The sequence below is a fragment of the Moschus berezovskii genome, chromosome 22, assembly GCF_049115385.1.
Source record: "Moschus berezovskii isolate FMDL1 chromosome 22, NW_MosBer_1.0, whole genome shotgun sequence".
NCBI lineage: Eukaryota > Metazoa > Chordata > Mammalia > Artiodactyla > Moschidae > Moschus > Moschus berezovskii.
Genome location: NC_142481.1, coordinates 57,028,198 through 57,316,555, shown reverse-complemented (window position 1 = coordinate 57,316,555; position 288,358 = coordinate 57,028,198).

The following is a 288,358-nucleotide window of genomic DNA, read 5'->3' as shown; positions in this document are numbered from 1 at the left end:
GCGAGCAAGCTTAAGAAGAGGAGTTGGGAAGAGGAGCCAGTGCTAGCCTAGGGATCACGCAATCCAGCCTCACCTGGCACAATCTGAGCATTTTTCTAGAAGATGGAACGTTGCGTGGTGGAAGAAATAACCGTTGAAGAGAGAAAGAAATAGCCAGAGCCTTGGGACACTTAGGGTTCATTCTGTCATCCCTGATGCAATCATTCCTTCATTTTACCAATCCACACTTGCTAGTCGTCTGTTGTAGACTCAGAAATCAACTAGTAAAGGGACTTGAGACCCCCGGGTGAATAATAATACAGACACATTGGGACCCTGTAGTATTTTAAATGGCTTTTGGCAACATAAATGACGGAGGAAAGTCTTGACTGAATTAAAATAAAATAAACAGGATTGTATATTTGCATGCTGGCCCTTTTCATCATACTGCTTCTTTCTCAGAGACAGCCTACATATAATGGTAGCAAAATCCGTTGACATCCTGATTTAGAAACACTTAGCTACCCTTGTTGACAATGAGTCCCATGCTATTTTTAACCTCTTACAAGAATTAAAACAAACAAACAAACAAGCAAAATCTCTACACAATGGGGCAATCTTCCAGAAGGAAAATTATAGTTTTCTGACCACATTTTATGGACAGATTTCTAACCGTTAACTAGTGGCTGCAGGAAGACGCAGATTCCAAAGTCACCTCTGGGCAGAGAGAAGTTGCCGGGGTTTGGAGGGCCACAGTCCGCTGCAGTTCCAGGAAAGAGAGGAGATTTCCTGCCTTCCCTGGCGCCCAACCCCCTTCTTTCCTCGGAAGGTTCAGGGTTCATCCTCCAGGCCTGCCATCACCAAGTCACATTCAACCACAGCATCTCCTGAACGCTGACCCGTTTCTGGTGGGTGCGTTCATACTGGGAAGTCATAAAAACTGGGGAGCAGTTTTCCAGATCAAGCTTCCCTTTGCCAGATAATTCCTGAGCTCCTGGTTTTACTTCAGATGCATGCAATTTAATTTTCTCCTTCACCATCATCCAAATCCAGACATTAACAATTTCACAGCCTGCCAAACTGTGTTTTATCAGAAGAGTGTTGCTGGATCAGGGTGGTGCAGACTAGAAAGAAGACAAGCGGAGGGAAGCTCCCACTGGGGACGGGGAACCCACATGCCAGGGGTCTTGAAAACTTGCATCTCTTCATCTCTTTACACCTCCCACTGCCCTGTGAGCTGGTATTCTGCCCCACTTTAGAGACGCAGAAATAGAATCTTACAGAGTTTTAATCTCAGGCCTTGGGAGAGCCCTGGGTAACAGGAGGTGGCTAATGTAGGGATTCTTTTTACCTGCATTTATAAGAGGATTATTGGGCCTCACTTTTCTGTTTGTGTGATTTGGTGTGGTGGGAGTGGGGTCGGGGGGGAGAGGAGAAGACATAATTTAAGCATTTTATTGAGTACAAACCACACCAAAACTCCAGTCCGTCCCCTGACACCTCTGCTGTCTGGAATGGTTCGGGGTGGGGCACATAAAGGACTCTTTTGCACAGCAGAGTCTCACCTTGCCTTTTTCATAAGCGTCTTGCAGGAACCCATCTGCCTGCTCTGTCTTGGAACGATTAAGCAGGTGTGAACAAGCCTGGTGGCTCCAGGACAGACTGGGTTCTCAGACCTGAAAGACACTGACCGTCTCCAGCAGACTTGGGCGTTCTTGCATTGCCCTGTTCACGGGGTGTGGAGCGGGGCGGTGCTGTTTGGGGGTGTCCAGTTCAGTAAGCATTGTTCTCAAAGGGACTTCCTGTTTCTACAAAGAAGTTGAAAAAAGTCATTCAGATTCAGAGGGAGAGAGGGTGGACTATTTTTATTTGTTGGAGGGAGCATTTTCAACCAGGAAGCTAGCTGTATTTCTCTGTGTGTGTGTGTGTGTGTATGTATGGGGAGGTGGGAGGACCAAAAATTCTCACATTCAACAAGCACTAGAAATTATCTCGTTTCTTACCTGCCCCCTCCTCTTCCCAGAGAAACGGTCATTCCAGCAGGCTCTTCAAAAGGAAACCATTTTATGTTGAGACAGGTTGGGTATGGATGACATAGTTAAAAATTTCCACTACAGTATGTTTTCCAAAGTTCCTATCGGGAACACTGATTTATTGATATCAATAATCGATATTTATTGATATCAATAATCGAGTACATATATTGACATTCACTTACATGACATTTATATGATGGAATGAATTTAGTCTTTCTTTTAAAGACTAAAGATAAGTAAGATAAATTATAATCTGCAAAATATTAATTGAACTTTAGCACCCTCTGACCTTGCAAATGTCCTCATTTTTTTCTTTCACAATCTTTCTTCTCCATCTCCCCCAAGTATTCCCTATCCCCCCACTCCTGCCCTGACTGGAAGAACCAGTTTGTCCCTTGCCTTTACCCCAATACCATAAATTGAAAGCAAATTTATGCCCCAGGACAGGGTGCCTGGTCGTTTTCCATTGCTCTCCTCTGATAAGGTCTTGTTGGTTTTGGATTCTGGCCCCCAAAACCCCAAGAGCACACTTTCTAGGTATAGAACAAAATAAGTGTTTTGTTTTTTTTTTTTTTAATTTTTAATTCCTCCACTCAGCAGAATCTTGCTGAATGTGTGGGATACACCGACTCAGTGGTGCAAGATTTGATTGGAAGCAGCTGACTAGCCCGGCCATCTGGTAAATGCACTCACCAAAGAGGCTGTCCCTTGTGGTTGCTTAAGAAAAACATTTGTAGTCTCTGGGTCACAATTGTTTCTCCTTTGTTCTGCTAAATGCTGAATTGAGGCTTGCTTTTCCCCAGAGGCTGGGGATGAGGCCTTTAAAGAGAGGGCTGCGTGCTCAGGGGAGGGAGGGACCACAGGTCTGTGTGCCGGTGATCTCTTATGTGAGCCCCATGCTTCTAGACCCTTCCTCTCGGCCTTGTGGGGATTTATTAATATATCTCTCCCCTGCCCTTCCTCGCTTACCCTCTGATAGATCAAAACTATAAGATCTAGAGATTAAAACTGCAGTGCTACCAAGTAGTGGGGCATCCTCCCTGACTTCTCCAGAGACTGTAAGTTTCCTGAAGGCAGGTGCTAACTCAAAACATAGAACCCGGCAAGAAAAGCCATCTGATAAATAGCTTCAATGAATCGGTGAGTGTGGCCTCCTTCCTCAGTTTCTCCAAGCCAGTTCTGGAGTGGAGAGGCATGACTGAAGAACACAGAAAAAACCCATTGTCCCTGCACACATGTCCTGCTTCTACCCCAACTTTACTTTTGGGAGCCACAGCTATTGAGCATGGCCCTGAGTAGATGTACTCCGAGATGAAAATGATCAAGAAAAAAAATCCAAACTCCCACCACTCCCGCCTGGTTTGAACTTCCCATGGTGATTTATTTTGATTCCACTAAACTCAACTGAACTGAAACTCCCCAGAGAAGGGGCAGAAACTCTTTCTTTATCTTCCACTGCTCAAAAGCACGCTGCAGACTTTTTGAAGCCATAGGAAAAGAAAGGCATCTTGAGCAACTGGCTGGAAAAAAAAAGGAAAAAATGCAAATATTGAAGTTTGGGCTGAGAAGACAGAAGAGTGATTATTAGAGAAGCACAAAGTTTTCCCCCCAAAAGTGGGAATTGCTTCTCTTTTTTTGAATGATCTCAAGGTGACTTGAGTTGTAAATATGAACTGTTTTTAACTGGCCTCCTGAGTGGCCTTGGAACTCAAAATCAGAACTGGTCAAAGATTTTTATTTCCCCCAACCACAGGGAGGAAAATGAAGGCAGGGTCACTAGCAGCTTAATCAGCAGGCAAAGTCAAGCCTTTTATTCTTTGTACACCACAGTCAACAGAAAGTTATTGCTTAATTAACCCCTCTGAATGAATACCTGATAATTAATAAACCCATGAAGTATACCCTAAGGCTTTAAGTTGAAGAAGGCTCCTCTCTTCAAGTGGAAAAGAGGGGAAAAAAAAAAACAAACTAAACATGCTGAACTAATGGGAAAAAATTCCGGTAGAAGGCAAAGCAATTAGGATTAGTGAATTCCATTTCATTTAAAGTTCCAAGATATAGAAGCCATTTATCTAACAAATTAATAATGGGAGTGACTTGCCTAATATAGTAACAAGTCCTTCTATTTTATTAGTGGAAATCCAAACTCAGTAATTTAATGATAGACAAGCTTCCATATATATAATTTTTTGTGACACCTTTTTTTTTTTTTTAATGTCATTGCACAGAGATGGTTGTAGATTTATGGGTCCCTTCTAAATGAGTCCCCTCTCCAGTTTGGAATGATACATTTAATATTATGGCTCGGTAGAAAATCAATATATTTTTAGGGTTTTCTTTTGTTTTAAAGAGCTTTATCATCTGGTTAATTGTGCCACCATAAGAGGAGAGGAGGGTTGATAAGGTGGTTCGTGGTTCACAGGTATTAGGAAATCTGTTGTAGATTCTGCAAATGGGAACCACCTGGCTTCTGCTGAACGGACCATGAAGAAGCTGGGTGGAAGGGCAGGAGGGAGGGCACTAACTCAGGGCCACAAAACTACATTTTCTCTCTAAATTGAGAGAAAACAGGAGATATGTCCTGAAAGTGTTTATGACAGTGATATCAGGGCAAGAGCCAGTGTGCTCCAGTCTCTCATGGGGCCTCTGGGGCTTTGACCAGGACTTGAGAACACTGTCCCTCTGACCCTCTTTTTGTCTGAGGGGGTGCTCATCTACCCATTCGATAGATACTTACTGAGATCCTGCCATATGCCAGGTATTTACCTAAGAGTCCTTCCAAAATGTATTAATAAAAACAGCTCATACAGCTCAGTATCAAAACAGCAAACAACCCAATTCAAAAATGGGCAGAAGACCTAAAGAAACACTTCTCCAAAGAAGACACACAGACGGCCAAGAAGTAAATGAAAAGACGCTCAACATCACTCATTATTAGAGAACTGCAAATCAAAACTACAATGAGATATCACCTCACACCAGTCAGAATGGTCATCATCAAAAAATCTGCAAACAATAAATGCTGGGGAGGGTGTGGAGGAAAGGGAACCCTCCTGCAATGTTGTTGGAAATGTAAATTGGTGCAGCCACTACGGAGAATAGTATGGGATTTCCTTTAAAAATCTAAGAATAGAGCTACCATACAATCCAGCCGTCCCACTCTTGGGCATATATCCAGAGGAAAACATGGTACCCCAGTGTTCATAGTAGCTTTGTTCACAATAGCCAAAACATGGAAGCAACATAAATGTCTATAGACAGATGAATGGATAAAGAAGGTGTGGTAGATATATATACCCAATGGAATATTCAGTTCAATTCAGTTCAGTCGCTCAGTCGTGTCCTACTCTTTGCAACCCCATGAATCACAGCACGCCAGGTCTCCCATCACCAACTCCCGGAGTTCACTCAAACTCGTGTCCATCGAGTCGGTGATGCCATCCAGCCATCTCATTCTCTGTCGTCCCCTTCTCCTCCTGCCCCCAATCCTTCCCAGCATCAGAGTCTTTTCCAGTGAGTCAACTCGTCGCATGAGGTGGCCAAAGTATTGGAGTTTCAGCTTTAGCATCAGTCCTTCCAATGAACACCAGGATTGATCTCCTTTAGAATGGACTGGTTGGATCTCCTTATTACTCAGCCATTAAAACAAATGAAATTATGCCATTTTTGCAGTAACATGGATAGAGATTATCATACCAAATGAAGAAAGTCGGACAGAGGAAGATAAATATTTGATATCACTTATATGCAGAATCTAAAAAAATAATACAAATGAACTTGTTTACAAACAGACTCACAGACTTAGAGAGTGAACTGACGGTTAGCTGCCAGGCATGGAAGGGTAGTGGGGGACGGATAGATTGGGAATTTGGGATCGATGTATACATACAACTATATTTAATATAAAATGCCTTTCCATGAAAAAAAGAAGAGTCCTTGCTCTTTCCTCAAACTGATGGGGGAGTTAAACTGATGGAACTGTCTTAACGGTGATCGCCCCAGAGTTCCCTCTCTCATTCATGCCTGGAAAACAATGTGCTTCAATGTGGTGACAGGCAATAGCCACTAGTAGGGTGACACGTTTTCTGAAAAAAATCTGAGACTTGAGGAAAGAGAAGAATGGCATCCAAGTCCCAGAACTATGACCTTGCCCAGGTCCGAGCCTCAGTCTCCATCATCTGCACTTTAGGAATTGGAATATTTCCTACACAGGCTAGTGACTGTACTGTGGGTCAGACTTCTGCCATACGGTGAGCAGGCGGGGATGCTAATAACCTTTTCTATTCTGCTGGTATGCAAGTCTTGGAGGAATTCCAGAACTTTGAAATAATAATAATGATGATAATATTATTAATAATAATAATAGTCACAGAAACATTGACAGGAGATACTATGCCAGGCATTCTTCACAGAATTTTCTAAAGTATCCCATAACCTCAGGAGAGCAATATTATCTAGCCCATTTAGAGACACAAAAGCGGTCTTTATCTTTCTGATCCATAGCCTATAGTCCACCTGGCTCCACTGTCCATGCAATTCTCCAGGTGAGAATACTGGAGTGGGTAGTTGTTCCCTTCTCCAGGGCATCTTCCCTACCCAGGGATCGAACCCAGGTCTTCTGCACTGCGGGAAGATTCTTTACCATCTGAGCCACCAGGAAATCCCTTCTGATCCATTCAGTTCAGTTCAGTTCAGTCATTCAGTCATGTCCAACTCTTTGTGACCCCATGAATCACAGCACGCCAGGCCTCCCTGTCCATCACCAACTCCTGGAGTCTACTCAAACTCCTGTGCATCAAGTTAGTGATGCCATCCAGCCATCTCGTCCTCTGTCGTCCCCTTCTCCTCCCGACCCCAATCCCTCCCAGCATCAGGGTCTTTTCCAATGAGTCAACTCTTCGCATGAGGTGGCCAAAGTATTGGAGTTTCAGCTTCAGCATCAGTCCTTCCAATGAACACCCAGGACTGATCTCCTTTAGGATGGACTGGTTGGATCTTCTTGCAGTCCAAGGGACTCTCAAGAGTCTTCTCCAACACCACAGTTCAAAAGTATCAATTCTTTGGCGATCAGCTTTCTTCACAGTCCAACTCTCACATCCATACATGACCACTGGAAAAACCATAGCCTTGACTAGGCAGACCTTTGTTGGCAAAGTAATATCTCTGCTTTTTAATATGCTGTCTAAGTTGGTCATAACTTTCCTTCCAAGGAGTAAGCGTCTTTTAATTTCATGGCTCCAATCAGCATCTGCAGTGATTTTGGAGCCCAAAAAAATAAAGTCTGACACTGTTTCCACTGTTTCTCCATCTATTTCCCAAGAAGTGATGGGACCAGATGCCATGATCTTTGTTTTCTGAATGTTGAGCTTCAAGCCAACTTTTTCACTCTCCTCTTTCACTTTCATCAAGAGGCTTAGTTCCTCTTCACTTTCTGCCATAGGGTGGTGTCATCTGTATATCTGAGGTTATTGATATTTCTCCCGGCAATCTTGATTCCAGCTTGGGCTTCTTCCAGCCCAGCGTTCCTCATGATGTACTCTGCATATAAGTTAAATAAGCAGGGTGACAATATACAGCCTTGACGTACTCCTTTTCCTATTTGGAACCAGTCTGTTGTTCCATGTCCAGTTCTAACTGTTGCTTCCTAACCTGCGTATAGGTTTCTCGAGAGGCAGGTCAGGTGGTCTGGTATTCCCATCTCTTTCAGAATTTTTCACAGTTTATTGTGATCTACACAGTCAAAGGCTTTGGCACAGTCAATAAAGCAGAAATAGATATTTTTCTGGAACTCTCTTGTTTTTTCCATGATCCAGCAGATGTTGGCAATTTGATCTCTGGTTCCTCTGCTTTTTCTAAAACCAGCTTGAACATCTGATCCATTACTGAAACTATTATTATGAATAGTGAACATGTATTGAGTGTTTATAACTATATACCAGGAACCTGATATTTGTTATTCTCATTCATTCATTCAGTAAATATTTACTGAGTGCCAGATATTCATGGTATGGTGGTCTGATCAGTATAAACTGGTCAACAGGAGAGAAAGCAAGTCAGGAGAGAAAACAGAGCAACTGTGAAGTGGATACTGTTGTTACACTTAATCTGTAGGTAAGGAAAACAAGGACTCCGAGACATGACTAATCCATAGCAGGACTGGATTCAAATCCAGATTCTTCACTTTTAACCTTGACACTTGCTGCCTCTAAGAACATTTCCTGGGCTCAGGGGACTTAAGACATTGGGGGTGGGGTGGCAGAGATGTCCATGTGTCATCATGACTACTGGGCACTCCTTACTATCAATCAGATACTACCTCCCAGCCAGGGGACTCAGGTCTGTCTTGAGGGCAAACCCCAGGCTCCAAACCAGCAGCCCTGCTTCTCTTTGCCACCAATAGCCATAGTTATAGAAAGTTGCTCATTTTTCTGTGCTTCCCTTATCAGTCAGATGGAGTTAGCCATATCCATCTTAGAAGGATGAAACCTGAAACTATTCATCTATTCAAACTGAAACCCTTGTGAAAATGTGTTTTTAGAGCCAAAAAACACAATATCCATTTAGTTCAGTTCAGTTCAGTTCAGTCGCTCAGTCGTGTCCGACTCTCCGCGACCCCATGAATCACAGCACGCCAGGCCTCCCTGTCCATCACCAACTCCCGGAGTACACTCAAACTCATGTCCACAGAGTCAGTGATGCCATCCAGCCATCTCATTCTCTGTCGTCCCCTTCTCCTCCCGCCCCCAACCTTTCCCAGCATCAGAGTCTTTTCCAGTGAGTCAACTCGTCGCATGAGGTGGCCAAAGTATTGCAGTTTCAGCTTTAGCATCAGTCCCTCCAATGAACATCCAGGATTGATCTCCTTTAGAATAGACTGGTTGGATCTCCTTGCAGTATAAGGGACTCTCAAGAGTCTTCTCCAACACCACAGTTCAAAAGCACCAATTCTTCGGCGATCAGCTTTCTTCACAGTCCAACTCTCACATCCATACATGACCACGGGAAAAACCATTGCCTTGACTAGACGGACCTTGGTTGGCAGAGTAATGTCTCTGCTTTTTAATATACTAGCAAGGTTGGTCATAACTTTCCTTCCAAGGAGCAAGCGTCTTTTAATTTCATGGCTGCAATCAGCATCTGCAGTGATTTTGGAGCCCAAAAAAACAAAGTCTGACACTGTTTCCACTGTTTTTCCATCTATTTCCCATGAAGTGATGGGACCAGATGCCATGATCTTTGTTTTCTGAATGTTGAGCTTCAAGCCAACCTTTTCACTCTCCTCTTTCACTTTCATCAAGAGGCTTTTGAGTTCCTCTTCACTTTCTGCCATAAGGGTAGTGTCATCTGCATATCTGAGGTTATTGATATTTCTCCCAGCAATCTTGATTCCAGCTTGTGCTTCTTCCAGCCCAGCGTTCCTCATGATGTACTCTGCATATAAGTTAAATAAGCAAGGTGACAATATACAACCTTGACGTACTCCTTTTCCTATTTGGAACCAGTCTGTTGTTCCATGTCCAGTTCTAACTGTTGCTTCCTGACCAGCATACAGGTTTCTCAAGAGGCAGGTCAGGTGGTCTGGGATTCCCATCTCTTTCAGAATGTTCCACAGTTTATTGTGATCGACACAGTCAAAGGCTTTGGCATAGTCAATGAAGCAGAAATAGATGTTTTTCTGAAACTCTCTTGCTTTCTCCATGATCCAGCGGATGTTGGCAATTTGATCTCTGGTGCCTCTGCCTTTTCTAAAACCTGCTTGAACATCTGGGAGTTCACGGTTTACATACTGCTGAAGCCTGGCTTGGAGAATTTTGAGCATGACTTTACTAGCGTGTGAGATGAGTGCAATTGTCCGGTAGTTTGAGCATTCTTTGGCATTGCCTTTCTTTGGGATTTAAGATACTACTAATTTGAACAAATGGTGGAAAGAAGTTGAGATGGATTTATTAATTTGCTCTCGCTTTTGATTTTGCCCGATGACATTGATGACAAATATAAATAAAGGAAAAGTGCCAGTTGAACCAGAAAACAGGGACATTAAACACTCTCAACCGGAGAAGGCAATGGCAAGCCACTCCAGTACTCTTGCCTAGAAAATCGCATGGACAGAGGAGCCTGGTGGGCTGCAGTCCATACTAGTTGGACACGACTGAGCAACTTCACTTTCACTTTTCACTTTCATGCATTGGAGAAGGAAATGGCAGCCCACTCCACTGTTCTTGCCTGGAGAATCCCAGGGACGGTGGAGCCTGGTCGGCTGCCGTCTATGGGGTTGCACAGAGTCAGACACGACTGAAGCGACTTAGCAGCAGCAGCAAACACTCTCAGCATGAAAGCTGAGAGAGATCAGGTTGCTTCTGATGATCTTTGCCTCTTTCTGTTGGCAAACTAGCCCCTCTACTGCAAACTTCTCAGCGAAAGCGCCTTAGCAAACACACTCTGTTTCTCCCTACCAAATGAGGCTTCCTGTATGCAGTGTTGCTTAAATTTTCACACAGGAATCAGATGCATTATCTAAACACACACATGCTCCAAGATCATTTGTATTTGATAATATAATGGGTGCATTTTTCATCTTTAAAATTCCGGCAAGAGTAGTTTTCCTTTGCAGATTGAATTAGCAAAATAGGACCAGATGAAGTCAATCGTCAGTTGTTCAAAAGCAGGTACGTATTATAGAGACAGATAATAACCTTGCGGGCTGCTAATGTGGGAAGATAAAGTCCTCCTCATAAAACGCGTATTAGTAGCAATCGGCACCAAAGCACTTCGTTTCTCATACCCTTGTAAATCTTCAGCACTTGAATGAGGCGCTTACTTCCTATTACCTCACTCAGACCAGAAGAGTCGAGATCATCCAAAAAAAAAAAAATCCCTCTTTCTTTTCCAAACCTGCTTTGCTTCCTTCTAAAGAACTGGAGCGTCAACATCAAACAGAACTAGTTAACAGGAGTTTTAAGAATTGAAAAAATTAAAGGCTCAGCCAAGTCTAGACATCCCAAAATAAGTGGATGGTGGGGGGATACAAGACTTTGGTCCAGTTATTCTGGCCACCTTCTTAATGGACAATTTGGATCGCTGCACAGTCAATCCGCTTAATTGCCTCTGTGTTGGCCATTAAAACAAATTGAATGCGCTATGGCCAATTTGGTCATGTCATAAAGAAATGGCCTATAGGGCCCATGGAGAAGCAGAATTTCAGCCATTATTCGATTATATCTGATCAATGGAGACAGCCTGTATGGGAAATTCAGGAGCCAGAGAAGATCGTATAGGAGCCCTTGGCCTATGCTGCTGACTATATTATTAGGATCAACTGTCAACAGCAATGACATCAGCCAGGTGGTTGACAAAGCATTGCCTTACTCTCCTGGGGAGAGAAAAGTCAGTGCTTCATGACTTTGCCTAAAATCTCCAGTCAGCAAACCAACAGGTCATCTTCTTTACTTTGAGTCCTGAGTAATTTGAGAAGGAGAAAAAAAAAAATTCCAAATCTCCACTGACTTTGACCTCTAATGTTGGTACAAAAATAGATCTCTTGCTGCATTCATGGTGATTAATGCTGGCTAAAGGTAATTTAAGCGGGGCCGAATTTTCTTATTTTTCTAGATCTCATCTCCAGGTACTGTAACTTTCCCTGTCCCTCTGCTTATTCGAGAGGTCTCAGCATCTTCACTTGGGGCCTCTTCGACTGGGAGTGTCATCTGAAGTCACCTTGTTCTTCAGAATCTTTGTGAAGCTGGATGAGAGGAATGACCCTTAGCAAGGGTTTGCTGGATTTAACTAGATAAATTTAAGCCAAGAAGAAATAACTAGGGGAAATAATAATGAACACTTGTTATATGCTAGGTGCCAACCACAGTATTTTAAATATATTGTTTCGTTTAAACTTCAACTTCTCATGAGAGGTAGGTTCTCATTTCTCCACTGCCTAGGTGAGGCTGCTGATACTTAAGAGTTTATTGACTTATCAAAGTCAATCCAGTGGGGTCAGGTTCAGGTTGTAATTCCTGGCCCCTCCGACTTCAAGGCTTGCACTTGTAAATAACCATGTCATCCTAAGTACCACTGGCTGCTCCCTCAGCCTATGAAAGGCAGTGTTCTCAGCCAGGGGTTCCATGTGAATGGGGAGGTTAGCAATGGAATAGGAACCAAGAAGATATCACCACATGGCACCAGCGGGAAGTGTTTGTCACCACTGTATTGATAGTTGGGCTGGAGACCCTGTTGTTCAGTTGCTCCATCATGTCTGACTCTTTGTAACCCCATGGACTGCAGCACCAGGCTTCCCTGTCCTTCGCTATCTCAGGAAGTTTTCTCAAATTCATGTCAATTTAGTCAGTGATGCCATCGAACCATCTCATCCTCTGTCACCCGCTTCTTCTCCAGCCCTCAGTCTTTCCCAGCATCAGGGTCTTTTCCAATGAGTTGGCTTTTTGCATCAGGTGGCCAAAAATATTGGCGCTTCAGCTTCAGCATCTGTCCTTCCAATGAATATTCAGGACTGATTTCTTTTAGGATTGACTGGTTTGATCTCCTTGCATTCCAAGGGACTCTCAAGAGTCTTCTCCAGCATCACAATTTGAAAGCATTAATTCTTTGACACTCAGCCTTCTTTATGGTCCTACTCTCATATCTGTTTGGAAAACCCATAGCTTTGACTACATGAAGTTTTGAAGCAAAGTGATGTTTCTGCTTTATAATACACTGTCTAGGTTTGCCATAACTTTTCTTCCAAGGAGCAAACATCTTTTAATTTCATGGTTGCAGTCATTGTCTGCAATGATTTTGGAACCCAAGAAAATAAAATCTGCCACTCTTTTCACTTTTTCCCCATCAATTTGTCATGAAGTAATGGGAACGGATGCCATGATCTTTGTTTTATGAATGTTGCATTTTAAGCCAGCTTTTTCACTCTCCTCTTTCATTCTTATCAAGAGGCTCTTTATTTTCTCTTCACTTTCTGCCATAAGGGTGGCATCACCTGCATATCTGAGATTGCTGGTATTTCTCCCTACAATCTTGATTCCAGCTTGTGATTCATCCAGCCCAGAATTTTGCATGATGAACTCTGCATAGAAGTTCAATAATCAGGGTCACAATATATAGCCTTGTACTCCTTTCCCAATTTTGACCCAGTCAGTTGGTCCATGTCCATTTCTAACTGTTGCTCCCTGAGCTGCATACAGTTTTCTCAGGAGACAGCTAAGGTGTTCTGGTATTCCCATCTCTTTAAGAATTTTCCACAGTTTAGTGTACTGTATCAGTGTTACGGAATTTAGAAAGATGATAATGATAACACTGTATATGAGACAGCAAAAGAGACACAGATGTATAGAACAGTCTTTGGGACTCTGTGGGAGAGGGCGAGGGTGGGATGATTTGGGAGAATGGCATTGAAACATGTATATTATCATATGTGAAACGAATCACCAGTCTATGTTCGATGCATGATACAGGATGCTCGGGGCTGGTGTACTGGGATGAACCAGAGGGATGGGATGGGAAGGGAGATGGGAGGGGGGTTCTAGATGGGGAACATATATGCACCCAGGGCAGATTCATGTCAATGTATGGCAAAACCAATACAATAATGTAAAGTAATTAGCCTCCAATTAAATAAATTAAAAAAAAAAAAGAATTTTCCACAGTTTATTGTGACCCACACAGTCAAAGGCTTTTAGTGTAGTCACTGAAGAAGTAGATGCTTTTCTGGAATTCTCTATGGTTCAATGATCTATAATCCAATGAATGTCGGCAATTAGATCACTAGTTTCTCTGCTTTTTCTAAATTCAGCTTGTACATCTGGAAGTTCTAAGTTCATGTACTGCTGAAGCCTAGCTTGAAGGATTTTGAGCATTATCTTACTAGCATGTGAAATGAGCTCAATTTTATGGTGGTTTGAACATTCTTTAGCATTGCCTTTCTTTGGGATGAGAATGAAAATTGACCTTTCCCAGTCCTGTGGCCACCGCTGAGTTTTCCAAATTTGCTGACGTACTGACTGCGTCTTTTCAACAGCATCATCTTTGAGGATTTGAAATAGCTCAGCTTGAATTCCATCACCTCCACTAGCTTTGTTCATAGCAATTCTTCCTAAGGCCTGCTTGACTTCACACTACAGGATATTTGGCTCTAGGTGAGTGACCATACTATCTTGGTTATCTGGGTCACTAAGACATTTTCTGTATACTTCTGTGTACTCTTGCCACCTCTTCTTAATCTCTTCTGCTTCTGTTAAGTCCTTACCATTTCTGTCCTTTATTGTGCCCATCCTTGCATGAAATAGTCCCTTGATATCTTCCATTTTCTTACAGAGATCTTTAGTCTTTCCCATTCTAATGTTTTCCTCTATTTCTTTGCATTATTCATTTAAGACAGGTTTCTTATCTCTCCTTGCTGTTCTCTGGAACTCTGCATTCAGTTGGGTATATCTTTCCCTTTCTCCCTTGCCTTTTGCTTCTCTTCTTTCATCAGCTATTTATAAAGCCTTCTCAGACAACCATTTTGCCTTCTCACATTTCTTTTTCTTTAGGATGGTTTTGGTCACCGCCTCCTGAACAACATTAAGAACCCCTGTCCATAGTTCTCCAGGCACTCTGTCCACCAGATCTAATCCCTTATCTATTCATCACCTCCACTGTATAATCATAAGGGATTTGATTAGGTAATACCTGAATAACATAGTGGTTTTCCCTACTTTCTTCAATTTAAGCCTGAATTTTGCAATAACGAACTCATGATCTGAGCTACAGTCAGCTCCAGGTCTTGTTTTCGCTGACTGTATAGAGCTTCTCCATTTTCAGTTGCAAAGAATATAATCAATCTGATTTTAGTATTGACCATCTGATGACATACATGTGTAGAGTCATCTCTTGTTTTGTTGGGAAAAGGTGTTTGACATGACCAGTGTGTTCTCTTGATAAAACTCTGTTAGCATTTGCCCTGCTTTCTTTTCTACTCCAAGGCCAAACTTGCCTGTTACTCCAGGTGTCTCCTGACTTCCTATGGTTGGCATTTCAATCCCCTACGGTGAAAAGGACATCTTTTTTTGATGTTAGCTCTAGAAGGAACTACATGAGACTCATATACCTAATGGAAGATGACTTCTTTTAAAGAGCTTATGTTAAACGTTTAATAGAAATTTAGGTTTCTGTCTCCTAATGTTTCGGGATTGATAAACCTTAACTCAGAGATGCTTCTGAGGAGGTGAAGGAAGTCATCAACCCTTTAGCAGATGGGACTCACAACTTTTCTTTTTTATATAGAAATTTATTTATTTTAATTGGAGGCTAATTACAATATTGTATTGGTTTTATCATACATTGACATGAATCCACCATGGTGTACATGTGTTCCTATAATTAAGTTTTCAAGAAAAAAATCACAATTTGTAAATGGACAAGAAAACTATTCATTTCATAAACCAAGATGCAGTGGAACTACTTTCAAGAGAAGTTCTGCCAGTGAATTTTAAATCACATCAGATTCACCAATAATTAATTACACACAACTTTTCAGCAAAGCTATTACTACATAGCGCAAGAGATATCTGTAATATCACCACCTGAAACACATTATGAGGATTTTTTTCTTAGATCAAGGGGTTAAAAGATTGACAACCTTGATTTCATGCTGTTTCTGGGACCCTTTCCAAGAGGGAGGATGTTGCTAGGGGCTCAGTTGTGTGTGTGTGTGTGTGTGTATGTGTGTGGGTTGTGCATTTGGCAACAGGAAAATTCCCAGAAGAATCTAAGTTAACAAGATTGAGAGGAGTATGCTGTTTTGAGAGGATTTGCTTCCTCTCTAAGCCAATAAATGGGCAGACTGTGAGCTTATTCTTTAATGGTCCAGAAAATAAAGGACATTACTCATCTTTGAATATTTTGAAAAGGTAGCATAGTGGTTCAAAATACAGGCTTGGAATCAAGACACCGGCACCAGAGGCCTATACTCTGTCACCCACCAGGCCTATACTCTGGTCCACTGGTACAAGTTCCTGAGCCTCGTTCTTCTCATCTATAAAATAAGGATAACAAGACTCAGTGCCATTGGGATTAAATGAGATAAGGTACAAATGTTCAAAATTTTGTAGAAGTTGAACCTAGTGCCTGGCATAAATAGACACTCAATAAAATGACAAAAAATAGACAATAAACATGGAGGTTTAAGCAATCACACTAACTGGTGTAAAGCTTTAAACCCAGGAAGAAATCAGAATTGTAACATGCAGTGAGGAATAAACTATTTGCCACTTTTGCCCAGTGAAGGTTAAGACTTCACCCCAAGCATTTTTCATGTGGGCAAAACAATTCTTCACTCCTAAACCCCACTTCCCAGAGACCCCAAGACTGGGGTGGGGGTTTCTCCTTGGTAGGATTTTTTTTGCCAAATGAGATGATGGGGAACATTACCTGAGTGTCTGTGCTGGGATGATGTCATGTCCCTTGAGAGAAGGGCAAAGCAATATATCACAGCTCAGAAGCCTACGGGTTTGGCTAAATGACAGTAGTTCTCCACAGCCCCTGAACTGGCTTGACTGGTTTCAGAGAAATAAACTCATCTGAGAGAACCAGGGCCCAAGGATGTGTCTGGGCACAGCCGTCGGCTCTCAAGCTCCTCTCCTGCTCGATCAGTCACTCAGAACCAGCACGGGCATCGTGCCTGTCTGTCTGTAAAAACCCACAGCTGCCAGAGCCCCAAGAAATTGAACACCCTGCCATTCCAGTGCTGCTGGGGAAGTCTCAAGCCTTCCCCTTCTTGCCAACACATGGCTTCGGCACCAGTGAGCCTTTCTCCTTAGGGCCCCCGACCTCCCTAGTGTGGCCATCACTGCCAGAAGTCCTTACATGGAGTGGCTCAATTGCTACCCCTTCCTGTCACCAGATCTAATCCCACAGAACCACCGAGCACAGCTTTAAGCATCTGCATTCTAAGAAGATGTCTCCAGCTCCTGCCTGTGCTGGGGTCTGGCATCCAGCCACTCAAGATCTCCTTTATGATTCCGTCTCCACTACTGAGGACCTCATCCTCACATTGGGATGATGATGCCGGCATCCCCGGATCCCTACTCTCCAGGGCAGGTACCACAGCTGACCCATCCCTGAAGCCTCGGCACCTGGTAGAATGTGGGCCATGGAGGGAGTTCCCCAATTCATTTCCTGTCATGTGTTTCCCATTTATCTCTGGAATTCTTTGAAATGTGTTGGAATTCGTGCATGGAGCATGTTTCTCTTTATCACTTTAGGTAAAGGATATCCAGCCATTGTAAAGTATGTCCCAACCGTTTTAACCCTTGTATTAGCCCCCTGAGGCTGCCATAACCAATTACTGCAAGCTAAGTGGCTCGAAACAACAGCGATGTCTCCTCTCATAGTTCTGGAGGCTAGAAGCCTGAAACCAAGGTGCTGGCTGGGCCCTGCTCTCTCCGAGGGACTCTATAGAGAGTCTGTTCCATGCTTTTCTCTTAGCGTCTACTGTTGCCAGCGGGGCAGTCCTTGGCTCTCCTCAAAGTCTCTGCCTCCCCTGTCACGTGGCTTCTTTACATCATCTCCTTTCTGGGCACGGCTGCGTTTCCACGTGGCATTAGTCTCTGTGTGTGTCTGTCTCCGTGTCTCTTCTTTTCTTGTAAGGACACCAGTCACCGTAGATGAAGGGCCTGCTCTACTCCAGTATGACCTTATCTGAATTTGCATCTTACTACACCTTCAAAGACCCTTTTCCAAACAAGGTCACGTTTACAGGTACCAGGGGTTTAGGCTTCAGCATCTCTTTGGGGCATACGGCCAACCCACAATAGCCCTGTACAAGTTGCTTCCCCGCGCTGGGCCTCAGTTCCCGTGTCTTGTAAAATTAGAGCAATTTCGCCCACCTCACTGAGGTCTGGTGGGGATTCACCGAGACAATGCTGAGCAAGGCTTCACCTATGACTTGTCTTCCTGTTCCTCCTTAACCCTCTTCCCAGCTGTTTGTGGCGGAATATACGGACAACAAAGAAAGTTCCAGCAGGAGGCCGAGTCCAGCCCAACAGTTAGTTCTCACTGAGCCTGCATCCTCCAGACTGGAGGGCTCTTCTCTGTGGTTAGGTCCTCTGCTTAATTTATTCTTCTTTGCGTAGAATGCAGGGGCCAGACTTGGTCAAATGACTCTAATACAAGCTTAGGGTGATTCTAGGACAGCAGACCGAGATATGTGTCTTTGGCTGGTTAGCGCTGTCATGAGTGGTTTATCTTTTCATGGTCCAAACAAATAAATACATTCACTAAAACGCCTAAAGCCTATAGGGAATCGAGTTTCCAAGCTGTGTTCTTGCGGCTGACTTTTGAATCAGAGTTTAGTAATTATGAGAAGAAAACAGCAAGTTGCACTTGGCAATGAAACACAAATTGTACCTTTGGAAAGGTCAAATACTAGTTGTGATTAACCAGACGAGTCCCACGTTCTCCTGGGTAAAACAATCCTGAGTTTTAAGCCTATTTATAGGATCCCGCACCCATTTTTCCGACCCCCTTCCTTGCAGAAGTTCATGGCTGGAATCTACCGTGAAGTGGGGTTTTCTCTCTCTCTTTTTTTTTTCCTTTCAATCTGGGAGATGATTTCCATATCCTGTGGTTTGGCAGTCTGCACTTGAACGATCCTATAGCATTATCAGGGTGCCGACAGCTGGTTTAGAATAAACAAGCGGTGATGCATGGAGCTGGCAAGTCCATATGGTTTGGAAAAGAAAATGAAATAAAATAAAAAACATTTATCATCATTTTTGGAGTTTCTGAACACAACCAGCTTCAGCACCACTCTAACGCCTTGCATGACTTTCTTTAAAAAAAATAAATAAATAATAATGAACGGGAACATTTTGTTTTGCTGGGAAGAGCGGCTTACTGTGTGGATGGGGCGAGAAGCCTGGGTTTCCAGCAGCTGTTGCTCATCTCTGGTTCAGGGTCTCGTGATGGCCCTGATTTGACTCCTGCCTGATGGCTGGAATGGAGGAGCCAATGAAATCTTCTGCTTATCATCCCAGGCTCTGCAGAGTGTGGCACTCACACACAAAAATGCCAGCTCTCCAACCCCCTTCTCCCTTCTGCTCATCCCATTGCCCCAGGAATCTACACACGGAGGCCTGAGACAGGCACAACCCCTAGAAAGGTAACATAGGTTCCTTCTCCGGGGAAGGAAAGTCTACAGTTGCATTTGGGGTCCCAGGCTTGTGCACTGACGTGTCGTGGCAATGTAACACTAACATCTGATGCTCATGGCAGTCAGTGCTGGCATTTGCAAAGCGCCTTCTTATACAGCACCCACGTACCATTGGGGCGGGGTCTCTGGCATCAAGCTCTGTCCTGATCCCAATTCCTGAAGGAGAAACCTTCCCTCTGCCAGCTCACCTCTTTAGATTTCTCATATATATATATACACACACACATATATATACATATATATATACGTATATATATATATACGTATATATATATATAAAATGGGAACTGGAATTCCCAATCCAGGGATTTATCTAGGATACCTTTTGATAGTTCATCATGCCAATGGAAATCAAACTTGCAATAAGAAACATCTCTTCCCCACAAAGTCATATAAAATATCTTTGCTTTGGGGGAGAGGACATTAGTTTGTTGGACCACATTTCTTCTTTCAACTGATTAAAGCTCTGATGGGCAGTTTTATATGCTTTTAAGTCATTTCCAAAAATGGAAAATGAATGAAGAATTTTATCATACGTGCAGATTTTTAAATGGAAGGCATGTAAACTCCCTGAGGGCAGAGACCTTGTCTGTCTTTTTCACTCTGAACCCTCAGTGCCTGGCAGGAACGGCACTCCGTGCTTTTGGGCAGGTCAGCTCATTTCTCTGAGCGGTGTTCACACAGATGAAATGGGGGCTGGATTTCCCACTCCAGAATGCTGATGCTTGATAAACACAGGTTGTGTGAATGAGCAGATAGACATGCAACCTGAGAATAAAGAATGAATAACGGAATGGATATTAGGCATCCCATGTGTTGGCAAATTGATGCCCTGAGAAAAACTGAAGTCTGATTTGCATCCGTTGCCAGCTTTCCTGGTGGATATACACCCACCGTGGCCAATTTCACGCTGCCAATAAGGGGTTTTAGCATGCTGAGCTGGGAAGAGATGAACTAGGTCAGCTCCCATAAGCTGGGGCCCATTCCTTTGGCCTGGGGTGGTGGTGAAATGCTTGGGAAACTGTGCTCCATTTCCTGTTTGTTTTCAGGAAGCGTCTCCCGCTGGGCAGAAAGGTTTGGGAACTTCCAGATTGCTTGGGTTTTCATGACTCTAATTCTGCAGCCAGTGTCAGGCCATTTCCCTTTATTTTGGTGGAAGAGCCAGAAGAGTGTAAGCTGCAGGGAGTTAATGTGGATGGGAGGCTTGGTGGGCCCACTGGCCGACCACTGGTGTGACCACCATGCAGAGACAATGTCCTTTGACCCCTGACTGTCCTCACAGTCCTGGGAAACACTCCTTTCCCTTCCCTTGCCATCTGCAGTGATTAACCTAGGCTCTTTTCTGCGGGCCATGCTGGGGGCACCTTTGCAATTCTTGAGATTTTTCTAAGCTTTACAAAGGTCCTGGATTTTTGTTTTCTTCCCAAGATTCATTTCCCACCAGTTAGATCTACTATTTCCCACCATCTCTTGCGAAAATTGCGAGGAGTGGTATCAGCACATCCTTGTACAGTAGGCGAATATATTTGGAATGCTTATTTCTGAGAGCTGTTGAAGATGACTAAAAATTTTACACCACACTGAAGGACTGACAATAAATTTAAGAGTAGCAAATGGAACCACTGTTCTGTTTCCCTGTTGGTAAATAAATAGCTGCAAAACCCATACTCCAATACAGGGCATCAAATCCATGGTGCCCGGTGATTAACAAGGGCAGCGTCTTCATGGAAAGGATACATTTAGACGAGTCCTGAGGCTCAGACCAGAAGCTGACTCCGAAGGTTTGTTTTAATGGAGCACAAATCAGGGTGAACGACGTGAAAAGAGGTCCGTTTCTCCTAGAAGACTTGCTTCTACCTCGAGGGGAAAGACTTCCAAACTCTACGAAATCTGCAAGGTGAATGGATTCCACTGTGGCCTCAATGCCCATCTGAAGACCTCAAGGCCCCCAGGAGCCCACCGAGGGCTTGGGAGCTGGTGAAAGGTCAGGACCTGGACTCGTGGCCTGGAGTGCTTTGCAATAGGATGAGGTGTCCCTTGGGGTCTTGTGTTTTGTTATGGGCCACTCAATGCTGACCACTGTTGGGGCACATCTTGGGGGGTCAATGGAAGGAAAGCACACGGTGCTTCTGTGGACTGGGAGCCGGTTCTCTAGTCTGGGGGTGGTATCTATGCAACAGCAGCAGCAAAGAGTTCACTGTATATTCACCGCATGAGAAGAAAAACAAGAAAAATAGTAGAAGGAAATGAAAGAGGAAAAGACACCAGAGGAAAAGAAGCAAGTGCGAAGAGAGGGAAGATAGAGCGGTTAGAGACTTGGGCCGCCCTTTATACGTTTGCACCCCTATGCCGTTCCCCTGTCTTAGCATGCTGTTCCTCCCTTTCCTCATCTGCCTAACTCCAACACTACCTCTGGGCCTCTGGGAAATCGTCCAGCCACCCCAAGACTAGGCCAGTTTCCCTATGACATGGACTGACAAAGTCCTCTTCTCTTTCGGAGGCTACGTCAACAGTGCTTATGACTGTAATTACATCCCCCTGTATGTGATTATTTGTTACATGCCCGTCTCCCCTACAGACCAAAAGTTCTGAACTCGTGAGATTCCAAAAGCCTGGGGTCCTCCTTGGCTCTGCACAGGACTTTAAGACACCCCCTGAGAAGGTGGATGACAAATGGGTGGTGTTGGTGGCAACTCTGTGTTTGATTGTCTGAGCTGTGCTGGTCTGGCATAGTCCTGTCCACGTGTGAGCGCCGCAGGCTGGACTTACGAGATACACAGGAAAAGGGTTTGACCTCGGCCCCACCCCCAGCTTTACAAGGCCGTTTCGCAGGTCCTAAGAGGGTCACTGACTTGCCAAAGAGGGTCACCAATGGATCCCAGGCCGAGCCTGGACAGGCAGAGCCTCCCAACATCAGGGACCTTCCTGCCACCCCCACCACTTGGGGCCAGGTCTCTGCAGGAGGGTAGGGGAGGGTTGAGAGTTTGGGGAAAGGGCAGTGGAAAGGCAGGAAGAGTAATCATGACAGCAGAGATTTACTCCCGTCTCCTTCTCCTTTCTTCTTGCATTAAGGACGAGCGGCGTCTGAACACGTCAGCACAAACGGGAACACGATGAGGCATCACTTTTTCCAGGGCTGTGACTAGCTCCACGGGGGAGCGGAAGGAGCTGTCCCTCTGAGTTAGGCCTTGAAGAGTCCCTCTGATCTTTTGCTGCGGGGCAGCCCTGCCAATCAACTGGGGCTTCCACTGAGAGCTGGGTTCATTCATTCATTCTTTCCATGAGGATTTTTCAAGTGTCTACCACCTGCCGGGCACCGTTGGGAAGGTATGGATCTGAGTGACCAGCTGTCCCAGGTTCCCCAAGGTGCAGGACTTGCTGGGTGTAGATGGAGACAGCTGCTCACCCTACTTTGGAGGTGACCGCAGAATGAAGTGTAACTTGCTGTCCAGAGTGTCTTTCCCAAGATCCACCTACATCAAGGTCACCTGGGTATGTTTGCTAAAATGCAAAAGCCCCGGCAGATTTAAGTTTGAGAAGAGCTGAGGCCTTAAGCTTAAGAGTTCCTGCTTAAGGGCAGGAACTTGGAAGTCACTCAGACCTGGATTCAAATCCCACTTCTGCTACTGAAGACATATGGGAATTTCCACAAATGACGTAATTGGTGTGGTTTTAGTTTCCTTATTTGTAAAATGGGCCTGACAATACTATCTTCATAGTGTTATTGAATGGATTCAATTTTTTAAATGGATTGTCTTAAAGACCTGGAATAGAGTTAAATTATCGTGATCAAAATTGAGCCAAATCCAGCTCATGATGAGTATTTATAGGTAAAGCTTCATTGGAGAACAGTCTCTCCAACTAGTTCACGTATCATCTCTGGCTGTTTTCAAAGGAGAGTGGTGGAGCTGAGTACTTGTAACAGAGACCTCATGGCCCATAAAGCCTAAAACACTGTGCCACCTGGGAAGCCTGCACTCAAGAGCTGACTCCACCGCTAATTAGTTCTGTGGACATGGCCAAATTCCATGGCATCATTGAACCTTGGCTTCCTCACCTGCTAAGCAGGGCAGACAACAACCCTCACGCCACCCTGCTCACCCTCATGAGGATCCCCTGAGATAGTATGTGGAGATACTCAGCACAAGGACCACCTCATTGCCTCCATTTATTATTATCAACAAATCTCTTCCCAGCTGAGTGACCAGATCTGATTTAACCCTGTCTTTTGGCCCATCACCCCCTTCCCCCCACAACTCTGACCTCAGGCCGCCCCCCACTGCAGTGGGTTGGACACTAGCTGCCTGCCCCCTCATCCCCGGGTCCCACCACAGCCAATTCCTGTCTACTTGGAATCTTAGAATGAAATCTTATTTGGAAATAGGGTATTTGCAGATGTAATTCATGTAGGGGCTTCCCAGGTGGCTCCAGGAGTTGATGATGGACGGGAAGCCTGGTGTGCTGCAGTCCATGGGGTCACAAAGAGTCAGACACGACTGAGCGACTGAACTGAACAGGTGGCACAGTGGTAAAGAATCCACCTGCCAAGCAGGAGCTGTGGGTTGGAGCCTTGGGTTGGGAAGATCCCCTGGAGAAGGGAATGGCAACCCACTCCAGTATTCTTGCCTGGAAAATCCCACGGATGGTGGAGCCTGGTGGGCGACAGTCCGTGGGGTCTCATGACTAAACAACAACAGCAACAACATTCATTTAGAGTCTCAAGACAAGCTCACACTTGATGAAGATGGGCCTACATCCACGGTCTGAACACAGTGGAAAACATAGACACACACACACACAGGGGAGGCAGAGATTGGGGCTTATGCTGCCACAAGCCCAAGAAGTCCACTAGCCTTAGAAGCTGGAATAGGTAAGAAGGATTTGCCGCTAGAGCCTTCAGAGAGAGCATGGCCTGCCAACACTGATTTCAGCTCTTGTTTTAAGGCACCACGTTTGGGGTCATTTGTCAAGGCATCCCAAAGAAACTAACAAATGAGTCAAGCTCTGACTCTGTCATCCAGCACCGCATCCATGCTCGCCAGCGTGGATTGTGAGCAGGTGGTAAGCACCCGCTTTTCCAGGCTCGCAGGACAAGCTCCGTGTAACATGTGAACACGGGAAGGAGAGACCCGCCTATACCTGAGAAACCCGTAGGCCCAGATGGCAGCAAAGTTTTATTGAAAGAAAAAAACTCTAAACCAGAGTCGCAAGAGGAAAAGTGACGGAAGTGCAGAGCTGGGTCTACCTATCCCTGAAGGTACGTGCAGCACTCCGCAGCCACTCATCTACACTGTGGCCATGTCTGACAAGTTTGTTTTGGCGGCAGTCGTCTCCTTCCTTTCTAACGTAGCTGTGAGGCGCCGAGGAGGCTGCTTCTGGCTTTCCTCTCTCAATTCGGCACCAGGCCCACCCCTGGGCCCACTTTCTTTTCTTTGCTGGGGCTGCCCCCACCAACTTTCTGTCCTGGGGTACCCCCTCCCCTCCATCTGTCTGCCTCCTCCCTCCTTGCCTTGGAATAAAATCACTGTGTCATGGTTTCAGAGCTCATCACTATGGGAAGACTGGAGAATAAAAAAGAAAAATAGCAACTAATTCTAATAGCTAACAGTTATCGAAAGCTTCTAACAGGCCCAGGGTTTGCAGCTATAGCCTCCTTTTAACCTCACAAGACTCACACAAGCAGATGCTACTGTTATTATCATATTGTCCTCTTTTTAAAGATTAAGATCGTGAGGCTGGAGGAAGTTAAGAAAGTTTCCTGAGGCCACACCACTGTTATAAAGGATTTAGACTTTATTCTAATGACTCCAGAGCCCAGGTCAGTAAGCCAGGTCCCGTTTAGGACGTTATTAGGGTCATGGCCTCCTACCTAGAGTTTTGACTTTGTTTCTAAGATATTAACTTGAATGGTATATAGATTGACTGTGTGTGTCCTTCTAAAACTCATAAGTGAAACCTGGTCCCCATGGTGATAGCGTTAGGAGGTGGAGCCTTTGGGGAGAGACTTGGCCAGCTGGGTGGAGACTTCACGAATAGGATTATTGCCCTTAGAAACCCGAGAGAACCGTCCTACACTGCAGGTGGGAATGTAAATTGGTGCAGCCACTATGAAAAGCAGGCTGGAGTTTCCCTAAGAAACTGAAAATAGAACTACCCTGTGATCCAGCAATCCAACTCCTGGTCAGATATCCAGAAAAGATGAAAAATCTAATTCAAAAAGATATACGCACCCCAATGTTGATAGCAGCACTATTTGTATATAATTCAGCCATAAAAAAGAATGAAATAATGCCATTTGCAGCAATATGGATGGACATAGAGATTATCATTCTAAGTAAAATAAGTCAGAAAGAGAAATATCAGAATATCGTATGATATCACTTATATGTGGAATCTAAAAAAATGATACAGATGAACTTATTTACAAAACAGACTTACAGACATAGAAAACAAATTTACGGTTACCAAAGGGGATAGCAGGGGGTAGGGGGTAAATTAAAGAGCTTGGGGTCAACAGATACAAGCTACTATATATAAAAGAGATAACAAGCACCTGCTGCATAGCACAGGGAAATAGAGTCAATGTCTTATAGCAACTTACAGTGTGAAAAAATATGAAAAATGATATACGTATGCATAAAATATATACAACTGAGTCGCTCTGCTGTACACCTGACAGTAACACGACGCTGTTAATCAACTACACGTGGTGGGAAGAGAGAGAGATAAAAGCAAGGGAGGGAGGGAGGGAAGGCCAGGCAGACTCCAAGAGCTCCCTCGCCCCTTCTACCACACGAGGACACAGCAAAAAGAGGGCCGTTGACCAACTAGCACGTGGGTTCCGCACTGGCCAGTAAATACGCTGGTGCCATAATCTTGGGCTTCCTAAGCCTCCGAAATTGTGAGAAGTAAATGTTGCTGGTTAAGCCACCCAGGTGGTGGTATTTTCGCTTTGGCTTTCTAAGTGGACTAAGGCAAATGGCTATGACAAAATGTCAAAAACTTCTTGTATTTTTGAGGGTGATTTCCCAAGCCTCTTCTCCTCTCCCCTGTAAATCTGACCAGTGTGAAATAATTCTTGCCAGCTAGAATCTTTTCAGCAGGACACTTGCTTGGGAGCTATCTCTGAGCACTTGCAATCTGAGAGGGAATGTTTTTCCTGGGTCTCTATGACAATGGAAGCTCTTGAGTTGGCCGACTATTTCCTAGAAGTCATTCCAGGTAATAGGTATTCCCTGAGAAAAAAGTTTCCACGGGCAAAACTTCCAGAAAAACCCTAAGACAGAGGTTTCATGACTGCTAGACTTTAGAACTGTTTGCTGATACATTTTGGGAGTCTCTGAGATGGGGCTCTAATATACATCCATTGTTTGATGACAGACCCCTCTTTTCATGGAAGGAATGCAGATCTCAGCCCCTATGGAGCACACTTTGACAAACACGACCTCTGTTCCTTCCCTAACATGAAACATTTTCTTCTCTGGGACTACATATTTAGTGTCCACTACGTATTTCCTGGGAGTTCATTGTTTTTGAAGCCTGATCTATGTAAATATCAAACGACTTACAAGACATGACAGGCCTGCCCCGTGATGAAATCTGCAACGACTTCATCTTTTCCAGAATCACCCAGATGAGTCCTGAAGTGCGGGCCTTTGACTGCTGGAAAATAGGAAACAGAGTCCAGCCTGGCCTTAGCTCGAATTGTATGTGACAGCTCCTGCTCGGTTTCAGTGACGAGAAATGTGTTGAGCTAAAATTACTCTAAGCAGATGTAAATCTGGGCGATGTGATGGCAACACACCCAAGCTTGCCATTTGTTCCACTCCAAGTGTCTCCCGATGCACAGTTGCCGGAACTGCCGGCAACCACAGTATGTCCACTCACCTGGAGACGGCCTGGTGGTAAACACCCCTGCATCTGCCAGGCACAATGGCTCCTGGTAGCCCCAGACGGGCAGGCAGAAATCAAGTCCATTGCAAGGGAGGAGTGAGTTCCTCTCCTGCAAATGCCTGTGAGTTGGTCTCTTTTGTCTAGTGTCCTGAACTATGATCAAGAGCTTGATTCTGTCCTGTGATTGGAAGACACCCTGTTCCTAAGATTCCAAGGGTGAAGTGAGCATCCACTTGGTCCAAGAGAGCTAGCAGCTCATGGGCAAAGGTGGGATCTCCCCTCTGCAGGACTCTCTTGGGGGGTTCAAGTCTTGTTTAGAAGCTGGATCCTTGTAAAGAAGTCTCTCAGAGCATCCACGGGAGATGAAAACTAATACCTTTCTTTTATGGAACGACAATACAACCAATGACTGTAGTACATGGAATGCATCTCACACGTGAAGCATGGGAGCCAAGAGCAGCTTCTTTGATTTGCTTCTATCATCAGTCTCCAACAGTGTGCACTCGGGATGTGTACATGTGTTTCGGTGGAGCCAATGTGGTTTCCCATCTCTTGTTTCCTTCTTGGAATCGTCTAGGAATAAAAGTATGTGTGAGATTTAACCTGAAAAGGCTGAGTTATTCTGACTCCAAGATTCCCTGAGCATTGCTCTTCTTGTGGTCAACTTCCTTGAAAAAACCAAGGGGCTACCTTGAACTTTCAGTCCTTCCCAAATGGATGTGAAATTTGGACAGGGGATCGTTGTTGTTTATTGCTAAGTTGTATCCGAATCTTTTGCAACCCTATGGACTGTAGCCCACCAGGCTTCTCTGTCCATGGGATTTCCCAGGCAAGAATACTAGCGTAGGTTGCCATTTCCTTCTCCAGGGTATCTTCCCAACCCAGGGACTGAACCCGCGTCTCCTGCTTGGCAGGTAGTTTCTTCATCTCTGAGCCACCAGGGCAGCCTGGGTTAGGGACTGAGAGTTGGCAAGTAGAACTGGGATAACTGGCCTGATTCAGATACTAGTCCTTTGAGGAGAGTGCTGTGGTCATTCTTGAGGGAGTCCTGAGTATACAGCTTGGTCATGGCCAACAGAAAGCAGGTTCCATTAGGAAAGTCCAGATAGGCATGAAAGAATTTGATTTCTGGCTGTCACTTACGAGCTTGACTTCATCCCTATAGCCCTTCATGTCATCATCTTTATAACAGAGATGACTGCATCCAGACAGACAGAGTAGGAGGTCATAATGGCACACGACACATAAAGTGTGTGGCACACAGTGGGTGCTTCTCCAGTGACAGCTTCCATTACTGTGGACAATGGTAAGACCTGCTGGGAAAAATACTGGCCTATCTTTCGTGTCCCAATTGAGTGCACAGTCTTTCTTGTCTCTGAGTGTTGGAGGCCTTGCCAGGAAGGCCTGGCAGCCACCAACTGAATCAGCCCAGGCAGGGACTCGGCCACACCACGTTCCCGAAGCTGGGCCTGAACCCGTGAGTCACACTCCCTCCGGGTTGACACCGCAGCAAATCACTTTTCCCATTGTGAACAACCAGACACGCTCCAGTGTGGTGACGGAAAGTAATTATGAACGTAAATGAACTAACCAGCCATGGATTCCACCCAGGTTGAAACTCTGGTTTCCTTTTTTACACAGTCATCACACACTGCCCATGGAAGGGAGCCTTGTGGGGAACTCTGGAGCCATCTGCCCGTGGAACCACAGCCTGGGGTTCAGACTGGGGCACGGCACATCTGGCTTTACTTTGGGCTCTGGTGACACCAGGAACGTGGATAAATGTCAGGGCCTAAGCGGGCGGTGTTCCAGATCCAGGAGCACGTGTCTTGCAGGCCGTGGTCCTCCTTTCTTCCAAGTCAAGCTCGGAGGTTTCAGTTCTGATGGGACACGATGGCAGTGTCATTACCATTCGGGGCACTCACACCCCTCCCTGTGATGCCTTCCACTCAACACCCAGCATGAGAAGTTATATGTGCCCCGGCCAACGGGACTCCAGTTATCCTTCTAGCTCTTTTGCAATACTGTCCATGGGGTTCTCCAGGCGGGAACACTGGAGTGGGTTGCCATTTCCTTCTCTGGGCTAAGTTGCTTCAGTGGTGTCTGAGTCTTTGTGATACCGTGGACTGTAGCCCACCAGGCTCCTCTGTCCATAGGATTCTTCAGGCAAGAATACTGAAGTGGGTTGCTGTGCCCTCCTCCAGGGGATCTTCCCAGCCCAGGGATTGAGCCCATGTCTCTTAGGTCTCCCGCAGTGACAGGCGGGCTCTTTTACCACTAGCGCCACTTCCTCCAGTGGACTGCATTTTGTCGGAACTCTTCACTGTGACCCATCTTGGGTGGCCCTGCACAGCGTGACTCAGAGGAGCCTGGTGTGCTACAGTCCGTGGGGTTGCAAAGAGTCATACATGGCTTAGCAACTGAACAACGTCGGTGACAACAACATTTACAATGACCCATCCACTGCTTCTAATACAAAGACTAGACACACTTTACTCTGTGCCAAGCTAGCCACTTCCCCATACGTTCTCTAATCCTTAAGAATATAGATATTTGTTTCCAGTTCCTAGATAAAGAGACCAAGACGAAGAAGTTTAGGATAATGTGCCCAAGGTCACATGGCTAATCAATCCACAGCAAAGCCAGAATGAGAATCTGGGTCACATGGTTCCTGAGTTCAAGCTCTAGAGCACCTGTGCTCTGACCTGAGCGGTCCATGTTACAACCATTAGGGCAAGTGAATAATTAAAGTAATACCTGGGAAATCTATTTGAAGCCACATATTGATATTTCAAAAGAAATAAGAAGATGAACGTACCAATGAATAAAGAAGTCTAGCGATCTTGTTACTGTGAGAGAATCCTGATATTTGTGGCAAGTAAATATTTTAAATGAGGAACAACATACCTACAGCAGAGCAAGAACCTAAGTATCTGATTTGATGATAAAGATAACCCAGGTGTCCTCAAGTGGGATCAAGATGTAAAGTGTTTCCAGCCCTCCCTCCAGAAGGCTCCCTTCCTGGTTTAGCCTCCTTCCTCCCCACCTACTATTCATACTTCCATCATCGTTGATTGGTTTTGCTTTTTATTTTTAACTTTCTACAGATAGATTTATACAGTAGGTACTCTTTTTGCCTGGTTTCCTCAACAGAATATCAGAGATTCTTCCGGACTACATTGAAATGGGCAGTATTCTTGGAGCAGTAGTAAACTGCTCTATCGTATTCCACTGGATGGAGAAACTGCATCTATTTATCTGTTGACTAAGATGAGTAAGTCATCTAGAAACATTTGTGCGTATGTCTTCTTTGGATATACGCCCCCGGTTTTAGTGGATAATATTCCCAGGGATAGAATTCCTGAGTGACAGGGTCAGAATGTGATTAATTTTTAGTAGAAACTGCAAACAGATTTCCAAAATAATTTTACCGATTTATATTCTAGCCATCATTACATGAGGGTTCCTTTCCAGCCCTTGCCAATATGTGGTCATGTCCCAACATTTATTCTGTGAGTCCCTTGTCCTTTCTCCACATTATAAGATAAAGTCTTGTGTCTCTGAAGTGAATCACGTGCCATTTAATGCTTTTTTTTCCTTTGGAAAAAAGTTACAATGAAAGGATGCTGGCATTGGCAGGCCTGTCCCTGAGCAGGGGTGAGGCATAGAGATGAGGAGTGAAGAAAACAGACTAGAAAGAAAAGGCCCTTCAAATCAGGATGGAACGTAGATGAATGGAATCATTTTTGGAAAGCCTACAACTAAGTTTTATTTCATGCATGCATCATTCTGGGTTTATTACAGTCCCCAAATCATATTTTGTAAAGAGACAAGTTCAGTGACTGGTTCTTTGCCACAGACTTAATGAACTGATGCCGATACCCTAATTTGCCCAAGTCATCAGATGGCAAATGTTTTATTTAGCTTGACACATCAAATATTCACTGAATTTCTCCATGGCTTACTCATATTTTCCTTCTTTCACTCATTCACCAAACTAACATTTATTGAGTATCCAGGGTATGCCAGGAACTGTGTTCAACCTGGAGACACGGCACAAAGTAAACCCAGCACATAGGTGCTGTCCAGAAAGACATGATATTAAATTAGCAAACGGAATACCTCTCACTGTGTTAAATGGTGGGGGATGGCGGCATTGCATTATTCATTCATTCAGTAAGCACCTGATGAATGATTCCTGGACATTCACATGGCTTGTTTTCTGTAGGCTGAGTGTGAGAAAGTGGCAAAGACCATTTAGCTGCTCCTGTGAGCTTGTGGTCCAGGAGTTGAGGGGACAGAGGCCTACAGTCAGAGGTGGCTGCAATGAAGGATGAAGAGTTAGAGGGTGGAGATTTCAGACATGGCGGTTCGGTCCCTGTTCCAAGAGACCCCTCAACAGGAACAGCAGGGGAGCTCATGCTGCTCCTGGAATCGCTCCCCATACTCTTGAAGGCTTGTCAAGCCACAGGATGCAAATCTGAGTTCATGGAAAGGCTTGATTGCGCTAATGTGCAGACCATGCCGTGTGTCAGGGATGGGACTCACCTTTACACAGGTGGCCCTGTTTACTTATACCCTACCTGATCCTAGACACTGTCATTAATATTTTGTTAATGGAAAAACTAAGACTCAAGTCAGTTTCACCACATACACACACACACACACACACATTTGAATGGAGAGAACTTAAGCTTTCAACTCCGGACACTTGATTACGATGTCCGGGATCTTTGCACTTTTGAATGTGTGTAGATTTTCACGGTAAGGTCCCTACAGAGGCAGGAGGGTGCCCGGCTGAAATACTCAGGAAACCTTCCCTCATAATGACAATGGTAGTGTGATCACAATGAGCCGAACATCACCTACTCGGAGCCAGGAACTGTTCAAAGCCTGATGACAATGAGTTCGGATCCCATTTTGCAGATGAGTTACTGGAAGTTCAGAGGAGTACTCACGTAGAGTGTCTTACAGGTAACAAGCGGGAGAAGGAAGAGTCAAGCTTAAAGAGGCTGACGCCAGGCCCCCACTCCGAGGCCACTAGGCTGTGTGACCGCCCTAAGAGACTGAAGGCTCCCGTGAAGTGGACACATGTTGGTGCACGCTCACGCCATGTCCGCATGCCACAGAGGGCTGAATTTACCGCGTTCCCGGTGAGACTTGAAAACTCCCGGGCCTCGTTCAGAGTCAGGGATAGTACAAAGCCACGTTTCAGCCCTGCTCTCCCTTTCGTCCCCACGTCCCCCACATTCCAGAATAATGAGGTTGTCTCTCTTTTGTGTGATGTCAGGACTTCCCTGCTGGGCTGTGTCCACTCCGATGAGGCCCCTTTGTCCTGGGAAATCAAATGATTTGGTCTCTTTAGACACACTGGGCTGGGAGCCCTGGCTCTCACGTGGCCAGTGGACATGACATATCAGAGCTGGGAGACCCCGGGTCCAGCCCCAGCCCCATGGTGGGGGCGGGGTGGGGGAGGCCTTCTGAACGGCAGGGGTTCTCTGTGAAGCGGGGAATAAATAAATAAATACCTTTCAGAAGTTATTTCATTCCAGCACGCACAACCCTGGCATTAAACGTGCCCTTTCTTTCAAAGGGATCACTGGTGCCCTTTTCCTTTCAGCTGATTGTGTTCAACGTGGCATCAACCCGCAGAGTGCCGCTGACTTCCCACAGTTCTGTACCTGCAGCAGAGAATGGCCACTTCTTTCAAATATTGAACTTTCTCTGGTTTCATCAGAAGGGACATGAGGTTACTAAGAATAAATATATGCTTAGAAGAGCTATGAATTTGAGATGTTAAAACACATCATTTTATTTCTTTCTACTGTTCTTTTTTTCCCCCCTCACTGATAATTTGAGAACCACCCACTCTGGGATTAGGGATGGACCCTTTTCAAGGCTTTCTGGGCACCTTGTGCTCCAAGTTCTAAGAGGCAATGTGCCACTGGGAGAGAGAGGGGTCCCAGTGAAAAGGACGGCCTCTGTGCCTCTCAGCCCTTCCATTTCCTCCCTCCCTCCCCAACCCCGCTTTGCCCTGGCCTGTGAGAAGTGGCTTCTGGTAGCTTCGACAATGAAAAACAAAATGCAAACCAAACAAATAATCCATTTCCAAGGTTTGCTTACAGAGAGAGGGATCTATTTATGAAACATATATTGCTCAGTTTCAGGGGAAAATCATGTAATCATTGCAAGGGGAAAAGCATGGAAAGAGCTTTATTTTGCATAAAAATCTCCTTGCTCTATGATTTATGTGGCTGAGGCGTTCAGGCTGGGGGAGCTGGGGCCTTAGTGTCTTACCGGAGGAAGGCGAGATTTAAAATGCAGAGAGAATCCTTGGTCACAATAAAATGCCAGCATTTATTAACCTGGGTTTGGGTGGGGATGGACGGAGGGGTGGGTCGTGGACAAAATATAAAGATAAAAATGTATTTTGCTTTGAGGGGGATCTTAGAGAGTAAAGACTGACCCCAGGGTATGGTCTGCATTACCACTTAAAGCAGACAAATAATTTCCTGTAATTAATATTTGAGGACTCAGCTGGGTCCTCTGAACTTCTACAGGGTGCACAGGCTGGCATCATTGATTTAAATTACCAGTTACCTAGATGCTGAGGAGGGAGCCTTCCTTTCCCCTCTCTGGTTGAGAATGTTTTATTGCACTCAGCTTGTGTTTATCAACTGCCCTCTGGGCATATCTACCACTTAAAAGGTACTGTCTCCTAGGATCTCCGGGCGGGAAGGAAACTAACAAGTCTTTCGGCTCAAGCGTCTTCTCTTCTCGGTGCTTGGATTTTTACCACCACATCCTAGAAAGGCAACTGATAAACTTCTGCTTCAACACTTTGCAAGATGGGGAGATAAAATCCTCCCCAGCAGCCCCTTCTATTGTCAGATAACTGTGGTTGAGATCTCTTACACTGAGCCGAAAATGAGGTCTCTTTTAACTTTCAGTTTGGTCTTTCTTCTGCTCAAATATTACTCACGAGATTTAACCCCTCTGGGTATCAGGATGATGAAGTGCGTTTGATTTGGGGGCAGCCTCATCAGAATTCACATCCTAGCTCCATCCTGGATGTAGGGTATTAGGCAAATTATTTCCTCATTTGAAATATGAACATACTAATTAATGACAATCTGTATTGATCAGGGCATGTTTTGCTTGCTGCAGTAACAAACAGCTCCAAAAGTCTCAGGAGCTTTAAATAACACAGTTTCCAGTTTTGCTCACGCTTGCTGCGGGTAGGACCAGGGTCTCACTTATCCTGTCTTCAGTCAGTGATCCAGCTGATGGGGCTCTACTGACATGTGCTTCCACCCAGAACTTTTATGTATCATTTGCATGCACTTCACTGGCCAAGGAATGTGACATGGCTATGCCCAACTTTAAAATTCAGTTCTAACATGTCCCTAGAAGGTGGAGAGTTGACAAATTTGGTGAACCTGGCGAGCCCCCATCCCCTTCCTGCAGACTTACAGATTTAAGCTTAGCATGTGATGTATGTTTTGCAGAATGCCTGGAACCTGCCGAGTTTCACTCCCCTGTAGTTGGCAAATCATTGAAGGTACTCTTTGGGTTAGACAATCTCAGCTCCTTCTGCTGTTCCTCATGCTCCATTACCTTAAATCTTTTTACCATCCAGATTTGTATCCCCTAAAAATCCTATCCAAATGTCCCCGTGACAGTGAGCTCTGCTGGACACAAACACAATATTCTAGCTAAGAACTCCAAAGGAAAACAGTCTCTTCCTTCTTCTGGATAATGCATCCTAAAATTTTACTTTTGTTCACTTTTTGGCAATCACGGCGCACTGTTAAATCTGCTGTCAGATGAACACCCTCGTGTACTTTCCTGGGAAGCTCTTTTTCCCTAAACCCATCCCTGTGTCATTAACTTTTGAGTCACAGAGGAGTTTCACATCGTTCCCCATTAAATCAAACAGCATCTGTTGGATCTGGCCCATCCTGCCAATGCACTTGTAATTACTTCAGATCAAGATCTTTCTCGTCTCATGTTCAGATGCTATGGAACAAGAGAGGTATAAAGGCACCTGTCCCAACTAGAGATTCCAATGAATGGCCAAGTCTTGGAAACAATGGCCTCATCATTTTGCAGGACATCTTTTTACTCATTTTTTTAGCAGCTTTCAGTTCAGTTCAGTTCAGTCGCTCAGTCGTGTCCAACTCTTTGTGACCTCATGAATCACAGCACGCCAGGCCTCCCTGTCCATCACCAACTCCCGGAGTTCACTCAAACTCCTGTCCATCGAGTAGGTGATGCCATCCAGTCATCTCATTCTCTGTCGTCCCCTTCTCCTCCTGCCCCTAATCCCTCCCAGCATCAGAGTCTTTTCCAGTGAGTCAACTCATCGCATGAGGTGTCCAAAGTATTGGAGCTTCAGCTTTAGTCCTTCCAATGAACACCCAGGACTGATCTCCTTTAAGATGGACTGGTTGGATCTCCTTGCAGTCCAAGGGACTCTCAAGAGTCTTCTCCAACACCACGGTTCAAAAGCATCAATTCTTTGGCGCTCAGCTTTCTTCACAGTCCAACTCTCACATCCATACATGATCACGGAAGAACCAGCAGCTTTATGGAGATGCAACTGGTGTGCAACAAGCTGCATGCATTTATAGTGCACAATCTGATATCTTGACACTCGTGCACACCTACAAAGCCTCTACCAGAACCAAGACACTATCCATCACCCCCAAAAGTTTCCCTAAGTTCCTTTCTAATCCTTCCTTCTTGCCTAGGAGGCATCTTTCAAGCACTCACTCTAACCTCTCTGTATCTGTAAGAACTGGCACACTGCTGAGCACAAAACGGATGATTAGGGCACATTTACTGGAGTCCTAATGAGGTGTCCAGAAAGTTCACATGCACACTGCTATGCCTGCACACCATCACCCAAGGCCAGTCTTTACCCAGAAGTTGTCACCTCATGAATGAGCCTCACCCATCAGGCCACAGATAATCAGACAAGCAAAGAAAGGGTCCCACACCCAAAGGTGGCCTGTGGGATAGCCAGGTCAGAGAGCTGTGCCCAGATAACACAGCAGTGCCTGGCTGAACCAATTCATCCCTCTCTGGGGAAAGGTGGACAGAGTCAGCACATGCAGAAGTGAGGACACACATGGGATCATGCCCCCCACCCCCCACATACATTCAGGTCATTTGATAGGTTTTGTCTGAGTGCTTGCTATGTAGTAGGCATTATTCTAAGCATTTAGCAGTGGAAAATCTAACATGAGCCTGGGAGAACGGTCTATTAATGTAGATCAAGAGTCAGGTGATGCAGAGATGAATCAAGAGGGGAGAAAAGACGAATGGGTAATAAAGCTGTGGTACATACACGCAATGGAGTATCACTCAGCCATTAAAAAGAATGCATCTGAGTCAGTTCTAATGAGGTGGATGAAACTGGAGCCTATTATACAGAGAGAAGTAAGTCAGAAACACCAATACGGTGTACTAGCACATATATATGGAATTTAGAAAGATGGTAATGATGACCCTGTATGCGAGACAGCAAAAGAGACACAGATGTAAAGAACAGACTGTTGGACTCTGTGGGAGAGGGCGAGGGTGGGATAATCTGAGAGAGTAGCATTGAATCATGTAAATTACCATATGTGAAACAGATCGCCAGTCCAGGTTCCATGCATGAGACAGGATGCTCAGGGCCAGTGCACTGGGATGACCCTGAGGGATGGGATGGGGAGGGAGGTTCAGGATGGAGAACACATGTATACCCAAGGCTGATACATGTCAATGTATGGCAAAAACCACTACAAAATTGTAAAGTAATTAGCCTCCAATTAAAATAAATTAAAAAAAAAAAGAGGGGAGAAAAGAGGAGAAAGGCAAGGGGCCAGAAAGACCTGTTATTTCGGGGACAACTTCAGAGGTACCTTACAAGGTGAACTCTCGCCACTTCACTATCTGGTACCCTTTCAATGTGCTTTGGTTTGGGCAAAAAGAGTGCTGTCTCATATTATCTTTTCCATTTGAACTTTTCCTGCCCATGCAGAAAGTGGAGCGAGTATTCTAGAAACGCACCTGGTAGACAAATTCTCATCAATCAGTTACTAACTGCTGTCTGGATGCAGAGGGTGTGATCCTGAAATGCGGAGGCATCGCTGTTTCTTGTCCATCCGGCGAGGTAACCAACCTCACCTGCTGTCACCATGGAACTCCCCTCTCAGAGGGACTGTCTTCTTGGTGAGAGAGTAAAGGGCAAAAGGTTCAGAGAAATCCAAATTCCATCGACCCACGCTGCATAAGCCCTGCATAATTCAGCTTGGAGAACTAATGTATGATGCATGCTATCACCATCAAACTTGTGCTGCAAATAATTCATGCTTGCAACTTTTAAAAGATATATTATTAACATTATTGCTGGCAGAATTGGACTGGCTGAATTCTTGGAGGTGGATGGAAACCATCACTCCAGTGTTCAAGATTCTCTTTAAGTGTTTAAGTGTTTCGGTCTCTGGGAGGGGAGGCAAAACAATAAGGAAAATTTGCTTCTTAACATCAAGTAAGCCTCATTTCTTTCTTTCCAATTCCACTAAAATGTGTTTGAAAAACCTTCGAGCTGCCATTTGAAATGGGCAGCAATCCTGTTTACAAATAATTCTTCGATGAAGCCAGCATGGGTTTGAAATCAGAAACAAAGCAACAGCTTCTTCACTGCCTTCCTGGGAGCTTTGGGCAAATGATGTGTCAGGCCTGGTCAATTACATAAATTATCAATGATATTTCTGTTGAGCCACCCCAGGCTTCAAAAGATCCACTAACCCCAGAATACGGTGTTCACAGAACCCTAGTATTAACTTGATGAATGGGGTGGTGTCTTGTGAGATGACACCGCCTGACGTCCTGTAGCTATTGTAAAGTTTAAGTTCATTAGAGCAATCAGCTCAGCAGTAAGCGCTCTGCCACAGGAAGTACAAGTGGCAGTGATAAATCGACCTTGTAATGTGATCACAGAGCTACTGAGCGCAGTGCCATGTGTATGTTTCATTTCTCGGAGACCAGTTAAGAAAACACCCTGATTCACTGGAGGGCTTACAGGTGATCTTGGCTCTGGGGCTGTGGAGTCAAGTTTATCCGGTGAGGGTGGAGTGGGCTCACTTGGCTCCATTGACACACAGTCACCTTCTCAAAAAGAAAATTCAATTTGTTGCCTGTGACCTCAGGTACCCAGTGGACAGCTGGAAAGGAAAGCCTTTGGCAAGCGCCTTCTGCTCCAGATGCCTTTCTGGAAAAACAATGTCTGTAAGCAGCTCTTGAAATGTGTCCGTGTGTCCTGGTTTCCTCAAAGGCCCCTGGAAGATCTTCTCTGGGCAAGGCACCCCCTGGCCCCAACGTTGCTAAGCTGCTGATTCATTTTGAAGTAAAGTATGTACAGTATAAACAAAAGCCAAAGGCCGTCCTTCTGATTCTGCTCATTAAAAACAAACAAAAACTATTCAATAAACAACTGCAAGATTTGCTGGTGGTGGTAGCTATCATTTTTAGAAAACAAAAACCTATTAATTTTGTGTCTGACAGTGACTATTTCTAGGAGGTTGTGAAAATGCCCTATCCTGTTAGAAACATTTTATTGAGTCCCTACTGTATTTCAGACACAGTGCTGGGGAAACAGAGATGCATAAAATAACATCCCCATTCTTGAGGAAGACTCCCACGGGCTACGGGGAAGCTAGGCTCATCAACCATCATGGTACAATGGTGAGGGAGCCCACCCAGGTGAGCTGGGAAAAGCACACCAAGATGGGAGTTCTACATACGGGCTCTGCAAGTAAGCTGGGGGCCACCAGATGAGGAAATACGGAAAGGTTACTGGGGTAGAGAGAACAGCAGGTTCAAAGGCGCACAGGAGAGAATGTGTGTGGCAAGCCCAGCCACCCGCAGGAAAAGCCATGGCGTGCGAGCAGAGGACTCAAAGGGAAGGAGGGTGGGGTCTGTCTGCTGAGCCGCGGGGAAGCCGGGCAGGATTCGTGCAGGAAAACCATGTGATCCTGTGTGTGATTTAAGACTATCATGGTGATGGAGTGAGGAGCGTTCAGCACTAGAGCTGCGGAGGCGAGGGGCCAGGGGAGGCTGCCGTGGGAGGGGAGGGGAGAAGGGGAAAGGGTGCAAGCAGCAAGCTGGGGGGCGCGGTGGAGAGAGGCAGAAGGACCAGGGAGGCCCCGCAGCAGGAGACCCATTCGTTCATCCCTGTTAACGTGCATCTCTTTGCTCCAGGCCTCCCACCCAGCGTTTGGAGACACAGGAGGCTGAGCCATGGTCTGTGCGGCTATCTTTCTGTCCGCAGCTCGCCGCTTGCGTCTCGGGGCCCGCCCCGATTGGCTCACTGTGCTGGAGCCTCCCTAGGTGTCTATCACACATTGTCACCCAAGCACCTGCCCCATCTCTCCCGCTCTGGGCCGCAACCGGGCTGTTAGGTGGATGGTCTTCCCCTCCCGCGCCTAACACTCATCGGCACGCACGGACCGCTGCGTTTGTCTTGTGGGACTCCGTGTCCACCAGCGGCATCGTTTCAGCGCTGGGTTGGACGTCGGCCGAAGGGATGCGTGAACAGCAGGGCACCCGGAACTGAACTGAACCGAACTGAACCGACAGGCTCAAAGTCAGCGCGCTGAGGACGGTCGCCAACGCCGTTGTGAGTTGCACAGAGCTGCAGCTGAGTCGGGAGTCATTCCCGTGGGGACTCCAACCCCGGCGACGCAGTCCTCCTCACCCCGGGCACGCGCCTCCTCCATCTGCAGAGGACTAGGCCGCCTCCCCACCCGGGAGCACGAGAGCGGCCGCCCCGGCCCAGGTCGCCGGAGGAGCCTTCCAGGGGGGTGTGTAAGGCGTCTCGCTGCCTCCCACCGTGAGCGGTGGGGCCGGGAGAAGGCGCCGCTTCCTGGACAGATGCGAAGGCTGGGAAGGCTGAGGCGGGAGAGGAGGAGGCCCAGGAAACAGAAACACATTCGCTGGCAGCCAGAGACCCTGTGACCGGCCCGGAGGCAGCCTCTGCAGAGCATCCAAGGGCACCGCGAGTGTCCGGCATTTCTTTTCTCTTCCCCTCTGTCTCTGGTACGTGGTGAGCCCGCAAGAAGAAAAGACATCTCGTTGGCTCAAGCCACAAATACTGAACTTAAGGTGAGAAACTCAAATTGTTAGAACTTAAGCCTGGCGTGCTGTGGTTCGTGGGGTTGCAAAGAGTCGGACACGACTAAGCGACTGAACTGAACTGAGAGGAAGTTTAAACATATTAAGTCGTTTATCTTAACAGAAGAATTATAGGTATGCCCCCCTAATGCCTTATAGACAAGGAAGGAGGTGCTCTGGGGTGAGTGGGTACGTAGCAGATGCAACACAGATCCACTGACGTTCACCCCTCTTCATCTTTCAGGTTTCAGCTTAGTTAGCTATTCCTTCTGGAAATCTTCCCTGATTCTCCCAAAGCTGGAACAAGGACCATCCTGAAGATCTGATACTGCTGTGCTATATATCATAATTGCCTGCTTAGTTTCCACACCCCCTCCCACTACCAACTGGAATATAATCCCCGTGAAGATAACACTGCGTGCTTTCATTCATTTAATAAATATACTGAAGTTCACAAGCCATTCAGTGAGCGAGGCTCTATGGACATCGTGCTAGCCCAGGATGACATGATGCTTTCCCTTGGGGAGCTTACACTCTGGAAATTTTACCATGTCCTTAGTGTTATACTTAGCCAAACACTCATAATCAGAGCCCCCTGCATATCTGTTGAATGAATGAATCACACAGCAAGAGAAGGAGTCTGGGACTAATATTGTTATTTATGGCTCCTCAAATACATTTTCTAAAGTTGGACCATAGCTGCATTGAGAATAGCCCATACTGATTTTCAGCGTCCAGATAAATAATTCAATCTGTCTCTGCTCAGACGATTTATCAATGGGAAAAGCAGCTTTAAAAACATTTGCTTTGGGGAGATGGGGCTAGCCCTTTAAATAGAGGCACTGGCAGACTAAGGAGGCTGCTTAGTTTAACACCAATAAAGAAGGTGCAGTCACTGCACTTTTATGGCCTCTACAGGACTGATTGAATAGAACTATCTGCATTTATGTAGAGAGTATCAGCTCAAAATATCGCTCTCATATAGCACATATTAATTGAGGTTTGCCTGGTATTCTCCTTCTTTGTTATCAGACCCTAAGATAACAATGGGCCAATGTGCATAATAATGGCAACAATGGACCCGGTCCAATATAAGACACTGTCTATCTCAGAGCCTTTATACGGTCACAGTTCTGGCTGGTCACATGGAAATGGCAGTCTTCTCAGGGTTCTGAAAAGGTATTTCTTTTTATGATAAATGGAAAAGACACAACTACGGCAGCCACCTTTCCCCCTATCCCCCATCTTCCTGTCTCAAATGAGGGATGTGATTCAGCAGCCACTTTGAGGCCATGAGGCAAAGGCCAAGTGAAATGCAGCGATGGGCCTTGATATCATTTAGTACTAGATCCAGCTTTTACATCCTCAGCAGTCTAGATATTTGGGGCCAGATAACTCTGTTGCAGGGGGCTGTACAGTTCATTGTGAAATGCTGAGAAGCATACCCGACTTTTTTCCCACTGGATGCCAGGTGACAATAAAAAATATGTCTCTCAGAGACCTACTGTACAGCACAGGGAACTGTACTCAGTATTTTGTAATAACCTATAAGGGAAAAGCATCTGAAAAAGAACATACATACATTTATATATGTATAATAGAATCACTTTGCTGTACACCTGAAATTAACACAATATTAGAAATCAATTATACTTCAAAAAAAAAAAAAATTAGTGTCTCCCAATGATCACAACCCAAAATGTATCTAGACATTGCAAATGCCCCCTGGAGGTGGAGGGGAGGGTTGCAGAATCATCCCTGGTTGAGAACTAATGCCAGGAACTTGCTACCACTAGATTTCATGCAAGAGGAGACAACTAAAAGTAAATGCTTATTTAAGTTTCTGGAGTCAGGTGTTCTGTTACTTGCAGACAAAAGCCTTCCTCACTATATATTTGTTGCTGTTCAGTTGCTAAGTCATGGCCAATACTTTGCAACCCCATGGGCTGTAGCATACCAGGCTCCCCTGACCTTCACTATCTCCTGGAGCTTGCTCAAACTCATGTTTATTGAGTCAGTGATGCTATCTAACCATTTCATTTATATTGTATAACCATCTCATATATATATACAATCATCTCATACATATATATATATATTTATGACATATACATATGGCTGGTATATATATATAATATTTCACTGGCAACAAGAAAACTTATTGAATAACGGCAGACTCCCCTCACTGCATATCTGGTCTACCTCAAGGTGGACCCCAGCTCCACTCGACACCTCCTTAGAACTCTTGTAGTATGCGTATTCTATTATTATCTACATAAAAACTTAGGAGAGTGCCTGATTCTTAACACTGTTAGCTCAGAGGCTTCAGAGAGTTAGTGGTTAAGAGTACTGAACTTGAAGTTAGATGGCTTGGGTTCAAATTCTGGCTCTTAGAAGCAAGGAGAGTATCTTAGGTTCTCTGATCCGCTTTTATCTTTTCTGTAAAATAGAGATAATTATGGTATCCACCTTCAAGTCTGTTAAAAGAATTAATTATGCTGATCTGAGCAGTACAGCCATTTTCAGAAGTGAGACAATACAAAGATGGGGACACAGAATAGCTGGATTCCTCACAAGGCATAAACGAAGAAAGAAAAGCCGGATTGAAGATTTGAAAGCGGTGAACTGCAAGCTGTCTCTGGGCACTCTACCTTCACAGAAGTTTTCTCTATTGCCGGTGAAAGGAATAGTGAAGTCAGTGGAATCGATACCCTTAATATTGTGCCGCTAACATCAAACCACAGGTTACACTTCTTATTCTATTTCCAAAATATCTGGGCTCTGTCACACAGCTTCAGCCCAGAAAAACTGGTAACTGCCTCTGAAGGTCATCAGCTGCATTCTTCAGCCTCCAGAGAGAATATCCTTGGGTAGCACGCGGCCATCCATTATGTGATGAAGATGTTTCTGAAGCAGGGATGCTCAGAGACGCTTGTCAACAATCCCCTCATTGATTTCTGCCCTGTGCTGGGAGCAAGCGCTCCCTTCCATGTAGCTCACATTTCTCACGGTGCTCGGGAAGACGACGTTCTCATCAACTGTCCTCTCTGAAAACAAATCACAGCCCAAGAGAGTCGAGTGCCTCAAAACCACATCCACAGCGTTAGATAGATTTGGGTCTTCAGGAAGCAATTTGTTGTGTTTGTGGAGGTTATATTCTCCTCCTCTCCACCCAGTGTCTCCATCTTCATTAACGGAGACCTGGTACATCCTCTTTCAAACTATGATGTGGCCCACAGTGAAAGATGCCCGCGGGAATAATTACAAACCATTGGTCATGTCTCGAAGAAGTGCTGTCTCTTAAGAAAAGCAGAGCGGTTTTCCTCATCTTTCTCTTTTACTGGCTACACAGGAATCAGAGTGGAATCTCTGATAGGTGAAGTCTGTAATAATTACAACTTGGGTCCTGCTGTGATTTTGTTATGGTGTGAGCGTTAAAAATGGGACTTCTAAATTTGAATTATTGATCAGTATGTTCGCTCAGACAGCCATTCTCCCCCTCCAATGAGCAGTACATCTTAACTGACAAAGACTCACATTTTAAAAAAATATTAACCAACTCTGGAGTTTCTAAGACAGTCATGGGATTTTTTTCTCAAGCTGTGAGCTGTCTTCTTAAGGCATTCTTCATGGAGTGTAGGTGAAGTCCGACATTTTAAGAGCCAGCACAGGAGTGGATGGTGTCCCAGGAAGCAGGCCTTTCCTGTGTGGTCTTCAGAGCATGAATGTAATGCGCACATAGGTCACCTGGGGACACTGCTGAAGTACAGCCGGGGACTCGGCCGGTCCGGGGTGGGGCCTGAGACTCTGCATCTCTAGCAACTCTCTGCAGATGCTGATGCTGCTGGGCCATGGTGAATCTTTTGAGGAAGATTCTAGAATGTATTAGGTTGTAAATAGACATAATACAGACCTGACTCTGCCAGTGTGCTTATTCAGTTCAGTTCAGTTCAGTCATTCAGTCGTGTCCGACTCTTTGCAACCCCATGAACCGCAGCACGCCAGGCTTCCCTGAGTCCACCCAAACCCATGTCCATTGAGTCGGTGATGCCATCCAACCATCTCATTCTCTGTCGTCCCCTTCTCCTCCTGCCCTCAATCTTTCCCAGCATTAGGGTCTTTTCCAATGAGTCAACTCGTCGCATGAGGTGGCCAAAGTATTGGAGTTTCATCTTTAGCATCAGTCCTTCCAATGAACACCCAGGACTGATCTCCTTTAGGATGGACTGGCTGGATCTCCTTGCAGTCCAAGGGACTCTCAAGAGTCTTCTCCAACACCACAGTTCAAAAGCATAGATTCTTCGGCAATCAGCTTTCTTCATAGTCCAACTCTTACATCCATACATGACTACTGGAAAAACCATAGCCTTGACTAGATGGACCTTTGTTGGCAAAGTAACGTCTCTGCTTTTTAATATGCTCTCTAGGTTGGTCATAACTTTCCTTCCAAGGAGTAAGCATCTTTTAATTTCATGGCTGCAATCACCATCTGCAGTGATTTTGGAGCCCAGAAATATAAAGTCAGCCACTGTTTCCAATGTTTCCCCATCTATTTGCCATGAAGTGATGGGACCGGATGCGATGATCTTAGTTTTCTGAGTGTTGAGTTTTAAGCCAACTTTTTCACTCTCCTCTTTCACTTTCTTCCTCCTAAATCCTGCAAACTCTCCTTTCCCTAAGTGGCAGATCAGGACACCTGCACCCTGTGCTAGACTGTCCTCAAGTAGTGTGGTCCAGGGAGAAGGTTATCTCAGGTTAACCTGGCAGTGACAATTGCATACACGGTTGACTGTTCCAAGAGATTATCCACACCATGACCTCTATGAAGTGAGACCACAGCGGGCTCCAGGAATAAATGATAAGACAACAGAAGCAGAGGAGAAATGATATGGCCAAACACAGGAAAGCTGTGAACCAGGAACACAAAACCATCACAGAAATCAAGACCTTTGAAAGTCACTCGAAGCAGAACTGCTGACAAATCATTAGGGACAGCAAGGCAGACTTGAGACCGTGATTAAGATTAAATTTAACCAAGGGCAAGAGTTAAAAGGGATTCGACAGAAAATAATAGCAATGGGGTACAGATATAGAGATTTGACATAAGTGGTGTGTGTTAGGTGTAAATGATATGCCTACACTAGACAGTGAGAAGACATATTCAATGATATAACTCAAGAATGTTTCCCTGAAATAAAACAGTATGTGATTTTACAGGTTTAAAGAGTTAGAAGGCGTTAAGGATAAAAAACAAGTAGCACTGGAAAACAAAAGAGATTAAACATAACCCAACTGTTATGCTTCAAACAAAGATGCAATAATGTAAACAAAACAGAAAAAAAAATTTGAGAATATAATTTAAGAGAACATAAAGCTCCCTAAGAAAAACTGATAGAAATTAATTTATACTGAGATATATTCTTGCATAATTCTCAAGCTGCAAAAAGAAAGTGGAAATTGTATGACAATCCAGTTAAATTATGCATCAAGGGGAAACAATTAGACTGATTTCAGAACTTATTTGTGATAATTCCATACCAGAAGACAGTGGGGCAATGTATAAGATGCCCTCAGGGAAAGAAAATGCTACCCTAAATTTATATCCAGTCAAACTATCATTCAGATACAAAGGCAATGGACAGATAATTCCTATCACGCAAGAATTTGAGAAATAAAGCTCTTTTCCATTGGATTCGAGTGTTTTTTTCATTTGGACATTGAGGGAGAGAGAATTTGATTGTTCCACATGATCTTTAACCTATACATGAGGACTCTTCCTACCCCACAATGATGCAACTTCTGACAGGAATGGCCACCTTAGTCACGATGGGCAAGGGACCCAAGCACATGAACAGAACAGCCACGGTCAGAGGTGTCCTATGAGGGCCACATGCCGTGGGTGTTGCTGCCTCCCTTTCTTGGAGCTGGTTTAATTTAGTGGGTCAATTAATTGCTAATCTCTGCTTCCTGCTGTTGAGAATGGCCTCTGGCCATAGTCAGCTGTGGAGTACAAGGCCAGGCTCCAGCCCTTGACCTCCTCCTCCTTTTTATTTCACTTCATCAAAACCCACTTCATCCTACCCAGCACTTTCAGGCTGAACATCCTGAATCCTCCCCCACAGTCCTTCAGAAAGTATTTATTTGTGCTGATTGTGGGCCAGGTACTGCCCTCAGCACGGAGAAGGAGCTGCCCCTGACATCATAAAGCTTCAGCTCAGGGAGGAGTGAGAGAGGTGAATCAAGTCACTGCACCCTTACTGAATTAATTAATAAAATCATGATAGGTGAGGTGAACGGGAAAGTCATGGTGTTCTGGGGACACATAGCGGGGTGCCAACTGGGCTCTCTGAAGGGCCAGGGAGATTTCCCAGTAGGAAGCGGGAGTGATGCGGAGGCTGGAAGGTTGAGTAAGATGGATTGGAGTCAGTCCTCTGAAGAACACAGAGATTATTTTCCAGGAGCAAAGGTAACATGTGTGACGCTCTTGAGTTGGGCAAGAGTGGAGCCCACATGAATGACTGAAAGATCAGTGGTCTAAAGTGTCGTGAGCAAGGGTGGGCCGCAGGCTTGAGCAGATGCTGACCTTTGATGTCTTGATGGGGAGCCGGCACCAATGACTTGGGCAAATATACGCATTTCTTCACTTCAGGATAGCAAGCCAAGTCTGGGACTCCTCGGGAAAGTTATTGCAACAGCCATCTGGCTGGCCTGCCTGTTCCATCCTCTCCCAATATTTCAGTCCAAGAAATAATTCACAAATTATGCTGCTGCTCTGAAGGGGTCAGGGGCTCCATGTCGCCAAGAGGATAGAGCCTAGACCCCATCTTTTGGAGCTGAGATATCCGTGACCCCATCAACCTTTCCAGGCCCCATTTACTTCTCTCTCCAATACTCCACAGTCCACTCCAGCTGATAGATGTGATTAGCAAGCATGGTTTTGGTTCGTTCATAACTGCCTTTGCTGAGCTGCCAGAAGCTTTCCTTTTCCTCTGAGTTTCAAAAACACTGGCGTGTGTCAAAGCAATAGCATTCAGTAGAAAGATCATGGGCCTTGGTATTGCCCACAAAGGGATTCAAGCTATGTCTCACAGCTTAGTAGCTGGGTAACCTTTGGCAAGATCCTTAGTCTCATCATGCTTCCATTTCCCCATTAGTAAAAGTGGGAAAATAATAGTAATAGTTGTAACTGTATATAATAGGTCTACTTGTATATATTGAAGTATAGTTGATTTACAAGGTTTGAGTGGAGTGAGATATATTTCAGATTATTTTCCATTGTATTCATGAAATAATTGAATATAATAATGGAATAACTATAACAATGGAATAATATTATATCCAATATTGTAAGATATTGAACATAGTTCCCGGTGCTACTAAGTAGGTCTTTGTTATACAGATAACTATATTCAGTTCAGTCATTCAGTCATGTCTGACTCTTTGAGACCCCATGGTCTCAAAGCAAGCCAGGCCTCCCTGTCCATCACCAACTCCCCGAGCTTGCTCAGACTCATGTCCATCAAGTCTGCAATGCCATCCAACCATCTCATCCTCTGTCGTCCCCTTCTCCTCCTGTCTCAATCTTTCCCAGCATCAGGGTCTTTTCCAATGAGTCAGTTCTTCACATCAGGTGGCCAAAGTATTGGAGTTTCAGCTTCAGCATCAGTCCTTCTAATGAATATTCAGGACTGATCTCCTTTAGGATGGACTGGTTGGATCTCCTTGCAGTCCAAGGGACTCTCAAGAGTCTTCTCCAACACCATAGTTCAAAGGCATCAATTCTTCAGTGCTCAGCTTTCTTTGTAGTCCAACTCTCACATCCATACATGACTACTGGAAAAACCATAGACTTGACTATACAGACTTTTGTTGGCAAAGTAACGTCTCTGCCTTTTAATATGCTGTCTAGGGTGGTCATAACTTTTCTTCCAAAGAGCAAGTGTCTTTTAATTTCATGGCTGCAGTCAACATCTACAGTGATTTTGGAGCCCCCCAAAATAAAATCTTTCACTGATTCCATTGTTTCCTCTTCTATTTGCCATGAAGTGATGGGACCAGATGCCATGATCTTAGTTTTTTGAAAGCTGAGTTTCAAGTCAGCTTTTTCATACTCCTCTTTCACTTTCATCAAGAGGCTCTTTAGTTCTTCTCTCTCTGCCATAAGGGTGATGTCATCTGCATATCTGAGGTTGTTGATATTTCTCCTGGCAATCTTGATTTGAGTTTGTGCTTCATCCAGCCCGGCATTTCACATGATGTATGTACTCTGCATAAAAGTTAAACAAGCAGGGTGACAACATACAGCCTTAATACACTCCTTTCCCAATTTGGAAGCAGTCTGTACCAATATCCTACTCTGTTACAGATAATTCCCAACGTGTCCCTGCACCTCTTTCCCCTTTGGTAACTGTAATTTGCTTTCTATATCTGTGAGTCTATTTCTGTAAATAAGTTCATTGTTTTCAGATTCCACATATAAGTACATCATATGACATTTGTCTTTCTCTGTCTGACTTACTTCACCTAGTATGATAATATCTAGGTCCATCCATGTGGCTTAAAATGACATTATTTCATTCTTTTTTAATGGCTAAGTAATATTTTTCAAACTACCGTACAATTGCACTCATCTCACATGCTAATAAACTAATGCTCAAAATCCTCCAATTCAGGCTTCAACAGTACATGAACTGTGAACTTCCAGATGTTCCAGCTGGATTTAGAAAAGGCAGAGGAACCAGAGATCAAATTGCCAACATCCATTGGATCATCAAAAAAGTGAGAGAGTTCCAGAAAAACATCAACTGCTTTATTGACTATGCCAAAGACTTTGTGTGGATCACCACAAACTGGAAAATTCTGAAAGAGATGGGAATACCAGACCACCTGACCTGCCTCTTGAGAAATCTGTATGCAGGTCAGGAAGCAACAATTAGAACTGGACATGGAACAACAGACTGGTTTCAAATCGGGAAAGGAGTATGTCAAGGCTGTATATTGTCACCCGCTTATTTAACTTATATGCAGAGTACAATGGCAAGCCACTCCAGTACTATTCCCTAGAAAATCCCATGGATGGAGGAGCCTGGTAGGCTGCAGTCCGTGGGGTCGCTAAGGGTCGGACACGACTAAGCGACTTCACTTCCACTTTTCACTTTCACACATTGGAGAAGGAAATGGCAACCCACCCCAGTGTTCTTGCCTGGAGAATCCCAGGGACGGGGGAGCCTGGTGGGCTTCCGTCTATGGGGTCACACAGAGTCGGACACGACTGAAGTGACTTAGCAGCAGCAGCAGCAGAGTACATTGGCAGAAAGCAAAGAAGAACTAAAGGGCCTCTTGATGAAAGTGAGAGAGGAGAATGAAAAAGTTGGCTTCAAACCCAACATTCAGAAAACTAAGATCATGGCATCTGGTCCCATCATTTCATGACAAATAGATGGGGAAACAGTGACAGATTTTATTTTGGGGGGCTCCAAAATCACTGCAGATGGTGACTGAGGCCATGAAATTAAAAGATGCTTACTCCTTGGAAGAAAGGCTATGACAAACCTAGACAGTATATTAAAAAACAGAGATGTTACTTTGCCATCAAAGGTCCATCTAGTCAAAGCTATGGTTTTTCCAGTAGTCATGTATGGATGTGAGAGTTGGACTATAAAGAAAGTTGAGCACCATAGAATTGATGCTTTTGAACTATGGTGCTGGAGAAGACTCTTGAAAGTCCCTTGGAGTGCAAGGAGATCCAACCAGTCCATCCTAAAGAAGATCAGTCCTGAATATTCATTAGAAGGACTGATACTGAAGCTGAAACTCCAATACTTTGACCACCTGATGTGAAGAACTGAGTCACTGGAAAAGACCCTGATGCTGGGAGGGATTGAAGGCAGGAGGAGAAGGGGACGACAGAGAATGAGATGGATGGCATCGCTGACTCAGTGGACATGAGTTTGAGTAAACTCTGGGAGGTGGTGATGGATGGGGAGGCCTGGCGTGCTGCAGTCCTGAGGTCGCAAAGAGTCAGACACGAATGAGCGACTGAACTGAACTGAACATTCCATTGTATCAATGTATATGTACCACATCTATATCCATTCCTCTGTCAATGAACATTTAGGTTGCTTCTATATGATAGATTTTATGAGAATTAAGTAAGATCTCTGTCTTTCCCTTTCTGTTTCTCTAGACACACACACACACACACACACACACACACACACACATATGGAATATCTCAGGTCTGCTACTTACAGGAGTTTTAAATAGTAGTATTTGCTCCTCATTTCACTATTACTGCTGGGGGTGTTGCAGCTGTTACTACTTCATTTACTTACTACAGCTGCTACTCCTGGTATTTCTTAAGTCTTGCTGTCCCTATTAAATCTTCTGGGGTCATTGTTTCACAAGAAATCCCCTCCATCTAAAGGTGTTATTGTTTAAACTATTCATTTATTGCATACTGTCGTATATTGTTACATATTATCATATGTTGCTAGTTTCATTTCCTGTATAAGAATGTCAGCAACTCTTGTTTTTAGCTGGGTGTTGTGAGTGTTATAACAACATTCTAACCTACAAGCTGAAGTTAAACACCAAATGGTAGGTAGGTTCAACCACTCAGTGGACCCTGGAAGCTTTTTCCTTAATTATTAGTAAGGCAAGCATTTCAAGCCAGACCTTCCCACCTAATCTCCTATGTGTGTCTCGATTTTGAGGAAGTTGCTAAACCATGGTGGGTCTACAGATTGTGCTCTTGCATCTGTGTAGTAACTGATGGCCTCTCACTCACCTTCTCCCTCTCACTTGGGTCCTTGGTTGGATAACTGCTGGCACCAACATCTCAGAAGACCTTCGATTCAGTGTCATATTGTCCAGTGCCGTGGGAAACTCTTTTTTTCCTCTCTCTTTTCACAACTTATTCATTGTTCATCAAGATAAGAACTTTCCAGGCTCATACTGCATGTCCATTGAACATCTATGACCTCCGTTCATACCTCCGTCCATTCATTCACAAGTGTTGAATGAGTTTTTAAAATACATGCCAGGTCCTGTGCTTCTCACCAAAGTTATTGCTGAAATAAAGGAATCCAAACCCAGCTTTGCCCTTATGGAGCTTATAGTGTAGTGGAAGACCCTTCCAGAACCTTCACTGATTTCAGGGGCTTCCTTTGCTTCTGTTGAAAAGATCAGTACATAGGGCCCTCCGGGTGTGTCTTCTTACTGACTGAGCGTCTGGTATCCTGGGCTGGCCTTTGGGTTCCCACCGTTTGTACTCACTCTCCCATCCTAGAACTCTTCCAGTGTAAGTAAGTACTTCAAGTTCATTTCCTCCAGACCACATTCCAGAGGTCAGGGGAAGAGTGGGACTTGCTCACAACTCTATGCCCACCATCTTGATCAGCACCAAACATACAGTAGATACACAGTACATAATTGTCCAGTGATTGCGTTACTCTGCCAGCATAGATGACCTCTTTGTCCAAGAGGAGAGCCCTGGCACCCTTGACACAGTGTCCGGTAGTTTAGGGATCAACCTCGACAGAGACTCCAGAGTGAATCCCGCTTTAGCCACTCATGACATAAATAACCTTGGGAAAGCTACTTAACTTCTGCAAGTCTCTGATCATACACTCATGGGGATGACAACCGTCCTGGGCTCATGGGGTGACTGTGAGAATTTAAATAAATTATAAGTCTAGAGTGCCCCACCAGCACTTGGCCTGCTAGCTGTCTCACGGCTAATGGCACACGGCGTCTTGTAACCATTATCCCTTTTCTCTGGCGTGTGTGAGAGGGCATCCAGTCAGGGCTGGGGCGGCACATCCTCACTTTAGGAAGGGACGGGCATCCAGCCTGTGCTCTTTCTCCTCCTCCTGATGCCCTGGGTGTGCCTGGAGGAGGTGCTCGCCCATCCACCTTGTAGGCCGCTGAAGTCTGTTTCTCCACAGACGTTTTTGGAGCCTGTCTTCCTCAGAGGAGAGAAACTGTTATGCATGTTGTTCTGTTCCGTGTGTGTCTTTCTTGGTGAGCCACTCATTCCACACGGATGAGTCACCCATGACTTCAGGAAACCCGGAATATCCCTCACGTGTGACACACAGCTGTGAGGGACCTTGTGTCACAGGGAAAACACACAAGGCAGGCACAGACGGGAGACACAGACCGAGGCGTTGCCTGGGGTCGAGGCAGAGATCCTGAGGGTTTCGAGAACTTTCCAGAGTCCAGAGCAGTAGCTCCTAACTCCCTTTGGGAGGACAGGGGTCTGCTATGAACCTTTGTGGAAGCCTGATACAGCACCTGAAATACCGACCATCTTCATAACTAGCCGACCGGATCTAACCAATCAGAATGGACACATGCCGTCAACAACTGGCATGAAGATCCTAGTTGGTGCCAACCGAAAACCAGCCCTGCACTTTGCAAACAATTTTATGGGATTCACGGCCCTCTGCTCCCTCAGTGTTGATGTCAAGGACGTGGTTACTTCTAAAGAACAGTCACTCCGTCAGGCCCCAGCGATGCCCTGAGGTTACACCAGTGAATGCGCTCCACAAGCTTACACTGTGGTTAGGCAGACAGACGTTAAACCAATAATCACATCAGTTCCTGCATAATTAGCCTTGTGGTAAGTGCCATGTGGAGCACAAATCACAGAGGGGTCTTACCCAGTTTAGAGACTGGAGCGGGGGCGGGGGGGCACGTTATGAAAATTCACTTAAAGGAGATACACTGATGCCCATCCTAAGAGGATGAGGGGCAGTCAGGCAGGCAAATGTGGGAGCAAACTGTCTCCAAGCGACTGCAGGCAAAGGGGCCTCGAGGATGCAGAGAGGCTAAGACGATGCTGGCGGGTGTGCAGCCCAGAGAAAGAGACGGTGAGGGTGAGAGATGATCTGGGGAAGTCGGTTGAGCTGATCTGCCAAAGCCGCGCAGGCTACACTGAGGGGCGCGTAGAACTCACTGGAGTTAAAGTCCAGCTAGCGCCCAGGGAAGGTCTGAGCTCACAATCAACTCTTTGTCACTGTTGATATTATGGGCCACATTCAGCCACTGAATCGCTGAACCACCCTACCAAAGGTGTGCTAGGAGCTGAGGTCGGAGACCTACCATTCCAGTCCCAGATGATTCACCCACGTACCCATCACATCCACTCACCCATCCATCGCAGCATCCGTCCATGCATTCACTCATCCGTCCATCCACCAAGTACGTATTCAGTTCTCCAGGAACAGCGCTGGGCTGAGACAACACGGTGGATAGGACCCACCCCTGTCCTGCAAAAAGCTTACAGTCAAACAGGAAAGACACCTGCATAGGAAAGGATAACTCGAGGCACTCCAGGCTGCGATGGAAGTGTTCCATGTTAAAAGGGCACAAGGAGTGGGGCACACTGTGGAGAAGGCTTTCTGGAAATGGTCCAGGCTGACGCAGGGTGGCTAAAGAGGCTGTGGGACAAAAATGTGACAGGTAAGGCAAAGGTCAGGAGGTGACGGAGATGGAGATGCTTGAGAAGAAGTGATTCATTCCAGGGTGGCTGGTGAAAGGAGGGGATGGGGTGAAATGACAAGAGTCGGATCAGAGAGGTAAGGAGGGGTCAGACCATGGGCTGTCTACAAAGGTCAGTGGGTAGCATTAAAGATTTTGCTTTCATTTGCTCTGACATTTTTTGTTCATTACTTTTGCTTGTATTTGTGTTGTTGGTTGGATGGATGAATGGTTAGTTGATGGGTTGGGTTTTATCAGAGAGGACGTCTGAGGAACTGTTGTTGTTTAGTTGCTGTTGTGTCTGACTCTTTGTGACACCATGGGCTGTAGCCCACCAGGCTCCCCTGTCCATGGGATTATCCCAGCAAGAATACTGGAGTGGGTTGCCATTTCATTCTCCAGGGGATCTTCCAGACCTAGGGATCGAACCTGCGTCTCCTGCATTGGCAAGCAGATTCTTGAAGAGCCATCAGGGAAGCCTGTGTGAGGGATACAGATAAATTCTGCACTTGGATGGAGGCAATTTGATAAATACATAAAAACATGTCTAGCATCCATATGGATGATGGAATAAAAGAAACACGGATTGAATGCCTCCTGTGTGCAAGGCACTTACCCTAAATTGGCTCCTTTTAGCTTCACGCCAATCCCCCCCTCCAAAGAGAGAAGGTGTTGTCGAGGATCCAACTGGAAAACTGGGGCCCAGGACTCAGAGGTTCTAAATTAGGCCACACAGTTTGGGAGGTATAGGGCCTCCCGAGACCTGGGCCGTCTGGCTGTGCTGTCTTTCCATTACGGACACTGCCCCTCCACTTCTCCCCAAACGGATCATTTCCAACTGTGTGGACTTGTCATTTCCAAGACTGACTTAAGACACCCTAAATTATCTAATTATCTCAGGGGAGGTTGGAGAGTGGCCAAATTTTCTCTCAGAGCAAGTTAATCTTAAATACTTCGTGTTAAAAAAAAAAAGGCTTCCTCATAAAGTATCTAACATGTATTGAGTGTTTATTACAGACCAAGCAGTGTGCTAAATGTCTTCCTCGTTAGACTTCCTGTTAGGCAGGTTCCACTGTGGTCTCTGTCTTATGGAGGGATAGACAGAGCCTTAGATAAAGGATCTCGACCCCTGTGCTCAGTAAGTGATGGGCTGGGAGGTGAACCCCAGTGAAGTGACCCCAGAGGCTCCACTTTTAATCATCAGACAGCACCACGCTTACACATAGCCCCACCTACACGTCATATGAGGCCTGTTTCTGCCCAAAGGAATGCTCTGAAGGAAGGTGGAGGCTGCTTTAAAGTCGATCAGTCCACGTGGAACTTCAGAAGGGCCGGGAACCAGTGGCGTGCACGCATGCTCTGTGTGTCCCAGAAAACAGCCGTGACAAAGAATCTCGAACCACAGCCGTGCCAGGACTTGACCTTCAGGCTTCCGCTGCAACTTTCTTGCTTGTCTTCACTGGGGAAAGAACTTCCCTTCCTGTTAAAACAATTTGCCTTTAAGCTTTTCTGCAGAAGAAAACTCAGAAGAAACTTTTGGGGTTTGCTTCAGTGTGATGTGAATTTTCGGTGAGGGAGAGGGACCCAGTGTCACGCCAAGTGACAGGTCCGCCGCCCTGCTTCTTCCTCTTTCTTTCTTTCTTCCCTCCCCCTCCCCCGTGCGCAGCTTATGTAGAACATCTGGTTTTAAAAGTGTCGCAATTTTTAAACATATTATAATGCTCATGGGATCAGAATATCAACAGCTGTCCGCTGCGGTGAACCGCACGTCTGGAAAACATTCCTTGAAACTGAGTTCTTAAATAAATATAAAGCATCTATAACACATGATGCCAAACAACACCCATTTGTAAACTGACTATTTAGACCAGATGAGGTGCAAACAATGGTTGCCTTGGTCTGACGGTCAAAGTGGGAAGGGAAGCTGAACTTTTCAGCCCTGAGTTTCTCTGGAGATCCTGGTCCTCTGAGCCAAGCCAGGCATCCAGGGATCTTCACTAAAAAACCTACTTGTGTCTCTCATTTCTGCTGGAGTCTGCTGGTTTTCACATTACTCCCTAACCGTTTGCTTATCTCTGGCCTATAGCTCATGGAAGGCCTTTCCCCCCACCCCTGCTTTTTCTTATATTAAGGTCTCCAGAAAATAAACGATACTTGACTTTAGTCTACAGCTACTCTTGTCCCTCTTCTCTCTGGCTCCAGAAGTCTTCAAGAAAGAACTGTATATCTACATACACACACAGGCACGCACGTGTGTGTGTGTGTGTGTGTGTGTGTGTGTGTGTGTGTGTGAGACTTCCCAACGTTTATAGAGCTGTATTCATGCTGTTCTAAGACCTTTGTAAGCGTTAAGTGTATAAATCCCCCAAACAACTCATGGTACAAATATTCCTGCTACTCTCAGTTTATAGATGGGCAAACGGGGCACAGAGAGGCTGGGTAACTCAATCAGAACCACACAGCTCGTGCATGGCAGTAGGTTAAGTATCATATGTAATTAAACTAGGAACTATTTCCCTGCGGTGTGATCAGGGTTCCGTTTAAGGCATTAGGAGAGGTAGGGTACCATGTTTTTGGTAAGCTAAATCAAGATATGTAGTTTTACAAGTACAGGTACCCTTACGGGCTCACTGGGACAAGATATTTGAAGAGCTCTTGACGAAGTTGCTTACTTTTCCCGTGGGATCATTTGGATGATACAGAAGGCTCTCAGGTCAGTGTTGGTTGTAAGCAAGATTGTCTCGTAAACAGCTAAGAAAAACAAACAAACAAAACAACCCTGTATAAGTTATCTAGATGTGAGCATGGGTATTTAATTTTGCATCTTCTTTAATGGCCTATCATTAAAATGGGGCAGGAGAGGGCAAAATCATGATTTTTAAAAAAACTTTCCAATGAACTTCTTAGATATCATTGTAGTTCAGCTAACATGTAAAAAGTGTGTGTGGGATATGTAGGGTAGGAGTAGGATCCAAAACTGCGCCACGCTCTACACGTGAGAAAGGTTTATTTACAGCACGCACATTGTTCCATGTCTTCATCGTGCGCACGGGCTCTGAACTCTGGAAAGAGATGTGACCGGTTCTTAAACACGCCCTTCCAATCATATTTATCATTAATTCCGAAAGGTCATGGGTAGAGCAGCCCTTCCCCACCTATCACGTCGGTATCTATACTAGGCCGTGTGCTACCCCAACATTTGATTTTCTTGACCTAAACTTTGGTGTTGTGGCCTCAATAAATATATTGATCTGACTTGGGCAATGTTTTCCCCTGTGGAGTACAAGGCAACTTGTAAATAAATGGCTCAGAATATCCGAACTGGTCCCACACAGCCCTATTTAAGGAAATGAGGCGCCTTTTTCAAGCTCATATTTTCACCTTGATGTTAATTCTACTGCAGAAAGGCTTGCACCTCCTCCCCAGTGTAAAGTCAAAATCTACATTTAAATGGAGACATTTCAGGCAGTGCAGTCCAGGAAAGCTAGTAAACACAAACCCTGCTGCGATTTAACTGGAAATGAGCTCTGATAAGTTAAAAGGAAAAAAGAAAGAAGGCCAGAAAGAAAGGGGCAAGGAAAAGAAATGGCATGTGAAGTGATCCTTGAATTTCTGTCAGGAAAAGTGGAAAACCAGGCTAAACAAAGACAGAAGGACGATGATTTGGAAAAGTTCCAATGAACAGAGTGTTTTCTGCCATACGGGTGTTTAACTGCAATAAGGCCATATTCGAGGTACAAATACGATGGGCTTGTCTTTGAATTAAAACAACAGAAAGAGAACGAGGGAGATATGAGGAAGCTTTTTTTATACTCATATTTCTAAACCTCATAAAATATTAGTAGCTGAATCAGCTATAAAAATTAACGGCTCCAGTTTCTATTGTGCTACTCTCTTCAGTTTCATTTTATCACCATTCTTTTTTTTTTTCTTCCTCTCTTTCAGTTTTTGCCTTTCTGTCTTCCTAAATTGTTTGGGGCACCAGTGTTTATGAGCTTTATAAGCTTGATAAGACATGTAGGGCAGAATTTCTAACAAAAAGGGTAGAACAAAAGCTCATCTGAATCCTTACTTTAGATTTTCCATGGTACAGTTAGATTGTGATAACATTATCAAAAAAGAAAGAAACAACATTCTGGCCTTCATTACCAAGTTTGTTGCAAACTTACTTTTTCTTTCTTTCATTCTTTTATTTTTTTCTTTTTTAATAGCAAGGACTAAAATTTCCAATTTCCTCAGGCCTCACCTGGCCTTTTAAAATGTTTTCAGGCCACTGCGAACACCAAACTCAATTGTGAATTTGCATTTACATAATATAATTTTTTACCATCAATTAATCGATCGCATTTAAATTCCTAAAAGTAGCCAATGAGTAATAACTACCCCCCGGGGTGCTGTAAAAAGTTAATTTCTAAACACAAAGGCCACTTTGACTTTCAAAAAGCTGAGTTGTGTTTCCCATTTGAGTCAACTCCCCCCGCCAAAAAAAGTCTGTGTTTTTTAATGACCATTCTGAAGATTTTTACAGGAGCAATCCCTTCAAACAGTGAAGGAAAATATGAGGGTTTAGAGGCCAGGAAGGTGAATGGAGTGAGCTGTCAAGAGCTGTCTCTGAAAGATTCTGTGTGTTCCACCTGCTTGCTGTTCAGTCACTAAATCGTGTCTGACTCTGTGACCCCATGGACTGCAGCATGCCTGGCTTCTCTGTCCTTCACAATCTCCTGAAATTTGTTCAGATTCATGTCTTCTGGGTCGGTGATGTTATCTAACCACCTCATCCTCTGCTGTCCTACCTGGGTTCATCGTGAATGCTACTGTGGTAGGAGGTGCCCTTCTTGGATACAGAATGGCCACCTACCTGCAGCCATAAAATGACAGGCGAGCTGACCCAGATAACTCAGCATCTGGATATTGAAATTATGCTGGCCAATCACACAGTGAATCCAAAGCCAAATGTAAAATGGATTCTCAATAAATAAACAGAGCAGCAGGACAGTGTTTGGAATGAGGAGACCTGGGTTAGAGACCCTGTTCTACCATCAGCTAGCTGGGTGGCCCTGGGGAGTCACCTACCTCTCTCTAGATGATAACACCTATTTTCAGACTTTGTGACCATGAAGTAGTTCAGGGATGGATGTGGAGGTGTTTTGTGAAGCCTGGGGAAGATGGAGGCATACCTTTTGCTAGAATAGATGCAGGTGTGTTAGGGAAACATTTTTTGTCATCTGTTGGGTTTATTTGGACATGAATGAGTCAAGTAGACAAATGCTCCCACATCTATTCATCCTGAATTTAGCCTTATAGGCATCCAGTTGATTGTTTCGAACTTAGTTGTAAATAAATAGTAAATAAAAACTCAGTTGGGGTTTCCTTGGGGTCTCTAACAGTCCAGAATCTCCCTGTCAAAGAGGAAAACCTGGGTTCAATCCTTAGGTTGGAAAGATCCTCTGGAGAAGGGAATGGCAACCCTCTCCAGTATTCTTGCCCGGAGAATCCCATGGACAGAGGAGCCTGGAGAGCTACAGACCATGGGGTCGCCAAGAGTCAGACATGACTGAATGATTAACACACACACGTACACACAATAACTCAATTATGAACTCTATATACAACTTGGTATTTATAATAACCGAAGTAACCAAGCAATTAGAAAATGAATTAATTTGGAATTTGTAATAGGCTTGGGCATGCCTGTTTCCTGCACTGCTATCATCCACATGTCTATCTTCCCGAAAAAACTGAACTCCTCAAACACAGAGACCAGGGCTTACCCATCCTGTAACAGTCTCCTTCTGTGGCTCTCCCTGAGACCCTAGCACCGGGCCTGGCTACAGTTGGTGCTCAATAAATGTTTGGTGAGTGAATGGACAAACGATGGGAAAAACATAAAACCAATGAGGTGGAATTTAATTCCACAGCCTGCAAATCAAAATCAGACTGCAAATGGAGGTCATTTTCACAGGGATATATTTCAGCGTCACGTGCAGTTAATCAGAACACAGCGATTTTTTTTTCCGTAAGCATAAGATGGATTATATAGTGTTTCTTTTTTTTTCACATGGCCCCTAAATAGCACCCTCTTCAACTAATTTCAAAACCAAATGGGATGCTTGAAACACCAAATCGAATGCTGATGCGGGCTGGCGTGTGGATAATTCACAAAGGCTGCATCTTCAGAGCCATGACACAGTCAGGCGTGGCCAAAGAGTTAGTGGAATTGATGGGGTGTCCTCGGGGCTCTAAAACTGTCCCTGGTTTTCCAGCAAATTGCTCTAGCCAGGGTGCATTGAACTGGACAGCCCCAAACACAATTCTTCTCCACACTGGCCCAACTTCAGACTATCACGCAGGTGGCAGAATGCACAGCACATTAGTCTGTTTAGTTAGTCTCTGCACCAGTTTCACAGCCCTTCAATTGCCTCTCATGGCAGTCTCACGTAGATCTGTGTCGGACTTTGCTGCTGTTGCTGCCCTGTAATTCTTTGGTCCTGAGTCAAATGCAGGAGTAATATTCTCCACGTGGTTGTAGCTTTATTGCCTCAAGACAGCCCCTAAGTAGTCCCATTTGGAGGGCTTTGGGAGGTACAGTCCAGAGCATACATTGAGAGCAAGTCTCTGGCCCCAGGCTGCCTGGGTAGGAATCTGACTCTGTTATGTCTCAGGGATGTGACCTTGGGCCTGTGACCCAGGCATGTGCCTTAGCCTCCTGTGCATCAGTATTGCATCTTGAGATGGAGACGATATTATTAAAAGCACCTATCTCAAAGCATTATATGAGCTGATGTGGAAGAAGTACATAGAACATTTCCTGCTACTGCTGCTGCTAAGTCACTTCAGTCGTGTCCAGCTCTGTGCGACCCCATAGACGGAAGCCCACCAGGCTTCCCCGTCCCTGGGATTCTCCAGGCAAGAACACTGGAGTGGGTTGCCATTTCCTTCTCCAATGTGTGAAAGTGAAAAGTGAAAGTTAAGTCACTCAGTCGTGTCTGACCTTTAGCGACCCCACGGACTGCAGCCTACCAGGTTCCTCCATCCATGGGATTTTCTAGGCAAGAGAACTGGAGTGGCTTGCCATTGCCTTCTCCGAGAACATTTCCTAACACAGAGTAAACACTATGTAAGAGTTTGCGCTTAAACTCAGACTACACTGAAAACCACATTTGTATAAAACTATTGAACGTAAATTTGCTTTTTGAAAACAAACCCCAAAACCCTCTCCCACTCAATTGGGAGCAACTCAATTGCTCTTAAATCTGAAATTGAGACCTTAATGCTGTTGAATATCTGCTGCAAAGCTGCTTCTCAAAATGACAAAAGCTGCTACTTCCCAGGGGAGCATGAGAGTGTTTCACAGGACACACAAAGCCACGTGTAAAACATGAGTCTTTCTTCCAAGGCACGAACAAAATCTTACTGTGCGTCTTGCAGCTAAAATTTTCCTTGACAACAGGAAAATGAATGACAGACAGCAACCAACTTTTGTACATTAATATAAAATAATTTAATATAAAATAGATCCACTAATGTGGAATGAAGTGAAAAACGCCATGAATTTTCAGGTCACAGGAGCCCTTGAAGAAATGTCACATTTGGATTTCTGCTTCGCCTCCATCCATCCATGGACCCCACACCTCAGCCCAACAGATGTCTTGGGAGTGGGGACCTGAGATGCAAGGAGAGGAACCTGCAAAGACTGTCTGGATCAGTGCTTCTCAAACTCTACGTGAAGAGCAATTTTTCAAAAGTTTTAATATTTATTTCAGAATTATAGTTATATAAACTAACACAAGAATGAATTATCAAAAAAAGAAATGAAGGAACAAGACATACAAAGTGCAAGCCCCATTTTTTAAATTAGGAAGTCAAGCAGATAAAATTACTGTCAAATTGTTTTTCCTAAATACAGACCTTCCAACTCTACATGTATCTAGTTGTGAACTGGTAAGGAACTATTTGAAGCCCAGGTCATACTTGAACAGCTGCCCCAAGAGACTCAAGGGTAGGATTTTGAGCCTTGCTGAGTAAGCAGTGGAGCTCTGTATGGCCATGGAGTTCAACATTCTGCTAATTAATTTCATTCTTGTGCAAAGTATTGAATCATGTTGTGTGCTATTTTTGTGTGTTACTTGCTCAGTCGTGTCCAACTCTTTGTGACCCCATGGACTGTAGATCTCTAGGCTCCTCTGTCCATGGGATTCTCCAGGCAAGAATTCTGGAGTGGGTACATCTCCAGGGGATCTTCCAACCCAGGGATCAAACTCGGGTCTTCTGCATTTCAGGCAGATTCTTTACTGTCTGAGCCACCAGGGAAGCCCACTGAATCATGTTAAAGCCTGGCAATGAGCTTCTCTGACTCCTTGTTGTTGGCTCAGGCAGGGCGGGATTGGGCCCAGGCCCCTGGCAGGATACACTAGGGTTCTAAGCACCCCCAGGATACCAGCCTCCGTTTCATCAATTACTGGAACTGGGAGAGATAACTTGCTAACAAATCCCTTTAGAGGTCAGAAGCCATTGGGAAATGAACAAGTGGTTAATTTCATGATTTGGGGAGTTTGTTCCAGTTCAGTGGATTGCAACCATTCTGAGACTTCATTAGAAGCTGGAGCCTTTCCCACTGGAAAAGTCCAGCCACTCAGGCCCACACACACACCTGTGTATAGATAAAGGGATTCAGTGAACTTCTAAAACCCATCCAGTTGTCCCTATGTACAAACTCCAACTTTAGGGTTAGTGTAGACTGTTAACTAAAGTGAACACTGATAAACAGCCCTGATGGGAGGTATTTCTACTTTCTCCTGATGCTTTTATCTCTATATTCACCCCTAGACTTTTTCCCCATCTCACCTCCTCTGGCCTGACTCTCATTCCTGTCCCTGTGGCTTCACGGTATGAGGGCCTCGGTCTTGCAGGCCTGGAAAGGGCATGATGTGATTAGCTCAGTCTGCTTTCTCACTGCTTCTGGAAGCAAACCAGGCCTACCGACGGCAGCCTCTCCGTGATGGTGCGGCCATGAGACGGGCAGACAGGTGGGTCCTGCCTTCCCTTGTGAGGTAGCGTCTCCTGGAGCTGACAACTCTGCCCAAGCTCAGAAGTTGTTTAATGATGGGCTTCGGGTGGGGCTTAGGTAAGAGATGGTATTACTAAGAGGAGCGCTCGGAGCTACAATTTCCAAATGCTTGGGTGGTACTTTGAAAGCCAAGAACTATTTCAGAAACACAGTGGTTTTTAGACTTTACCCACCTAACTAGGATGTTTCAACTCAGAATGCTGAGCTGAACACAGTCAAGGAGTCAGAACATGGATTTGGGTGAGAGATAGTATCATGGACATGGACGGTTACCCACCTAATGTCTGCCACCCCCGTTTGTCTTTCCTAACTGTACCCTGAATTTGCTCAGATACAACACAATAGGATAAAAACTTGCACTTATCATGCACCAGACTGCCAAAGAGCCTGGCATTTATTGATTTATTCAACCTTCATAACCACCCAATGGAGTGGGCATATTATTATCTGTCAGACAGATCAGGAACTGAGGGACAGAGAAATCAATAACATGCCCAAAGTCACACATCTACTAAGTGGCATGGGCACAATTGGAATTAACATCCTAGCTCTGGAGTCCAAGCATGCTATACAACTTTCATCCCATTCCCAGCTCTAGGGGTGGGTCTTGATTAGCTCAAACCAATCAGAGCACAGCATTTTAATGTTGTTGCTGTTGGTCAGGGCAAACATATGACCTCAGACAGACTAATCAGATGGAAGAAAGGACTGTTCCTTCCTGAAGCCTGCAACTGGGAACAAGGAAGTATGGTGCTACCTGTTGCCCACGCTGGTGATAGCAGAGCAGAAGAAAGGAAAAATTATCCAAGTCCTTGTTGACATCACTGACCACTGAATCAAATGGTCCTGGAATCTGCCCTACTTCTGGACAATATGTGATATGTAAAACAATGCATTTTCCTGTTGCTTAATCCTAAAAGCATTCAAACTTATATAGATGAGTTTTAGAAATCTGTGAGAGTGGGCCTTGACTGAAGGCCAGGAGGAAAACCTTTGGGAGTTACAGAATACCAGATTAGGTTGAGGATGCCCTATCAGAGACTAACTCTTAGGTCTTTAGGGAGAAATTTTCTATGTGGCAGGTCTCAAGCCCAGGGTTGCTCCTTTTGCTTAGACTTGCATGCATCTATGCACGGATGTGTGTGTGTGTGTGTGTGTGCATGTTTAGATATGCACATGTGCATACATCTGATCATACTCCTTAAAAGGCAAGGGGGCAAAGATGGGAGTTGGGGAATTTCCCTTTTGGATTCATTGGGCTTCTATTAGCAGTTCGAGTGAAGGCTGAGTCACTTATCCAGAATCCTACAAGTAGGAGATGTCAGAGCCATTTACACAGGCAGGTATGTATCCTTCAAGATCCCAATTAGTCACTATAATTTCTTCTGAGATCAGGCTCCCCAGAAGCACAGCCTGAGACAGGGTTGAGGCACATGACTTGTTGAAGGAGGGAGGGTACGAGGGAACAAGATAGGGCAAGGGAAAGAGCTCAGCAAGGAGGCAGCAGGACTGTGGTTCTAGCTCAACCCCAGCAGAAGTTCTGGAATCAGAATTTCAGCAGAGACTTGATTCAGCTGGCGGCGGACCCTTACCCCACAGTAGCCCTGTGTCAATCAGTAGGTCAGTGGGCAGTTCCTGGGGGTTGGGTGCAGGGGGGATGGTGTAACCTTGGCAAGAGGGCCTCCAGTTGGCCAAGAATGGGGACAACTTTTCAGCCCTTAGATGTCAGCACAGCAAGTGAGGGACAGATGCCACAGCCTGTGAGAGCATCTAGAGGGCTCACCATCCAGACCCACAGGGGCCCAGAGTCAATGCCCTGTGATAAACCGTGGGGACAAGAATATGAAGCAAAATGTGTTTATATGTATAATCAAGTCACTTTGCTGTATAGCAGTAACTGACACAACATTTTGATCAACAATACTTCAATAAAAAAATAAATTAAAAAAAATCTACTAATGGCTTTTATCTGTATAGGCTAGGCTCTTGGTCTGGATGGCCTTTCCCCCAACTTTTGCACCCACCCACAAAGGCAAACATGTCTCCTCTACGACTCTATATCTCGTCCTGTCCCTCAAGGAAATAGCCTGTATCTTATTTCTCTCAAATCAACATCTCAGAACTGCACACGCCCGCCGTGTCCCTCTGGCACCCAGCAGACGCCTGGCGCAGAGCAGAGGCTTCAATAAATGTTTGTGGGATGCATGAATGGAGAAATGAATGGATTTCATGAATCCACATGCTGCTAATTTGGAATTTGTGATACTTTGGAGACAGAATATTTATTGAGTAAAAGTTTGGAAAAAATACTCTAACTCAGGCTTTTACTGCTTATGTAGTTCATTACTAAGGAATGCAAGTTTCTAGACCTCCTTCCCCACCCTGTTACTTTCCGCATTTTATAATACGTAGAATAATTACAACTCGAGAAACTGCTTTTCCTTTTAAAAAAGACAGCCAACCTCTGCTCTAATTAGACCTCTTGGTTAATTTGGAAGAATTTTCTTCACTCTCATTCCTTAATCCGAACTAAATTTCACAAAACTTGGTGAATGAGAATTTCCTTTTCGGTTCAGCTTCTGTAGAATGCTTAAGGATGAAGGGTAGGACACAGATGATTCCAAATCAAGTTGGTTCTCTCAGCAAAATGCAAGAACAAAAATGATCCTAGAACTTAGGTCTACCATGACTATGCAGAAATTTAGAAAAGGGAGCCATGATGTAGTAATTCTGATGCTGCTTAGATTTGAGAACCACGGGTCTGGTAGAGAGGAGACAGGCAGACCTTGTTTGGAGTCTCACAGGCCGAGCGGCAGCCTGTGAACAACCTCCCCGCTCGCTCTGTTTGTAAAAAGCGGACCCGCTGGTGTTGCCGTGTGAGTCCGTGAGTCTGTACGTCAAGCTCTCGACACAGCTCTGGGTACAGATTGCTTTCTCTGTCATTCCTACATTATGGGTGGAAAAAAGAAAAACATGGAGAATAGGGTAAGTCCTAACATCTTCCTTGTGACTGGTGGCTCGGGAGGCCAGAGTCAAGGAGTAAAAAGAGGGGCTGGGCTCAACAGGGAAATGTGAGGACCCATGATCAGGGGAGGGGGGAAAGGGAGAGGTTCCCGGGCAGTTCTGAGGACCCAGCCAGCGTGTACTGAGCTAAGGCTGGGTCCCTCCCAGGGTTGGCGGGTGATGAGGTGAGCATGGCGGACCCAGGTCCCCAGCTCTCCTGGGAGGGACTTCTACTTTAGCAGATGGGGTGGGAATCCTGTTTGCCGAAGCTAGCATCTCCTAGAGGATTACCATGGTGGGGGCGGGGGCGGGGGCGGGACACTCTGGCCATTTCTTTGCAGGGAACACTTCTATAGGTTCTGATGAGCAAACATCGAAGCCAGAAGGGTTCTATGGGTGGAGGGTTGGGCATCCAACACCTTTGGGTGCTAGGTGGCCAGCGTGACTTGTTAGGAAGATGTTTCTCCTCTCTTCCTAGGGGTACCACGCACTCCTCTCCCTGAGTCCCTAGTTCTTAATTTCCAGCCTTTCCCTGAGCCCTTGACTCAGAGAATTCATGCCAAAATATTGCATCTCTGTTGAAATTTGGGATGTCAGAAAAGGAACACAGAATAATCATGATGATGACAGTTACAATGGCTCCCGCCCATCGAATGCCACTTCCTGTGAGCCAGGCTGTGCTTTAATGTGCTGCATGTTATTTCATTCTTGTCATAACTCCAGGAGGGAAACAGTAATTTTCCCCCCATTTTACAGATGAGAAAACAGAGGCTCAAGAGATTAAACTGCCCACAGCACAGAGCTGGTGAGTGATTCTTCCAGACAAGCCCACATTTACACCTGGGGAAACTGAGTGCAGGAAACCCAGGGCAGGGACTTTCCTCAAGGCTTCAGAGCTGCCAAGAACGAGCATAAGGACTGAAGCCCCTAACATATGTACTTTCATTTACAGCAAACCACAGTGCAGTAACAGTTTTTGTGGCAGATGGTTAAAGCCCCTTCAGAAAAAAAAAGGAAAAGAAAGAAAAGGAAAAGAAAAAGCTACTGGTAACATTGACTGAAAAGTCCTGGAATTTAAAATTTGTCTTAGCCAATTTGCACAATCGCCGCAGCCGGGTTTATATAGAAAACGTATGGCATACACTTTGATTGCCACAACGAATAAATCCACAGGGTCCACCCTCCTCCCCAGCAACAAAAATCCTTTCTTTCCTGGCTATTTAGTATGCAAGGCAGATTGGAACATTAGCAGTGCAAAAGGGTAAATAATCTGGTAATTGATCTGGGATTTGTGGATTTTTTACCTCAAATTTCTGTTTATGGTGGAAGGTCGTAAGCTATACAAACCTCTATTGATCAGAGTCCTTTGTTTAAACAGAACCTACTGTATTTATTTGTGCTGCTCCTCCAAAGTCAAACAAAAGGGCACCGATGGAGCTAAACCTCGGCGTGGCACCGCGGCCATGTGGCCCATTCACTCGGCATACAGCTGGTTTCAATCTGCACAGTTTGTCTTTCATATCCATGTGAGATGGGGCGGCCTTTGCTTCGCCTGGGAGACAGGCCAGCAAGAGAAGATACGCGCTTAACCCTTCCCAGACAAGTCCCTGCTCCCTTTCCACACGGAGAAGTGATTCTTTGCAAGCGAGGTTTTCCCCTAGGGATGCCAGCCCATCTGTGATCACTGAGGAGTCTGCAGGGAAAGACTCCCTGCCCTCGGCTCCCCAACCCTTGCTAGCTCCTCAAACCCTTACCAGTTCCTCTGAGAGAGACTCGAGCAGGAACATGGCGTTCTCTGCTGGCTTCAGGTGTTTGGGACTGTTGGGCCTGGAGGAGGGGACACACGAGCTACTCAGCGCAGAGTGGTGGAGCCTGGGCTGGTAGAACACTGGCAGGGGGTTATGGAGAGGGTCCTTGTCCTACAGTGGGCTTGGCTCTCTCCCACCTCTGCTTCCTTAATGCCAAATTTAGCGTGAGTTTTCTTAACCTTGGCACTGTAGACATTGGGATGGGAAGATTCTTTGCTGGGGGAGGGGCCGTCGTGTGCATGGTGGGCGGTTTAGCAGCACCCTGGGGCTCTCCCCACCCCGGATGCCAGGAGCAGCCTCCTTCCCCAGCAGTGACGAGCGAAAAGGTCCCCAGGTGGTCCAGGGTGTCCTGGGGCAGAGGCCATCTCCCCTGGTGGGGAAGCCCTGCCTTGACATGCCCCGTGCTAGGTGGTCAGTGGCAGGGACTCTGGACCAGGCGGTGGCTGTCAAACTCTTTTTTTTTTTTTTAATCAACTATGTTCTTGCTCTCTGGTCCTGGTTTTCTCATTAGCGAGGTCCCCATGAAAGGCCCTGAGTTTCAGAGCTGTGCTTTGGAGCTGGTGCTGTGTGCGGTGGTCACCCCACGCCTGGATGGAGGGCTGTGTGATGCCTGCTTGCCCAACAGACTGCCCAGAGAAACTGGGGGCCCAGGCAGCAGATGAGAAATCCACTCCAATCAAGCACTGCTGGGTTTTGGATGCTCTTCGCCAAGAATGACAACTTCTGAGTTTTGGAGGGAGCTTGCAACTTGGCAAACAGGACCAGAGTGGACTGGCTTTTTCCTTCCACCCCCTCCCCCCACCGCCAACCGAGATGCAGACATTGGCCTCCCTTTTCAAGGCTGGAGTCGGAGGCAGGCGGCTCTCAAGCACTTGGTAATGAATCGCTCTGAGTAGGTGAGTGTGTTAAATAAATTGAAACCCTTCACAAAATAGAGTTATTCCCAGTTTGGCTGTTACAGTCTCCTGGCTGTTAAATCTTTGGAAAATAATGTATCAGAATCTGGATATAACATGACTGGTTTCGTAGCCAGGCTGACTGAAGTTCAAATTCCAACACAGACTCTTTCTAATTGTCCCATATTCTTGGGCACAATTGCTTTCCTTCTCAGTGCCTGTCAGTGGATGATGGTGCTGACCTCAAATTCGCACTCCGAAATAAACAGGGTGCTGGACAGGAAGCTACCGGTATGTGTGCAGTATATCCTCGAGGTAACCAAGAAATGGCTGCTAGTATTACTAATACTGTCTTAGTATTATTATCACTGGGGCTTCCTTTGTGGCTCAGATGGTAAAGAATCTGCCTGCAAAGCAGGAGACACAAGTTCGATCCCTGGGTTGGGAAGATCCCCTGGAGAAGGGAATGGCTTACTATTATTAAGGTTCTTCTCTGGGTGTCTAATTCTTATACATATTCAAAATAACATTAAGTCCCTGGAGAGGAGGGATAAATTAGGAGCTTCGGTTGAACACACACAATTAGGAGCTTGGTTATAAGATAGATAACCAACAACAATACACTGTATAATGCAGGGAACTCTACTCAATATTCTGTGATAACCTATATAAGAAAATAATCTAAAAAAGAATGAAGAGGTGGCGCAGTGGTCAAGTATCCGCCTGCCAATGCAGGAGACGCAGCAGACCAAGGTTCGATCCCTGAGTTGGGAAGATCCCCTGGAGAAGGAAATGGCAAGTCACTTCAGTATTCTTGACTGGAAAATCCCATGGACAGAAGAGCCTGTTGGGCTATAGTCTATGGGGTCACGAAGAGTCAGACACTACTGAGCAACTGAGCACACACACATTTAACTGAATCACATTGCTGTTTACCTGAGACTAACACAATATTATGAATTAACTATAGTAGGTTAAGTCTGTAATCCAAACACAAGTGTTTGGAGATAATGACAGTCTTTGTGATACCCAGATCATTTAATTCTCAGTTTTCATTAGGATATTTTGTGTTATAGTCTCAGTTGTAGTGTTTGGGGGGTGGATGGAAATAAAACTCCTCCTTCTTTTCAACTCTTTCAGAGGTTAACTTCCCAAGCTGAGAAAGTGAAAGTGAAGTCACTCAGTCGTGTCCGACTCTTTGTGACCTCATGGACTGTAGCCCACCAGGCTCCTCCATCCATGACATCCTCCAGTGGGTTGCCATTTCCTTTTCCAGGGGATCTTCCCAACCCAGGGATCGAACCCAGTTCTCCCACATTGCAGGCAGACACTTTAACCTCTGAGCCACCAGGGAAGCCCACGCTGAGAAGGCATTCCTAAATAGGCAAGGGCCATCTGTATGAAACAGGGAGTAGGGTAGGAAACAGAGGCCAGGAGTCTGATAGGCAGAGCAAGCAGTTCCCCACCCTGGGTGCGGCCTGTCTCAGAGACCTTGATAAAAGCAGTGTCTTGCAGCTTACAATGTGATCTCATCTATATTTTATTCACATCTCCCCTGTCACTGGGAGGCCTGGAGACCTTCATTGGGCCACACTTTTAGAGTGAACATGAGCCCTGAGGGGGGTGAAGTTTGAATCTCAGTTCTCTTCCCTCTCCAGCATGTGTATTTGCCAGAGTGAAAGTGGGAGAGCCTTACGTTCTGGGGAGGGCATGTCTTGTCTATGGGGCCTTAAAAAATATCTTAGAAGGTATGAGAACCAGGGCATAATCAGAAACCGAGAGGATCTTACGGAAAACGGAGAAATAAAACCAGGAACCACAGACTTTTATTCTCCCAGCTTTTGCTTCCAGCCTTTTCCTCTACCTTCCTCTTTTCCAGAGTTCCTTCTGGGGCCCCCTTCCCCCAACCCACACACCACATTTCTTGTATTTTTCTTGAAGTTCATGTTTATCTACTGTCCCTGAATGAAATGGTTTGCCTCTGAGATGTTTGCATCAGGAAGCTGTCTCCTGAAATACGCATTTTGGGGACACACAGAATTATCTATTTATGTCATCTATATGTCAGTCATGATGTTGAGTGTAAAATGCCAGTGAAGCAATGTCTTAAGAACCGTAAAACAATATTGATGAATCTTCCTTCCCAAGGCCCTTCTCTCTTATCAAGTATCCTATCCTAAATTTTATCATTCTCTGACTTTTCTTTAAAGTTATACTTCTGTAGATATTCCTCAGCTGTGTGTGTGGTTGGCCGTGGGGCAGTGCGGTGCTTGCGAGCTTTGTGAGAAATGCCAGTCTGTTCTGGATTATCTTGCTTGGCTTTCCTCTCAACTTTCATCTCTGTGATTCATCCAGGTTGTTGCCTGTACCTGTACATAGTTCATTTATTTTCCCTATTGTCTAGTATTCTGCTCCCTTTATTTACTCTCCTGTTGAAGGTCAAGGGGGTAATTTTCAGTTACCTGGTTTTGGTGTAGGTGTTTTGCTTTTAGAAATATGACTAAACAACATTCTCATATATGTTTCCTGATGCATATAAATGAGAGTTTTTGAACTGGAGAGGGGCTGAGAGTCTGTAGATTTGATCCCATGATGAACCTTGTAATTATTAAATGATTCTCATTATTCTGCTCCAAAGAGGCCCCCTTGTTTCCGAGGCAGAATTTATTTTCCAAAGGTGAGTTTGCACTTCACAAGTTCCTGAAAAACAGCTGTTCAGCCAAAGATCCTCTTTCTCTCATTCTGACATAGTGGGGTAGTTTAAGAAGAAAGCCCTTGCTTTGAAACCTGGCCTGTCCATTTACTAATGACGACTTTAGGCTTGAAAATCCAAAAAGCGTCATTATAAGAGAGATTTTCAGGATTAGGGCCTTCAAAGAAATAGAACTAGAAGCACATTCCGGACTCATCAGTATGAGATGAAAGGGCAGGAACATAGGTGAACAGCAAGGAATCTCTATGCCTGAACAAAGCATCCCCTCTGCATCCTATAACGGCCATCTCAGATTGTCCTGGACTCTCACACATAGTCAGGGGAGGCCATGGATAGGGGGAGAGAGAAGAAACTCTCACTGAGGGGATCTTATGAACTCCTCCAAGAGGAGGTGAATAAGTTCATCTTCTCTTGATTTTTGCTTTTTTTTTTTTTTAGAGATGGGAGAAAGTTTCCCTCCACTCTTGTCCCAAATCTCAATCTGCCTCTCCCAGCATGCATGCACACACACTCACAAACTGCTCTATTATATAATTTTCTATATTATGATGCTTTGAAATCTCAATGAAAACCCTTCTGGCTGGGAAGAGTCCATCCCTCCCTGGACCTGCCAACTCTTAGAGGTAGCAAAGGATGCAGTTCACCTTTGACATGCAAACTAAAAACTCCAGAGCTCCCTCCTCCATCTGGTCCATACACCCCTGGGGACAACGTTCCTCTGCCTTTATCAGCCCAGAGCCAGGTAGCAGGCAACTAGTGACCAGCCCCAAGCTCACTGAATTGTTGCACTAGCCAGTCCCAGCCTGTTCCCTCTGCCCTTTCCTGCCCTGCCCTCGACACCCCAAAAAAGGCCAGGTCCTCAGAGTTCACCCGGCTCCTGTCTTCTGCCTCCTGACCACCCTGGTGTCTTTCCCACGTGGCCCTGTGTGCCATGCCTCCTGTCTCCAATGCTGATGGGTCTAATGACTGTTGTTTTCCTGAGCTTCTGTCTCCTCAAGTGCTCACACCTGACTAACCACCTCAGACAAGGATACAAGACGGCTGTGACTTAGAATTATCATGACTCCTATCTTCGTGTCTCCAGCGAGCAAATGGGGGTTGGGGTATGCTGCAGAGCATCCTGGACCTTAACCCCTCTTTGCCTTCATAATGGAATGGGCTGTTTACACCTGTTTTAAAATGCCAGGGAAAGTGACCATTCTCCTCCATCCAGAAAGAACTGTGAACTGCCCCCAAGGCAAGAAGAGAAGGGCTCATATGCCTAGGGCAGTTCTTTGCTTCAAGGCAGCTAAGCTTCCAAAAGACTTCCCAGGAACGGAGGACCTTGGCTTGTTTGTGTCTTGGGTCTCCGCGTTTAGCATCTCCCTCTGACCCAAAGCCCCAGCACCTTCACCTGTCAAAGGGACATTAGAGCAAGTAACTATTAAAAAACAACAACAACCATCATTATGACTAATTACAGCTTTTACACCCGCTTTGGAGATCCAAGATGAAAGACACACTTCACGAAGGCAGATACGGTGACAGGTGAGCCTTGCAATTAATTAAACAATCTTGCGCACAATCACAGGCAGAGCGCTCTGCAGTCGCCACGAGGCTGGGGCGGGGCAGCTCCCAGCCGCTCCTGGATGATGAGGCTCAAGAACACCTTTCATCACTCCTCAGTCAACTCATCACACCTGAGGCTCCCCGAGCTCGCCCCTGCCTTGTGAAATGAGGGCAGCACCAGCACACAGCCCACGGGCCTTTAGTCCTCACATACGCACTGTGAGTTAATTTGCAGGGCTGGCAGAAAGTGTTTTAAAGGACTTGCTTTGAATCCTGGCTCTCATTAGCCCTTGGTTCTAAGCAAATGACTGTCTCTTCTAGCCTCACTCGCCCCATCTATAAAGTGAGATGATAATCGCACCTAACCTCTGTTGGAGGTATGTGGGGATTGAACATGTAAGACATTTAACATGTGGTCCGTTTTCACGGCTTGAAACCTATTGTCAATATATTGCAAGTAACTGGCACCTTCCTGGAACACAGTTAAGGAACTTGTCATGGTTGTCTGATGCAGCCTTTCCTCCAGGCTGGAGACGGTCACATTTATCTCTGACATAAAACAAGCCTCTTTTTTTTGTGCAGATGAAACTGGGTAGATGGATGTTCACCAGACTTGAAAGGTGTCTTTAGATCTGGCTTAAAATAAAGGCTAAGTGGTAGATAGGATTCCACGTGGGCTGTAGCTAGAGAAACAGGCAAGAGTCTTGCAGAGCTGCTGAAACAGATAATAACCTACAGTCCATGTGACTCGCTGATCAGGAAAGTAGTTCAAGACATATGAAGACCAGGGAGGCAGCGGTAGTGGGACAGACACTATACAAGTAAAGATGGATGTCTTCAGGGGCAGGTGTGGTCTAAAGAAGGTGCTCTTTCTTTCTGGGGCAACTTGGTGTGGTGGGGAATGCAGCCATACGATTTATTTATTTCGTAATAATTAGCAATGACCCAGCAGCTAATTTAAAACAAGATCATACGGAGGACACTAAATAGCCAGATTCCTCAGTTTGGTTCCTGGGTTACTTATGGTAAGAACTCAAAGAGAATGGTCTCCAGTGGCGCTGACCCAGTGACAATCCTACCCTTCCCTGTAGCAAGTGGAAGAAAGGCAGGACGCACAGAAAAACAGCCAGAAGGAGAAGCCCAGTGAGTAATGTCCCCATTCGTACACGGAGCGCATTCCCAGAGTCCCAGAGCACGGCGGATTCCCCAGAACTCTCCTCTGAAGGCACACCCAGCCCCCAAAGGAAGCCCGTTCACTTTCACGTGCCCCTTGGTTCTCCACAGGAAGCGCTAATGCTGGTTTATTCTCCCCACTTGACTATGACTCCAGCTGAGGCTCCAGGAGGCTGAGGGCCTCCTGAGTCATACTAGGTGACTGTCCTGGGCCTCGTGGCCTCCGAGGGTGTGTCATTTCAAGGGTTGCACAGACGGACTGACGGAAATGCAGGAATAGTATGGGAACCTGGAAGTAGGGGCTTGGGGTGGTGAGTGAGGCAGGAGGGGCTAAAAATGAAGCCCTCAGCTCTCTGGAAAGAGGTAGGGGACGAAATGACCTTTTGCCTTCCCTGATCTCAGGAACAGAAGCAGCTCTCAGATCCCAGCGGCCCTGCCTTGCCAGTAGCCGCTAACCATGCTGTGAGGCAGCAGAGAACGCTCCTGACCTTGCAGGTGTGGGGCGCAAGTTTGCAAGGCCAGGGCCCCAGCACCTGGACTCCCGGGTGCTCCTGCAGGCCACAGAGGAGGTGGCGGCATCAGGGAGGCAGCAAGACCTCTGCTCCTACCATCAGCCGATGGAGAGCTAGGCCAGTGGCCGAACGGGGCGGGTGGTGGGGTCACAGACAGCACCCGCTTTGGCGGTCTTGCTCTGTATCAGCACCGACGCACTCTGTGGCTCATCGGTCTGTATGTGAAGTTTGCTTTTTTCCACAGCTGTCAAATCACATTGATTTTCAGTCATCTGAACCTGGGTAGGATCAGCAAACCAGTTTCCCCAGGTGAAAAGCTAGTTTATCATAGGAGTCATTTATTCAATGCTCTGCGATAAGAAATGAGTTTTGAGTGGCTTTTGGGAAACGCACAACCCATTCCCAAAGGGGGTTGGTAACAATGGTCATAATTATCATTTATGAAGCATCTACTACAACTCTTCACTTTGCATCCCTTTTATTCCTCTCCAACCATCCTTTGAGGGAGATAATAGCTCAATTGATGGGTACCTGCTTCTCCTGCCTGCTCTCATTAAATCCTAACTACCCGATGCTGTGTGTATTATTATCCCAATTATTTAGCAAATGAAACTGAAGCACAAACAATCGCATGTCGCTTACGCTGCGTCACATAGGCAATGATAGAGCTGGGATTCTGACTCAGGGCTGGGTGTCACCAACCCACACTTTCCCATCTGAGCCTCTCGGACTAAGGTTTTCTCCCTTATCACCTCCCATGTTTGCCTTCGGATTCAGACTCATCTGGGGAGGCCGGCACACTAGGTGCTCATTTTGGAAACAGGGACCTTGTGAAGGTACAGAGAGAGAAGGGCAGGACTTACATCCCCCAGCAGAGTCAGCCAGCATCAAGCTCAGCCCTGCGGCCGTGGCTCTGGCAGGCTCAGCTTCTGTGCTGATACGGAGGGAGTCTGCCATGTAGAGACAGAAATACAGGTACTGCTCCTTAGATGGTCATCAACCTTCAGTGAAACGACGCTGGCAAATGGCCAGCACAGACCCTGGGATGGATACACTTGGCCTTCAGTTAATGCCTGACCTAGCATCAGCTTAACCAAGAGCTCGATTTCCCCTCTTTGTCCCTTTCTCACCAAAGAATAAAAATCACCCAACTGTTTGGCTGGTTGGTCCAACTCCAGCTCTCCCAAGCTGGCGACCTTCCTACGTTATGTGTGATGGGGTGGGAGTCTGAAATAGTTCTCTCCTGGTAAAGAACCCACCTGCTAATGCAGGAGACGCAAGAGACTCATGTTCCCTGGGTCAGGAAGATCCCTGGGAGTAGGAAATGGCAACCCACTCCAGTATTCTTGCTTGGAAAGTCTCATGGATGGAGGAGCCTGGCGGGCTACAGTCCGTGGGGTTGCAAAGAGTCACGTGACTGAGGTGATTTAACACATATACTCCCCATTTCAGCCACTGAACACAGGTTGGAGCTGCCTGTCTGAGGTGGCCAGATTTAGCCAATAAAAATACAAAAATCCCAGTTAAATTTGAATTTCAGATAAACAACATGTACTCTTTTGACTTAAGTGTGTCCCAACGACTTTCCTCCCCTGTGTTCTGGGCACGCATCCCCGTGGTTAGCTGTTCTCGGCAGAGGGGACGTCCCCAAGAGGCCTGGGCCCTGGATGTATCTGGCAACATCCCCTTGGATCCTTGGACCAGGCCAAGGAGACACAAGTGGCCCAGGAAGGGGGGTGGTGAACAGTCTTGGCCCCCCTCCCTTCATAGGGACAGACTGGGGAATTGGAGGCTGCAAGGGTTGGCAGAGATGATGAAAACCCAGTATTTCCTGGAGAAAGACTTAATGTGATGGAAAGTGCTGCCACCCTGGATTTTCTGGAAGGAGCCGCTCCTAAGTGGGTCTTTTCCCACAGTCTGCCCTGCAGGCCAGTCGGAGGGAGGTCCCGGTTTGAAAAGGCCATGACACCGGCTCCCGAGTCCATGCTTGCCCAGCGCGTGTCCCTGCCTCTTTCCCACGTCTCTTGGCTTCTCTCCTTTCTTCTCCTTTCCCTTCTTCCTTCTCTGTACCGTGAGGCCGTGAGTGTTCTCAGTGGGCCGAATGGGCTGTGGGCCCACGGTTGGGGGTGAGTCTCCCCCGGGCAGGGAGCCCCCCTATGGCTGTGAAGTGTCTTCTGCCTTCCTGGCTGTGAGGCTCAGGCGGCCCCATCCTCTGGGACATGCCCCCCGGCTCTGGGCTGGCACCACTGCAGGGACAGCAGGCCCTCACCCCGGGGGGGAGGGCCTCGCCTGGATCCCAGCACACCTCGCCTCCGTTGCCCAAGGCCTGGCAGCAGATCAGAGAGCTCTGGTTAGAACAACATCTGGCAGCTGGAGGTGGCGCAGCAAAACGGTCCTGGCCCGGGTGGAGCCAGAGCCGGGCCTCCCGGGGGCGTGGGGCATGTGGTCCTGGTGACTTCAGGCTGTGGCATAGCCTCCACTCTTCAGCTGCCCGGGATCATACCCCCAGGTACCTGTGCTGAGGAGCTTTGGGGAGGGGAGCTTGGGCCCTGGGAGTGGGTAGGAGGCTGGAGGCAAAATGCAAGCTCCCACGGCTGCCATGTCAACACAGCACTTGGGTGTCAGGGTGGGATCTCCATGCTTCACACGCAGTACCCCATCTCTTCCTCACACAGCCCTCTATGGTGGATCCTACTATGATTCCTGTTTTAAAGTCATTTTAATAACTCTGTTTCACACAGCTCTTTAAGCTCTTGATATTCCCTAACTTCTTGTTAGAGCTCGTTTCATCCTCACAGCATCAATATGAGGTAGGGACTGATTCCTATTTGGCAGCTGGGAAAACTGAGGCACAAAGAGATGAGTCACTCGTGGGCCTGGGATTCAGACCTAGATAATCTGGTTCAAGAGATGAAGCCCTTAGAACCATTCTACATAAGGTTCCCCACCCCCCACCATTAAGCCAAAGTGAGTTCAGAAAGGTTATTGACTTGCCTAAGGTCGCAGAGCTAAGACGTGTTAGAGCAAACTGTGAGACTCAGGTCCATCTATTCAGAGCCACAGTTCATGGGGTCGCAAGTTCAGTTGCTCAGTTGTGTCTGACTCTTTGCAACCCCATGGCAAGCCACAGCAAGCCAGGCTTCCCTGTCCATTACCAACTCCTGGAACTTGCTCAAACTCATGTCCATCAAGTCGGTGATGCCATCCAACCATCTCATCCTCTGCTGTCCCCTTCTCCTCATGCCTTCAGTCTTTCCCAGCATCAGGGTATTTTCTAATGAGTCAGTTCTTCATATCAGGTGACCAAAGGATTGGAGTTTCAGCTTCAACATCAGTCCTTTCAATGAATATTCAGGACTAATGTCCTTTAGGATGGACTGGTTGGATCTCCTTGTTGCCCAAGGGACTCTCAAGAGTCTTCTCCAACAGCACAGTTCAAAAGCATCAATTCTTCGGCCCTCAGCTTTCTTTGTAGTCCAACTCTCACATCCATACATGACCACTGGAAAAACCATAGCCTTGGCTAGACGGACCTTTGTTGGCAAAGTAATGTCTCTGCTTTTTAATATGCTGTCTAGGTTAGAGTTGGACACAACTGGGCAACTAAACCACCACCAGCATACATATATACATACATACACACACACAAATGTAGCTCTGCTGCTGCTGCTGCTAAGTCACTTCAGTCGTGTCTGACTCTGTGCGACCCCATAGACGGCAGCCCACCAGGCTCCCCCATCCCTGGGATTCTCCAGGCAAGAACACTGGAGTGGGTTGCCATTTCCTTCTCCAATGCATTAAAGTGAAAAGTAAAAGTGAAAGTGAAGTTGCTCAGCCCTGTCCAACTCTTAGCGACCCCATGGACTGCAGCCTACCAGGCTCTTCCATCCATGGGGATTTTCCAGTCAAGAGTTCTAGAGTGGGTCGCCAGTGCCTTAAATGTCGCTCTGCTGCTGCTGCTGCTGTCACTTCAGTCGTGTCCGACTCTGTGTGACCCCATAGACGGAAGCCCACCAGGCTCCCCCTTCCCTGGGATTCTCCAGGCAAGAACACTGGAGTGGGTTGCCATTTCCTTCTCCAATGTGTGAAAGTGAAAAGTGAAAGTAAAGTCGCTCAGTCGTGTCTGACCCTTAGCGACCCCACGGACTGCAGTCTACCAGGCTCCTCCGTCCATGGGATTTTCTAGGCAAGAGTACTGGAGTGGCTTGCCATTGCCTTCTCCGAAATGTCGCTCTATATGTGTATAAATACACATATATATTCTATAGCACTAGTACAGAACAAATGAGCTGTATATCATTTATTTGTTTATGCATTTGGCTTTGAGAAGGAGAAAGTTTTAAAAACACACATGTACATTTCATGACAACTTCATTAATAGTAAATATATTTAAAACAAACCTATGTCAACAATCCATGACTGAATTGATAATGTAAGTATGTTTTTAGTTCTAATTTTAGAAGTCCTCAGAGGTCTGCACTCTGATAAAAACAAGGGAGCTCAGATACCCACCCCAGGACCTGCAGCCAAGATGGCGGCTGACAGGCCCGGTAGGCCCTTCCGCGCGGCCGCAGCTCCAGGCAGGCTTGCGGGTGCGGACGCGGGCGCGGAGGCGTGGGGAGGAGCCGGGGCAGCAGGCCGGGAGCCCTGCCAGTTCACCCGTGCGCGTTCATCGGCGGGCTCACGGGGCTTCCTCGAGTTGCAGGAAGCATTTTCCCGTTCTCCTCTGGAGCCTTTTGGCTTGGGAAGCAGCGTGCCGGCCCGTGTGGGAGCCGCCCGCCGCCCCAGGCTGGACGGTGCGGGGCGGCCCGCGGGCTGCTGCTGGCCTGGGGGCTGGCGGGCCGCCGCGGTCCCAGGATCTGGGACGCTCCTTCGGTGCCCGAGGAGGGGCCGCAGCGGAGTCAGCGCCAGCCTGCGCCTCGCCGGCGCTTGCCGCCCAAGAACCTGCTGGCCCGTCAGGGCTGATGTGCTCGCGGGACGGGTGGAGCGGGGGTGGAGGCGGGCGGCGGCGGCGGCAGACCGCGCGGGGCAGGGTGGAGGGGAGGCCGCCCCACCAGCACCGCCTTCCCCCTTGGCCCGCGCTCTTCTGCCTGGCACACGGGGCAGCTGCCCCGGCCCCATCTTGCCAGGCCTCCCCGTGTGCTCCCAGGACAGCAGTTGTGCAAAACGCCCCACGCGTGAGCTGGCATCGGCGAGACGGCCAAGAGGCTCTGGGCCTGGGACGCTGGGGCCGGGAGCTCTGATGTCAGGTGACGCGGGCCTGGAGCTGGGGCCCTGGACTTGCGGGCGGCGGAAAGCGCCGTGTGAGGCGAGGCCTCCACGGGAAGGGAAGCCAGCTGAGGGCGCTGACTGCCGTGGTCAGGGCCTGCCGCGTGCCAGGAAGAGATGCTTTGTGTCTGTAACCCGGGTATCACTTTACCTGCCTGGGCAGCCCATCATCGCTTCATACCGTGGTCTCTCTGAGGCCAGTCTTGCGTTTCCCCACCACCACCACGTTCCAAAAGAAAATAATAATGTGACAGCCAACGACATGGAACATGTGGTGTTTTTTCTTTTTCTGAGGCTTTACTGGGGAAATGGCAGCGGGGATTCCATCACGCACCAGAGGATTCTGGGAAATTCTCTTTCACCGCGGTCAGTCCGTGTTGGTCCAGCTCCCCTCCCCCTCCTCCGTCTGCCACAAGAATCTACCCCAGCTGACACTCCTGTCACCTGGGTCTGCGTCCTTCTCAGGGGCCCCTCAAGAGCCCTTCATCTCTCACGTTTCCCTCTACAAACCAGCACGGGATGACTCTTAACAGAGAAGTCTAGTTAGCAGACTTCAGATCATATGCAAGTCCTCGGAGACTTACTTCATCTCACAATATACCCCCCCCTTTTTTTTACTTTATTAATGAAAAAACATACACCCAAAAAGCAAATGATGACACCCGAGTACCCATTAACCTAATTTGACTGATGTTAACACTTTGCTCTTTCTTCAGATCTGCCCTGCTCCTCTCTCTCCACCACCCTCTCTCTCCCTAACACATTATACAGGAGGCGAAGCCCTACCTCCCGTTTCCATTCTCTCCCTCTCTGGAAGCATTTCCGCACACGTCTGCTCAGTGTCATTTGGTCTGAGTCCAGAATAGCACCGTGGTTTTGAATGCAGACTTGGAAGCCAGACACCCTGGCTATGAGCTCCAACTCTGCACCAACTAGCTGGGTAACCTGGGGCAAATTGCTTAACTTTTCTGTGCTTCAGTCAAATAAGGGAGATGATCGTAAATTAATCTTGGGTGCAATCGTCAAATGTTAATAGATTTAAAGTGCCTGGAACAGAGCCTGGAAAAAGATAAATGCTTAATCAAGATTAGCTATAATTATGATCCATAAACAATAAATAGAATAGTTTATTCAAAGGGTGTTCTTGTAAAATTCGTCCTTGCATTAATACCTAAATTGTGTCATTGCATTATACCTATACACACACAAACATACACACACACTCCTTTTTCAACTTGCCCATCTCATGTACTTCCACCGTGTTCAGAGTTTCCATTTTCATAGACGTAATGCTTTGACTGAAGTTGCCATGGAATGGTGTATCATTGTTGTTTTAATTTACATTTCCTTGATTACTTGACTTCAAATTTATTTGGAAAATTAAGAGCCAAAGCAATTTTAAAGATAAGGAAGACTGAACCTTACATAAGTTTAAGCAACAATGTCTAGCAGAGCTTTCATAATCATGGAAATACTCTATACCTACTCTATTCAATATGGCGGCCATTGGCCACATATGGCTACTGAACACTGGTAATGTGGCTAATGTGACCAAGGAATTGAATTTTACTTAAATTTAAATAGTGGTGGGTGATAATGACTACTCTATTGAACAGCACAGATTTGGACCAAGCCATAGAGATGAAGTGGCAGAAACCACTCTGTTTGGTGGGCTAGTGGACCTAAGAAACAGAAGAGAATCTAGAGACAGACACCACTGTTTGGTAAGTGACTGAGAAGGTATTGTAAGTTAATGAGGGAAATGATGGGCATGTTTTGTCAAATGTTTGGATTTCCTCTTCTTTGATTTTATTTATCATTTGGCCATTCCCTCAACCCTGCAATGGATTGTACAGCTTTTATTTATTAATATGCCAGAATTAATTGTATATTTATATATAATATAAAATAATATTTCTCTTAGTATTGTAGATTATATAAATTATCAGTTTGTTGAAATATCTTAGATTTTAAGAATTTCATTTAAGGATGTTGCTTTGTACATCTTGTTTAAGAAATCTCTTCCTAGATCTGAAAGAGAAAAAAAAAATATATATATATATGTATGAATGTGTATCAGTTCAGTTCAGTTGCTCAGTCATGTCTGACTCTTTGTTACCCCATGGACTGCAGCATGCCAGGCCTTCCTGTCCGCCACTAACTCCTGGAGTTTACTCAAACTCATGTCCATTGAGTCAGTGATGCCATCCAACCATCTCATTGTCTGTCACGCCCCCTTGTCCTCCTGCCTTCAATCTTGCCCAGCATCAGGGTCTTTTCCAATGAGTCAGTTCTTTGCATCAGGTGGCCAAAGTATTGGAGTTTCAGCTTCAGCATCAGTCCTTCCAAAGAATATTCAGGTGTGTGTGTATATATATAACTGAACCACTGTGCTGTACACAGTAAGCTAACAGGATATTGTAAATTAACTATACTTCAATTTTTTAAAATAAAAAAAAAAACACTTTTCCTTATGTATATGAATTTTCTGTATGCAGTTGCAACCTTCTGTGGGTAAATAGTTTTAACTGTGCATTTTATTTTAAAACATTGTTCTGTCATGGTTCTTACTGGTTGTTTACTTATCGCTCTATTCCTGCTTTTATGTGCAAGGCACAGAAGCCTTGAAACATTAGAGTAAGACAGACCAACTCAAGCCTCCCCCGCCAAGACAGCGTCTCTCCATAGCCAGCTCACTGAAGCATCTCTGAAAAACAACCGAACGTGTGAAAACGGAGAGTCACAAAAAAACCTTCCGAACCACTGTCTCCTAGTTAACTTACACTGACTACTGATCCCTGGTTCCAGTAAGATGTTTCTAACAGTAGATGCTGCTGCTACGTTTCATTATGGGAGAAAAAAAAAGAGGACTCTGAGTAATTCATAGTCCAACTTTGACTTCTCAAAAACAAATAACTAGGAAAATGCTATCCTCAGATTTGAGAGAACTTTGCTTTTAGGACTAGGAATCCTTTCAGTCTTTTCCAAAATTTTTGGTAAAAAATTGTGGAGATAAACTTTTAGCATTTTTTTAAAAAAGAAATTATTTTCCCACTCTGAGGTCATAAAGTTAGTCTCCTATTTTGTATAGGGCATGTTAAAGTTTGCATTTCAAATTAAGATATTTAATCCAACTGAAATTCATTATTGAATGGTACGTGAAGCGGAGATCGGAGTTAGTCTCCCTCCCCATTTGGATATCAGTGTTCCAGTGCCTTTTACTGAGTCATCCATCCTTTCCACTTGATTTAAAATGCTTCCTCAGTATTTTAGTTTTCCCAATAAATTTTAGAATAATTTTCTCAACTTTGGTGATCCCCTCTTGAGATTTTTAAATTCACACTTTATTAAATGTATAGAATAATTTGGAGGAATTACTAGGGTTGAATTTTATACCTGTGTGAATTTTAGACCTCCTTTTCAAAACTCTAAAGCCTCCACAGAAAAACTACTAGACCTAATCAATTCAGTAAAGCTAAATACAAAGTCACCACTGAAAAATCAGTTGTGATTCTATACGCTGATTACTACCTGATAAGGAAATGATGAAAATAAGCTCAATTTCCAGAGCATCAGAAAGAATAAAATACTTAGGAATAAACTTAGCTAAGGAAGTGAAGACGTATACTGAAAACGACAAAGTATTGAGGAAGGAAATTAAGACAGACATAAATGGAAAGACGCTCCTTGTTTATGGACTGAAAGACAATATTGTTACAATGCCCTTACCACCCAAAGTGATCTACAGAGTTAATTCAAGCCCTATCAAAATTCCAAGGGCATTTCCTACAGAAAGAGACTAAACGATGTTTTGAGAGGAGGAACTCGGGGTTCAGTGTGTATAACGACCTATCTGTGGAGAGGTGGCAGAAGTGTGACGGTGTCAAAGCTCTGCCCGTGAACACTACCTTATCCTGGTCCCCAGATCTGCTAGACAGAGCCCTGCACAATTTCCCAGTCTGGCAGGAGAGTACGTATATAAAACAGAAACAAAATGATGAAAGCCCTGTCGTGAACATCAAAGGGGGAAGAGGTGACTCCCAGGTGACTGAAGTCTTCCTGAAGTCGGCAGCTTTGAGCTGAGAGTTGGGAAAAGGAATCTGAGCACCTATCCCATCACATCTCTTGGGGCCGTGTGCTGTGCAAATGTGCTCCAGAGCTCAGGAGCATTGCAGCCCCCAAACCATCCACTATAAACACCAACTCCTACCAGGCCTGCAGCCCCAAACCCAGAGACACCCAATATCCAAATGGGAGTTTTGGCAGGGATTCTCATGGCACTCTAGGGAGGCCATGCAAGAGAAGTTTGGAAGCAGAAAGCACAGGTGCATCAGGCTAAGTGAAGCCAATCAGACAGAGGACAAATACTGTATGATCTCACTTATAGGTGAAATCCAAAAAATATCAAACTCATAGAAATAGAGGAGAAATGTGGCTGCCTGGCAGGGGCTGGGAGTAGAGGGAAATGGGAATATGTTGGTCAAAGGCCACAAACTTTCAGCGATAAGGCGAATAAGTTCTGGGGATCTAATTACAGCAAGGTGACCAAAGTTAACTATACAGTCTAACCATAACAGAAACGACAACAAAAATGGTAATTATGTGAGGAGAGGAGATGTGAACTAACCTGATTGAGGTAAACATTTTGAAATATATACATGTGTCAAATCACCACCTTGTACACAGTATATCTATGCAATCTTACACGTCAATTTTATCTCAGTAATGCAGGGAAAAACCCATGAAGCAAACATGCTGTGATGGAGCAGGGAGGAGACTGAATCAAAGACCTTCTTCCAGGGATGTTGACTCTGAAGGCTAAATGCTCCTTGTACCCTAAAGTAAAAGTTACTCAGTTGTGTCTGACTCTTTGTGACCCCATGGACTATCCGGTCCATGGAGTTCTCCAGAGTACTAGAGTGGGTAGCCTTTCCCTTCTCCAGGGGATCTTCCCAATCCAGGGATCAAACCCAGGTCTCCGGCATTGCAGGTGGATTCTTTACCAGCTGAGCCACAAGGGAAGCCATTCTGAAGTGGGTTGCCATGCCCTCCTCCAGGGGATCTTCCCAACCCAGGGGTCAAACCCAGGTCTCCCGAATTGCAGGCAGAGTCTTTACCGTTTGAACTATCAGAGAATCCCTGTACCCTAAAAAACAGTGTGTTTGATTGTTGTATTTTGCACCTGCCCATGACTTGGCACTTACTGTTCCCTCTTAGGGAGCTACCAGTGGCCCTTCTTTGGGTGGTGGACCCCTATTTACTGTCCAGAGTGTTCTCAACCCTCAACTGCAAGAAGCTCTCCCTGACATCCAGAATCTGAGGGGCCTCCCCGCTATGCTGGCCACCACTCTGGACCATTATCCCACTCTATCACTCACACTTCCATGCTCATGGGTATGTTCTCTTGCAGACCATGGCTCTTTAATAGAAGGGCTGTGTCTGTCTTCTCTCTCTTCTGCGCTTCTGAGACATCATGACTACTCGGTAAGCATGTATTGATGCCCTAGTTGATGGCAAACTCAGGTTGTAGTATTGCAGCTTCTAACCTGTGCAGGCTCTGATCCTCAGCTACACCTCAGGGCTCTCTGGACCAGTGGGAAGTTGAATTTTCATAGCTGAACAATTCTCCCCTTTGCAAGATAGAGATTGCCCAGGCTCCGAGGAAGATCCCACTAGAGGTGATATCTATTCTCTTTGAACTTGGCTGTAGATGAGGGGGACTAACACACCAATGACCCTTTCAGAGGGAGCTGCATGCCAGCCAACAGGAAGCTCAAGGTGCCAGCCCTTTACAGAAGCCCCACTGGACTGTGACATTGCCCTTCTTTCACCCCATCCAAGGTCTGGACACACACTGCTTCTTCTGTCTAGACTGCTTCCCACTCACACTCCACTAACACACATTTTTAGCCTCTAGACTCTCTCCTTTAAGTTCCAATCACTTCTTGTGGAAGTCTTCCTCATCTTTGTCCTACCCTCTCATGAAACTTCGCCCCTTTCTTTCAAAATAAAAAATAAAAGTGTCGTGTTTTGTAATTATACATCCATGAATGTGACTAACGAAAGTCTGTCCTGTCCTCTAGACCATAAACCCCATGAGGGCAGGGACCATCTCTGGTTTTGTTTTTAATTTCCTGTACATAGTACAGTATCTTATGCTTGTGCTCAGTCGCTCAGTCATTCCCATCTCTTTGCGGCCCCATGGACTGTAGCCCGCCAGGCTCCTCTGTCCATGGGGATTCTCCAGGCAAGAATACTGGAGTGGGTTGTCATTTCCTCCTCCAGGGGACCTTCCCAAGCCAGGTCTCCAGTGTTGCAGGAGGATTCTTTACTGAGTGAGCCATCAGGGAAGCCCAGTACAGTATCTACTAGGTGCTTGAAAGTTATCAGAAATATTGAATATTAACAAACGCCCCTTTGTACTCATTATGTTGGTATAGTCTACTATATTATGTATACTCGTCATGCTGGTATAGTATACTGTGTTTCTCTCTAGACCTAATAATGCCTGAGCCACTGTTGTAGAGGTCTTCCCAGCCTCACTGGAGGCAGACGATGAAGTAGAAGTACACTTCAGTATCTCCTCCTAAACCAGCCTATAAGGCACGTACAGTCAGCCTTCCTAGCTTAAAGTCCCAGTTCACTTCAGACCTCAACTGGGATTATCAAATGTGATCAACCACCCGAATCCGCCAAATATCCTCAACTCGTTTCTGAAAGAGAACCCTGTCTTTCCATGTGACAATCCCAGACAACTGCCGATCTGCACGTAGGGACCGCTGCCTGCCTCTCTTGGCCCCAGTCTTGGGAACAGAGCCAGGGACTGCCGAAGAGCACAGGCTCAGGGCTGAAGCACTTGAGCTCCAGGGCTAGTTCTATGACTTTCTAGTACTAGGACCAAGGCACGATACTTTGCTGCATCAGACTACCATCGACTCACCTGTAAAACAGGAATAAGTACCTGCCTCAGAGTTTTGTTATGAGGATGACATGATTTAATGAATGTATCGTGTTCATCTCAATACAGTAACATGTTCCTGAAATGAGTAGATGATCCATAAACATGCACTAAGTAAAATAAAAAAGCAACAGTATCACCTGTACTGTTTTAAATTTCATAATTTTAAGTTATGTGACTATAGTTGATTGTATTCATGATCAACAGATGTCCCCTCTCCCCCATCCATCATCCCCTGATCACTTGTTACCCAATAATAGAACGAGATCAGATATGATCATGTTCCAGCTCACACTGAGGCTAAAAGAGGTTCTGGGTGTTTCCACTTACCTTTCTTGAGCTGCTGCCCCACGATGGGAAGAACATTCTCCAGGTGTTGCCTCTGCAGCCTGGGTCCTAATTGGTCAAGGCCAGTTGAGCCACAGCCAACACGCAGACCTGCAACAAGAGAAACAAGAAGCTCGTGGTTGTAACCACTCGTATTTGGGGAGCTGTGTGTGATACTGTTGCAGCCAAACAGCAGGCAGTGACCCACACTTCACATTGTCCATCTAGTACAGGTGTGCTTTGATGGGCATGATGCTCCCTTAGACGAGCAGCCCACAGTGGTGCTGGTAAACAATCAGCCATGGGGTTTAGTCGTTAATCTCGTATGTGGCTGTACCACGCTCTTTCCTTTGGTCAACAGCGGTGGATAAATCTTGCCACCTCTCTGGAAATCCCGTGGCTTATCGCCTATGGGGGATGAATACGTGTTGAGCTCAAACTAGTGAGTGTCTTGAGGGTCTTTCTAGAGGAAAATATGAGGAACTTGCCTCCAAATATAAGGCTTGCCTCTAGGGTATCAAAGGGAAATGTTCAGGATGAGTTAAAAGTTCTACCCTCTAAAAGGCAATTATACAAAGAGAAAAAGAAAGTCTGAAGCCACCCTTTTAATGCTATAATTTTCCTAGTACTTACATGACCCATTAAAAAGAAAAATGACATTAAAATAATTTTAAAGGTTTTGGCTTAAGCCCACTGGAAGAAAGAAATCCCCTGACTAAGAATCAAGTTCTCATTACTTGGGCTCAGCCTGCATTAAGGATGGACTCCTGCCGAGATGAGATCTGGTGACTGGGCTCCAGCTGAGAACGGCCATGCTGAAATTAATATGGCGCCAACCTGCCCATCGTGGTTCTTACATGGCTCTCTGCCTTGCGTGTCTCTTAAGGGCCCTTCGGATGGAAATCTGCCAGATTTCTTCCTGCAATCAACCTCTATTTGGGGTTCGTCCCTGCCTGTTTTCCTGATGCTAGTTCTGGCCTTTTATGATGTTTTGGTCTTTTTTAAGTAAACGTGTTTACATGGTCTAGCTCAGCCTTTAGCAGCTGATCAATGGCTGCAATAATTTTTGTTTTCCCCCCATATTTTAAAGTTTTTATTTTGTATTGGAGTATAGCCGATTAACAATGTTGTGATAGTTTCAGATGAACAGCAAAGAGACTCAGCCGTACATATACATGTCTGATGCAAAAACTTTCTCACCAATCATTGCTCCTTGTGTTCCATTTCCCCCTGCCCCCAGTTTTAATCGTTTCATCACGTTAAGGTGTAAGCATGGGGATCTTTTGGTTGGCCATAATCTGTTAAACTGATAAAAATATTTAACCCAGTAAGTGACAAGATGATGAGGAAGAAAACTGGTACTTGAGCTCCTGGGTTTTCAAGTAATCCTGGTTCCCCTCGCGTCATGTGACTGTTCTGCCTAGAACAGGTTGCAGGATTAGGGTACCAGCAAGTTACCAGCCGCCTGTCAGGCAGCTGTCAAGCAGTAACGATTTTCAATCACTGCCAAGCAGGTTCTGGGCTTGAGCCAGTGACCTAGGAAAGAAGTCTCCATAGCCCATTACCAAACTACCCCTCAGGGCCTTTGCTTCCCAACTAACACCCTTTCCGATAGAACTCCATTTCTGTCATTGAATCTGTCAACATGCCCACAAATCCCTGAAGGGTGAAATGAATTTGAACCACAGTGTTGGACAAACAAGCTCAAAAGTGAGTTCTTCAGAAAGAGGAGCCAATATTCCAGACATTGATCCATTTGAAAAAATGGCTTTGGTTGCCCCCTTGGAGCTTGTGTGGGGGTAGGAGTAGAGGAGGAGATAAACCAAGAAGTTGTTCTATAGTTTGCTGCATGGCAAATCTTAACTTCCCAAATCCTAATCTTTCATGTTTTCAAGTAGATGAAGCCTGCATGCTGGTGGCTGAAACTCTTATCGAGATTAAAAACTGAATCCCTCTGGAGCATCCTTCTCCCCTCTGACCAGGTTACCTGTGAGTTCCAGTGTGATTGCATTAGGAGAACACAGTTTCATAGCATTTCAAACCCTATCTATCTATGTATTTAATTTTTTTTAAAGTTTTCCTTCTGTCAACCGTGAGCCCACAGTGAGTAGCAGAAGCTTCCTGTGGTAGGAAACAGCTTATCTCATACTTTCTATCCCACCAACATCTACACAGCTCAAACTTGGTTGGAAGCCCACTAGTTTTTTTTTAAACTTTGATAGTGTTTGTTGTGAACCAGCCCAGAAAATAAGTATATTTCATGTGAAGCTACATTGAGCCCATCCTGTTAACTTGAAGGAAGGGAGTGAGGTAGGAAGAGAAGGAAACCCATTCTCATTGCCAGGAGTCAAAGATAGGATGTCAGAGCCCCTTTGACCTGCCCCCATGTCCAGTGTGAACTTTCTGAGGCTTTATATGCACATAAAATGTACGTTATATTTATCTAGGACTACAAGATATCCACATTTTCTTCAACACATGCCAGCCTTGTCTAGAGGTGAGAGGGAACAGGTCTAAGGGTTTGGTTTCAGTAAAGTGACCACATCCCAAGTCAACGTTGACAGTTCAGTGTCCAACCATGTGACTTCAGACTTTGGCCCCAATTTGAAAGCACTTTATTTTCCCCTGCTCAACAAATCTAATACATAAGGCTTGCCTTTCCTGTCCACAGAGACTGGTTCTTGTTCCACTACTCTGGAGGATGTGTGATGTCTTTAGGAAGGGCACCCATCTCTGACACCCAAATATTTATTTATTTATACATGTGCATGCATGCTAAGTCACTGCAGTCATGACTAACTCTATGCGACCCCATGGACTGTAGCCCACCAGGCTCCTCTGTCCATGGGATTCTTCAGACAAGAATACTGGAGTGGGTTGCCATGCCCTTTTCCAGGGGATCTTCCTGATCTAGGGATTGAACCCACGTCTCCCTCCAGCGGAGGCAGATCCTTTACAAAACACATCCTATATTCTGAGTTGGACCATCCCAGACATACCCTCCAAACTCAGTGAAACCTATCCAGCCATTTCACAGAGTATACTTACCAGACACTTAATTTTATTAAGAGAACTACATAAATCATCCAATGGAATCCTTTTGTTTTATTCACAGAGCCTGAAAGGAACACAGGTGATTTTCCAGATATTTTTCTCTTGCCTAGATCTAGACAGAAGAAACAAAATAATGACTCAGAAAAAGCAAATGAATGAAGTTAATCGGGTTTGTAATTTAAGATGAGTGAATTCAGTAGTGTGTGATTTAGAAGTATTTGACACACCAAGACTGACAGCCTCTCATGTTGTGGCTAAGGAAGTGTATCTCAATGACCTCACAGTTTTTGTTTTCAACTAATTATTACTCTTTGCATGTATAATTACAATCTGGACAATTAGAACGTAGATGCTTTCTTACTAAGTTCCTCTTCTCTAGTTTCGGTACCATAAATAACCGAGGTGACAGTCTAAGCTAAAGCGATGCTTGAAAAATGGTACATTGCCCTAGAGCCTTGATTTTAGTTCACTTCAGGATCTGTGATCCATACCTGGGTTTGTGCAGTAACTCTGGAACCTAGATGAGTCATGCAGTGTCAACTTAGCTTCTATCTCCATCAACAGGGAGGAAAAGTAACTTCATGGGACCATCGTGAGTTTCAATGAGATAAGGTGGACACAATCACTTTGTAAACTGTATACACACTAGATAGAAGTCAGTTGATGTTTTTATTATCTCAGCCAATCTTTACAATTGCTCTAGAAGGCAGAGAAGGCAGATGAGCATTTCCTTTTCATAGACAAGAAATGGGGCACTGCAAAGGTTAACACGCTGTGGCTGGTAAATGTCAGAGGTCAGACCTGCACCCCAGGTCCTCGAGTTATGAGATGACTCTTCCTTCCTCAGTGATTCTAGAGCTTTCCTGAACACTGGAATCAAGCTGGAGGAGCTTGTTAAAGACACGGATTCCCATTCTTTCCTCTTTACTTTACTCCCATCCCTGAGTAAACTTAATGGACCTGAAATTGATTTTAAAAATCTTCATTTCTAACAAATACTTCAGATCATTCTGATGCAGGAAGGCCATGAACCACATTTTCAAATCACTCAACTGTTACAGCGTGTTGTCTCCCAGCATTAAGTTCAAAAAGGACAATCCTTTGAAATTAAAGAAATTTCCTATTTGCTCATGTGAGGATTTTGGATAATTATTATTAGAGATTTGTTGTTGCTCAGTCACTAAGTTGCGTCTGACTCTTTGCAGCCCCTTGGACTGCAGCACACCAGGCTTCCCTGTCCTTCACAATCTCCTGGAGTTCCCTCAGACTAGTGTCCATCGAGTCAGTGATGCCATCCAACCATCTCATCCTCTGTCATCCCCTTCTCCTGCCCTCAATCTTTCCTAGCATCAGGGTCTTTTCTAATGGCTCATCTCTTCATATCAGTGGCCAAAGTATTGGAGCTTCAGTTTCAGCATCAGTCCTTCCAAAGACTATTCAGGGTTGGTTTCCTTTAGGATGGACTGGTTGGATCTCCTCACTGTCCAAGGGACTCTCAACAGTCTTCTCCAACACCACAGTTTTAAATCATCAGTTCTTCGGTGCTCAGCCTTCTTTATGGTACAACTCTCACATTTGTACATGACTACTGAAAAATCATAGCTTTGACTAACCTTTGTTGGCAAAGTGATATCTCTGCTTTTTAATACACTGCCTAAGTTTGTCATTGCTTTTCTTCCAAGGAGCAAGTATCTTTTAATTTCAGGGCTGCAGTCATGTAATAGTTACTATTATTTGCACCCTTAATAGGTAGTAGCTACTATGCTAAATGTTTTATACACATTATCTAAATGGAACATGATGAAACCCTGGTGCCACTGGATTGTGCAACTCTATGGAGTAAGTACTTTTACCCTCCCTGTTCCACTGTGAAACAGTGATCTGATCGCCAAGAGATAAATACACCCCCAACAGCTCACTTTATAATAAGCAGCAAAGAAAGGAAATGCACCTAGATTCGCTTACCTTCAATTATGAGCAGTTAGCTTTATTATTCTATATTAAAAAATAATTGAAGAAGGGAAAAGAGTTCTGTACAAATTGAATCTCTAATTCTGACAAAACCACAATATGGTTAGAGATGTAGAGAAAGGGTGATTCTGTAACCTGGTTTATTTCAATAATGAACAGTTTGTCTTTTGAGGCCTAGCTTGGTGGAAGAAGATCTCCGGAGTGGGGTAGGGTCTCAGTTACCTATTACTGAGTAACATATTACCCCCAGTGCAGTAGTTTGAAATGGCAGACGTTTTCTCTCACATAGTTTCTGCGGATAAGCAATTTGAGAGCAACTTAGTTAACTGGCTTTTTCTAGCTCAGGATCTCTCAAGAGGTTGTAGGTAAGCTGTGGGCTGAGGCTGCCATCATCTGAAGCTTGACAAGGGCTGGAGATTTTGCTTCCAAGACAGCTCACTCCCATGCCTATTGGCAGGAGGCCTGAGTTTCTCACCGCCAGTGTCTCTATGCAGAGCTGCTTGAGCGCCCTCCCAACATGGCAGCTGGCTTCCTCGAGAGCAGTGTACCCAAGAGAGGGATCAAGACAAAAGCTTCAGTGCCCTTGTATGACCCAGCAGAAACCCATCATCACTTCTACTTCATTCTACTAATTAAAAGTGAATCACTTACTCCAGGACACACGCAAGGGAAAACTAGGCTCTGCTGCTGGAAAGGAAGAGTATCAAAGCATTCATGAACGGTTTCAAAACTACCAAAGGTGGGATAGACTGAAATAAATTTATAATCTTATTCTTTTCCCTGTGCAAAGTCAGTTGTTCTCTGCTCTTGCTAAGTGTGGTGACTTCTGTCTGTTCACTCATCCATCTATCCATTGACATCCATTAAAACACGCATAGGACTCTTTCTAAATTCCAGATTCTTGGAGAATACCAAGAGCGTCATCCTCTGCCATTAGGAACTTGTCATTCATGAGAAGGAAGGGTGGTTGATAAAAGCACACAGTTAAAAATCATTCGAGACAATCTTTATGAAGTGTTTTACACAGGCATAGCTTAGATGTTCAGGGATTGGGGACAATAAAATTTCTTCTAACTTGAAGAGCAGGATGATTCCTCACAATCTTACCTGAAATATGCTCCCTTGCAAATACTGAAGACTCAAGCTTATATGTAGAAGATCTCAATAGCTCAGTGAAAACATGACCTCGCTTCCTCTTCTTTCCACTGTCTGCTACTAACTGATTAAAATTTCTCCCTACCTCTGTGAACCAGAGACGTCCTCTTGGGAGGGCATGTTGACTGAGCTGTGGAACATTTTGGATCCTGAGACAAGAGAAGCCACTGAAATAAGAAGCCCACGCAACTAGAGAGGGGCCTCCTCTTTCCACGACTAGAGAAAGTCCGAGCGCAATAATGAAAACCCAGGGCAGCGAAAAACGAAGGAATGTTAAGAAAGAAGCTAAGCACATTATCTATTCCTCGACTGGTCAAAATTCATTTTTTTGTGCCTAAATATCTATTTCAAAGTTCATTATCAGTGGGGGAAAAAAGGAAAAGCCTGTATGTTGTCATGTAGCTACAGGGAGGAAACGGGAATGACATAGAAAGGACGTGGGTCTTATATTCCAATTCTGCCACATACTAATCCATCCAAATGTCGGAAAAGGTCTTAGGAGCCCAACTCCGTGATGGTCTAAGCTGAGTTCATTCTTAGATCAGACATTTTCTCAGGTTCTGGTGATGTGAGCCCTACCATCAAATGAATCTTAGTTTGGGTTGGGTGGTCAGTGGCATGTATCAAATAATTACCTTGAGTAAGTGGATAAATGTAGACGCAAGTGCTGAAGGCAAGGAACCAGACGACATGAGTGTACACAGCCCGGCGGTTAACTAGGTATGTTGTAGGGGAGGCAGGCCTTGGGGAGGTAGGAGCAGAGAGCATTCCAGGCAGAGAAGGGCCTATGCTGTCGCCTGGAGCATGGCGAGGTCTGTCTACCCACGGCCAGCTTGCCTCGGGCATAGGGAGGTGGTGAAAGAGCATCAAACCCCGCTAGAGGCAAACGCAGGCCCTACACCTGTGGCAGGGCTTCGGCCACATTAAAGAGCTGGTTTTCCCTCTGAAAGGTAATTAGAGATGATAGACTGGACACCCCGCACAGAGGGCAGAAATGAACCCCGTCGATGAGAGTAAAGTGTGCGGTCATGGAAGAATGGCCTGTGATACAAGCGGGCACAGCAGAGGTCCCGGTTTGCCATCCTGGGTGACGTCACCAACCTCTTGCTTTTTCTATGAGGGTGTCCAAGTGGCAGGCCTGTTATCTTGTTTTAGCATCCTTGTCTGCTCCCTTTCCCACAACCACTTGGAAGAGAACATTCATGTTTTCTAGAACAATTTTGTCCTTACCTGGAGCTTCCCAACTGCTTTAGGCCTCGATTCTCGTCTCTGGACTCAGCTATGCCTCTGAGGGGCTGGCAGTGTTAAAATGATGGGGTGTCTAGGGCTGAAGCATGGGACTTTCTGACAGTCCAGACACGCCATGCAGATATGTCCTTATTTAGAAATTCTCTGCTTGAGTGGCATCTCAGCTAAGCAACCCTATTAACCTCTGGTAATCTGACCAAAAACCCATTTATTTATACATGGGATGATTTTTTATTTCTGCATACATGTCTGCCATGTGCACTCTCTGAGCCAAGGTTGAAAGTCAGTAAGATTTGGAGTTTTAATGTTGAATTCTTTCAAAGTGAAATAATAATAGCAATAATAATAAAGCACTGGCCACCCCTCCCCCAACAGCAAGGTTGTCCACACGATTATGAGTGGTTACATTTTGATTTTCTAAGCTTGCTGCAAATGGGCCTGAATCAGACTCGATTTCCCGTCATAATTGCTTTCTGCATGAAGAGGTCTTTTCCAGAACTGTGGGCCGCTGTTTTAATGGGAAGTCTGTCTATTTGTATGTTAATAGTTTCCTCTACATTATTGGGCTTGTTGATGGAAAAGCCCAAATCAGATGCTTCTCTACTTTCAAGGTTTACTATTAATCTCTGATTTTTTGTGCCAACACGAAGCCATTTCAGCCTCTTCTGCTCTCAATCCTCTTAATGAAAGCATGAAGGATGACGACACGCCTCCTCTCATGAAGCAGGGTTGTGACAGGACACCCTCACCTCGCTGGCTCAGTGGAACTGCAGTGCCCAGGTAGTCCACAGGTGAGTTTCCCAGGTAACCCATCAGTCAGCTCCCGAGAGGCTCAGACCCAGGTCTGCTGCCTTTGCTGAGTAAGGTCACCTCCCAGGTGAATGATCATTGCAGCAAGACTGGCCGAGATGAATCCGGGGGAGACGACCAAGATCTTGGTGCTAGAAATGGAACAGGCCAGCCTGAGTCCCGACTCTGCAGGCGAGTGGTCTTGTCATTCACAGCCAGTTCCAACCTCTCTGACCTTCAGTTACCTCCTTGCTAGAAAAAGAAGCAGGAGCCATCATTTTCCTGTATTCCTTATCTCCTATTTAGCCTGAGGTCTGATAACACAGTGTCCAGAAGATGCCGAAAGAGAGGCAAACAGCAGCCCCCACATGGAACTGCTGAAACTCAGCACCGTCTTCCTAATTCACTCATCCACTGCTTCAGCCACAAGGGTAGGGGTTTTTCTCTCTTTTGATTTTTTGTTGCTTTTCCCAGTTTCCCTAGAACAAAGTTATATACACTGCTGCTGCTGCTAATAAGTCGCTTCAGTAGGGTCCAACTCTGTGCGACCACATAGACGGCAGCCCACCAGGCTCCCCGGTCCCTGGGATTCTCCAGGCAAGAACACTGGAGTGGGTTGCCATTTCCTTCTCCAATGCATGAAAGTGAAAATTGAAAGTGAAGTCGCTCAGTCGCATCCAACTTTTAGCGACCCCATGGGTGCCTATTGCCTTCTTCTATTGCAGTGGGGTGCCATTGCCTTCTTCATACACAGTAGGTGCTTAAAAGCAATTATAGACAGAATGACCACGCAGATCAGTCACCACATTTATGAAGCGTCTGTTGTAGCCCGGTAGTTGGGCTGAACACTAGGACCACGGGGATGAAAGTGGTCCCACGGAGTTTTTCTTTTTCCTGACAGCTCTTGACCTGTGAGGGCTGGGTAGGTGCAGGTCGGCAGCTGATGGAGACAGAAAGAAATAATTCCAATAACATGCAGTTTCTTAAAAGTATGACCCAAGAAGCCTCTCATCAGAATCTCTCAGAGCCTGTGTTTAAAAATACAGACCCAGTCCGGATTTATGGAATCCAAATGGCTGGTGGGGGGGCCCTGGGAGTCTCATCTTTTTTTTCCCCCAGGATCTTTGAGAACTCTAATTTGCTTTACTATTCAGCAGGCCCAGCAGACGTGCAGGCTGGGAGCTGTGTGTGAGCTCCTGCAAGGTGCTGGGGCAGCTACAGCTGGGGTCAGGGGGCGTTCGGGGAAGGCGTCTGAGGGAGGTGACCAGGCAATCGAGTCGTGGGGAATGAGGGCGAGATGGCAGATGAAGATGGGCTTGCCAGAGGGAAAGGCACAACCCCAGACAGTGCTGGAAAGTTCCAGAAACAGTGAGCAAAGAGACCTGAAAGAGAAGGGGGCCCGGGAGGCAGTAGAGGGAACTCAGACCTTACGGAACATATTTTGCAAACCAGTAACACAGCCAGATTTTTTTTTTAATTGAGGAATAATTGACACAGACTATCAGTTTCAGGTACAGGATATGATAATCGACATTTGTATACATTGCAAATAGGGCTGCTCAGGTGGCACTAGTGGTAAAGAACCTGCCTGCCAAGGCAGGAGATGTAAGAGCCGTGGGTTCAATTCCTGAGTCGGGAAGATCCCCTGGAAGAGGTGTGGCAACCCATGCCAGTATTCTTGCCAGGAGACTCTCATAGACAGAGGAGCCTGGTGGGCTACAGTCCATGGGGTCGCAAAGAGTCGGACACGACTGAAGTGACTTAGAACGCATACGCTGTGAAAGAATCACTACAATAAATCTAGTTAATGTCTGTCACCACACATCGTTAGCAAAACTTTTTTTTCCTTAGGATGAGAAATGTTGAGATCTACACTCTTAGAAACTTTTAAAATGTGCAATACGGTACTATTCAGATTTCTTTTTAATCAAGAAGAAGCATGTGGATTATTTTAAATACAGTCACAACACTGAATGGACAGAGTTGCAAAGAGACGAAGTGTTGAGTGGCATTTGGCAGACGTCTCCAAGGAGCGTGCAAGGAACCCTTCACAGCACTCGTGAGCTTAAGAGTGTCGAGAGGTAAGTGGGTGTTTAAACTGAAGATGGCCTCTAAATCACCATGGAAAAAGAAAAGAAGCCCAAGGGAAACAAGGGGGAAAAGACTACAAGTTCATGGACAAAATTCTAAAAGCATTGTTTGCACCCTTGGATTCCTTTCTTTCCCTGTTACCTCTGAATCTCATTTCTTGTTCAGCTCTCCACATTTCTTTCTGGGTAAAACCCAGGACACGGGATCTGTCAAGTGCATGTTGTAGGCAGGGTGTTGCAGACAGGGCTGGGCTTGGGAGAGGGTGAGAAGGGACAGAGAGACCAGGATTTACCAGGCACAGCCTTGCAACTTTGCCCATCCTGTGGAAATCCGCAGATTCTTAGCTCCATCATGTACTAATAATATAAATAGTAGGTGCGGTTAATACTAGCTGTCTCCCAGGACTATTTCAAGGGTTGAAATAAAGAATATAAAGAGTTTGGCATGCCCACCCTTGGAGAAGAATGAGTAAATAACGGGAACTGGTAGCAGTGATAAAAGTCATTCTAAAGATACCATTTCTTTACCCCAGGGGAGCTTAGCCTGGAAACTTTCCAAACACACTTTCGCTTAGAAGAGTTTTGGCTGGGAAATAACCGAACTTGGGACGGCCCCCCCGAAGCAGTGGGGGGCGGCCCCCTCTGCTCACGACTCATGGGAAAGGGCAAAGGCTCTTCTGCCCATGACGGAGCCCAGGCCCCCGGTGGGGTGACTGGCCAGGGCAGGGGGCTTGACTGGCCGTCCTGGGATGTGTCGGGAGGGCCCCACTCTGAGTGGGGCAGCGCCTCACCCAACCTGAGCCTGAGTCACGGCACAGGGCGGGGTGTTCCTGGGAAAGCTGAGCCTGTCGTGACAAAGCCCCCAGACTCAGAGCTGAGTCACCACCCCCACAGGTCCAGCCCCTCTTCCCTTCCCTACCCATATCCCCCCACCCCCCCACGCCCTAACCATGCCTGTTTCTGGGAAGGCATGAGGCAATGGTTGGCCCAGACCCACTGGGACAACGAGAGCCCCAGGAAGAGTTAAGTGATCCTCCCCAGAGTTGGGCCATTTCTTGGCTGGGAGAACCAATGGCACTCAAGAGTCTGCTGTACACAGACCTTGATAGGATTGGGACTTTGGATGGCCAATGATCTATAGGGTGGCCAGCTTGCCTCTGTAGGCCTGGGACTGTCTCAGTTTTAAACCAAACTGTCTTGGGTCCTCGAAAGCCCCTCAGTTCCCAGCAAAGAGGGGACTTGGTCCCTAAAGGGAGAGGGTGCTGGGGAAGACCCTGCTCTGTGCCGCAGAGTCGCTGACTGTGGGTGTGTGCCGATGCCTGGCATGTACCCAGGTGGGTGCTTGTTGTGCGCTGGGTAGTACTACGTGTCCCCTAGTTAATCCTTGCAGCAACCCCACGAGGCAGGAACTCTGATGATCCCCATTTTACTGATGAGTGGACTTAGTCACAGGGGGCGTAAGCAACTCTATGAAGACACAGGGGTGGGAGGGCCAGTGTTGTGGTGTGAACCTCAGCAGTGTGGATCCGGACCAGGCCCAGTCTGAATTTGCTGCCTAGATCAATATACTCACACACAGAGATACAAAAACAGACACACTCATGTACGGACACACTTAGACACAGACACACAGATAAATACAAAGACATATGCTTGAAATCACACACACGCATAGACACATTTAGACACACACACACACTCTGGGGTCCCGTGCAGCACAGTATTTCAGGAAATCTCATTTCAAAGAAGCCTAGTCCAGCAGTCAAGAAAAACTAAAAAGGACGAAAATGGGATCTTTCCTTTTGTCTTCTGAAGACCAGAGAGAATCTAATTAATAAGCAATCCTCGGAAGATGCCTTTTCCTTCATCCCTTGCTCCCAGATCCACAACTGCTCCAGACCCTCCACTTTCCAAGCTTGCAAAACTCTTTCCCTTCTTCTTCTGTTTTTCTCTTTGCCTTTAAAAAAAATTCCCCTTCTTTCCTCTCTACCCAGCCCTACCCCGGGGCACCCCGGCCAGCAGCAAGGCAGGCCTTCTCCACTCCCTCCTGGAGCCTCCCACCAGGGCCCCGGTGGCCTGAGACAGAACCTCCTTCAACAGTGCAGACAGGATTCCCCGATGTGCAAGGTGGAGAGTGAAGATCGGGACCCTCACATGCTAAGCCATCTGGTTCCCCTAAGCCCGGATGCAGGCCCCCGACACGCCCAGGGCTTGACCGCCGACTCTCCCCCCAGACCCTGCCAGGACCCCCGGAGCCAGGGTAATCCCCTAAGACCCCATTCCAAACCCGCTTGCTCATGCCTGCCGTCTGACTGTCTGCAGAGCCCTTCAAAGGAGCCCTGCACTCATCTTGTTTACTCAGAGCAGAATTCCAGCTCCCTCTTGGACCGGGGTCCTCCACCCTGAGTGTGCGTTAGAACAAACCACATCTGGGCCTTGGCAACACGCTGCTGTCCAGGTTACGTGTTGCCAGTTCCCTCAGTCTCTGGTCCGGGCCCCTGGGTGGCTGTGTTGTGGGGTGACAACTGAGGAGCCTGTGTCACTCAAGCCATGGACTAGGATCCCTGAGACCACAGACGGGGAAATAAAGCCAGTAACACTCACATCTCAACCAGTGCAGCGCCATACCTGCTTTAGGAAATGCATAGGGCGAGGTTGGTTCCCTGAATGCCTCCTGGACAGACACCATCCTAGGTGCTGGGGTTACAAAGATTTACAAAACATCGTCTCGGGCCCTGTATAGATAAAAGCGCACATGGAGAGGTGGTCATGGGAGCAACGGCGAGGACAGAGCATTAGAATCCAGTGTGACGGCGGTCACTGTGGGTCCCGGATCGCAGGAGAGAGACACTGGGAGTCTCCTCTCCTGCCCACCTCCGCTTCCGCCTTTCCCTCCCCTTCTCCCCTTTTCTAACTCTTTGTCTTGAGAAAACTGTACATCCAGATGCCGTGGTAAGAACTGAATCAACTGCAGTCGATTCTATTCTTCCATTCTTCTCAACAACAACAACAAAAAACCCTGCACACATAAAGAAATAAACCAATCAGTTTATCATCAAGTAGCCCCGGTTCAGTTCACATCTGACTCTTGGTGACCCCATGGACCGCAGCACACCAAGCTTCCCTGTCCATCACCAACCCCCGGAGCCTGCTCAAACTCACGTCCATCGAGTTGGTGACGCCACCCAACCATCTCATCCTCTGTCGTCCCCTTCTTCTCCTGCCTTTGATCTTTCTCAGCATCAGGGTGTTTTCCAAGGAGTCAATTCTTCACATCAGGTGGCCAAAGTGTTGGAGTTTCAGCTTCAACATCAGTCCTTTCAATGAATATTCAGGACTGATTTCCTTTAGGATTGACTGGTTGGATCTCCTTGCAGTCCAGAGGACTCTCAAGAGTCTTCTCCAACACCACAGTTCAAAGGCATCAGTTCTTCAGTGCTCAGCCTTCTTTATGGTTCAACTCTCACATCCATACATGACTACTGGAAAAACCATAGCTTTGACTAGACGGACCTTTGTTGGCAAAGTAATGACTCAGTTTTTTAATATGCTGTCTAGGTTGGTCATAGCTTTTCTTCCAAGGAGTAAGCGTTTTTAATTTCATGGCTGCAGTCACCATCTGCATTGATTTTAGAGCCCAAGAAAATAAAGTCTGTCACTGTTTCCATTGTTTTCCTATTTGCCATGAATTGATGGGACCAGATGCCATGATCTTCATTTTTTGAATGTTGAGTTTTAAGCCAGTTTTTTCACTCTCTTCTTTCACTTTCATCAAGATATTCAAAGATCCTCTTTGCTTTCTGCCATAAGGGTAGTGTCAGCTGCATATCTGAGGTTATTGATATTTCTCCTAGCAATCTTGATTCCAGTTTGTGCTTCATCCAGCCTGGCATTTCGCATGATATACTCTGCATATAAGTTAAATAAGCAGGGTAATATACAGCCTAGATGTACTTTTTTCCCAATTTGGAACCAGTCTGTTTTTCTAACTGTTGCTTCTTGACCTGTATACAGATTTCTCAGAAGGCAGGTCAGGTGGTCTGGTAATCCCATCTCTTTGAGAATTTTCTACAGTTTGTTGTGATCCATATAGTCAGAGACTTTGGCATAGTCAATAAAACAGAGGCAGATATTTTTCTGGAATTCTCTTGCTTTTTCTATGATCCAACAGATACTGGCAATTTGATCTCTGATTCCTCTGCCTTTTCTAAATCCAGTTTGAACATCTGGAAGTTCTCGGTTCACGTACTGTTGAAGACTAGCTTAGAGAATTTTGAGCATTACTTTGCTAGTGTGTGAGATGAGTATAATTGTGCAGTACTTTGAACATCCTTTGGCATTCTCTTTCTTTGGGACTGGAATGAAAACTGACCTTTTCCAGTCCTGTGGCCACTGCTGAGTTTTCCAAATTTGCTGGCATATTGAGTGTAGCACTTTAATAGCATTATCTTTTAGGATTTGCAATAGATCAGCTGGAATTCCATCACCTCCAAGTCGCCCCAGAACCAATGACAACTTGATAACTTCCCTCCGATGAATCATAGTTTCTCTGAGCAAAATTATCTATGTGCACACACACATATATGCATGTAAGTACACAATGAGGATTTTTTGTTTAAATTGGAGGCTAATTACTTTACAATATTGTAGTGGTTTTTGCCATACACTGACATGAATCAGCCATGGGTGTACATGTGTTCCCCATCCTGAAACCCCCTCCCACCTTCCTCCCCTGCAGTGGGGATTTTTAAAAAATAATCATGTTGAGCAGCTTCCTTGGCTTTGGGAAGAAAGCAGGGAGGAATTCTATCTTCCTTTCTGTTAGATTCCAGCTTGGCTCTGAAACAGTCTTTATTTTATAACCACTCCAGGTCATTCCTCCACCGTCATCCTATCAGAATCTTGCTTCCCTCAGGATTTTTGAAATAGATTTCAAGGAAGTGGAGGTCAATGCAAAGCCTTAACTCACACACTGATACATTTCACTTCTTGCTGAAGGTTCAGATTCCAAGTAAAGATTCTGTCTTGCTATACAGTTAGTCCCCTTTTCTATCGGGCGGGGGAGCAGGGGAGATCGAAAAAGAGGAAGCAAAACGGAAATGTGAATTGATACACAGAAAGCTACAAGGGTGTTCATAATAATCAGAGTAAGAGTGACTTCTGATAATACACGATGACGATGGTTATTTAGTGCCTGGAGGTGTGAGGCACCCAGGCTAGGCCTTTTAAAAATAGCTTGACAAACAGCTACAACAAAATTACAAATGACGTGTCATCATGCTTATTTTTCAGAAGGGAAAGTGAAAAACTCAGAGGGATAATTTAATCGCCTAAAAGTCACACTGTGTAAGAGACAGGACTAGGAAGCCAAATGTGGGTCAGTACAACTCAAAATCCAACAATGTTTTCACTGGATCACAATACTGTTTTCAGTTGGTTTTTAGATAACGCATTGCTGAGGACAAAGAGAATATACGACTTTGTGATCTGAGAAAAAAAAAACCTAAGTCCTCACATTTACGTTGAAACCAACTGATAATGAGACTGACTTTGAGCCAGAATGAGGACCTTTTGGTAACTTTTGATCCTTATGTGGTAACTATGGATTCTTGTCCTTTTTCAGGTGGTCGAAAGCTCCCTGGATTGTGAAATAGAAATCTTAATTATATATCCCCTTGGGCTGTGTTGAATGATAAAATGTGGGGGACTTTCCTGACAGGCAAGAATCCAGCCTTCAGAAGAACTGAATTTCCAACCTCTCCGTTTTACTCAAAAGAAAATTAACCTTGAAGTTTTCCCTTCCCTTGTTGCCATAGTTTTATTGAATTCGACCAGGACCCTGCCAAGGACCCTGTCACCTGCTTTATCTCAATCATTTCCTACAACAACCATTTGAGGTATGTTCTGAGATTATCCCATCTACAGGTGGAAAAAGCAAGGCTCAGCATGGTGAGAAACAGACTCAGTCGCTGGAATAGGCAGCAGCACACGTGGGACTGGAATCCGGGTCAGACGGCACTAAAAGGAGCTGGCTGAGAAGGTCTCAGAAGACAGTCACGGTGGAAGGTAGAATCTAACATCCACTCTTCTAGATAAAATGCCCCAAGCCAGACCTTCTCCATCTTTATCTGCTTGGATGGCTATTAAATGCCTCCTTTCCAGCCTTCTCAAAGAAAGCAAGTGCTGGACTTCATTTTGTGTTCAACCCAAGGATGTATGCAGTGATAGCCCCAAAGATGTAGAACTGATCCTTGCTATTCAGATTTTGCATTTGTGAATTTGCCTTTTTGCTGAAATTTATGTGTAACTCCAAGATCTGAACTTCCAGCCTTCTCAAAGAAAGCAAGTGCTGGACTTCATTTTGTGTTCAACCCAAGGATGTATGCAGTGATAGCCCCAAAGATGTAGAACTGATCCTTGCTATTCAGATTTTGCATTTGTGAATTTGCCTTTTTGCTGAAATTTATGTGTAACTCCAAGATCAATACTTACAGTGTTTTTGTAGTCATTCATGGGCAGACAGCAGAGAAGCAAAAGAGTCAAGTTGCCTGATGCATGTGATTCCAACTGCGGTCAAACAAGATGACCTTCCTGTTTCACCTCTCGTACTGTAGACAGTGCTTTTTTCATAGTCTGTGTAGTGCCATGTCTTCCACATTTTTGTGCTTTTCCTTGGTGATCTCTCTGTTTAAAGGGGACCCCAGTTACATAACTGAAGCTCTGAAAGCTCTAGAATCACTGAGGAAGGAAGAGTCATCTCATAACTTGAGGACCTGGGGTGCAGGTCTGACCTCTGACATTTACCAGCCACAGCGTGTTAACCTTTGCAGTGCCCCATTTCCTGTCTATGAAAAGGAAATACTCATCTGCCTTCTCTGCCTTCTAGAGCAATTGTAAAGATTGGCTGAGATAATAAAAACATCAACTGACTTCTATCTAGTGTGCATACAGTTTACAAAGTGATTGTGTCCACCTTATCTCATTGAAACTCAAGATGGTCCCATGAAGTTACTTTTCCTCCCTGTTGATGGAGATAGAAGCTAAGTACCTAAGAGCAAGCACGCTGTGACATGTCTTATGGAGAAAATAGAGGCGTTAGATAAGCTCCATTCAGGCATGAGATAGAGCACTGTTGGGCATGAGTTCATCGTTAATGAATCAACAATAGACATTAAGTGTCTTTGTCTTTAACCAGAAGCGCATCAAACAAGGCCATGTGTTGATCAGCTGATGTAAATGTTATGACCAGAGGTTGGTAGGAACCTAGCCCTGTGCTTCCCCTAGGAGCAGTGGTCAGTGTCAGCGAATTCAGCGTTTGTTCTGGCCTTGCAGAACATTGCTATGGAGAGTAACGAGAGCCAACTGTGTATACACACCTCACACATTGCTTCAATAGGTACACAAACAGGAAAAATCTGAAAGCAACATTCTGATAGTAGTGCACTATCGAATTTCAGCTCATCCATACAGTCAAGTTATAGATAGCTGTGAAAGCTAAATGATCAGAAGAACTGAAAATTACCACTGTACAGTGCAAATGGAGGGGACTGGAATACTAACTATGCAAATCCTATGGTTCAGAATTTACACCATTGGGACCTCTCTCAATGTACACACATGAAACCCAGTTTGGAAGGAAAGCTTCACTGTGATCATCTTTGTGTAATGTGCTTATGGATATTACTAAGTGTCTTCTTTATAATTTTTAATAGTTTTAAGTTAACTGTGCTTAACTGTATACATTTTTATTTTTATAATCATAAGTGGTTCCAAATAGCTTCATCATTTGATATTAAGATATTGCTGATACGTGGGTCAAAAGCTTCTTGAATATCCCACTGACAGTCAGTGGTATTTTTTTCTTAAAATGATTTTTAATGTCCTTATACAATTTTTATAATAAAAAATTTGTAATGCAGTCATTTGTTACATTTTTACTTGATCCAATTATATTTTCAACATATTCAAAAGTACACATTTATATTCAAAATAACATTTTAATATCCACCATGCCCTTGAAATAGGAATTGGCAAGCCACTCTCATATCCTTGCTGGATAGTCTCATGGACAGAGGAGCCCATGGGGCCACAAAGAGTCAGACACAACTGAGCGACTGAGCATGCACACATGCCTTATTACTTTATTATTTTTCCAGATAAATATTGTTTTTAGGCCCTGAAATTAATATATGTTCAATATTGGAGCAATTGTTCACGGTTAAAATATTCATTCCTTACCCTACTCTCAGTTGAATGCTCATAATTTTCTACATGTGTGTTCCTTTCCAATTTCCCTTCTATTCACGGTTTTATTTGCTTTTCATATCATTGTTAGAGACTAAAAATACAGCAATGCTAAAATAAGAATAAACCTGATTCTATTTAATTTCTCTCCATTAAAATAATTGATTGATCTTATTAAAAGGAGAGGGCTTCCCAGGTGGCGGGCGCAGTGGTAAAGAATCTGCCTGAAATGCAGGAGAAGCAAGAGACACAGGTTTAATCCCTGGGTCAGGAAGATCCCCTGGAGTAGGAAATGGCAACCCACTCTGGTATTCTTGCCTGGAGCATTCCAAGGACAGAGGAGCTGACAGGCTACAGTCCGGAGGGTCGCAAAGAGTCAGACACAACTGAGCACACAGACACACATTCAGTATATAAACGCAATGGAATACACGAACGCGACCAAGTGAGGGAAGCAAAGGAGGGACAAACTAGTACACACACACACACCGCTAAACAAAGAATACAGATTACTACCATAGCTCAGGAAATCATACGCAATGCCGTGTAATGCCCTATAATGGAAAAGGATCTGAAAAGGAAGATACGTGCATACACATGTATACATACACACATGTAACCTTGCTGCACACCTGAAGCTAACACAACACTGTATTATAGTTCTATTTGTAAAACTAGCTATTGCTAGAGGAGATAGATAGATACAGATGTGTGTGAATAGAGACGTACGCCCTATAGCCGTTGTAATTTTTCAGATATTCACAGTGGATGTTGTCGGCACCCTCACGTCAGCACAGACTGAAATCAGAACACCACCGCCTGACGAGTGAACGTGAAAGCAGACTTCCCTGTGGTGCCAGGCCTGTGGGGCAGCTCTGGCTCCTCGGGGCTCAGCGAGGTCCGGTTTCATCACAGGAGCCGCGTGTCTGCGCAGGCTCCGCCGCCTTGGAAAACCCCTCCATCCCACAGCCCGCTCCCTCCAGAGCTGCCCCTGCGTGCCCCTCCCGAATCCTCCCATTCACTTCTGCCGGAGCCACAGAGCCACTGTGACAGACTCTGGTCAGTTTTATTAGCCGAGCAGATGCGATCGATATCGGGAGATTCTCCCATCATTCTTTCAGTGCCATGAATCGGGGGGTGTCTGTCTCCTATTCCATCGCCTGCTCCTCCATCCCTTCCTGCCCACCTGTGGGCATCCTGCCGTCCATCCAGGAGATAGCCAGCTGCCCTTCCCACAAGACCGCATGGGCAGCTTCAGGCTAACGTGGTCTTAGGAGTCAGAGATAAACCAGGCTGGATATTTATGACCCTGCCTTGTGGGAAGGGTGTGCTAAGTTTAGGAAGTTCATGAAAAGGAGCGAAAAAAATCAAGAAACAGCTGTTTCTGGGATGTGTATGTGTGCGGGCATGCACACACACGGACTAGAAAACCACTTAATTCTGTATATTCAAGTATTTTACTAGGACTTGGTAAATCCTGGTATGAATTGACAATTCTTCAACCCCACCAGTATTTATTGAGAACATACCGTGCACTGAGATTTAAATGCTGATGATGATTCAGACGTGAACAAGAAAGATTAACCTTGCCTCTCATGGAGTTTACCTACTAGGAAGAGGAGACTGATGATAAACAAGTAAACGGTTGAAAATTTTAAATGTTTTAACAACTACAGGGAAGGAAAGAACTAGCCTGCAGAGCCTGATGGGAACAAGGACCTCTATTTTAGGAAGGGGCCTCTGAAAACGTGGCATTAGGAGGATGCCCGAAGGATGCAGCCACGGGCAGTCCACGAGTCACAGAAGGTTCCAGGAGGAGCCCGGTTTGTCTCAAGCATTGCTTGAGAACTGCACACTAGAAGCCTCTGGAAGAGCTGGGTTTTTGCAAGAGAATTAGGTTCAAAGCCATGCACCGTGTGTGATGAATGGACTTCTCTGCCTCTAGGATGGTTCTGGGTATTGAACCGGCTTCTCTGCATCGTGAGATGTTGTGTGCATGCGTGCTCAGTCGCTAAGTCATGTCTGACTCTTTGTGACCCCATGGACTGTAGCAACCCTATGGACTGTAGCCTGCCAGGCTCCTCTGTCCATGGGATTGTCCAGGCCAGAATACTGGAGTGGGTTGCCACTTCATCCTCCAGGGAATCTTCCTGACCCAGGGATCAAACCCGGGTCTCTAATGTCTCCGGCGCTGGCAGGCGGGTTCATTACACCACTAGTGCCAGCGCCACCTGGGAAGCCCCCAGAGATGTTCTAGTTAGGTATCATCTGGGGAGAGTTGAGAAAAAAGTCACTTCAATCATTTTCTGTGCTCTGTGTCCCATTTAAGAGCTCCAGGCGAGAAAGGCTCTGAACTCCAGACATGATGACGGGAAACCCAGGAGGTGAGGAGAAAGGGAGCTGACACAAATGCACTGAACGTGAGTGGCGGGCCAGCCTGGCCTCTTCCGCTGCCACTGGCACCCTGCCCCTCCTTGGGAAGGTGTTCAGGTCAAAGGAGACAACAGATGAAAAGCTGCTCGGTTTAGAGCCCGAGAGCAGGTGGCGTAAAACAAGGGTGCTTCGCTTCCCTTCTTTCCTCTTTCCCCCGATCCACTTAATAAGAAGCCAGAATGACGCACGGCCAGCTCGCGGTGACGGGCCGCAGAAACCTTATATTCCCCCAGTTTGGTGGGTTTCTAACCATCTTTGAGATCCACAATGGCGTCTGGTTCTTTGAGAACCAGACCAGACGAGGAAATACACACACATACATACATACGCAACAGCCCAGCCCTTTACATGGCACAGCCTGACTTCCAGGAACAAACATGCCCCTTCCTTTTCCTGACGTGAGACCCACAGTCACGCTAGTTCAGCCAGAGGGGGACAGAGTGCAGTTACTGTGGCTGCAGGTTTTGCAGTTCAAGCGTTAGTGTCACCCCGCACCTCCCATCACCAAGGGCACTTCCCCAAGGGTCCACTGATGACCCTCACTTCACCATAAAGTGTCCCAGTGTCCCCAGCTTGCAGCCATTTGTCAAACTTCTGCTATTTTCCAAGCACACCATAACGTGGAGTTATGCATCCTTATGTGAGCACAGACAATCAGAGACGTTCACATGGGTCAACTCACTTGCAGCTACCTGCTTTGCACTTTCATCACACGGAGCCATAGTTGCCTGACTCCTTGCTTTATCTGTTCATTGACTGGACGCTGCAGAGGACTGAGTCTTGTTTACCTTGCTCTGGTTTGTGTTGCTGTCTGCCAATAGCTTATTGTTACTGAATAAACAAATAAAACTGAAAAAGCCAACAAACCCAAAGCCACATCTGCACAGCCAAATGTGAATTCACAAATGCACCCCCAAGCCATGGGGATCTCTGATTACACTCAGGAGCACGTTCACACGCAGGTCACCAGCTTGAGTTCCACACCCGTGCTTACACTTTATAACTCTCAAGTTGTTAAAGTCACCCTTCAGCCTCCCTACATCTGTCTGCATGAAGATACTTCTAGATAACTCTGGGCACCTGCCTGTTGTTATATGCTGGTGTCCTGGACCAGAGCAGATAAAAGACACCGCACTTAGCTCCAGTATTTTGGCACCTGATGTGAAGAGCCAACTCATTAGAAAAGACTGATGCTGGGAAAGATTGAGGGCAGGAGGAGAAGGGGACAATAGAGGTTGAGATGGTTGGATGGCATCACCGACTCAATGGACGTGAATTTGAGCAAACTCCAGGAGATAGTAAAGGATGGAGAACTCTAGTGTGCTGCAGGCCATGGGGTCACAAAGAGTCAGATGCCACTGAGCAACTGAACGACAACAGCAGCACTTAGGGCCCTTGGCTCCTCCAAGCTCACTGCTTGCAACCAAGACCAGCACATCACAGAATGCAGTAAACGAGCCTAATTCTGAGGCCCCTCTCTCATGAGTCAGCCACTGGGGGAGACTTAATCTATTTAATATACTCTCTCCTCTGGGGTCTGAGAGGGTGTAGAGGCCAGAGCAAAGATGTCAAATCATGTGTGGTCTTTAAATAACCCCTGATGTTTGTCACAAGAGTTGAGCCTGGGGCCTGGACAGGTTCCAGTCGGTAATTGATAATTCCAGCTGGTAATTATGTGTTCTGGGTAGTTTCGGTTGGCATTCCGCACATCCTGTCCTCAAAAGGCGAGAGGTGTTCCCGGATTTCGTGCCAGAGGTGGCTCCATTTCAAGCCCCATAAAGTTTCTAAATACCTTTGGAATGCTGCAGGATGAAAGATGGTATCCTCATTAAACACATGGGCTTCTCGAAAGAAAACCCATTACTCTTGGATAATGACAATTTTTCCTGGTCCTTATGGTCCTTGTTAAAGGAAAATGTCAATTAATAAAGAACACACACATAACCCTTCCCAGGAATTAACTAATTATGTCAACCAACAACCTAGCGGGCCAAACAAGTAATCTGCTTGCAAATTATTGGATTCTCTAGAACAGAGACGTTCTAGATTGTTTTGAGACTCTTTTTCTGTCTTTTGTTCGTTTTCACTTTTTGGTGTGCAATTAACTGCCCTTACATTGAAGTCTGTTCACTTGCTCCCACTGAGAAGATGTAGGCGGCTTCCCCCGTGGTGCAGCAGGAAAGAATCCATCTGCCATTGCAGGAGACAAGGAGATGCAGTTCAATCTCTGGGACGGGAAGATCCCCTGGAGTGGGAAATGGCAACTCACTCTAGTACTCTTGCCTGGAAAATTCCATGGACAGAGGAGCCTGGCGGACTCCAATCCATGGGGCCGCAAAGAATCAGCTATGACCGAGTGAAGGGGCAGGCCCTTTTTCTTTTGATTTGATTTTGCTTATTCTTTCCCTGATGGACATTTGTATTGTTTCCATCTTTTGGCTATTGTGAATACTGCTCTGCTATGAACACTTAGGTACAAGTTTTCTGTGTATATAAATTTGGATATACACAAATATACACATACACACATGTACTACACACCCACCATTAAATGTCATTAAGTGACAATATTCAACACACATCAAACAATGGCCTAAGCCTACAGAATATTTACAAAATCCAAACTGGTGCTAGGAAGTTACTGTTCTCCATTTTAAAACCACAAGAGCATGACCAAGCTCTGCCTCACCCCTCCCTTCCTTGTCCTCTGGCATGCTGAAGCCCCAGCCTGGCTCACTGAGCCTGGTGTGCCATGACGAGAGCAGCCGGGTGGGAGCCACCCTCAGTGGCCAGGTGTGTCTCCAGCCTGTTGATTGCCAACCTCCCAGAATGCCTCTGTCTCCACTGGGCAGGATGCAGCCCAGGGGTCATTCCCAGATCACACATATTTCTGAGAACATGCTCTTTCTTGAAACGGCGATGCAACGCGGAGGAGGGCTTCAGGACTGATCAATGGCAGCGAGGCTTCTGTCAGGATGTACAGTAATTTGACTCAGCTCAATAAATTGAGCTTCTGGGGCAGGAAAAAGCACACCCCCACCCTGGGTTCTAAAAATGCTGGTAAGAAGAACCTTGAGAGCTTCTGTCTCCTCCGCCCTGGCTGACTCCCCTGAAAGCACCCTCATCTTGTGATTGCTAATACTTGCACAGTGGGAGCGATCTCAGGTAGGAACAGATGGGGAATATTGTGAAGCTCATTGATCCATAGGCTTCTTGGAGCCTGACGCTCCATCCAACAGGAGTTCCGAATACTTCTGAGCACGTGCTTTCCGAAACTCTGCCTACTCGGGGCCCGGCTATCAGTCAGGACTCTTGCTCCACCCCAGGCAGAGAGAATATCTGAGGGCATCCCTCCAGTGGCTCTGGGTTGGCTCCAAGGACCTGTTCCCTCGGAGAAGAAACTGGGATCACAGCAGGGGATGGGAGCTAGGCCTCCCCAAACAGGAGAGATGGGAAGGGGAGGATAAAATCAAGGTAGATGTGGGCACTTTGTAAGACCTCAAACACTTGACACCCACTATTTCAGCTCCTCGTGGCTACCACCCCATCAGGTCAGTTGTAGCAACAGCTCCATTTTTCAGAAGGAACTAAGGCTCTGAGATGTGAAGTAAAACAATCTGAGACTTCAAAAAACAAACAAAAAAAAGATCTAAGAGTTTATGCAAAACAGCCAGAAAAACTCCACTTTGAATCAGCCTCACATATAGTTCTGTTTGGACAGAAGACTCTTCAGCCAAAATGAGAAATGCTTTGAATCCTCTGAACTAATCTAGCCATCAATTCTTTCCACTTTACAGATGAGGGGCCTGAAACTTAACGAAACAGAAAGAACCGCCCCAGTTCACACGGCCACCAAGAGGTAGGGAGATAAAAAGGAGTAGCATACCCACAAGTAATAATTATATTACCAGCTATTATTTACAGAAAGTATAGTATGTATCAGGCAGTGAGCTTCTCATGTACGATCTGATCTAATCCCCAAAACACATGAGGTAACGACACCGCCCTTGTGGGATTAGGGTGAGTATTAACTAAAATCAGGCTCTTCTTAGTAATTCTCTGGTATGTTTCTCAATATGTGCATATCTAAGATCAACCAGGATCACAGAATTTTCTATACACACATGCATGCATGTCGAATCTTATCTTCATGTGGTATTTAGAAATAAACTGCCATCTGGTATACACATTTAACTTGGCACAGAGTTGGGTGTGTGTGTGTATAAATGCACAGTTAGTGCATATAACAAATCTGTGGCTTCATATTTTTCCTTAAAGAAACTAAAATTGCTAGTAAAACCTTTACTACAGATTAAATGGCTGCTAATCAGCCTTTACTGTGTTATTGACCCTTCCGACATTCATCTTAGCAGTTTTCTCTATCTGAAATGGACAGTGTGTACAGACTGTGGGATCCCTTTTTTGGCCTGGTCGTGGGAAAATCCTACCCTATCCAGGGCATAGGGATGGGGCAGAGTTGGGGTACCTGCAGCTCACTGCCTTGTCCCTCTCCATGTTTCCCCTTCAAATCCCTCTGAAATGTCACTTATTAAATGTGGGCAAGTTCATACATGGCCACTGCCTCTTCCACAGCTCATGGCTGGCCTTCCATAGCTCAAATCTGAGACTTCGGACTCAGTCTTTAGACAATCACCACTTTGCATCTCACACTCCAAGTCCCGGCTGTCAGAAACCCCTTCCTCAGGGTCTTGCATCTGTATGTGCTTTTATCGTGGGACGTGATTCCACATCCCATTATACTCCCTTCTGTTCCCTGGATAACTCAGCTGTCAGATCTTTACCTGGGAGTCCCTCCCTCCAGGAAGCACGGTCTGGACTGCCCTGGCTGGGTTCAATATCCCCGAGCCCTTTCTGTTTCTCTTCTGCATATTCCAAATTGTGTAAAGCTTGTGGGTTTAAATTACCTGTTTCCTGAACCAAACTAAAAGATCCCTACAGGCAGAACTCTTGCCAGAGTTGTCCCCAGTGATGGGTAAATGAAGCAGAAGTGTCTAGCTTCCAAACCCAAGAAGCATCCTTTATCCTGTCCACGAGACTGCCTGCCTCCAGCAAGCATCCCCAGACATCTCAGTGCACGCACTTCTGCCCTTCCCCGACTTGAGATCTGAGATCTGACTCAGGGAAGCAGTCTCTGGGTCATTTTGCAGAACCGCCTCGAACTACGGCAGGGCTGCTACAGATTTTTGAAGTCTGTGTTCCAGCCCAAGTTCTAAGGATCAGAAGAACTGAACTGGTGTATGATATTTGTTTTTATATTTTTCTCTAGCATTTTCTATTAGACCAGAGCAGACAGTGTGGTGAATAGGTGCTGACCTGGGGAAAAATAATGATGAGACAACATGGTATCTGAAAGTCCAACAACCTAGTTATTAATCATTGATTTTCTCACATGGGAAAGGGAACCAGATTTTAAAGGAAGAGATGTTTATATTTTGCCTTTTTTTAAACTGGCAAACAGGCTGCTATCCAAACGTCTACAAGCAATAAATGCTGGAGAGGGTGTGGAGAAAAGGGAACCCTCTTACACTGTTGGTGGGAATGCAAACTAGTACAGCCACTGTGGAGAATAGTGTGGAGATTCCTTAAAAAACTGGAAATAGAACTGCCATATGACCCAGCAATCCCACTCCTGAGCATACACACCGAGGAAACCAGAAATGAAAGAGACACATGTACTCCAGTGTTCATTGCAGCACTGTTTATAATAGCCAGGACATGGAAGCAACCTAGATGTCCATCTGCAGACGAATGGATAAGAAAGCTGTGGTACATTTACACAATGGAGTACTACTCAGCAATTAAAAAGAATACATTTGAATTAGTTCTAATGAGGTGGATGAAACTGGAGCCTATTATACAGAGTGAAGTAAGCCAGAAAGAAAAACACCAATACAGTATATTAACACATATATATGGAATATAGCAAGAGGATAATGATAACCCTGTATACGAGACAGCAAAAGAAACACAGATGTATAGAACAGTCTTTTGGACTCTGTGGGAGAGGGTGAGGGTGGGATGATTTGGGAGAATGGCATTGAAACATGTATATTATCATATGTGAAACGAATTTGATGTGGTTGGGGGTTCCCCACCTCAACACTCTGTGGATTCAAGAGGCCGTTCCTTCTGGAAGGGTATAAATTAGCCTGGGGAAAAAAAAAACACTGGCAAACAGGAAAAATTAACCCCCTTTCTGTATATAATCAATGGGGAGGGGGATGAAAGTAAAGGGTAAAAATAAGAAAATATGACATGGGTAAGTTCTTCAAATTAATGCCCCCCCCCGATATTTACTGAATTTACACTAGGAGAATATATTGTGTATGTACAATGTGTACAAGCCAGTGTGTACCTGTCCTTGTGGACTGCACAGTACATATAACAGGTCATTTCCATAAGATATTATGGGCTGTTTGGGGCTGGCGGAGTAGAGAAAGCAGTCTGGGAAGTCTTCTAGGAAGAGGAAGGACAGAATTGGTGCTAAGGACGAAGGCGGGGAAACCTAAAACATGCAGGAGAGAAAGCTGTTCTCCATGAGAATGTCCCCAAGCATGGGCAGTTCTGTGCGACAGTGATGGCCTGTTTACCACCTGCCCAAGTCCAGAGCCCCATGGCAAGACCACAGGGGGCCCCACCCAGCGCTTTGCAGAGTTCCCCAACCCCAAGAACTCACACCTGGCAGAGCAGAGTGTTGGGGCCGCCTTACAGCATCCATCTAGATACTTGCCACTTGGCTGCTGTTGAAAGGAACAGTGCCTGTGTTAATTCTGCCAACGTTGAGGGCCTCGGAGGTGGCTGATTACAAAGCCTGGGGCTGGCCTGCAACCGGACTCCAGGCCGGGCGGCTCCGGGTTCACTGTGGCACTCGCTCCAGGGAGGCGTGTGCGGTCCTTCATTATCGCCACTGTTAACATCTTGATCTGAGTTTCTTCATCTTTGAAGTAGGGACAAGGGTGCTTCATTGTTCCAGTTTGGGTGCCGGGCTGCTGCTTATTAAATGCTAATTAGTACATGATAAAGGCAATCAGAGGGCCAGGGTGGAGGGCCTCGCAGCGGCTCAGCTGACCACAGTGGGCAGGACCCGGCCCCCAGCCCCAGGGAGAGTGAGGGCGGGGCAGACCGAGGCTTGAGGAGCGTGTGTGTCACCGGGGCCAGGTGCCAACTGTTCAGATGGGGCACCTTCTGTCCATTTTCCATTCATTCTCCGTCTTAGTCCGTCTCTTCCCTGAAGGCAGTGATGGAGACGTGGCCCTGGGGCATGTCAGCTCCTGCTGGGGGACTCGGGAGCCCTGGCCAGGAAGTGCATGGCTGCCCGCTTTGCTTGTTATACTGACGAGAAGGCCCAGGGGCCGTAAGTGTAGCTTCAGCTAGAAAATGACCCCAGTTCTGAGGTCGCCGAGATGGTCTCTGTGTTTCCCTCACAAGCACAAGAAGCCTTCTGTGCATAAGGCTGCTTCCGCCTCCTTTTCAGATTCCACATACAAGTGAGATCTTGCGGTATTTGCCTTTCTCTGTCTGGCTATTTTTACTTCACATAATGGCGAACCACTCCAATATTCTTGCCTGGAGAATCTCCATGGACAGAGGAGCCTAGCGGGCTATGGTCCATAGAGTCGCAGAGTCGGACACGACTGAAGAGACTTAGCACACACGTAGCACAATGTCCTTCAGGTTCCTTCACGTTGTTGCAAATGACAAGGTGTCCTTCTTTTTATGGCTGAATAATATTCCATTGTGTGTGTGTGTTTAGCATCCGTTGTACAAATTTTCAGTTACAAGGTAAGTTATGGGGCTCTAACACATAGTCTGGCGACTCTAGTTATTGTGTGTTTGAAAATACTTGAAATTTAAGAATATTTCTTAAATATTTTACACACACACACACACACAGGTAGCTGTGTGCAAATGTGTCTGTGTTAGTTAGCTTGGTAGTGGGGATCATTTGGCAATGCATACATCTGTCAAATCCCTGAAGTTTACACCTTATATATATATACACTTTTTGTCAATTAAACCTTAATAAAACTGGGGGGAAAAGAAAACTATAAAAAGAAGAAGGCCTCCTTCTCTCCAGGTTCAAGAACCCACGTGAGGCAGGAGGAGAAGCAGGAGATGAGCCTGTCCCCCTCCTTCCAGTACAGTGAGCTCGTGTCTAGAAGGACAAGCCCCTCCTGGCGGCTTCCCCTGCGGCCCTGTCCTTGGCTATCCCAGCTGCAGAGGATTCTGGGAAAGCCAGCATCTCCCGGGGTATGGGGAGCATGTGGTTGCTCTATGACGAAATCAGGGTCCTCTAAGTGAAGACAAAGGAGGGGATGGGTTTGAGGTGAGCAGCTCCCCACATCCATCGAATGGCTGAGTTTGGAGGCACATGGCATTGAGCTGGAAATCCCTTTCCTGCCACTTGTTCAATGATCAGCTTGGGCAGTCCCGAACTTCCCAGCTTCCTTATTTGTGTGAAGTGAAAGTCACTCAATCATGTCTGACCCTTTGCGACCCCACAGACTATACAGTCCATGGAATTCTCCAGGCCAGAATACCGGAGTGGGTAGCCTTTCCTTTCTCCAGGGGATCTTCCCAACCCAGGGATCAAACCCGGGTCTCCCGCATTGCAGGCAGATTCTTTACCAGCTGAGCCACAAGGGAAGCTGAAGAATACTGGACTGGGTAGCCTATCCCTTCTCCAGGGACTCTTCCCGACACAGGAACCAAACCGGGGTATCCTGCGTTGCAGGCAGGTTCATTACCAACATAGCTTATTTGTGTAATTGTGAGACTAATCCCCCTTGCCCTGCCCCTGAGGGGTCTATGAGCGCTAAGTGAAGCACAAGTGAAGTCTCCCAGCACAGTCCCCAGGATGGGTTCCATGAAGGAGTAAACTATGACAATTAGCAACAAGAAGGACAATATTCCTCCTTAATCCCCTGGCCCCGGCTTGGCCCCTCGACACGCCATTTGCCATTTTCCCGAGCCCTCCGAGGCAACCAAGAGCAGCACTTCTGTCCCGGCAGACATCAGAGGACTCGGCCTCCCGATTCCTTCCGGCAAGCTGGCCATGCTTCATCCCTGTGGATGGCACATCCGGAAAGCATATGGACACTGTAACCACAGCTCGGTTTGACCTTTAAGCTTTAGGAACATAAAACCTCCTAGCATCTTGTTTTTCACGGTTAGAGTCCACCCGGCCAGCTGGCCCCTCCCCTGGGTTGGCCCAGGGCCAATCTGCTCTCCCGGAACTGGGAAGAACAAAAACTAATGACCCCACATTGATATGTAACTTGCCCTAATATTGACCCCGGCCCTGTGGTCAGTGATTCCCATCGCGGGTAAATGATTGGGCTGTTTTGGATTCGACCTCGTTTGACTTTTCCACTGTCCCCTGGTCGCTTGTTTTGAACAACCACGGGGATCTCAGTTCATCGGGTGATAAGATTCGGACTCCTGCTCTCCACCTTCAGAGGGTACAGCTGCCAAGTTTGCAGCATTTCTTCTGAATCAGCTGTGACTGTCCTTCACTCACTACAGATGATCAAGTGGAAGTTCTACCGCTAGAGCTGCAGCTATGTTACACGATCTCAGAAAACAGGGATAACAATTATTATTAATTTATGATGGTGATAATTATGATTAATATTAATTCCGTGCTCACGATGGGCCTGGTGTGATAAGTGTGTGAGACTAGATGCAATCACTCACTCCTCTGTTGCTAAATTCCAAAGGTCTGCTGAGCTGTGAATTAGGCACCACCTGGGGTTCCTGCCTTGTGTTGGGGGTTCAGGCCACGACTCAGGCTGGTGCCATCAGGGCTGCAAGGGAAGCATTAAAGTTACCAGATCTTGACTGAGTGTTTACTCCATGGTAGGTGTCTAGGACACATTATGTTTTTTGGCTATCCTGACCATTATTACCTTTTCATAGATTCTCTTTGCAATCCCATTTTTTTTTTAGATGAGATAAGTGAAGTTCATAGTCAGTTAAGTAAGCAGTTGAAGGTTACACAGCTGTGAAAATCCAGATCTTGCTGAGGACAGAGCCCAGGCTAACACCAGAACTGGGCTGCTTGTCCCAGCTCTGCCTCTTGTCAGCTTTGTGACCATGGATGGTTACTTAAGCTCTCTGGACTTGGTTTCCCAAACTGTAAAATGGGTTTATAGTCTTAACTGCTTCATGGAGTGGTGGTAAACAGTAAATGAGTTGGCAGGTGCAAAATGCTGGGATCTTCTATGCCCAGTTGGGGCTTTTTCTAAAAGCATCAGGGAGGCAATAAAGAGTGTGAAGCAAGGAAATGACTCTCTCCCCAAACAAGAAATGATTCTAGACTCCAACTCCAGGACCACAAGTCCTGCTGTAGCCCATGCTGGAGACAAGAATTGCTTTTTGTTGACCAAAGAAACATCATTCCTCCTAATCCTTCTCCAGGGCAGACTCAGCAGGTGCCCTGGGCCCACAGCTCACTATTTTCCAGTGCTCTCCTTGCTGGCCTTTTGCAGGGGCCAGTCCCCAGCCCAGGTGGAGGGCAAGGTGGAGGTCCTGGGGAGGTCACTGGTTTTCTCATGACCTTAAAATCTGTGGGCAAGGGCTGTTCACCTTCAAGGACATAGTTCAAGTCAGGGTGCCCTGGTTTTTAAATACCCTGGGCTTTGAGGTCTGTGTGATGCAGATCAGGCTGGAACGTGGAGCTCCCACTTGCAAAACACGGAGCCAGGGGTTTGAAAGTCCACCTGAGATTGCAGGGAACTTGCACCCATCCTCGGAGGACCATTTGCGTTGGAAGGGCTGGGTCAGCTGCTAGGTCCACAGGGACCTCACCGTCGGTCCTGTTCTCAGGAAAGTGCCCCCGAGGTGGAGGAATGGAAACACGGGTCTCTTGGTGGGCCCTGGACCGCCCAAGGAAGACGGCTCGCCTCCACATTTTCCCAGATCCATGTGGGCAGCTACAAAGGAGCTTTTGAGGGTAAACAAATACAGAATTGAGAAAATAAGGAAGGAGCTGGCATCTGAGGAATGCGAATATTTAGAAAATGCTGGGGAGTGAAGACAGAGCAGGCTGTTATGTTATAGGTTAGATGTCTAACAGCCTGGGACAGGGGAACGTGAAACAAGGGGGAAAAGGAAGGGAAAAAAATCTTAGTAGAAACAAGGTTTCATCAGCATGGATTGTTTCCCACAGGCAAAAGCGGAGGGTGGAAAGCACAGGACTTTGAGGGAATAGCATGGAGGCTGTTCTATCACTTCATGCTGTGACCAACCTGATATTATGAAATACCACCATCCGCTGTTCTCACAGCGTCATCATTGATTTTAATTCTTGTATTCTTCTTATTATTTTGTGTGTGCTCAGTCGTGTCTGACTCTTTGTGACACCGAGGACTGTAGCCCACCAGGCTCCTCTGTCTATGGGCTTTTACAGGCAAGAAAACTGGAGTGGGTAGCTGTTTCCTCCTCCGGGGATCTCCCAGACCCAGGGATCGAACCTGTGTCTCCCACACCGGCAGGTGGATTCTTTACCACTGCCCCGCCGAGGAAGCCCTTATTATTATTACTATTGTTATTACTGTTTCTTGGCCGAGAGATCCAAGGGAGGTTTGCATCCATCAGTTTCTGGAGGGGACTGGTGTGGTAGCACAGAGGACACTGACCAACCACCAGAAACAGATTAACAGAGAAAGTCAGGGTCAAAATCCAGGAAGGGCCTGGGTACCATATTCTTGAAGCTTCTGCAGATAATGGTAAAGGGCAAGGACCAACTGTTTACACACTCAACCTTAATTTTTCAAATACTTTGATCCTTCCTTGCACACACCCTGGACCCCCCTTTCTTGCTTCTTGCGTCCAACACAATTATTCACTCATTCATTTTGTTCATCTGATCAATGACCACTGTACATTGGATAAGCACTGAAAGTTACCCTTTGAGCCGGCTGGTCCTCCATGAGCTTCACGTGTATTATCGCGTTTACTCATCACTGCAGGGTCTGCACGCTTCGTTACTGCCCCCATTTGAAACATGGTGAAATCAAGCCTCAGACTGTGCATTTGCATCTAATGCCGCTGTAGTAAATTACTGTGAACTTAGTGGTTTGAAGCAACACAAGAGTATTATCTTACGTCCAGAGTGTGTCCTCATGGGGCCTAAAATCAAGGTGTCGGCACAGCACGCCCCTCTCTGAAGGCTCTAGGCAAGAATCCATGTGCTTGAATGCTCTGGCTTCCAGAGGCCACCTGCGTTTCTTGATGTTGACGCCTTCCCTCTTCAAATCCTGCCCCAGAAGGTCCAGTGTTTCTCATATGGCATCGCTTTGGTACTGACTCCTTTTCTGCCTTGCTGCAATTTTAAGGACTTTTGTGATAACACAAGGCCCACCTATATAATCCAGAATAAACTCATTATTTTAAGGTCAGCTGGTTAGCAATCTTTCTCAACTCAGTCTGCAATCCAAGTCCCCTCTTGCCACTTAAGGTCACGTATTCACAGGTTCTGGGGTTTAGGAGGCAGCCGTCTTTGGGGAACTCTTGTTCCACCACAATGTAACTGACTCATGCGTGGTCACGTGGTCTGTGAGTGGCAGGGGTCGTGTGTCAGCCTTGGTGATGTGGCTCAGCCTCTAGCTTTTCTCTCTCCTCCCTTCTATGTGCCAAGGGCCCAGCAGGGGTCTGAAATGCTCTCAGCCTCTGACCTCCTGGCGCTCCTGTTTCACGGTGTCTGGAGCAGGGTCTCATTCACTATGGACCAGAAGAGTTGGAGGCAGTAAGGGATGGGGAGAAGCTCTGAGCTGGAGGTTACTCAGGAAGAAACTATCCTAAGAGCCCTCTGAGGGACCATCTGCGGCCCAAGGAGAGGCAGTGAGGAGGTGGGGCTGGAGGCAGACGGGGGCAGGAGTTAGAGACACCAGTAGAGCCCATGGGGGCCTGCCTGGGCAGCCCCTCTGCCCGCTGTGACTGTGTGCCAGCCTGTGAGAAGTTTGTGTTCTCGTGTTCTTGTGTTCTCAAACTTTGTGTGCACCCACACGCACACGTGTGTGTTTGCACTGCTGTGGGCTGTGGGGCATTGCAGACAGACCCACACATCCACATAAGCCCTGGGGACATCCAGGCTGGAGCTGCCTAACCCGCCACTTGAGCGTTGTTAGCTGGGGCATCGCTCCTGGCCCTTCTGGAGGCTCAGCTACGATGCTGGTCACATGGCCACATGGTCACAGGTCAAAGCAGAACAGACAGAATTGGCCTCCAAAGCTGGATCGCACCTTTCCCAAAGCCTGCTCCCAACCAGGCACTCATCACCTATCCACCCTTTGGGGACTAAAGGACTTGAATCTCTGCCAGGTGTTGACTGCTGGACTTCAACCTCCCCGAGCCTCAGTTTCCACATATGTAGAAATGAGGATAGGATTAAGGTGTCTAAGAAGCCACTTCGGATAGGAGTTGAGATGAACACGAATGCACATGGTGGCTGCAAGGCACCTGTGGGCAAGTGGGATTATTATAGCAAGGCACGCCAGCACAGTGATGGGCTTTGTCACTGGCCTGCGATGCGATAGACCCAGCTAAGCTAGAGATGGGACTCTAGGAATAAGAGGAATTGTTTTTAACAAATCACTCCAGAGATCGCTTATTTAAGTGAAATTCATCCCCTTGGGATACCAGACACATGTTTGAGCATCATCAAAATGTTCTCATTTAATTTCCGTTTTGAACCTCGGCTAGTCATTTGGATTGCTTGGTAAAGGCAAGTCTCTGTCTCTGAAAGTAGACTTCATTTTTTTAAAATCCAAAAGACATCCACTGCCAAATCATATTAATAAGGAGAAGATAATGGTTTGGGGCCAAATGTAATTTTTTTTTTCTTAAATGCCATGAACTGGCCAAGGGAGACATTCCCCAGAAACAGTTTTCAGCGTCTGTGCACAGGTGGCGATGCTAGATGCAGGGAAAACATTAGCAGGCAAAGGTCCCCTCAGACGTGGCCAGGGGGTCAGATGGTCACTTGTCACAGCAGAGGCTTTGCCACAAAGACTCCTCCCACCACGCAAACCGCCCCCGACACAGAGCTTTCTTTACCTATATTCTGGGCCTAGGAAACAGAGCAGTTCTGGTATCTAAGGGTGAGGACTGGGAAATTTGCCGCCTGATTTCTGACCCTGGCTCTGACACTTGCTTGCCAGGTGATCTGGGGCAAGTCTCTGAACTTCATGACTTCATTGGATTCATCAACTCACCCAGCAATTCTCAGTCCAGGGTGACTGTGCCCCCCTAGGGGACGCCTGACCACACTGGGGCCATTTTCGGTTATTTCAATTGGCTGGGGTGGGGGCGTTCTACTGTCATCTAGTAAGTCAAGGCCAGGGATACTACTAAACAATGCACAAGACAGCTCTCCAACAAAGAATTATCTGACCCCAAATGCCCACAGTGTTGAAGTTAGAAAACCTTGTACTGAAACAGAAATAATATTCGTAGTACCAATCTCCCAAGTCTGCCATGAGGGCTGAATGAGGTAACACATGAAAAGTGTTTCCCATGTAGCTTGATGTAAATTGGGATACAGTTGGTATTAGTTACATTAATGACTGTAAGCAGTTATTTTGACTATAATTTTCAACCTGCTGGGAGATTCACCGCCCTCCTCTGCTCTTTGCACCCTCGTGGCTACCCTGAACATCATCATTTTGATATGCGTCTCCAGAGGCCTTTGGAGACAGAAAAGTGGTCATCTAGCAGGTTAGTGAAGGAATGGATCCTCTGTCCTTGAAAATTCTCACTCCCTGTGCTACCACTAGCAAACTCTTCATCCTGGGATGAAGGCCAGAGGCCATTATGAATATTACTACCCCAATTAAAACAATTGTGACCATGTATCTGGCGCTTTATCGACATTATTTCAATTTAATATTCCCTATAACTCAGAAATGGTATTACCAGCGCCCAGATGGCCGAGGCTCAGAAAAATAGTAAGTAGCTTGGCCAAAATTAAATGTCTAGGAGGAGGCAATAGCTAGATTTAACCCCACATCCGTTTTGACAAATATCGTACATTCTGTGATTCTTGATGTCCAGCAGAGGCTTGGGGAAGAAACTGTTGTCGTCTGGCCATAGGACCAGTGCCTTGAGCTAAACACCTGCTCCTTTTCTGAAGGGCTTCTGTGTGCTTCTCTCAGTTTCCATCAGTAAGGAGAGCTGATAGCTGCCTAATGAAACTTACTTGTTTTGGGTATGAAAATGGTCATAGAGGGTTAAAACCTCTGAGTATCTGTAATCTGTCTTTCAAATGGTATTAAAAATTCATTTTCTGGAACACTGATAGACCTCTGTGCCCCCTCCCAAGCAACAGGATCTATGCTTTCACAATCCATAATGCAGACTCAATCTTGGAAGGAATGTTAAAATGATAAACATGCCACTTGTGATGTGTGGCTGTTTAATGATGATGCTATCGAGCAGGGAAATTAGACCCATGTCAGATGTGGTTTTGAAGGAGACACCTGCAGGAGGCAGAGACTTTGAAAGGGTTTTTTCTTTCTGGCAAGAGCGTGCTTCCTATGTACCCCTCTTTCTGAAGTTTCTTAAAAACACATTGGCCTTTTCACTTCCTCTCTGACTCATGTTTCAAAAGCATGTGGATCTATTCCCTTTATGATTTCTCTTGCTAAATGGAGTCATAATTGATTATTCCTTGAATTTAAGCTTTTGTGATGGCTGTTGTGAACTTTTCATTGTGGTTATGATGAAAGTATCAGCAGGGAAGAGGAGAAGATGATTTTCTTAGCATCTGATTTCTGGGCATATTCTCTGATTTTCTCGTATTCTGAAAGGCAACAGAAATGGGATGGCTGGGCATCAAGGAAAGCGTGGATTGAACGAGTGTCTGAGGTTCCTCCTTGCACTCACAAAGGTGAATTCCTTGGTCTGTGTCGGCGCCACTTTTCCAACAGCATTTGCCCACTGCATGTGTCTGTGTCACACGTTGGTAATTCTCACATTTCAAGCTTTTTCACTCTCATTATATTTGTTATGATGATCTGTGATCAGTGATCTTTTGATGCTGTTAGTAGAGAAAGATTATGATTCACTCACAGAAGGCTTGGGTGATGGCTAGCATTTTTTAGCAATAAAGGATTTTTAAGTATGTCCATTGTTTGTTTTAGTCATAAAACTACTGCACACTTAATAGATTACATTATAGTGTAGTCATAACTTTTTTAAAGTTTTTAAGTGAAAGTACAGTCAACTTACAATATTATGTTAGTTTCAGTAGTAAAATAGTGATCTGATATTTTAATAGATGGTACTCCATACAGCGTTATTTCAAAATATTGGCTATATTTCTTGTTCTATACATTTAAACATAAGTTTTATATGTGATGCAATGGGAAACTCAGACTTCTGTGTGAGTCAGCTTGACTGTGGTGGTCTGACAAAGAATCTGCTATATCTCTGAGGTCTACCTGTAGTAAGTACTTCTTCATTACAAAGAATAAGAAAATGTTGGAGAAAATGAAAGAAATATTTGAAACAAAATCCTGTCATCTGCACAAAGTTACTGACTCTTAACAGATTGGATTATCTCCTTCCAGGTCTTTTCCTGATTATATATTTATATATTTTAAAAAATCTGTGATTATACTGTATTTTTAATTTGGCTGCATGTTTTCCAAATTAAAAAAAAGTGGCAGATAACACTAAACTGGTGACTATTTGGAGCAACTGGACTTTCATATGCTGCTTGGAGAAAATAAAATTAGTGCCGTCTTATGCAAAACTGTTTGGTGGTCTCTGCTAAAACTGAATATATATAGAGCCAAGTGAAGTTGCTCAGTTGTGTTCAACTCTTTGCGATTTCCATGGACTGTAGCTTACCAGGCTCCTCCATCCATGGAATTTTCCAGGCAAGAGTACTGGAGTGGGTTGCCATTTCCTTTTCCAGGGGATGTTCCCCGCCTGGGGATTGAACCCGGATCTCCCACGTTGCAGGCAGATGCTTTACCCTTTGAGCCACCAGGAAAGCCCATGACCCATTGACACAGCATATAGAGCCAATGACTCAGCAATTCTACTTCTAGGTACAGACCCAACAGACTTGTGTCCATATGATCACCAACAGGAGCCCATACAAGAATTATGGCCACACTGCACATAGTGGATAAAACTGGAAACCACCCAAATGCTTACCCACTGTGTAGTGGATAGGTAATTGTAGTATATTAACACAATGGAAAGGAGATGAGGAAACTACAACTCTGCATAACAGCTGGCATGAATCTCATGAAACATTCAAGTGGAAGAAGCCAGGGGCAAACGAATACACAAGGTACGATTCCACGAACCAAGTTCAAAACCAGTCAAAACTGATCTAAAGTGTTAGAAGGGGTTATCCTGGGAGGAAGCAATGACCAGAATGAAGGCACAAGGCAGGCTTTGAGGTGCCAGGAATGATTTTTGCATCCAGGTACCAGGCGTATCATATCCCGGGCGGACATGAATTTGAGCAAACTCCAGGAGATAGTGAAGGACAGAGAAGCCTGGCATGCTACAGTCCATGGGGTTACAAAGAGTTGGACATGACAGTGACTGAACAGCAACAAAACCAGTTGTATCTGTGTGTTCTTTGAACTGTAAGCTTATGACTTATGCTATTGTCTGTGTGTCTGCAATACTTCAATAAAACTTAGTTAAAAAAGTTTGCATGACATTTTTATAAACTCCTTTTGTAAGCTCCGGTTAATAGCTGCAAAATGTTCCATTTATTGGATGGGCCATATTTATCTAGCTATTTTCCCATGAATAGATATTTTTTTCTTCCAATTTTTCCCACCCTTTTCAACAATGTTTTGATGACAATTTCCTTACACGTGCTTGGAAATGTAGATAAAGGCTTATTTCCTCAGGATTGATCCCAATAAGTGAAATTAAGGGTTTGGAGGCTCTTGATACTATTCCATTGCACAGAAAGGGCCTCTTTGATAGTCATGCTTTCTGCTGGCTTATTTGTTTGCATGAAATAAGTTCATACCATCAGAGTTCTCAGCAATTTAGACTTTCAAGAGTATTGGCTGAGCATAAACATTTGATTGTACTCCCACCAAGTGTAGGCTCTCTCAAGGAAATTTTTTGAGAAAAAAACATCCTAAGTAAGAATTCATGGTTCTCACTGTGAATTCTGTTTCCCCAGGGATGGCTTTTCCAGTGTCAGGCAAGAAAGCACCTCTTCCTCTGGACCCAATTTCCTAACTCAAGGAAAAACCAACTGCAGCCTGCTAAGTGCGGAGGGTGCTGAAGAAGTATACACTCCCATGCAGAACACAGGCAATTTCATGCAAAAAATGGATATTTTGCTCCATTTTGCTGAGCTGAAATCAAGGTGCACGCTGGAGGCCTGACAGGTCCTTAGCTGTAGCAGCACAAACGTGCTATTACAAGACTTGAAAACTGTTTTGAAAGATTTGCTTAGTTCTCCGAAAACAATTGTCAGTTCCTAGCTAGCATGAGGCTGGCTGCTAAGGTGGGGAAGGAACCAAAAAATAAACAACAGTATGAATCCAAATATGAATCTACATTTATGTAGGCATGTGCACATACATACACATAGATTTTTTCTAGGAAATAAGCAATTCTGTTTTTTACTTGAAGTCCATTTGACATAAATATTATATTAGTTTCCATGTAGTCTTCATGTTAATGCCAGGTGGCTTCCAGAGCACAGATCCAGATTTATACAGATGCCAAACCACCCCCAAGAGTCACAAGCAATCTGACAAGTTGGGGCTTGAAATTAGAAATAGCAGAATTGATTTAAGACATTCACTCTCACATTGAGTTCACCATAAGAAGAGCTTTGCAGTCTAATGATCCAGGCTTGGGGACTGAAATCAACGTTCCAGTCATTCTTCTTAAAAATTGAAGGGAAATAGAAACAAATCTGTGGGATATTAGAGGCAACTAGTGTCCACGCTGGGTTTTAGTGAGGAGATAAAGACTATTTTCTGAGTATCCCTTTGGTTTTTCAGGAGGTAATGGAGGGGATATCTCTGTCCTATACGTCTCACTCACTAGGACAATGTGGTTGTGTGACCCAAATCACACAGGTGTTGCCGTAGACTTTCCACCATGATCCTCACGGCAAAAGAGAGTCCATGACTCAGAAAGTAAAAAAAAAAATTGGTCATAAGTCAGTTTTTACTGTGAGTAAGACAGTAGACCAAGTCAAAAGAGGTGGTTCTAAAGACAAAGCTAATGATCTGGCTATTGCCTTCGTGGTACTGCTACATAAAGACAGAGTTCTGAGGGGTGGCGGGGGTGGGGGGTCAATCGGGGCACAGGGAGAGAAGCAGAGAATCTTTCCCCATCTGTGAAAATTATACACCTAACAAAATTGCTCAATTTTCTCTATAAGTCAGATGAAAGATATGTGCTTTATTTCATTGAAAGCAATTGATAAAAAGCAACTGTACAAAAATATATAGGTAAATATAAGTGCTTTTTTCAGCTGTAATAACTAAAACTAGCAGGAAACATACTATATGTCTATCAATAGAGGAATAAAAAAATAAGTGATGAAACCTCCACATAATCGGATTGCTGTAGCGACCAAAAAAAAAAAGGAGTCCCACACGTCCTGACATGAGAGAATGTCCACGATAAGCTCCTGAGACAACCCAGTGCAGGACCTAACGACAGTACGGATGCCTTAAAAATCTCTCCTGCTAAACAGGTGGAGACTTTCTCTTTTATTTTACCATTTCTGTGCTATCTTCATTTTTAAAAAGCAAATCCAATGAAAGAAGAATGTATAGCTAATTTCCTGGATTGTTGGTAAGACTCTTTTGGTTTTGTTTTGCTTTTTTCTTTGTTTTTCAAATTAGGGCTTTGGTGAGAAATTAAAAGTGGAGACCGTGTCCATGAAGCTGTGGTCCTACACCAAGGCGCTGATTCCTCTTTAAAAGCAGGATCCTTCATAGGTTTTCTGTGGTTCTACCAATACTTGGACCTCAGTTACAGCTGCACTTTTCCGTTTCCTAAGTTCTCTCTCCTGCCCCTGGCAGCTTTGCCTGGAAGGCAGGTGTGATTAAGGTCAAGACCATACCACTGTCTGACTTTAAAAATCTCATGACTGGCAATTGCCCAGAGCTATTCCCTTATGTTTATATCTAAACTGGCAGTCTCAGAACCTCATTCTCTGATTTTTTGGGAGAGTTGGTAGCTGTTCATTTTGTCTTAAGAGCACAGGCTCAGAAATCATACTTCCTGGTTTCAAACTTCTTCATAGCTATGTGACTTTAGAAAAGTTGCTTGACATCTCTGCACTTCAGTATTTTCAGCTGTGAAACAGGGATAACCATTTTTCTTTCCTCTCAGTGTTATTGTGGAACCTAATGAACTATCATTTGGAGAGCAGCAGAGGTGATTTCTGGTGTACGGCAAGAAAGTAATGGGTACTAGCTGTAATAATTAATATTAAGCCCATTTTACAACCTTTGGTAAATCAGAGGACTCAGTTTCCTCATCTATAAAATGGAGGAAGTAATACCAATTCCTCAGGGTTTTTATGACGGTTAAATGAGATAATGTATGTAAAGTACCTGGCAGCAGATAGGAGTTATGTCAGCCCTTTTCTGACCTTGTACTTATTAGATGACCCTCACACGTGGGCTAGGAATGATATTTGTATGAACTACTTGTTATGAGGACAAGATGCACATGCTGGCTAAGGGTGACCTGGAGAATTATTTATGAGTCAGACGAACAGAGTAGCAAAGGAAAAGGCCCCATATCCCTACAACCAAACATTCCCGTGCCCTGAAGTATAAACAGTGGAGTAGGGCATTCAGAGCCTTCTAGAAGCCACTGGGAAACCATGAAGGAAGACTGACAGGGGAAGCCAGTCAGCAATTCCCAGTGTGAAGAAAGCATGCCCAGTGTCAGCGGAAGGAACTTTGCTAATCCCACGCCTGCATGTTCAGTTGCTCAGTCATGTCCGACTCTTTGGAACCCATGTAGCCCAACAGGCTCTTCTGTCCATGGGATTTCCCAGACAAGAATACTGGAGTGGGTTGCCATCTCCTCCTCCAGGGTATCTTCCCAACCCAGGGATTGAATCTGTGTCACCTGTGTCTCCCGCATTGGCAGGCAGATTCTTCACCCACTGAATAGGTAGACCTGGTTTCTTGGTGGGCTACAGTTCAAAGGGTTGCAAAGAATTGAACCCAGCTGGCTGACTGCATGCACACCAAAAAGCTAGGCAAGTTTATTGTAATGAGCAAGGGTCCTTCACCCCTAGGAATGGCCTTACTGGGTAACAAGTTCATTAGGGAAAATCAAAAGTCCACAACTCTCTGAAAACTAGAGCTTTCTTTTGGCTTGGACCTCTCTGTGTGCTCTGTCTTAAAGAAGGAAATCCATAATACAATTTGTGGAAGGATAACATTTCATCCAATTCCTAAGTGAAAATACAATTTGAAGCAACTACTTCCTGTTTAAACCATATTTGCGTTGATTGAATAAGTGATGCTGCGATATGATATTTATAGAATTCTTGATTTCACTGTTCTCTGATGTTTAGCTTTTTCCCTTTTCCACCCTTCTGGAATCTTTTGATCTGTCCCTTATGGGATAGAACCAAATTTCAGGGTCACTACACTTATCCATGTCGCCTTGTATTTTTTCTTACTGCAAAGACAAATAATAGCACAATGGTGAAGAATGTAGGGCTGGAGCTGTACTTCCTGGATTCCAATCCCAGCTCTATCATATACTAGCTGTGTGACCCTGGGCAGGTTACCTACCCTCTCTGTGCTTTAGTTTTCTTTTCCATAAAATGGAGCCAATAGTAGTAGTACTTCCCTCCTGGGCTTGAGAGGATCAAATAGGAGAATGTCTGAAATGTGCTTAGCAGGATATTTGAGACATTGCAAATGCTCAACATATGATGATTATTATTATTATTAGAGCCAGGATTGGAATCCAGGAAGTACAGCTCCAGTCCTACATTCTTCAGCCCTAACAATCCTCTTGTAAGTAAGCGGGGGTGGGTATCTTACCTAACACATCAGCTCTGCAATGAATTTGAGTATTTCTTTGCTGTCAGGTCTTTGTGAGACTGTTACTCTTTCTACCTGTAAAATGGAGATAATAGTACCCTGCAAGAGTTTCCAGAGGATTGGATGAGGTAATGTCTGTGGAATCTCCAGTCTGGGGTAAGTCCTCAGCAAAGGGTCGTATTATTATTCCTTCTTTCTAAAATACTCAGCATTTTACTCCTAGGTAATAACATCCAATTTAGAAGTGCTTTTACTTTAGTTTGCTTTTTATTTACTTTCACAACTAGTGAATTCAAAAAAACTTGATTACTTTAATACTGTAAAAAGTATATTGGGTGAGCAAGATAAATTCTCAAGCAAATGTATGTTTTGATACTTTAATTTGTCAGGCATGTCTATAGGTAGTTGCAGTTTTTATTAATTAAAAACTCTGTTTATCTCATTTTACTTAGAAGCTCAAATTCATCCCTACTATAACTACTTGAAAGAAAGAAAAGAAGCACACAAAGCGAACACAAGTGCAAACTTTCAGTATACACCTGTGTTTCACTGCCAAAATTTCAACACCTGAATTGTGCTTTATATGTGTTCGTTGTTGTTGTTTAGTCACTAAGTCAGGTCTGACTGTGACCCTACAGACTGTAGCCATCCAGGCTCCTCTGTCCATGAAATTTTCCAGGCAAGAATACTGGAGTGGGTAGCCATGCTATCTTCCAGGGGATCTTCCTGACCCAGGGATTGAACCCACGTCTCCTGCATTGGCAGGTGAATTCTTTACCACTGAGCCACCAGGGAAGTCCTTTATACGTATAGGTGCTGAATAAAAGCTTGCTGAATAAATAAAATGACCTGTGAAGATCGCTTGCATTATGTCAAACTTCTGTCTTCCCATTTTTCTGACCCTTGTAGTTCCATGCCATCGAGGAATTGTATATTTCCTGCTAACATCTTAGGGAGTGATGCGGGCATAGCAGACAAGTCTGTCTTATCTTTGCCAAGAGGCTGGCGCTGACAGTGCAGAATCAGGAGTCATGGCTCTGCTGTGTAACCTTGGGCAAGTCACTTTTCATCTCTGAACTATGTCTCCTTATCCGAAAAATGAGCATCTGGATTAAATGACCTCTTTGTACCTCCCCCTTTATCCTGCTGCTGGAGAGCAGGTAGCATGACATGATGGGGACTCAGAGTCAGCCTTTACTTTGGGATTTGGGGTGCCGCAGACAGGTCAGGCCGACATCTGTGTATGAATGACCAGTGGTGCAAATGAGGACAAGCTTCCCAACCTCAAGTCTCAGTTACCCTCATCTGCAGAACAGGAATAATCAGACTGTCTTCAAAGAGCTGTTCCAAGGCTGAAATGAGATACTGCGCCTCAGCAACTGGGCACAGGACCTGGTCTCAACTGAGCGTTGGGTCGATGGCGCCCATCATTTTGTAGTTCTCTGCTTCTTTCTTGGCCAGAAGCCTCTGTATCGAAGGTAACAGTCACATTTCTTTTCTCTAATCATCTCCCGGGCTGATTAAGAGCAACCTCTAGGAGGGACAATGCTGATTAAGCCAATAATATGAATTCGGTGTTTCTGGAACATGTAGGCAGGTCACTCACTGCTCGCTGGCCTTCCTCCACCGGCTGCGGAGATATGGCATCTGATACCAGCCTCAAGATCGGTTCCTTCCTCTCTCAAGGCTGGTTTTATTGATCTCCTGACTCTGATGGGGGCAGGGGAGGAAGGAGAAATGGGGAAATGCTAGCAGAGAGGAGGCTGGGTCCACTGGAGTTCTTCTTCACCCACAGAAGCAGAAGCCCAGGAAGGCTGGTGTAGAATCCAGGATTCACTGGGGTTCTTGGTGTTTTGTTCCCTCTTTTTCCATCAGACCCCAGCAGGTAGCCATTTTTAATTCTTCATTAATCTTACTTGACCAGAGGTCATGTCTGTTTGCAGGGCAAAGATTAGAGAAGCGGCCTGATAAGTGGCTGATACCACTAGTAATAAATGAATATGAGCGGCAGGCCTGGCATAATTAAAAATGTATAAGCTCACATTGTATTCCCCCTTAAAAATTTACTGTTATCCTTTGGAATCGTCCTGGAACCAGCATTCAATTTGTTTGAGTCATCTTTGCTGTGATAAGAAAAGCAGAGGAAATGGATGATCCAGTAGAAGATACCCTCTTCTGGGGAAAATCAAGCCCAGATCAGGGAGGGAGGGAGATGCTTCTCCCCAGTGTGTGCTGTGAACGGGGAGGAGGAAGATGTCAGTGCTCAGCTCCGAACCTTCCTCTGCAGCTGGCAGGCAGTGAGTCAGGGTCCTGCCAACTCGAACATCACCAGCCTAGTGCAGGAAGCGGGCAAAGCCCACAAAGCACACCGAGGTCAACTTCAAACAGGCAGTTATCAGCACCCAGGCTGCCGCTGGCACTGTCAAACCAGGATTTACTCCAGCGTTGACAAAGCTCAGCCCGGTTTGGGACTTTTGGTCCGTTTGCCTACAGATGGCCCCACTGTGTGCTCTTTGTGGGTCTGGGATGTGCCACACAAGGAGATGTGCTGGGCGTGGCCACCTCTCCCCCAGCCCGAGGGACAGTCATGACTCCAGCATCGGGGAAGCTTCTATTTCCAGGGGCAGGCAGGGGTGCGGGAAGGAAGGGAACAAAGCAGGAGCCAGGCGCTGTCTTAGCGCCTCTGGAGACACCTTTGTACTCGATCTTTGCAGCAGGGCTGCGGATGGGAATGTTTCCCACTTTACAGATGAGGAGCCTGAGGCCTCACGAAGGGACTGCCTTCAGGTCTTGCTTGTAGCGGGAGAGCCCTGCCCTGGCCTCAGCTCAGCCTCCAATTCTCCTACCTCACAGCTGTCACTTGGGGGCAGGCCGGCTGGAGATGCTACTAGGTTTGCATCTGAGCGGGCTTCCCTGGTGGCTCAGTTGGGAAAGAACCTGCCTGCAATGCAGGAGAGACCCGGGTTCGATCCCTGGGTCAGGGAAGATCCCCTGGAGAAGGGAATGGCTACCCACTCACTCAGGACAACTCCCAAGCGTTCACTCTGAAGAGAGGTCTTCCTTCCTGCAGAGTTTCCAGAGCTGAGGACAGCCTTGGAACAACAGTGGCTCTGGTCCCACAAGGACGGTCAAGGTCTTCCGTTTCAAAGAAGTTACCATGGAAAGAGTGCTAAAGGGGCTTCTTCCTGGTTCCAAGAGCCACCAGCACCGAAATGGTTACCAACCATTTTGTTCAACCAGACTATTTACAAGTAGTAACAGGGTATCTGTTTCCTGTCATCTCCATCATATATCTTAAGGCAGAGAGATTGGAAGCCCATTACAGTCTGATATCTAATCAATATGCCCCGTATTCCTACAGCAGGAAGTAAAAGAATAGGCCCTTGGGAACCAGAGTTCAAATTACTCTCCTGTCGATTCCAGATAGCCGCTAATGATAGGCTGCGCCCGGGGTGGGGAGGGGCCGGGGGAGGGGCAGGAAGGGACCTGCGCTTAATAGGAGAGTTAATTCAAGGATCGCACATGTATTCACATTTGCCTCATTTTAAAACTACACACCGTCCCTCAGAAGCAGGAAAGAGGGGCGTTTAGTGTCACGTGTTCTCCTCTGGGCTTCAGAAGCATTTGCTTTCCTTGGAGGGGTGCTAAAATAGATTTTGGACATACACATGGATTACCTATCATTTGCCTATGTTTGGGTATCAAATTTTATATGTGGACCTTTTCCTGTTACACCAAAAGAAGGTTAAAGGGATTTAAACATATTCATTTGTTTATTCAACGATTATTTAGAGAAGGTCTGTGTACCGGGTGCCAGTTACTGGAATGCACCTTCAGGCAAGTCTTAGGCGGCCCAGACCTCATGGAACGCACTCGTTAGCGGCGAAGATGTAATTGCATGGTAGGTGTTTAAGTCAGGTTCGTGTGCGTGAAAAGGGAATTGTGTCGGAGTGACTGAGTTTTCAGTTTGCTTTTTATCCCTTCCACCAGCTAGCTTTGTGACCCTTCGAAAGTTGCATAAACTCTTTGGGCTTCAGATCCTCCACTTGTAAATGGAACTAGTAACACTCATCTCTTGGGTCGACAGGAGGAGAGATAAAGAAAGAAACGTGCATGTGTTCATCTCGGCACACAGCCTGTATAGTCGTTCCTCGAGAAAAAGCCTGTTGCCTGTTGTTTTCACGCAGCCCAGCCGGAGAGCACCTCCGACCTGGGCGGGCCTGTGTGAGAGCCCAGAAAGGAGCCTGGTTACAAAGCTCTGTCTCCTTTACACCAGCCGGTTCTCCCCCGGCTCTGTGCAGCTGGGACTGGCGCTCTGCACCCCTTTGGCCTGTGGCTTTAGGATCTGCCTACAGGGTGGCGCTGGAGGTAGCCCGCAGGGTGATGGCAGGAGAAGGAACCTGCTATCTTCTTGACTTGCTGGTCTCTCAGCTTCCCTTCACCTTGGCAATGGCCTTTCCTCCCTACCACCCCTATTGGTTGACTCAGATCTCTAGTATCTTGCAAACTCCCAGAAGCGGGCTCACTGTGTGTTCTTAGAGACGTGAGCGCCAACAGGCAACACCGCTTGCCCAGACATTCAAGCCCCAGCTCCCCTGGTCCTTCCCCGGAACCAGAGCTGGGGGTCAGCTGCCCCGGGAGGTCTGGGTCCTTGGTCTACCAGGCCTTTTGTCTTCTGAGCTCCTGGATCCTGATACCTACCCTTCGTTCCCCAGCCCTGGGTATGGCAGCCACTTCCCACAGGGATTATTGCTGTGTGACCGCAGTGTTTTCATTTTTGCCTTTGAAGTCTCCCAGTGCCTATGTAACCAAGGTGCTTGATTGAGTATTGCAGCTGAAACAGTGTGGTTTGTGTTTTCCTGACTGAACCCTGGCTAATACGGGGGTCAGTACTGCTCATGGCTGTTGAAAGGAGTTTATGGTTTCTCTTACTCAATCCCAGAACAGCCTGCTTCTTTATCCAGAGGACTCGACACAAAAGAAACAACACACACACATCCCCCAGCAAGATCAAAGTTTCAGGCCCTCAATCTTTACCTGTAGACTCGCAAACTCAGGTTCAAATTAAAGTCAGACTGTTGATAAAAATTTCCTCTATTCTGCTGTCTTCCTAGCCCTTTCAACAAAACTTGTTGGTTGTCTATTTTATATATAGCAGTGTGTTTATGTTCATCTCAAACTGCTAATTTACCCCTTCCCCACCTTCCTCTTTGGTAATCTAAGTTTATTTTCTATGTCTGTGGGTATAGTTCTGTTTTGTAAATAAGCTCATTTGTATCTTTTTCTTTTTTTTTAATTCCACATATAAAAGCTACCATATCTTTTTCTTTTTTTTTATTCCACATATAAAAGCTACCATATCTTTCTCTGTCTGGCTTGCTTCACTCAGGACAATAGTCTCTGTGTCCATCCACCCATCCGCGTTGCTGCAGATAGCATTATTTCATTCTTTTAATATGGAACAGACTACCTCAGTACATACAAGGGAACTTGGTGCATAACATCTATTAAAATACGGAACTTCATTTAGCCTTATTAAACCCTCAAGGTGTTGGATATTGCATTTCTTTACTTTAATTCCTTTGATTTAGCCAAGATAGGATTCGAACCGAGAACTTGTGTTCTATGGTCAATGCTTCCTCCACCATGACTACTGTGTCACTTGAATGGAATAATCTCTCATTGGAGAGGCAGTATGTTTATTTCTGTATCCCTCCTGAGCCCAACAGTCACACTCAGCACCTTCCCAGGCCATTTGCAATGCCCTCTCCTCCCTCCTGGACTTCCTAGGTGGCTCAGCAGAAAAGAATCTGCCTGCAATGCAGGAGACGCGGGTTTGATCCCTGGGTCAGGAAGATCCCCTGTAGAAGGAAATGGCAACCTACTCCAGTATTCTTGCCTGGGAAATCCCATGGACAGAGGAGCTACTAGCAGGCTAAAGTCCATAGGGATTGCAAAAGAGTCGGACACAACTAAGAACACACACACACACAACCTCCCTCCTGGCTTTCTTCTGTTGTGCATTTCCCCTACAATGCTTTTTCCTTCCCCTGCACTTAGCCATCGTCACCCATCCATTAAGAATCAAAGGTCAACCTTTAACTGGAATCTTGCAGGCTTTTGATTTTGAGTTAAGATCAATCACACACTGTCTTGTTGTAGTCTCGAACTATCCCAGGCTTAGACATATGTCTTCCCAACTCTCTCAGATCCCAGTTCCATTAAGGAAAGTATCTATGCCTGGCATTTTCTTTTGTCCTCAAAGAGGTGAGCACAACACTTCTATCTGTTAAGTGTTTCTTTGATCTCATTTACATGAAAATCTTTTATAAGTCAGAACTAGAAAATACAAATTGAAAAGGCATCTGTAGGAGAATTGACTTTTAGTTTAACTGAGAGCTCCAAATCCCCCTGTTTGTTTTGTTTGCCAATAAGCTCACAGATAAGTTTTGGGTTCCATTTCCAAAGCTACCCTGAGTTTAGGTTTTCTGCTAAAATTTCACTGCTTCCTTTCCATGCCCCTCCCACCATTCTCAACGCGTGTACTTGCCACTCATTTCATTTCCTTTCCTTTATTTTGAACTTGTATCTCCATCTTGATGCTTTATTATTTTATTGTATCTGTGCTTACTATAAGTCCCAATTATATTTTGGAAATAAGTGAAGTGTAAGGGGAAACTGCCAAGTCTAAGACGGGGCACTTAAAAAGATAACCGGCATAGGCATATAAATTCACGTACATAAAATTTTTTTGTAGATGAGAACTTTCTATTCTAGAATTGCCTTCTCAGCATATAAATATATTTAATATAATTCTTAAAGTTTCTTTTTCTAACGTAAAATCAATTTCTAAATTTCCGTTATAAAATGTTGTCATCATTGTTTAGTCGCTAAGTCATGTCTAGTTGGACTGTAGCCCACCAGGATCCTCTGTCCATAGGATTTCCCAGGCACAAATACTGGAGTGGGTTACCGTTTCATTCTCCAGGGCATCTTCACAGCCCAGGGACTGAACCTGCGTCTCCTGCATTGGCAGGCAGATTCTTTACCACTGAGCCATCAATGTTAGGAAAACACAAAAGTTACAAAAAAAAAAGAAGACCAAAAATATGCTGTGTAGTTCTAGCATCTAAAGCCAGCCACAATTAAGACTTTCATACCATGTTTTAGTATAGCTGGCATGATAACAATAACGCACACATGCACATATATCCTGATTTTCACTATTAAAACATATAGCCCTATACTGTAAAATGTCTACAATTTATAATTTAATTGTTAGTTGCTTGCCAGAAAGACACTAGAATAAAAAATAAGTCCATATTTCTGTTTTATGAGACAGAAGCCAGAATTCAGAAAAGCAAGGCAACAAAGATTTCTGGGACAAAGTAAGATGGCAAGAAAGGTGCAAGAGAAAGAGCTTGGGGGATCTGCATGGGGTGCCCTTGTTTGTTTGGCTGAGTATTAATTGGCTTATGAGTGAGAGGTCATTACCTGTGAGAGTAGCAGACAGAAAAATTCCCAGAGCTTGGACAGAATGAAAATAATTGTCTTCACTAGCCATAGAGAAAAAACTTGACTAAACACGGGGCATTATGTAGAATCTTCGGAAGGCTATTTTCTTAAGTTGGGCTAAATAAAATTCTGATCAGCACAACAAAGCTTAAAAGCAAGCCTCAAAAGGATCCAACTAATTCTAAATAACTGGGAGCCACAAATACAACAAAATCTGCAATCAACAATATACTAAAAATGTCCTACATTAAGTCAAACATTTTCAGACATACAAGAAAGCAGGAAAATATGACCAAATACCAGGAGAAAAATCAATCAGTAGAATCAGAACCAGAAATAACAGTCATTATAAGATAATTATAAACATATCCCATATGTTCAAGCAGGTAAAGGAAAATATGAGCATGATGGATAGAGAAATGAAATATATTTTTAGAAGACCCAAGTGGAACGTGTAGACATGAAATATACAATATTTGAAATGAAAAATACATCAAATGAGATTAACAGATTAGACACTGCAGAATCAAAAATTAACCACCTTGCAGATACAGCAACAGAAAGTAAGCAAAATGAAAGCAGGTGAGAAAAATACTGCAAAATGAGTAGGATCAGTAACCCCTGGTAAAATGTAAAGCATTCCAACATGTAAGTAACTGGATTTCAAGAAGGAGGTAGAGGAGGCAGAAAAATGTTTCCTAAAATAATGTTTAAAAATTTTACAAACTTGATGAAAACTATATGCCCACATATCTAAGAAGTTCAGAAAACCACAGCAGAATAAACCCAAAGAAAACCACACTGAATTTCATCAAAGTCAAATTGCTGAAACACAGAAATAAAAATAAAATTTTAAAAGCATCCAGAGAAATATTACAAATTATGTCCAGAAGAACAAAGATTAAAATGACAGAAGACTCCTTGTTGAAAATTATGCAAAATAAAATGGTAGGAGGTAATTTGTATTTAAATAAATTAATGAAGAGTGCTGGAAATGGTAAATATTATTTTTCCCTCTCATATAAAAACTCTTTCAAAAGTAATTTACTACTTAAAGCAAAATAACAACTTATTGTGGGATTTAGCAGATCTATAAAAGCAAATGGCGATAATGGCAACCTCCTTCATGGCAAATAGATGGGGAAACAATAGAAACAGTGACAGACTATTTTTGAGCTCCAAAATCACTGCAGTTGGTGACTGCAGCCATGAAATTAAAAGACGCTTGCTCCTTGGAAGAAAAGCTATGTCCAATCTAGACAGTACATTAAAAAGCAGAGACATTGCTTTGCCAACAAAGATCATATATTCAAAGCTATGGTTTTTCTAGCAGTCATGTATGGATATGAGAGTTGGACCATAAAGAAGACTGCGTGCCGAAGAATTGATGCTTTTGAACTGTGGTGTTGGAGAAGACTCTTGAGAGTCCCTTGGACTGCAAGGAGATCAAACCAGTCAATTCTAAAGGAAATCAGTCCTGAATATTCATTGGAAGGACTGATGTTGAAGCCCCAATACTTTGGCCACCTGATGCGAAGAACCAACTCATTAGAAAAGACCCTAATGCTAGGAAAGATTGAAGGCAGGAAGAGAAGAGGACAACAGAGGATAAGACGGTTGGACGGCATCACTGACTCAATGGACATGAGTTTGAGCAAGCTCCAGGAGATAGTGAAGGACAGGGAAGCCTGGCGTGCTACAGTCCATGGGGTCACAAAGAGTTGGACATGACTGAGCGACTGAAAACAACAATATAAAAGTAAAATAAATGACACAAATATCATAAAAGTTAGGAAAAAAGAAGTAGATGTATACTATTCTAAGGGTCTTATGCTATATCTGAAGTGGTATGATATTAGAAGGTAGGCTGCAAACATTTATATAGATAGATAGAAAGATTGATCTCACACTGGACTAAAGAAAAAGTACAGATTTCTATTTAAAGAGAGACAAAGAGATGGAACAATAAGCCATAATGGAGATAAAATAAAAATTTTAAATACTCATTTGGTTCAAAAAAAGACAGGAAAAGAGGGAAAAATATAGAATAGACAGAAGGATAAACTATAAAACTAATAGCAAGATGATAACAAACTCAACCATATCAATAATTACATTAAATGTAAATGGTCCAAACTCTTCAATTAAAGTCAGAAATCATCACATTGTACAAAAAAAGCAAAGCGCAATGCATTAGTCAGAGTTCTTTAGTGAAACAGAACTAGCAGCATGAGAGATTTACTTTAAGGAATTGGTTCACATAATTGTGGAAGTGGCAAGTCCAAAATGTTCAGGGAAGGCCAATAGCTGGAGATACAAGGAAAAAATGATTTTGGAATCCTGAGTCTGAAGGCAATCTGGAAGCAGAATTCTTCCTTGGGGGACCTTAGTTTCCTAAGTCCTTCAACTGACTGGATGAGTCTCACCCACATTAGGTAGGTTAATCAGCTTCAATCGAAGTCTACTGATTTAAATGTTAGTCTTATCTGAAAATTACCTCCACAGCAACATCTAGACTGGTGTTTGACCAAACAACTGGTACTATAGTCTAGTCAAATTGACATATAAAATTAGCCATCACACTCAATTAAATGCTTCTCTAAGAAACCAACTGTAAATATAATAACAGAGATAGTTTAAAGTAAAAAGAAGGCAAAATGTATACCAAGCAAACACCAGTCGAAAAAATGCTGGAGAGATTATATTAGCATCAGAAAAAGTAGACTGGAGAAAAAGAAATATTAACAAGGATAAAGAAGATATTTCTTACAATTGTGGAGTCAAATCACCAACAGGACATAAGAATCCTAATAGAGAGCTTCAGATGATTTGAAGCAAAATACGACAGACCTGAAACGGGTTACTGATAAGCCCACAATTACATCTGGAGACTTCTAGGCTCTTCCCTCAGTAAATGACAGAACATGTTGACAGAAAATCAGTAAGAATGTAGAAGACTCAAACAACACTGTCAACCAATTTGACCTACTTGACATTTAGAGAATACCCATTAACAGCATAATCCACATTCTTTTTAAATGCACATTGAATATTCATCAAGATAAATGATATTCTGGGCCATAAAACAGGATTCAGTTAATTTAACACTGTTAAAATCATATAAAACATATTCTTTGAGCAAAGTGGAATTAAGTTAGGAATCAATAAAAGAAGAATATGTGAAAATTCCCAGACATTTGAAAATTAAACTAAAAGCTATTTAATTTAGTAACTGAAGAAAAAATTGTTAAGAGAAATTAGATAAAATTTTGAAACAAATGAAAATGCAGGATATCAAAATCTGTGGGATGCAGCTTAAGCAGCACTTAGAGGGAAAATGATATCATTATTGTTTATACTAGAAAAGGGTCTTAAGTCAGTGATCTTAGTTTCTACGTTGATAAATTAGAAGAAAGGCAAATTAAAACAAAGGAAGCTGAAGCAGGGAAAAAAATAAAGAACGGTCATCAATGAAAACAGAACAACAAGCTGGAAAATCAGTGAAACAAAAAGCAGGTTCTTTGAAAAGATCTATACAATCAGTAAACTTTTAGACAGACTGAACACGCAGACACATACACACATGCATGCACAAGCACACGAGAGAGGAGCCGGAGACAGAGGAGGAAAGAGGGAGGAGAAAGGAAGGGAGAGGGCACAGAGTAAGGATATCAAGTATCAAAACAGAATCACAGAAGACCCTGCAGTCCTTACGATGACAACAAAGGGATATGATGAGCAGCTCCATTTCAGCACATTTGACAACAGACTAAGCAAACTCCTGAAAGACACACACAACCAAATTTCTTCAAGAAATAGATAACCTGTATGCCCTTATATCTCTTTTACACAGTTGAATTTATAGGTAAGAATACCAAAATCATGAAGTATAAAAGAAAGATAGTGATAGATTGAGCTTTATCAAATTTTTGCTGTTTAGAACTATAAGACTGAGAGAAAACATCTGTAAAATGAATATCTGATTAAACAGTTGTAATCAGAGTATCAAGTCTTGCTGAATAACAATAAGAAGACAACCGGCTCTATTAAAAAACTGGCAAATATTTTAACAGACATTTCTTCAAAGAAGAGAGACACAAATAATAAATATGCGCCACATAATTTGTTCATAGGGAAATGCAAATTAAAACCAGAAGAGGTACAAGTATACATCCTCTAGAATGGCTGACATTTAAAACTCAGATACTACCAATTATTGGTGAAAATGTGGAGCAACTGAAATGCTCATTCATTGCTGCTAGGTATGTGAAATGGTACAGCCCCTCTGGAAAACCATTTGGCAGTTTTTAATAAAGTGAAATATACACCCTAAAATCTGAGAATCCCATTCCTAGGTGTTTACCAAAGTTAAATGAAAATTTGTGTTTATACAAAGATGGTACACCGTGATCCAGCTTTACTTAACCCCTAATTAGAAACAACTTAAATGATTGTCTACCAGTGAATAGATAGATTAGATTGTGATATATACATGCAATGGACTGTTACTCATCAGTTTAAAAAAAAAGGAACAAATTACTGATAGATTGAATAGTGTGCTTGGATCTCCAAAGCGTGCTAAGTGGAGGTGAGGAGGCTCAAAGTCTACATATAGTAGGACTGCTATTGTGGTTTAGTTGCTAAGTCATGTCTGACCTTTATGCCACTCCACGGATTGTAGCCCTGCCAGGCTCCTCTATCTATGGGATTTCTCAGGCAAGAATATTAGAATGGATTGCCATTTCGTTTTCCAGGGGATCTTCCTGACTCGGGGATTGAAACTGAGTCTCTTGTATTGGCAGGTGGATTCTTTACTGCTGAGCCACCAGGGAAGCCCTAGGGTAGGATTCTATTAATATAAAATTATAGATACGTGGACAGAGGAGCCTGCAGGCTACAGTCCATGGGTTTGCAAAGAGTCGGACATGACTGAGCGACTTTCACTTTCATAGATACAGAAAAATTAAACTCATGAAAAGTAAACCTGTGGTTTTTAAGGTTTGGGATAGGAGGAAGGAAGTGAGTGCAAATGGGTCTAAGGGAGCTTTGAGGGATGGAACTGTCCTATATCTTGATTGTAGAAATGGTTTTACATGACTGGGTACATTTATCAGAGTTCATCAATTATACTCCCCAAAGTGGTAAATTTTATTTTGTATAAATTTTGTTTCAATATAGCTGGCTATAAAATAGTAGCTATATTTGACACAGAAATAGATAAAGATGAAAAATAAATCCACTATCTAATAACATTTAATCATTGCAGAAAGGGCTTCCCAAGGGGCTCAGTGCCAAAGAATCCCCCTCCCAATGCAGGACACGTGGGTTTGATTCCTGGGTTGAGAAGGTCTCCTGGAGCAGGAAATGGCAACTCACTCCAGTATTCTTGTCTGGAAAATTCCATGGACATAGAAGCCTGGTGGGCTACAGTCCATGGGGTCGCAAAGACACGACTGAAGTGAGCATGCACACATGAATTGCAGAAAATGTGCAATTACTGTCTCTTTTCCATACCCAGTTGTGAATTTTCTAGCAAAAATATTTTTGAATACATAACATACATGTGTGCATATAGTAACTCCATATACATAAGGTAACTTTAATCATTTAATATTTCATCAACTTTATGGGCCAAATTTTATTTAATCGTTTCCTAGTTATTGGAAATTTAAGTTGCTTACCGTATTTCTCCATCACAAATGATGTGATAAATAGTTTTTGCACATAAAAAGTTTTTCACCCAGATTTCAGAACTTCAATTTTATTGTACCGTTAACAACAACAAAACAGCATTAGGGCTTTGGATAAAATAAATCCTTTTTTCCCCTAGGATGACATGGTCTAAAGTGTGTGCCTGAGCCACAGAATTAATCAGTGATGGATTATAGAAAACAATCGAGGGTTTTTCCTCTCGGTTGTAGGCTCCTACCATCTGTATAAAGTGATACTAACTAACACTTCAGAGATATTTATGTGAGTACGAAGTATTTCTAATCAAGTCTTTATGTTAACTCAGGTAATCTTTACATCAGCCTTTGAAGTAAGTTCTGTCATTTTCTGTGCTCCGCAGACGAGACAAGCGACTCCCTCTAGGTACCACAGCTACTGCACGCGGAGCTGGGATTCAGACGCATTCCGCATCCACCAAACTGCCGCTTGAAAAGTGTTAGCAATTCCACCAGGATAACTTGTACACGGAGGCATTTTTGGAGGAAAATGATCCTCCCACCAGCTTTTTCCTTCTTGCTTTTCTTTCCCTTTCCCTGGACACGAAAGAAAATGTCCAATCTACCCAGAAGACTTTGTGGCCATGGGTTAAAATATAACAAGAGCTTAAATCAAAAGAATAAAGTGTTACACTCAAAATTCCAAGAAAAAGTGATCAGGCTTCAGTGCCTCATACACCCCTTCTGTAGTGGATTTCAAAAGTGGGCCACGTTGGAGGGCTGACATGAACGCTTTGCAGGTTTAATGCTGCATTTTCCTGTGTCATGATACTTCGGGGGACAGACGTTGTCAACCCTCTTTTCTGAATTGGTGCCCTGTGTTGTGTGCACAGCTTACTTTCTGGGTCACGCCCTACAATACCCAAAACTTATTTCAGTCATCTGCTCACCCAGACAAAACTTCCAACTGCCTGCAGTGCCTTGAAATGGACAGAGATGTTTTCAAGCAGCTCAATCTTCATAAATCTCCCTTTTCCCTCCTTGCTTTTCCCCACGTAATCTCAGCTATTAATATGATTTTGCATACTTCATCTCCAAATGAAATTTCGAGCCCCAAGTCCTTTCTCAAACGGTCAGAGTGATCCCTCTTTTGTATTCTCACTATTTTCGACTAGAAGTCTAGAGTCATCTTAAATTTCATATGGTCAAAGAGAGCTCTTATTGTCTTATTCCGCCCCAAACTGCTCCTCTCCTGTCTGTTCTATCTCCTTAATGGCACCATTAACTATACTGTTGCTCAGGCCAAAAAAAGAAAAAAGGAAGTAATTGCACTTGACATTTCTCTTTTCTCGCATCCAGTCAAACATGAATCCCATTGATTACACTCCCAACCTCTATCTCAATCTGACCATTTATTTCTCTCTTCCTTAGTCTTAATGACCCTCGCCTCTCACCTGTATCTCTGCAGGAGCCAGTTGACTGATAGACCGCATGCGTTGCTGGGTCTCTGACAAATCCATCCTCCCCTGGCAGCCCAAGTGATCTTTTCGAAACACAAATCTGCCCCTGTCACACCGCGGCTGAAACCCATTGATGAATTCCCACTGTTTGGAGGATAAAGTGAAAATCCATAGCGTGGCCCACACAAGTCTGTCGGGTCTGACTTCTGACAATGCTCATGTGTAGCCTCAGCTCACTATCCCCCCGGACAGTCACCAGGGCCCCCTCTGCTCCTTTGGACATGCCAGACTCTTTCCTTTTTCTGGTGATGGTCTTTCCTTGCCTCTTCAATTAGCCGATTCATTTTTACACTTTAGCTCTCAGATTAAACACCACCTCATCAAAGAAGTCTTCCCTTTCCACTAATTCTCCTTCCCACACTCAAGCTAAGTGCGTCTCTCCCCTTAAGTGTTCCCGCACTCGGCTGTATCTACAGCTGATATACAGCTGTATATTTGGAACTGTAAAGTCATTTTCATATGTTCTTACTGATTGCCTGACTCTGTTGAGGTTCCTGAGGGTAGGATCTGTATCTTATTTGTTTATTCCAACATCTCTAGGGCTAACACAGAGCCTGACCTCACAGAATGGTATTTAGTAAACTCACATGGAATCAACAAGATCCAAAAAGCCTTTCCCTACACAGAAGTTGGAAACTTATGATGTCTCACGATGCTTTCCACATTGGCACTGGAGCCCTCTGTGCCAGGCCTACCCATCAACTCATTTTCCTCTGCAGAGTCAAGTCTTCAAACATGCTCACTCCTTGCTGGTGAGTTATATCCCCCACAGCCACCAGAGCCAAAACTGCCTCGGTAGCCAAGACCCCTCTGGGCAGAAGTGCTCAGGCCCAACCCTCATGGAAAAACTTAATCCAGAAAGAAACAAATAAAGAGAAACCAGAACAAGAAGGCTGCCTTTATTACAGCTAAACTGTTGGCTTAACTTCCTAAAATACCGTTGAATTTTCTCTCTGCATACAGCTGTGTTTATAGAAGGCAATATCATGTATGTAAATAAATTCAGATGCCGCGTGAGTTATTTTAAAACAATCAGTCTAACACTAATCAGCTTACTCAGAGACATAATCTTACCCTAAAAAAGTGACAAATCAGTACACAGTGTGCAGAGTAAAATATGTGGAGAGTAAGTGGAATATAAATGTGAGAACCTGCCAAAGTCAGAATGTGGGGTTGGTCACCCCAGATGCATCAGAAGAGCGGCCTTCAGCTTCTTCCTCACCCCTCTCCTTCCAGCTTTCTGAGGCAGACAGACAGCACTGTCAACATATTTGTCCCCAGCGCGCTCCAAAAGCACACACTCCCCTCTATTCACCGCTATGCATATTCGGTTTATGCTTACTCCTGGAATCTTGGTAGCCCCTGGCCTTCCAGAAAAACAGCCTCTGCTTCCAGTTGCTGTTGCTGTTCAGTTGCTAAGTCCTGTTTGGTTCTTTGCTTTCTCCATGGATTGCAGCCGGCCAGGCTCCTCTGTTCTTCACTGTCTTTTGGAGTTTGCTCAAGTTTATGTCCATTCACTCAGGGATGCTCTAACCATCTCATCCTCTGAAGCCTCCTTCTCCTTTTGCCTTCAGTCTTTCCCAGCATCAGGGTCTTTTCCAAAGAGTCAGCTCTTCACATCTGGTGGCCAAAGGATTGGTGCTTCGGCTTTAACATCCAATGAATATTCAGGGTTGATTTCCTTTAGGATTGACATCTCCTTGCAGTCCAAGGGACTCTCAAGAGTCTTCTCCAGCACCATGATTGGAAAGCATCAGTTCTTCAGGACTCGGTCTTCTTTTCCACCTCAAATATCCTCTCTTTTGTAGAGAAATATGGCCCTGTCTCATATTTATTTTCACACCATCTTACATAATATGGACAATCATTGCCACTGATTCCTAAACGTTATTAAGCACTAACTGTGTCTCAGACACCCCCTCCCACCACAAGCACGAAATTCATTCAGGGAGGCCTCCACCTCTGAGGTCCTATCATCATCCTGACAGCTGAGGAAACTGAGGCAGTGTGGTCAAGAGCCTGCCAGAGCTCACACAGCTAGTACACAGCTCAACCAGAGCTCCAGCAGCTTCACTGCCGTGTGTGTGTTTGTTGCTTAGTTGTGTCTGACTCGTTTGTGACTAGCCTGCCAGGCCCTTCTGTCCACAGAATTCTCCAGGCAAGAATACTGGAGTGGGGTGCCATTTCCTTCTCTAGGGGATCTTCCCGACTCAGGGATCGAACCCAGGTCTCCTGCACTGCAGGCACATTCTTTACCATCTGAGCCACCAGAGACACCGCTGACACTGATCAACTGCCAGGCACCTAGGTTTGCCTTAGACTGAAGTTTTTTCCTACTACCTAAATGTGGAAAGAGAAATTTAGTTGTTTTAGGAAGGTGGAAACTGAGGCTCTGGGAGGCAAGGCACTTTGCTAGTCTCATTTCTCAGATAAGATGAGGTGGAACTGAATCTGAACTCACCTCCATTTTCCCTATGAATGTTTTCATCCTAGCAAAAAATGTGTCCAAACCCTGGCTCCATTTCCCTCTGGTTATTTGTACAAATGACTTTGTCATAAGCCTGCTACATGCAAAGATAGTTGAGCACCAAAGTATTTTACTTTTTATTTATTTATTTTTAATGGGCACCATATTTGACCCAAAGAAGATCCTCTGGTTTCTCTTGAAGCAGTGAACACAGAGACTTCTGTGCTCAGAAACCCAGCATAGCCTTCAGAAGAAGGGGATGTGACGGCTGGAGGGGTTGACAGTCCCTGGTGAGATGAACACGCCTGGATTGCAATTCCAGCTCTGCTGGTCCCGGCTGTGTGACCTTGATTGAGTTTTTGCGTATCCTAGAACCTTTGTTTCCTCATTGATCATATGAGAATGATCTCTCCCTTTTGCATCTAGATAAATGGGGCAGGTCTGGTGGCTCAGACGGTGAAGAAGCTGCCTGCAATGCAGGAAACTTGGGTTCGATCCCTGGGTTGGGAAGATCCCCTGGAGGAGGAAATAGCAACCTGCTCCAGTATTTTTGCCTGGGAAATCCCATGGATAGAGGAGCCTGATGGACTACAGTCCATGGGGTTGCAAAGAGTCAGACATTACTGAGCAACCGGGCACACAAGCATGCACACGCCTGCTGTAATAACTACCATCTACACCACCCTACAATCGTTCCTCCTCCTCTTACTACTCCTGATATTACAATGTCTACCACCATCCAGTTAGAACTTCTCCTCCTCCTGTCAATACAGGTACCACCACTAACCTGCTATCAGTCCATCCTAAAGAAATCAGTCCTGAATATTCATTGCAAGGACTGATGCTGAAGCTGAAGGTCCAATACTTTGGCCACCTGATGCAAAGAAGTGACTCATTGGAAAAGACCCTGATGCTGGGAAAGATTGAAGGCGGGAGGAGAAGGGGACGACAGAGGATGAGATGGCTAGAGGGCATCACCGACTCGATGGACATGAGTTTGATCAACCTCTGGGAGTTGGTGATGGACAGGGAGGCCTGGCGTGCTGCAGTCGCAAAAAGTAGGACACAACTGAACAACTGAACTGAACCTCCTCCTGCTACTACTTTTAGAAGCTATCATGCTTACTAGGTACCAAGTATTGTGCTAAACACTTCACATGCATTTTTCATTTAAGCATATAAAGGTTCTGTAGTATTTCTATTGTTCTCCTCTGTTGGATGAGTAAATGGAAGCTCAAAGATAAAGGAAAATCTCAAGGCTCTGCCGTCTGCAGGTCTAAAACTGATGCCATTTGTCTCTGATTCCCCAAGGCCTGTGCTCCTTCCAAGTCTTCATGCTGCTTACAGCCATCAAAGCTTGGACAATGTATTTTTTACTTTCCTCCTTTTCCGTGTTCTTCTGCAGGGGGATGGAAGTCCTCCCAGTGGGGAAGGACAATGGCTGGACACAGAGCTTCAGGGTAAACAGGAAGCTCACACAAAGCAGCCAGCTAGCCAGGCAGCTTGTCTGCTGACCTTGGCCTCAGCCATCCTCCCCACATCTCCTGAGTGAGCGGTTCCACACCTGAGATAATCTATGCAATGACAATTCCAGGTAGGATTACACAGCCACTTGGACAACCAGCAAGAGAACCACAGCCTGGGGTCACACAGACACATGGATCAAAGGTGGCAGGTGATAATACATTTTTCACTCGCTCAAAATCCTTGCTGCCAGAGTCTTTGCCCCTTGACTCCTGCCCCTTGCAGTTGAACAGGCATATCCTGTTCATCTATGAAAAAAACCACAAAAAACAGGCCATCACTGTCCATCCCTAATTCTGTGACACTTTATTCTGCACCTGAGAGGCAAAACTACTGGTGGATTTACCCATTTATACATTCAGTTAAACAATCATCTCTTCAATAAGTAAGCAGTAAAGACAACTCATGACACGGCTCTCATGTTGAACAAGAGAGAGTTTTCTTTACCCCTGAAACTATCCTTCATCTCATGATGTTTACTTTCTAGTCCAGAAATGGCGAAAACAGAAAAACGAGGTACTCATAAACTCTGGCAAAAGCTAAGAAGGAAACAAATGCGGATCAAAGAAAGACAAGAAGCGGGTGGGGCCGGTCAGAGATCTAGAAAGCGCTCTCAGGATTCAAGACTTGAGATGATCTCTGCCGTCTGCAGAGGAGCCAATCAAAGCGCGTTCCTGGCATGGGCAAAGCCTTCATGCTGGAAGGAGGTGGATAAGTCTCAGGAGCTGAGAAAATCTAGGGATCTGAGCATCAGGAATTGGTATAAGATGAGATTACAGAGCTAGCCAGGCCAGACCATACCTTGCTATCCAAGGGAAAAGTTAGAATTTTATTCTCATCATCGTTGGAAAAGACACAAAGGCCTTAAAACATACAGCAACGTGTTCGCACTGATGTTATGAGGATCCCTGGTCCCCTGGGCTGTGATTGAAGCTTGCAAGGGCGGTAGCCCAGGCAAAACGTGTTGACTAATCAATGACTTGCTTTGGAGAGGGACTGTCGAGAAGATGCTGGAATTCTCATGAGTTTCTACCTGGGCCACTTTGAAAACTAACCTCCAGCTTCCCGCCAATGCCTGTCACTCACTCTGGCTCCTGCAACAACAAACTGCCACAGTCAGCATGATTCCTAGCCTTTGTGTATCATTGTATTTCCCTGAACGGCTTTTGCCTGTTCTCCCCTTCTCACCATCTTCTTGAGGAACTCGTGTGACCCAGATCCTTATGTCTCAAGGCCTACATCCTATGCCATTTCCTAAGTGAAATTTTCTGATTTCACTGGTCCTATGGGACGTGTGTGCATCTCCCTCCTAAATTATTTGGCTATAAATGCAGTGTTTCACAGACACTTTCATTGATGTATACACAACTTTTTGTTTCTGTCTCTCTGTTGATAGAATAAAATATCTTCTTAGGAAAATAAATGTTTATCTATGAGTTATGTGCTTTTCAGAGAGCCACAAAATAGATACTCGACAAACTCACTTTGAGTGAATGAAGGGCTACACTGGATATGTGTCAGGCTCTCCATGCGGATCTGGGGGCAAAATTGTGAGCAAAAGGCCCACACGCTATTCTCATGAGTCTTATCTCACATGGAAAACACATCATTCAACACATAAAAGCACAATAAATAATCATCAATCGTTTTAAGCAGGGTAAAAGCAAACACTGTCCTGCTGTCCTAGAAGAAACTATATGGCCAGGCCAAGCACAGATGTCGGGGTGCTGCATCTAGGGGAGTACACCTTCTTTCAACTTCCATTCAGCCACTACGATTGAAAACTTCCGTGATACGCAGCATTCAAAGCACCAGAGGGAAGACTGAACAAAGCAAAACCCCTGCTGACAAGAAGCTTATTTTCTGTTGGGATGGGGAGGAAGAACTAATGTAATTTGTTGATGGATGTGGGAAAAGAAAGGAATTAAAGAAGACTCTTAACTTCCTAACCTGAACAATTGGAAAATAATACGATCATTTCTTGAAATGAAGGAGAATAAGGAAGGAGCAGGTTTGGATGGGTGACCTTGGCTTTTTTGAAAGGTATTGTGTGTGTGATGGTTATTAGACACCTCAGGATGCTGAAAATGTAGTTGAATTTGAGACTGAAGATTGGAGACTCAGGCTAAATGCTCAAAGCTGGAGACCCTCCCAGCCACAGAACCGTCACCCGGGGAGGAGGATTAGATAAAGAATAAATGAGGTCTGATGACTGAACTGAACTGATAACTGAGCCCTGGGTAATTCTGATGCTTAGAGATGATCGAGGCTAGAAAAACCCAGCACAGGATACTGAGGCTGAGTAACTAGTGAAGTAGGGGGAGGGTCTAAGAGAGGACTTCTGAGGTCAAGTGACGAAGAAAGAAATAACCAACAGTAAATTACAGGTGTAGGTCAGGTGAGATGGGGAGTGGAGACGTCCCATGGATTTGGCAATATGGAGTCCATGGGTTGCCACAACAACAGCTGGACTGAAATGTGGGGTCAGGAACACTTAGTTATAATGGGTTCAAGACAGACTGAGAAGAAAAGAAGAGGCGATCACGAGTCTACTTTAGGACACTGTTACCTGACGCACGCTAACAATCGAAGAAGGGGGTCGGCCTGACTGTCTTCCTCCCTCCCTGACTCCCTCCCTCCTTTCTTTATTTCTTCGGACCTTTCCTTTCTGCTCATTCTTTCAGTTGGGTATGAGATCTGTCATGATGCTGACCACCGTGTACCCAAGTCCTGAAATTCCTAGAAACACATGGGATGTACGTTTGGTCTTTCAACTAGAGGGGTCACAGAGATGCAGACTTAGGAGGAGGCAGTATTATACACGGATGAGGAGCATCACCATTGGTCTCAGAGCCCATTTCAAATCCTGACTCTGTCCTTGGTTCAGAGACTTAAACTTTTTGGCTCATAGCCTCTTAACCTCTAATGTGACAAAAACTGTTACATCTCTTATGTAGGGCTGTGAAATGGATTAAATGACATGATCCCAAGCAGTGTCACAAGTACCTGTTGAAGCTAATGATGCCTAAGTCTCAAGGCCTTTCTCTTGCACAGGCCCCTTCCAAGACCCTGGGAGCAATGAATCTTTGTAGTATTTTCAGTTCAGTCACTCAGTCGTGTCCAACTCTGCGACCCCATGGACTGCAGCACGCAAGGCCTCCCTGCCCATCACCAACTCACAGAGTTTACTCAAACTCATGTCCGTCGAGTCAGTGATGCCATCCAACCATCCTCTGTCATCCCCTTCTCCTCCCACCTTCAATCTTTCCCAGCATCAGGGTCTTTTCCAATGAGACAGTTCTTCACATCAGGTGGCCAAAGTATTAGAGTTTCAGCTTCAGCATCAGTCCTTCCAATGAACACCCAGGACTGATCTCCTTTAGGATGGACTGGTTGGATCTCCTTGCAGTCCAAGGGACTCTCAAGAGTCTTCTCCAGAACCACAGTTCAAAAGCATCAATTCTACGGTACTCAGCTTTCTTTATAGTCCAACTCTCACATCCATACATGACCACTGGAAAAACCATAGCCTTGACTAGACGGACGTTTATTAGCAAAGTCATATCTCTGCTTTTTAATATGCTGTCTAGGTTGGTCATAACTTTCCTTCCAAGGAGTAAGCATCTTTTAATTTCATGGCTGCAGTCACCATCTGTGCAGTGATTTTGGAGTCCCCCCAAATAAACTCTGTCACTTTTTCCACTGTTTCCCCATCTATTTGCCATCAACTGATGGGACTGGATGCCATGATCTTAGTTTTCTGAATGCTGAGCTTTAAGCCAACTTTTTCACTCTCCTCTTTCACTTTCATCAAGAGGCTCTTTGGTTCTTCTTTGTTTTCTGCCATAAGTGTGGTGTCATCTGCATATCTGTGGTTACTGATATTTCTCCCAACAATCTTGATTCCAGCTTGTGCTTCCTCCAGCCCAGCGTTCCTCATGATGTACTCTGCAAATAAGTTAAATAAGCAAGGTGACAGTATACAGCCTTGACGTACTGCTTTCCCTATTTGCAACCAGTCTGTTGTTCCATGTCCAGTTCTAACTGTTGCTTCCTGACCTGCATACAAATGTCTCAAGAGGCAAGTCAGGTGGTCTGGTATTCCCATCTCTTTCAGAATTTTCCACAGTTTTTGGTGATCCACACAGTCAAAGGCTTTGGCATAGTCAATAAAGCAGAAATAGATGTCTTCCTGGAACTCTCTTGCTTTTTTGATAATCCAGTGGATGTTGGCAATTTGATCTCTGGTTCCTCTGCCTTTTCTAAAACCAGCTTGAACATCTGGAAGTTCATGGTAGTGTTTTAAAATGTCTTAAAATCTGTGATTTATAATCTTTTCATTCTAAATATGTATGTTCATACTTAATTTGTATTTTTAACAATTTTTTCTTAAAAAGTCCCTAACTTATTTAAACTTCAGGATCCAGAAAGTATTCAGCTAAGGACCTGGTGTGTAGACATAATTCACTACATGGTACTTGATAGCAATTCCATTTAATTATCTTAGAGCTTTTTAAGACTTTTTTTTTCATATTATTAAGTTAGACCTAATAGTGGCAATTAAAATAAAAGAATACATATCCTGCTTCTTCTTATTATTATTAGTGACAATATTTTAAAATATGATGATCACTGCTTGTACAGGAAGCTAAATAATTGGTGAATGTTTTTTATTGAATATTCTTGTGGCTAGGGTCACAGAATTTCTCTAACATCCCTAAAATGAAGATAGATAATCAATAAATTGGTAGGGGGAGAAAGAGAAAGGCTTGCTAATCATCAGTGTCTGGTTAGTTCTGTTTGCATCGATTGATCTATCCGGACATTCTCCTTAGTAATGCACGCCCCTTGGGCGTGTTTCCGAGGGCCCGGGTGGCGCCTCTCCCCCACGCAGAGCATGGCCCGCTGCCTGTGGGTCTCTCCACTGTGTCTCACAATCGGCGGGTGAGAGGCCGTCATCTGCCCGCTCTCCTCGATACTGTGGTCTCATTTTTCTGCAGTGTTGAACGTTTTAGATAACACCAGTCAAAAATGTGAATACTTCACTGCACATTAGAGCACTCTTTGTTTGAATTCACTCCCACCCCATTTCACTGCAAGGAGCCTGGTGAGGAGGAAGGCGTGAGCAGAGGGAAAGGGCCAAGCTGCATATTTAAAATTCCATCAGTTCGATTTCTTTAATGCAATATGGTCATTTTTAATCTCACTCTGTTTGATAAATATCTGCATTTCAAGTAATTGTTAGGATCGTGTCTGTTTTTATTAGAACTTATTTGTCATTATTCGACAGTCGCTTCTAATCACATTTGTCATGTGCTTGGTTTCCTTGGTGAATACTGATAGCTCCCGGAAGAGAGGTTTATGAGGTCCTATTCATTCCTTGAACACACACACAGTATGCCCACCACCCAGGATACCATTTTTCTCATCGTTCAAAAATGAGAACATGAATCACAAAAATGAGTAGGAGGTTTATCTTTAGACACAGAAACTAGAATTGTCAGGAAGTTTTGGGAATTTTGAGGACAGATTTCCGTGCAGGCCAGTCAATCAACTGTGTAGCTGGGGAGTTTAGCTCTCCGGCCACTTTGAACACAGTGCATTGACGAGTTGAGATTCAAAGTCCTCTGCTATGTGATTTCAGCTTGAATTCTTAGCACTGTGGGAAACTTCACCCGGCCAAGTCACATCATTCACCGAAGAGCTGTTGTCCGTTCATTCAGCAAATATTTAGTTATTTACAGTACCATTCACTCTCAGATAGTTATTCATTCAACAGATGTTTATTCATCCACTTATTTGACAAACAATCGTGCTTTTCAGTGGATACTTGTTTAATTTCTGCTGTATGCAAGGCACAGAAAGGCACCATCTTAGCAGCTGCACGGTGCTCCGCGCGAGCCTAGAAGTCCAGCAAGGTCCTCCTCGTCTCCATGTCGCCATCACAGAGAAGCGATAAGCCCTCCCTTGATGACCACACATGGTCGCGCATGTGTCTCTGAGGCAGAGGCATGCATCCTCAGTCCCCCAGTCGTGTCCGACTCTCTGTGGCCCCATGAACTACATCTCGCCTGGCTCCTCTGTCCATGGAATTTCCCAGGCAGGAATGCCGGAGTGGGGTGCCATTTCCTTCTCCAGGGGATCTTTCTGACCCAGGGATCGAGCCCACATCTCCTGCGTCTCCTGCATTGGCAGACAGATTCTTGTACCACCGTGCCACCAGGGAAGCCCGAGGTAGAAGCATGGGAGCAGGCAAATGTTCTAGACCGCGGTGGTTTCCTCTGCTACTTTCTCTGTCTTCCAGTGAACATGCATCAAGGGTCGTCTATATGTACAAAGCTCAATTCTAAATGCTGCAGATAAGAAGGCGAAGAAGACATCACTTGTACAAAACCTCATAACCCAGAGGCATGCGGGGCACTCTGGAGACCCAAACTCGACTGTGGAAAGGAGGAGAGGACTGAGGTGAATGACTGAAGGCAGGAAGGATGCTACATTTTGGACCAGACTTCTGTGCCTACTTCAGAAAATAAGCCAGGCAGGAAAGATACCAGGGACAAGTAGAGTCTCCCCAAGCTCACTCCAGCTGCAGACGCTGAGTACCCCACCAGCGCAGGACCTAATTATCCAAAGAAGCGAGGTGAGCATTTTCCAAACCTTTCTGTGAGGCCTGGGCTGAGTTTCGGCCTATGGCAGCCCTCACCTATCATCATTGCCGGCTTGCCTGGCTGGCTTTCAGCCCCTGGGTCTAGGAGGAGTCATGTCCACCCAGTGCATCTGAACCAGGGAGACATGACGGGTGGGTTAACAAGCATCAATTATAATATTCAGACCCTCCGAACGCTTGCCCTCTCCCAAGCAGCTTATAATTATGGAGGGGATAATTAGGGGAGCTTAGCAACTCCCAAAGGAACACCTTTGCAACCTACACCCAGCAACGTCTGTTAACCCTTTTGTATGAAGAGTCAGGATGCAATCTGTTCTCACTTGCTGCTCTTAAGATGGGCAGTATTACAACAGGGTGATATATTTGAATGCCCATGACTTAATCTCTCATGCTGTATGAGTGAGAGCAGGCCTCTGTGCAGGCTGAAGTCAGAAAGAAAACCAGACCTCCAATCTTAGTGCTGCTATTAACTGTTTAACCCTGAACAATTTCCTGAAGGCCTCTGTTTCCTCATCTGTAAACTGGGGAGAAGATCCAGTCTACACGGGGAGGCTATTGGGAAGTTAGTGTAATGCCTGTGGTGTACCTGGGGTGGTAGCTACACGTCAGTTCGTTCATTCCGTCGCTTAGTCGTGTCCGACTCTTTGCGACCCCATAGACTGTAGCCTAACAGGCTTCTCCGTCCATGGGATTCTCCAGGCAAGAATACTGGAGTGGGTTACCGTTTCCTTCTCCAGGGGATCTTCCCGACCCAGGGATCGAATCCGGGTCTCCCACATTGGAGGCAGATGCTTTAACCTCTGAGCCACCAGGGAAGCCCAGCTACACGTAGCAGATACCAAATAACAACCAGCCTTACTTAGAGTAATAAACCACACTATCACTTCTCAAAAAAATAAGCATAGATTCCAAAGTCTGTATTTCTGTAAAATGAGCATGGCCCCGACAGTTATCCAGTTCTCGAGAAAACCTTTCATTTTTATGCTAAGGTTTCTTACACTGAAGTTAAAAAAAAAGGGATATAGGAGTTTCATTTTGGAAGAAAACTCTTCATTAAGATAATTTAGCATTTCAAAAGAACATGAAATCATTTTCCAGTTTGATTTGGAGTTGAGCGCCAGTTAATTTCCCTTTGTTCCTCTCTTCTGGCTGTGCTAATGTCCCCTTGTGTGTGTACATTTGTCCAATGCAATCTAAGAAACAATCACCTTAATTGATCGGGCGTTAACCTCTAACAGCTTAAGACACAGGCTTTTTATCTATCGCTCAATCTTTGCTGCAGATGTAATTCCCCATAGTGCTTACATCTTTGTCACCATCACCAGTGGCTCCTTCTTAGGAAGGCATTTCAGTAAATAACGCCGCTGCAAACAAAACAGGCCGTTTCCCCGAGAGGCCCCATCCTTGTGGCAAAGCTCACTTATGGTCTTAAGCTTGGCCCAGTCGTGTACATAATGATAAATTTCATACAGGTGTCACCCTTTTCAAGACCCTGGCAAGGATTGATGCTTTACAGTAGGCTGATCCATCATCCAGGGCAGGTGGCACCCTATTGGAATTTCAGAAATCTGTTCCCAATCACATCCACTGTTGGGTGATTCAGTAACGACCCTATTTGTGGCGCGTTACTGAAAATCAATGTGCCGCATTCAAGGTCAATGTACTGTTGGAAAACTCTTTAAGCACTGATGGATGGATTGTGCTCATTCAGAATAAATGTGAGAAAAAACTGACAGCTGATCATCCAAGAGTCCCACCAGTTTTCAAAGACAGACTTCCTCCTTGAGCATGTGGTGGGGCTCCCAGGGGGTGACATCACACATTTCCTCTTGCTCTCTGTTTGGGGGTGGGCGGGGGGAGGCTGTGTCCGCTTTTGTTAGTGTGTCTTTCCTCACACAATTACAGCATCAACATCCAGAATCTGTGTGGATGTTTTGTCAACCCAATGCTTCAAAACACCTCCAAGTCCATTTAGAATCAAAGAATTCAGTAGGGGCAAAACAAGGGCAAGTATGACACAGACTAGTTATAGCATACATATATTATATATTTAGAAAAATGATTTGGAAAATAGCCAAAGACAAGACACTCATTCATTTGTTAATTTCGTAAACATAAACTGTTCAAAACGTGCTCTTCAGTGAATGAGGAGTCAGGGGTGCAAAGAAGCACGGGCATCCTCTCTGCACTCCGCAAGTTCACAGCCAAGTAGGACAGGTGGATGCACAAGCCGGTGACTCGCGACAAGGAGATGAATGTCACCCACAGTCGTACGGAGAGAGAAGCGCGTGTACCGTGATGTACGCAAGGCAGGCGCACACCGGAGGAAGCTGTCAGTTCTCCCTGGGGCCACTGTCAACCAGAATGGTTGTGATTAACACTTAGGAAAGTGGGAAAGCAAGTAAACGGGAGTTTGTTCGGTGAATTCTGGTTTCTAGGATATTTAAATACTCAAAGAAAATAGGTCCCCAAAGTGGCAGAGGAACTTTTGACAGTAACAGACAGGAAAGTTATAAAACAGACCGCATTTTATCACCACAGCACTTCCCTCCTGATTCCCTATTTATCAGCCTAGCAGAGAGAATGCGAACCAAGAGTCTCAACGTTCTCAACCTTTTCCAGTAGCAAGCTGAAAGCCTTTTCTGGAGAGAATCAAAATATTTTGTCTTCTTGAGTGGAGAGTAACTTTTAAATAAAATCTCTTTTCTTTTTTCTTGTTATTTTAATTAGCAGCTTACAAATTTGATGGAATACAAAAAGGAAGAAATTTGGCAGAGATTTGGAGACTACCTAGAAATGTTTCACATAAACAAAATCCTGGTACCAAAGACACCAAAAGTAGGGGAAACGGTACATTTCCTGCTTCTCAGTATTCAAGTTGGATCTTAATAGGTTTGCAGGTTTTCCCTCCCTTTGTCGGCAGTGACTGAGATGACCTGTGAGCTCTAGCACCTAGTACAGAGCCTGGAATATAGTCACTGCTCAACGCAGAGCTGTGAACGAGTGAGTGAACGAAAGGAGATGAATCTACCAGCTATGAGAGAGATAACTGCATTTCTATATTGCGTGGAAAAGTGCCTTTAACATTCATTTACTTAAAAGCTTTTGGTTTTGTGTGTGTGTGTGCGCTCAAAGATTTCTTTATTCAAAACTCCAACCTACCCCAATCATTATTCCACCTGATAACACCATTCCTCTGGAATGCTCCAGAAATCCCACCTCCTGGTAGGGCTGACTCTGTAACCAGTGATAGGGTTGCTCTTTCTACCAGTGGCAGGCCACCAGGTTCCTGCCTTTATTTGGAAGCAGAGCTGTACACACGTCTCACATCAGTTCCACTCCAGGGCCCGCTCATGCACCTGTTATTCACGCGTCTATGAGCACACATGGTGCCCCAGTTACTCCAACAGGCTTCAGGGAGTTAGTGAAGGGTCAAACGAGACTGCTGCTCTAAAGTCACTCTGGTCTAGGGTTTGTAGGGGTTGAGAGGTGAGTGATCGCACATGTAAATGGATTATTCTAAATACAACCAAAGAAGAAACATAGCACAGGAATTGGACCACACCTGAGGTGGAATACGGGAGTGGAGAGAGCAATTTGGGTTGATTCCCTGCTCAACTTAAGGCTGCAGCTGAGCCTGGGCATTCGATGAGAAGGGGCACTGCAGGTGGGAAAGAGAAACGGAGATTGCAGGCAAGAGAAGCCCACTGACAGAACGGAGAAAGGAGAAGATGGCATGCTGGCCTTGAGGAGTGGGGCTAGTTCAGCTGGCTAACTGCTGGCAGGGAGGGGAAGGAAGAGGGGCTGTAAGGGAAAACTAGCATTTGGTCGTGAAGCATCTGAGACTTCCTTCACAAGGACTTAGGGTTATCCTTGCTGACAACAGGGAATCATTGATCGTTCTATTTTTCTTCAACACTGTATCACATACGTACAGAAAAATGAGTCCGTGCACGTTACAACCCCTAGATAAAAAATCAGAACACGAATCGCATCAAGAAGTCCCTGTCCCCCTCCGCCTCTCACCATTTCCGGTCACTTCCTCACCAAGGAGAACCACTATTCTTATTTCTAGCAGGAACGATTAGCTTTTCAGTTTTCTACTTCATATAAATAAGAATGATACAGAAGGAGTCTTTACTCAGTGTTATATTGGTTAGATTCATCATACGGTTCTGCATAGCTTGCAGGCCATTTTTTTCATTGCCGCATGGCATTCAGTTATATGCATGTACTATAATTTTAATGCATTCTGCCTCAGCTATGCAGAAGATACCACTCTAACGCCAGAAGGTGAAGAGGAACTAAAGAGCCTCTTGATGAGGGTGAAAGAGGAGAGTGAAAAAGTTGTCTTAAAACTCAACAATCATGGCATCCAGTCCCATCACTTCATGGCAAATAGATGGGGAAACAATGGAAATGGTGACAGACTTAATTTTCTTGGGCTCCAAAATCACTGCAGACGGTCACTGCATCCATGAAATTAAAAGACACTTGCTCCCTGGAAGGAAAGATATGACCAACCTAGACAGTGTATTAAAAAGCAGAGACATTACTTTTCTGACAAAGGTCTATGGAGTCAAAGCTATGGTTTTTCCAGTAGTCACGTATGGATATGAGGGTTGGACCACAAAGAAGGCTGCTGCTGCTGCTGCTTAGTTGCTTTCGTAGTGTCCGACTCTCTGTGACCCCATGGACTGTAGCTCACCAGGCTCCTCTTCATGGGATTCTCCAGGCAAGAATACTGAAGTGGGTTGCCATTTCCTACTCCAAAAGAAGGCTGAGCACCAAAGAATTGATGCTTTCAAATTGTGGTGCTGGAGAAGACTCTTGAGAGTCCCTTGGACAGCAAAGAGGTCAAACCAGTCAGTCCTAAAGGATAACAACCAATGAATGTTCACTGGAAGGATGAATGCTGAAGTTCCAATACTTTGGCCACCTGATACAAAGAGCAGACTCATTAGAAAAGACCGCGATGCTGGGAAAGAATTAAGGCAAAAGGAGAAGGAGGCAGCAGAGGATGAGCTGGTTAGATAGCATCACCAACTCAATGCACATGATTCTGAGCAAACTCTGGGAAATAGTGGAGGACAGAGGAGTCTGGCGTGCTGCAGTCCTTAGGGTCGCAAATAGTTGGACATGACTTAGCAGCTGAAGAGCAACAACAACAGTTGGTGGCCATCTTTATGTCCCTTGAATTTTGGAGCTGTGGCAAATAGTGCTGCTAGGAACATCCTCATGCACTCTTCTTGGTGCATATGTGTACACATTTTAGCAGGGTATATACCCAAGAGTGTCTGGTTTTAGTAGATAATGCTGAATGGGTTTTCTAAGCATGGTTGTTCTAATGTATTCTTCAACCAGTCATACAAGAAACTTCTGGCTGTTCTGTAGCCTCAAGAAAACAACTATGATATTTTTATCCAGTTAATGTTTATATTTTCAACTAGACTAAATTTCATGAGGATGAGAACCACATGTGCCTTGCCTTGCTTTTTTTTCCACCATAGCATCTCCAGTGGCTAGAACAACGCTTGCCACATGGTAGGAGACACACGCACACATCACCTACCTCGACAAATGCACAAACAAATGTGTATGTTTTAGACACTTTGTCATATTATGATATTTGTCTTAGATTTTTCTGTTTAGGCAAAATCAGTACAATATTCTATATTCTCAATTACTGAAACTGTTACTATGGATGAAAATGGAGAATTCGTGAGACAATATATTAATTCTCACATTGTGCCAAACTACTCAGGGAATTTGGCAAGTCAATCCAAAAAGAAGCCAATGTTCTAAGGAGGAACATTTTTTTCAAGCTCCAGTAAATTTTAAGTAGCAAACAATTGTCTGTGTTCACCTCCTCTAGAGAGGTCTCTGCACTGTCTTAATAGATTGTGTGTCTGTATTTGTGGATTAGCGGTGGGAAAAGATAACAGAGGAAACATGTAAAGGCGTCGTGCAGCTGTGTGCTTCACTGGGGCCTCGTCCCAAGTCCACACGCACAGTCATCAATGAAAGAGCTGGCTTTCGTTCCGCTGATTAATTTCTACTTGGTCATTGTTAATAATGAGGTTAGAGAAATGTGTTTACACAGGGCAAAATGAAATGAAAGGCGCAATACACATACATAAGTCATCATTTAAACAGCATCAGAGGGGAGAGGGCAGCTGTATTATCTGAGACCCTGGTTTCCTCCCTGAACCCTGCCTGCCTGCGGAGAGACCTTCGGTTGTATTATGTTGGTTGTAATAAATGAATGATGATGACGCAAGCAGAGATTTGGAATTAGAGGTGGCTCAGTGATATGTCAGGTTACACCTTCCCCGTTGTCTAATGCTGATTATTTACCTATCACTGTGGAATGCATCATACCAAAACTTACTGGCTTAAAACTACAATACTCATGGATTTGCTCCTCCCATGGATTCTAGGGGTCAGGGATTCGGGAGAGGCAAGGCAGTCTAGATGGGGTCTCCCATGCAGCTGTGGTGGGTGCTGATCTGGACTGGGACCATCTCAAAGGCTGCTTCACTCTCCTATCTGGTGCTGAGCTGGGGACCCTCTATCGGAGTGAGGCTGGGGCAGCAGGGGCTCCCTGAGCATCTCCGTGGGTCTCTGTTCGGTCTCTCTCTGCAGACTGCCCAGCACAGTGAGTTCAGGGGAGCTGGCCTGTATGTGTGTTGGCTCAGGGCACCCAAGGGCCATGTCCCAAGAGAGAGTCCCAGGTGAGTGCCATCTTCTCTTCATTTCCCTACTACCGGAAATCATGAAGCTTCACACGTAGGCTCTCTGAGACTCAAGGGGAAGAAATATAGACCCCACTTCTAGATGAAACATGTCAGCAGTGCACGGTAAGAAAAGCATATGAGATTTACGTGATCATCTCTGGAAATATTTTCTAGCATAAACTCATCGCTCTGATGTTAGAAGTGGATTTCCTGCCTCTGTTTGGTCTGTCCAGGGCAGTAGGGAGCAACCCAGACAGGGTCTGGGGTGAAGCGGGTACTAAGTAAACGCATTCACGGGCAGCCACTCCCATTTCGCTCTGAGTCCATACTGCTTTTCAGGGAGAATCAAAATCTAACCTCCTCTGGCTTTTAAATGATCCATTCCTAGTGCCTTGTTATAGATGTAATGTGTTTGCCCAAAATGCATACGTTGAAGCCCCAAACCCCAAACATTTGGGGCGTTTGGGGGTGAGGACTCAGGAAGTAATTAGGTTTGGATGAGGTCGGGAGGGTGGGTCTTTAGCAATGGGGTTAGTCTTATAAAAACAGGAAGCGAGAAAAGCTATGTGAGCACACAGTGAGAAGGAGGCTGTCTGGGAGCCAGGAAGAGAGCCCTCACCCATGACTGAATGTGCCAAAACCTTGATCTTGGACCGACAGCCTCAGAACTATGAGGAAGAAAAGTCTGCTGTCTAAGCCACTCCATGTATTGTATTTTGTGACAGCATCCAAAGCTGACAAAGACACACGTTACTATGTCTTGTCCCTGTAGATCTATATAAGTATTGGCCTATATAAGTGCTGACGATATGAATTAATCAATCAGTCAATGTTATCTGTATTAGTCAGCTCAGGCTGGCTACCCTAACAGTCTCATTTTTAGCTTAATCCCCTCTTTAAAGTAGCCATTCCCTTCTCCAGGGGATCTTCCCCACCCAGGGATCGAACCTGGGATTCCTGCATTGCAGGGGGATTGTTTTCTGTCTGAGCCACCAGGAAAGCTCTGTAAAGTATTCTACCATTAATAATAGTTTTCTATTTTCTTCTTCTCATTACCTTTCTTGAAACCTTAATTGTCCTTAAATGTTCCCATATTTTTATTATTAAAATTCTTTAATCTTTACAATGATCATGTGAATTCGATATAGGTAGACCCATTATAGAGACAGATACTGAGGACATAAGAGTTTAACAGAGATATAGGTCTCATGAAAATGCCTGAATGCGCAACTAGAAATTATATGCAGACTTCATTCATCGTGTGTAAGTAACTTCAAGGCTGACACGAGTCCAGGGCTTCAGTCTTCCCCTGAGTGAGTGAGGGATGTCAGAGGGGCCTCTAATACTTCCCTGACTACATTCCCTTCCCCTGTTTTTTGTACCATTTAAACACATTTACATGCGCATTTGTTATATAAATTCCAATCATAAAAATAATGCATACCTATCTCTCACAATTTGGAAGGTATAAATAAGTTTAAAACTGAAAATAAAAATCACACATTATCCCACCACCCTAAAATGATAACTCAGATCTTCCTTTTTGTGTCCAGATATATAGTCACACACACATACACACACACACACACACACACACACACTTACACACATGCTTTATACATATATGCTTACATTTCTATATTATAAATTAGCCCTCATAAACTTGGTTTTTAATGGCTGTTAAATAATTCCATTGTGTATATGTAGCTCAATTTATGCAATAATTAACCTTCCATTTTAAAGGGACAGAAGATCACCATGCAATTCTCATTATTCCATTAACTACACTTTCTTGTTTAAATATTCTCTCCACTTCTAGGGAAAAAAAAAAAAAACAACTAATTTATTCAACTTGGAATATGAGCTCTTGGCCTCGTGATGCTACGTATATTCTAGTCATGATCCATAGGATACTGTACCTGGAAGGGCTCATGAAATGATGACTCCCAAACCCTTTATCACAAATGCAGAGGAAGAAGGCCCAGAGAGAAGAGTGGGCTTGCCAAGGTCAACAGCGAAATCTGACCCGTCTAGAGTACAGACTATTGCTACAATCTTTCTAAAACGAAAGGCCTTTACCACTCCTTTACTTACTCAATAAATGTCTGTTGCATCCCCTGTAGGCACCAGGCCCTACCTGCCCAGCTGGGGATGAAATAGGCCTGCCTCCTGCCCATCCCCCGCTTCCACTGCAGGGGCCTCTGCAGAGCTTTCTGAATACACATCCCACATCTCTCATCCTGAGGCCATTCTCCAGTTTCAGGCATCTGCGGAATCCCTTACTTACAGGCTAATGTGTCAGAGAATTAACATTCTAAAAGCAACTCTTAACCAAGGAGGGTGAGAGTTGGCTGATCCATCTCCCAGCTTTCTTGCAACCCTCCAAGTGGCAGTGGGACAGTTGTGAGCCAAGTTCCAACAGTCTCTAGAGGGTCCCCAGCAGGATGGAAACTCAGTGGACCCCAGAGGATCCATCATTGTTCTGCTCATCTGGTCTCCTTCGATCATCTCCCCGAGGATAAGGACAAAAACAAGGAAAATGAAACTACAAACTGCTCTGCTCTTTGAGTACCATGACAATTTTGTACTGACAATTTTATTGGGCAGAAGAAAAGAAATAGATACTTCATCCAGGAAATAGTCTCTTTTTATTTGACCTAGGAACCACCTGCAATGAAATCATTGCTTCAGGTTCTATTTCCGAGGGAAATCTAAACCAAGACAAATTCATGTTCACCATGTCTATTTCATGAATGAAAAACCAACAAGATAGCAACAAATAACACAGCAGGGAAACTCCTCCATCTGTCTGTTGTTACATAACAAGCAAAATTTAGTGTCTAATAATAATAATAATAGTACATTATTTTCTATTCTGGATCTAGGGTGGACAAATTCAGCTGATACGTTCTCACCTGGGATCCCTTCTATGGGTACAGGAAGGGGTCAGCCAAGATTAGAGTCGACTGAAGGCTTCTTCACTCTTCTCCCTGATGTGTGAATGGGCATCTGTCTCTAAACAAAGCTTCTCTATGTGGCTAGCGTGGGCTTCCTCATAGCATGGAGGTTTCTGGGAAGTCAGACTTTTTACAAGGTGAATGTGTTCTTCTATCATCCAATCCAAGAGACATCTAGTGCCAGTGGTTCATGTTAGATGTTGAGCTTGGAAACTGGCATAGTATCTCTTCTACCATATTCTATTGGATAAGGGGTCACAGAGCCTGCCCAGATTCAAGGGGGTAGATATAGATCCCACCTTTCAATGGAGGGAGTAACAGATAATTTAATTAGCAATGGTAATGGTAGTAGGAGGTAGCATCCTTCTGCATAAGAAATATTTAAGATGATATCTGAAGAACATAAGAGACAGCCAGATTGAACAGAGATGGGAAAGCATTTCAGGCAGAAAGGAGTATGTGTCCTCAGTGTGGAGACTTGGCGTTTTGAGGACTTGAAATACAGTCAGTGTGGCTGAGGATGGCAAGCCTGGAGGACATATTGGGAGGAAGCACAAGGGCCTAGCTGCCTGAGCCATGTAGGTGACGTTAACTCTTTTAGTTTGAATTTTTAAAAGAAATCAGAAATAGGGAGGCATGTGTGTGATCTGATTTATATGTTTTTTAATCTCTTTAGTTCAGTGATACTCAAAATGCGAACCTCAGATCAATGTCAGACTGCAAAAATTTGTTATCAGACCACAATAAAATGTGTGCAGAAATAGAACATAAGCATTTACAAACTTTTGTAGTGTTTTTGGTTGCTGCAACATCTAAGCACATTTTAATTTTTTTTTTTTTTTTACTCTTTTATAAGAATGCTGGTCCATGATGAAATGGGGAAAAAATATCTAGTTTTTTACCATAGATAGTGTAAAACACTTCTCTGATCACAGTGCAGACCAGGAAGACGGAGGGGTTTGGGAGAAGGGGGATGAATTGGGAAACTTAAGTTGCTGGCAGTGACATGGGCTATAGTAGTAGTCATGAAAGTGGAAAGAAGGGACAGATATAAACTATGATGAGTTAATGGTGGGGAAGAGAGACCTGGGTTTCTCAGATGGCTCCCAGCTCCCAGGTTAGACAAACAGGTCCAAGGGAGATGTCATGTAATGAGATTCTAGTGGTTGGAAAAAAGGAAAGTGAATTCATCTCTGAATTGCTTTGCATTTGCCATCACAATTTCTCTACTGAAACTTCTAATGGTCATTGAAAAGGAAATACTTAAGGCTAAGACACATTATCTTTTTATTTTAATTAAAGCCACCTACAATACAGAAACAAGTCAACATAATTCACTTTTTTAATCAAAGAGAATTCTTTGAGAGCAGAAGAGATATAGTGACCAAATAAATGAGCTGTAATTTTCTTAATGAACTAAGTCATCATGAATCACTGTGTGGAATCACCCCTGCGCTGTAGAGCCCGTGACATTTCCAACAATGCAACACTATTTGGTAAATATTAAAGACTGTTAGAGAAAGAGGATAAGAAATGACCTTTCAATCTATATGGAGTATGTTAATTACTAAAAAAGGCGGCAATTGGTTGTAAAGAATTGTTCTGCTGTCGTCACCACTGAAGCATGTACCCGCCATTTGGTTATGAATTATCCTTAGAAGAAATATGGACACATGCCATTTACATTTGCAATGTCATTTAGCATAAGTATGCATTCTTATTAATGCCTTTGGGTTCTGCACAGTCTTACATGTGGTATATTTTTAAGCTCAAATATATTTTCAAGTTTTCCCCCAGAAACCACAGAAGAGGTAGTATAGTATTACAGGATGAAAACCAGGGTGGAGACAAGGTTCCTGGCTTGAACTGTGAACTGCCACTTACCACCAGCGCGCTCTAACTGAATTTTATTTAACCCAGAATGTTCCCAAATCACGCATAACACCTCTTGATATCGCACAGTTTTGTGGGGTCCACAGTGGTACAGTGGTTTGCAGAATAGGAATTTGGAACATGGAGCCTGGGTCAGAGTCCCGCTCCACCATTTACTAACTGTGGATATAGAACCTACGACCACGGCTTGCTTTCTTTGTTAAGTGGGAAGAAAACACTTTATCTAGGTGGACTATTACTGAAAATAAAACATAACATGAGGAAAGACTTGGAAAGTGGTTGGCACAGAACTAGGCAAATAGTACAGCTCAGTACATACCAGCCGTGTTTTAGTTTTTTGTACCTCCTGTGCCTGGAAAATAATAAACATCTGTGGTCTGTCAAACTCCTTCTAGGAAGACGGTGAGCGAGTTAAGAACCTGGGGTGAGAGTAGATTAGCACAGCTATTTCTGAGTCCCCTTCAGCCTTGTTGGAAAAGGCACATGTATAGTTTAAAGAGGAGAAATGAAAAGGGGAGGGAAAACTTGAATAAAATTAGTAGCATTACAAAAGAAAAGGTGAGAAAGAACGGAAGAGGTAAGGAGAGGAGGGATGAATGAAAGCAGCGGTGGCTGGAGGATGGGATCCAGAGAGGGAAGGGGGGGGGGCGGGGAGGGGGAAGGAGGAGTGGGGGAAGAGGGGAGGAGGGAGTGAAGAGTTCACTGCAGACAGGAATAAAGTCTCCAGAAGAAAGTACAGTTGAGCAAGCTGGATTTTTCACTGCAATTCTACAGTTAGAATTGGGCTGTTTCAGTCCAACTCTAGGTTTATGTATAAGGGGTACCATGGGCTTCCCTTGTGACTCAGCTGGTAAAGAATCTGCCTGCAATGTGGGAAACCTGGGTTTGATCCCTGGGCTAAGAAGATCCCCTGACGGAGCGGAAAGCTACCCCCTCCAGTATTCTGCCCTGGAGAATTCCATGGACAGTCTAGTCCATGGGGTCGCAAAGAGTCGGACACGACGGAGTGACTTTCACTTCCACTTTCTTCCCTTTCACTTTATGTACAAGTTTACGTAGCCTGATAATCCTCATTTTTCTTGTCTTTCAAAGGAGGGAAATGATATTTTCCTTTTAGAGTTGTTATCATGAGAAAATAAAACAGCATATGTAAAACACTCAGCCAAGTGTTTCTTGCCCATGATAACATTTAATCAATATGTCAGTATAATTATCACAAGCAGGGTGTAACCCATGATACTTTCAGAACTGAAAATCTCAGGGTCAGTTCAGTTCCCAAAAATAAGACTGAGCAAAGAGAGGGAACTGTATGGGTGAATTAAATACCTGTGGAGTGGGCATCTCTTTATAAATGTAGAGGCTCCTAGAATGAACTCTTACATGAGAGATTTTTAAAAGGAGAAGGTGGGTTCCTCCTATGCAGTAAAAAGAAAGTAGTAATAGATGATTTTCCTAACAGCAAATTGTATAAAGGTTGGAGGGAAAAATAAACATGATGTATTATTAAACCAGTTATTGAACCAGGTATGTAGGGTAGATGATAGTGTAATTTAATAGACCTACTGGTAGTCTGAAACGTGTTTTTTTTAAAGATGGGCTTGGATTTCTCTGCAAGAAAAATTAGAGGGTGTGACATATACAGGAAGAAAAGCTCCCTTTGCTGATCAACGAATACAGTTGAAATTAATTTCCCAAGATCTGAAAATGTGACTGAAATGAACAAATCCTTGTGTTTGAACTCAGAAAATTCCAGAAATAGGTGTTGATCAAGAACTCTGCTTGCCTTTTACATTTTCAGGAGTGTTTCAACATGCTGGAGAATGTGTAGAAAAATGTTCCTAAATGGGTTTCAGGAAAAAGAGGGGATCACATTCAGAAAAGGGGAGATAGTACATGATATGAAAGAGAAAAGTTGAAGGAACTAAAGGTTGAAGAAAGACATAAGCACTATCCTGAAACTGTCTCTAGAGTAAGCAACACAGTTAAAATCGAAGGTGGCAACATCGGTGAAAAGGCTAGTGGTTATTTTTGGCAATGGAATTATCCAGTCTTGAGAGGTAGCGAGCTCTGCATCACTTGAAGCATCAAAATGGCAATGAGCAATGATCCACCAGGAATGCTGTAAAAGAATAAAGGTGTTAACTTCACACCCCCCATTTTCATATATCACCCATGTTCATATGATATGCATATGATTTCATATCATATTCATATGATATTTTATTTTTATAGAGAAAAATAAAAAAGGTAATTTGTTGGTCAAGGAAGTTTGGGAAACATTAAATTAAACTAAGTAAAACTTGTCACAAAAATCTTAAGCACTCTGTCTCCAAGAGGGGATATTAGTATGTATCACTCCCTATAGAAAAATAGAACATTTTTACAAGATGCTAGGGACAGGTAAGAGACATGTGATTAAATGGTCTTTAGGAAACACATGTGCACATGATCTCCAAATTATTTTCAACATGAAGATTCCATGAATCCATATAAGAAAACCACAACAATGTTCCTGGCAGTGGTCAAATTTAACGGAGTACATAATGAGAACAAACCAAGAGTTCAGACATCATAGCAAAAGTATGGACCATTAACTTGGGATGAAAGAGGAGAATGAGGGAAATAAAGGCACTGAGCTTGCAGAGAAGCCTCTGAGCGAGTAAGAAGTGAACGGAGCAGCGGGCACAGGAAACGGGGTGTCAGACAACGCGCGAGAACACCCCCTGACACAAACCACAGTGATATCTTTTTGGGTCTGTCTCCTAAATCAAGAGAAGCAAGAGCAAGATTAAACAAATGGGACCTAATTAAACTTAAAAACTTTCACACAGCAAAGAAAACCACCAACAAAACTAAAAGAAAACCTACTGAATCAGAGAAAATATTTACAAATGATATGACTAATAAGGGGTTAATTCCCCAAATGTATAAACAGCTCATATAACTCAGTATCAAATAAATAACCCAATTAAGATATGGGCAGAAGATGTGAAGAGGCTTTTTTTTCTTTTCAAAGAAGATATATATATATATTATATATATATATACATAAACTAGAAGGCAACAGGCACACGAAAAAAATGCTCAGCATCACTAATCATCGGAGAAATGTAATCAAAACCACAATAGGTATCACCTCACACCTGTCATAATGGTTATCACCAAAAAGTTTACAAATAACGAGTGTTGGTGTGCGTGTGGAATAACAGGAACCCTCCTACACTGATGGTTCAAATGTAAACTGGTGCAGCCACTATGGAAAATCGTATGGAGGTTCTTAAAAAATAAAATTAGAATTACCATGTGATCCAGAAATTCCTCTGCTGGGTGTATATATCTGAAAAGAACAAAAACACTAATTCAAAAAGATAACATGCACCCCAGTGTTCACAGCAGGGTTATTCACAACAGCCAACCTGAGTGCCCATCAACAGATGAATGGATAAAGAAGATGCGGCATATCTGTATCTATAGATACATACATATGTATCAGTTCAGTTCAGTTCAGTCGCTCAGTCGTGTCCGACTCTTTGCGACCCCATGAACCACAGCACGCCAGGCCTCCCTGTCCATCACCAACTCCCAGAGTTCACTCAAACTCATGTCCATCGAGTCAGTGATGCCATCCAGCCATCTCATTCTCTGTCGTCCCCTTCTCCTCCCGCCCCCAGTCCTTCCCAGCATCAGATGTAACGGAATATTACTCTGCCATAAAGAGAATGAAATCCTACCATTACAACATCATAGATGAATCCAGAGGGTATCATGCTTAGTGAAATAAGAGACAAACACAAATACTCCATGTTATCACTTACATGTGGAATCTAAAAAATTTTTTAAATGAATGTATATAACCAGACAGAACCAAACTAATTTTTGCCAGTGGTAAGAGGGAAAGGGGGAAGGGTAATCTTGGGGTATGAGACTAAGAGATACAAACTATAATGTGTAAAATAAATAAACAACAAGGACACATTGTACAGCACAGGGAAATATAGTCATCATTTTGTAATGACTTTCAATGGAGTGTAATCTATAAAAGTATCAAATCACTGTGTTATACACCTGAAACTAACATTGTAAATCAACTACACATCAATAAAAATAATTATCTTTAAAAAATAAAATTTAAATTTTAAAATTAGTTTATTAAAGAAAAAAACACAAAAACACAGCTGGACAATGGGAGAACTAAAGAGCAGAATGAGAGCCATAAAGAATGGGAAGGACATGAAGCAGTGGTGGATGTAGGTGTGTCTTTTATTGTTAAGTATGAGATGTTCCTGGCCTGAGGCCAGGCCAGTGTGGACATAGTCAACTTCCTTCCCGATGGGAAGAGCGCCTCAGGAAATCCATCCAGAAGGCTTCACAGGAAATGTGGATCCAGACGGGGCTGGCTTTTCATGACAGAGCCTGTCCCTGAGCGCAGCGACCTCATGGAGGGACTACCGTCTTTTCCTCCTGGGGCACTGCTGCTTGGTGAATGACATCCGTAAACATCTCCTTGGATGAAGACGACTTGTGAAGAGCACGTTTGGTCTCTATTCTCCATTCCCCAGCCTTGAGGAAAGTCATCACCCTATCCTAATGTCAAGCACCACTTCCTAATTCCCTCCTGGTGGATCATAACCTGCCCTTGGTTGGATTTAACTTTGCATTGCATCACCTCTGTCCATCCAATACCCTGAGGAATCTAAATCCTAGAAGCACTTTCCTAGGCAATTCTTAATCAGATCTTTCCTTCTTCGTTTTCTAATCTTTGACTTCTCAAGACAGAATTCCAGCTAGTCGCCGCCCATGAACAGAAAGTTCTCTTTCTCCCCCTTGTTTTACAAGCCATTAAGCTGAATCTGAAGGAGAACAAAGGAGAGACACAGCTCTCTTAAATGAGACATACTTGTCCCTTCCTGCCACAGACCTCCCTGGACCCACACCCTGGCCCCGGAGGCCTGCTCTGGACCTTTCCACAGCCCTCATCTAGAAGAACCTCATATTTCTCACCAAACCCATAGCTTAAGAAGTCACATTATAGCCCTTCAATGCATCTGGAAAGATTAGAGTCTATTAAAAAAAAAAGCCTTTGGCACAAGCAATTTAAAGCTCAAAGCTCTAATCTGGAATTGGTATATTTATCCTAATCTTTAATTATTAATGTTGCGTTATTGATCTGATACCTAAAATGCAAACAACAAAAACTGTTCAAACTAATTACGGTGGGCTTTTACCTTTTGGGGCTTCTTTACTAGTCCTCAAATCTTTTCTTCCATTAACTGATAGGGTTTAATTCATTAACAAGTTCTAACACTTTGTTTCCATTGTTTGGCATTCCCACCCCTCCCACCCCTCACTTCCAAGCAACGGGAAGTACACTAAAATCTCACCCCCAGCAATAGTTGCATGGCCTAGATAAGCATATTTCTTTAGAACTTCAAAACCAATTTTAACAAGCCCCCTTTCTAGCATTCTGTGCCCAGTGGCTGCCCGTACTCTAAAATAAACCTTTGTATGCTTCTTTATCTTACCACAAAGGCATTATATTATGAACAAGTCTTACATACTGGATGGGGTTGTCATGGAGACATGAGGTCACCCTGACACCTGCTCATGCTTTTTCACTGGGTCAGTCAAAATGTCTATTTGCTAGAGATGGACTCCAGATAATATTTATGGATGGGGGATCTGATGGGTTGAAACAGGGTGCTACTTGTGAGGGTCATTTCCTGTTGGGGCTGTCGGCCTGATTTCTGATTCCTGGGCAGGATCAGGATTAGGATCCCCATCCCAGGCCGCTAGCTCCTTGCTGTCTTGTACCACTGACTGCACAGGTAGGAGAAGATGAAGGCGTGCCAAGGTAGTCAGCGTCACTGGAAAAATAACTCTGAGTCCTTTGAATAAATTATAGGAAGTAGAAATGGTAATTAAGAATTTATTTACTTAGGTCAGTGTTGGACACATAGTGGGCACTCCATAAATATTTTCAAGATCAATAAACTCATGCCAATTGTCAGGTTCTTTGACATCAAGGAACTTGCAGCCTAGTAGGAATTCAAAGACTCCACCGACCCATGCTCCCCATCACTTCTCTGACCCCTAAGGGTAATATATCACATTCTCTGACTTCCATATATTCCTCCAAACCCTTTTGAATATAATTATACATTCTGTTTGTGTCACCTCTTGGGATAATGAAGACCATATGTTTAAATTCTCAATGGAAAGTAGGAGAACTACATTTATTCTGTTGGTTAAATTATCTGCATGCCTTCAGGAAATTATGATGTTTAATACACTCAAAGTGCTACAAGAAGGTTCACACCAACAGGGTAGAGACCGTTCTTCCTTTGTCTTGAGAAATTTACAATGGAAACAGAAAAACCAATCAAACTGATATGAACCATATGAAAAATATGATATATTTTTAATTTTACATGACCCTATTTTTTGGACATAGTACACACTAAATCTATGGTTGTTAAATGAACACATTTCTAAAGACACTACTCAGACTATCTGAAATAATGCTTGAGTGATTTTTCAAAAAGTATTCTAAATTTCCGATCCATTGTATTGCCTTCCTTTCAAGACAATTCAATCCGAGTTTGAAGAGTAAGGGCTGCTGTCATAAACTGCTAGATGCTAAGAGAAGCTGGAAAGATTCAGCTATATTTCTTAAATCTATATACCAAATGAACATCAGGAAGACTGACAGAGTTTTTCAGAGGCCTGGCATGGTGAGTTAAAGGCAAAAATTAACAACATTATATTTATGTTTAAAGTTGTACTTACACATACATTTTAGAGAGTCTTCAAAATATTAAAAATGCTTTAAAATGACACACTACAGCATCATTGAAAATGATGACACATCAGTTTTAATTATGAAAATTAATAATTGAAAGTTTATACATTTATTTGAGAGAGATAATATTCTCCAAATATTGTTCTCTAATTATTGTGCTATTAAAAATACATAGTGATGTTTCAGAAGATATATTTCCTTTGTCGTGCCTGGCAAACGAAACAGAATTTTATGTAGTTATGTCAAGAATGGCTAAGTCTTTCCTTTGAGATATATGATGGCCATAAAAAATCCCAGGAGCAGAGATGATGTCATATATAAGACTAATTAACACACCTACAGGATAATGTATGTTATATGGTCTTTAAATTTTTATTAAGGTCACTGTGAAGTATGGCTTAAAACTAATGATGGGGAAGACTTTGGGCTCCAACACCACCTGTGGGATATGAGGAATAGCAGTGAAGTCCCTGCATGAAAATAACAAGATCTCCTTCATGTCGTGAAAGTTCATCACCCCTAAAAGACAGCCCTCTGAGAGACTGAGACTTTAAAGAATCATAGGAGGTTGTCAATTGGACAAGGAGGGACTCGGCATCTGTTGAGAAGGAAGATCCTGGCAAAGGCAGAGATGTATGCTAGTTCATGATGTACCTAGGGAATTACCAGCATTTCACAACAGAAGGTAGAAACTGGTGAGAGATAAGTCAGTAGGGAGATAACTAGATGAAAGCCAGGGGAATTTTGTTTTGATTCTGATGATGGAGAGTGTGGCAGAGAAAGTGGCAGTCACTTATTCTATCCATTCCAGCTCGTTTTTGCATCTGACTCAAAGGGCAGCCCTGTGACCAGCTCTGGGCAGTAGTCTATGGGCAGACGTGAGAGCTGTCATTCCCAAGGTAAAATGAACAACAGGTGGGCTTGAATCCCCTTCCTCCCTCTCCTCCTCAAAACCCAAGCAGCTTGTGGTTGGAAGGCATGACCACGAACGCTGGAGGAAAGTTGTCCTCGGCAGTTGCCGAGACCCACAGTGGACTCTGCATGAGCAACAGGTGAACTTCCACTGGGTTAAAGCACTGGGATTTTGGTATACTCTAACTGACTCTCTCTTATCCAACAAAGGAAGACTCTGGAGCATTATACGGAGGGCTTGACATGGTTAGATAAGCTTATTAAGAAGATGGTGTGGCTGCCTTGTGCCCCACGTTGAGATCATCACACATTGGAAGGTCAGAGGCTGCAGGAAGGAATCGGTGGGTCTGGGAGTGCTGTGTGATGATGAAGGAACACAAAAAGACTAACCAACTGTTGAAAGCATAGAAAAATCTCATCTTCTCTGTCAGTGAGTCTGGAGAATGCTGTGGCTGGGGGGAGGAGGTTGGAAAGAGCACCAGGGAGGGAAGTGGTGCCAAGAAGATACTTAAGAGCTCGTATCAGGCTTTTTGCCCAAATGGCCAATGGATCTGAAATTGTGCACATAAAGCAAGAACCTGGCATGGGATTGGAGGTGATGAGTGTGCAGGATGCCTCAGCTGGTGCAAGGGAGGGAGGCTGATGGGAAGGATTTCAAGTCATAGATCTAGACAATGTCTGGGTAAGTCTTGTGGAGCCAGAGACAGTCCCAGCCTAGGACTGCAGCGGTTTTGTTGCAGAGAGTAAACAAATGGACTGCCAACATTGTATTAAGAGAGAAGGAGACAGATCCATATGCAAGAAAAGCACTTAGAGGCATCTAACTGTTGGCTGGACAAATGTTCTGGGGCTCAGGTGGGTTGATGAGTTGAACACAGCACTGTTAAGTCCTCAGTGAGTGGAGGGCTCACTCCACCTTGCATCATTTGGGGGAGGCAGATTTGGGGGGGGGTTCAAAGACAGGGAGCATCAGGGAGAGGAATGTCTTCAGTGGGTATGAGTTGCTGTGTGAGATTCTTTACCTAGATTATCAAGATGTCCTTTCATAATAGATCTATCAAGGAAAGGTATTAGGCCAGTAAGGGCCCTGTGTTGGAGTGACTCAGAGAAGTATTAGCTTCAGGGTCAAAATTTAAGGAGGCACCTTATATAACTCAGGCTCTCTTGACTTACCCTAATCCTGGTCCTGTCAGATCCTGTCTTTATTTAAATTCAAAAAATTTTTTCATCATAGATTTTTTGTATTACCTTTAAATTTCATTAAACATTGCATTTACATATTATTTACATTGATCACAGGGTTTTCTGAATGCCCCCTTAAGTTTTGCACCTGCCGCAAACGCCTCACTTGCCTCACCCTAATCCTCGGGGCCCTAATTCTGGCCCTGAGACTCATGCTGCAAATCAGGAGAAGCCAAACAAAGCTCACATAATGTTTGTATTGAATATTTTGCCCAAGGCAACATGTCTAGTCAACACAAGAGGAGATTTCAAACACAGATTTCAAAAGCTTGACTCTGAATCTCCATTCTTCCTATCTTATTGTCTCTACCAAATAAGCTTATCTATTACCACTTGGGAAGGTGGGAGCGCCAGTAAGCACGATGCTGTTCCAAGCAGGGATGTGCCCAAAGGACAATGCTAGGAATGGAGCTGGGGGAATGAGGACCTAGATTGCTAAGCCCTTTCCAATGATTATAATATGATCAAGCGTGTGTGCAAGCTCAGTCGCTTCAGTCATGTCTGACTTTTTGTGATCCTATGGACTATAGCCTGCCAGGCTCCTCTGTCCATGGGATTCTCTAAGCAACGATACTGGAGTGGGTTGCCGTGCCCTCCTCCAGGGGATCCTTCTGACCCAGGGATTGAACCTGCATCTCCTGTGTCTTTTGCATTGCAGGCAGATTCTTTACCTCTGAGCCACCAGGGAAGCCCAGTAAAACCAAGAGTTAACGGTAATAAAAAGAAAGAAGACCCTACACACTGGACAGACAGCTGAGGAGCCCACCGAGATGAATGAGAATTTCTGAACACCAAGTGGTTATTGGCGTCTTTAGAGAAGCCTTTCTTCTAGGAATCAAGGAAGTAGAGAAGAAAAATATTTTATTTAGGGCTGTACTATAGTACGCTTAAATGAGTACTATAGATGCCAATGGTCTTCTTTGGATTTCAAAAGGTATACTGGCTTTAGAAGCACTTGATACATATTTGTTAAATAATTAAATTATTATTTATTTATTATTCATAAAATAAATTATTTAGTATTACTATGTGTAGGTTATAAATAATAATAAAAACTAGGCAGCTTTACTATTGAGTCTCACAGAAGAATGCGGGAGACCTGAATGAATGAACTTGGACAAATCTCAAGGATACATTAGACAAACAAAGAGAAGAAGAAAAAGATGCCTAGAATAACCCAACTTATTTTTAGATTTGATGGCATATGTGTCTACATTTAGACAGAGTCACACTCCTGAGCTAATCTGAAGAAGGTGGTTCAGGGAGCCAAATGGAATAGATGATTATGCCCCATCCTGGGATCACAGCTAATAAGTGCCACTTCCAGTAGTATGAAAAGAATGGAATATAACCCTCCAGTCACAGAAAAAGGTGGACCATAGTGGAACACCTAGAAACAGATCTAACTTCTCCAGTTAGCAAGCCTAGTGTGGTGCTGGGCACACAGCAAATGTTCAGCATCTATCCACTAGGTGAACAAAACAATCTCATCTCAGGTAAAACAAGTCGTGGGGTATCACATGTATTATGTCAGAAAGAAGCATTGCTTTTGAGAAAGTATATAATGAGCATATGATCCTCTGTGCAAAGTGAATTTTGGGCATTTGCACACGCAAAGAATCTAAATTTCCATAAATCGTAACAACAGGTTACCATCCCAGGTCAGTGGGGAGCAGATTCTGAGATGAAGATTTACAAAAGCAGAAACTTAATTGGGGGAAACTCTCAGGATCAACACGTGCATGGGAGGGAAGGAGGCAGGGCTGTGCAGAGGGAGAAGCTGGGCTGGCATGTAGTCGTAAGGGAGGCTTCAGCCAGCCTCTCAGCGATCTGGGACTGCCCTTGAGACTTGTCCTGAATCAGGGCAAGTGGGTCAGCCCTTTATACAAGTGCATCTACAAGTCATTTGATATGAGCTGCCTTTAGGAAAAAGTCATGACTTTAAACAAGGCCCAGGGCAACTCTCAAAGAAACAATACTCCAGCAGCTGGAGGACTAAGTGCCTGTGTGCTTCCACCCAGAAGGTGGGTCCGATGGTACCCCACTGTTATCACAGCTAGCTTTCAGATCAGTGATTATGAACTAAGTCTTCTGTTTCTATCACAGAGTGCCAGCCTAAAGAATAATAACAACAATAGTAATATTCATTAAGCCATCAATATTTATTGCGTCTCTGCTAAGTGCTAGGCACCTAGCTAGATTCTGTGGCTACAGGAGTTTAAAAAAATAGATGAAAATGCCTGACATGTTTGCTCTTATATTTTAGAAGGACGATACAGACAAGATAGGCATAACTAGCTAGCCAGCTAGATGGATGATGGATGGATGAATGGCTAGAAAGTAAGATGGATGGATGGACTGATGGATGGATGGATGGATGGATAGGTGGATGGATATATACATAGATGGATCATTGTTAAGTCACTCAGTCATATCTGACTCTTTGCGACCCCAAGGCCAGGCTTCCCTGTCCTTCACTGTTTCCCAGAGTTTGCTCAAGCTCATGTACATTGAATCGGTGATGCCATTCTACCATCTCGTCCTCTGTCACTCCCTTCTCCTCCTGCCTTTAATCTTTCCCAGCATCAGGGTCTTTTCCAGTGAGTCAGCTCTTTGCATCAGATGGCCAAAATACATAAATACATACATAGACAGATAAATCGAAAGAATAGTCAAAGATTGTGAAAAGTAGAGGAAAATAAGCCAGAGAAAGAATGGGGGTAATGCAGGGGCAAGGGTGAAATTCAGTGTTTTATAACCGATCCTAGAAAAAATAAGTAGTTTCTGATCAAAGCCCTGAACAAAGTGATCAAGCCGTGTGTATGCTGGCGGTAAGATGGCCCTGGCTAAGAAAAAAAGGATGATAGCTAGCGTGTATTAAAAGCTCACCTTGGGAAAGAAACTCTGCTAGACGCTTTACTAACTGTATCTAGTTTAATCCTCCAACAGGTAATATTAGCTCCCTTTGAGGAAATTGAGATTGTAGAGATGAAGGGATTTTTTTTTCCCCCAAGGTCACTCAGCAAGCAAGGGCAGGAGGCAGGAGTCGAAGCCGGTGTGAAACCTCAATGTCTCCTTCGCAGGAAGGAGAGCCCAGGGACATGGGACTCAACTTTGGAGCAGGGAGATGTGTCTCGGCACCGGCTCCCGGAAGCTGGTCGGGACCGGGCACGCCTAGACCCTCCACCCAGCAGGGGAGGGACGGAAGTGGTGACCGGGTCAGCCCAATTTCAAAGCCTGAAGGCGTCACCACTCGCCACCCTGCCTCCCAAAGAGCCCTGACTGGATGGGTGCCAACCGGCTGGGCTGGCTCAGACGTTAATGCCCAGACAGACCCGTCAGTGCAAACCCTTCCCGGAGCGCACAGTCTTCCTGTGTCCACTTCACAAAACAAAGAACAGAGCGATGAAAACCAGAGACATGAGAGGACCCAGGGCTTGGAGAGGAGAAGCAGGAGAACCAGCGGGGGCGGCCCCTGTGCTGAGCGAGGCCGCCCGCTGGCTCCGTGCCCTCGGGCCCCATTGTATCTCCTCCACCCCTTGACAGAATTATTGGCCTCTTTGGCACCTGGCCCCCCGAGCATCCTCCCAGGTCCCAGGCCATGGTACCCACAGGATGCAGCCTTGGTGAAGAGGGACAGATGGATCTGATGTGACAATGTGGACCTCGCCCGAGGCCCTTACGTTTGGCTTTTCCCACACAAATCAAGCTGATTCTGCACCAGGAGACACTTTGACTTTTTTCAGCAGACCCTGAACTGAGGGCGACTGAAAAAGAAATGGGCTAAGAGAACTGTTGCTATCTGACCCAAGCTAAGTCTTCTGTCTCAGGAGAGTCTTCCCAGGTGGGCGTGCCATCTCTAGTTGATGTAAGGCCCGCAGAAGGTGAGGATAGGGCATGTCCCTTTGCGTCCCTCCCATAGATGGCCACAGTAAAGTGTCTGCTGAGCTGTGTGCAGGCTCTACAAGGGGTACTCAGGTCAACCAGTAGTTACTGAGCACTAAATTGAGTTAGCAGGATTCAGATTAAAATCAGAGAGGCCCTCTCACCAAAGAGTTCATGACTTCAAAAGGAGTTCTCAGTCATGGCTGGATTTTACTTTCACCTATGACACTGTCCCAGAGAAGGCAATGGCAAGCCACTCCAGTACTCTTGCCTAGAAAATCCCATGGATGGAGGAGCCTGGTGGGCTGCAGTCCGTGGGGTCGCTAAGGGTCGGACACGACTGAGCGACTTCACTTTCACTTTTCACTTTCACACACTGGAGAAGGAAATGGCAACCCACTCCAGTGTTCTTGCCTGGAGAATCCCAGGGACGGGGGAGCCTGGTGGGCTTCCGTCTATGGGGTCACACGGAGTCGGACACGACTGAAGTGACTTAGCAGCATGACACTGTCCATCGCCTCCAAAACAAAATAAAACACCCAGTTCCAACTCTTGGAGATGCTGATCCAGAGACATGCTAGCTTCTAGGAAAGTGCTAGAACCTGTCCTCACTGGATCCCCTCTGAGTTCAGAGTTGAAAAGCGTCCTGTCTCAACTTTCTCTCCTTTTCACCTCCAATGGCAGAGTCCCGTTTGAGTCAATTTCATTCCCATGAAGTTCTCTCCCACGTCTCCACTAGCAGCCTGGGGTTGTTTCCATGTAATAGTTGATGCTTTGGACCATTCTGCCCCCAAGCTTGAGCAAAATTCATAACTGAAGCTTACAAAAGATGTAAGCTTCCAAGATGCTGCTGTTACTACATATGAAGCCTTCCTTTTATTGATTTCTCAGACCCTTTCTTCACTTTATTTCTTCCCCACTCCATTCCTTAGCCCTGAGGCCTAACACTAATACAGGTGGGGGTTTTGGGGGTTGGGGGGAGGAGTGGGATAGGGAGATGTGCAGTCATGGGTGAATCAAACTAGTGGGAGATGTAAACCTCCCCAGATGGGGGCCTCTGGCTCCTGACTTATCAAATTGCCCCTGATGCCTCCTTGATATCTTGCTGTTTCCTCTGCACTTGAAAGCGTCCAAATCGCCTCATCGTTAATTTCCATTTTGCTTGTCTGACTTTGAGTTGTTTAATCCTTTTTTTTAAAGTCTTATCTGACTCAGCAATCTTTAAAATATTTGGAAGATGTTTTCTTTCCTACTGGAGAGTAGCCATCGAGTATAACCACAGGGCCATGTGTTAATTAGGCATCTAATCTAACATTTCCCAAGTGGGCCCTGATAATAGTTTTGCAGAAAAACTGAGTTTGAGATATCTCTTCCAAAAAGACTTTGGTTGGCTTCTTTCTTGAATCTTTCTCTCTGGAAATGTGTTCTCATGAGTCTTTTAAATCGGCGTTCTTAACATACCCAATGTAAACCCTATCCAACTAAGATTAAAAAATAAGACTTTGTTAAGAATTGCGGGGGGAGGGGTGGAGAAGAACATGGGTCATTAGATATTTTTCTCTTGTTACTTTTTCAGTTATATCTCTTCTCCGCAAAGTTGAAATTCCGTCTATTCTTGGATCCCACCCTACTGTCACCACAGATGAGCCTATGTCCAATCCCATCCGCTTCCTGACTGAGCCAGATGTTTCCTGGCCATAGCTACGACACTCGCCGGTGTCTTCTGGTGCGTCCTTTGGCCAGGACAAGAGCTATTTCCAGTCACCATTTTCTCACAGGGAATGAGTACCTTCCAGCGTGGCCTTCCTCAACCTTCTTTTCCTTTCTCACCATGGCTGCCAAGAGGGGTTCTGAGCGGCCTCCACCCATTTCAATGCAGGGGTCTGCTCAACAGGGAGTGCCCCCTCCCCAGAGCCCAGCCAGGTCAGCGAACAGTCTCAGGTGTTGTCCCCACTCTGTCACTTCTCCTTCTCCATGTACGGATTACTCTTCGGGTGCTCTGCCACGAATAGAGACTTTACTCCCCCCCGCCCAATTTTATTGATGTGGAACATCAATAAAGCATCCTGTATGGTATCTCTCGTCTCCCTTGAAACTGATCACTCATGGGGCTCAGACTATGTCACAGATGACATTTCCTTTGCACAAGACCTTCATGTATCCTACCTGGCCATCTGTTTAGAATACAGGATCAAAACATCAGAGGTGGTAGCTGATCCCAGACAGTGGGGAAGAAGAGAGAACAGCAAAGTAAGTCTCACTGGCATACTCAACCCTTTGGTCATGAATGTCCCCATGTCACAAGACAAAGAGCTAACCGCCAAGAGGTTCAGTAACCACAGTTACAAAATGTATTTGCTGGTGTTGAATGGAGACTAGTCCTCCTATTACTTTTGTCAGAAAAGACTCTTTTTTCCTGCATGTATGTACGCACATTGGTCACATGTAAGCACCTGTGGTCCACAGTACAAAGCGTAACGTGCCTCAGAATCAAATGAAATGCTCAAAAGTTCAACGCTGCAAGCATTTCCTAATAATAGGGCTTTAAAAAAAAAGAATAACAAATATTAGCCAACCAGAACTATAAATGTTATCAAGCAAAGTAAACATTCCATCTGTAATTGTTATTGGAGATGGATTAATATGAAACAGTCAACATGGCAGATTCCTAAAGTAAAACTCAAGGTTGCTGGAGAAAAAGAAAATTTTGAACTGTGTACAAGTGTAACTCCGATACGATGGTGGCTAAAATTCAGGAATTTTTACCAAGAATTATTGCCCATTCCCCACGTTTTTTGTTGTTTTTTTTTTAAAAAGACCATTTCATGAAGAGCAGTGAGTACCTAGAACTATGCCAATAAAGAAAGGAAATCATATCTAAAAAGGTACATTTCTGTACCAGAGCTGTGTCATAACCATCCTTCGGGCCCTCTGCTGGAAAAGTAGAATCAAGTCTCAAATAATGCCTTTTTAATTATATCCTCTAGTATTATAGATGTAGGACAGTACTATATCATACCTCTGTGAATGTAAAATATCTTGTACCTGCTTTATGATATGTAGTAGTAACCGTGTTTATCAGATCTGTTTTTAATGACGTTATTCTAAAATGCTTTCTTTTCAGATGATGATTGAGAAACGTAATTTAAAAAATGGTGTCAGGTACCACAACAAAAACAGAACTTTACTGTTTTCTGAGGTTTTGTTTTCTTACCTTTTTTTTTTTTAATGGAGTGTACTGGATGTCTCTATAATTTTGTTCAGATGACTGCAGAACCTGGAAAAGCTGTTGCTGCTATTGATGCATAACATACTGCTATTGGTCTTTTTATATAAATAAATAAATATATATATATATATATACATATATATATGTAAGTTGAATTTTTGGAAACTTTAGCTGTGCTGTCAACTTTGGAAAAAGTATCCCAGTTGTACCGTGTTGGGTTGGCATTGTACAGAAATTAACAGCCATATTGGTCTAGAAACATTAAACATAATTTTTTCCATTTGTACAGGGGTAAGACGCTGTATTAAATATGTAAGGTCTTATCTACATGGGTTTGATTAGAGAAACTAATAAAGTATTCTCTAAATAAAAAATAAAATAAGAGACCATTTCCTAAATTATAATAGAATGTGGAGAGAGAGAGACCACTTGGCTTTTCTTGGGTCTTCTGCCATCTTTTAAGCTCCCTCTCTCTCAACAACTTCCATGAAGATTTCCTTGCTGCCCAGAGTTCACGTTGTGCCATTCTTTCCATCAAATGCGGTTGAACTGCTCGTCAGGATATATGGCTTGGGACAGCCTAGTCCGAGTCACCACTGTTATTCAACTGGGTGACAGAGGTCTGCACTGGTCATCCTGTGTCCTTTCCTGCCCCTCCCCAATCTAGTCTCCCTACTTCATGCAGCTGGTGTAATCCTTTTAAAATATAACTGGGTTCATATTACTTCCCTTACTTTAAACCCTTCATCTGTTCTAATGCATGGGAAACAGTCCAGACATCTTCCAAAGCCTCCCAGATCCTGTGTGACGTGTCCCCCGTCCTCCCCTTGTTCTCTTTGCTCCAGAAACGCAGAACGCCTTTCGGGCTCTTGAATGTACCAGGCTCTTTCCTGCCTTCGCGTCTCGTACCTGCTGTGCCAAAGCCATTGAAATCTCTTCTCCAAGCTCACTGAACATTTTTAATGATTTCTCCTGGTGATTTTTTTCCTTTTTAAAGGGTACTCACGTTTCAGAACAAAGGGCAGCAAGCTTGTTCTGGAAAGGACCAAACAGTAGATATTTTTGTGTCTGTGGGCCAGCCAGTCAGTCTCTGTCAGGACTGCTCAATTCTGTCCATCGTACCTTTAAAGCCATAGACAAGACATCAGTGAGCAGGCATGGCTATGGACCAATAAAGCTTTATTTACAAAAACAGATTCAACAACAACAACAAAAAAAAAGAGGTAAAAGAAGCCAGATTTTGCTTGCTGATCACAGTTTGCCAACCCACTGGTGTACAGAAGTTCTTAAGTAGGCTTATGTTTCAGAATCCCTTCAGGACAATTTTTCGCAAAACAGACATCTGAGTTCCTAAAGGGATGCATATCTGCATTTTTAAAAAAGCATCATAGATTTCTGATGGAAACTGCAGGATGGAAAGAAGTGAGAAGAAAATGTAAATTATATATATACATATATGTTAACATGGAGAAGAACTTAAAATATTTTCTTCCATTCCCCAGTAAATTGAGCCTTACCTTGGCTCAATTACTGAGCTCAGTTACTAGGAATTGCTGAGCTTCCTATTCCTAGAATATTCAAACAAAAAATGAGTAAGGCTCTAACAGAAATGATGTCTAAGAACTTCTGTTGAAGCTCAACGAACAAAATGCTGCCCATCTCCAGAACATTATATAGCTCGATGGCGTGATAGAGCTTGAACCCTATTATGAAATAATCTGAGATCAATCCCAAGTTTACCACGTAGTACGTGTTTAATCCTGAACATTTTTCTCAAGTACTTCAAGACTTGGTTTGCTTATTAAACTGGGGAGAGGAACTAATACTTGATTGGCACAGTGCCAGGGTGGACGCACACTACATGCATGATGTCGTTAGCACAAACCCTGACCCTAAAGTAAGTTCCCAATGATATATATGCATTTTTTTGTACATTAGAGTTAAGATCTGTATTTACTTTGCCTCTTCTCTCACTACTGTGACCCTGAAGCAGAAATCCCCATTTGTGGTTTAGGGTATCTAAAGCGTGCCCCGTCCTCACTGGGCTCCTGTGGCCCCGTACAGCCCTGCTGTAGCTGTCTGACCAGCCAGGATCTTTGTCAAGCATCATAATTACTTGTGAGTCTCCACTCTCTTTGCCTCACCCTCGGGGCCCCCACCCGGCTGTTCTAAGGCCCCTGCGTACTCAGCTCATGGGTGGTTTGCTGGGGCACTGATGCTGTCCTTACAGAAGGTTCCAGGCAGAGGCCCCCTGCTTCCGCAACTGTCCCAGAAACGTTCTCAGGCCATAAACAGATCTTTGGCCAGATACACATGGCTAAGAGTTCACATTTTAGGCCCTTTTTGTGCTGAAGGTGGGGGCTTTGAAATCTTCCTTGACATCTCACCACTGTGGGGACCGTGTGGAGCTCTGGGCTAAGAGACCAGCGTTTCTGATTCTGGGATGAGCTGTCCTGCACGTTTTTGGCCGGCAGTCCCAGGACTACCCCAGAAAACACTGCAGTACTGGATGGGGTACACAAAGTTATCAGCACAGGTTTCCTACCCGGCCACTCAGCGCCGCTTAGCACTTCATTCTGGAGGAAACACAGGCCCAACCATTCGTTTCCAGAGCCACAGATGGTGCAGATAAATCTCCAATCAATACACGCACTGATACGTTCTTATCAGTGGGAACGGATCCTAGGAAGTGCTCTCAAGTTGATATTATCGCACTAAGTAAGCCGCTAATCACCCTGCCTTAGGGGCCGCTCAGCCAGCCGCGCAGCCGCACGCCTACGACCCGCAGTGGGCCTGAGCGCCGCGAACGGCACACCTGCCACGGCGACGGACAGCGGAGACACGAGCGGGCGTGTCTGGTGTTCGCACTCCCGTCTCTGGCCCCGTCGTGCGGCAGGAACCCTTGTCGGGAGCAGGTTCCGAGGGAGTAACAGCTGAGAGAGTCGTCTCCGGGGCCGTGGCGTTCTCCAGGCCTGTCCTGAGCGACGGCTTCGCCGCCTGTGGTCTCCCGATTCCTCGGGACAGCGCGGGGGCCCGCCTGCCAATAAGCCAGCGCTTGCCAAGCTCCACCCCAAGTTAGTTACAGCTGACCTTCATACCCCTCTCTTGGAAATAAGCTTGAAGTCCAGTTACCACAAGGGGAATCCACTCTCAAACCTTGGGTTTTCAAAGAAGCAATGAAATGGGCTGCTATCTAATATAACAGATGCATCTTTTCACTTGTGTCACCTTTCCCCGGAGGTGACAAACAACCTCCTGGGGCTAGGCAGGCTCACTCCCTGTCTCCTAGAATTTGAAAAGACTCTAATGACACCTATATATACATGGCTAAAATATACAGCGTGACTTCTGGTGGAATTAACTGGTACAAATGAATGCCACTTAAGATTTCAAATATTTAGTGAACCTTGCAGACTACACATGTGTATATGTGAATTCTACATTCATTGACTACACTTTTAGTGTCGAGTCCACTATGGCCACAGGGAACATGGTAGGAAACAAGACAGACACAGGAAGAGGCTCAAGGAGCATTGAGGTGTGTAGGGAAAACAAATATTATATAATAAATAACTGATCCAACACGGTTAGAGGCTTTACTAGTCACCCTACTCCAGAGGAACAGGATCAGTAAGCCTGCGTGTATGGGGGGTGTGTGTGTGTGTGTGTGTAGATCTATCTATCTATCTGCCTATCTTGGGGGAGAGAGAGAGTCTGAGACTCACTGTAAGAGCTCAGCTCTTGAGATTGTGGAGCTGACAAGTACAAAACCTACAGAGCAGGCTGATACTCTGCAGACCCAGGAAAGAGTTGCTGTTGAAGCTTGAATACAAAAGTCATCTGAAAGCAAAAACCTCGCTTCCTTGAGGGACCTCAGTCTTTGATTTCTTCAGGTCTTCAACTGATTGCATTAGGGTCACCTATGTCAATTATTATAATTAAATTATTACTGATTTAAATATTGATCTCACAGAAAATAAAGCTACACAGTGACATTTGGATTGCTGTTTGCCCAAACATCATGCCTTAGTCTGATTGACGTGTATCACCTAGCCTTATTGACACATAAAGTACAGGGCTTTCTCAATGGCTCAGCAGGTAAAGAATCTGCCTGCAATGGAGGAGACACAGGAGATGAAGGTTCAGTCCCTGGCTGGGGAAGATCCCCTGGAGGAGGAAGGAAATGGCAACCCACTCCAGTAGTCTTGCCTGGAAAATTCCATGGACAGAGGAGCCTGGTGGGCTACAGTCCAAGGGGCTGCAAAAAGTCGGACACCGCTGAGCACATGGCACATGACAACGCAGGGCCCACCGCTGTCGAGGGCAGGGCGCTAGGAGAGCACGTAGAGAAGGCGCGTCTGTGGGTGTGGCAGGTAGACTTCCTACGGGGGCCCCAGCTCCTTATGGTCACACTTCTCTCCCTCGAATGTGGACTGGACTTACTGATCTGTTTCAAACGAAGAAAACAGACCGGAGGGGATGGGATGCCATCCCTGGGATTTCATTAGGAAAGTTGTGACTTCCATCTTGCTAGCAGTCTCTCTCTGCTGCCTTCTTGGTGAAGCAAGCTGCCATGTGGGAGAGGCCACAGGACGAGGAACAGGGCATGGCCGGCACTCATCACTCAGCGGAGAACTAAGGTCTTCAGTCCAATGGCCCACGAGGCACTGAATGCTGCCCACACCTAGCAAGGATGTTTTGAATGAATCCTCTCCCAGCTGCATCTTCAGATTAGACTACAGACCCTCAACTGACATCCGGACTGCAGGCATGTGAGACACTGTGAAGTGGAGGCCCAGCTAAGCTGCACCCAGATTCTTATTTCAGAGAAACCTGGAGATATATATGCTATTTCAAGCTGAGAAGGTTAGAGACAATTTATTAAGTAGCAATAATATCTAATAAGCTGGTGGAAGGTTCACCAAAGAAGTGGTGCTTAGTAAGACATGGAAGATACATGCATGTGGGGAGTATGTGTATCCATATCTTAAGAACATGGCAGCTGGTAGAAACTTTAGGGGTTGATCAGATTGTTTATGCTGAGGCCAAAGAGCAGAGGGGGAAAAGTTTTGCTTTTTACATAAGAGAGAATACCAGAATCAGGGCAGTTGAGTTTCTGCTTAAGTTTCAGACATCAAGGAACTTATTTCCCTAGACTCTAAACATCATGGGATTTGGAAGAATCTCTGAATGATCTCATTACTGCTACATGGCTGATCCTGGCACATAGCAGGCACAACGAATACTTACTGGATAACTGAAAGAAAGGATGAATGAATGGACACAGAGAATGCACAATTTAGCCTGACTGAATGAATATGTTAATAAATATAATTAGACCTGATGAAGATTTTTCAGGAGAAGCAATTTCCCAGTTGTTCAGAGACCTCGACTCTACGTTGAGCTGGTGAGGAGTCTGGATCATCTTGAGGTCTTGAGCACGGTGAATGACAACATGGTCCAGTTCACAAGTCAGGGGTGTCCCAACCTAAACCCTTTGTGAAGAGCAGCTGACTCAGCATTTTAAGTGAGGAGGAACTGCTGGGAACAGGGATGAGGATGGGATAAAGAGAGTTGACAGCTGAGCGGGTCACTTGATAACAGGCTCGTTTGGTGCCAGGGCTTTCCTGCTGACATGGAATTCTGCAACCCACAAAGGGGCCCTGGATGGGAACGCTGCTGCTGCACAACCCACACGCTTCTGGAATCTCCAGCGGGCTCCGTCTCTCCAACGGCTGTGGATGGGCAGAGCAGAAACTGCCCAGCCTCTCAGTTCAGGACCCAAAAGTTGGGGAGCCAAAAGCATCAGCATCACCTGTAGGAAGTGCAAATTCTCAGTGTTCCAGACCTACCCAATCAGACCTCAGGAGAGAAGAGAGAGACAGCGATCTCTGCCTTAACAAGACCTGAGGGGATTCTGACTTGTGCTCGGGTTTGGTTTAGAGTGAAGAGCGGGGAGGGGTCCTGCAACGCTCTGGGTGGGAGATAATCAGGGCATAACCAATGGAGGTAGGAGTAAAAGTGGGAATAAGGAGGCAAAACTAACCTATATTTTTAAAAGTTAGAATTGCTTAGATCTGATGATTGAAAGTAAATTCAAGAGAAGATTCCAGGCTAGCAATGGATTCTGTCTTAGGTATGGGGTACACTGCAACGGGGGTTTCCTGGGATAAAGGATTTTAAGCACTGAAACCAGGAACATCCTGGGCGAATCTGGACGTTTAGTCACCCAAGCGGTAAAGTTTTGGAAATTGATAATTTGATTGCTATGGATTGAACAGTATCCCCTTTCAAAGTTCATATGTTGAAGCCTCAGCCCCCAGTGTGACTTATCGGGAGCTGAGGTCTTTAGGAGATAAAGTTAAATGAGGTCCTACGGGTAGGGTTTTAATTTGATGGGACTGTGGCCTCAGAGGACGAGGAAGGGAGAGGGAGCTCTGCCATGCAAGGACGCAGCAAGAAGGAGCCTGTCTATAAGCCAGGAAGAGAACCCTCTCCAGAACCTAATCTGGATCTTGCACTGCCAGCCTCCAGGACTGTGAGAAAATAGGATTCTGTTGTTTCAGCCACCCAGTCCAAGGTATTTTGTTATGACAGTCCAAGCTGACTAAGATGGTGATAGTTTTATTTATCGAGTATTTATTATGTGCTAAATACTGTGAAGTTCTTTCCATAAATCATGTCATATAATCTTTATAACACTCTCTGAAACAGGCATGATAATTATCCTCAATTAACAGATTAGTAGACTGAGGCTTAGGCAGGTTAAGCTATTGACTAAGATTACACGGCTAATAACCAGCAGGGCTGGGGCACTGGTTTCCATTTGGACTGCTCAGTGAAATCATTTGGGAGCTTTCAAAAATATTGGTGCTTGGGTTCCACTCCCAGGGTTTCCAATTTAATTAAAGTGGGGCACAGGTTGCACACTGGGATATTTGAAACAGACAAGGTTGAGATCCACTGTATTAAAATCACCTAGGAAACATGTAAAGGAACACATAGCCAGCCTCGCCCTACACTAATTAAATCAACAGCGCAAGTACTTCCCAATTTCATACACCCAGTTGTAAACACCCAGCCTAGAGCTGGGACCCAGGTCTGCAACTTCTAGATGTCAGACAAGCAGCTTCCTCAGCTCTGTTCATTTCAAACACTTGTAGACGATCCAAGAGAAGTTGTTCGAAGCATGTGTCCCAATATCCAGATCATAAAGCAGATTGAGGCTGGGAGTAAAAATAAAGACCTGGCATCTTCAACAGGAGCATGAAAATTGAGATATTGCTTCTGTAAGAATAACCTAGTCAAGGAACACAGGAGTAGAGAATTCCGAAAAACAGGATGGACTTTCGGTTGTTAAAATATTTTGCTTCTCAGTGATAAAACAGTCCTCAGAGTGCACTTGAATATTATTTTAGTGAGAATCTTGCCCACGGCACAAAGACCAATCCTGTGTCCTTCCTTGGCGTATAAAGCCCAATAGGGACAGAGACTATAGAAAGCTCAACCCATCGAAGTACAAGGGATTAGCCCAGACTTGCAACTTGCTGCTTGGCAGTTGCTATTCTCCTTAACACACTTGAGATGTTGGTGGACTCTGTGGATGTTAAACCACAAAGAGTCGAGTCAATTCAGAAGGATGATGTGGGTATGATATCAGGGAGGCAACCTCTAGACCAAAGAACCAAAAAAAAAAAAGTCCTGTATTTTTATTATAAGTGAATCTACTCTCTGTTGTCATGACTATCAGGTAAAAAGGAAAAGAGGCAGACATTTATTTTTATATGACTGTAGGTATTTCATTTTCTCTCTGTTGCTCTAGAGTCTAGATTGAGAATCCTTTTAGGTCTATTTCTGTATCCTTAAAGCACATGTCAGTTCTTGGAGCACTGTGAAAGCTCAATAAAGGTTTGTTGATTGAACTATCCTTCTAAGTTAAAGGATCATGGGAGTTGTATAGTGATGAAATGATTCAAGTTTGTCAAAATAAATCAAGAAAGTCTAAGCAGACAGAGGAGGAAAAGATATGAGAAGCCAAATCTCGATGCATCTCTAATTCTTCTTAATTTATTTCACTTTGTAGGAGGGCACATGATGCAGCCATGAGCCGTGATAACATTCAAGAAAGGAGGACCATGGAAGGAAGTAGCTTGCTGATGGTGGGAAAAGCATGGAAAGGGAGGAGGAGAACTTTGAGACAAAGTCAGTTTTATTTCTTATGCCAAGAATCATAGATCCAGGGACTTCCCTGGTGATCCAGTGGTTGAGAATCCACCTGCCAATGCAGGGGTCTCGGTTTGATCCCCAGTCTGGGAGGATGTCACAAGACACAGGACAACGGCGCCACAACTACTGAGGCCACGTGCAGCAACGAGAGAAGCCTGCACGCCCCAGAGCCTGTGCTCTGCAGCAGGGGAGCCCCACAGTGAGAAGCCCGTGCCCCAGAGCCTGTGCTCTGCAGCAGGGGAGCCCCACAGTGAGAAGCCCGTGCCCCAGAGCCTGTGCTCTGCAGCAGGGGAGCCCCACAGTGAGAAGCCCGTGCCCCAGAGCCTGTGCTCTGCAGCAGGGGAGCCCCACAGTGAGAAGCCCGTGCCCCAGAGCCTGTGCTCTGCAGCAGGGGAGCCCCACAGTGAGAAGCCCGTGCCCCAGAGCCTGTGCTCTGCAGCAGGGGAGCCCCACAGTGAGAAGCCCGTGCCCCAGAGCCTGTGCTCTGCAGCAGGGGAGCCCCACAGTGAGAAGCCTGTGCCCCAGAGCCTGTGCTCTGCAGCAAGGGGAGCCCCACAGTGAGAAGCCCGTGCCCCGCAGCTCGGGAGAGCCCACGCACAGTAGACTCAGTGCAGTCAGAAAAAAGAGAATCATAGGTGTAGAGGCACGATGTTTTCTCTCAATGTGGTATCTATTTATCTACTATCTATTGATAAACCTACCTACCTATCATATATCACCTATTTGTCAATCATGTACTGCTTTCTAATGATGACAGAATAGACTCTATCTATCCTCTTTCATTGGAGAAGGAAATGGCAACCCACTCCAGTGTTCTTGCCTGGAGAATCCCAGGGATGGGGGAGCCTGGTGGGCTTCCGTCTATGGGGTCACACAGAGTCGGACACGACTGAAGTGACTTAGCAGCAGCAGCAGCAGCATCCTCTTTCATAAATTTTTGAGATGTATTTATGAAACATTCTGAAGCTCCTTAGACAAATCCTCTTGAGAAAACTGGGATCAAGTGATGAGAAATCCAAACTGCTTGAGTAATGCTTTCCATGTAGTAACTACCTAGGTGAAAATGACTCTGGTTTTTCTTCATGGACATAGTCAAATTTTGTTAAATGTCACAAGTTTCTTTTCTATCAAAATCAATAAACTGGCAAGAAAGTTCCACAAGTTTGCCAGCCTTCAGGGGGCTTTTCTCAGCTGGCAAAAGAACTCGATTGAAGAAACCATTTATTTGATGAAGTTGGAGGATCCCCAAATTCATAAATCAATTTCCAAATTGCAGGAAAAAATATTACTTTTTAAATGCCTCTAATTGTTATTCATTATTCTAGGCCTGCAAAACTTCACCAGAGTGGTTTATTGATGAAGCAGCCTTCAAAGAACATTATTCAGGTGCCAGGGAGTGAAACGCTCACCACCACACCGAAATAATAGATTGCAGGAGAGGGGCCCTGATTTGATGTTGCTTGCTTTGGGCTAATTTGAAAAACAGAGAGGTTTTTTTCATTTGCATGTTTTTCTTCTTCAAATTTATTTTCCTCTTCTTCTTCTTTTTTTTTTTTTTTTCTTTTTTAAGGAAGGAGGAAAAAAATGTTGGGTAAAAAATTAAGGCAGGCTGTTGGGAAGAATACTGACATCAAGTCTGGTTTTTCTACTGAAAGCTCTGTGGACCGCTACCTATTTGCAGACACAATACAAACTGTATGTCTGATAACTGCAACAGGATTTCTCAGAACCTAGCCTGCTGGGCAAGGAAAGTACCAGGCCTCCCTGGGAAGTACTTTCACAGACCCACCTGGATCATCCAGGAAACACCTGGAAATAGCCCCAGTCCTGAAAGGAAATTTATGGCTGTTTTTCCATGAGGGCTTTTGAGAAATGAACTGTGTCTTTGATAAGCCAATGCCAAACAATGCACTGTGTGGAGCTCACAAGGCCACTGTTTGCAGGGTACACACAGCACCAAGCAATTGGCTCTGGGCTTCTCCGAAGGCATCAAAATCGACCCATTCATTCATTCATCCGTTCATTTATGGCCCATCTTAAATACGATATAAAAAGACCTTCCACAGTGCGCTTCAGCTGAAGTCTAATTTCTTCATCCCTTTAAGTTTAAAACTCCTCCAGAGCCATCTTATATCCATGCTCTCCACTTCCTCAACCTCCATTCTTTCCATATGCCAACTAAGCAGACATTATTAAGGAACTATCTTGGTAGGGTCTTTGGTCAGTTATCTGAATTCCTTTTACTCAATGACTCAACTGCATTTGACACGGCTGACCTGTCACTTCTGAAAACACTGCAGCTTTCAAACACCGTCTATAACACTGACACTTCCCTCACTTATATCTCCAACTCAGTCTTTTACTTTGAGTCCCACAGGAGTCAACCAAGGTCACCCCTGACTTCTTCACTTGGAGATTTACTAAGAATTTCTAACAGGATGTGTCCAAAACGGAACTCTTAATTCCCCAACTCCAAATCATTCTGGCAATTTTTTCTATGTCCACTCTGTGACCAGACCCCAAATCATAAAAGTCACTCTTAATTCCTATTTTTCCTTTCACCACCCCACCATGATGGTTCTATGTCCAGAACACATCTGGAATCCAATTTTTTTTTTAACATCTTCCCCTTCTTACTCTGGTTTAAGCTCCCATCCTCTCTCCTCGATTCCCTCCCACAGTAGCTTCTTCTATCAACTCCTCCCTACTGTTTCCACAGAGTATCTGAAAAGTTTAAATCAGATCCGATTTCCCAAGACACTACTACTGTGATGTCCAACTGCGATCAAAATAAAACTCAGCTTTCTTAACTTGCCCTACTGGGAACGTGCCTTTGCTCACCCCTGACTGGCACTGATCTCCCATCACGCGTCCTCCTTGTTGTAATCTAGCTGAGGCTTCCCCGCCACCTCAGCCACAGGCTTCCCCTCATCTCTGACACCCACTGACATGGAATCCACTACCCTGTGTTCCCTTTATGTGCTTAGTTGCTAGTTGTCTGACTCTTTACGACCCTTTGGATTGTAGCCTCTCAGGCTCCTCTGTCCATGGGATTTCCCAGGCAAGAATACTGGAGCAGGTTGCCACTTCTTCCTCCAGGGGATCTTCCTGACCCAGGAATCAAACGCGCGTCTCCTGCGTCTCCTGCACTGCAAGTGGACTCTTGACCCACTGAGTCAGTGGGGAAGCCCCCATTATAGCACAGGTTGTTAGCTGCGATTTTCTTTGATTTCCTAATTGTTGACTATCCTGCCTTACTAGAACAGACGATGGCAAGGACAGGGTCTGCATTCCATCTACTGTTTGTTACTGACGCTGACCACTTCTTTCACTGGCTAGAAGTCCATCACACAACCCACCAAACTGCTAGGGAAGCTGGGGTATTTAGACTAGCTGTGACCCCAAGAAGAGAACACAAGTCATCTAGTGTCTGCCACACGGCATGGGAAGGATATGGTTTTTCAAGCATCCAAGGAAAGGGATACCTGATTCTAATGACCCAGAGAAAAGGACATCCAAGGAGAAACCTTGGAGACACTCAGAGGTACAGGAAAGGATGCGGGAAGGACAAGATCTCCAGTTGAAGCTCCATCATGGTCAACAGCGTTCAAGGGTCTGGATAGGACAGCAGAGCGCATTCTAGAGACTGGAAATGATTTCATTGTGACTGAGTGGGCCTGGAGAACAGAGGCTGGAGAGCCTTACGAGAGACGAAGCTGGAGAGGAGGAAGGCACAGACTGTCAAGAGCCTCATAATCCACAAGAAACCCTTTGCACTTTCTCCTGAGCTCACTTGGGAGAGGAAGAGAGGCCTGGTTTGCGCTGTATATGATTCAATTCATTTGAAATTGAATGGGGGGATGCAGAGGGTGTGGGGAGGTTGATAAGTGGGCAAGATTTGAGACCCTGGAGGCAAGTTACAAGTTGCAGTAAGCTGGGAGAGAGTTATGTGATCTAATTTTTAAATGCCAGAGACAGAGTCAAACACTGTGCCCGTCGATTTAACAGATTATTCTGTGTAATTAATTTCTGAAAATTGGATTTACCTGGTGGCTGATGACTCCTCAGAGCACTAGTTAAGGGCTCCGTGGCCTGAGTGGGTCACAGCGGAGTTGAAGGCGCCTGTTGCTCTGCTCTGAAAAGCCTTCCACTTATCCCGCCATTGTGTAAGGATCATGTAGGTGGGAAATGAAAAAAACCCAGTTTCATACTCTTAATACCACAACTCCCCTGGTGGCTCAGACCGTAAAGAATCTACCTGCAATGTGGGAGGCCAGGGTTCGATTCCTGGGTCAGGAAGACCCTCTGGAGAAGGGCATGGCTACCCACTCCAGTACTCTTGCCTGGAGAATCCCACGGACAGAGGAGCCTGGCGGGCTACAATAGCTTAAGCAAAGAGGGCAGTTTATCAGGTTATAACCAAACTCTGGGCCGGGCGAGGGTGGCTGACACTGCCTTCAGGGCCTCTCTCTGCCTTCTGGCTCTGCAGCGGGGCTTCCCGCTTACCCCCATGCCTGCTGCATGCCCTCACCTCCTCTGTCTCCATGCTCCATATTCTAGCTGACCTTTCTGCCAGGGAGTTCACAGGAATGCCAAGGGTACCTGAGTCTTCCTCCCTTTGGACACAGAGGGCCTGGAACCCGCATGGTTTCCCCTCTTCTCGGCCAGATTCATTCCCATTAGAAATTTCTGCTCTGGGCAACTGTCACCTGCTCTAAGGAGCACCGTTGTCATTCAGTCCTCAGCCATGTCCAGCTCCTTGCGATTGCCTGGACTGCAGCACACCAGGCTTCCCTGTTTGTCACCATCTCCCAGAGCTTGCTCAAACTCATGCCCATTGAGCCAGTGATGTCATCTAACCGTCTCATCCAGGCAAGTCTGTTCCCTTTCTGACTGGTTTGGTGCCTCCCTCAGCATTCCGGTGCATTCCCCAGCATCCGGTGCATTCCCCTAACACATTTTATTGAAGTTTTTTGGACATTTTAACCTACTTCTCTTATTAGTCTGTGACCTCCCTTAATCTTTTGACATCTCCTTGCACCTGGTGCTAGAGACTGAGTTTGGCAAACACTGAGTACTTAGAAAGGCCTCCCCAACCCCGTGGATTTCTGCTCTAGATTTCTGGATTTTGCCTGGCTAGAGAGGAATATTTGATCCGGACAACATCATCACCGCATTTACTTTTAACAATAATATTAGCAGTTCCGACCGTTAGATGACACTGTTTGGGCTTCATGTTGAACAGATGCCGGCCACTGTGCTAGTCTTTATGGACGATGTCACCAACGCTGTCTGAAGGGAACCACTGCTTACCCGTTTTAGAAACAAGTGAAATAAAGCTCGGGGGAGCTTAAGCGACTCATTTACGGGTAGGCAGACAGGAAGTAGGGAATGACGGAAGTGAAATTCCGACCTAGGGACTGCAGTCGATCAGCGTGCAGAGGGGAGGTCTGCCCCGCCCCCGAGCTGGCCACGCCCCCTCAGCTCAGCTCCTCCCCCACCCCCATCTGCAGGCTGCCGCCCCGCCCCCGGGCCCAGAGCCTTCTCATCTCCCGACGCACCCACCAGAGACTTCTCTGCACAGGCTGCTTCTCAGCCCTGGGGTCCGGTTTAAAGTCACGTCTGTTAGGAGGCCTCCAGGGCTCTGTGAGGACCGTCCATTCCTGTCCTTCCTCCCACCTGGTCCCCACGCCCGCTCTCTCTCTGAACACCTGTCGCCCTCTGTCCTCAGGGGTTTTCTTCCTCTCCTAACAGGACGTCCAATCCAACAGGGTAGGGAAATTACATCCTTTCAGTTCACCTCAGATCCGTCGATCAGTCATGTCCGACTCTTTGTGACCCCATGAATCACAGCACGCCAGGCCTCCCTGTCCATCACCATCTCCCGGAGTTCACCCAAACTCATGTCCATCGAGTCGGTGATGCCATCCAGCCATCTCATTCTCTATCGTCCCCGTCTCCTCCCACCGCCAATCCCTCCCAGCGTCAGAGTCTTTTCCAGTGAGTCAACTCTTTGCATGAGGTGGCCAAAGTATTGGACTTTCAGCTTTAGCATCAGTCCTTCCAATGAACACCCAGGACTGATTTCCTTTAGGATGGACTGGTTGGATCTCCTTGCAGTCCAAGGGACTCTCAAGAGTCTTCTCCAACACCACAGTTCAAAAGCATCAATTCTTCGGCGCTTAGCTTTCTTGACAGTCCAACTCTCACATCCATACATGACCACTGGAAAAACCATAGCCTTGACTAGACGGACCTTGGTTGGCAAAGTAATGTTTCTACTTTTTAATATGCTGTCTAGGTTGGTCATAACTTTCCTTCCAAGGAGTAAGCATCTTTCAATTTCATGGCTTCTATCACCATCTGCAGCGATTTTGGAGCCCAGGAAAATAGACTGCCACTGTTTCCACTGTTTCTCCATCTATTTCCCATGAAGTAATGGGAAAAGATGCCATGATCTTAGTTTTCTGAATGTTGAGCTTCAAGCCAACTTTTTCACACTCCTCTTTCACTTTCTTCAAGAGGCTTTTTAGTTCCTCTTCACTTTCTGCCATAAGGGTGGTGTCATCTGCATATCTGAAGTTATTGATATTTTCCCAGCAATCTTGATTCCAGCTTGTGCTTCATCCAACCCAGTGTTTCTCATGATGCACTCTGCATATAAGTTAAATAAGCAGGGTGACAATATACAACCTTGACGTACTCCTTTTCCTATTTGGAACCAGTCTGTTGTTCCATGTCCAGTTCTGACTGTTGCTTCCTGACCTGCATACAGGTTTCTCAAGAGGCAGGTCAGGTGGTCTGGTGTTCCCATCTCTTTCAGAATTTTCCACAGTTTATTGTGATCCACACAGTCAAAGGCTTTGGCATAGTCAATAAGCAGAAATAGATGTTTTTCTGGAACTCTCTTGCTTTTTCCATGATCCAGCGGATGTTGGCAATTTGATCTCTGGTTCCTCCGCCTTTTCTAAAACCTGCTTGAACATCTGGAAGTTCACGGTTCACATATTGCTGAAGCCTGGCTTGGAGAATTTTGAGCATGACTTTACTAGCGTGTGAGATGAGTGCAATTGTGTGGTAGTTTGAGCATTCTTTGGCATTGCCTTTCTTTGGGATTGGAATGAAGACTGACCTTTTCCAGTCCTGTGGTCACTGCTGAGTTTTCCAAATTTGCTGGCATATTGAGTGCAGCACTTTCACAGCATCATCTTTCAGGATTTGAAATAGCTCAACTGGAATTCCATCACCTCCACTAGCTTTGTTCGTAGTGATGCTTTCTAAGGCCCACTTGACTTCACATTCCAAGATGTCTGGCTCTAGGTGAGTGATCACAGCATTGTGGTTATCTGGGTCATGAAGCTCTTCTTTGTACAGTTCTTCTGTGTATTCTTGCCACCTCTTCTTAATATCTTCTGCTTCTGTTAGGTCCATACCATTTCTGTCGTTTATCGAGCCCATCATTGCATGAAATGTTCCCTTGGTATCTCTAATTTTCTTGAAGAGATTGCTAGTCTTTCCCATTCTGTTGTTTTCCTCTATTTCTTTGCATTGATCGCTGAGGAAGGCTTTCTTATCTCTCCTTGCTATTCTTTGGAACTCTGCATTCAGATGCTTATATCTTTTCTTTTCTCCTTTGCCTTTTGCTTCTCTTCTTTTCACAGCTATTTATACATCCTTTCAGTTCAGTTCAGTCGCTCAGTCATGTCCGACTCTTAGTGACCCCATGAACCACAACACGAAAGGCCTCCCTGTCCATCACCAACTCCCGGAGTTCACTCAAACTCATGTCCATCGAGTCGGTGATGCCATCCAGCCACCTCATTCTCTGTCGTCCCCGTCTCCTCCCTCCCCCAATCGCTCCCAGCATCAGAGTCTTTTCCAGTTAGTCAACTTGTCGCATGAGGTGGCCAAAGTATTGGAGTTCCAGCTTTAGCATGAGTCCTTCCAATGAACACCCAGGATTGATCTCCTCCAGAGTGGACTGGTTGGATCTCCTTGCAGTCCAAGGGACTCTCAAGAGTCTTCTCCAGCACGGAAGGACAATTTAAGCTGATCTTAAAAATTAAAAATAAAATCACAGCTTAACAGTTAGTAATGCTGTTAAAGGTGTTTGTTTAAAATGGATATAAATGCAGAGTTTTGATAATGTCTTGGTGTTTTGCTGGGGAGACTTCTCCATTATAAATTTGCTTTCCTGTAAGTAAGTTATAGGTGTAGCAGCGTCTGACATTTTCTTATGTTCTGAAGCCCACTGCCTTTTATAAAAACTTTTGTGACCTTCAGCCAAAAAATAGGCTAGGATAAGAAGCTGAGGTCTATTCCAGTCTCCACACCATGAATGAGAGGAGGGACTCTAATGAGTAACAACGGACAGAAAATTAAAATAGCAAATTATATGCAGTGTCCTAATGGTCATTTTGTCAGGGGCCCACTTTAATCAGAAGTATCCTCAGAATGAATGAAACCCAACATATTGAATTGCTTCAGAATTTCTGGTGGTCCAGGTTGTTCCTGCTCGTGTCTGGCTGAACACTGTATGCCAAAGTTAGTTGTTCAGTGACATTTTGTGACAGAAAGAAAAAGCCATTTTAATGGCTACTTTTTTTTTTTTTTCAAAATGGAAATCATTTTTAAATCAGAAAATAATAAATCAAATCAAGGTTATTATTCCAAAAAAAAAAAAAAAAAGAGAGAGAGTGAGAATAGGGGTGAGGATTGCGCCAGCCTCTCCCAGCCCTCTTCCTGGGGTGCTGGCGTTCTGAAGGCGTGTGGGGACAGCTGTCGAATGAGTGAACAGGTGCTGTTGCCTCTGGGGAAGGACCACGCTCCCCCAGGAGCTCAGCATCGGAGACTTGGGCAGAGACGATGATACGGTCACCACGGGAGGGCAGGTGCCCCGGTGACAGGGCGGAGAGGAGCCAGGTGGAAGGGACAGTTTCAGTGGGAGGAAGGTAGACGGGCGCCCCTCAGCTTCCTCCTCCATATCTCTCTAACATCCACCATCAGTTCAGTTCAGTCCAGTTCAGTCGCTCAGTCGTGTCCGACTCCATAGTTGAGCTCAACTTCATGGTCTTGCTGCCGAGGAGCCACCGGGGTTCACGCCTGGGGCCAGGGAGGGGGCTGGGAAGGCCTTGCTCTCTCTTTTTCAAAAATTTTCTTCTCTGAGTTTCTGAGCAATCTAAACAGAACTAATTCTAACGTGCCAGTTTTCACTGCCAGGCAAACAAAAGCAGCATTCGAGCCGAGCGATGTGGTCATGCCACCCACGCCCCCTCGGCCGGGGTCTGAGCTAGGGTGGCCGTCATCAATAGCCGCCTTGTTGCCCATCTCGGCCCCCAGGGGGGACCAGGGGACTCTCTCATCTCAATGGGCTCCCTCTCTGCCATTGTCTTCTCATATCAGCTTATGGTCTCGAGGATATAGACTGCGTTACAATTAGTCATCATGCCCAGAAGCCCCTGAAACTTATTTGCCACACAGAGTTGATTGGCCTTTGTGACGGTGACAAAGCGAGGCTTGTTGGACACAGGACACAAAAGGCAAACACAATGTATGGATTTCTGAATAATACAAAGGCGGGTGAATAATAGCGGCTGCACAAATGGCCACGTTATTGAGCAGAGAGAGGGCCCTTCCCCCGACCCTATCTAGCTTTGCCCTGAATTTGTCTAATCTGGTTCTTCGAGAATTTTCTGGCAGGGGAGGCAACCTGAACCTGGCAGGTAGCCTGACGGAGTTGGACTAACTCACACGAGCAGGAATCTTCCTGTGAGAGACCTGTGGGTTGTGTTCATGGCGCACAGCTTACAAGTTCCCTCTGGGACTGTACAGTGAGTTCTGAGGCTTTAGACTAACACCGTGTTCAGGAGAACGTGTGTCCAAGCGAGTGTGAGTGCGTCTGGGTCAGCGTGTACACGGGTGAGTGAATGTGTGATTGTGCATGTCTGTCTCTGCGTGTGGGCAGGTACAGATGTGAGTATTCCTACATACAAGTGTGTGGGCACATTGTGTGTGTGTGCGTGCGTATGTGTACATGTTGTTGTGAGTGTCACGTGTGTGTGGATTGTGAGGTTGTGCACATGTGAAAGTGTGAATGTGTGAATGTGTATGTGTGTGAGGGTGTGTGGGGGAGGGAGAGTTACAGGTGAGAGTGTGTCTGCTGAGTGTTTGTGTCTGAGTTTTGTGTGTGTGGCGTGTGCACGCGTGGCTATGTGTACTTGAGACTGTGTGTGCGCAAGTATATGAATGTGTGTAAGAGCATTCTGGGGACTATCGTGTATGTGAGCGTGTAGACATGTGTGAGTAGGCAGGAGCGTGTGAGAGTGTGTAGAGCAACTGTATGAGTGTGTGTGTGTGTGTGTGTGTGTGTGTGTGGAGCACGTGTGCACACCGCTGTCTGAGCGGTCCGCTCGAGGTGGTGAAAGCCCCCTCGAGGAGACACCAGCCCAAAGCCGCCAGGCCCCAGGCTGCCCCCCCACACCACGGCCTGTGAGCCGCCGGGAGCCGGTGGACAGCCCGCAGGAAGCCCCGTGCCCGGCAGGCCCCCGGGGCTCCCAGCAGATGTGCACTGGGGCTTCAGTGACCGCCGGGGGCTCCAATTGCAATGCGACCGAATCACTGCCCTTTCCTGTGTGACTGCCAGGCCATCTCCCAGGAGCACTTCATCAGCCTGCTCTGCAGGTCTCCAGGCCCCTCCGGCTCCAGCACAAGTTCAATAGAAATGTTGCAGGGACACCCCCTTGTCCACAAGAATAGACTGACGAAGTCTCAGAAGCTAGAACATTCCCTGGATGCTTCCATATGTTTATTGGTATACCCACCCGCCAGCTCAAATCACCAATTCTTCCCCACTGCCCCACCTCCTGCCTTCCTTTCTCCTCCCTTCTCTCCTCTCTGAATGCCCAGCTCAGACATAACCGTCTGCAGCCACTTTTACTAAGTCTTCCCCTTGGCCATACATACCAACAAACCACCTCTTGTACCCCGTACTAATCCTAACAGCAAATATTTATGAAGTGCTTCCTAGATGAGTTGCTTTGCTTAAAACACATTAAGAAAACATGATGTGGTTTAGAAAACACCACTGCTCTGTCTGATCGTGGGCACAGTACTTGGCTTTGCAGCTCAGATATGGCCATGAACGTGGATACTGGGGTTTCCTAAATCGTACCATTTTCACAGAGCTTATTATAAATGCAGAGATGACCACCGTCCTCTTCACTTCTGATGGGCAGTAATTCTTCACACTCCTGTTGACGTTTCTTCGCGGGAGCTGGAGGTTGTTAATGAGACGTGGACACTCACGCACCGCTGCTCTGGGACCCCTTGGCTGTGCCACAGTGGGTCAATTCACTCACTCATCCGCTCACTCACCCCTTTCTTCCCTCACTCCATTATTTCACAAATGTTTTTGAATTGTCGACGCACGCAGCACTGTGAAATTCTAGGAATATAACTGAAAGTCAGAGGAAAACGCTTCCTGTGTGAAAAATACCTTCTAAAGGAGGGATGTGATGATGGACAAGTAAATCCAGAGCCCAAGCTGCTCAACCCCTCTGGGCCTTGGTCTCCTTCCTGCAAAACCGGGACTGAAGTAGTATTTGGCGCCATGCACATGAGATGCTCTCATCACAGTTCCTTGCAGAGAAGAGCTACCCAGGCCTGCAGGCTACGATCACTTTCACAGAAGGGCCCCCTCACCTCTGTATGGCCTTGCGACTTAAATTCTATGGAATGAAAAACCATCTGCGTCATTAAGGTACCAACTTTCTAAGGCTGGTGGGTTTGTTTGTGCCTTTGGTAAGTTTAGGTTCTTAATGCTGACTCCTGGTTCCGCCATATACCAGCTCGACAGGATTGAAATTCCCTCTTAACTGCTGACTTTCGCAGCTATAATGAGATAATAAACAGCACACAGGATATAAAGTATTGGGCCCAAAAGCAGGTCAAGAATCATTAAAACCCTCACACGGTGAAGTAGAAGGCGAATGGGCTTTGGAAGCAGACACACCTGGACTCAGCTGGTAGCCCTATCACTTGACCAGCTTTCCCTGTTCTATATCAGGTGCCTTACCTTGAAAACTGAGATCATGCTCACCCTGCAGGAAGGTCAGGCATTCAAATAACATGTTTATGAACATGTTAACACTGATTGATCAAATGTTAATTTCTTTCTTCATTTTCCAGTTATTCAGGGTAGTGTGAATGAATGAGTGAATGAATTAATTTAAAAATATATATATAAATAAATAAATAAAAATAGAGTGGTACACATTTTTAACTTCGGTGAGAAAAACAGTTAGCTGAATTTATCTTTTGCTTTTCTTACTCCTAATTTCTATACCGCTGTCCATTTCCAATTGATTTTAAAAAATCACTCAGCCTCATTTTCTGTGTTGGAGTTCAACACACTATGGCCTGCAGGCAACCAGCCCATCACACATTTCTGTACAACTCATGAGCTAATAATGGCTTTCAGGTTTTTCAGTTCAGTCAGTTCAGTCGCTCAGTTGTGTCCGACTCTTTGCGACCCCATGAATCACAGCATGCAAGTGGTTATAAAAGATAAAAAGAAGAATATTTTGTGACATGAAAATTACATGAAACTCTACTTTCGGTGTTCACAAGTGAAATTTTGTCGGAAAACAGCCACACTCCTTCATTCACCTGTTGTCTGTGGCTGCTTTCAAGATATGATGGCAAAACTGAATAGTTGTGATTGGGATTTTGTGGTCCAAAGAACAGTGCATACTTACTTTCCAGTCCTTTAAGAAAAAGTTTTCCAACCCCTATTCTAGTGTATTTATCTGGCCTGAAATGTACAGTTTCTGCCAGTCAGTCCCTTAATGAACTGCAAATTGTATTTCAGGGAACTCAAATCTTTAACAACAGAGTTGTCTTTGTATTAATATTATGTAGTCCCTCTGAATCAGTCAAGAGATATTAGACAAATTTAAACTTGTCTATTTCCTGTTAAGTCTATTTCCTTGTACATTACCTCTTCCGTTTGAATTTGTTCCTCCCTTTTAAGGGTCAGATCCTTTAAATGTTGTTATTTCTTGACGGTCTGTGTCCATATGTGGTTAAGACAATTGGGAGACAAGGCTAAATGGTGTTTCCCGCAGGCCGAATGAGAATCCCCGACCATCTGTCCAAAGGATGCATGTTTAGAATACAAGTGCTTCCTCTTTGGTGTGTGCAGAAGGGGCTGGACTAAGTCTGAAATTTACCTATTTTCCTGCAGGGCAAGAGGGACCTGCTCCTCACCTGGGGTCATTTGCTTCTCCATTTCCTGCACTCAGCTCTGGAAATCTCCACAGCCCAATCCTCTGGGCCAAGGGTCCTCAACTGAAGGTATGTTAATGGCCAACACAGGGCTTCATGAGATATCTGGAATTCTGCAAAATATGTGCAATTTTTCTAGAGGAGACTGCATGGCCTATATTTGCTCCTACCAAAAACAAAGTTTAAGAACCACTATACTCACTGGAGAAATGAAGAGTGACCAGGAATTGGGAGAACTTCATTCTGTTGTAGATGGTGAGCAACTTGGGGGGCTCAAGAACCATGAAATGCCCTCCTTATTTCTGAATCATGAGAGCCAAAATATTTACATTGTGTTCCCTTTAGGAAACTGAGCCAATAGAAGCTGTTCTCACAATGTTACTTAATGCCTGTATTATACAGGAAATGGCCCCATGTCCTCCTGCGTACTGGGTCTCATTTATTCCATTTAAAGTCACTGTGTGAATGGTGGTATTCTCATGTTACAGAGGAAGAAACGGAGGCTCAGCAGAGTGGCTGCATGTCCCATCCCTGCCAGGAGATCAGAAGCCTTTAACTGTGGGACTTTTTATCCAGTGGAACTGGAGCACTTATAACTGCTTTATTTCCCTTGATTTAAAAACTAGGGAAATTGAACCCAGGGGAGTTGAGTTTCCTACCTTTGTCCAAGTGGCAGCAGGGAGGGCCGATCAGAGCCCAGCACTGCCGTCCGGGACCTGCATTTTAATCCCCACATGCTACTCCTTCCCCATAATGAGAGTCACCTTCCCCTTAATTAAAATTCCCTTACAAATGTAGACATTCTGCTTTTACTAATAATTACTTGGAGAGGATTTTTTAGCAATCAGCACTACATAAATATCCATACCGCCTCGAAGACCATAAGAATTGCAGCGCTCTCCCATCCTCTAATTTATTATTTATATACTGCCGCGGATAGACATAGCTCTTTGTGGCAATTAAGGTGGGCCTTCCAGTCTCCTCTTGTGGAATGAGGGTGGAGACGAGCATTACCGCTTCGATCACAATTACTATTAATTGGAGAGCTCTCTCCCTTCTCTATAAAATATGTACCACTCCAAAGTGCGATAACCCGCCCAAGGAATATGAACTACATGTCGGGAGATGTACTGTTAGGGCTTCGGATTTAACAAGTCATTTACCCTGTAATTACTGGGGGAGAGGGTATTCTCTTAATGGAGCAGAGGATGACATGCCTTTGTCAGCGGGGGCTCAGGCTCCAAGCTGAAGTGACTCTCCCATGTCGCAATGAACCAGGGGGTGACAGCAAATGGCTGGACACATCACACTGGTGTTTTTATTTGTAATACAATTGGAGGGCTGGCACAGGGATTCCTCGGTTCGTGAAATCCCTAGGCCTAACTTAGAATTATTCCTAACAGAATAGGAAAAACAAGAGATCTCTTCAAGAAAATTAGAGATTCCAAGGGAACATTTCATGCAATGATGGGCTCGATAAACGACAGAAATGGTATGGACCTAACAGAAGCAGAAGACATTAAGAAGAGGTGGCAAGAATACACAGAAGAACTGTACAAAAAAGAGCTTCATGACCAAGATAATCACGATGGTGTGATCACTCACCTAGAGCCAGACATCTTGGAATGTGAAGTCAAGTGAGCCTTAGAAAGCATCACTACGAACAAAGCTAGTGGAGGTGATGGAATTCCAGTAGAGCTATTTCAAATCCTGAAAGATGATGCTGTGAAAGTGCTGCACTCAATATGCCAGCAAATTTGGAAAACTCAGCAGTGACCACAGGACTGGAAAAGGTCAGTCTTCATTCCAATCCCAAAGAAAGGCAATGCCAAAGAATGCTCAAACTATCGCACAATTGCACTCATCTCACACGCTAGTAAAGTCATGCTCAAAATTCTCCAAGCCAGGCTTCAGCAATATGTGAACTGTGAACTCCCAGATGTTCAAACAGGTTTTAGAAAAGGCAGAGGCACCAGAGATCAAATTACCAACATCCACTGGATCATGGAGAAAGCAAGAGAGTTCCAGAAAAAGATCTATTTCTGCTTCATTGACTAGGCCAAAGCCTTTGACCATGTGGATCACAATAAACTGTGGAAAATTCTGAAAGAGATGCGAATCCCAGACCACCTGACCTGTCTCTTGAGAAACCTGTATACAGGTCAGGAAGCAACAGTCAGAACTGGACATGAAACAACAGACTGGTTCCAAATAGGAAAAGGAGTACGTCAAGGTTGTATATTGTCACCTTGCTTATTTAACTTCTATGCAGAGTACATCATGAGGAACGCTGGGCTGGAAGAAGCACACAGGCTGGAATCAAGATTGGGGGAGAAATATCAATAACCTCAGATATGCAGATGACACCACTCTTATGGCAGAAAGTGAAGAGGAACTCAAAGGCCTCTTGATGAAAGTGAAAGAGGAGAGTGAAAAGGTTGGCTTGAAGCTCAACATTCAGAAAACAAAGATCATGGCATCTGGTCCCATCACTTCTTGGGAAATAGATGGAAAAACAGTGGAGACAGTGTCAGACTTTATTTTTTGGGGCTCCAAAATCACTGCGGATGCTGATTGCAGCCATGAAATTAAAAGACGCTTCCTCCTTGGAAGGAAAGTTATGACCAACCTAGATAGTATATTAAAAAGCAGAGACATTACTTTGCCAACCAAGGTCCGTCTAGTCAAGGCTATGGTTTTTCCCGGGGTCATGTATGGATGTGAGAGTTGGACTGTGAAGAAAGCTGATCGCCGAAGAATAGATGCTTTTGAACTGTGGTGCTGGAGAAGACTCTTGAGAGTCCCTTGGACTGCAAGGAGATCCAACCAGTCCATTCTAAAGGAGATCAATCCTGGGTGTTCATTGGAAGGAATGATGCTAAATCTGAAACTGCAATATTTTGGCCACCTCATGCAACGAGTTGACTCACTGGAAAAGACTCTGATGCTGGGAAAGTTTGGGGGCGGGAGGAGAAGGGGACGACAGAGAATGAGATGGCTGGATGGCATCACCGACTCTATGGACATGAGTTTGAGTGAACTCTGGGAGGTGGTGATGGACAGGGAGGCCTGGCGTGCTGTGATTCATGGGGTCGCAGAGAGTCAGACACGACTGAGCAACTGAACTGAACTGAACTGAACTGAGGGCATCATAGCACATTTAGAAATGTTCAGTTCAGTTCAGTTCAGTTCAGTCGCTCAGTCGTGTCCGACTCTCCGCGACCCCATGGGTCCATTTGGCTGCATGAGGAGGTTCCTTTGTTGCAGAGACTGTGACTCAGTAAGTTGGTCTTTTAAAATCCCCACTCAAAGAGACACCCTCTCTCTCACTCTTACTGATTTTAATCACATCTAATCTGTGTTTGCAGTTAAAAAACTGGCCTCTGCATCAGATTTTCAGGACAAAATGTGAGGGAACTTAACTGTCCTCCCTGTGATCAATATCATTGACTCCTGGGCTGAAAATTTTCTAACACAATGTTGCTTCCTAGAACTTCATGACTTGGTTTACCATCAGAGATAGCAAACTGATTCAGATGTTCATGACCAGAAGTATGCTTATGCTATTCTAAGAGGAATCAGCAGAATAAGGGACTGTCAGCTCTGCAGAAGGCTTCGTATGCAGGCACATCAAGGTTCAAATTTTAACCCCACTGCTTCCTAACTGAGTGAACTAGGGCAAGATTTTTCAACTCTGTGAGACTCCGTTTCCATATCTAAAAAATGGAGCGAGTGCTAATTCTCTCGCCACTCCTTTGTAAAGATGTGCCTTGGAAAATTCCTTTCTGCCAACATTACCCCTAAGATGCTAAGAATTGTTATTTTGGATCTTTGATCCAGCTTTCTCCAAAGGAGGGTTTCTCAACTTGGCTGCCCACTGGAATCACATCAGGGTCATCAGAAAACACAAGTGCTGGGGGCCCCTCTCCAGAAACTGGGGTTTATTAGTCCCAGGTACAAGAAACAGGACACAGTCAAGGGTGAAAACCACAGCTTTAAGAAGAGCATTTTAAACATCACTCAGTTCAGTCACTCAGTCGGGACCGACTCTTTGCGACCCCATGAATCACAGCACGCCAGGCCTCCCTGTCCATCACCACCTCCCAGAGTTCACTCAAACTCATGTCCATCGAGTCGGTGATGCCATCCAGCCATCTCATTCTCTGTCGTCCCCGTCTCCTCCCACCCCCAATCCTTCCCAGCATCAGAGTCTTTTCCAGTGAGTCAACTCTTCGCATGAGGTGGCCAAAGTATTGGAGTTTCAGCTTTAGCATCAGTCCTTCCAATGAACACCCAGGATCGATCTACTTCAGAATGGACTGGTTGGATCTCCTTGCAGTCCAAGGGACTCTCAAGAGTCTTCTCCAGCACCACAGTTCAAAAACATCTATTCTTCAGCGATCAGCTTTCTTCACAGTCCAACTCTCACATCTATACATGACCCCGGGAAAAACCATAGCCTTGACTAGACGGACCTTGGTTGGCAAAGTAATGTCTCTGCTTTTTAATATGCTATCTAGGTTGATCATAACTTTCCTTCCAAGGAGGAAGCGTCTTTTAATTTCATGGCTGCAATCAGCATCTGCAGTGATTTTGGAGCCCAAAAAATAAAGTCTGACACTGTTTCCACTGTTTCCCCATCTATTTCCCAAGAAGTGATGGGACCAGATTCCATGTTCTTTGTTTTCTGAATGTTGAGCTTCAAACCAACTTTTTCACACTCCTCTTTCACTTTCATCAAGAGGCTTTTGAGTTCCTCTTCACTTTCTGCCATAAGGGTGGTATCATCTGCATATCTGAGGTTATTGATATTTCTCCCAGTAATCTTGATTCCAGCTTGTGCTTCTTCCAGCCCAGCATTCCTCATGATGTACTCTGCATATAAGTTAAATAAGCAGGGTGACAATATACAACCTTGACGTACTCCTTTTCATATTTGGAACAAGTCTGTTGTTCCATGTCCAGTTCTAACAGTTGCTTCCTGACCTGCATACAGGTTTCTCAAGAGACAGGTCAGGTGGTCTTGTATTCCCATCTCTTTCAGAATTTTCCACAGCTTATTGTGATCCACACATTCAAAGACTTTGGCATAGTCAATGAAGCAGAAATAAATGTTTTTCTGGAACTCTCTTGCTTTCTCCATGATCCAGCGGATGTTGACAATTTGATCTCTGGTGCCTCTGCCTTTTCTAAAACCTGCTTGAACATCTGGGAGTTCACGGTTCACATATTGCTGAAGCCTGACTTGGAGAATTTTAAGCATTACTTTACTAGCATGTGAGATGAGTGCAATTGAGTTTGAGCATTCTTTGGCATTACCTTTCTTTGAGATTGGAATGAAAAATGACCTTTTCCAGTCATGTGGCCACCTCTGAGTTTTCCATATTGGCTGGCATATTGAGTGCAGCACTTTCACAGCATTATCTTTCAGGATTTGAAATAGCCCAACTGGAATTCCATCACCTCCACTAGCTTTGTTCGTAGTGATTATTTCTAAGGCCCACTTGACTTCACATTCCAAGATGTCTAGCTCTAGGTGAGTGATCACACCATCGTGATCATCTTGGTCATGAAGCTCTTTTTTGTACAGTTCTTCTGTGTATTCTTGCCATCTTTTCTTAATGTCTTCTGCTTCTGTTAGGTCCATACCATTTCTGTCCTTTATCGAGCCCATCATTGCATGAAATGTTCCCTTGGAATCTCTAATCTTCTTGAAGAGATTTCTTATTTTTCCTATTCTGTTGTTTTCCTCTATTTCTTTGCATTGATTGCTGAGGAAGGTTTTCTTATCTCTCCAAGCTATACTTTGGAACTCTGCAATTCTGATGCTTATATCTTTCCTTTTCTCCTTTGCTTTTCGCTTCTCTTCTTTTCATAGCTAGTTGTAAGGCCTCCTCAGACAGCCATTTTGCTTTCTTGCATTTCTTTTCCATGGGGATGGTCTTGGTCCCTGTCTCCTGTACAATGTCACGAACCTCCGTCCAGAGTTCATCAAGCACTCTATCAGAACTAGCCCCTTAAATCTATTTCTCACTTCCACTGTATAATCATAAGGGATTTGATTTAGGTCATATCTGAATGGTCCAGTGGTTTTCCCTACTTTCTTCAATTGAAGTCTGAATTTGGCAATAAGGAGTTCATGATCTGAGCCACAGTCAGCTCCTGGTCTTGTTTTTGCTAACTGTATAGAGCTTCTCCATCTTTGGCTGCAAAGAATATAATCAATCTGATTTCGGTGTTAACTATCTGGTGATGTCCATGTTTAGAGTCTTCTCTTGTATTGTTGGAAGAGGGTGTTTGCTAGGACCAGTGAGTATTGTCAAGAGAACGCACTGGTCATTTTAAACATAGATGTTGATTATTTAAACTGAAGTATCTCTTTCTTCCTCCTCAAGAAATCCCCCCCACACACACTTTTTAATTAAGAAGAGTTTTATTTAAACATATTGCTTTTTTGGATATAATAAGCAATGGCATTATCGTAAGATGTAATCTAAAGCAGGTAAGTCCCTAAGTGTATAGCAAAGCCAGCGTTCACTCCCTGGAAGACAAAACATGGAAATCCTAGTCTACAGGCACAGTTCATGCCATCCATTTTCGGAGAGAGACCCCTCAGAGTTTGAAAGAGAATAGATACTTGTATATGTAATCCAGCAGGACACAAAGTTTCTTTCTCATGCACACGAAGTCTGACGGGAGTGGATGGCTCCGCTCCATCTTCTCTCTGTGCGCATAGAGCAGTTGCCTCCAAGGTCACAGCAGTAGAAAAAGAGAAACTGCGATAGAGAATTTGCAGGTTTGTCCAGAGAACATTGTCATCAACTTAACCAGGAAGAGGAATGGGTTAGCACACACACGGCATCGAGTCTCTGTTCTAGGAGCTCTTCGTGCACTTTGTTGAGTCCTAGGAATTCTCTCATCTCATGGGTACCAAATGTTTACATCTTATGACCTTTGTCTTTCTATCAAGAGCCAAGGCAAACAAACCAGCCAACAAAAATGGTGTCCAGCGCACACACAGGGACCGAAACAAGAATCCTACTATATTATTTCCTGGGCTGCCATAACAAGGTACCACCAACTGGGTGGCTTAAAATCAAAATATATTCCACCGCCCCACAGACCACTGAGACCTCAGCCCTCCTCCAACTCCAGTATCACTATTCTCACACGAGCAGAAAAAAGAATAGAAGGAAATTTGGGTTACATCTGTGTGATGTAAATATAAATGTTTGGTTTTTTTTTTTAATCCCTTCTTCATACCTTCTGGCCACCATGCCTCCAGATTTAAATATATAATGAAAAAGCACTATTTCAGAATTTCAGAAATCAGGAACTGTTCTATGCCTTTACTATTTTCTGTACCTGACATTCACCCAATAGACTTACAAAGACTCAAGTCTTGTTTCTGACCCTCTACTCTCTGAAATGATCTTCCATGATAGATGGTTCATTTCACATCACCCAGTAGTCTGCCAAAGTTTACAAGTTGAAACTTTTACTGGATATTTTTGCCTGTCACATTGAGGTTCTTGGCTCTCTTAAGGCTACTTACTGAGTGGCCTCGGGCGTGTTGCCAGACCTTGAGTTCAGTGTCTTTCTGTGTAAAACAAAAAGGCTTTTCACACTCTAGACCCACAGCAAACATTAGAAAACTCCTTTCAGATTGCTTGATGCTGTTAGAGAGGCTGTGAGCTTTTAATTCAGATAGGGACTTTTGAAAATGTAGGAAGATTTTATACAGACTCAAACGAGATGAGCAGTTACAGGGGGTAGAAACAAAGAGCTAACGTGTACCTGTCTACTAGGTATGAGGGCGCGGCCAGTGAGTGCTAACTTGAAAATCTGAACAAAATGAAATAATGTGAAATAAAACAAAACAAAATAAACCCTGGGAGTGAGCAGCTCACTTCCTGACAATGAAGGAAAAATAAACCCCAGCCAGGTTTCTGTGCCCTGAATTGGGAGCAGCGATGGCAACTTCAAGGAAGCCTGCTTCTCTCTTTGAACTGTCAACTGTTTGTCTTTACGAGACAAACAGCAACTTCACCTTGTCAGCTGCCTTCAATGCATTCTCACCTTTAATGGGACTGAACAAGGCACTCAGCACTCCGACCTCCTACCAGGAGGATCCCTGTCTCCAGGGACACCGCCCATGGCCTGGTAACACAAAATGCCCCTTGGCACTATCCTGGCCTGCATTTGAGTTGCCCCTGACAGTGAAATTTGCATACATCCCCAGGCTGCTCCATCCACACCCATACATGCCTCTGGGCCCTGGAGTCCGCGATGGGCTCCTACAGCCTGGGTGTCGCATGACTGGAAGTAAGCCCTACAAATAGTCTGCTCCTGGGAGGTGATGGTGCCAAGTGCTTGAGATTAAAAATGACAGGGTGCATTGAAATGTAAATTTCCCATTGAAAAGCGAGTCTTCACTGGTGGAAGTTTACCTCCCCCAAATCTGTAACTGTCTCAGCAGCACTGCTTGGGGTGAGGGAAAGATGAACACCCTCCCCAAGGCAGACTCTGCCTAATGCCTCCTTGATTCACAGTGGACAAGGATGGGGAGCCAGCGGTGGGGCACCCACACCAGGGGAAACTTCCATTGTATTAATAATGGCCCTATCTGGACTCTGATGCTTTTTCCAAGTTGAGAGAGACACATACACACATGTTGCACATGGAGACAGACATTCAATTGTGAACAGACAAAATCACATGCACCCTGGAACATGCCTACCCATGTGCACTCAAGCATACGTAACACACTCAATTCAGCAAGTACCTGCACACGTTTGCACGTGAAAAGAGGGTGAATGTGCTCACAGACTCGTTGCAGCAGTGACGAGAAGTATATGGACCCCTGGAATGCGGCTGCTCCAGCACCAGGGTCTGCATCCCTCAGATGTGTGACTTCTGCAGTCAGACCTGTAGAAGCAGAGAGTAGAATGGTGGTTGCCAGGAGCTTGAGGGAGGGGCATTATGTAAGTTTTATGCAAGATCAATGATTTCTGGAGATCTGCTATACAGCATAGTGCTCGTAGCTGGCACTACTCAATTGTAGTCAACATTTTCGAGGAGGGTAGAATATGTTAGGAATTCATACAATAATTATAAGAACATAGCAATAACTCCAATGAAGGAAGTGGAAGGGAACTTTGGGAAGTGACAGGTATGTCTATGGCCTTGATGGTGTAATTGGTTCACAGGTGCATGCTCTTCCCAAAACACGCTGAGTTGTACATGTTAAATACATACAGTTTTTTACACATGAATCATACCTCAATAGTGTTTTTTCCATCAAGGAAAAAATGAGAATAATCATACCCATCCTCTGTTTTTCTTCTGTGATGTGAGCAAGAAAAGAAGTGGAAAGGTCTTTAGCACCCAGAAACACCCATGCAAGTGATCGACATTGTCACCAACATCATCAGCACCATCAGCATCGCCCCCGTTTCCATCTGAAGATCCCAGGGAGTGAGCGGATCTCCGAGTTATTTGTTCCCCCTTGCTGCCTGGAAAGCTTTCCAGTAGGAACCAAAAATCCGCTCCACCAGACTGACAAACTGCCCAGACAGGTAGAATTGCTGAAGAGTCAGAGCCAGCACTCTGCATGTCCAGCTTACATGCACAACAGCAACCCAGCCACGAGGGCAAGGAAGAAAGGACTCAGCCTGTATCTGCAAGTGAGCTTACTGATTCTAAAGCTCCTTTACAACCACTCAGAAACCAGGAATTAAAAATAAAACCTCTTATACAGCCACCTTAGAGCTGAACATGAGAGATAAAGAAGTGGAAAGACCCGGCCTCAGCCCTCATGCAGGGCGCACTCCAGTGAAGAAGGCAGGGCTGCACATTGACCAGGCGTGTAGGGTGAGGGAAGAGCTTGCAGGAACTAAACACGCGGAGTTATGAGCGCCCAGGAAAGAGAGCATGTAAACCATGAGGTCTGCGGGCTGGAGGAGCTGGACAGTCAGGAACTAGGGGGTGGGAAAGGCACCCCTGGCACTCTTGGGCATCACCGCAGCTCAGGGCTTGCAGACAAGGGCACTGGCTGAGAACCTGGGTGGCAGGCCATGGAAAACCTGTCTTTTCACGACTCCTGCCCATTTCATCAGGTGCTTTCCACACGAGTCACCAAAATGGAGAGCACCCTTCAAAAAGTGACCCTGGATGTCTTTAAAGCTCAGCTCTCCCAAGAAGCTTCCATGGCCTCCCTGAAATGCTATGAATTTCTGCAAATCCATGTCTATACACCTTGACCCTGCTGTGGAATGGCACTCTCTAGAGAACACCATTTGAGCTCAAGGAGTGTACACCAAATGGAAAGAATCAGGTCATTCAAAATGGCCCATTGCTGCTTGGGGGAAGGTGTACGATGGGCTCATTGCCTTTTTCTGTTGCCAACGTCCAAAGGTACTACTTCACAGTGACTCGGCACCTCCGTGCTGTCAGGAGTAGCCCTGCCCTTCTGTCCTGAGTGGCGGCCACTGACCTAACAGGGAGGGTCAGAGCTGGCTCCCGAGGCACCTGGGTGGGGGCATAGGAGCCTGCTTCCCTCCCACCACAGGGCCGGGGGGACAGGCCTTCTCCTACAATTGTGGCCTTCACAATTGTGAATTCAAATAACCCAGTTACATAACGTGGCATTTGTGGCGGCCCATTGTTCTGACCAGCCCTCTCTGCTTTTCTCCCCTCTGTGCTCCAGACCCTGAATGCACACCCATGCAGGGGCCACGCGCACCCTGCATTCTTCCTTTTCCCTTCAGCTGAATTGGATCTTTGCATCCGCCGGTTATTTACAAGTGTTCCAGCTTCCTCCTCCACAGCGTGCCACGATCTTTCCTAACTTGCCAACATTACAGAATAGGGATGTGGGGGAAGAAAGGTAGAAAGAGGTACCTTCATGAGGGTCTCTGAAAATAAGAGCTGGGTGGGGGGAAATTGCCAGAGAGACTCTAGTCATTGTCTGGGTGTGGAGTAAACCCTCCCTCTTTCCCTATGTGGCTTATTTTAGAATGTCAGCTTATACCCAGCTCTAATAAAATCCAGTTACCATTGTGGGCTGGGTTGGGGTTTGACCTGAAATATTTCTTTTTTCTTCCGGTGACAAACTGCTTTCTTTCAAGATGCATGTTTCTTTGACAAAGCACAGTAGATTTTAAAACAACAATGACTAGAACAAATAATCTCACAATTTGTATGGAAATACAAAAAACCTCGAATAGCTAAAGCAATTTTGAGGAAGAAGAATGGAACTGGGGGAATTAACCTGCCAGACGTCAGGCTCTATTACAAAGCCACAGTCATCAAGACAGTATGGTACTGGCATAAAGACAGAAATATAGATCAATGGAACAAAATAGAAAGCCCAGAGATAAACCCACGCTCCTATGGACACCTTATCTTCGACAAAGGAGGCAAGAATATAAAATGGAGAAAAGACAGTCTCTTTAACAAGTGGTGCTGGGAAAACTGGTCAGCCACTTGTAAAAGAATGAAACTAGAACACTTCCTAACACCATACACCAAAATAAACTCAAAATGGATTAAAGATCTAAATGTAAGACCAGAAACTATAAAACTCCTAGAGGAGAACGTAGGCAAAACACTCTCCGACATAAATCACAGCAGGATCCTCCAAGACCCACCTCCCAGAATATTGGAAATAAAAGCAAAAATAAACAAATGGGACCTAATTAAAATCAAAAGCTTCTGCACAGCAAAGGAAACTCTAAGCAAGGTGAGAAGACAGCCTTCAGAATGGGAGAAAATAATAGCAAATGAAGCAACTGATAAAGGATTAATCTCCAAATTATACAAGCAGCTCCTGCAGCTTAATTCCAGAAAACTAAGTGACCCAATCAAAAAATGGGCCAAAGAACTAAACAGACATTTCTCCAAAGAAGACATAAAGATGGCTAACAAACACATGAAAAAATGCTCAACATCCCTCATCATCAGAGAAATGCAAATCAAAACCACAATGAGATACCATTTCACACCAGTCAGAATGGCTGCTATCCAAAAGTCTACATGCAATAAATGCTGGAGAGGGTGTGGAGAGAAGGGAACCCTCTTACACTGTTGGTGGGAATGCAAACTGGTACAGCCACTATGGAGAACAGTGTGGAGATTCCTCAGAAAACTGGAAATAGAACTGCCATATGATCCAGCAATCGCACTCCTGGGCATACACACCAAGGAAACCAGAATTGAAAGAGACACATGTACTCCAATGTTCATTGCAGCACTGTTTATAATAGCCAGGACATGGAAGCAACCTAGATGTCCATCTGCAGATGAATGGATAAGAAAGCTTTGGTACATATACACAATGGAGTATTTCTCAGCCATCAAAAAGAATGCATTTGAATCAGTTTTAATGAGGTGGATGAAATTGGAGCCAATTATACAGAGTGAAGTAAGCCAGAAAGAAGAACATCAATACTGTATATTAACGCATATATATGGAATTTAGAAAAATGGTAACCTGAACCCTGTATAAGAGACTGCAAAAGAGACATAGGCATTTAGAACAGTCTTTGGGACTCTGTGGGAGAGGGTGAAGGTGGAATGAAAAAAAAATAAATAAATAAAGCATAAAAAAAAAATAAAATAAAATAAAACAACAATGACAGTCCATACCAACGTTGGTCCAGATAACCTGTCCTTTAGAAAAATTAAAAAGATGGAGTGACACACAGTTAAAACAGAAATACGTTTGTAGATTTCTACCTTTGGCTCCTTGGAGAGGCTTGAAATGAATAGATGCCGGGAACGAAGCGAGAGTTAAATCTGACTTTGTCCACCTACAGCTGCTGGCTCAACCAGTGTGAAGGAATGGGACAATCTTGTGATTCAGTGGACCCTCTGTGGGTAGCCTACTCCCCGGGGTAGCAGTTTGGATCACTGAAGGTTTAGTGGTTCCAGCACCTGCAGAGGCATCCCAGATGAGCCATGTGGCTCTCTGGGTCTCCAGTTGGGCTGTCCATCTTTTTTTAGGATCTGGCTCTAAGGTATCCCAGGATCTGTTGTGAGAATCATCCATCAGGTTTACAGATCCGGGAATATGTGTTGATCTGACCTAGTATAAAACATGGCCTGGATTGCAAAACTTGAGAGCTGTGTTAATGGTGATGATGTTAATGGTCTTATCTCCTTCTTCATGGATGTATTTATTCATTAACCCACCCAGGTAAAGATCCCATGTACAGATAACACTTATCCAGTGATCACTGTGTGCTGGGCAGTGAATCAAACACTTTATGAGTATTATATCACTTAATCCTCCTAACAACCCTATGATTATCCCAGTTCTATGGATGAAAGAGTGAGGCCTGGAAAGACTGATTGAAAAACTCAAGGTCAGGGAAGCATGATGTCAAAAGAAGAAAAACCTATGCCCCCAGCCAGTCTTTCTTTCAAGAGATATGTTTTGATCACTTTAATGTTTACTTGTTTGAGAGGAAAGTGAAACAATGTCCTTTGATTTCACACCCGAAAGAGCTGCGGAGTGAAAACCCAACAGTGTGATATACTGTGACGTGTTCATGGATGGAGATTGTGTTCATCTGCTATGGCTATAACAAACTTCCCCAAATTTAGCAGCTTAAAATGACACCCTCTTCGTACCTGACAGTTTCCACTGGTCAGAAGTCCAGGTGGGCTCAATGGAGTTCCTGCTTCGGGTCTCACAAGGCGAGAGTCAAGGTGTCGGTCCAGTGGGGCGCTGAGGTTTGGGGGAGGAGTCTCCTTCCAAATTCATTCTGTTTATTGGCGGAATCCAGTTCTTCTCTGTTGCAGGACTAAGAGGTAGCTTCCTTCGTGGCCATTAGTAGGACCACTCTCAGCTTCTAGAAGCCTCTCTGGGATCTTCATCACGTGGCCTCTTTCATCTTCAAAGCCTGTTACGGCATGTCAAGTCCTCCTGGTGCTTTAAAACTTTTTGACTCCCCTTCTGCCGATAACCAGAGAAAACTCTCTGCTTTCAAAGGGCTCATCTGATGGGGTCAGGCCCAAGTGGATAATCTCCTTATGTAATCCTTATGTTATGGTGACTTGGGACTCTAATTATATCTGCAAAACCTCTTCACAGCAGTTCCTAGATTAGCATTTTAGTAAATGATCGGGGTGAGAATCTTTTGCGGGGGATATCTTTAGAAGCTGGTTCACTACAGAGATAAAATTGGGCACAGGAGGTGACCGGCGACTGAGATGTGGGTGATGGAGAGAAGCTGGGGAGGGCTGTGTATTTGACGGCCTATGTTTGCCCCTGTGGCACCCTCTCTGTGCCGCCACCATATGACAACATCAACAGATGGACTTCCTTTCTATCTGCCAAGTCTCAATTTCCCCATTTGTGAAGTTGGAGGTAAGATTATTCATAGGGATTTGAGAGAATTAAATTGAGGTGGGCTTCCCAGGTGATGCTAGTGCTAAAGAATCTGCCTGCTAGTGCAGGAAGTGCAAGAGTTGCAGATTTGATCCCTGCGTTGGGAAGATTCCCTGAAGTAGGAAATAGCAACCCATTCCAGTATTCTTGCCTGGAGAGCTCCACGGACAGAGGAGCCTGAGAGGTCAGAGCCCGTGGGGTCTCAAAGAGTCGGGCACGACTGAGTGACTGAGCATACAACGTGCAGCGCTTGCAAAGGGCTCTACACGGAACAGTGTGCACGTGATAGGTGTACAGCAAACACTGGCTAGTTTCTTTCCTGACAGTGTCTATAGTTACTTATGTAATTAGATGTGACATTGTTAACACTAATAAAAGTGTGAGAATAAATACATGGAATGTTTTATGAGGAGGTGACGCTTAGGCTCCTTTCTGAGGACGATTTAGACAGTATCTTGGGCATTTGCCTTCAGTCTCAACAGTACAGCTAATGTGTTTGTTTCATCTTTTACTTGGCTGCAGGGTCCTCGAGGGGGCAACGGGTCCCACCCAGGAAGTCCTCAGAGCAGCCAGTTTACAGGAATAATAATGACAACAATAAGCAACACACCTAGGACTTGCCATATGCCAAGTTCTCTATGACACACTTTACAGAGACTGGCTCATTCTTTACTACAACTTTGTGAAACAGATACTAATATTATCCCCATTGTACAGTTGAGGAAACTGAGGCTGGATGAGGTCTGGCAGCCAGTGAGAGGCAGACATGCCCACATACCCAAGCTGTCTGGCCCGGATTCAAATATTTCTCTCCCTGCTCTTCCTGTCCTGCTCTGGTTTATCACCCACTTTTCCTGACCATGCTCAGACAGCTCACGCTTTGTGCACAGCCTGCCCACTGCCTGGATGGCCACTTTCCATTTTTCACTGCTCCATCTGCCTTGCTCTTAGGTTTTATTCATCTTCTCAAATTTTAGAATTCTCAAATGGCCTGGAGACAAGCTTAAAATGAACATTCTAATTTTGGACTCTGGGGTGAGCCTTGAGACCCCACATTTCTAAAAAGCACTCAGGGATGAAGATCTGTGGACCACTGTTTGAGTGGCAAAGACTCAGGTGGACCACGAGTTCCATGAGGGTAGAGGTTATTATTTGTTATTTTTTATTATTTGTATTTTCTGTTATTATTCTGTTATTTCTTCAGCCTGGGGCCTGGAAGTCAGCTGGTGAGCCTCGCGCGCAATTCTCAAATAAGTCCACAGTGAATGGATGAATGAGTGAATAAAGCTATATCTTCCCTCCAGCTAGATGTTCATTATGGTCAATTTTAAGTGACTGACGGACTCAGTCCCTGAAGTCAGAGAGGCCTTGACTAGAATCACATTTCCACTTAAGAACCAGGTGGCCTTAGACAGGTTAATAGTCCTGAGTCTCAATTTTCTCTTCTATAAAACAGGCATAATATCACCGCACCTTGCCCATGCGTGCGTGCCAAGTTGCATGCCAAGTTGCTTCGGTCATATCCCACTTTTTGTGACCCTGTGGGCCATAACCCACCAGGCTCCTCTGTCCATGGGATTCTCCAGGAAAGAATACTGGAGTGTGTTGCCATGCCCTCCTCCAGGGGATCTTCCTGACCCGGGGATTGAACCTGTGCCTCTTAAATCTTCTGCATTGGTAGGCAGGTTCTTTACCACTAGCGTACCTGAGAAGCCCACCTATAGCTTGCTTTAAACAGATGCGAGAAAATGAGACACTTCAATTCCCATCCATGCCTGAGTTCAGAAGTATCACCACTGAGAGCAGCCACTGGACTTTCGTCAGCTGTCAACTCATCGGTCCCATGGGTGGGGAGGTTCTTGTTACCTCAGCAGTCCATTCTTAGTAGATTCATTCACAGAGTGAGCCTTCGTGCCAAAGATGGGAGCAAGAAAGAGCCAGAGGGGGATCTGGGGCCGGCAAGAGTTGGGGTTAAAGGCTCTGAGTACCATCTGTCAGGTGGGGGCTCAGCTGAGGTCACAGCTAGCTACCGCAAAGGGCGTCACAGTGACAGGCAGAAGCCAAGAACACCAGTTCCAATGGCGGGCAGCATTAGCTGGACCCATTCTCCCCTCCCACCCCCCACTTTTTTCCTCTTTTCTTCTCAATGTCCAAACCTACCTAGAATTTATTCTGAGAGTTGATCTTGGCTTTAGCCACACACGACCTAGGTAAGAAGTGAGTCTCCAAGCCCAATATGAATTCTTCAATGTATCCCCCTTTATATTTGAGTTGAAATGTTCATTCCGTCCGTCCGTCCGTCCGTTCCGTCGCTCAGTCGTGTCCCGTGGACTGTAGCCTACCAGGCTTCTCCGTCCATGGGATTCTCCAGGCAAGAATACTGGAGTGGGTTACCGTTTAGGTATCTTAATTTCTCTTATTTTCAGATCTCCTTTGAAATTTTTTTTCTCCTTTGCAGGTATATTTTTTTTTCCATTCCATGGATTTCCCAAAGAACAGGAGAAAAGAAGAAAAAGAAATTTCCTTTCCCAGACAAAAGGCTAAAGTTTCCACCAACACAGATGGTCTGGCTTAAGGAAAGTTTTTATAGCTGTCTCCTTTTTAAAAATGTATTTAAGTTTTCCCTATATGGAGCAAAAATAAAGAGGAAAATAGCTCAAGAATGGACTGAGGTATCAAGTGAGAGGCTATTCAAGCACACAAAATTACGGAAATGACCATGGTTCAGACAGGTTTAGTAGGGAGAGCCCTGGAGCTGGAGAGGAAGTGACAAACAGCTGGAAGCCCTCCAGTGTGACTTACACACCCGCTTCTGTTCACCAGGAGTGGTGCCTGTGAACGCAGATGGATCGCCAACACGCTTCCCAAGCACACTTTCCCTCCCCTCACCCTGGTTGTGTACATGATGTTCTGGTGGCTTCGGTTTGGGTTTGACTGAAGTGCCGTCACTTCTGATGGCCTCTGCCTCCATCTCTGGCAGCCAGCAGCCTTCTCCTCATCCCATGCCTTCATCTGGACTTTTTCATGATTCCTAACTAGTGGTCATTCAGTCATAACTGAGGCAGGGATCAGATCCTTGCCTTATAATCAGAGCTGGCCACTTATCACACGGCTCAGCAAGTTAATTCAATGCCACAGGGAAATATATCATTCTGGGGTTTGGTTTAGACATTCATCTCCCTGATTTCTTTCTCCTTCCATCTTGGGCCATTACCCAAAACTTTGCAGGGCTCTGACGTAAAGCAGACCTCTGTTTGAACCCAGCTTCTACCAGGATCAGGCTGGAGCACCTCGAGCAACTTTCCTGGGTTCTTAGGGTCATCTTTGCCCTAAAATGAGGGATTTAAAACTTGAGCCTCATAGACGTGTTGTAAGAAATAAATGAAACAAAGTCCTGGTATCTACCTGGAAAAGGACAAAACTTTTCAAAACATAAGCAGGCCAACACTCAGTTGTCTGTTTGGTTTTTGTTTTGTTCTTTTGGTTATATCTGGACAGAGTAAGAAATAGCCCAAATTCAGTGGATTCCAAATATCCATGGAATAAATAATTTTGGCCACACAGATACATTCAAACGGGAGTGCTTACATATCAGAAAGTAAGTACACTTTTTGCATTTCAGAAATCGTGGCCAGGGTTAGGGCTGAATCAGTTTGGATGTGGACAAGCAAGTCCTGCTCTGAGCCCCTTGGCAAGTGGCTGCTTGTTTGCCACTGTGTGCCAATGTGTGTGGCTTTATCCATTGCCTTGGATCATGTGCTTCCTTTCTGCCTCAGGATCCCTGAATGTGCCATTTCTTCTTGCTTTGGGTCTTCATCTTTCACTCAATAGAGCCCCTCAAAAGTGTCAGGCACTTTGGTAGCGGACACACTGGTGACTGTGACCTCATGGAGCTTATGCTTCATGGGTGTATGAGGATAAGGATCACTGTGAGAAGACTGAAGCAAGTGACCCAATGAAGGTATACTTTTGCCGTATAAATACTATGAAAATAATTAAACAGGGTCATGGTAGAGAAAGTGATTGGATACAAAGGTCAGAGAAGCCCTCTTTCAGGAGGAGCTATTTTCAAATGAGGAGATATTTTGAACTGAGATCTAAACAATGCAGATCATGTGAATATTTGGGAAGGATCATTTCAGACAGAACAAACAGCAAGGGCAAATCCACATGTGATAACTTGTTCCCAAGGTGGCTCCAGTGAGTTCCTTCCTCCCTGTATGTTGATGCCTTCCTGCCACCAGGAAGTATAATCTGATTCCCTTTTGTCCTTGAGTTTGGGCTGGCTTTGGCAACTCTCTCGAACTGCTTCAGAATGAAAGGAGTAACATTCTGGAATTACTGAAGCCAGGTCATACAGAGTCTTGCCGGTTCTACCTGGACCCCTCAGATACCTCTCACAGGATGCTCCTGCTCTGATACCAGACACCATGCTCTGGGAAGCCCAGAGACCACATGGAGATGCTCTATTCAACAAGTCTAGTTGAGCTCCTAACCCACAACCAGCATCAGTTGCCACTTCTCTGAGCGGCCACCTTGGATGTCCAGTCCAGTCCCAGTCAACACCCGGGTGCAACCCGAGCAAAATTCCACCCAGCTGAGCCCAGCCAACCACAGCACTGGGAGAGGCAATCATAAAGTGCTTGTGAGAAGCCACTATCATTTCGGGGTGATTTGTTACACAGCAGGCGGCAACCAGAACCCCCTCGGGCTCTTCTCAGTCTCCCTCCAGCCCATTTAGCCTTGCTAACTCCTTCTCATTTTTCAACTGAAACATCCTTCCCACAGAGAAACCTTCCTGACAACCCTCACCCCGGATGCTGAGGCACCTTCCCATGTGTTCTTGTAGAAATGTATACTTCTCCTGCATGGTGCTGACAACAAGCTGTACTCTGTATTTCTTTTTATGATTATTTATAATTCTCTCCTTTACTAGAATCTATGTTCATGATGATAAAGTTTTGTGTGTTTTACTCACCATAATATCCTCAGCTCTAAGTATGAAGCCTGGTACATAGTAGGCACTCAACAAATATTTGTAATAAAGGAATCATGGAACAAATGGTTTAGCTTCAGAGGAGAGATCTGGTGGTTAGAGTTAGCCGACTTTGATACTCGACATTGCCCCCAAACACTAATTCAAATCTAGTTGCCACATCTGACCAGATATTTAATCAGAGGAAGCTTCCAAGTCAAAATATCAAGGGTCCAGGGCATGTGAGGCCCAGAACAATTGGTTAAAGGATGGTTCTATGATCTGAAAGGACAAGGCATCCATAATTGGACATAAACCCTAAGCATTCTGGTTCTCAAACTGCTCCTAGGAGAGTTGGCAACTTGAAGTTCCTTGAAATATTCCCAGCATCTCACACGAAAGCCATAACAACACACACACGCGCGCGCGCGCGCGCGCCTCCATGGGCAACATGGCCCGGGAAATTCCTCCTGACTTATTCTCCGCCTGGTTCAGAAGCCTCTGTGTTCCCTCTGTTTTCCTGCTACCTGCCTTGAGTAATGAGAATACTATTCTGTCTTGCTGCTAGGCATTCTGAGTTTACTGTACACCACTTGCTCTGCCAAGTGCTCTCCACCCATCATCTCGTCTAATCCTCTCAGAAGCCTATGAGGCTCAGAGTCCCTCTCAACTACAGACGAGGAAATCAAGGCACAAAGAGGTTAAGAAATTTACCCAAAGCCACAGGGCTAACAGGAAGCAGAGTGAGCTCTTAAAAACAAAACAAACAACAAAGAATCAAGCAAACAAAAAAGATCTGAACGTCTCCTAAATGCAGGTTCTTGTCCACTCTGTTCAAAGCTCATAATGGAGAGTGCACCCTCTTTCTTACTAGGGCTCATCCTGTCGTGGAAATCTGGCTCTGAACTCGTTAATGCGGCCCTGAGCTGGACATGCCATGGGTGAAAGCTCATGGGGATGACCCACCAAGTTTTCATGCTGGCCAACCTATGGCCCTGGGGATCAGGTGCCCCTTCTCCAACACCCTCCCCCACTGAAGTCCAGAGACATGTCAGAATGGGCAGTTCTTGTGCGGAGAAGGTACTCAGCCAGTGGCCACCTGCAGGCTGGCCCCACAGGTCACTGCCAGGTGCTTAAAGGACCCAGGAGACGGTGGAGGAACCAAGCACAGTGTTGGGTTGACAGCTGGGGAAGGAGCTTGGAAATCGGGGAGAATCCCCCAAAATGCAGCCAAAATGAAACCTCAGGTGCAAACAGAGCTTGATTCTGGGTGGGCCCGTTTTGAAACTCAAAACTGATAAACATGTCTGGGAATTTGAAAGACTGACTCAGAAATATCCGGGCCCTTGGCTGGACCATCATGTTAAGGCCATGGATCCCACAAGAGAGCTTGTTCTAATCTTCTCTGCGCTTCCCTGACTCTGCCCCAACCCCCGCCTCATCCCCGCCCTGCAAGATAGCTGCCTCATCAAGTGTGAATCATGAAACCGCATAAACTGCAGCAAGGCCATCCTCCTGCTGACTTCTGGGAACATAAACAATAATAACATAAATACGACTGACTAAAGGCTTAAGCCAAGTGCTTAAAGGAAATCTATATTTTTTATGTAAACAGTCTTCTGTTTACCGACGTGGTCTGGTGGCTCTGCTCAACTCTGGAAGATCTGAAACCAGCTTGCTGTGGAAGCAAAGGGTATAACCCATGGCCTGGAGACTGCCAAGGAAAAAAAAATGCAAAAAGCAAACCGAAATGGCCGGTCCCACTCCTGTAGTGTTGGAAGGCATTAGTTAGCGACGCAAGGTTAGGTGATCAGACAGCAACATTGTCCTTTCTTAGCTCTGAGAGAACCCCTTGGAGGGCAAAAAGGTTTGGGGTGTATGGGGTGTGGGTGTGTGTGTGGCTTACATGAGACAGAGAGAAAGAGAGATCAAAGGTGTTAGAGGAGTTTAAACTCAGACTCTGCACAAACCATGGAAAGATTCCGCACCATCCGTCTGTCTCTCTTTGTCTCAGGGCTGACTGCTGATCCTGGGAGGTGATCTACACGGTTAGAAGATGTTAGACAGCTTGAACATTCCTCATTGTTGCCAACCACAAATATTTGGGGTTTGTGTTATCTAGGTTATAATGAGAACCTGCCAGGGAAAAATTCAGACATACAAATCTCTGTGTAAACTACCTTAAGAGTCTTAAGCTGACAAAAGCCAGAGCAAAGTCTGAAATTCTGCCCTCAGAGTACCCATAATTGAGGCTCTGGCTCTTCACATATTGTAACAGGATTCCAGCAGGGCTCGGGTTTTCCACGTATGCCATTCTATGTTTGGGCCAGAAAAGTCTTGCTTGGTTCAACTGTGGCCTCCTCAGCCTGACGCAGGCACTTTTTCAAAGCTCCTAAGTATCTGGGAACAGGAAGGGTGATGGGGTAAGATGGTCTTCGAGGCGTCTCGGAGATGATGGTGGGGGGCGGGGGTGAGGACAGTCCTAACATTATCCCTTCCATCATCACTGGACGGGACGTTTCCAAGTTTGGTTTTTGCATTTTCTTTCCTTGGCAATCTCCTGACCACAGGTCATACCTTTTGCTTTTTCTGTCCAGAGCGCATTCTCCTCCTTCTGCTAAGACCTTAGTGAAGTCATCCTTTCACTTTCCAAAATGTAAACCTTGACCACACTCACTCAGTCCAAAAGCAAAGTGTCTTTGTGCTGAAGAGGCTGGTTGTGAATTCGAGGCCACTGGCCTTTCCAAGTCTTGCTGGTCCATCTCTTCCCTGTAATCTGTGACCGGCCCAGTGTCTTTCAACACATCTCACATTTTATGCTTCAGATCATCCGGGTTGGCTTCCGTTGCTTACAGTCAAAGAACCCCAACTAAATCCTCTCCTTCCAGACATCGTGTTAGCAGCTGGGGATTGAATGGTGAACAAAACCTCTCCCTGGACTTTTTTTGAGTAAGACCAAGTTTAGCATTCATTTTCTTAACCATTTTATCTGGAGTCTCTCCTGTGTGTGTTACTGGCATCCAACAGTGAATGAGTCTCCACGCCGTCTTTCCTTACAGATGGTGATGTCTACGGGGGAGGAGAGATACTGCACAAGCAATAACTATATAACATGCAAGTGCTACGTAAGGCAAAGCTCGGAGCATAACCAGGACATGTCTCAAGAACCAACTCATCTTGGGACCTGGCAGGATCCTGCCCTTGATGGGCTTGGTGGTCCAAGGGACAGTTAATAATTAATTATCTCATTGAAGCCAATGAGATTAACGATAAGACAGCAGTGCCTATAGGAACATGAGAAAAAGGACCACTAATGCTGATCACCCCTGCCTACCATCCTGGAAAGCCAACCTGTGCTAGAACAGCTTAACTATATTTTGAGATTAACTACCTTAGCTGGCTCTCCGACCCATGAATGGAGGTGCACCAGAGTCTTCACCTTTGTAGCTTATAGGCACAGGTATGGTTGTTGCTTTATTTTTTAAGGATTTTCTTGGGTGGGGGTGGGGAGTGATTTTTAATTAGATTAAAATATACACAACAAAACTGGCCGTTTTAATGATTTGTAAGCATACAGTTGTATACTTGCATTCACAATGTGTGCAACTCACACTACTATCTATTACCAAAATGTTTCATAATCTCAAACAGAGCTTGGGCACCCGAGAAACAGTAACTCCTCCTTCTCCCGGGCAACCTCTAGTCCGTAGTAACCTCTAGTCTACTTTCTGTCTCTACGATTCACCATATACAAGTGCATCATCCAATAATTGTCCTTTGGTGCCTGGCTTATTTCATTTAGGATACTGTTTCCAAGGTTCATCTATGTTGTATAGTGTTATCAGAATTTCACCACTTTAAAAAAAAATTTTATTGGAGGATAATTGCTTTATAATATTGTGCTGGTTTCTGCCATACATTAACATGAATCAGCCACATGTATTCACGACCCCTCCCTCTTATAGAACAGACCTGGGGACACAGTGTGGGAAGGAGAGGGCGGGACGACTTGAGAGAGTACACTTCCATATGTAAAATAGATAGCTAGTGGGAATTTGCTGTGTGATACAGGGCGTGCAACACAGAATTTTGCTATTTTTCAAGGCTGAGTAATATTCCATCGTTTGGATAGACAGCATTTTGTTTATTCATTCATCTGTCCATGGATGTTTGTGCTATTTCCACCTCTTTGCTAGTGTGAACAAGCTGCTATAAAACACTGGTGTAAAAGTTTCTGTTTGAGTTCTGGCTTCCAGCTCTTTGGGGGATATACCTAAGGGTGGAATTGCTGAGTCATATAGTAATCCCACGTTTAACTTTTTGAGAAGCTGCCAAATTGTTTCCTGTAAGTCTTCAAGAGACCAGATGAGTGAGCCCACCTATACCCAGGTCTCATAGGGGCAGGTGTGCCCTAACTACAGAAGAGAGATCAAGCAATTAACAACAAAAAAGAATGGATAACTTTTATAAGACACCTAGAATGTGTCAATAAAGCACTGTTTTTTTTCACATTATCTCTTTTAATTCTTGTAATAACCATATGAGGCAAGTGTTTTTAGTTTTACACTCTTTCTCCATTGTGTTTATCAGATAAAGCAGAGTCAGAGAGTTTATTAACTCTCCAAGGTCACTAGACAATAATTTCTGTTTGGCTCCAAGCTCTTTCCTCACCCTGCTGTAGCACAGTTCCTCTCAGTCAGTCTGAACACAAATGAGGTAAATCACCCTGAGCAGGGGGAGCATCCAGCTTGCTCAGCCAGAAGTCTAGATGGGCCTCCTGGGTGAAGTTCCACACTTCAAGGCAAAGCATGGGGCAGTTTCCAAAAGGTTCTTCCTGGCCCCGGGTCATCCACGTCTGGTATTGAGAAAGCAAGGAAGGAAGGAAAGAAGGAGGGAAAGACGGAGGGAGGGAGGAGAAAGAGGAAGGAAGCGAGAAAGAAAAAGGCAAGCAGGTAAGAAGGAGGCTGTGTGGCCACGGCGGGCCTGCAGCCTCCAGGCTGGCGGTCATGCACTCTGTGCTGGCCAGCCTTTCACATGAGGCTGTCCCTGCTGAGGTTACCTCCCTCCTGACTGTGGCCTCAAGGAACCCAAGAAACACACTCATTGCCTCTTTGGTTGTTTTATAAACAGTGCTTGGAAACCACGAGTCATTATCACTCTTCTGGCCAGCCAGTCAGACTTTCCATGCCCTTGTGTGTGATGCCCTTAATCTTCCCAAAGCCAGCATCCTCATTCCCCTAAACCAGGAGGATTGTTTACTTTGGCCATAATCGGGACAGAGATTAAGTCTCAGCCTGTCCTCTCTCAGCGTCCAACAGGCTTTAACGCTACAATCCAGGCATTCCTCCCACCATCCATGTTTCTATTCACACTTACCCCTTGATCCTCCCAAGTTGCATCCAGGCAACTATACATCCATACAGTCGCTCATCCATTCAGCTCTTCGTCCCTCGCCCTTACTGATGCAGGCATCCCCCCATATTCCCTGTTTAATCTCTCAACTATGTATCAGGTCCTCCATTTATGCGCCCATTGACCCAATAACCAATCCAGTAAGGTAGCCATTTACCAGGCATAGGTGCATCCCTCCATGTGCCACTTCCTCAGTCACCCAAGTGCTTGTTTATCCAATCACCTAACCACCTTCTCATTCCCTTCTCCAGGGGCTCTTCCCAACCTGGGCATTGAACCCAGGTCCCCCACATTGCAGGCAAACACTTTACCCTCTGAGCCAGCAGGGAAGCCCCCTTCTCATTGTAAACCTATAATAACCTATTATATATCAGGTACAATTTTAATGTTGGAAGAACAAGGATGAACAATATGATTCCTGTTCCCCTATCCGCTCACCAGTCTCCCATTGACTGGCATCTATTCATTTATCCAATTTGTAGAATTCCACCCCTGTGGGCCCTCAATTGGTTACTGGGTGGATCTCAAGGAGGTTCAGAGAGTCAAGTAGAGATGAACCCTGATTCTATTTCATGCATACAGTGCAACCAAAATAACAGTTGGGAAGGACTTGGCTACGAGACAGAAAGTCAGCAAGAGACAAGAGTCTGGAATTGGAGAGTCCTTCTGGTACTAAAGTCAGTCATTGTGATATTAATAAATGGTTCAGAACCTTCTTGAGGGTCAGAAGGAAGCTTTAAAATGCCAAGATGATTAAGACACTTCCATTTACCCATCCATCTGTCTACATTTTTATTGTTCGACAATTACAGCAGGGGCTCTTAACCAGCATTCCATGAGTAGGTATAATCACGTAAGTTTAATTTATCCTTGCATTCCCAGTCTCTTCCATAGCTACTAACACCCAGCAAGTGCAAATTAAATACTTGCTAAATGAATGAGTGTTCTCAGTTATGACTAGATAAACCCAGACCAGAAAGGTGGCCCCTTGATCAGATAATCTGGCCAGCCCTAGGGCTGAGATGAGTACGTTCACTTTCTGTATGATTGCTTAATGGCAATGTGCAAGATTCATTCTATCTACACTTAAGCAATTAATATGCCCAGACAAGGCCATGACTAGTTTAGACATGTCTGCAAGTCTTGGCTTTAGTTGTTTCATGGAGTGACTCCTTCTCCCTCAGAGTCTAACACCCCACTGGAAAGGGCTGAAGCTAGATTCATGGATTAGGAGCTAGTCAGCCAGACTGCAGAATTCAGTAGATGCAATTACTTTTGTTTAACACAGCCTCATGAGGTCTCCACAGAAGCCCTTAATCTAATAAGTCATTTAAATTTGAACCTGGAGGCAACACAGCATGTCATTAGGAGTGGTACAGGGGACATGGGGAGAGAGCCGGGGTCAAGCATCACTCACTAGGTCTGTGGTCCTGGGCAAAGTACGTGGAATGTCTCTCACCCTCATTTTCCCCATCTGCAAAATGTGAAAAACACCCATTACTTTAGAGTTGGATTTTAGTGGATAACCCATGGAAGGGGTCTAGTTCAGTGCCTGATACAAAGAAGCCCCAATAAACAGTAGCTCCTCATTTCCTGAATCCCTGAATAGCTGTTTGGTCTGCCTGTTCCACTTTCTCTGAGATAATTTACTTAAAAAAAACAACAACAAAACCTGTTTTGAGGTTTGTTTGAAACTCTGAACTCTGCAAAGGGCTTCCATGTCAATTACCTCATGTGTGCATCACCATCACTGTTATTATCATCAAAATTATAAGTATCTCCATTCTACAGATAAGAACACTGAGGCCTGAGTTGAATAAGGAACTTACCCACTTCCCACTAGAGTCGGACTTGAACTCATCATCTTCAGACTCTGAGACTAGTTCTCTTTGTACTAATGGAATCATTAGGAGCAGACTCAACAGAACAAACAGGATGGAAGAGACAAACAGCCACTGAGCCCCCGAGAACTTCCAGGGTGGACAAGTCTAGGTAACGAGTATGTGACTTGCTGACAAGACCCAACCAGATTATGCCCTTGGCCGGGCTTTCTCCCATGTGTCAAGAGCCTCATTCAATCCTTCTGTGACCTTTTGACTGGCCTCCAGCACAGAAGATGATACTAGAGCCCCCAAAGCTGTCCTTTTCCCCAGATTCCTACAAGGAGTCTGTGTTTTATTTCACTATTTTCCTGGGTGTGCTTCTATTTTCTTATTTATTTATTTGAACCACTAAATTATCTAATTAGTGACATATATCGTTGACACATGGGCCACTATGAATATTTACTGCACACTTGTTCACACATTTATCTAAATAGGTGGCATGCCAGAGCCATGTAATAAGGAATAATGATTCTTTAGAAGAGTTACGGGAAATTATAGAAGGGGGGAAAAGTTTTTGCACAGTGGGTTGCAGCTTCCAACCACATCTATCAATTCTTCCTGAGATAGAGCAATTGCATAGTAATGACAAAAAATTTATAGTAATGAATAAATCAATACTCAGCTCTGCGGCAGTTTCAGATGTTACTTTTATAGGTCTTCCCATGTCTATTATACATCCCTTAGCGCTGGAGCTGAGAGAGTGCAGTGAATGCCAACAGCTACAAGGAGAACGGGAAGGGCTCAGACTCCTAGATGCCGGTGATCCATCACCATTGCCTCGGAGGGAGACCCATTTATATCTCTGAGCCCTACAATGGAGCAGCTCGCGGTTTCAGCTACAAAGTGTTTGCTCTAAAGAATGGAGCTGTCGTTGGTGATGAGTAACACGGAAATGCAAAAGGAAATAAACAAACTAACAGATAATGAAGGGAAATGCTGCTGGAAAGGGAGAAAAGAGAAATGGAAAAAGAGGATTTTAGCCCCAGATGGTGTCTCCCTGGGCTTGACTGATGAGACAAATATTTACTGAGTGCCTACTATGAATCAAGCATAGTTCTAGGCAAGGCAGCAAGGTTTTCCTGTCAATGGTCCGAGAGGAAATATTTTAGGCTTTGAAGGCCAATGGCTTCCCCAGCCATTAAGCCACCCTTGTTTGTAGCACAAAAGCACCCATACACAATACATAAGTGAATGAGTGTGACTGCTGCTGCTGCTGCTAAGTCACTTCAGTCGTGTTTGACTCTGCGCGACCCCATAGACAGAAGCCCACCAGGCTCCGCCGTCCCTGGGATTCTCCAGGCAAGAACAACTGGAGTGGGTTGCCATTTCCTTCTCCACTGCATGAAAGTGAAAAGTGAAAGTGAAGACGCTCAGTCATGTCCGGCTCTTCGCGACCCCATGGACTGCAGCCTACCAGGCTCCTCCGCCCATGGGATTTTCCAGACAAGAATACTGGAGTGGGTTGCCATTGCCTTCTCTGAATGAGTGTGACTATGCTCCAATAAAACTTTATCTACAAAACAGATGATGATCTGGATAAGAGTTTACCCACTAGCATAACATTTCCCAAGATGGCCTTTGTGCCAGCGGATTGTGGCATGATTTGATAGGTACACAGACACAGTGTAAATAACTTAGAAACACATGAGGAGATTTCATTCCAATTTAAGTCTCTTATAATCCTCTGATTATATCAAGGAGAAAGTCTCTGTAGGGTGCTAGCCTTTACCTTCCCTCTAACATTTTGCTAATGACTTTTTCAACAAAAAGAGAGATCCCAAGGCTCTTAGCCTTGACAAGCAATAGCTTCTACAGAGAATCTTCAGTCTTGTTTGGTTTTTGCAGAATTTCTAGTCACTGCAAGTGATACTTGCTTCTGTGTACCATTTAGAAAGGCAGAAACAGGGTTTGTTAACCTTGACGTTGTTGACACTTGGGCTGGATAATGTTTTGTTGGGGTGGGGAGGCTGTACTATGCATCACTGGATGTTTAGCATGGCATCCCTGGTCTCCACCTACTAGATGATGGTAGCACAAAACATGCCTTTGCCACTTACTTCTTTAGTGACACTGAGCAACTCTAATCCCATGCCTCATTTTCCTCATGTGTATAAAGGGGATGATGAAGACAGAAGCTCCAACCTCAATGAGTTGCTTTGAGGATGAAAGCAATTAATTCATACAAAGTAATCAGGAGGGAGCTTACCTGGGGAAAGCATGCAATTAATATTAGCCATGGCCATTTGTCCTAGTAACAAAGTGTTTCTGTTTAAATATATTTGTGTGTTTACTTATTCATGTGAGCCAATTAGAAAATATACCCTTAAATAAATAGCAGTTTAGATAGTATAAAGGCATGCCAAAATTTATGAAGATGTTTTATGAGTTGAAGATGTGAAACTGATACATTTCAAGGGTGAGATTTGGGCATGTTTTATCTAAGCTCTATTACTCATTAGACATGCAACTTTGGACCAATTACTAAGTATCTTCCCTGGGGAAAACTGTGATCCCTCCTTACAGAGGTGTTGTCAGGCAAAAATCAAGATAATATTCTCAGGAGATACTTAACAGCCATGTAGGTACTCAATAAATATTACATCTCCCCCTCCCTTTGCTTCTGCTGTTAGTAACTCTTATGGGTTACATCAACTATCTATTGTTTTGTAACAACCAAAGAACTTAATGGCATAAAACAATAGTCCACTCCCCAGCTCATAGCTCCAGGGGTTGCAGTTTGGGCTGAGCTCAGCAGGGTGGCTGTTCTACTGGCCTTGGTTTGGGTCATGGATATGGCAGCAGTCAGTTAGTGACTTAACAGGGGCAGCCTCCTTTACAAGTCCAGCTGTCAGGGCCGGCTGTCTGTAGGGCCTCTCACCCTTCGAAGCGCTAGCCTGGACTTCTCTGTGGAGGAGTCCACGTTCCAGAAAAACAAGAGCAGAAGTTGCATGGCCTCTTGAGGGCTATGCTCACAAGTCACACCATGTCTTTTTGACCACGCTTTGTTTTTCAAAACAAGCCACAGGTCAACTTGGAACAAATCATGAGAAATGAGTACTATTTCTAGGTGGAAAGAGGAGTGAAGGCCCATTGTGAAGGAGTATGTGCACAGCAAGTGGGATTCACTGGGGCCAGTTCCACAAGAGACTACATTGTCTGCCTACAGCTTAGCACGCAATGCCCCCTCCCTCATGTCTCCACAAAGACTCGCACACTGGATGTCATTCACATGACTAACATGCCCCCGTGGGGTGTCCAGATGTTTGCGAACCCCACAGATTACATGGGAATTACACAATACCACAAACATTCACCATCACCACAACTATTAATGGCACATCAGTTCAAGGTCGCTCCCTGCAGTTTGCATTATTGCCAAGAGAGACTGTGGAATCCATAGCATTTCCCACCCTGTTCTAAATTCGTCTCTTCTCTCACATTCAAGAAAAAATAGTCAACGTGAGTCATATGCTGTCAGATTATTATTAAGATTAGCCGTGTCTTGTCTTCCTTTAAAAAAAATGTCATTTATCTCACTGCTAACACTTCATTATCAGCAACAAATTATGTGGACAGACCTCTAAACTTCTAGGAAAAGAGACAATGCATTTGGGTAGGAATCACTAGTCAAAATAATTTTTTCAAGTTAGGAATCCATTCCCACCCCACCTTTTTTCTTTTCAGTAGCTTCAGTCTAAAAATAACATATCAATATTTTCTTGTTATATTTTCTTCTCTCTGGATGGTGATGTTCTAGTGATTTTTCTCTAGCACACATCAGCCATCCTCTTCCAAAGTTACACCTCAAATCTGTATGTTGTTAACAGCCACAGTATTTTCTATATCTAGGTGATAACCATCAGACATTTCAGCCAGGAACAAATGACTTCTTCTAATCAACACTCCCCAACAAACAGTGCCTACCCCCCACAAAGAGCCCAATCCTAGCTTCACACACTATCACCCATCTTTCTCCAGTTTGGATTCCACAGTCCATCCCTACAATAACACTCTTTCCTTCTCAGTTTCAGCCCCATGTCTCCGTTGTTGCAATGGTAAACCTCACCCCTGTTAGAACTCATCTCTCTTCTTGCTCCATGCCAGGACCTCCATGCCTGAAGCTAAATGTGACTGGAGGAAAATGCCCATGCTTATGGGCCTCACTTAGATGTATGACCACATATCACAAGTGGGTCATAAGCACCATCTGAAAAGCTAAACACAATTCCCCAGTCAAAGTTCAGTTCAGTTCAGTTCAGTTCAGTCGCTCAGTCGTGTCCGACTCTCCGCGACCCCATGAATCACAGCACGCCAGGCCTCCCTGTCCATCACCAACTCCCGGAGTTCACTCAACCTCATGTCCATAGAGTCGGTGATGCCATCCAGCCATCTCATCCTCTGTCGTCCCCTTCTCCTCCTGCCACCAATCCCTCCCAGCATCAGAGTCTTTTTCAGTGAGTCAACTCATCACATGAGGTGGCCAAAGTATTGGAGTTTCAGCTTTAGCATCAGTCCTTCCAATGAACACCCAGGATTGATCTCCTTTAGGATGGACTGGTTGGATCTTCTTGATGTCCAAGGGACTCTCAAGAGTCTTCTCCAACACCACAGTTTAAAAGCATTAATTCTTCGGTGATCAGCTTTCTTCACAGTCCAACTCTCACATCCATACATGACCACTGGAAAAACCATAGCCTTGACCAGACGGACCTTTGTTGGCAAAGTAATGTCTCTGCTTTTTAATATGCTATCGGGTTGGTCATAACTTTCCTTCCAAGGAGGAAGCGTCTTTTAATTTCATGGCTGCAATCAGCATCCGCAGTGATTTTGGAGCCCAAAAAAATAAAGTCTGACACTGTTTCCACTGTTTCCCCATCTATTTCCCATGAAGTGATGGGGCCAGATGCCATGATCTTTGTTTTCTGAATGTTGAGCTTTAAGTCAACTTTTTCACTCTCCTCTTTCACTTCCATCAAGAGGCTCTTTAGTTCCTCTTCACTTTCTGCCATAAGGGAGCAACCCCACGTCCAAGTAGCGGCGGCTGCATGGGCTCAGGAGGGCCTAGAGGAGCTACTCCATGTTCAAGGTCAGGAGGGGCAGCCATGAGGATATACCCCTCATCCAAGGTAAGGAGCAGCGGCTGCACTTTGCTGGAGCAGCCATGGAGAGATACCCCATGACCAAGGTAAGAGAAACCCAAGTAAGATGGTAGGTATTGCAAGAAGGCATCAGAGGGCAGACACACTGAAATCATAATCACAGAAAACTAGTCGATCTGATCACACCGACCACAGCCTTGTATAACTCAATGAAACTGAGCCATGCCGTGTGGGGCCACCCAAGATGGGCGGGTCATGGTGGAGAGGTCTGACAGAATGTGGTCCACTGGAGAAGGGAATGGCAAACCACTTCAGTATACTTGCCTTGAGAACCCCATGAACAGTATCATGATAGGATACTGAATGAGGAATTCCCCAGGTCGGTAGATACCCAGTATGCTACTGGAGATCAGTGGAGAAATAAATCCAGAAAGAATGAAGGGATGGAGCCAAAGCAAAAACAGCACCCAGCTGTGGATGTGACTGGTGATAGAAGCAAGGTCCGGTGCTGTAAAGAGCAATATTGCATAGGAACCTGGAATGTTAGGTCCATGAATCAAGGCAAATTGGAAGTGGTCAAACAGGAGATGGCAAGAGTGAACGTCAACATTCTAGGAATCAGTGAATTAAAACGGACTGGAATGGGTGAATTTAACTCAGATGACCATTATATCCCCAGTCAAAACCTCCTCCCATTTATCCAGATGACCACTGGCATGTCTTCTGACTCCTAAAGCAGCCAATACTCATTGTCAATAGGTGACCTTGATTCTTACTTTATCAATCAGAAGAGCAGTTTCTCTATTCTACCTGCATCTCTACATATAGACTCAGTCTTTTCTTCTCTGCTGTTATGATGACTCAAACATTTCCATTGCTCTCTCAACCTACCCTCCCTTATCCATTCAAGGACTTTTTTCATAAAGTTACTTTTCCATAGCCTGTGTCATCAATTGAGTGAATCATTACCATTGGCATTTGAACATGCCAAAAGATGTCCTTCTGACAAATGAAGAAACTTTCTCTTGACCTCACAACTTTTTATGTCTTTCTAACTCAACCCATTTCTTTGCCACCCTTTCAGCAAACTTCAAAGCTTACCTCACCACTGCTCTACTGAAACAGCTCTTGTGAAACCCCACATGGTTTTCATCTCCTCAACCCAATTCCCGTATCTTAGACTGCATTGTCTTTGAATTCTCAGTGCCATTTGGTATACTTGGTCAGGGTATTTCTTCTTAAAGCATTTTTTTTTTAACCTTAGCTTTTCAGTCATTACACTTCCTTTGTTTTCCTCCAGCATCATTGGCCCATCTAATTCTTTGGTCTTTTCCCAATCTTTAATGTTGGTTCATTCAAGGATTTTGACCTTAGGGTTCTTCTTTCCCATATCTACAACTCGTTCTCAAGATGACCTCATATGGCCTCTTGGCTTTAAATACCAACCCTTTGCTGGTGACTTCTAAATTTATATCTAGTTCTGATGTCTCCCCGGAAATCCAGACTCATATTCATCTGCATAGTCGACTTATCCACATGGATGATGAATAAACATCTCAAACATTAGAGATGCAAACTAGAATCCATGATTTCCCTCCTCAAACTCATTCCTTACCCTTTTGGTAAAAGGTTCTGCTTTGTACTTAGCTGCTCAATAAAAAGAAAAAACTAAACAGCCGTCCTTGCTTTCTTTCCATCATCCTTACATCCAATCCACCAGTAAGTCCTGTTGGCTATTCCTTTAAGATATATCAAAACTTGACTCTTCTGAACACCTGTATGGCCACCAAGATTTCTAAGCTAGACCTGTGAAATACCCTAACAGATCTCCTTTCTTCTAATCTTGTCCCCAAAGTCAATTCTTCACACAGCAGCCAGAGTGAGCTTGGCCAAGGTACACATAAATTGGGTCATGTCACTTCTTTTTTCATAAAGCTCCAATGATTCTGTATCACACAGTAAATGCAATCCAGACTCTTTGCCTTGGCTGTCATGATCTTACCTCTCCCTGTCTCTCTAGACTCACCTCGCACACTCTGCCTCACTGGCTCTCTTCCACTGTATCGGCCTTGGTGCTTACAGACACATTGGATTCATTCCCATGTCAGAGCCCTTGTATTTGTGGTTCCCTCTACCTGCAACCCTTCTCCCAAACTTTTCAATGACTCATCACTCATTTCATTCATTTCTTGGCCCAATATTACCTCTTCAGAGAAGTATCTCTGACTACCTCCCTAGAGCCAGCATGCCATTCATCAACCTCATTCCTTGCATTGTTTTTCTTTAAGAGAGTCCTGTTACCTGAAGTTCCATTATACAAGTGTTTGTTTCCTCAATCGCTGTCCATGTCTCCACCAGAATATAATTTGCATGAGATCAAGGACTTTATGCACCTCATTCAGTATTCCATGTACAGCACATGGTAGACACTAAAGAAACACTTCTTTAATAAATGATGTTAGTGGTAGAGATAGTAACAATTGCAACATGCTCTTAGCATTGTCGCACTTTTGCATTTACACTAGGCATGATCATTTGGTTTAAATAAGAAAAGAAGCAAGAAAAGACAGCTTGTGTTGGCATAAACACTTTATGTAAATCTCCACCCACCAGCTCCACCTCCTCCAGATTTAGATGGAGTTTAAGAAAATGAAGTAGACCTACGTAATGTCCTGATGTTTAGTAAATCAGTAGCTTTGTCTTCTTTCCTCATTGTTGTTGTTTAGTCGCTAAGTCATGTCTGACTCTTTTTCACCCCATGGACTGCAGCACGCCAGGCTCCTCTGTCCTCCACTGTGTCCCAGAATTTGCTCAAATTCATGTCCATTGAGTCAGTGATGCCATGCAACCATCTCATCTACCGTCTCCCTCTCCTCCTCCTGCCTTCAATCTTTTCCAGCATCAGGGTCTTTTCTAACAAGTCGGCTCTTCAATTCAAGTGGCCAAAGTATTGGAGCTTCAGCATCAGTCCTTCCAATGAACATTTGTGGTTGACTTCGTTTAGGATTGACTGGTTGGATCTCCCTGTAGTCCAAGGGACTCTCAGGAGTCTTCTGAACCAGCACCACAATTCAAAAGCATCAGTTCTTCGGCGTTCAGCCTTCTTTGTGGTCCAACTCTCACATCTGTGCTAGACTACTGGGAAAACCATAGCTTTGACTATATGGACTTTTGTCAGCAAAGTGACATCTCTGCTTTTTAATATGCTGTCTAGATTTGTTATAGCTTTCCTTCCAAGGAGCAAGTGTCTTTTAATTTAATGACTGCCATCACTGTCTGCCATTATTTTGGAGTCCAAGAAAACAAAATCTGTCACTGTTTCCACTTTCCCCCCTTCTATTTGCCATGAAGTGATGGGACCAGATGCCACAATCTTGGTTATTTTCATGTTGGGTTTTCTGCCAGCTTTTCACTCTTCTCTTTCACCCTCATCAAGAGGCTCTTTAGCTCCTCTTCACTTTTCTCCTAGTAATGCCTATAAGCTCACTTCACTCACATCAGACAGGTCAGAATTTGTAAGAACTCATCAGTGTCTTCTATTACATAAAGACATAAACTATGTATAAATGGATTTAATATATTTGATATGAACATTAAATGTCATCAATTTACAGTGTGCAATTCATCCCGGTGACTGACATCTGTCTAAAGCAAGCTCTCAGAATGTTTGTCTTGACTCACTCAGACAGGGATCCTGGAATGGTATTTTGGCTTAGTCCCCCACAAAACTACCACTGACTTTTGTCTAGAAGGATTATTTGGATGTGATGTCTAAGTTTTATTATCGCTTATTCAAGTAGGGCTCCTTTCCGGGCCTAGGCTTACTTGGGGTAGGAGACCAGGGGAAAAGAGAGGGAGGCCTTAGCAAGATGGAGACGTGCTGGAAAGCAAACGCTCTGCACTCACTGGATGCTAGCCTCTTACCACAACAGCCACACTCAGTGTGGGACTGCGCACAGAGGCGCCCTCGTGATGTCTGTGGTTGTTGGAGTTTGTTTGGCTCAGCTTCTTGTCCTACTGAACTAGCTTTCCTGAGCTTCTGTGTCTGGCAGAGCCGTGTCTAACGGCCAAAGGATGAGCCCCTTTGCCTCTTCACTATGCTGAGCAGCTTGCAGAAGTCAGTGACACCCTCAACAAACACGTCTGGGGCTGTGTCCCACAGACACATAGTCAGATTGCACTTCCCCAGCCCCTTCTAGGGTAGGTATGATGAGTGACTTGGTTTGGCCCGTGCAATGTGAGCATAGGCGATGTAAGTCCCCTATGCTCTCTGTGGAAGCTGTGAGAGCCAGGGCACCACTGGATATGTGCCCGCCCTACACCAAGAGGATGGTAGCAGCACATGCTGAAAGGAAGCCTCCTTCGGCCAGGGGCCTGTGTGACTCCCAGCTGGCCCTTGCTGGAGATGGGGTGTGAAAGAGAAAGAGAGAGACCCAGCGAGAAGCTCTGACTATGTCGAGGCTGAGGGTTGCAGGGTGTTGGGGCCCCAGCTTGCTCTTGCCCACCCTGACTGCTCTCACCCTCGGGGGACTCAGGGTCTGGAGAAGGGCTGTCAGCTCTGATATTAACAATTCAGTCATGGAGCTGTCTTGACAAAACAGGGTCTGCGGTGAGGCGGGAGAAACAGGTGCTGAGACGGTCGTTACGGGAAACCCCGGTAGAGACTGAGTCATCTCTGAGACACTTCCAGAACCCTGACTGGCCTTTCCCTGTCACCAGAAGCCAAGTTTCAGGCAGAACATCTGTGTCTTTGTCCTCCAGCTCCTTGTGGTTCCAACCAAGCAGGGAACCGGGACAGCCACCCTCAGGCTGGCCTTGGAGCATGGGGCGCAGAGGTTGATTTGCAGAGTAGAAAAGGCCCCGCTGGGCCCACCCATGGCCCCTGAGGTACCCATAAATAGAGAACGGACCTCCTGTACCTCAGTCAGGGTCGGACTTTGACGTCAGCCAGACTTAAGTCCGTGTCTTGATTCCTCTGGTTGGGTGACTCTGGGGAATTTATGTCACTTTTCTGAGCCACAGTTCCTTCAGCTATGGAATGGGTATCAACATAGTATATACCACAAACGAGGGATGTGAGATCTGGGGAGATGATAAATATCAAGAGTCCCACACTGTTCCTACAACATACTATTAAACCATATGAAGATGCCATTTTTGCTCTTTTGACAGTTTCATGTGGTTAACTTATAATGTCAGTTAATAGGAGCTGATTTTACTCCTGGCAGGATTCTGATGACTCAGGAAGGGCTATTCATGGCTCAGGATTCATACACCAGAGTGCCTTCAGAAGCTTCCCCTTCAACTGGATTCTCAAAATGGACTAAGCAGGCTCAGTCACGTCTACATAAGCTCTGGCCCCGAGTCTGTAACCACTTTGCCACAGGTGGGTGGCCTTGGCCAACAGTCTCCCCTCAAGACCAAGTCAGTACCTCTGCCCTGTGGCGTTAATTATGCTGCTAGACAGACGGAAGTATGTCAGCCATACAGAACCGAAGAGCTGTCTCTGAAAGATCTGCTTGAGGATTTGCCCTAAAATAAAATACGATTTATGTTCTTCCCTGCCTGAGGTATAGAAGAAGCACATGGGAAAGTTATAACAAAGGAGATTCTAGTTTTTCCACACTGCCTAGCAGACAAACTCATGACATGGCCCTCGCCGTGGTTATCTCCAGGTTATTCCAGCTGGTTATTCCAGCCTCAGGTATCAGGGAAGTGGCAAAAAGCACTGGGCTACTTCTTGACGCCATGAGTTTGCTCCTGCCGTTCCCTCTTTCCCTCCACCTGAAATACCTTTCTTCTCCACTTTGTTCTCCCCACCTCTGGAGCAATTCTTTAGGACACTCTAAGACTATTGCTAGGTGACAGAGAGGACCTTGTCTGTCCTGTCCGTTGCCATCTTCCTAAAAAGCTACTGCATTCAATAGGCATTGGTTGAATAACAACTAGATAAAGGAATGAATGAAAAGACCTAGTTTAGAATCAAGAGCTTCAGAAAGGTTGCCTTGGCCACAGGCCTCTCTGCTAGGCATGCTCTCCTCTGTTCCCCTACGATACCTCCACACGCAAAGCCAGACACTGTCCTTTTCACACTCACGATTCCCCAGTGGAGGACCTGGGCTCTGGCTTGTAAGGTGCTCTATGAATGTGTCCCTGACTCTCATCCTTTCCTCTCTCTTCTTGGTGACTTGTGAGGAGCCCTGGCAGCTCAAGCCAGGGGAGTGTGACCCTCAGAGAAAAATGAGTCCAGCTCGGGGAGCTACCTTGCAGGGAGGGACTTGGGCTTTTCACAGTCCATGCCGAAGGCTGTGAATTCCTCACTTCTAAGCAAAATGACAAAAAGGGAAATATAGGTCTTCATATGAGTGATTTATTCTGTATCAGAAACGCATTTACCTGGCCTATTTTGCTGAACAGAAAAACTCAGGTTCACTTAGTAAAACTCAATCTGAATATTTCTATCCTTTATTTCCATACAGATTAGCTTCATAGGGCCTCAAGTATAAACACCACAGACTGGCTTGTGGGTTCTATGCGGGGAAAGAAACAGCGCGGAAGGGAGATCACCACTATTCGAAGTTTCTTCATGGTTCAGCAGGCGGCTGCTAAGAGTTCCAAAGGAGCGCACAGAATAAGAAAAGTTTATTGATTAGTTTACAAATAACTGTTGTATAAGAAAAGATACTGAATGGCAGGCCGGCTTACCGATGGCTTACGTCTTGCAGCCCTTTTCATTTCCTGGCCTTGGGAACCTGTCTCAATGGGGAAATAAAAGAAGCAAATAAATGCGTTTTTCTGGATAAATAAGAGTTTGCACCAGGTTAAAAAATAAATAAACGAGACCCTTTTCTTTGTTGCTGACTTGGAAGTAGACTTGTGCATGCCTGCTTTTTTATCTCTTCATGAAAACATCTTAAATATATATATATAATTTTTTCTCTTCTGGCCAACACAACGAAGCTTGAGACCTGCACTCCATGACACAGATATCAAGCTTGAAAGTGGCCCCTCCAGGCCCCAGCCTTAAGGGCAGTTTTAGAAAAGGAGCGAAAGTGTCAAATTCCCGCTCTTTCTTGGGCTTATATCTGAAGGACCCTGGCCGAGAGAGAAAAGTCATTGCTTTGGACTTGGAAAAAGGCACAACACCAGGATTTCCACCCACGCTCTGCCCTGCTTTGTCTCTGTGAGATCTTGGCAAGTGTTTGTCTTGTTGGAAGGATTAACTAAATGAGGCGCATGGGAGCCTGGAAGGAGGTAAGCGCTTGGCCAAAGCTTCAGTCAGAGGCTGTGATAAGATTCCAGTTACAAGAAAATCTAGTGAGGTGTGGGGAACAGAGAGAGATGTGGCTAAGCTGTGGACCAAGCACATAGTGAGGAAGCTCCAAGGAGTCTGGCCTGGTGTTCACAGACTGGACTATCCCAGCTCTGAAGGGAGTAGAAGGTGTCAGATTCTACAGTAAGGTCCACTGACCAAGCACTCACCAACCCTGGATCCCAGAGACAGTATTTCTGCCCTTTCAACCCGCACTTAAACCTTCTGGCTATGTTACTAAGAAGTCTCACCTTGACCCTGGTTGATCAACGTTTCTTGAGCACTTATGTTTTCCTTTTTGCATACAGTTATAGGACCCCAGGCACAGGGCGTTGGCAGTCAGTCCAACAGTGCTATAATATATTTCATCTTTTGTTGACACAGCATTTATTTCCCAGATTATCATCTTTTTCTGAACAGTGATTGAGTTCAATCATGTTATTTTCAAAGTCTGTGTAAGTTTGTAAAAAGTGAACTGCCTGAGGCACTCTCACACATTGCTGGTAGAAACAGCTGTACAACCCTTGTGGTGAAGAATTTGACGGTAGCAAATTAGCATGCCTTTAATTTTTGACCCAACAGTTTCACTTGTAGGAATTTACCCTGGAGATACAGCTCCCACCATAAAGTGTGCATAAGTTTATTCATCTAGCATTGTTTGCAATTGCAAACATTGGAAACAACTTAAATGCCCGTACACAGAGGATGGTGAATCAGCTCTGGGACATCCACACACAGTAGAGAACAATGTCGTGGAGGATAATGAGAATGGGTTCTACAAACTTGGGCTTCCCTGGTGGCTCAGACAGTCAAGAATCCGCCGGCAATGTGGGAGACCTGGGTTTGATCTCTGGGTTGGGAAGATCCGCTAGAGAAGGGAACAGCTACCCACTCCAGTATTCTGGCCTGGAGAATTCCATGGACTGTTTAGTCCATGTGTTATAGCCACGCATTCCGGGAAACAAACTCACTCAGAAGGACGATGCAGATAGTGGAGTGCAGTTTATTACACCGGCGGGCCCAAGGCAGAGTCTCCTCTTAGCCAAGGACCCCGACCAGCATTTGTGAAAATCTTTTATACCCCATGTGTACGTGTCCGAACCCACCACCCCAAATTCCTTGAGTCTTACATAAACAAAGGAAGGGTAAATACAATCACAATAACCCCATCATTCATGTGTTAGGTGTTCAAATAGTTAATAATCAATAAGCCTGCGGTTACACTCTGAAAGGTACAGAAAGAATTTATGATCTGTCCGGAGGCAGGGGTGATTAGAGTATGTTTTCTCTTAGGTGATGAGTGACCTGGATGTGATCTTCAAGATTCCCCTATCCAGAGGGGGTCTTATCCTTCTATTGTAGTTTCCATAGGCACTAAGCACAGAGTTCAGAGTCCATTGGAGAGGTGGCCGAGCATGACCAGCATGAACAGGCCTAAGATGGAGTCCAGGCCCTATGAATTCCTTCTTCACATGGGATCGCAAAGAGTTGAACACAACTGAGCGACTTTCACTTTCAGTTTCAATTCTACTAACTGATAGGAGTGATTTCCAGGAATTACCGCTAAGTGAGAAAAATCAAAGTACAGAGAGTTTCTATAATACGCTGCTTCTTGTGTAAGGAGTAAAGGTAAACAAGAAGATGTACTTGCATCTCCTAACTTATGCAAAAAGAAATACAGGTGGGATAAGTCAGAAACTAATGAGCTTGGTTATTTCCAGGAATGAGTAGAAAAGGACCAAAAGGAACTGAAAAGGCTAGAGAGGTGGGTGTGGGCTCTGGGAGGGGTTCTTCTCCGAGGACTTGTTGTAGTGTGGTGACATTTGGAAGGATGTCCGTGTTTCATATTTTTAAAAAATCGGGGACAAATGCTGAAATGCAATACAAATAGTGACAAATGAGCTAACTCTGTTTCAAATGAATCACATGACAAAACTGAAAAAATAAAAATCAACCCAAATAACCTACACACAGTATCTGGTTGATACTCCTCACAATACAGAAAAAAATAACCATGCAAATATTGAAATCTAGTTAGTAGGTTTGTTCTTCATTGTTATATGGATTAGCAATTCTAAAACCACTCTCTGTGTATTCTAGGGTTGATGAAATAAGTAAATAATTGTGGAGAGTGGAATTGTGGTTTCTTCCCTGATGGCTCAGTGGTAAAGAACTCCAGCCAATCCTGAGACATGAGACATGGGTTCATTCCCTGGGTCAGGAAGATCCCCTGGAGGAGGGCATGGCAACCCACTCTAGTATTCTTGACTGGAGGAGCCTATAGACAGTGGAGCCTAGTGGGCTACCGTCCATGGGGTCACAAAGAGTCAGCACGATTGAAGTGACTTAGCATGCACTCATGCTCACTTAACAGTCAAAGAAGGAGGAAATAAACATGGGAAAGGCGAGATCAGCATGAATCCTGTGTTCTGGATTGGAATTCAGCGGGTGTTTGATTTACACGATAGATAGGCAAAGATACAGTTAGATGAAGATGGGCATGGGTGTGTATGTGTACATACATACACCCAAGTGTCATACATGTATTTTGTAGCTCTGCTAAATGGGAGGGTCTGGGCCCAGAAACCAGTTTCTAAATGTCATCATTGTCTCAAAGAATCCAGGGCTCCTTGGAGAAATGACTGATCCCAGAGCAGGGACTAGGAAAGTCTAATAGAAAGCCTGGAAGAGTTCATCCTAATTTTGATCACTGTATTCTGGTTATGTGAGAATGTCCTTCATTTTAAGGAACACATACTCATATCCATAACATGTTCCCCTACAGTTCAGAAATTATATCTATATATATTTATGTATAAGTTATACATATGCATATATTATATCCTGTGCTGTGCTTAATCACTTCAGTTCAGTTCAGTCGCTCAGTAGTGTCTGACTCCTTGCGACCCCATGAATCACAGCACACCAGGCCTCCCTGTCCATCACCAACTCCCGGAGTTCACTCAAACTCATGTCCATCGAGTCGGTGATGCCATCCAGCCATCTCACATTCGCTGTTGTCCCCTTCTCCTCCCGCCCCCCAATCCCTCCCAGACTCAGAGTCTTTTCGAGTGAGTCAACTCTTCACATGAGCTGGACAAAGTATTGGAGTTTCAGCTTCAGCATCAGTCCTTCCAATGAACACCCAGGACTGACCTCCTTTAGAATGGACTGCTTGGATCTCCTTGCAGTCCAAGGGACTCTCAAGAGTCTTCTCCAGCACCACAGTTCAAAAGCATCAATTCTTCGGTGATCAGCTTTCTTCACAGTCCAACTCTCACATCCATACATGACCACTGGAAAAACCATAGCCTTGACTAGACGGACCTTGGTTGGCAAAGTAATGTCTCTGCTTTTTAATATGCTGTCTAAGTTGGTCATAACTTTCCTTTCAAGGAGTAAGTGTCTTTTAATTTCATGGCTGCAATCAGCATCCGTAGTGATTTTGGAGCCCAAAAAAATTAAGTCTGACACTGTTTTCACTGTTTCTCCATCTATTTCCCATGAAGTGATGGGACCAGATGCCATGATCTTTGCTTTCTGAATGTTGAGCTTCAGGCCAACTTTTTCACTCTCTTTCACTTTCATCAAGAGGTTTTTGAGTTCCTCTTCACTTTCTGCCATAAGGGTGGTGTCATCTGCATATCTGAGGTTATTGATATTTCTCCCGGCAATCTTGATTCCAGCTTGTGCTTCTTCCAGCCCAGCGTTCCTCATGATGTACACTGCATATAAGTTAAATAAGCAGGGTGACAATACACAACCTTGACATACTCCTTTTCCCAATGCCAAAGAATGCTCAAACTACCGCACAATTGCACTCATCTCACACGTTAGTAAAGTCATGCTCAAAATTCTCCAAGCCAGGCTTCAGCAATACGTGAACCGTGAACATCCAGATGTTCAGTAGGTTTTAGAAAAGGCAGAGGCACCAGAGATCAAATTGCCAACATCCGCTGGATCATGGAAAAAGCAAGAGAGTTCCAGAAAAACATCTATTTCTGCTTCATTGACTATGCCAAAGCCTTTGACTGTGTGGGTCACAATAAACTGTGGAAAATTCTGAAAGAGATGGGAATACCAGACCACCTGACTTGCCTCTTGAGAAACCTGTATGCAAGTCAGGAAGCAACAGTTAGAACTGGACATGGAACAACAGACTGGTTCCAAATAGGAAAAGGAGTACGTCAAGGTTGTATATTGTCACCCTGCTTATTTAACTTATATGCTTAGTTGCTTAGTCAGGTCCAATTCTTTGCGACCCCATGGACTGTTGTCTGCCAGGCTCCTCTGTCCATGGGATTCTCCAGGCAAGAATACTGGAGTGGGTTGCATGCCCTCCTCCAGGGGATCTTCCCAACCCAAGGATTGAACCCAGGTCTCCAGCATTGCACGCAGATTCTTTACCATCTGAGCTACCAGGGAAGCCCAAGAATACTGGAGTGGGTAGCCTAAACCTTCTCCAGGGGATCTTCCTGACCTAGGAATCAAATTAGGGTCTCCTGCACTGCAGGCAGATTCTTTACCAGCTGAGATACCAGGGAAGTCCATGCATACATTATATCCACACATATATATGTTTTTGCATACATATGAAGATAAAAATCAGAAAATTTATACATATATAATTTTTTCTTTCATTTTTATATGAAAAAGAATAATAAACCAAATTCAATAAAATATTATCATTCAGAGAATTTACATGAAATATATATGTGAATTCCCACAACTTTTTGGTAATTATCTCAAAATAACAAATTAAAAAAAAAAAATAGGAAAATAGAGCACACAACAGGAGAGTAGCAACAGCATGACCAAAGTTTGAGAAAGACTGTGGTTGATGATGATGATCAGTCCTGAACATTCATTGGAAGGACTGATACTGAGGCTGAAACTCCAATACTTTGGCCACCTGACACGAAGAACTGACTCATTGGAAAAGACCCTGATGCTGGGAAAGATAGAAGGTAGGAGGAGAAGGGGACGACAGAGGTTGAGATGGTTGGATGGCATCACCGACTCGATGGACATGAGTTTAAGCAAGGTCCAGGAGTTAGTGATGGACAGGGAAGCCTGGCGTGCTACGGTCCGTGGGGTGGCAAAGAGTTGGACACGACTGAGCAGCTGAACTGAACTGAACTGATGGCTGATGATGGAGATCCAACAAAAGGCCCACTGTCTGCAAAAAAGGCTGCGATAATGCATCAGACACCCCCCCCCAACCCCCACCAAATCCCCACTCTAACTATAGATAAAGAGTTATCTGAGCATCAGCAAAAACCACAGGAGCCCAGACTTCTGATCAGAGGGTTGGCTCATGCTTCCTGGTCATGAGAGGAGAAGGTGAACAGGCAATATTTTAAGTTCTCTACTAGGCAGTAGTTACATGGGAACATCCCAGCATAAAAACAAGGCTCCGCAGCTCAAAGCCAGACTCTGGCTTTAGGGGATTACAGGCAAGCTTCAATTTGCATAGTTTAGTACCACAAAGCAGCCAGGACCAGGGCATGTTGAGCAGACGATTCTGATCCAAGGAGAAAGACACTTCCTTTAGGAGAAAGTCATGTGTTCATGGAGGCCATAGTTTAGTTCAGTTTAGTTCACGCATTCACATGCGTGAATGAAGGGAACCTAACATAGTGGGGAAGGGAGTCAGAAAGTCCTTAATCCCAATTCTACTATCTACTAAATTTCCCCTCCTTCCTGAACCTCTTTCTATTCATCTGATAAATGGAGACTTAAAATATAAAATCCTGCTTTACAGGGATGCTTTAAAGATTTAAATGTCTTTATTTAGTCAATAAATATTTACTGAGTACTTATTTTGTGCCAGATAGCATTCTGGAGAGGACGATGTCAGCAAGACCAGGTCCATACCTCCACGAAGCTTATATTCAAAGGCTTGACATGAGAAAGACCGGGAAGGTTAAGGCAACTGGAACCCAGTGAGGGGATGGGTGGCTGGTGAGGAGAGAGGAAGTAGGCAGGGGCTCCAGGCTTGGGGAACAGGGTAGGGAGTATGGATTTTATTTAAGAACAACAGACAAGCTGTTGGGAGGCTCTAAGCAAGGGGAAAATTGTACTCTGGTTTGAATTCTGGCTGCTGTCTGCAGAAAGAAATGGGCAGTGGAGGGGTGGGGCCGGGGGACCTAAGTGGGCAGAGATACCACTAAGGGTCACTGCAGTAACTCCAACAGGAAACAATAGCTTGAGCCGGGTGGCAGCAAAGGAAACCTTCAGGAAATGCTTCCTTAAGGACCCAGAGAGTAAATATTTTAGGCAAAATTGAGGCAAAAGGCAGACTTAATAGCTACCTATTTAAGTAAGCATTCAAGACCATTGTATTAAAAATAAAGAAAAGTCACTCTCAGCTCAAGGGCTATAAAGCAAAACAAAGCCCAGGCAGTTGGCTGGCTCTGGCCCCCAGGCTGCAGTGTGTGAGCTCTGGTTAGAGGACGGCCCTTGTAAAGTGGAAATGCCAACTGTTTGCACAGTGGATAAGGCTTGGAAAGAACTTTATACCTCACAATTAGTAGCAAGTGTGTTTAGAAGTCCCTCTGCTTACAGGAGGGAGATATCTGGTTCAGCTAACGTTCTTTTCATATAGGGCATGAGACTCTATCACATTTTGGGGTGTAGGGCCAGAGCCCATTTATATGCAGGGAGTTCTGGAGTTTCCACAACTGTGTTTGGGTAGGGGATGCCGGTGAACTTGCCCCTTGGCCATGACACTGATACCGATGGCCCAGAAAAACCCAGGTTGTTATCATTTATTGAAAGAGTAAGGGAGAGGATGAAAGAGAGCAGGTACCACTCAGGTGCCATCTGGTTTACCTACAGTGAAGCTGAAAGGCCTGTAACTCCCACAAGTCAAAGCTGGGATCTGGTCTGCCAGCCACCAGGAAACCAATCCAGAGTTCTCTATCCAGAAATGGCTAACCCACAGGGATTAATAGCTTCCCTGGTGGCTCAGAGGGTAAAGCATTTGCCTGCAACGCGGGAGACCCAGGTTCAATCCCTGGGTTGGGAAGGTCCCCTGGAGAAGGAAATGGCAACCCACTCCAGTATTCTTGCTTGGAGAATCCCACAGTCAGAGGAGCCTGGCGGGCTACAGACAATCCATAGGATTGCAGAGTTGGACACGACTGAGTGACTACACTTTAACTTTTCATAGATACTCTTTCCTTCAAGTTTAATTTTATAGCTTCCTGCATGTTCTATATCATATTTGTTATAGATGCTATACACAGCCGCTATATTATATATGCATATGTGTTATGTACAAACATATATATTAAATTACATATATACATATTTAAATTATAAAAATGTAAATTTTTGAAAAGTTACTCAAGGTGGACAAAATGTTTACTGGATCTTGATAACAATTAGTCAGTTTTTAATGTTTCATTTTAGATTGTCCCATTTTGATTTTTTTTCAAAGTCGGGCAAACTTTGTCGTTATTAATACAACTTTGATTCTCAAGCTTAAAAACAATCTTGCTTTCTGAATTTTTATTTTGCTTAGTATTTGAGAGATAGCATATTCTATAGTGTGGAAGACTTTTCAAAGGCCTTTCTGATAGGCGCATGGCTAGTAGTTTTAATATTTATGGATACCTGGACTATAGCCCGCTAGGCTCCTCTGACCATGGGATTCTCCAGGCAAGAATACTGGAGTGGGTTGCCATTTCCTTCTCCAGGGCATCTTCCTGACCCAGGGAACCCAGGGACTGAACCCAAATCTCCTGTGTTGGCAAGTGGTTTCTTTACCACTGAGCCATCTGGGAAGATCAAAAGGGTTTTTCAACATTCCTGCATTACAAGTACTAATTTAGTAAACTCTTTTCTCACTGTTCATGGGGTTCTCAAGGCAAGAATACTGAAGTGGTTTGCCATTCCCTTCTTTACAGATATCTTTTTGTTTCAGATTGCCTCCTTAGCATGAACCTAGGGGTCTAAGGCAAATTTGCTACTAGATATAATCCACTGATCTTCTATCACCCTGTGACAGAATGTAGATAAGAGTATAGGCATCCATTTCTCCTAACATTCTCAACATTTAAATTTTCATAAATTAAATGGTATAAATCTTTATTCCTTCATTTGCTTAATAAAGTATCTCCCCTTGTGGAGCAGGTTTTTAATCTAACTCCACATTTTTTTTTCTTTAGATAGCTATTAAGAAAAACTTAATGCTTTCCCCCTGTTCCCAGTCTTTGGGTGCTAATTCATCTCTACCTGTTTAAGTTAACCTAAGTTACCTACAGCTCCTCCCTGGCCCTGAGAGGTAATTTTCCTGTCTGTTTCAAACGATAACCACAGCAGTGATGATGACATTGTCCTTGGGCACATGTGTGAGAAGACAGCCATGACGAGTGGGGCCAACTTGGTTCAGAGATTCCAAGACGTGTCTCTGGGCAAGTCTCCCCCTGACCCACTCCCCCTCCCCAGTCTGCGGGGACAGATTTGGGCTTGTGTGGCATTTGAATGCGCTTGATCTGCCCTTATGTAAGAAGGATGACTCACGACAGTGTGAGTCATCCAATCCCGCGCCCCGGGCACCTCCGCCAGGCCCCTGGAGCTCCCCACCTGCCCTGATCCCCGTCTGAATAGAGAGCGTGACTCAGCGCCGGGGAAGGGTGGTTCTCCCTGTCTGGCTGGTGTCCTCAGCTCCAGGAAGCTGCGGGCTTGTGGCGTGGCCGCCGAGAGGAAGGCCACGCCACACACGTCAGCAGTACCCCTCGGAGGGAGCCCCACACAGGAAGGGACCGCGGCCACCGCCACCCAGTGCCCAGGTGCGGAGAGGAAACACAAGGGCACAGCGACCTAGATTTTCAGTGAGTTTTAATCCTCCCCTCACTGGCTTGTGGGCAGTCAGAACGTGGATAATAAAAATAACCATACTCACTGATATTTTGAGCCCTTACTGTTTGCGGGCGTTGCACAAGGCTCTTGACAACTGTTAACACATTTAATCCTCACAAAAAGACTACGAAGCGGCTATACCATTAAGTCCATTTGACAGATGTGGAAACTAAGGCCCAGTGGGAGTAAGTGATTTGATCACGTCCACAAAGCTGGATAAGAGGCACATCTAGAATCGGAACTCAGTCTCCAGGGCTCTCTCTGTCAACCGCTAGACCAGTCGTCTTGACCTGTCGAGTGCACGTGAATCACCCAGGAGTCTTGCTAAAATGCAGATTCCGATTCAGCAGGTCTGAGGCCAGGCCTGGGATTCTCCATTTCTAACAAGCGTCCGGGAAAGGCAGATGCGACTGGTCCCTGGAGCACATTCTGAGGAACATGCCCTGTGTTACAGTATCTTCCCTGTGCCTTGGGCTGTTATTTAGTTGGAAACATTTTATCCACTTGTCCCTTCATTTGTTTACCTATTCTTTGTGCAATTACACATCCAGCCAACAACCACTGAACTCTCACCATGACTCAAACGCTGAGAAAACAAAGATGGGCACCTCTCCACGGCAAATAAAGAGAAAATCAGTTCAACAAGGAGGTGAAACCCACCACATACAGCCATAATTATAACAGAACATGATAAGATCTAAAATAGAAGGACTAGTTCTGTAACAAGGCAGAAAAAAGAAGGGGTGATTTCAGCCATGAGTCAGGGCAAACACCCCAAAACATGGTGTGAGGAAGCCCAGGTAATACAAGCCAGGAGAGATGCTTTCATGAGCTATAGCGGTCCGGTATTCCAAGGAAGGTGAGCTGTTCCCTGCATTTCTAGCCCAGCAGGCATGCGGGGGAGAAAGGGAGAAGAGGCTCAGGAAACAGACAAGGGATCTTTGTTTAGCCCATCCTTCCACCAAGACTGTTCTCATGCAAATCCTAAGAGCCGGTCAGTTCATGTTCCAGTCCAAATGTCACTCCTCCATGCTCTTGTCAACCTTTATATATCAGAAAAGAAACTCTTCTCCACGGTAGCTTATTTAGCTCTTACTCTGTGCCAGACAACTTCTTAAGACTGTTGCATGCAAGTCATTTAATATTCCAAACAACTCTGGCACACATAATAGTTATTTTATTTTGTAAATGAGGAAAATGATGCACAAAGTAGCCAAGTCACTTCCATGAGAATGTCCAGCTCTGAAATACAATAGCTGGATTAAAAGGGAGGCAGATTCTTCACTGTTAGGCAGGAGGACCCCAGAGCTACCAAACCTCTCTGTCACCGTTGCCCTGATTCAGCCTTTTGAATAAAAGACAGCTTCACTGAACTAGACTGAAGCATGCTCGTTCATTCAGTGCGTCCGCCTCTTTGTGACCCTATGGTCTGTAGCCCACCAGGCTCCTCTGTCCATGGGATTTCTCAGGCAAGAATACTGGAGTGAGTTGCCATTTCCTCCTCCAGGGGATCTTCCCGACCCAGGGATCAAACCCCCATCTCCTGTGTCTCTTTGCACTGGCAGGTGGATTCTTCACCACTGAGCCACCTGGGAAGCGCAACCAGATTGCAAGAGTCTTACAGAAAATGCTCTGGGAAGAAAGAGCAAGAATGTGCAGCAGGAGCCTTTGAGCTGAAAAATAAGAATGGGGGGCCAGGTTGGACAGGCAGGTGGGTCCAGGGAAGGAGGAAAGAGTCACAGGTTTACTGTGACTGTACTTGAGGCTTCACCAAGAAAGGGCCTAAAGGAAAATACGTGAAGAGACAATAGCTAAGAATTTTCCAAAAGTGATGAAAGACTTCAAGGGAATATTAAAAACATCAAAACTTCAAGGAAGAGAAGGACAAAGAAAAACACAATTAGGGGTATCATATTAAAGCTACTATAATGATACCTCAATAAAAGACTACCAAATTAAATCCAGCAGTATATTAAAAGGATACCATATCATGACCAAAGCGGGATTTATCTCAAGAAGACAAGGTGTTTCAGCAATGAAAATCAACCCATGTAACACAGTATATTAATAAAATGAAGGAAAATTTCATTATCATCTCAGTTGATAGGGAAAAAGCATTTGACAAAATCCAACACACATTCATTATAAAAACACTCAGCAAACCAAGAATAGACATAAATTTCTTCAACCTGATAAAGGGCATCTATGACAAACTCACAGCTACCATCATACTTAAAAAAAGACTGAAAGCTTTTCCCCTAAAATCAGAAACAAGGAACTCTGCTCTCACCGTTTCTAGTCAGTATTGTACCAGAAGTTCTAACCAGCAAAATAGGCAAGAAAAAAAGGCATCCAAATTTGAAAGGAAGACATAAAACTATCTGTATTTGCAGATGATGTTATCTTATATACAGAAAATCCTAAAGAATACACACATACAATTATTAGAGCTAACAATTTCAGAAAATACGCAGGATATAAAATCAACATAAAACAGTCATTGTACTCTTAAACACTGCCAATGAACAAGCTGAAGATGATATTAAGGAAACAATTCCATTCACAACATCACCAAAGATAAAGAGAAAATCTTAAAAGCCTGAAGAGCAAAAAAAGCACATTCCCATCAGAGAGCAATGGCAATACAGATGATAGCTGACTTCTCCACTGAAAAGATGAGTCCAAAAGGTTCTGGAATGGCACCATTAAAAAGCAGCAAGAAAATAATGACCAAACTGGAATTCTATCCCAAACAAAAAAATCCCTTTAAAATGCAGGGGGAAAACAGACATTTCCAGAAAAAATAAACTAAGAAAATCACCCCCACAGAACCACACTAACATAATCATTCCAAGGAGTGCTTTAGGTGGAAGAAGTAGGATCCTAGATGTAAAATCAGAAATGCATGAGGGAATGAAAACAATGGAAAGGGAAAGTATATGGATAATTCTAAAATAATATTAACTGTATAAAATGACAATAGTGGTGTGGGTCAATTAACACACATGAAAACCATGATACATCAGATATGAGGGATTAAATGGAGTTAAAGTGTCTTAACTTAGTAATGTTTTCTGAGAATTGGTAAAGGTACTTATTTATATTAGACTCTAATCAGTCAATGATATTTGGTTTGATCTCTCATGTGTCCAGTAAAGTAAAAAATTTTAAAAAAGAGTGATATATACCTGACAATCTTATGGGACTGGGTAATTGAGAAGTGCTTGAGGACTTCCGTGGTGTTACAGTGGATAAGAATCTGCCTGCTAATGCAGGGGACATGGGTTTGATCCCTGGTCTGGGAAAATTCCACATGCTGTGGAGCAGCTAAGCCCACATGCCACAGCTACTGAGCCCGTGCACTGCAAGGACTGAAACCTGTACATTTAGAGCCTGTGCACCGCACTCACTGCAGCTAGAGAAAGCCTGCCCAGCAGTAGCAAAGACCCAGTACAGCCAACAATAAATAAATGAGAAATGCTTGATTAACCCAAAATAAGTGAAGAATGGGGGGAGGTGAAGAGCATAAACAGGTGGGAAGGACAGAACACCACCAGCAGAAAGGCAGATTAAAACTCAAATATACATGCAATGAAATTACATGTCAGTAATTACAGCGGACAGCAAGGAGATCAAACCAGTCAATCTCAAAGGAGATCAACCCTGAATACTCATTGGAAGGACTGATGCTGAAGCTGAACCTCTAATACTTTGGCCACCTGATGCGAAGAGCTGACTCATTGGAAAAGACCCTGATGCTGGGAAAGATTGAGGGCAGGAGGGGAAGGGGACAGAGGGTGAGATGATTGGATGGCGTCCCTGATGCAATGGACATGAACTTGGGCAGACTCTGGGAGATGGTGAGGGACAGGGAGGCCTGGCGTGCTGCAGTCCATGGGGTCGCAAAGAGTTGGACACGACTTGCTGACTGAACAACAACAAATTACATTCACTATAAATGGAGTAGATACTGAGGCATCTAAATTAAAATACAAAGATTGATGACCTGAAAAAATTTTGTATTACTTACAAGAGATGTATTTGCAACATGAAGAGTCATTAAACATTGAAAGCAAAAGGATGAAAACAATATTGGTAAGATATTAATTCTCCCTGAACTGATCCATAAATGCAATGTATTTCCAATCAAAATCCCAACAGGTCGTTTGTTGAGATTGACAAGCTGACTCTAAAATAAATATGGAAATGCAAAAGACCAAAAATAGCCAGGCCAATCCTGAGGAAAAACAAAGTTGGAGGCCTTACTCTCTATCAAGACTTATCCTGAATGGATGATGGTTGCAGCAGTGTAGTTACTGATACAAGATGAACAGGTGAATCAGTGACACACAGCAGAGACTGCAGTTACAGATCCACGTATATGTGGGGAGATACTGTGCAGGACGTCCAGGCCAGTGCCTGGCTCATCCAAGACTTCTGGAACGGATGCTTCCTAAAAGGGGATTAATTGGTTCATCTCGTTTGCTGTAGAAGGTTTGCCAGGCCCATCAGCTCCAATGAAGGGCTGAGAGCGAGCACACTGCCTAGTGACTAAATAATGAACCAATAATGGGCAGGGGGAAAAAGGGACAGCCAGGAGTCGGCCAAGGAAAGAAAAATAGACATGATGACATATATTTACCTTTTCAGATAAGCATTCCCCACTTTCCAGATCAGCCCCGAAGCCTTTTTATTTGTTAATGGATCAACTCCAAAGCATGTGCCCTGGGAAATCACAAGCACCTAATCACTTTAGCAATAATCCCTGAAAAATTGGCCATTACTGGAAGTGACCAACCATTTGGTTGTAACAGCCTGAAGCAAGATTATTAACAGCAAATGTGAAGATGATTATTTTAGCAAATTGCCACCGATTGGTAAATTTAGAACACAAAGGCCTCATACCTGGCTGAAGTCTCTAGGAAATCATTCTATGGTCATAATAAATGCCTACTGTTTAAGATAGAAAGTGCCATTTGAGTCGGTTTTCTCTCTGTTTGGAGCCGGGAAGGTGCCCAGTTATGGGCAGGGAAGGATAGGATTTGTGGGAGGGGCGAAATGAAGGATGCTAAGAAAGTTACCAACTCTACTCACTCATTTTGGGAGCCCATTTTTCCTATTTGCTGAGTCAAAGAGAAGTCTGGTGCTTTATAAGGCTCAATATGGGTATAACATGGTATGTACTCTCAGTGAAATCCTTAAATCCATAAATTGAAAAGTGAAAGTAATAGTCACTCCAGTCGTGTCTGACTCTTTGGGACCGCATGGACTGTAGCCTGCCAGGCTCCACTGTCCTTGGAATTCTCCAGGCAAGAATATTGGAGTGGGTTGCCATTTGCTTCTCCAGGGGCTCTTCCATAAATTAGTTAGATAATTCTGGTTTGCAAGAAGATGGAAAGCCCAACCCAAACTTGTTTAAACAAAAATGGAATATTTGGGCTCCTTTAAATGAAAATTCCTGGAATATGCCTAGGTTCAGCCCTGGCTTAACCAAGGAGACCACACAGTGACTCCCAGACTCGATTCTTCTTTGCCAATTTCCTTACTTCTCTTCCTCTGCTTCGTTTCAGAGGGGAAGGTTTGCTCCTCTCCAGGTTCACTGCTCTTCCCCAGGATACCCGGCAAGGGCCCTGCTGTCTGTAGTCTGGATCCGGTTCTCATCACCAAACCAGTCACAGTGACTGGGAATGTCATGAGCTAACTGGCCAGAACCACAGGCCAGAAACCCTTCCTGGAACTAAAGATGTGTGCTGAAGGCAGGGGAGAAATCGGATCCCCTGAAAGATACGGAGGTGTGCTAACCAAGAGAAAGGGCCCAGGAGGAGGCCGGGTGCCCCCCACCTTCTCCCGCCCAAGACAGGGCGCCCATCTACGGCGAATGAGCACCCAGTGGATTCTTCACTTCAAACAAACACAAACGGATGAGGCTCTCCAGGCCAAAAGAGGTGCAGGGTGCTTTATTTATTTAATTGGATTTAATCTTCATTCTGCTTAGTGGATACTAGAAGGAAACAATTAAGCAAAAGGGAGGAACCGTTTATCAAACTGAAAGAACCGAGCTCAGGGCTGAAACAGATTCTGGAGGAGCAGTGAAGGGCAAAGGTGGGAGTCAGCCGTGGAGAAGAAGCACGTCTGCCCCCCAGTCACTGAGGACTCAGCCTGTGCAGCCTCTCCATCACTGGGGAAAGCTCAGGCGTCCGCATCTGCAAGGATTCCCTGCCTCCTTCTGCACAGTTCTTGCCTCTCCCCAGCAGTCCTTCGTCTCCTCTCCTATGTGCCAGACTTTACCTGGTCCTTCAAGACTCTGACTTCTCCTGCTGCAGGGACCTTTCTAGTCTCCTAGGCATCCAGAGCCACAGTTCCCTCTCTTATCACTGGAGAAAAGAAATCAACAGCCAACATGCTCTGTGATCACCCTGTTCCCCTCCTTCACATCGGTCATTAAGAGAAACAGGGGTTCATGGGGGTGGCACTGGTCAGTGAATAAAAGGCACAGGTTGAGGGCCCCCCGTAAGGACGGGCTCTGGGGACCTGAGAGCGGCTGAGGTATCGGTGAGCCCATGTTGCAGGGGACATTTCCAAGAGAAGAAACGTTGGCTGGAGAAGGTGAGAAGTGCCCAGGATATAGAAAGACTGCTGATCGAAGCGGGAGTGAGCTGAGAGCCAGGGGTGTGAGTTGAGCGGTGTGTGGGGGGAACACTTCCAGAGTTGGGGAAGATGGAGCACAGCCAGTCAAGGGGGGAATCTGCAAGCTTCATCCCTATGGGCAATGGGCAGCTGCCACAGCTCTCAAGGGGCCTGAGAAGTGGGAATTTAGACTATTCCCCTGGCTAGGGTGTGCCCAGGTGGATGAATGAACGCTGCAGCGGACCGCCCGTGTGCTGAGAGTCACCCTCTGTAGTAGAGAGCACCCGCGCACTGAGTCATCAGAGTGGCTCGGGGCACCGAGGGCCCTTCCCTCTGCTGGGCACAACTCTATGTTCTGCTCCTGCTGGAACTCACTTCATCCTAAAACAGGAGATAGCATGACCATTCCCAGTTTTTCCACTGATGGCGAAAACTGAGGTCTTGAGTGGTGAAGTCACTTCTTCAAGGTCATCCAGTTACGATGTGGTGGAATCAGATTTCAAAAGCGGGCAGTCTGACTGCTCCCCCCAATCCCCCAAACTCCCCCCTCCCCACCTGAGTCCTGCCTTCACCACAACTAGCCAGAAGACCCCAATTCAAACCCAGAGCTCCATCACACCTTGTTTGTGAGTATGGATCTCAGTTTCCTTATCTGTCCAGTGGTGATAATGGAACCCTCCTCATGCCTAAAGCATCCAAATGACAGAAATGCTGAGCTCAGAGCTAGGGCTCTGTGAAGACTCTCATCAAAGCTAATTCTCCTTCTGTTTCAATGGGTCACTTCATCTTGTAATTAAAATGTATCATTAAGAAAGCAGAAGTCACCTTACACCCCCCGCCCCCGCCATGGAGTTGTGGGGAGTGTCAAGCTGGGGCGGGGCAGCCTTCCCTGTGTATACTGTTCACCCCAAGGGGTGCCACCGAGCCCGACTCCCCAAGCCCAGCCACTTCCCAGATAGAGCGGATTCCTCCCTGCACTCGGTTCATTTAAGGTCTCCGCCCCACGGAAGAAACACAGGAATCTGTGGCAGTGAACTCAGCAACATTTTCCCCAGCCCAAGAATAAACAGAGAAAGCAAGCTCTCCTCGCGTCTTCAGAAGTGCATTTACTGTACTTGAAACAGATGAGTTCTCTCTGTTTGCATTAATCGCATGACTATTTGGTCCAATTATTCTTCCCACTTCAGCAATCATGGTGCGCTTGTTCAAGAAGAAAGAAATAACAACAGCTTATCTTGTTGAGAGCAAAGAACAAACAGTGAAAAATCAGGGTCCGCTCCTAAATGCTACACTTGCTGTCATTGTGCTAAAGAGATGATTCATGTTCTCATAGTAACTTGGGTGAAAAAAAAAAAAAGGAAAGAAAGAAAGAAAAAAGGAGGGTTCTGAAAAGGATTCAGTTGCAATGGTTAAAAACCTTTTCAAAATCAGTCCCAAGGGAGACAAAACTCCCTATTTTTATCACCCAGCTCAACTCTTCTGGCCCCCACTCCAATCACATCTTCTCACATTGACCAGTTTTCATAGACTTAAATAATTCTTTCAAAGAACACATTTCATTAGAATAGGGTAATGGACAAAGCACTCAGTGGTGTTCAATCCTCTTTCTAAAGAGCCCTTAAGGATGGCTGATGTTTTCAGTGAACAAACAGGTTGCTGCTGAAAGAACCACAGAAAAGGCATCTCAAGGCAGCTTGGACGGGAAAGTGAATGGTGGTGGAAATTCTGCCCTTCTCATGACACCGGGTGATCAGAGATGCCTGTTTCACAGGCTGGCGTCAACCTAGTCCTCTGCCTTTTCCCCAAATGAACTTTCCCACAATGAGATCCAGCAACCAATAAGAACCCAAGGGAAAATATGATTATTTTTTGTTTGAGAGCTTGGTCCTGAATCAACAGTCATTCCATTTCCTGACCTGTTACCGGAATCCTTGGCTCTTGACTTCCTGTACCACCTCTTGGTGAACCCGTGGACAGACAATGGGTGTTTGTTGCGGTGCCAGCTGTTGATCCCCTCCACAACTGTGTCTACTAGTGTCGTCTTAAGGAGCACGAGGCTTGATCCAGTCTGCCTGCTGAGACAGTGCCCTGGAACCAGCCAACAGGGTTTGGCCGTGATGCTTCACAGAACATCCCTCAGTGGGATTTCTCTGCTTTTCTTTCCTTCGTGACTGTCCTGGGATTATGGGTTTGGGGGAAGACAGCCACAGGGGAAAAGTGCCATTTTCATCGTGTGAAATCAGGAATATCAGCTGTCAACAGGACATCGCTGGAGACACGGCCCTGGATCACCTTGTTCTCCGCCACCCCTCCGTCCACCCTCAGCTCTTCGGAAGTCACCACACACAGCCCACGCCAGAGCGCCCCGATTTACTCCTGTGCCCCTTCCACGGCGCTCTTTAAGTTCCCTCACCTGTAAACGGGGCTAATAGCAGGAGCCCGCACCATCGGTATAAGTCTCCTCTGTGTGACAGCGCCGCCAGCTACATCCTACACGCTCAGCGGTGGAGAATCGGCCTGCCAATGCAGGGGGCGTGGCTTTGGTCCTCGGCTCAGGGCCCTAGAGAAGGAATGACAGCCCATTCCAGTGTTCTTGCCTGGAGAGTCCCACGGGCAGAGGAGCCTGGCGGGCTACAGCCCATGGGGTCGCAAAGAGTCAGACCCGACCCAGCGACTAAACAGCAGCAGCATAGTGTTCAATAGATACTGTAAATAAGGTGCCTAGCTCAGCACAGAAGATTCATGAGAAATAGTCATTTTTCATGCTTTGCCTGGAGATAGTTTTGACCCATAGCCCAAATTCAAGCCATAATCCAGCTCTTCTTTGTGTTTAACTTGAGCCTCTGAGTGTTACTTGTTCCCATGACTCCCGCACTGGAGAAATCCCCTTGATGGGCTGGACCAGACTGTGAGCCCAGGGCAGGTGACTACAGTGATGTTTGTCATCGTGTTCTGTGTTCAGCAAACAAGTGATGGAAAGATAAATGTGCAACTGGGATCTAGATCCTAAGGCAGATCACCACTGTCCCAAATGCTATTAGGTCTCCATGAGTGACATCCAACATCCAAACAATGTCTTCCTAAGTGAACCTTAGATATCAGGACTGGCTGCAGTCTGCTCCCACCCACTCCTCTCCCAGCCTTGGTCTCACTTCTAATCAATCAATCCAGCTGGAGATCTTTCTCTCTAACTCAGACCTTAGTGTATTTCTCCCCTGATATAAATCAGTTGTAGGGCAGGGTGACCAAACAGCTGCTTCTTTCTCAACTCTGTGCTGTCTTGGGGGGTCTCAGTCTCTGACAGTTAGCTGTTGATCTCTCTAACTCTCCGCCTGGACTTCAAGGACTCTGAGAAAAAAGAAAGGGAAGGAGGGATGGGGAGAAGTGAGCTGAGAGCAGAGATGGAGAGAGAAGGACATGGAAAGGAGACAGAGGGGTGGAGAGGGAGGAGGCACCGACAGAAGGATGAAGGTGGAGAGGGAAGTGCAGGGACAGAGAAACAAGAAAATCATTTTTAGAGAGAAAGGAAATGAAGGTGAGAAACACAGATCGGTGGAGGCAGAAGTGACAAAGAAACCAGCAAGAAAGAAGGGAAGAAAAAGAGGAAGAAAGGAGGGGACAGGGCAGGTTGCTGCGGACGGGAGGGGACAGAGAAAGCCGCGGCGGGGCAGCAGAAAAATCCAGCCCCTGCAGCAGCAAGTCCTTCTGTTCTTCACCCTGGCCTCCGGCCCCACCATCACCTCCCTCCCATCCAGCCATTCACGCAGCCCCAAGGGCCCAAGACCACAGTCTCAGGGAGAGGTTTCCCTTCCTAGTGGAGCCTTGGCGCGGAGCCTCCATGAACAAGCTGTGGATGGAGGCTCACAAACAACTCACAGGCAGTAAGCTTAGGTCCACCAAGAGGCTCGGGGCTTCCTGGTCTGTATGGCTTTGGTGTCCGTGGAGTCATTCCTGGGGCTTCAAGGAGTGTGTGCTGTCCGTGTCCCCTGTGCCCACCCACAGGCTCTGAATCCAGGCGCTGCCTTACTGACAGCAAGACCCCGAGCAGGACATCCCCCAGGGCTGGTGTGCACACTACCATTTGGCAGAGCCAAGAGGAGACTGGGAGAAGACCATGGGAACTGCTCCTCCACCATAAAATACTCACAGAGCTGGTCCAGTGTGGTGGATATCTAGGGGTGCCTGCATCTATTTATTTAAATTTTTTTTATTGAAAGCTAGTTGATCTGCAATGTTAGTTTCCGGCACAAAACAAAGTGATTCAGTTATATATACGTACGTGTGTATGTGTGTGTGTATCCGTGAGTCTATCTCTGTTTTGTAAATAAGCTTATTTGTCTCATTTTTTTGGGATTCCACATATGAGTGGTATCATATGGCGTTTGTCTTTCCCTGTCAAATTGACTTTGCTTAGTATGATAACCTCAAGGTCCATCCATGTTGCTGCAAATTGAGGTGCCTGCCTTCACATGCTCACTCTGGCATTTATTAGCCAAGCACAGCTTTGTATTTGTTATTTAATCTGCCCGTGCCTGTTTCCCCATCTGACAAATGGGGGATACATACGGTACTAACTGAACAGGGGTTCTTCAGAGGATTAAATGGAACTGGTCTCTCATTTAACAAGAATATATTATCTACTATGCCCTCCGAAAACTTCTCTTGGAGCTTGCACAGGGCAAGATTACAATAAAGGTAATAATAAAAACTACACACAAATTGTTGAGTACAGTGCCTGGTATGTAATCACCCGAGAGAAACGTTAGCTGTGATTAACTGGGCATCTACGATACAGGAGGCACTCCCACAGAACTTGAACTCTATTCACCACCACCTTGGATCTTCAGAATAATATCGTAAAGTGGTTAAATTCCTGCTCTTTTACAAATGAGGAAACAATTCAGGAGATTGAGGTGGGCTTCACGTGACGTAATTAGCAGATAGGGGACCCAAGTTCAGACCCAGATCCATTGAACTAAAAGGCATGCTTTCGATAATAAGTCACTGTACAAAGACCGTCCCAGCTTGGGTGGGACCAAGTGGATACCTAGTGTGCAGCTTTTTTCCACACGCTCGGTCGCCTGCCAGAGTCGCTGGCTGGAATCTTAGTTCTCTCTCCCTGCTACTCACAGTGCATCTTTTGCAGAGGTAAAAAAAAAAAAAAAAAATTGTTTCTCTTTTGTGACCTGGAAGTATCCACAACCAAGATCTACCAGAAGGAAAGCAAAAGAGGAAAGAAAATCTGGACTCTTAAGGACCAGAACTTCCATGCTAGATATTCAACGTTTCCTTCACAGATGACTGAAGAAACTCAGTCTGGTGAATACTGAGGGGGTCAAGGTGCAGCAATGCACATCAGGCCCCACCACGGGAGTCACCCTGAGCTAAGCCTGGATCAAGCTGAGAAGCAAGCACGCGGCAGGTCAGTGGCGGAGGTGGGGGAGGAGGAGGCAGATGAGAGGGGAGGCAGGGGACGTGGCGTGAAACACACCAGTTAGTTGGCTTCTAGGCCAATGGCTAAAACCCCAAATCAGCTAATGTCAGATCTTGGCATAAACAACTCTCTGTAAAGTTGTTATCACTAAATTAGCATTTATTAAAAGCCTGTAATTATTATCCTTACTTGTGGGGTGTACATACATGTGTGTGTGTGTGTGTGTGTGTGTGTGTGTATCCCTCCTTTCAGCCCTGTTTATAAGCATCCTCCTAATTTATTTTTGATCAGACTGAACAGGGGCCAAACCTCTTTAGCTAATATTGACATTGGCTGGGTGTCAAATGTCCAGGATTCAGAGAAACTAGAAGGATTCGGTCTTGTTTTCCTTTTTGTCTTTTAACTTAATTATCTTGAATCATCTCGCAATTCAGACCTGACTTTGAAGCCCCACCCCCTTCCCATTTCTCCTTTCTCTCTGCTCTGATGACCTTGGCCTACTGCAAGTTGCTGATTTTCTCAAATGATTTCACTGACACCAAATGTGCTCCTAGACTAGCTTGGAAGTTCTCAACGGAAGCAAAGTTCTGCCATCCCTCCTTTGTTTTCCTTGTTCCTGCTGGAGGATTTGAGGCAGTTTCCAAAAATATGGATGAAACCCAAAATAATAAAATAAATACAGGAATGGGATAAAATGAGAAAATAAGTGTAGAGAAATACTAACATTGGTAATAATAACTTATAAACAGCTCACTTTATGATCCTGTCCCATCGCTCAGTCGTGGCCTACTCTGCGACCCCATGGCCTGCAGCGCGCCAGGCCTCCCTGTCCTTCACCAACTCCCAGAGCTTGCTCAAACTCATGTCCACTGAGTCAGTGATACCATCCAACCGTCTCATCCTCTCTCATCCCCTTATCTTTCTGCCTTCAATCTTTCCCAGCATCAGGATCTTTTCCAATGAGTCAGTTCTTTGCATCAGGTGGCCAAAGTATTAGAGCTTTAGCTTCAGCATCAGTCCTTTCAATGAATATTTAGGACTAATTTCTTTTAGAATTGACCAGTTTGATCTCCTTGCAGTCCAAGGGACTCTCAAGAGTCTTCTCCAACACCACAGTTCAAAAGCATCAATTCTTCGGTGCTCAGCTTTCTTTATAGTTCACCTCTCACATCCATACATGACAACTGGAAAAACCACACCCTTGACTAGACGGACCTTTGCTGGCAAAATAATGTCTCTGCTTTTTAATATAATGTCTAGGTTGGTCACAGCTTTTCTTCCAAGGAGCAAGCGACTTTTAATTTCATGGCTGCAGTCACCATCTGCAGTGAATTTGGAGCCCCCCAAAATAGTCTTTCACCATTTCCATTGTTTTCCCATCTATTTTCCATGAAGTGATAGGACCAGATGCCATGATCTTAGTTTTCTGAACACTGAGTTTTAAGTCAACTTTTTCACTCTCTTCTTTCACTTTCATCAAGAGGCTCTTTAGTTCTTCCTTGCTTTCTGCCATAAGGGTGGGGTCATCTGCATAGCCGAGGTTATTGATATTTCTCCCGGCAGTCTTGATTCCAGTTTGTGCTTCATCCAGTCCGGCATTTCACATAATATACTCTGCATATGAGTTGAATAAGTAGGGTGATTTCCAAAAGGGTAAGGTGCAGTGTGACCACAGTTATTCAGCTCTCAAGGGAAACCCACAAGTTCAGGGACAAGGTTTGCACTGTCTGAAGATACACCAAACTAAGGAAAGTACAGAGTTTCCTGCTATGTAGGCCAAAAAGAAATCTCTGCTGTGGACCCACCTAAAAATAAACTGTGAGAGACTCAGAATCTTTAACAATATCATTGTGGTCAATACAAAGTTCTCAAGTGATCATCCTACATCGGCCTCCACGTTGGGCCTCAGGCTTCTCCCCAGGACAGTGCTATAAGAATACCGGTTTTCTGATGGTTTGAGCAGGGACTGAGTCACTTCACCCTGGGTCATTTGCTGGTGCTCAACAGCATGACTCCCCGCCCCTGACAAAACCACCTGGGACAGATTTCTTATTGCACATTTTTATCCCCATTTATCACTAGACTAGAAGGTCCGGGAGGGCAGGGACACGGCCTTCTTCCTCATGTGCTATCTCCAGGGTTTCCCATGGCCCCCAACACCTACTCCAGCAATTACTCAATAAACAGCATGCTGAATGAGTGCATGAAGAAACAAATAGAAGAGAAACCAACGCAAGGGAACTATGTTGGAGGAGGATGAGCCAATCTATGTTACTGACTAGCTTTCATTCAGCAAATATTTGTGGTGAGAATTATGCATCAGGCACAGGCCTGGGCACTGTTACTGCTTCTGGGGTATCCTTCCCATCCCACCCCCATATAGCCTGATCAACTTAGCTCCTTTTCCATTCACTTCTCAAGCTCCATGCAGTATCTCCTTTTATCTACAGTTTCCCGTGGACTAAAACCTTGGGTAAATTTTTGCCATGGTGGCCACATCCTAGTTTATCAAGAGGTGCTGGACATCACAGAGAAAGTCTTTTTTTTTTTTCCTTATACATTGGATGTGAAATTATTACATTTAATCCTTTACATAGGAGATCTCAGGCCAACAATTGTTGGAAATGACTATCAGCTGGCAACCTAGCTTCCCTCAAAAGCTTTGAGGGTTCCAGGAGGGACTCAGGGCTGCACAGAACTTGGGAGAAGGAACTCAGCCTGCTTTACTAGCCTGACTTCCAAGATGCCAGCATTTTTAATGAGAAATGAGGCCAGTGTCAGGCGAAGAAGAAAAGAAGGGGACATTTTGAAACTGAGAAGAGACACATATAAACCAGCAGGCTGACCACATTATCTAAACTGCTGTTTTATAGCCATATTATGCACTCAATTAAAAAAAACGTTGAATGTAAAAAATTTATAAAGATAAGGTACTGGCAAGCGGGGTAACTTTGGAGAGGTTTTTCTTTCCCCCTCCTATTAGATGCTTTCCTTGATTCTAAGACTAAAAATGCTATAGTCAGCACCAACTTAATTCCACATTGCAATTAGGGTTATGCATTAAACCAGGCCTCTGAACACGAGTACCCAAAAGGAGCTCAGAAACGAAATGAAAACCAGACGTGTGGCCGGAGCAGTTGGCACCAGCCAGGATCCCAATATATAGTCATGGTATAGATTTAAAATGAAAATTAAAAGCAGTCATTACAGTTAAATTGATGTCACGTTCGCCAGCTGTTTATTCGAAAGGAAAAGAAAGGGAGTGATCTGGGGATTCTGCAGGCAGCTTTGACGTCTGTGCCTATACTTTCAAGAAGATATGCGAGCTCTTTGTCTCGTGGAGAGAAGGTTTGACAACATACCTTTTATTTGTGGTTAATGTCAGTGTTCCTCACAGTCTGGATTGAGGCTCAGCCTGGGGTTTGCCTCAGAGTCGTCTGAGTTGCTTCTAACAGCCACACCTCACCCTGCTTTGATGAACCAGCCTGGAGGTGGACATAGGAATCCAGATTTTTAAAAATTCCCTGCCAATGTTTCTAAAACCTGCCCTGGGATGAAAACATGTGAGGTCCCCCATGGGTCTCCTGGTAGCCAGCAGAATGGTGCCCCTTCCTCTGCTTCTCCTGGGCTGGTCCCCGTTCTCCCAGCTCCCCTCAGCAACTTCCTTGGCCACACCATGGACACCAACTGCTGCTGACAGTAGCGTTTTGGTCTCAGAATCAAGGAAGTGCATCTAATAGGACAGGGTAAAGAAAAGCCACTCCTGAGTGCCACCTCCTTGCCAAAGAGCCTGGTCTTTCTTTACACAACCTTTTACACTCAGCATTTCGATGAACTGAGGTCACTGCAGAGACCCCTCCCCATCACGCTCGTTAGTGTCTCTCTAACAGCCTCTCCCCGTTTTATTTCTTTCATGGCCCTTATCACCACCTGAAATGCTCTGTCACTCTTCTTGGTCATACCTACATCAGCAATTTAACCCAGTCGGATGTAAACCCAGAGAAGGCTGGGACCTTGCCTGCTGCATCCAAGTTGCACCCATGGCGAGGTCCGTGCTTTGCTGGCTCTTGGTCGTCAATAGATGAATTCAAGAATGAAGGATGAGGTGATTTAATACACCTTGGTTTAAGTGGTGAAAGGGTAAAGAAAAAAGAAAAAAACTCTGGGAAGCCAGTGTTCAGATTTGGGGTATTGGGGCAATTCCAAGGTGGGAGAAAATATCTAAGCTACATGCTCCCATGGTTCACAAATGTAGTCTCCTAACACAAGGACAGTTCAGGACATACAGGGAAAAGTGAAGCTCGCCAAACCTGGAGCCCCACTCGCAGGAGCTGTTTAAATTAATTAATGCAGGGTACATATATCTCAGGCATGGGATTTGCTCAAAAGCCCCCAAGGAGGTTTTCATTTATAGCTCAGGCTGACGATCAGTCCTCTGTTCCTTGTGTAAAGCACTATGGTTGAGGTGGTTTGGGGGAAAAGCAGAAGACAAGCATGTTAGAGTTTGCTACTCAACTTCCAGACCGACAGCCCGGACATTACCTAGGAACTCGGGAGAAAAGCAGGTGTCCAGCTCCCTCGTCCAGGCCTCTGGATGAAATCTGCACTGTGACGGGGTCCTAAATGATGGGTGTGTGCACGAAGATCCCAGGAGAGCTGATCTGAGAAGAAGCAAGCTAATACAATCTTGGGTCAGTTGTCCCTTGAGGCCCCGGCATAGGCGGCCTTGAGTTGGGTGTGCCGCGGTTCCTAAGATAATGGAACGCGTGTGTATAAACATGGATTTCTTCTCTCTGGCTGAAGCAAAGTGTGTCTTTGGAGCAATCAGCCTCCCAGCTGCATGGGTGTCCCCTTTCTTGGCAGGACATGCTCTGCTTTCTCCCATCAGTCACTCCTCTGAGTTTTATTTCATGCTAGAGACTACATGGCTGCCAAAAGCAGAGGGCGTTTCCCTTGGTCACCGAGGGCTCCGGCCTTGGCCTCGCCGTGTACTGGTTAGGAAAACTGGAACAAGTTCCTGGAACCCTACCTGATCCTCAGGTTCCTGACCCATAAGAAAAGAACAATGGTCCCTGCGCCGCCCATCCTGCAAGGCTGCTGCGAGGATCAAATCAGACTATTTGCATAAACGAAGGGAGGTGTAATTGTCAGTGCATTGGTATGACTCACAGCATTCTAAGTGCACAAAAGCCTTGGCTAGGGAGGGCGGAGAGGTGCAGGCATATCTGCAGCTTCAGGGCTGCACCAGGAATGGTCCTTGGAGAATTCCCTACCTGGAGAAAGCCTTTCTTTCCAAAAGAACTTATGTGACTCCTTGACCATTTAAAAGGACCCACATAGCTGACCCACACTGGAAAAGACCCTGATGCTAGGAAAGATTGAAGGCAAAAGGAAAAGGGGGCAGCAGAGGATGAGATGGTTGGATCGCGTCACCAACTCAATGAGTGTGAATTTGAGCAAACTCTGGAGATAGTGGAGGGCAGAGGAGCCTGGCGTGCTGCAGTCCATGGGTTGGCAAAGAGTTGGACTTCACTTAGCGACTGAACAACGGTTGCTCAGACGTTAAGAATCTGCCTGCAATGTAGGAGATCTGGGTTTGATCCCTGGGTTGGGAAGATCCCCTGGAGAAGGGAATGACTCCTATACTCTTGCCAGGAGAATTCCATGGTGGGCTATAGTCCATGGTGTCACAAAGAGTCAGACACAACCGAGCAACTAACACTTTAACTTCCACGACAACAAAATAGGATCCAAATTTGTGCTCTTTTTTTTCTTTTTTTGCCTTTACTGCCAGGGAGCTTGAAGTTAAATGAGATGGCCCACAGCAATCACCAACTCATCTCCATTTTCATCCAGAAACCATTTAAAATATTTTTCCAAAGTATGCTAAGTATAAATCAATGATAACAATAATATTAATACCACGAACCATGAGTTGCAACTCAAAACACATACATAACATTTTGGTTAGCATTCATCTGTTTAGACCAGTGCCATCCAATAAAATTATAATGTGAGCCTTTTGTAAAGTTTTAAATGTTCTAGTCACAATAAAAAAAGTGAAAAAAAAAGTTGGAAGTTACATTAATATAAGTCAGTGTAGCCAAGATATTATCACTTCAAAATATAATCAATATAAGCCATTATTGATGTATCTTATATCCTTTCCCATAATTAGTCTTCAAAAATCGGAGTGTAATTTGTATTTACGGCCCTTCTCACTTGGGCCAGGCATGTTTCAAGAACTCCATAGTCATACATGGCCAGTGACTGCCGTATTGGACAGCAAAGACTCAGGCAACGATCTTTCGGAGAGATTTGTAATAACATCTAACTTTCTCACTCCGGTGGGCTATTTGGTGCTTTATAAACATTGTTAATTTCCTTAAGAACACTTTGAGTTAAGGACTCCCATCTTTCATTTGCAGATGAGGAAGCAATTGTTCAGACAGGTAAGACAATTTGTCCAAAACTGAAAAGCAGAGCTAGAATCCAAAGCCAATTCCAAACACCTGGGCCCATAATTATACCATTCTGGAGAATATACTGATGTACTGATTTGCGAGTATAATTGAGATCAAGGGACCTCCCTGTGCAGCCCCCATGGGGTCTAGCTCTCTGTCTGAACACAGTTGGCTCCAGCCGTACAATTCAGGGGTTCCCAGAGAAGAGGGGAGTAGGCATGACAGTAGCCATCTCTTCCCCGAACCACCTACTTTAACCTGTACAGCTCAGCTGAGAAGTTTGGAAGAAGCAATTATGATTTTATTGCACCCACTGTGCTGACGATTAATGCTGAGTGAGGGTGGAAAATTCACCCTCTCATTTGCTAACACGCACTATAATTATGCATGCCTCTCCAGGTACTATAATTTAGGACTTAAAAAAGCCCCATTTCGAACAAGTAGTGCTGCACTTGTAAAACATTACAGATGTGTTATCATATAAATGAGATAGCTGTGACATGATAGCGCGATAATAAATCCCCAACTTAGATTTGGAGACAAGATATGTCAAAAACAAATCCACACTGCCACTTAATCTTCTCCATAAACTGTTTATTTTTTCTGAGTCCTACAATAATACATGTCAGACGGCTTTGATAGTTTCCAGATTAATGTGTTTTTCCCCTTCAGGTCATCACAAGACTACTCATTTCATTAAATTAACTCTGCTAGTTGCAAGGTGGAAACGGGCTGCAAAACATAACTGTTCACACCAAATCGGGAGCCGGCAAGATGGGATTAATAAATAAAACTGATTTCCCCTCATTTCCGGGGGAGGTGGGAAACGCCGTCTTGAATCGCATCTTGATTTCCCGAGCTCCGACTGGGAGCGATGAGCCCCACGGTTATGTATGTGCCAGCGGTGAGAAGCTCTCACCCAAAGCCACTTCAGTCTGCTATCTGATGGAGCCCACCCCCTTCCCATGAGGCCTCTGGGGTGGAGCTGGCCTCACCGGCCCACACCCTAATTAAAAAGAACAGCAGCTGTGAAAGCAAAGGCTTCACCATGAAAGCTTCGCTCTCCCTCCCTGTGGTGAAAGCCACTGCCAATCAGGCAGGTTGTTTCACACCTGTTTGGTTCCCCAGGAGCTTCAGGCAAGACGTCATCTGACTCCACGCCCTGCCCGAAGCCTAATTTTCAAATTGGAAAACCCTCTCAACTACCCCATGCCTCCCAATCATCGGAGGCCCTGTCTATCCAGGAAATCTGTGTGACAGCGTGGGAAAAAGTTACAAGCCTCCAGCTCCCCAGCTGTACAGACTGGGATCGGCTCACGTTTTCTGGGAAAGCCCAGATGGCAAACGTTTTAGGCTTTGTGGGTCACAGGGGCCTCCATCTCAGAGCAGTCAGCCCCGCCATGGTGGTGCAAAAGCAACCACAGAGGATATGTGAACAAGTCTGCGGGGCTGAGTCCCAGAAAGTCTCATGTATGGACAACGAAATCTGAATTTCAGGTAACTTCTCACTATACGTGTCATTCAACATTTTTATGCGTCACTGAATTTCCTTCTTTTGATTTTTCTTCTTTCACTTAAAAATATGAAACCTGTTCTCAGCTTGTGAGCTGCACAGAAGTAGGTGTTGTGCCAGGCCTGGCCCACAGGCTGTAGTTTGCTGACTCCTGGTACAGAGGGCGCTAGGTCGAATGGCCTCGGATGCACCCAAACCCCAGGATGCTCTGTGGAACCACAACTGCTGTCTGTGATGTACAGTAGCTGGTAGGTGTCACTTCTCTCTTGTACCTTCTGCCTGAGACACCCACCCTCTGAGAGACCAAGGCGGAATTTCCACAGAACACAGGGGCTCCTGGCTGGAATCCTGAAGGAGCCCAGGAGAGGATGCCAAGACCCCCGAGGGCATTTTCACTCTGCAGATGGAGCAGAAAGTGCATGGGGCGTGAGGAGGAGGCTGGCAGAAATGCCGAGCAGGGCCTGAACCAGGGCAGAGCTGGTGACAGGCAGCAAGGAGAAGCGATTAACTGACACACTGACGGCGCCGCCTCCCGCTGTGACAGCAAAGCCTCAGCGTCTTTCGCAACCCGGTGGCCTAGGCAGACAGTGTGACGCAGGCATACGCGGTGAAGCCAGACTGCCATCAAATCCCTTTCTTTCCTTTTCTTTTTTCCCCCTTTTCCTAGATAGCAGGACACAGGATCCTTGGCTGATGGCACCTGGCTAGCTCTGACGCCAGTGTTTGGTCTTTGGCGCAGCTATGGTTAAGGGGGTCTTGGGTAGGGAATGGGAAATGAGAATGTGAGAAGAGAGATTTTTTTTTGCCCCGTTTTTTACTCTCCAGGCCTCCTTCCCAGTGAAGAAATCTCTATGGTCCCTTCTCAATCTGAAGAAGGTCAGGCCGGAACAAGGAAGGAGGAAATTGGTCTTTAAAAGTGTTTCATCAGTGACCAAGAAGACGACTGACCCGTGCTGGTCCTGCGCCCCCACCCCCCCACACACAGGAGGGCTACGACACTGTCCAAGCCCTATACCCCTGTGGCCACCTGGAAGCTGCAAACCTGAGCGCTGATTATGAAAACAGCTTCTCTCAAAGCCGGGGTTGCAAATGTCTGCTAGGAGAGGCCCTGAGTAGAAGTCTCAAGCCTCGTTTCAATGCTCCATGTATCGGTCACTGGAGACCAGGCTGAGTGCTGTAACAAACAGCAGTGATCTCACTGGCCTTACCAGGGAAGTGTTCTGTTTTCCCTTGCATAAGCTCCAGTGCGGGTGATCCTGGTGAGCTGGCTCTCCTGAGTGGCGCTCCTCCAAATAGTGACCGGGGTCCCAATTCCTCACATCTGGAAACTTGGATGGAATCTTGGACATCAGCGCCTCTCAGATTTTAGTGTGCGAAATCCTCTCTCAGAGGATCTGAGCTGAGACCAGGAATCTGCATTTTGGATGAGGTCCCAGGCGATCCTCATGCTGCCGGTCCCTGGACCACACTTTGAGCAGAATCTTTCTACGTGTTCATCTGCACCCAGCTGGAAGGCTACAGAAAAAAAACAAACCAACTTTGGGGGCTGCAAGCCCTGTCAATATTACCTCTGAAATAGGTCCTGGGTCTCTCCATTTACTCTTACACTACTTTGTGTTCAGCCTTTCTTCTGCAAGGTGACCGAAAGCATCTTGTTGCAATACAAACTTTACCTTGAACTTTAGGACCTTTCCTTAGGCCCTGCTGGATACATCTTCACTGGCAACAGGAGGAAAGGCAGACTCCTAAGTGCAGCCCGGAACCCCACACCTCCAGTCCCAGGATACATACCAGCCGCATCCATACCCCCCTGCCTTGGCGCCTACTATGTCACCCACAACACAGTCCCCCAACCTGCAGACCTCTGATAATGCTTGCCACCTGCACCCTGACTGCTTTCTCTTCCAGAGTAAACATACTTGTCCGGTAGAGCCTTAATCATCTTCCAAATCCAAACCCAAAGAAACACAAATGGCTGGTGTACTTTTAAAACAATGCTCAGGGGAAGATCAACTCAAATGTGATACCCATACATCCTGTTGGAAAATGATTAATGTTTTCTTCCGTAAGATAATGGTGGGGGAAAAGATTGATAGTACCATACAGATGGCAGAGGTGGAGAAAGCTGGTATTTCTATAGCCAACTGGTGGGGAGATACTTGTGTGTATATAGCCACTTGGGCTGTGGGTGGGTGGGGCGAAATTGCTATATAGTTAATGACTTAACAAATGCATATTTCTATATCTTTCCCATCAAACATTCATAGTTATTAACAAGAAGACTGAAGCAGGACATTTAGTGTAATACTGGTTACAGCGTGAAAAATCAAAAATTACACAAATACCCGTCAGCAGGAGAACAACGCTACCAATTATGAACATGCTGTCAATGTCAGAAGATCGGCTGGTTCTCTGAGCACTCACTGGAGAGCCCTCTGGACATATTGGTGAGAAATAAAAAATGCAAGCAGAAAATTGATATGCATAGTCTGACATAATGCGTGTAAACATCCACTGACACACACAAGCATACAGACACATGGTCACTCTCTCCCAGAGCCACAGACTCAGAGATTCACATCCAACTAATAACTGCGCTTCCCTGTGGGCTTAGGGATGGAGGGGCACTTGTCCTGAAAGTTATCTCTAAACTTTCAGTTTTTTACAGGTGATATCTTACAGGTGATACATGTATTATCTGAACAACTAAAATGTAATCGTTTTCCTAACAGCCCAAATGTTTTTGAAGCTTCCTCTGTCCCTCTGGCAGAATCTGTTTCTCTGGTGCCCGTGTGCTTTTGGATTATCTGACTGTTCTGTCTGCATGCTTTGCGTTGTTTGAGTGTTCTTGTGGTTATCTGTTTACACGCGTGTCTCCTCCCTTTGTCCACGTGTTCCCTGAGGATGGAGGCATTTCCGGTCTGCCTCTGTCACTTGGTGTTTAACCAGGTGCTTTGTACACAGAAGATGCTCAGCACACAGGAGTTGGCCAGGGGGTCTCACCAGGATCCTCTGCATCATGAGCCCCTGGGTTTACAGCCCCCTCCATGGGGTCATTTTGCCCAGCCTGCGCAGAGGGCTGGCAGGAAGCAGGCCACTCCATGAGCAACTGCAGTGCCAAGGTGTTTGGACTAATACAGCTAAGTCCAGTTGTTGGAAAACTGGAATACTTCTGTGAGGGCTAAGTATCCCTCGCCATCCCCCAACATGGCTATCCTAACTTTCTCCACACTCCAGCAACTAAAGGGTTAAAGCCTGACCTAGCGGGGGCATCCAGAACCGGCTCCAGAGTTCCTGTCAGTGATGATGGGTCTCACACATCATGAGGGTCACCCTTCAGCAGTGACAAGAGGCAACAGTGTGGAGTCCTTCTCGCCAAGGTGTTAACAGCATCCTCAGGACTTTGTGCCTCTCTACCAAAGGCTGTGAAGAAAGCTGAGCGCCGAAAAATTGATGCTTTTGAACTGTGGTGTTGGAGAAGACTCTTGAGAGTCCCTTGGACTGCAAGGAGATCCAACCAGTCCATTCTAAAGGAGATCAATCCTGGGTGTTCATTGGAGGGACTGATGCTGAAGCTGAAACTCCAATACTTTGGCCACCTCATGCGAAGAGTTGACTCACTGGAAAAGACTCTGATGCTGGGAAGGATTGGGGGCAGGAGAAGAAGGGGACGACAGAGAATGAGATGGCTGGATGGCATCACCGACTCTGTGGATGTGAGTTTGAGTGAACTCCAGGAGTTGGTGATGGACAGGGAGGCCTGGCATGCTGTGATTCATGGGGTCGCAAAGAGTCGGACACGACTGAGAGACTGAACTGAACTGAACTGAACCAGAGGCTGAGACCCAGGGGCTGGTCTGAACCAAGGGGCTTGAGGACAGAGCCAGGACTCAATCCCAATTCTGTCTCACCTGGAGCCCCTATCCTTCTCCCGACAACTCCACTGCCATTGGGAAAAGCTCCGGGCCCTGGGGACCGGCTGGACTGGAACCATGGACACATGCACCACATGAGCTGGAAACTGCAGCCCCTGCAGGAAAAAACACCTGCGTCGGGTCACGTTCACGACCCCCGCCCCCCTTGGCCACGTGCTGTCCTCCCCACACCTTTGAGCCCAGCCCGCCCCCCTTGGCGCCACGGGGCCCTGCACTTTCTGCCGAGCTGGCTCCTTCTTCTTCCGAGAACTCCCCGCGGCCCCGAGTGCATAGGAGGCTTTGGCTGAAAGGGTCAATGTATCAGGTTAAACGAAAACCTCCCTAGGATTGTGAAAGAGCCTTGGAGGACAGACTGATATCTGCCTGCTCCAGGGACCTGAAAGTTCAGGTGTTTCTGCTGTTCGGTGACACAACATGGGAATGAAAGAGAAGTAGATAAATGGGTTTTTATTGTTGTTTTTTTTCCCCATCCACAAGACACTTTAATCAAATTCTCCAAAGAGGGAGGAAAAAAAAGTTTATTAATGTTGTTGGCATCGCAGACATGACAAAAGATGTTTGTAACTGAGGCTAAATGTCCCGGGCTTCTGGGTGTGCTGGAGGAGGCAGCTGGGAGGTGATGGCCGTTGGTTATGATAATGTGGTGTGGGGGCCAGGAGAAGGGATGTCTGCTTCTGTAGCAGCCCAGATGGGAGGAGCCTTTTGCTCCCCTTAATCACAAATCGAGCTGAATGACATTGGAAATGGTAATAATATTCGTATTGATTAGTGACTTCTGTAACCCAAGTTATAAGCATTCTCGAACCTGCAGAGTAACAGTGGCTATAGATTCAAATGTCCCCCTTTAACAAATGAGGAAACGGAGGCTCAGAGCGGCTAAGTGACCTCACCAGGGTCACACATGGAGTAAATGGCAGACTGGGGTCTGAATCAGGTGACTACTGTCTTTCTACCAGTGCCCTTTCCACCACATCCATCAACCCTCTGTCACTGAAAAATAAAAATCAGCCTTTAGAATACACAAAAAGACAGTGTTACTTTAGAGTCAAGGAAAGCATGTAAATGTTAATAAGACCTTTATCCTCTTTGTTAATGGATTATTAAACGAGGTTAATATTACTGTGATGGAGGGGAGAAAAGCATCCATCAAAACGCCCCCAGAGGCCATGTACACACAGTGCCAAAACATCGGATGAAAAGAGAGAACGCTGCTTGGCATCCGCCTGCTTTGCTTAACTGGTGCCAAGCACACGGATGGAGCAATGGGTGTGTGGATGCTGGCTGAGCAGGAAGTCATCCCTGAGGCTCAGAACGTGGAGGGTTTCCTAGCAAAACGGGGTACTGCTGAGTCACCGCAGCAGAGCACTGGGGTCCCGTGCGTTGGCGGCATACTGGACACCACCACTTGTGATGGTATTCAGATTGTCTTCTGTGTAGCCCACTGCCTATCAAAGGTGATCATGGGAAGCTGAGCAGAAGAAAAACAGAGCAAGGGACTAAAGAGCTCTGTCGTGACCAGTTGGGAAGCGAAGCAGCTTGTCTTAGGGAGAGAGTCAGGAGGCCCCAGATCCCAAGCTACCCACTACTTCCTTGCTCTGTGATTCTTCACTTCTCTAAGTTTTAACATATTACTTTGCACGCCTAGAGTCAAGAGGCTTTGGTTTCCATTTTCGTTTGCTTCGCCTTGTGTGATGGCAGGACTGACTGAGTCATTGCTTCTCCAGGCCTCAGTTTCTACATCTATAAAACAGGGATAATGTTACCTCCCTCGTAATGCTCTTTCTTATGAGCACTAAAGAGAGGGAACGTGATTGGCAGTGAACGAGGTGCAAAACCAGGACCCAAACTAGAGAGCTGTCAGTATTACTGAACCATTGTTAAGTAAAAACACCACCAACCGCAGTAGCAGTGCTTAACGCCAAATCTGAAGAACGTGTAACTTACGGGACATCAATACCCACGTGGAAGGCGTGGAAGGCGCTGATGCTATTTAATGAGAGATGCAGAAATGGAAGGTCATTGTCCTTTCATTGTTGCTAATTGACAGCCCCTCCCTACTATTTTGTGCCTCTGTGAAGGGACTTCAAATAGAAGCTAAAGTAACATGGTTTCAATACTGGCTTTGCTTGAATCTGCCCAAATAAGGAAGCAGGGCCCAGAGTGTTTAGGAGGATGGAGTCTTTGACCTACAGAGAGCAGAACAACTGCAGGGCTTGGGGGCAGAGTCACACATCCTAATGAGTCACCCTGTGATCGGAGCCTGGAAATCTACATTTCTAAGAAGCCATCCAGATGGTTTCTCAGCACACTGCAGTCTGGCAAATACTGATCTACGTTCAGTTCAGTCGCTCAGTAGTGTCCAACTCTTAGGGTCTTTGAAAAGAAAGTAACCCAATAGAGTATACAAAAAAAAAACCATTAAAGATTCTGTCCCCCAAATTATCTTTTATTTCTTCTCTGTTTAAAATCGGTTTTTCACTCATTGTATACTGGCCATAGTATATTAGTGCGCGTGTGTGCACAGTCAGTCAGTCGTGTCCAAATCTTTGGGACCCCGTGGACTGTAGCCCGCCAGGCTTCTCTGTCCACGGAATTCTCCAAGCAAGAATACTGGAGTGGGTTGGCAATTTCCTATTCCAGGGGATCTTCCCCACCCAGGGATCGAACGTGCATCTCCTGTGATGCCTGCATTGCAGGCAGGTTCTTTACCACTTCACCGTCTGGGAAGTCCCATCATATATTACTACAATACTCTAAAAGAAACTTAAAAAAATCAGTATGTATGTATACCATGTCTACATATCTGTGCACACACACATATACACTCAGAAGAGCGCAAGGACTCTCATCTGGAATACTGAGTCCTTGGGGAGCACACCCCTTCGCCTGCCTCTCTGGACTTTGGCTCTCTGCACTCTTGGCAGGAGGACAATGGCAGACCCCTCCAGCAAGTGCCTAAAGTCCAGGTTTTCTGTGTTGTTGCTCAAAGGGAAGCCATGCGCTGGAGGTGCCAGCAGCAGGGGGCCCCCACGGAAGGCTCCAATGGAGACTTTGTTTCTAAGGCTGGTGTATGTTCTTGTTTACACAGAGAATCACTTCAGCCCTCTGCCTAACGATGAGCTATCTCAAGTGAGGGCTAGCCTTTTCCAGCACCTCCTGTTCTGTGTAGATTCGTGTGTTTAAGCAAGCTAATAAATTCATCAATTCCTTTATCCAATGAACATTTATTGAGTGTCTAATAGATCTGTTATTGTTCTTGGCACTGAGACTCAGCAGTGAGCAAAACAGATGAAGTCCCACTGCTCATGACCTTACTTTCTTACGGGGGATGCCAACAGCTAATGTAAGCCAGTAAGTAAGAATGAAGACTGTCAACTGTTGATGCACAGAAAGACTACGCAAAGCACTAAGATAAGCTGAGGTTCTAGAGAGAAACGGGGGTAGTGTTGGGAGAGAAGACTTCTCTAACAGCCAAGTTCCCGGACTTTAGTTCCCATGCTTTCCATCTTTGAAAGTTACAAGAAGATGTGCTCTACAAAACAGGGCTTCCCTGGGGGCTCAGCACTAAAGAATCCGCCTGCAATGCAGGAGACACGGGAGATGCAGGTTCGATCCCTGGGTTGGAAGATCCCCCGGAGAAGGGCACGGCAACCCACTCCAGTATTCTTGCCTGGAGAATCCCATGGACAGAGGAGTCTGGCAGGCTACAGTCCACAAGGTTACAGAGTCAGATAGGACAGAAGTGACTTAGCACTCAGGCACGCATGCTCTGCAAAACATGGGGAGCAATCAGGAGGAGGCCACAGGGCTCAGCAAACAGAGCCACGGAGCAAGAGGCAGAAAGGACGCCCAGGAGAGTGGTTAAAGGAGGTCCCAAGACCGCAGCTGGGAGCCGTCACGCGAGCCCCAAGACAGGCTGGGCCAGGTCAGAACGCTTAGAGGGCGGTTTCCAAGAGAATGATATTGACAGAATATCCTAGTTTGCGAGGATTTACACCGGCGGTGAGAAGGATGGGGGAAGACCGATTATGTCGTGAACTGTGCAAACTAATAATATTAGCACCAACAACGATGACAAGCACTGTCAGCCTCCAAAGAAACAAAGCCCTGAGTGAAAAAGGCAGCATACTGGATATCAGGCCCCGGCTCTGAGACGGGTTTGCACAGTCACTACCCCGTAACTGTCAAATATCTGGCTGAGCAAAGTTACACACAGCTTATTGGGAGGATGGGTCTGGGAAATAAGAATATATGTAGTAGGCCCTGAAAGTCGGATGAGGTTGTGTGGTTGCTATGAACAAAAACTCGACTTTCATCTTACTTAGCTGGAAGAAAACAGAAAATGGACTAGTCTTAAAACCAAACATATGGTGCCCAGAACTGATCTCCCCAAATGGCACGGCTGTGGAACCAAGACGCTTCTGTTCTGAACACAGCCATTAAAGCAGTTGTGAGTGGATGAAGGTTGAGTCCTGGTTTTATTTCAATAACCCCTATTTCCCACGCTTGTATTGATGGCTGCTTCTTGATTGAGCTGTGCTAAGAAAAATACATAAGATCATGATAGCTCCAAGAAGCAGCTTGGAGACATGGTGACATATTTTGGCAAAGAAAATGAAATTCCCCATTTAGTTTCCCACTATCCACCCCAGCACCTCATAAAAGAGAGCAATTCACACAAGAACACATCGTGACTCAAAAAATAAATAAATAAACACTAGGATCACAAATGTTTTCTTGTAGTGCAAGTAATAACATTAGCTGGGCCCATCTTTTAATTACATGGTTTGGCCATGCAAATATTCGCAGACATTTTTAGTAAGGCAATGGACTTTTATTTAAATGTGTAATATAAAGAGCTCTCCTACAACTGCTGATCGGAGCTTCTTTCTTATTTATTGCCTTCCCTTCTCTCATGCTCCGGCCTTGCCCCAACAATAAAATCCCACTTAGCACTTGCTTTTTCCAAAAAAACATTATTTTTCACCATCTTAGGAGTGAAGAGAAGAGGACATGGAAGGAGACTTCTTTCTTTCTCTTTTTTAAGAGACTAACATTCTCCTCCCAAATATTTAATCATAATTATATTAAGAAACATTTATAAAAAGTTAAGTAATAAAATTAAATAGGTTGGAGAAAAACAGAGAAGCAGACAGCAAGGATTAAGTGTAGTAATATAAAGAATAGATTATATTTAATGAAAATTTCCTCAGTGTTCAACATTTTTATTATACTTAATAGTGCTGGGCTTCATTTTTGTCTCCAGTAATTGTGTGTCCATAATGAATGGCCATTCTTATTCCCCCATTGAGCCCTGACAGAAATTAATAAACCTAATTCTGTAGGTTTAAGTTTAATTTTGTTGAAATATATAAAGTAGTTACATATTCACTTAGCAGCCAACCGGAATGCCGCAGCCCTAAGCTTCTCAGCAACTTTATAATGAGTCAATTGTTTTCTGGGTCTTCCTCCCCACCTTCTTGCTCCTGACTTGTTTGTGATGCTTCCAGCTCCAGAGGACATGCATGGCCACAGAGCTGGAACAGTGATCAGGGTGCACGTTGTAAAAGGTACAATTATGTGATCTAGTCCTTTTCCAAGAACAGCTGTTAATGATTGCTAAGCATTCTCTGCTGGTTTACAGTTTGATCAAGAAAGTATGTCCTAAAAGAGTGAGGCCTGAGTGCTGAACAAGCCCCCAGTCCTAAGCAATAAATAACGTACATGGTCTGGTGGCCAGAGCTCGGAGAGTATGGAATCTTCTTTTAGGATTCAAGTACCAGAATGGGGCTTCCATGAGGATTCGGCCTTGGGGAATTGGAAGGGCTTCAGATTGCTTCCACCGATTAGTGACTGACTAGAGACGCCTTTTCCGGAGAAGGCAATGGCAAGCCACTCCAGTACTATTGCCTAGAAAATCCCATGGATGGAGGAGCCTGGTAGGCTGCAGTCCGTGGGGTCGCTAAGGGTTGGACACGACTGAGCGACTTCACTTTCACTTTTCACTTTCCACTTTCACACATTGGAGAAGGAAATGGCAACCCACTCCAGTGTTCTTGCCTGGAGAATCCCAGGGACAGGGGAGCCTGGTGGGCTTCCGTCTATGGGGTCACACAGAGTCGGACACGACTGAAGTGACTTAGCAGCAGCAGCAGCAGCAGAGACGCCTTTTCAGAGAAAAGTCGGCTGCATCCCGGGATCGTCACGCCCTCCTCCCTCCACCTCTCTCTCAATCCCTCCCTTCATCACTTCTTTCCATCATTCAAATGTTTGACTTTATCACATACTCTCAGTTTAGGAATAAAATGACCAGCACAACCCAACATGATCCTAGACCTCGTGGAGTTCATCATTCATCTTTCTTTAAAGACCAATTCACAAATAAACACAAAAGTGTGACTGTAAGAGTGGTGTGGTGAAGAAGACACGCCCAGAAGGGGACAAGCCTGTGAAGGTCATTAAGTGCTTTCCCCACAGGGACGGGAGCAGGGGGAGGAGGGGACCTGGCAGGACAAGTGGGCATGGGTGACATCCCAGGGATGGCAGCCCCGTGACAGGCGGGAGGCCCTGAGGACAGCAGGAGAAGGAGGGGGAGGAGGAGGGAGGTGAGATTTCCCAGAAGAGGCCCCGCAGGTCACTCTGAAGTCTGGGGATCTATCACCAGAATGACGAGGACCACCCGAAGGTCCTGAAGAGACAAGAGACTTGCTCAGAGCTGCTGCTATGAGCCCCGGGTGAAATAAGGCTAGAGGAAAGCTTGTTCATTTCATCTGTTTTTAAAAATGAAGAGATGGACACCAGGAAGTTTAGTCAACGCTGGAGCACAAGCCAAGCGTTCTGACTCCAGGTGTCTCTTCCCTTCGCCTTATCGGCCTCCACTCCTGGAATCTCTATCAGACCTACCCATTGACCAACCTCAATAAAGAGAGTGCAAAGTACCACGCCTGTGAACTTGCTTCTGGAGTAACAGGTCACTGCATATAGTTGGTATCTTCAGAATGCTTTCTAGTAATATCTTCAGTCTCCACTAATAGACACTAAAAGGATGAGGTAACCAAGACGGTTCTGGACACACCATCCCATAGTAACCCCATTACATAGATAAGCTATGTGAAGGCAGATGCCAGAGATTTATAGCCTCATAGCCTCCATCTCATTTTCTTACATTATTTCTGCTCTCAATTGTGACTTTATATACAATAATGGAATATCAACGCACAGGGACTTTGGAGTGGACCCAAAACAACCACGCTGGGACTCAGGAGATTAAAGATATAGTCCCAGCTCCTGCCTCCAAGTGCCGTGGGTCCCCAGACAATACTTTCCCTTCTGTCAGACCTCCGTCTCCAGGCAGTGGGTTCTAAGATCGGACGGTTCCAGCTCCTGAGTTGGAGAAGGAGTTGGCCCAGGAAGGAGGCTCTGGTCACCCCTTAACAGTAAGGTCCTGGCCCTGCAGACCAGGTGAACCTCACTGGGCCATGCTCGACCCACCTAATCACAGCAGGAGGGGAAGACAGAAGGCAACCTGTGAGAGTTAGATTCCCAGGTTGCAGTTCCAATTGCTGTGTGACCTTATGAACATTAATGAACTTTGCTGGGCCTCCATTTCCTCATCTGTTAACTCTAAGTCAACAAATCTGCCCGGCCAGATATCCCGCCTTTGCTGCGGATATCAGTGAAGACATCTGTGTGGCTCAGTCCCTGACTCAACCAGATGCTTCATAAACATTCTGCACCATTCTGCTCTTACTTCTCACCCATTCTTTCGGATACCCTTCTTTTCCTTTCTCCTCGGCTCCTCTTCCCTTCCACCCACACTTTTATCCTGTTTCTCCCTCCTCCAGGGAGAATGGCAGTAGTTCTTGACAGCTCACTTCCATACCTTCCTTTATTGGGGAATCTATTATTCTTTGATGTGAACTTCATTTCTTCAGTCAAATGCAAAGGGAGCTTCGGACTATACCAACTGGAAACGGTGTAATTCCCACTGCTGGTAGAGCTGAGAGCTTTCTCAGTCCCTGATGCCTCTATGGGTCTCCATGGGCCTCATTTTACCGTGAGACGCTGTTTAGGAGGGGTGTAGGGGGCATGAAGAGAACCCTCGAATGATGTCTCAGAGGAAGAAGGACAAGTGACATGGGGGTAGAAAGAGACGGGGGAAGGAGACAGCCCGGTCTCTAAGACCCACCCCAGGATGGACCTCCGGTCAGGCCTTCTCCAGAATCAGAACCAGAATCTACTCCCCTGGGGGCTCAACAGACTGAAGCTGCTCTTCTGCCTCCCAAGGTTATAAGTTCATGTACATCGAGTGTGTGTGTTGGGGGAAAGCGCTGTCGATAAGAACAGGAGATTATCCTGAGACTGTTCCCCTGGCCCTGCTCTCCCTCACTTCTCTCTGAACCCTGATCTCTCCGCCGGGACCCCGTCACTGCCAAGCCGCAGACTCCAGCAACGCTTTGCCTTTTGAACCACACGCCCCATGCGCGCGCGCACACACACACACACACACACACACACACACACACACACACACACAGAGCAAAGAAAGGCCATCTTCTGATAAGCAGATCAATTAGCAGCCTGGTTATCGGTGGTTATCAGTCCCCTTCTTCCTATCAACATCAGAAAAGCGGAGGGGGGGCGGTTAAGATTCCAGAAATCATAAGCAGCCCCTTTTCCTGAGTGGAGGATAGGCCATGGCAATGAGTGATAGTGTTTGACACCTACTCTTGCCAAATAGAATTTTTAAAAAATTTTTCCCCCGGAGCTTGTGAAGAAGGAGAAGGCTTAGGAAATGCTTTTGTTTGTTTGTGAGTGTTGGGCTGGACACCAGCCCTTATCTACTTGGGCAGGGCCAGCCTTAGGTATTGCTTTTATCTATCTCAGGATTGTAAAAGCCAAAAAGTTAATAGTAAACAGGACAACGTTCCTGAAAGTAGCAGTGCACACACACGCAATAGAATGCTTCAAATGAAGGTGCCTAAGCTGACGATCTATCCAATGGCTCATCCCACTCACCCACTGGTCCGTCCACCGCACACCTAACATCCATCCCTCCGCATCTTCCTTCCATCCACCCATCCATTCATCCCGCTACCCGCCAGTCCGTCTTTCCATCCACCCATCCCTCGCGCATCCATCCATACTTCAACAGACACCTTCTGAGCACACTAACATTTTAGGTTCTTGGATGGTACCTTGATTTTCCACAGTGAACCAGGTAGACCCATTCCCTGCCATGTTAAGCCCTCAGATGAGGATGGCATGTGGATAACTGAACAGTCCACAGGGCACTGTGATTCGCACTGAGACAGGAGGAGTTCAAGGTGCAGGGAGAGGACATGCAGCTGACAAGGAACCCGGATTTGGAGACGCTTCCCAGGCGGAAGGACTGGCTCTGAGAGTGCCTCGTGTAGCTGGGCAGACAGAGGAATGGAGTTAAACAGGGTCCCACCACTTACTGAGCACCAGTGCTTGCCAGACACCAGGCTTGGCAGGACACAGATTTTCCTCTGGTTTGTTTTCCCACCAACCAGAGAAAATGGAGGTTCGAGGCAGCGAAGCTGAAGTGCCTTGAACAATGGCCGACTTCACCAGTGGCCTGGCTTTCTCCTGCTCCCCTGCCCTCATTCTAAGACGTCATGAGTTCCCCTCCTCTGCGCCTCTCTCAGGGCTCGTCAGGGACTTGGGGAACCGGCGGCCTCTGACACATTCTCCAACCAAGATGGCTTAAGCAGGACTCTGGATTCAAACGAGCCTACCCTTAAATTCCTGTTATATCTCCTAGCAGTATGACTCTGGGTAATTTCCTAACCCCTCTCAACCTCAGTGTCCTAGGCTGTAAAATGGGGATAATAACAGTATCTATCTCACAGCTTTATGAGAAGTTACATAGGCAAAGTACTAAGTTCAGTATATGTTGCTATGTTATAATTTTATCCAAAAATAACACAGAAATAGTCTCTACAGAAGTAGCTTTGAGTTGCAGGAGGGGAGACACACAAGACGCAGAGGAAAGATGTCTCAAAGCTTTTGGTGGAGGCCAAACAAAAGGGCCTTTGTGTGTTCTTGTCCTTTAGCCAGAGGGCCACCTGGGAGACACCCTGGGAGGCCGGAACATGGTCCAGCGGTGTCAGAGGACCCATGCTGGAAGCCACCCTCACTGTGACAAACAGCTCTCCCCATCTGTCCAGCCTCAGCATCCCCCAGCTCAGATACCTGGGACTTTGGGGCAGCCTCCTGGGGTGAGTCTGGGTTCTAAGCCTCTTCCAGCCCCGTGGGCCCCTCGGACCAGGGAAGTGGTGACTGAGAGTCGTCCCTCATCCTCCAGAAACACCCGGACACCAGAGTCAAAGTCCTTGAGGAAGAAGAGCCCCCCTATTTTTGAGCCCCCCTTTGGGGACATGTTTGGAAGGGGGTGCAGGTGTGGTGGAGGCCCCTGCAGCCAGAAGGGCTGGCCCCGGTTCGGGGTCCCCGAGGCACTCTCCCCAAAGTGCCGCTCTCTGGCCTGCTTTCCCACTATTTTTACCCGTGATAATGTGCTTCTCAGATTCCTGCCAACACACTTGGTTTTGTACTGTTGTTTGATAACTTGAGCCACCTTAATGAAATATTCATACTCTTTCTCTGCTGGAGCAGTCCACCCTGGTTCTCAGAAATTCTCCCTCTTGTGTTCGAAGCCTGCTCCACAGGACGAGGATCACCCCCAGAGTGAGGCCTGGGACCCCCCACCCCCAGCTGAGGCCAGCAGAGGGGCTTTGGGAGCACTCCTCCAGATAGGAGAGGACTGGGGCACCGGTCTCGGGCTCCTCCCAGGGAGACCGGGGACCCCAGGAGACAGGGCAGGAGCAGAGTATTTGAGTGGGGAGCCCTGGCACAAGACCCCCGCTCCGGGGAATGGAGAGACACCCCCTCCGCCCCGGAGATGAGCATCTTGGTTAACCCTGTGGCAGCAAATGCAGCCCCTGCTGGCAGCCGCAGGGCCTGCGGAGGCTGAGGGAAGACTGCCACCTGTTGAGGGCCGGCGAGAGTGTGCTCCTGCAAGGCTCTGGGCTCAGGGCGGCGGCTTCAGGGCAACGAGGCAGCGCCTGCAGCGTCACCCATTGGTCAGGGGATGCTGTAGTCCCCGGTGACCCCTGCTACTCAGGAGGGACCTGCTCTCGTCAAAGCCAGCCTGGAACCCCTGCCCGCCCCGATGCCCATCAGGAACACTTCCCACTCACCACCTCTTTAGATGCTGCGTGCATTTTTTTTTTTAACTGAAGTTTTTCTTCAAAACCATAAAGAGCCCAGATTCCTGAGTGGACTGGTTGACAAGGCATCACAAAGCGTGCACGTCTGGAGCAGAACCCACTCTCCTGGAAGCAGCCCTCCCAGCGGGGCCGGGGTCCTGACTTCGCAACAGCTCCTCAGGCAGGCCGGGCCTGAGGCGGCCGGCGCGCAGGGTGAGCCGTGCCCGCGGCGACGCTCCTCTCGTCCGAGTGCCGTTTCTGTGACTCACCACCCCTGTGCTAGGAGGAGCTGCGCGGGGTCACGCGTGAGAGCCGCTCAGAACCGGGGCGGGCTGCTCCACAGAGAAAGGAGTATGAAGCCCCCCACGAGGTCCTGACTCTGCAGTCCCGTCGTTTCTCCAAGAATGAAGGACGCACAGAGACGGGCGGCAGTTTGTCTGAGGTCACACAGCCTGCACCGAGGTGGCCGCCCTCTAAGATAAGGCTCCTGCGCTAACAGTGACAGCTAACGCAGGGCTTCTGGAGCAAGGCACCGGTCTCCCCTCACAGACCCCAGGGTGTCTGTGTAATTAGGTCCATTCTAAGAGCTCCCAAGGGTGTTGGCGTCACCTCACCCCACT